This window comes from Phaethon aethereus (genome assembly GCF_964289735.1).
Source record: "Phaethon aethereus genome assembly, chromosome: 6".
NCBI lineage: Eukaryota > Metazoa > Chordata > Aves > Phaethontiformes > Phaethontidae > Phaethon > Phaethon aethereus.
Genome location: NC_138580.1, coordinates 40,359,659 through 40,574,181, shown reverse-complemented (window position 1 = coordinate 40,574,181; position 214,523 = coordinate 40,359,659). Strand labels below are relative to the sequence as shown.

The 214,523-nt window shown below is 45.2% G+C and overlaps 5 protein-coding genes across 7 annotated transcripts; 2 read left to right on the top strand and 3 right to left on the bottom strand.

Annotated features, from left to right (window-relative positions):
- Positions 1–3,094: 3,094 nt before the first annotated feature.
- On the top strand, positions 3,095–46,743 carry LOC309406419 (RNA-binding protein 44-like; the record flags this gene model as incomplete). Its single annotated transcript, XM_082001582.1, has 16 exons — positions 3,095–3,487; positions 5,865–7,289; positions 7,411–7,469; positions 8,706–8,882; positions 9,590–9,764; positions 11,143–11,245; positions 11,564–11,695; positions 12,403–12,476; positions 12,578–12,651; positions 12,959–13,355; positions 14,136–14,281; positions 14,396–14,517; positions 17,381–17,469; positions 19,269–19,566; positions 37,815–37,953; positions 46,488–46,743. 16 exons carry the CDS (start codon positions 3,095–3,097, stop codon positions 46,741–46,743), a joined length of 4,059 nt encoding a protein of 1,352 aa, XP_081857708.1.
- Positions 46,744–51,057: 4,314 nt separating this feature from the next.
- On the bottom strand, positions 51,058–137,366 carry UBE2F (ubiquitin conjugating enzyme E2 F (putative); the record flags this gene model as incomplete). 3 transcript variants are annotated; one of them, XM_082001492.1, is made up of 9 exons in its annotated part: positions 51,058–51,108; positions 82,392–82,454; positions 84,837–84,869; positions 100,538–100,595; positions 106,764–106,834; positions 116,021–116,088; positions 124,676–124,741; positions 127,347–127,376; positions 137,249–137,366. In XM_082001492.1, 9 exons carry the CDS (start codon positions 137,364–137,366, stop codon positions 51,058–51,060), a joined length of 558 nt encoding a protein of 185 aa, XP_081857618.1. The 3 variants fall into 3 exon arrangements, with proteins under 3 accessions (XP_081857618.1, XP_081857619.1, XP_081857620.1); XM_082001493.1 differs by lacking the exon at positions 82,392–82,454; XM_082001494.1 differs by lacking the exons at positions 124,676–124,741; positions 127,347–127,376.
- A 13,305-nt stretch (positions 137,367–150,671) lies between these two features.
- On the bottom strand, positions 150,672–152,022 carry LOC309406418 (interferon lambda-3-like; the record flags this gene model as incomplete). Its single annotated transcript, XM_082001581.1, has 5 exons — positions 151,687–152,022; positions 151,213–151,451; positions 151,055–151,121; positions 150,880–150,960; positions 150,672–150,767 (listed from the first exon to the last, which is right to left on the bottom strand). The coding sequence occupies exons 1-5, from the start codon at positions 151,846–151,848 to the stop codon at positions 150,672–150,674; spliced, it is 645 nt and encodes a 214-aa protein (XP_081857707.1). The 5' UTR covers positions 151,849–152,022.
- Positions 152,023–158,011: 5,989 nt separating this feature from the next.
- LOC309406606 (putative methyltransferase) lies at positions 158,012–161,232 on the bottom strand (the record flags this gene model as incomplete). The annotated part of the gene is made up of 6 exons (XM_082001877.1): positions 158,012–158,102; positions 158,688–158,825; positions 159,595–159,695; positions 160,357–160,570; positions 160,836–160,996; positions 161,122–161,232. The coding sequence occupies 6 exons, from the start codon at positions 161,230–161,232 to the stop codon at positions 158,012–158,014; spliced, it is 816 nt and encodes a 271-aa protein (XP_081858003.1).
- Positions 161,233–169,646: 8,414 nt separating this feature from the next.
- MREG (melanoregulin) lies at positions 169,647–185,800 on the top strand (the record flags this gene model as incomplete). The annotated part of the gene is made up of 5 exons (XM_082001329.1): positions 169,647–169,738; positions 174,280–174,439; positions 182,967–183,057; positions 184,796–184,959; positions 185,666–185,800. 5 exons carry the CDS (start codon positions 169,647–169,649, stop codon positions 185,798–185,800), a joined length of 642 nt encoding a protein of 213 aa, XP_081857455.1.
- Between the last annotated feature and the right edge of the window lie 28,723 nt (positions 185,801–214,523).

The window sequence follows — 214,523 nt, the reverse complement described above, 5'->3', positions numbered from 1 at the left end:
AAAAAAAAGAAAACAAAACACTGTAAGTTTTGGACTTTCTCATGACAGTATCTGTAATTTAGAGACTACGGTAGAGTTATTCATAGTAGGTTTTTCATTTACAAATCACTGTGGAACCACAAGCCATTACAGAGCAGAACTCCTTCAGTGGAAACCATGGAAAAAGATGGTCTTGGAAGCAAAAGTGACCTTAAATGACTTTGCCAATAAAACAAAGGTGTCTGGAGGGATTTTTGCACCAGGTGAATCATAAGACTGTTTTATTTCAGGGTAAATAGGCAATAGCTTCATTGAATTTTCAACTTTTATTTGTATTATTTAATCCTTGCTCTTGGAATTGAAGTAAACTACTTTTAAAGGATATAAAGTTATGTTAATAAACCAGCATAAAGCCGTGTTTTAAGAAATGGTGGGTTTTGCACTGAAGTCATTCACTTGGGTGCATTTGTCAAAGCAAGTGTCATTTGCTTAAACAAAATATGTACTGGGTTTTTTACATCAGAAACTATCTACTGGTCCATGAACTACTAGGAAACTATGCCGCTACAACATACCAGTCTAACTTTTTTAAAAAAGTAACTGATAAGTAAAGAAGCACTTTAGAAAATATTACTGCCTATGGTTTTTCTACAAGTACAGAAGTAGCGAATTATTTCCTTCTAAGGTCATTACAAAGGTTTTCCACTTTTCATGAAAAAAAACATAACCAGTAAAACTGTTGCGGGCAGTTTATTATACACAACTAGCACTACAGCTCTGGTTTATTGGAAGTTGTTCTGAATGTACTGCTCAAAGGAGAACAGCAGTTACCTGAGAAATAAAGCTGTACTTCCCCCTTCAGCCCCAACAGAAAAGCTTGCGAGTAAGGCAGGCGACCAGTCCCTTAGGAACCTGCTCACACCATGAAGCAGCGTCTCCTGCTTGACAGGAGCAAGCTTCTGCCGCTGCTGACTGCCTCAATAGATATGGTTCTATCCAGCCAAATCCAGACTCAGGAGACCCATTTCTTCTTAACTTGGTCTTCAGACTTTCCAGTCCACATCTTTCCCTAGCCTTTTCCTCACAGACTGGAGCTTAGAATCTAAACCGCTGCTATTTTCAACGTTAAGGGGATCGCTGGTATCTTCTTAGAGCACCTTTACGTATTAAATAAACCAAAAACAGTGTCTGAATGTGTTTTTTCTGGTTTGGCTAGAAAATAACACCTTTCTTTTCATCTCTTCTGAGCATACCTGGAAATTTAGGAATGAAGTATTGAAATTAATATTCCAGAAAAAGGATGAAGAAGGTTTTTTGGTGCCCCTGGGGAAATAAGTATGTCCTTGTTGATGAAATGTGGTGGAATGGGGGGATTAAAGGAATCTTTTAAATGAAATTTCCACTCCAGCTAGGGCTTTGGGTTCTTTTTCCTTTTTTTTTTTTGTTTTTTGTTTTTTGAGAGGAACATTCAGGTGCAGAGCCAGGTTTCTTGTGGAATACCTCACAATAGCTGTGGATACCAATTTGCAATTTTCTGTGGTTGACTTGTGTAATTTCTGGTGTACAAAGCCTCTGGGGCCTAAGAGGTAAACTAAGGATTTTTTTCAGAATGCAAATAAATGTCCTAAACACAACATCTTACTAACTGATTATAAGGTGTGTGATTGCCACTGGTCATCTTTTTATTTGTGGTACCGGTGAAAACTGTCTCTCCTGGCAAGATTCAGGAGGAACAGCCTAGCAACTATGCGTTGGTCCAAAAGGCTAAAAATAATAATTTTCTCATCAAGAAGTGATGTGTTTTATTATTTCTAAGTAGATTGCATCGCGCCCCCCATAAGCATTAACCTCATGACAGAAATCAGATGTGTATTTCAACCTGGATATGCTCTTAGTAGAAATCTGTGTGTGTGATAAAGTAGCTGAATGTTGAAGCCACATTTCCCCGCCCTTTCAGTATGACTTAGCTTTAGAATAAAGAAAGAAAAAGTACTGGTTGGTTTACTGCAAACTGTTTTATGTTTTTCTGTGAAGAATGTACAACAACAGGTCTTTGGTAGTAATAGCACATGCCCCGGTCCTTTTAATTGAGCTCCAAATGGGAGATCCTCTGTACCCAGCTTGCTGACTCATAGCGGAGCTGAGGTGGTGGCAGCCTGGCGAGGAACAGCTCCTGGGGGAACCAGGATGGCTTTTCCTAGAATTTGTATTTAAAATTGCTATCTGTTGGTTTACTTTTAAATGTTAAATAATTTTATTGTTTGCAAATGGAATGTTACCCAATTTTTTTTTTAATCAAATCTATTAGGAGATAAGCAGAACTCGCCAATAAAAATGTCAGTTGTTCGGGTAGTTTTTATGGACTGGTCTGTCATGATGATGTTACTGGTAAAGTTCTCTCGGAAAATACAGACTTTTTGGATGATACTTGTGTGACAAGCTCATTTTCCTTTTTAATATATTTACTGCAGACACACAAACGTGAGCAACAACAGTTGTAAAATGTACGAAGGCAGGGCCTTGCGTGACTGAGGGCACTGGTGTGAGACACAGTCCCAAATACTAACTTTTTTAATGGCAGGGTGCACTTGGAGAGGGGTGGGGGACAGTGTCCCACCAGGAGAAATTGGAATGGCCTTGCTCATCACATTCGTTCTCCACTTAAATGGTGGACATACAGGTATAGCAACTCTCCCTGGAAGGATCCTTCACAACAGGAACAATCTTTCACCACAGGAGGCAACTTGGTTCATCAAAACAGTGTCAATTTTAGCATTAAAGTTCATCTTGGACAGATCGTGGGTGCTTTCCAGAGGGAGATGACTTACATGCAACATACTGTAGAGGAGGTTAGTGTTTGTCTTGTTAGAATTTTACATGCTCTAAGCAATTGATGATATAGGTTTGGGCGTTAGTTTGTTTTAGGCAGCTAAGTGATGTTTTGCACACAACTTTATTAAGAACTGTGTTTAAAGGAAGGAATATGGCCCAGAACCAACCACGTAAAAATAATGTGCAAGTATTTTACCAGGTGCTGTTCCACAGGATTTTCACCCTCCTTCAGACTTGGAAGCGTTCCTGCTGCTGGTAGATTGTAATAACTGTACCAGAAATCATGCCGCTGTACCCCGCAGGCTGCGGTTTGGCCGTTCAGTGCAAAGCATTGGGAAACCTGCCCCCGGCCGTGAGGCGGGAGGAGAAGGAAAAGGAGGAGGAAGGTGCTATCGCCGCTGAGGCGACATGGCCGCGTGTGCCGTCGATGGAAGAGGGAGGGGCGCAAGCGCTGCACCGGCCAATCAGACGCTCGAGAGCTTCAGGTCGCAGCCAATGGGCTGGAAGCGCGGCCAGGGAGCGGCGGCTGGCGACCGTTGAGCGCGTGCGCCGCCGGGCCGTTGCCGCACCGGGTGGGGCGGAGGCGAGGGGAGCAGCTTGGCGCCGGTACGGGGAGGGGACGGGACAGGGGCGTGCTTCTTTTAGGGAGCAAGAAGATTCCTCAGCCTTGCCCAGGGTGAGCGCTGTAAGCGTGGCTCCCCGCCTGAGGGGGCGAGCGGGGCCACAGTGCTGCTCTGAGGGCTTCCCCCGGGGGCCTCAGCTGTGGCTCTCGGCACTGTGGCCTGGAAGCTGTGCTTTAATATCAGTGCTCGTTTTTAACCCACTTGGCTGTTGTTAAGCCTCTAGCTGTGTCATTATTAGTATTAACAACAAGGTTATTGTTATTTATCTAGGACGTAGGTAGAGCTATTGTGGTTCTTGTTTCTTGTTCTGAAGGAAAAAGTGAGGAGGGGGGAAGTCACTTCTCTGCGGTAATATGTTGTGACTTATGTAAAAACATCTGAGATGTGCTTCGGTAACGTTATGGCAAGGTTTTTAATTTCACAGATGTAGATGCTCAAAACTTCAGTTGGGAAATGAAGTTAAAGTTAGTGTAATAAAGCTAATGTTTCTGAAACAAAAACAACTGTAGAAGTGCATGGTAAGGTTTCATGGTAAGAAATCATGGTAAGGGTTTTTTTTTTTTTTTTGCCAGGTGACTGACTGCTATTGATGACTTCTGTTAAATGATTTAAATTATTTTTATTAAGTGATTTTTAAATGATGTCATTTTGATGATGATCCTTAGCAGACAAGAATTGGTGGATGCAGGTTTGAGAGACAAGCCTTTTTTCCCTGTCAGGAAGTGCATTCATGCAGTTATCAATAGGGGTCCATTCAGCAAACCTTCCTGTGCAGATAGGAGGCTTGGGTCATGCTGTTTATACCTGGAGTGGACAGAGCTCGCATTACTTGTGTGTTAATCCCTGAGCAGCGGCCGAGAAACAGGCCTGAGTTTCCAGTCTCCCCTCATGCCTCCACCAGCAGCCTGTATCTTGCTTCAGTACTTCACTCCGTTCCCTATGGCCTACGTTTCACCAAACTGGAAGATTCCTCTGGAGGATAAACCAGTGACTTGTGTCTTTCAAAGAGTGTGAAACCCAGTTTATGGGCCTGTTGGTTGGCCTGCATGTTATGGCAGGGGAAGGAGTTACAGACAGGACTCTATTCTGCTGTGCTTTGTATAAGATTATAGTCTGGATAGGGACCAGTAACTATAACAGAAAATTGTTAGGTTTCATTTAAGTAGTTTAGAAAGCATAAGTAACTGAGAAATGTGTCTGATATTTGTATATATCCTTCTCTTCATTATAAGCTCCTGGGGCAAGGCAGAGAAAAATTGACAAATATTTATAACAAACAAGCTTCACAAAGAGCGTCTTCTGTCGCTACATGTTTCTTCTCTGTTTTTCATTCATGTTTGCTCTGAAACTAGGTTTGTTGCAAGTCCAAAGGAGATGTATTGCTTTGGTTTGGTGTATTGTCCAGCTTCTGTCGCTAAAAGAAGCGCTCTGATCCAAGAAACCCTCTTCCTGTTTTCCTTTAAGACTTAGACTTTGTGGTTGTAAAGATTCTCGGGTTTTCTTACAGTTCTGTGCTTGATAACCATTTCTTCCTGTTTTCCCCGGAATTAAAAGGAGTGTGTTTCCGTTTCCCCTTGTCCAGCACCTGAAGGGGTTTTAGTTCTTGGGAGGCACAGAGCTCTTAAGTTCACCTTTTCAATCATTGAAGTAGTTTTTAAAATTTTTACAGCTCCTGGACTGACGGATGTTCCCTAAGGTAAATATACTGGTCATGGGTCAAGAAGCTGTAAGCTTTCTGTGGCAAAGAGTGCTTATAGGCTTACTGCTTACACGCCAGTATGCAGTCAAGAACAATGTGAGGTCAGTTTGTGGTTGGCCATTGAATCCATGACCACCAGCATCCTGACTTTCAGAGTCAGTACCTGCATCTACACACCTTGTGTGCTTGTCACGAAGTTAGTGTACGATGTAAATAGCTCACTGTGTACCAGCAGGGATTCTGATGATTTGGCCAAGAAATGCTTTAGTAGTAAGAGGATGGAAACTTTGTCCAGGAGTGCAAGAAAATAGGATCGATTGGTCTCTGAGGATGCTTTTATTCCATTGAAATCACACAAGCAAGAACAGGAAATTCTTATAACAGCCTTCCGTGAGCGCTCAGGATTTCTTTGAGAATGTACCATATAATTCCTAGCTTCTATACTAGCATGCAGGAGGTAAAAATAAGGTGGTTAATTTAACATTTTTTTAAACAATAATGTCCTCCTGTATACCATGGAGTATGTCAAACTTCTCTTAATTTTTATTAAGGTGAGAAACTGATAGGAAGAGACAAGCCAATGACTGAGAGGTTGCAGTGGAAGTGAGTTGTGGATTACTTCTGAGGGGGAGGACTTAAGTGTTTGTACCATGGAATTTGAAAAGAATAGCCATGTTAAAAGCAAAAGGAGATCCTTCAATCAAACCTCGCATCTTTTTTCTTACTCTGAGGAAGCTGAGCACACGCTTGTCAGAGACATTGCAGCAGCAGCTAACCACTCTGGTTTTGGCGAGGCACGCTCTGTCAATGTTTCAGAATTAAAGTTGTCGGAGGAAAGCTTACCATGTTTCAGTTCATCTTTAGATGCAGATATTGAAATGTATAATAAAAAGAGAATGAGAATTTGCCATGCACGGGTAGATGAAAGCAAGAAAGAAGCTGATATGTTGGGAGGGACACGTGACAATACACACTTCAACTGCGACATATGTGATGATTGTAGACAAAGCCATTTAGGTGAAGATTCACAGCTGGAGTATCTCAGTGCTCCCGAGCAAGATTTTGATGATAGGAATAGCTCAAGTGAGTTTTCTGGGCAAACGGAAACTACAGGTATCGAAACCTTAAAGCTGACAGATCCAGTTCATGAAGCTCCAGGGAGTGGAGTCGCAGAGGAACAAAATCTCGATGTGTCAGAAAATTGTTCTGCTTCTGAGTATGGCGTAGGTGACCAAACTTGCCTAGAAGCAGCTGTGCCAGAGCTTCCTCGCCCGCTTCAAGACTCTCTGTCTCTGCCAGATTGCAATGGCATGGCTTGTGATCATCAGGAAGAGCAAACAGAGTATCATAGTCTTGTTTGTGGAAGTATACTTGAAAGTCATTCTTGTGGGAGTAAAGAAAGGGTCTGTCCAAATCTGCTTGTATGTGACAGTTTAGAAAACAGAGAGGTGAAAGACATCCCCCTGACTGACTGGGATGGCATGCTGCCACCCCAAATGGCTACAAGTGAAGAAGCGTCTGAAAACAGTGATAGACACATTCACAGCATCTCAGTGAAGCAAGACAATCCTTTACTGTCACCACAGGGAAGGACCCCTGCAGTAGCCATGCAATTTTGCAAACGTGCAGGGGACTCTGATTTCTGCAGTTGTGAAGAATCTGGCGTGTGCGCACGTGGTACCAGCCGTGTTGACTGCACTGCAAAGGATCCTGAAAACCAGTTTCCAGTCTCTGCAGTTCTCACTAGCAAGAATCCCTTTTTTGGGGTGGAAGTTGCAGATAAATCCTCCTGTGGAAATACCAGCTGTCTGATCTCGGAGTTGGAGCATCATGAAAACCTGAAAAAAGTTACCAGTGACTCTACGGTTAACCAGGCTGTTGATGCAAGTTCTGATTTTAGAGCTTGCTTTACAACAAGCAGAAGTACCAGTGCTCAGGTTTGTCTCTCATCCAGGGCTATTAATACAGAGATAACAATGATGAACAAATCTCGACCTGTGGGATGGCGCCGTGAAACCTGTGCAGATGTTGCTTGCAATACAGACTGGTCATGTGGTCCTGGTAATACAGAGGAAATTTGGTCACAGCTTACTGAGACACCAGAAAAACACTCAGATGGCAATACTGCAACAGCTGAAAGAAGTTCACAAATTCAGGTATTTAAAACAAACAAACAAACAATTTTGATATTTAGAACTTTTTTTTAACTTAAAAGTTGCTCAGAATTTGTCTATACAAATGTTAATCTGTAACTTTTTAAAATGTTTTTTTGTTTAGGAACAGCGGGAATCAAAAAATGAGCTTTGGAGCAGCAATTTAAAGATAAGCACTGACAGGTGGGTCATGAATTGTTCTTGGTTTGGAATAGATGCTGGATAAGATTTTTTTCATGATTGAAAGGTTGTCTGTGGTTGAGCAAAACCGATGGTACTAAAAGACAGCTGGGCAGCAGCTCTTATGCTGGAGGGTAGGGCTGCCTCTCAGAGGGACCTGGACAAGTGAGAAGAATGAGCTGAAGACCTCCTGAAGTTGAACAAAGACCAAAGCAGCCTCGGTCTGCAGTGGCCACGAACAAGTCGAGTGTTAAGTCAGCAGTGCTCCCGTATGGTGAAGAAGGGAAGCCACATCCTGGGGCTGCATGAGCAAGAGTGCAGCCAGTGGGTGAAGTGTTGATTCTTCTCAGTTTGGTGCTCGTCAGGTTGCATCTGGAAAGGTATCTCCAGCTGTGGGCCTTGTAGTGCATTGTCTCTGTAGAGATGAGCAGACTGGGCAAAGGACCACCAGGAGGACCACAGAGATGGTGAAGGGAGCTGGTAGAGCACCTGATGTGTGGGGAGAGCTGAGGGAACTGGGTTTGGTCAGCCTGGAGAAGGGAAGGCTGGGGAGCTGGGGAACCTCCCAGCAGTTCTTGGTAATCTGGTGGTGGATTACCGAGAAGATGGAGTTAAATTCTTTGCAGAGGTGTGTTTTAAAAGGGCAAGAGCCAGCACTTACGGCGAGGGGAATTCTAAGTGGATGTAAGAAGAAGTTTCTGACAGTGAGAGCAGTATTGGAACAGCATTGGAGAGGTGGTACAGACTTCTTTCCTGGTGATGTAAAACAAACAAAAAAACCCCAAACCCAACAACAGAGCTGGACTGGATAAGACCCTGAGCTAATTTTGAAGTTAGCCCTGCTTTGAACAGAGGTTTGTACTGCAGACCTGTAGATATCCTTTCCAACCTAAATATTCTGTGACTGTGGAAACAAAGTAAGTGCATCTGTAGATGAACAGAGCTGCTATGTTTCTTTTTGTTCTTACAACCACACTTTTTGGATGGAAATTACTGAGCTCGTGGAGCTTCCGCCTCTCAGTTAAGGCTGATTATAATGTAAAAGCTACTGTGAAATGTATTTTTTTTTCTGTGTAGTAGATAGGAGGAACTGATTTCATTTGTCTTTTATTTTTTTTCCTTAAATTGTATAAAATAGCTTTTGGAAAGCTACTTGTTAGAAAATAAAACATAATGAATGTAAAATCTTGATTCAAGGGCTTCAAGATGATGATGATGATTATTATTCTTATTATTAAGGCCGGTACACCTTGACAAACAAGCTGTGAAGAATTCTGCATCAAGCTACTGTCAAAAAATACTGCAGAGAGCCATTGAAGCAGAATTGCAGGTTCTAACCACTCATTATCAGATGTGCTATCAGCACTGCTTGAAGATTTACAAACTGGCTTTGGAGGAAAACGCATGTTTTAGCAGGCATGTACTTTAATGTCCCTTTAAATAAAATTGATAACTTGGTTAAAAGGCATTAATTGCTAAATACTACCGATTTATTCTGTCCATAGCTTGTAATAGTGCTTATAGTTAGTATTGTTGTCCAAAAGAGTTTACATTCTCGTAACTGCCGAGTTTTATTTTCAGCCTAAAATTTTCTGTAGTGCTCCCAGACCCAGCAAAAAACAGTTTGTTTCTAGGAATGTCTTTCTGTACAGGAGGAATAGTACAGAGAATTCGTTCAGGAGTGGTTGAGATGCTTAGAGGGGGAGCTGGGGAGGAGGAGGTAAAGCAGAGAGAGGAGGTGCAGGATTGTTAAGAGGTGAGGCAGGGAGGGGGTGGCAATTGCAGAGTCTCTAGATGATCGAGCACACGCCCTGTAACGAACCTGGAATTCAGCCCAGAAGTCCTGCCTCTGAACGCTTTACTGTGCCACGGATAGCTATACCACCTCATTACCGTAGTGTCTGCTCCATGGCTTAGGAGGGGGCTCAAGAGAGCACCTAGTAATGCTGTGAAAAGAGAGTTTGGCTCCAGAGAGTTACTGTGCCTGTTAGGAGTGAGCTCCTGTTTGGCGGGATGCAGAGGAATCTTTAAATACTGTAAAATGTTTGGGCAACACTGGCAGCAGTAAAATAAATGAAATGTCTGTCTAAGTTGATCTTATTTTCTTGTACACATTTTAACAGATGTAATGGAAATACCAAATTACGTCCGTCTCTTATGTTGGTTTTGGAAGAGCTAAAAAAGAATTACAATAGCATGAGAATGAAAATAAAGATGGGCATACCTTTAAATGCACTTCCACCGCTATCAGTTGAGATGAAGTTGTTTTCAATCTCCTCTTCTTATGTCCCATGCAAGGTAATTTCTTAATTGCTTTTTGTTTTTAATATAACCTGTTTTCTTCAGAAAACTAAGACAAATCTTTTCTTTTTTTGACAGTTGTTCAGAGAGGATTTTTGCTATGAGTAAGTACTCATTCATGGTATTTATTAAAGTTCAAAATAAATGAGAAGTGAGTTTAAAAGATGTTAAAGTTAGAATTTCTTTATTTCGGGATGCATCTTGTTGCTCCAAACTGTAGCACTTTGGGTACAGTGATGTTATGTTAAGGAAATTTTTATTCTCTAGTGTTCTAATATGCAAACTATGGGGTTGTTTTTTTGCTATCTTTATAGCAAAGGTTTTCCATTTACATGTAATTTTCCTGGTTCCTTACTTTTACTACTGAAATCTTTGTCTCTAATCTTAATCCTATCTGCCTTAAAAACAAACCCAAGCAAACAAAAAAACCACAGAAACCCCACAAAAACAAAGCGACTTTTCTACCAGCAAAGATATTAGGCATATAAGAAGGTGTTTTGCTAAGATTCTAATTTAGTTATGAAGAATGATAGAAAAATAGCTTTGTATTTCAAGCAGACATATAGTGCTGCGTGTTGAAGAACCATGTCCAGTTATTTTATGTAAGTGGAGATTAAGTCAAATTTGGCAATAAGTTTTTACTGCATCAGGTAAACAACTAGAGATTTTTTTCAAATTTCTGGTTAAGCATTAGTAAGATTAATCAAGAATTGCACAGCGATTTCAAATTGTGAAGACATACATCAAAACATCACACAGAAAGCCATTTAGATATAAAGGAAAAACAATCTAACATAAACCTAGAATATAGCTTTATGTTTCAGGTTGCAACTAATGCTTTTACAAAATGCAGGTATCAAAAAACTTTGGTTCTCATTTTAAGCTAAGATTTATTAAGCACATTTTATTTATTTCACTGTGAGCTTTTGGAACTATTTAAATTAATATTTCAGAGTACTCAGCATCATTGTAGAATTTAAAATTGTGCCCTATTTTGAATGAAATTCTTGGATCTGTTTTAGTTCTGTTTCAGGCACAAGAAAAGCTGACTTTGAAGCACCAAAACTGCAAGAAAGGAAAATTTCTGTCAACATGGTAGGCATTTCTTCATACTGAGTTTCATTTTAGATCTGCACAAATATAATCACAGTCTTCTGGGCTCCAGCCGGGGTTCTCTGCCAGTAATAGCAAATGCAGCTGATGTGACCAGCATTTTGATTGCCCTTTCAAAATAAAGTAACTTGGGGGTTTTTGAAGGCAATCAGTAGGTTACCTTTTTAAAATTTACCTATTTAATCAACTAATGTTCTGAAGCTCAGAAAAATAATGTGTAATCAGGTGCAAGTGCTATGACATAACTGAAACATGTTTGTAGGACAATCCACAGACTGTATGTTTAACTGATGGCGGTCAGCCAAGTGATTCTACTTTCTCCAAGACATTTGGAGAACAACATAAAGATCAGGACGTGGAACGTGGTAAGCGATCTGCTTCTAGGACAAATACTACATTATTTGTTAGTTAAGTTGTTGGAAAAAAGTCTATATGGATATTCAACTTTTCTTTCTGTGATGGAATTCTTAACATCATATTAGCCCTATAGTATACTTTATATCTTGGAAGAACATTTCGCTACTTAAATCAGAAGTGAAAACTAGTATGTGTCACCTCTTTGTAACGTAGTACCAAGTCATGTAGGTAGCTGGAATGCTCTTACGCACAGAAATTTGATCTTCATTCATATGACATGCCATGGTCTGAATTTTAACACACTGAAATTTATTTCAACTGTCAAGGCTGTGTGAAAAATGAAGAAGGGAATGAATATTGGTTTGATGCTAAGGAGGACTTGACAGTGGCAGATTTTTCCGTACGAGCTGAAGAAACAAAAAAGCAACAAGAAAAACAAGACATGGTTGATTTAAGAGGTGAGGTCCTGTGCTTTAAGCTGCCATACCAAGTAATGGTGTTTGTTTATTATTTGAGTATTCTGTTCCTTCTGCAAGCACAAGTATACTTGGAAACTGGGTGCTAACTGGGTTATTTGTCATTGAGTTGCAGTGAATCCCTGTGCAGATATGCAGCTCTCTTCACCCACCTTTTTCCTTGAAAACTTTACTTACAGCAGTTAAACTCCATTTAGTAAATGTCCAGCCAGTCCCGTAGCTGGAAATCTTCCTTTTTCTCTCTTCCTCCTCTTTCTGCTCCTTCCTCATCCTGGCTTCTTAAGAGTTAGCTGGGAATGGTCAGTGTTTGGAGACTTGGGTCCCAGCAACGGGCATGGTTAGAAGTCTCAGTATGTTGAAAGCAGAGAGCTTGTGTGCTCCATAGTGGGGACTCGCAGTACGCTAGCCATGCTTTAGCACCGGTACCTGTTAGTTCAGACCAGTGTTCTCTCTGGTTGTACCTCTTCTGCCTCTTCAAACCTCAGGAAATACACAGGGAAAAGAGATACCACAAACTGAACCGTTCCGCTTCTCAGGATGACCTCATTTTCTGTTACAAGGTACTCTTCATTCCTTTAGGTTTTTTAAAGATTTTCTATCTATGTTTTCTGAAATCTACAGAGAAGATGTTAGCTTGAACTGAAGCAAGAATAGATAGTAACACTTCGCTTTCTTATGTTTCTTATTAGAAGTGAAGATAATGGAAAGTGGAAATGAGTGTTCTTTTATTCGTGTCGGTGGCCTAAGTTCCTCAGTGTCAGAGGTATGCCTGTTCTTATTTACATGGTAGTAGTAATGTCTTGCCTCTTTTCTGTATTCTTTCATACTATACATTTGCAACCAAAATATGCTTCTATTTTGTAGGATGATTTAAGATCGCATTTCCAGAAGTATCAGATTTCTGACATTCTTATCTCTGTGGATTCTCGTAACTGCAGGTATATTAACATAAGTTTTACTTGTTTCAGATTTTTTTGCTGTCAAAGTAAGTGAGTCACGGGAGAGAGGTGGGAGTTGTTCATTAATTTATTTTCATTTTGTTTCAGTAATTAATGTAGATAGAGATAGCTTGACAAAAACTTGTCATTCCAGACAGCTTCTCAACTTATAAGTTAAGCAGTCTGAAATCTTCTGTTGAGTTTGAGATACTGTTAATATTCGAAAGATGAGAACTATCATGTGTTCTTACCAATTAATAATTTGTGTTTTACTTGGTTTCCTTTTTTTTTTTATTTTATGTCTTAGATATGCATTTCTTTCCTTTAAAGAGACTACTAAAGCAAAGTTAGCTGTAGAGGAAATGAACAAGAAAAAAATAAAAGGAAAACCAGTAAGTGTTGAACTTGTAAAAAATTCATCAGAGAACAAATCTTTGGTTTCCCAAATACTTACAAGTAAGCTTTGGCATGAAAACCAGCCTGTTGATAACAGTCAAAGAAACGATCAAGATAAAACACTCACTTCAGCCTCCAATTCTGTAAAAGCACCTGACGCCACCTCTGCTTCTGAGAAAATGCATCTCTGTCCCATAACTTCTTCCAAAATTTCTTGCTCTACAAAAGTACCTTCAGAAACAAAGGGTCCTGGTCTGAAATCATCTACTGAAGATTCGGTACATTTTTTGCTTCGAGTTCATCAAAAGGTAAATAATTATTACTAAGGCTCCTTTATATGGCAGATTAAAAGCCTTAAAAATTCTTGTTCTATAACATGTTACATTTGGTGTATATAGAATGATGTTAGGATAGGAAAACATGTTATGTGTCAGTAATAAATTTTTGGCATGCTGCAGAAGAGTGAGAACACCATCATTTGCCCCTGCATCAAATTGTGATACTCCCATCTTTTTTTCTTAATCCTAAACCAGTTGGGAACCTAGCCATTTGCACTAGATTTTTCATCTTGCTTTCCTCCTATTTTGAGGGTTTTTTCCTCCTGTTTTGTGATTTTACACAGGAAAGATTTGGGGATATTAGAGGGGAAACTCCTGGGTTTTAAAAATAAATCTAAAGAAACATCGTCTGTATAAATACTTTTTTGTTGTTGTTGTTGTTGGCTCAGGTTGGTCATCGGAGGATAAGGCAGAGCTAGTAACTGCTGGTCTTGCTCTCATAAACTATAATATAGACACTTACCTTTGGTGATTTAACTTTAAACATGCTAGTCCTCTGGGAAATACAAATTGTATCTAATTTAATGTAGCAGGAATAGCTTACACGTAAATGCATGTAGTAGTTTTAGTTCTAATTTACAGATTGGATAATATGACTGGCTGTATTAGCACAACTTAGTGATCTGAATCTGTATCTGTCATTTTTTTCTTGTTCTATAACAGGAATATTTATTAGTAGTAAAGATGTATTGTATTACTTGTACAATACTTAGCCCATTCACTTTTTTGCTTATTTTGATGCCATTCTAGGAGACAGGAGAAAATTTCCAGCAGAAAACATCTGCTCCTTTCTCCACTGATTCATATGATGCCTTTGTTTCTCCTAATACATTGAACTTAAGCAGCTTTACCAAATTAATGAAGAAACTTCAAGAAATTCATCCAGAGGCTAGCAGGTGACAGTATTTGGATTTCATTTCTGCCCTGACTTGTAATGGATACAATATCCACGGTAACTAAATGCATGGCACGAAATGTGATGTAAACAGTTCTTTCTTTTATTGCTATAGGGACAAAATTGTGGATGCTTTGCTGGAGGTGAGGAAGAATAACAAAGGTATCCTAAGCGGATTGTCCATCAATTCTATTGTGGAAAGGACCTCTGTAATTCTAAGGAAACCAGCCCCCAGATGTCGGTGGGAAAAGCAATGTAAATAAGTGAGTATTCTAGCCTACAGAAATACATTGAAATAAAACCACTTGAATTTGTGAAAATGTATAGCCAGACTAGATTAGTAAGTAACTTGGTATAAAGCTCTGCAAGAAGTACCTGAATGAATCCACTGAAACAATAGTTTCTAAGGATTGCTAGCTGTTCTGCAGAACATCTGTAAGCAGATCAGCTTGCTAGCTCTGTGCACTCTATAAAACTTGGTATACTGGGGGTTTTGTTATGCAAACTGTTTTATGGATTAACCTAGTGGAAGACGTCATCATACATATTCTGGACAAAGGTGACATCTAATGGCCAGTCCTTGTATAGCAGTTCAGAAAGACATTCCAGCAGAGGTTCAATTTTGGTTTAAAAATGGATGATTTTTGTCTGATGTATGAGATTCTGTTCTGGTCTAGAAATCTAACAGAGTAAGATCGTATGTCTTTTTAGTTTTTTCATGTTAAAAGACATCTTGCTTGATGACACAACACTGGGTGCTGCAGGAGGCTGCAGCAAGCTGAACATGCTAAAACCACAGCCCGGAGTTCAAGGGGGGGGGGGTGGTGGTGTATGTATGTGTGTGTATATATAAATATACACATATATATTTTCTCCTGTAGGAGACATCCTTGAGTTGGTGCTTGTTTCGGCCTCCTACTAAGCTTGGTATTCTGCTTGCTTTAGGGCCGCTAGCAGTGCCACTACCAGGTTTCCTGCCCCGTCCCGCACATTTTTAGCAGTGCTCCAGCTTCACTTTTGCCCACAAACACAATCTGTCCAGTTGTACGATATTTATTCTGCTGTAGTATTTCTTCCCCAAACTGCACCAAATTCTCAATGCTCTGATTTTGGTCTCAAAGGTTCTGTTTCAAGGATGTCAAGGAGTCGGTTTGGTTTTAATCGATGCCATCTCTTCCAGGATGAGTAGTATTGATGCTGATAGTTTTACATCTCTGAGTATTTTTTGTACCCACTGAATGTTGCTTAGACTAACTGCTCCTGGTCAGGTGCCTGTGCACGTGTTACTGTAGTGCACCAGTAAACCCTAACACGGCCTTAGCTTCACCAGAACTTGCTGTGCATTACTTACTGGAACTGTAATAGAAGTCGAGCGGTTCTGCCCTGTAAGACGAAGCAGAAGCCTGGGCTAGAAAAGCTCCCATAGATGCATTAAATATACAAATAGATACTTATAGGTCATTCATCTCAGTCCTTGTTCTGGGAAGTAATATCAATGGCCAGAACAGAAAGACTGACTGTAGATTGTGTTAAATACATAGAAACATAGGATAGGGTTTTAAATACAGCATAAGATTATACCTCCCATAGTGATGGAGAGCATGAAAGCATCTCAACCAGTATGCATGTTTGGCTGAGTTCCTTTTGAAAGGACTACTGTAAGGTACGTTTGCTAGTTTGGCATTTCACTGCCCTGTGAGCTTTTACAGATACCTCTATAAATCAAAATAAGATTTAAAAAAGAAAAGTCTTCATATTAATCTACTGACTGGCTTCCGCAGGACTGCAGCTATGGACATAAACTCATCAAAAAAAACAAAACATCTTACACTTGAAAGTATTTTCAATTAGTAGGGTTTTAACAGCCTCAAATGTGGTGTTCTTTCCTTGTCAAGTGATTTTTAGTATTTTTTTTTAAATTGCGTGTGGGCTTTACAGTCGTAATTGTTCTTAAGATAGTATTTTTTTCTGTTGCTTTGCTAAAGAGATGATGACCTATAACCATTTTTACTTTCATAATGAGGGAGCTGTGAAATAGCCAAGTCATTAGTAAGTAATGGGGAAAGAAAATCTCCTATTTCCGTAGTAAGAAATAAGTACGTAATACATTTAAGAAAAGATGATTCTGCTCAAAGCTCATCTACACTAATTCTGGTAGGTGTAAAGCTTTAGACGTTCCCGAAGGGTAAGTGTCCACGTGTCCACTGAGAAATGCCACCTCAGAGTCTTAATGTTCTTGCAAGCTGATGAAATGTCCAGAGTTGTACAGATAATATTTTTATGTCAAGCTGTATTACATAGTATTTAACGTATAACAACTTAAATTCAGCTTTAAAGTAAAGCATGATATAATCTTGCTTTTTTCTTTGGCTGACTTAGCCCAGAGTTGGACATCTGAGTGTTTCTAGCTCTTGTGTATTTGTTAATTTTGAAGGAGACTGGGAAGTTAGGTTTGGGACTGGAAAGTCCTTTTATTCTCATTAGTGAGCAGCTATCCTATTTAGCTGAAGAGCGTGCTTAACCTTTTCCTGTTTTCTAAACCTCATGGCACGCAGCATTTAACAGGAATTGTGATGCTATGAAAGTTATTCAGCACAGCATTAAAAATGTCTATTTCTTTAAATTTTAGCAGTACCAAATGTCCATGCTCAGAAGCTTTCTGTGAAATTAATAATCTGCAGAGTAAAAATTTTAAAATAGACCAACGGAGGGGGATCTTATCAAAGCATAATTAAAATAGTGCTTTGAGAAACATAAAGAAGTACATAGAGTCTGCATACTCATAAATTATGGTTTGATAACTTAATTTTGAATTAATTGAATTAATACAAAAAATGACTGACGGATATGATTTTTTGCATAAAGATTATTTTATTTTATTGTAGTCACTTCTTTCATGTGGTTCTGGAAGCTAGGAAACCTCACTCTTCTATGTACTTCTGGTGTACTTCTGCAGTACGTAGCAAAATTATTATAGCTTCTAGTGGTTTTCTAGGGTACCAAAACTGCTGATGTTCCTTTTATTTCAGCTGGAGCGTGTACATGCAAAATTTACCTGCTGCTTTTGTTTGTGTTTGTGTTTGTTTTTTTTCTTTTTAAGTAGATGGCTTTCTGATTGTGAAGAATCCATCATCTCCCTTTAGAAGATATTTGCAAATTCTATACTCCAGCTTGTTGCGGGATGGTGCTGTATTTCTTGTTTGATCTATTTCAGCAGTTCTTAATGAAAACTCACGTAGCATCGCTGTATGATAACGCAGTGTTATCCAAGAGAATATAACCTGAAGGTCAGTTTGGGGTGTTTTTCTGTTTTTGCAGATATTATATGATTCTTCCCAGTTTTGTTGTTCTACATAGTTGGTTCAAGTGTTTTGGCAGGTTTCTCTAAGGTAGAAAGATCATACTTCAGTGAAGCAAGACTTTTCTAATACCAGCAGGACTTTTCTGGGCTGAAGTACACAACCCCCAGTTCTTACATGCCACTTAATTTTAGGCATGGTGGTAGCTGCTAAGATGTTAATAAACAGCCAACACGCTTGTGCTTTCCAGATAATCTGATTCTGAATGGTCTGTAGAAATTCCATGTATCCTTTGAATACCAGAGAGGCAGTGAGGGCTTCATTTTAGAAAACCAGGCTTCAGAGCTGGCAGTGCTGGTGGACACGGTTCCATAATCCCCGGCTGCAGCAGAGTCATCACGGTTCAGGATGAAGCCTGGATTTTAATTTTATTTATTTTTTTTCCAGAACATGGCTTTTTGTTGTCTCATATTCCACTTCTGTTGCTGCAAGCAGAGCTTGGGCTTCCAAATCTTTTTTTTTTTTTTTTTTTGTGTCCCATGGCCTGGTAGAGTGGGAAGCAGATATTCCCTGAGACTTTTGGTTTGGGTTGGTACGAGGAATAGGAGGAAAGCTGGGAGTATCCAGTCTTTTCATGTTTGCGTGTGTCATTACTGTACAGAAGCTTTTAAATCCTCTTCTGGTAAACGAAGGAAAGCCAGCTTAGGTGTAGGTGGCTGGTCAAGGGGTGAGGAGAATTATCCTTGCTTGGCAGGGACAGGCTCATGCTGTGATACTGCACAACAAGACAGTACATCGCTGTTGTCCGTCTCGTGTCTCTTTGCTGTACTTTCTTCTAGATTCTGGCTGCTGAAAATAGCAGCCTTACTTACCTGTGAATAAAGGTTCAAATTACTTCTTAAAAAAGTTGTGTAGGTGTTCTGCTCTTTTCAGATCTCACCTGTTCCCTCTCCTCTTAGCAGAACCACCATCGGTAACGCTTTCAGAGCCCCAGCCTTGCCTTTGAACTTGGTCCTGAAGCTGCAGCTGAGGCCTCAACCTCGGCTTCTTCCCCATTCATATCGAGATGAAAGCAGCCATAGGCTTTGCTCTACCAGATTAACAACAGCGAATGCTGCCCTTTGTGTTCCCCAGGCTCGATTCTGTAATTAGGCGGGTGTTATTAATAGTTTAGGATAGAACTGGCTTTCTGGCATGCAAGCTGTTCCCTTTCCGTCCGGAAAGCAGAAACCGGTACAATATGAAACGCTGAAGTTTAGCACGCTGTGGAGTTCATTCAACTTCTCTTGTTTCTTTTGTTCTTCTCCTTTTGAAAGGGAGAGCTAACTTAAAATGTGAGCGAACCAGTTTGTGGGGTGATGACCTCCCCTTGCCCGCTGGCATGACATGCTCCTAATGGCATCTCCTAACCTTAAATGTGCTCCTGAAGAGCCCAAGCAGCCACTCTCATGTTCAGGCAAGGCAAGGCAAGGCAAAAAAAAAAAAAAAAAAAAAAAAAAAAAAAATCCGTTATCAGCTGCAGGTGGAGCTGTACCAACTCAGTCGTGATTTTCCACTTGGTTAAAAAAAAAAAACCCACCAAAAAAACCCCAAAACAAAAAGAACCCCACAAAACATTTATTGTGCATTACGTCCTTTATGTAAGACTGTCAAAAGAAAGGGAAGGTATGGTTTTTAACCTTAGGCTAGAGAGAAATGCCTTCGGTGGAGACAGAAGGGGGGCTAAGGAAAATGCATGAAGGACAAAAAAAAGGGGATTTCTGTCCCTGGGCAGCGGTGATACCTGCTTGCCCTCGGGGCTTCTCCCGAAGAAGGCTGTGGCCCAACCATCCGCGCGAGGAGCGAAACACGGGGGAGTGTGGCGGGCGGGGCGGTGTGCGCCGGGATCCCGCCCCACTCGTGGCCGCGGCCGCGGCGGGCGGGCTGGCTGCGCGGAGCGGCGCGGAGATGGCCCTGCTCCCGCGGCGGTTCCTCTGCTTCGTGCTGGGTAAGTGCGCGTCCCCGGGCCCCCCCTCCCCACCCGGGAACAAAACTTGCCGGTGACCTGGGCAGGACCTGGGAAACGTGCTGGGCAGCGTTTTGTACCGTTCTGCAGTGTTTTATAGCGTTTTGCAGCATTCGTTCATGCGGGGCAGCAGCAGAGGGTCTGCGGGGAGCCCTGCAGCTGAGCACGGGTGTGCAGCACCCTCCTCTTCCTCCCCCTCCTCCTCCTCCTTGACTTGACCAGCGCCCACTGACCCGTGTATTGCCAAAATCTGCAAAGTCTCCAGCTGGGCTTTGCTGGCAACACAGAAAGCAGGTGGAAATTAAAAGGAGAAATCCTTCCAGACTGCTAGGACATAATAAAACATCTAACTTGGCCTCTAAATACATCAGATGACATTGCTTATCGGACGCAGCCTGTTTTGTGTGGGATTTCCTATTTGCTAGGTGAGATTTACTGAAGCATGTTCACGCTGGAAGATGTCCTCTGCCATTTGTTTCAAAATTAGAAATTAATTGCCAAGAGGCTGCTTTAGGAGTCTCTTTTTTTTCCTCTTTCTGAGCCACAGGGGGAGGACGCAGCCCGAAGTGCTAATTGAAGCAAGCATTTCTAAGCTGAGGTCAGCTGTTCTGGGTTTAGCAGACTTAAAATTGGGTTGGAAGTTCTTCCATTGCCTGATAATTTTCACCAGGCGCACCATGCCATGGTTTCTTTGATGTCCCTAGCATTTCAGAGGCAACAGGTAGAGACTTGTGCAGTGCTTGTAACCTGTGTATCTGCAGCGGAAAGGATCACGTATGGGAACTCTGTATACCAAAAAGCGTGTTTATTTAAGCTTACTTAACAGGGAAACTGCGTACCCTCGTCCTAATGCTGATCTTCCATGAAATCAAAGTGCTCTTCGAGAAAGCATAGATTTCTCCTTCTTCCCTTTCCTTCTCCCCTGCTGGTTTTCTCCTCCGAACCCTGGTGAATAATGCATTGAGCTGTGCTGCATGTAATGGTCTTATCTGTCCCACGTAATTAACTATTTACTACGCTTTAGCTGGCAGTTATTCACAAGGAAGAGAAGGCTGCACTGTTACATGAAGCACATTCTCGGTGCTCGGTTGCGGGGAAAGGCTCCAGGTCCCTGGCTGAGGAGGGAGCAGTCCCGTGGAGAAACCTGTGCATGATTTTGCTGCTAGCGAGCATTAATTCTTACTTAGTTAGGATTTCTCTCTCTGCTCTGTTTTCCCAGTCCCTTTCCCCTTTCCCTGCCCCTTCTTTCTCTTGGTTGGGCACTGTAACTTTCTAGAGTGAGGTGAGCGGGATCTGGTGATACTCCAGGCTGCCCTTTTCCCTCTCCAGTAGGCTCGGTCGCAGCAAGACCTCTGCCTCTGTGCGAGGCACTTAACCATGATAGATGACAGCTAATCGTGGTGTTGAATGCTGGATGCATTTGTCTTTCGTTATATCGTCCTTCTGCAAAAAAAATTTTTTTTTTTGCACTATTTTTTAAAAAAAAAAAATCCACACAACAAAAAACCTTGCTTGTTTCTTTCTGCTTTACAGCCCTGCACACAGACAGGGCTGCACTGAAATGGCAGGTGACAACTGAGAAAGTCCAGAGGTCACAGTGGAATTTTGAGGTTGCTGATGCTTCTGAGGAAGCAGGTGTTTTAAAATAAAAAGGAAAAGTAAAAGGGGGGGGGGGAAAGCTCTGCTAATAGATATGCCAGGTTCTTGTTAACACAAGCAGTGAGGTAGCAGGCAAACTCGGAGTGCCTCTGCTCAGTGCCAGGTCTTAATGCTCACGTGGGGAGCATGGTCTCTGTTCCTGTAAATCATGCCACGCACCGTTGCAGAGCCTCGGCAGCAGGTAGGGAGGACAAGTTTTACGGCTGTGTGTCGGCGTTTTTACTGCAGGCTCGCCAGCCCTGCTGCTGCTTTGGGACGTGCTCTCAGACAGCTTCCTTTTGTCACTAAAGCACCTTTCCTTGCAAATTGTTGAGAGCTTTATGAACAATGGAGCATTGGGCAGTGGTTTGTGATGATCTCCTCCTCAGAACTGTTTTTCTGGAGATGTGTCTACCTCTGTAGGCAGCTCAGCCTGAGCTCAGGGGCTTTCACTGAGCCTGGTCCTGCCCCAGCTCCTTCCTGCTGCATTTACCTGTGATCTGCTGCTGCAGCACACAGCAGGATGCAGAAGTGGTCTGGGGATCCTGTCTTTCTGTTTCAAAAGAAATAGATATTGTTTGAGATGCCCAGATGGCATCCAGAATAAAACAGGGGGAGCAAAATTAAGGCTGGTGGTGCTTTGTTGTGCCTTTGAGGTGGTCATTTCTGCTTCATGTTGGAGCATGGCCAGTTGGGAGCATCCTCCCTGCCTTGTGACCACGGCCTCTGCAGGCTTTTTGGTGGTGGGGACCGAGCCCCCGGCCTAAAGCTGTGAGACCCATACTGCCCAGCTGGAGAGCTTTCCCTAGCGGCCTAAAACTGTTGACTCCCAAATTTGCATGTCGTCCAGGCCACGAGAGGATGACACAGACCTTCTCCCTGCCACCATAACCCCCCGGCTGTACTGAAGCCGGAATTCAGATCCTGGCGGGATCAGCTGAGCTTTCCTCCTATGCGAGAAAAGCCTTTCTCTTAAAACTCATGCTTTAAGTAACTTTGCAACTGGCTGCAGAGTCCTTAAAATGCAGTGATGGTCACGGTATCAACTGCCTAAAAACAATCCTGTCTCATTCAGTAGGCCTGAGATCCAGCTGTATCTCAAGGTAACCACTTCCATTAGAGGTAAAATTAGGCTTTTTCTGGTTTTTGGCTGCGGTTGCCTGCAGAGGCGGCGCAGAGAGGAGGGAATGAGCCGTGCTCTCCCTCATCGTTGCCGGGAGTGGTGATGATTAGCACCATGCTTTACTCGGCAGCCTTACTTCAGTGTTTAGGGGGTTACCTGGGGGCTGGGTTTCACAAGGAGACTTGTTATTGCTGGTGGTGATGGATGAAGCAGGATTATGGCTCGGGAGCCAGGTCAAGGTCGTGCAGCTGAGAGTTAGCAGGAAACTCCCATTATTTCTCTTAAAACTCATGCAGGCTTGCAGAGAGTCTCAGTGCTTGCTGGAGGTGGTGCAGGGATGTGCCAGCAGCATCCCGCCCGTGCCCCCGCGTGCATACCCAGGGACGCTGTGGTGCCTCTCACAAACATGCTAGTGGGTGGCTGGAGATCCCACGGGGATGGACCTTCCCCACTCTGGTGTTTGCTGTCGCTTCCTATGCCCGTTTCTCCTGGCACGCAGTGCTGCACCATGCTGCTTTGATTTCTTTTGCATTTAGATGTGTTATTGAAAGAAGTAAGAGGGAATTGCAAATAAGGCCAGTAAAACATTAATATCATATTGACTCCCTGCATCTTTTGTCTACGCTGTACAGCATTGTGATTGCATATTCTACAGAAAATTATGCTTTCTTAAAAAACAGTTACTGGCAGTATTTATGATCTCTCCTGGAAAATACAAAATTGCAAGTGCCTTTGTATCCTCTCTTCAGCTGCTGGGGCCCCTGGAGTCAGGAGAAAATGTAGCAAAATAAAACCTTTGGAGTTCTTTGTAGTGGTTTAAATTGCCTTAACTCCACATATAACCATTGCAACTTTCATCCTTGGACTTTGGTCGCAGATGCCTCCAGGAAAGGAGGTGGCAGTGAGAGGAGATGCTTTGGGTTTTCTGTATGTACCTGGGTACCTGTATATCCCCTTTGTCCTGTAACCATCCTTAAACCATTACACCTTAGACCTTAATACTGTCCATCAGTGCTTTGCAGGTTGTAGTCAGCTGATCACTGGAATTTCCTGGACTCAAAAATAATAGTAATAAGAAAAGATTAACACTAAAAGTAGCAAGAAAGGGAAATCTCTGTCTGTCAGCCTTTGCGAGACAGACGGCTGCACTGCTACCACAGAATTTTGCAGTGTGTTAGCATTATCTGTGTCTTCCTTCACTCCAAAACACACTCAGCAATGCCTGTGTGTTATTTGAGCTCGAATGCCTCTTTTAGAAAAATACTTAGCCTAGCTTTAAAGACTAATTGAAGGCTACCACATCTCTGGGAAAATCCTCCTAAACGTTTAGAGTATGTTGTGTTATAAATCCTTGACAATAAAGTAAAACGTTCCTCCTCCCTTTCAGAGCATCCCTGAGGTGGAGAGGACTCGAGGCCTCCTATACATTGTAAGAAAAGCATGTCAGTAGTGCAAAAGAAATTACTTCCACTGTGTAACTTGACATACCACTCCCGTATGTGCCAGCTCTATTCCTGTAGAAACCCACAGCATATGGATTTGGTAGGCTGGATGCAGGCTGGGTTATCTGGTCAGGAAGCCACTTGACTTTGAGAAATTGAATTGCATTTATTAACTCTGAAATGCTGTTGAGTTAAACAGCTGTTAAGCACCAACACTGTAATCTCGTATTTGTAATGACCCTGGAGGTTGTGGGTAATGAAAATATAAATGCCATGAAGTCAGAGAGCTCATAATCGCTGAAAATGGGGTTGGCATCCTTCATGTTTGCAAAGGGCTAGAAATCAATACTGGGTCATTACAGAGTTGAGGGAGGTCTTTGAAACCTGCGGGTGGAAATCCGGAGTTACTGCTCTGCGCTAGCAAGTTCCTTCTGTCTCCCTCGCCGCTGCAGAGTCTGGCTCTGTCGGTATTAGCTGGCACGTTTGGTGGAGGTTTTGGCCACAAAGCGATGGTCATGGTCACAGCCCTTGCCGGCACAGACCCTCCCACCAAGAAAGGACTGAAACGCCATGGTGCAGCATTGGGTTCAGGGGAGGGGAGCATTAAAAACTACACATACAGGGGATATGCAGCATGTTTTGGCTTGGTCACATAGCTAAATACCTTTTTCTCTTCTATAAGAAAATAATGGGTTTGCTGGGCAAATTTCTGCTGTGCGTAGGTGAGTACAAGGGAATCCCGAGCCCAGGGTGCCATTGCTCTGCCGTGGTGCTGCTGTGGATGCTGCCTACAAGCTCACTGCTTTTAATCAGCAAATCCAGTAATGAACCTGCTTAATGGTTCCAGTCCCACGTTTCTGCACTTCTACAACTTGAACTTTTCAGGGTTTAAAACCACTCTGGGAAAGCATCTCAGCAGGGCTCTGCGCCGGGAAACGGGCAGCAGCCTGGGTGAAAACCTCTGGCGGCGCTGGATTTCAGCCACGGGCGGGATGCGATCCCTCTGGGCTTCCCGTATCCTTTAGGTGACATTTGTTGGGAAAACAGCAGTGCTCTGTGTCTGAGTGAGTGGCAGAGAAGTGCCATCTCTGCAAGTTATTCAGCTGGAAGGAAAGAAAACTGCATTGAGAATCCTCTGTTAAGAAGGAAAATAAATTGTTCCCGGGCTGCTCACGTGGTTCAGTGACAGATTTTAGTCTGGAACCTGTATATTAAAAGTATTTAGTCAAGCTGCTGTTCTTTGCAGCCTGTGAATGCACCAACATGCACATCAGCCTGTGCCTGATGAATGCACCGTGCAGCTATTTATTTGGGTTTTCTGCCTAATTAATTTTTATATTTATTTATTTATTATGTGCTTCTCTATAGGCAATCCATTTGAGTGAATAACATTTGCCTAGGAACCGACTGGTTTTTATGTCGAAGGTGGTCCAGTAAAATGATTCATAGTCCCATGTACCGGCATAATCTGCGTTTAACGCGCATAAACCCGTTGAAACCTGAACCAACAGGATCGAAGCGTGTGGTCTCCACACCAACGCTGGGCACTTTTAACCTTGATGTTAGCTCCCCTGTTCTTATTATAACCTCAATCAACTGAAATAGCTGAAGGAAAAAATAGTCTGGGGGCGGAGGGGCAGAAGAGCGTGTTTGCCTTTAGCACGTTCTTGAGCATGGTTGGCCACTCGTTTCTCTGTGGTTTTCTGCAACAAGACCAGCCCGGCTTTGAGACCGAGCCGACATCTGGCCTCTTTTGGCCTCCCATGCTTTGTTGATGTTTTAAAAATAACTCTAAAGCATGGGTCTAACGTCAGTGTAAGGTGTTGGGATGATGATGCTGGAAACCACCATCCTCCCCTGGTAGTCAGGAGAGATGCAGCTGGTTCCCGGGGCTGGCATCCCTTCAGCCCCTGGAAGCTGCTGCCAACCGTATGGGCTGTTTGCAAAAGATGGGCGCGCAGAATTAAAATGGGGATCACTGGTTCAGCTCGTCTAGGTTGATGAGCGGGTATTTGGTGGTGGTAATGGTCAGACCCAATACGAACTAGGAATGGGTGAAGACAGTGAAGTCTGTACCATCCTGCATCTCTAGTGTATGTCTAAAACCTGTGGTTTTCCTCCATTAATTTAATCAAGGCGGGTTATTTTTAAAAAGACCCTGCTATTCATTAAGGATATAATTTTCTTTATAACAAACTGTTCATGGCAGATTTTTCCCTCTCCTGATTTCCAGCCAGCCAGCAGCTGGTTTTCAGCATGCCTGGGTTTTGATTCCCATTCTCCTTCCTTCCTTCTCAGCTGGTTTTGATTTTATTTTACTTACTAAATGAAGGGGGGGGAAAGGGGTGGCGGGGAAGAAAAGTATTTGTCATTCTACCCTATGCAGAATTGAGTCTAGGGACATGTAAGATAAATCCTGTTCCTGGAAATGTGCTTGGCAGCTGCTAACGGGTAACAAGGACATACTGTAGCTCACGCTGATATGTGTGGGGAAACTGAGGTGAGGAGAGAAACTGGGTCTTGACTCTCTGAACAGCCTATTTCAGTGTATTTAGTAGTTAATATTATTTAACAGTAATATTGTATGGCAAAAAGTGTATCCCTTGTGACTCAGCTAAGCAGGACTTTCTTGCGCTGGGCAAAGTGTTGCAAAGCACCAGTGTTTATTTTGCATTTTAATTTTAATCAGATGTTCTGCATCTTTACAAAAGCCATGGAAACTGGTATTGGACCAATGTTAAATTACCCAACTATCTGGGGAGGGCTTGGCTGTTGTGTTGTAGGTGCAGGAAAACTGTTTTCTGACGTGTTCCATAGAATATTGCACTTAGAAGAGGAATAACAGAGGCAGCAGTATCTCTGCTAGCTGAGCATCTCCTGAGCATGGCAGGGATCCATCTGGAGGGGCTGGGGAAACTGTTTTCTCTGGGCTTGTTGAAGCAATCACTTGATACTGTAAGGCACAGAGACTCACAAAAGTAATTTAGTGCTTTGGAAGCCTGACACCATCCCAAAGCATTTCTATGTTTCTTAAATCCCTCAAATCCTTAAAAAACAAATCACTTTCATATTTGGGAGAACTGGAGTTGCCCTTTCCATGCAGAACCTAAATGCCTTTAATCTGATTTATTAACTCAGTGTAGAAAAGGGAGACTTTGTCCAGTGAGACCCTGCTCCTGGGGCACTTATTCCCCTTCATTTTATTACACAAAGCAAAATAAATAGATAGCTTCTTTTTTCCAGCCAGCACTAAGGAGATGTTTTGCATACAGCTGAACGTCATCATGAAACCCAGAAGATATATCCGAGGGTTTAATTTTGGCATCCCATTGTGCTTGTGAAGGAACGTAGTGATTTATCCATCTAGCTGATACTTTGATAATTTGTAGTCATTTCATTTTTTGCTAGGATGAGGATGTTGTAGGTTTTGCTATCATTTTATAGTTATCACAAGCATTAAAAGAGGGCACAAAATAAACTGCGTAAAAATAACTGCTAGTGTATTATTTGTTGAAGTTGAGGTAGGAGCCAGCTGACTGAAAGCAATGCCTGTTTGGGGGCTTTTTGCTCTTTCTTTTTGTTTGTTTGTTTTTAAAGCAAGTGCCTCATTAAGCTGATGAGGCAGAACACTTTCCACCAGCAGATTTGATGGTATTTTTGTTAATTGGTGGTCGGGGTTCCCACTCAGGCAGGGCTGTGAGTTGGGGCAGGGTGTCACGGGTCACCCGTGGGCAGCGGGAACGGCAAGGCAGGAGCTCTGCCGCACGGATGCCAGGCAGGCGATGAGCAGCGTTATCGGCAGAGGTAGGCAGATGAACTCCCGTGTGGGCAGGCTGAAGGCCGTAGCGGTTCTCATTTCAGTCTCCCAAATTGCTTTCCTCCTTGCAGAGCTGCCACCCTGGGTGCAGAGGACCCCGTCTCTGCTTAGCAGGACACCCCAATGCCTGCGGAGAAGCATGGGCATCTCCGAAAGGTGTTTCAGGCTGGGTCCCTTGTCCCGTGGGAAAGCATCTACTGCGGCAGCCAGGGCAGGCGCAGGTCCCCGCGGGGACGGGCAGGGAAATCTCCATTATTGTGTGGTCCCTTTGGCAGGCAGCGAGAGCCAGGATGCGGCGAGGAGGTGTCACGCTGGGAAGAGAGATGAGGGCAAAGGACTCCTGACCCGTGTACTGTCTGGCTTCGTTAGCCTGCCGCTCACAAAACATCTTTAATTAGGGACCTAGCTATGGAGCTGATTGCTGGGCGCAGTGGAGCGTTGTGGGGCCACAGAGCCGGGCCGGGCCGGCAGGATCCGGGTGCTGGCTGCAGCGCGTGGGGACCGGCACTGCTCCGCTCCCCTCTCACTGCGGCCGGGGGAAAGCAGTTGCAGTGCTTGGGTGCAACGTGCTGTGGTAGAAACATGGTGCCCGATATTGCTTCAGAGCAAGTCGTAGATGCTGCGTTTATCGAAAGACCATCGGGCTGCTGAAAAAATAGGTAGGGATGTAGTCAACAGTAGCGCTTTCGTGTTGCATGCCCTATTTGCCGATATGATGAGGGGACAGGGAAGTGCAGCGTGCCGGTACAGGGCTGGCTGGGCGGTTGCTGGGCTGGCATTTGTGCCGAGAGCCATGTCCAGCTGCCGGTGTGCAGCTGAGCTGGAGGCGATGCTTATTCGTGATCCGTTTGTTTCCGTTTGACCTTCTCCTGTTACTGCCTTTTACCGTAAGTCTTCATGCCTGGTGATGCTTATCCCCAAAAGTGTTTCTGGAGCATCATCGCGCTGCCTCCAGCCTGGCTTTTGCAAGGCACAGCCCTTGCGCTGGCTCTGTTCCCGTGCTCATCCGGGCCACGGCCCCCCAAAAAATGAGACTTCTGGGGATGCTTCTCTGGAAGCAGCAGTGGGATGGTGCTGGCAGGACCACAGCACTCTCTTCACACCCACCACGTGTTGCGCTTCATTCCCCAAGATGTAGAAGGCTCTGGCCTCTTTGGAGGGTGTCTGCTGCCCGAGCTTTCTGTGTGGCCAGGTCCCTAACAGGGCACCGTCCCCAGCCTGGCCAAGCAGGGACCGACTTTCTCTACCAATTCGGCATTCAGGTATGTGCGCTCTCCCAAGCCAGCAAGGTTTTATGCTGACCCTCGCCGCTGCTTGTGCCTTTATGCCATGGCACCTCCCACCACGGTGGTCTCATTTTGCTGGGATTTAATGGAATTGGCCAGCAAGTATTTATTCAGGGTTGGGGGAGGCTGTTTTCTTGAGCAAGCCCAGATGGAGGGAGATGCAGGGCACAGAGCTTGTCCCGCAGCGATGCTCTGCCGCGGGACTGCAGCGCCTGTAGCTCGCTCCCCAAAGCGGCACGAGCAAAGCCACAACCACATGCGTGTTTTTCAGGGGACTATCTGATTTCCTAAAATGGAGCTTTCCTAGTCCCGTCTCTCTTTATTTAACATTTTTTCTCTGCTGTAAGGCTTTTTCCACCCCCAGCCTGAGTGAATTCTCTCCCATCCAAGTTTCCCAAGTCCTCAAGTCCTTTGAAAGCTTTTGTGGCTTCACGGTGATGCAGCTGTCAGACAGGTAGAATATGGGGTGAGCCCTCCATCCGCAGACCTCTCTGGGGAGCTCTGGCTGTGCTTTGTAACCGTGTCCGTGCTGTGCTTACAGACCACTCCGTTTAAGTAGGAACCGGGTAGTTTCCTTCTGCTGCTCCATCTGCAGCGCCCCCCCGGGGCGGAGGGAAGGCAGGGAGGGGGGGATACTCCGTCTCTTCTCGAAAGCGAGCAGCGGCGGCATGTCCAAGACCTCCTGGGTTCGGCCTTCCTGGGTGCTGGGAGACGGGCAAATATTCCCCACACCTCCCAGCATTTGCTCTGCCTCCGAAATCCTCGCCGCACAGTGACTCAGCAGCGTGTTGAATAATCCCCACTCCCTTTCAGCACATGAAACCCCCCTGAATCCCATGAATTCCCTCTTAAGTTACATCCTGAATGGCTACGTTGGGAAGGAAGATCCTGTGGATTTAGGCAGGGTGTCACAACATGCCAAGTGAACAAGCAAGCAGGGGAGGCAGAAGCTGCCTGGTGTTGGGACCCAAGGATAGTCCAAAAGCACTGAAAGCCTCCACAGATGTTCTCCTCCAGTGGACTGGTAGCGAGAAGGAAGGGTGCTGGAGATGAAATATTGCCAAGTTTGGAAGGGAGGAGGGGACCAGAGGAGCTGCCTGGGGAGAAGTTGGGCTCAATTTTCATGGGAAGGGATGGGGATGGGATGGGATGATTCTGTGCTGGTGGTGGGCAGGCTGCTTGAGAAGGGGACGGGTCTCTGTGTCCCCATGATTGCCTGCAGGGTTTGGACACCTCCATCCATGTCACCGTTCCCAAGCCACTGTACAGCTCTGACAGCCCCAGGAGCTCGGGGTGGGTGCCAGTGCCCCTGGCCTGACCCAGACAGGCAGGGAGGAGAGGCTTTAAAAATACATTCCCTGTGCAAAACCAGGACAGAAATAGCCCTGCCAGGGCTCAGAGGCTTCGTTTGACTGCGGGGGCGCATCCCAGGCTGTCAGCAAGCAGAGGTGTTAGCAGATGGCTCCCTCCTTTCTGATAGAGAAATAAATACTGTTGAGCCAGCCACCCTGTCATTCCTGAACACCATCATCTGCATTTTTCTGTCCCCCAGCTCCAGCCAAAGGGGGTCACACGTTTGCTAAACACCGGCTTCATTTTTTTCCTGGTGAACCAACGGAATATTTGCAAGCTCTGAAGCCTTCGCTGAGCTGGCAGCTGCCCAAAGCAGCTATATTTGGTATATTTGGCCCCTTCTGGGGGTTATGGGGGTTCCAGCCCCAGACGCTGGAGGGCTCAGTTGTGCTTTTCTTCCTCCTTCTCCCCAGCTGGCGTGGGTGACTGACTTACCCTCTCTCTCATGTTTCTTGGCATGAGGTTTCTTGTGCAGGACCTGAGCTTCCTGCTAGGTTACGTGTTGGTTTGGTTTTTAAGCCCTACCCGGAGCTGGACCCCATGGGGGTCTCCGGAGCCTGGTGCAGAAGGTGCTCCTTGGGTGAGCTGCAGAGTTTGGACCCCAGCAACAGACGTGTACCTTTGTTGGGGCTCAGCCTGCTTTTTGGAGAAAACATCTGACTTCCTAATGCCACCATGGGAGTGGAGTCAGAGGCTACATATAAAGTGGCAGGCTAGAAATGCCCCTTGTGCCAAATCTGGCTCTGTCTGGGGAGCACAAAACCAGGCTTAGGAGAAGGTGTGGATAGGTGCAGGCAGGCGGTCGAGGTGGTCCTCGGGGCAGGTTTGCAGCAGAGCTGCCAGTTCCCACGTCTGCAGTTTGTGGGTACGAGCTGGAGACCAGCTCGGCCCTTTATGTGTGAGTGCTGCTGGGAGCGGTGGATTTATTTTTAGTCCTACAAGCACTTGCTTAGTCCCCCATGAAACAATCTACTACCTCCAGCGGGGCTGGTTTGTTGGCTTTGAGTCAACAAAGCAACCCCCCTGGGCTCCTGCCAAGATTACCAGTTTTTTGGCTGCAAACCAGGATGTTTTTCACGCTCATCTTCTGCCTGCTGCCCCCATGTCATCTCCCTGCCCTCCCTCAAGTGTTTTGGCTGAGAAGTTTTGGGCTGGGTCTGATCCTTCCCTGGGCTTTGTGCTTCAATCCAGGCAGAGCACCAGGGTGCTGGGAGGGGACTCACTCCGATGTGACCTGGGGATGCTCCCAAGGGTTCCCAAGCCCCTTTGGCAAGGGTGCCAGATGCTCACCAGGCTTAAGATGAAAACTGGAGCTTAATTATGTTGAGTTACTAATTAGCAGTGGACGTGGCAGCTCTGCTGAGTGAAAGCAAAGATGCTGAGAAATGCACTTGGTGAGGACTGGCTCAGCCGGTCTGTTTGTAAATGTGGGTCCCAACATGAAGGGAAGGGTTGAAAAGCAAAAGGAGGCAGCCTGAGGCTAATGAATGTGAGCTCCCTGTGTACAGAGTGCCTTTCAAGGCTTCCCTGCAAAATCTCCCCTGCTTAAATCCCGCTCTCCTGGAGCCATGCGGTACCTCCAGTGGGGACACGGGATGTGGTCACTGCATGTGGTTTTGTCACCAGGGTGAGTGGTGTGTCCTGGCAGGGATAGCTGTGAGTCTGAGATGGCTGGGGGATGTTGGCCACAAGAGAGGGGGACAAAATCAGGTTTGGATTTAGCCACAAGCGGCCGTCTCCTCCCCAGCATCAGTCCCAGCTGGCCAGTACCCGGTTTGGGCTTTCCCCTGTTTAACCTCCAGGGCTGGTACCTACCATCCCGCTGGATGGGGACAATGCTTGATGCATGCTCAGCAAATGAGCTCCAAGATTTCCAGCTTTTGTTGGGTATTATTTTGCAACCGGCTTTAAACCACAAGGCTTGTTCTCGATAAAACAGAGCAAATAGCCACACCAAAAAGGAGAGGAAAACAGACTGTTTTCATCTCAGGCTTGTAGAGAGAGCTAATCATTTCCAGGGGGGGAGGGGGGTGTCACAGCATTTGGAAGAAGTCTGGGAGAAGATACTGGGATGTTTGTTCTTTGAGCCCAGAGCTTTGCTGGTGCTTGGGTTTAGCTATATGTGGCTTGTTCATTGCCAGTCCTGCTGTGATACTTTGCAATTATCTGCAATCTTTTGGCGTTTAATGAGATCTCCAAGCTTTTAGATGGATAACTAACTGGCTATTTTCTGCTCTTTGCTATGAAGCCCTGAATGGTTTCCACCAAAAAAAAATTGTCTATCCAGCCATAGCCATGATGGTGTGGTGACTGCTCTGCAGTCAAAAAGTTTCATCCTTCATCCAGCACCATCAAGGGGTGTCGTGGGCTTGGGGGAGTCAAGCTCCCCTGTTTGCTGAGTATCAGTGAGCTACAGCCGTGCTGGGGTGGGTCTGGCAGCCCCTCCAACAGCACCCAGTGGGTGCCACTGAAAGGGTTCACAAATTAGGGTGTGTCCAGTTCCCATCCTATATAAGAGCCTCTATCAAGGGCTTCCTTCTTGGATGAGACTGCAGACAGGGGGTACAGTCCAAGCACTGGGCGAGGAGCCTTCATCTGCAGGAGCCATGTGGACGATGATTTGGGGCTGCCCTAGCTGCATCTGGTGAAACCCAGCAAGCCCAGAAGGATATGGCATGTGAGTCTACCTTGGTGGGATCTCCCCAAAACTGAGACTGCCTTACTTGGCACTCACTGCCCCAAACTTTCCATATATTCCCAGCACGCACACATCATGGGCAGCATCCAGAGGTTGAACGGCAGAGGGCCAGGGCGGTGAGACTTGCAAAAAATGCCGACAGCCTCCGTCATGATGCCTGGGAACCGGGTCTGTCAGTGCTGGCATTGCTTTGACCTCTTGTGCCGTGCCAGCCTGAAATGCTCATGTGTTCTCAGGCTCCGTGGTCCTCCCTGCTTCTGCCTCCCTCGGGGGTTTGCTGCATGACCCAGCAAACTGAGCCCAAGAAGCCCCAGAAAACTGAGGAGAAAAATGGCCGGAGAACAAAGAATGACACAGAGGGTATGGGGATGTGAAACGCAAAACTTTTCTTACAGAGAAAGCTCAGGGCTTTCTGCTGGTGAACAGTCACTGGGGTAAGTGTGCAGGCTCTGCAGCAGTGGCAAGAGGAGGAGGAGGAGGAGGTGGTGTCCACTACCTTGTTTTCTGGAGCTGTGAGCCCAGAGCTTTTGGCCCAGACTCCAGCTATGAAAGTGCAACAGAAGAAAGTCCAGTTATTTTTCCCAAATTTTTGTAACGGCTCCAGGCCAGCACTCTTTTTCTGCTGAAATACGTGAGCGACTTGGGTTTTTTGCAGCTAACCCTCAGTAAGCTGAACCCTGGGGGTTCTTTTGCTGGGGCTCTCCAGAACATCAATCCCAGGGCAATCAATAGGATCTGGGATGCCTGAAAAAGCCTTCCCTCCAATCACTTCCTCACTGCCACTCTCCAGATGTTCCCTGTGAGGAGGTAAATGAAGGATCCTTAAAGTTACATCTTTTAACAGGCAATCAGCGCTCCTCTCGACAGGGAAGGGCATTCATCAACAGTCGTGCAGGTCCTTGCACCGAGATAAACGTTGCATGGTGTCTCCTTCCAGCAGAAGACATCTTTGCACGCAGAAGGCAGCACACACATGTGCTGCAAGGGTGAATTTTGGACAGCTCACAGTGGTGTCACCTAGAAGGATGCATAGGCCGGGGAGACATGGGAAGATGGAGATAACCGCCTGCTCCATGTCTAGGCAGCACCTAAAGACCAAGCTTTGGAGGTACCGCATGGCTCCAGTGGGATGTTCCCGGAGGACTTTGATAGGACGAGAGGAAATGGCCTCAAGTTGCGCCAGGGGAGGTTTAGACTGGATATTAGGAAAAATTTCTTTACTGAAAAAGTGGTCGAACGTTGGAACAGGCTGCCCAGGGGAGTGGTGGAGACGCCATCACTGGAGACGTTCAAAAAATGTGTAGACGTGGCACTTTAGGACATGGTTTAGTGGGCATGGCGGTGTTGGACTTGATGATCTTAGAGGTCTTTTCCAACTCATATGACCATTGTGTTCCCACAGTTCCTGATGCCATTTTTCCCAAGGGAATGGGAGCGCCAGGAGCATGCAAAAAGGGAGCTCTTGGTGGCAGCTCAGCCTTGATACAGTTGGATTTTGGAGCTCATTTATTCAGCAGCAGCTTACTGCCTTCACAAATGGATGCTAAGTACAGAGACCCGACCGCTCCAGAGCTCAGTTATTTACAGCTACGTGCAGCTGACTTACTTGCACCACCTTCTTCAGCAGGGCTGAGGAGGGAAGGAAAACCTTCTGGGATGAGAGCCAGGAGATAGAAAAATCCCTCCCTGCCTTTTTTTCCCTGTTATTACAAACCCTGAACCTGTCCCGGCCTGATGTGTCGCTAAATGTGGGTTTGGGGGTATCTGGGAAGCAGCAGGGAAATATCCATGGGTTTAGGTGGGGACCATGTGGAAACATGGCAGGAGTTTCTTCTCACTTTGACCTTAAAATGTGCATTTAAAGCTAAAGCAAATTCTTCCTGGCCAGCTGAAAACAAAAGAACTTTTCGGCCTTGCTGTGCCCAGCTCCGTCCTCGCAGCTTTTACACAATGGGCTCTGTTGAGCCTTGCTCCTCTTGGATGCTCTTTGCCTCTGATGTATAAAACAAAGCAGCCCTTCATAATGTTAAAAATCAAATGTCCTTGTGAAATGTCTCGATCACTGGCTGATGGGTCTGGTTTCCCCAGTCCCCTGGAGAAAAGGATTTGCAGACATACCCCACATGTAGTTATGGGACATATGGTGGGGGAGACATCTTCCATGGGCACGGTCTTTGCCCCGCTCCTTGGGGTTACCAAGCCAAGCCTTGTTGGCATCTGCAGTGTTCACAGCTGCAGAAGGCAAGTCCTCATGGGGAAAGCAGAGCTCCTGGAGAATATCGTGAAGAGCTGCTGGTGGGGAAAGACAGGTGGTGCTGTGCCTGCGAAGGACCTTCAGAGCTGAGACAAGATGCAGGAACACCGTGCAAGCGTGAGTCACGTGCTCGGGGATGACGAAGCCAGGCTCTCTCCTGGCTGCCCACACCTGAACTCAGCCCACAGCCACGTCCAAGCCAGCACTGTCTTTTGAGCTGCTTTGATTGGCAAGCACTTAAAGCTCCCTGGGTTTTTGTTTTCACTTGTTTTGGTTTTTTTTTTTCTTTTTCTTTTATAATAGGGCTCATTTTCATGCTGACTACCAGATACTCAAGGCTTGCAGCTACGTAAGCAGGCATTGCAGCCAGTTGGCGGTTCTCAGTTGCTTCATCCCCATGGTTTATTTTGTGTTTCTGCTCTCCTCACCCAAGGTGGAGCTGTCTGTTAAGGTGTTTACCTCTAGGTCTGTTCTGCAGCAGCAGCTGCATGGCCATCAGGAAATGTTTGGGCATCTCTAGTTGTTTTTGTGGTACAAGTGATGACTTGTCTCTAGGCTCATCCATGCTAATTGGGAGCGGGGAGGAGCGAAGCCAGGCAAAGGGCGGTCTGGCTGTGCTCAGTTAACTTCTGCTTCTCTTACATTATGCTGTATCGCTCTTGAATTTCTTAAAGCGGCTTTATCTTCCTCAATTTCTCTGTGTGCTCTGCGTGTCTCGCTCATTTCTGCCTGGCTCGGTTTCCTCCTTTGCTCCTCAGTCCCCTAAGCTGCTCATCCGGCTGCTTTTTAATCTGTTCGCCTGCCCTGCTCTCCTTTCTCCCCTTACGCAGCTCTCCTGCTCCGCACTCCACGTGTTTGCTGGCGGCATTTTCTCTGCAAGCTGTTTGTCTGGCCACCTGATGGACATAATGTTTGCAGGGTGCTTGTCCTTCAGAGTCCAGTGCACAGTCTTCACCAGGGGGTGACCCCTCGGGGTGGCACCTGAACCTCCCTTGGATGCTGGTGCTCGCTCAGCCATGTCACTTGTTCATTCATCCAAATTTGAAGGGATGGGAAGGGGATAAAAAAACCTCCCAGCTATCAATCATCCCTGAGGCTGCCTGGACTGAGATTTGCAGTCCGGCTCTCACGTAAAATTATTGCACCTTCCCTCCTCCTCCTCCTTGCCCAGTGCTTTGCTTCAGCATCCCAAACCTTCCCATTTCAGAGCAGGGCTTGTCTCTGGCTGAGGTGGTGTTGCGCAGGTGCTGTAGGGTGAGCCCCTGGGTCGTATCAGCTGGGGAGATCTTTAAATTACAATAAACTCAGTTTTATTACTGCAACGGTGAGGATTTAATGCTCCTTAACTCCCTTCCCTTGGCATGATAACTCACTTCGTCTTATCTCGAGCCGGACCAAAGTGTCTGGCGTGCTGGGAGGCAGCATGGGAGCCCTGGAGCCATCCAGAAACCCTGCCCAAGGCTCTGGGGCCCCCTCACTACCCAAATCACTCAGCGGGTCCCGAGTTCCCACCTGTTGCCATAGGATGCTGGTACCTAAGCGCTGCGAAGATTTGGGGCTGCAGAGGGGCCACTCAAGGAGGGCAAGCCTCTGTGGCAGGAGCCGCTAGCCATGTCCCATGGCTTTCATATGCAGACCGCTAAGTAAGTAGCTAAATTCTGTTTTGTTAAAAAATACGATAAAAATAAATAAAAATAAAAATGCCCCACTCTTCTGCGCAGTTGTTCACACGTAGCAAAAAATAGAGCTGGTATGCGATGCCTGCCTGCAATGTACTCCAGGAGCTGCAAAAGCACTGGCTGGCACTTTGGGACCAAGGGAGAGATTATTTATAGCCAGGCTCAGTAAATCATTCCTCCAAAGTTTTTTTCCCCTTCGAGCCTCCTCCCTCTTCCCCCTGTAGCATTACCCTCCCCATTTGTTAGCAACATTGCACTAGTCGTGCACAAACTTACAGGGAAGTCAGCAGCATCTCTTCCTTCTCTGGTCCCAAACCAGCAGGCACCATGTAGCAGGGACGCGTACCCAGGAGGTGAATTAAATCAGCAGCGTGCAGCCAGAGATTTATTTCACCGCACTTGTCCCTCCGCTCCATTGGAGATGGATATTTGTTTCCAAGTGTGGCACGATGCAGATAATTTTTAAGGGGGTCCTTCACTCAGCAGCAGCAGGAATCTGGCTGGGAGCTGTGGGGTTATTCCCCAACTTCCCCCGCACCCTTAGTCTTTTTGTAAATGGAAAAACTGGGAATTTAAAGTCCAAAGGTGTGTGTCAAGTGATCAGCAGAGAATACATCTGTGTCCTTACTTATTTATGACTTATTTTTTCACCTGACTTATTTTGAATAATTGATTTATCTAGCATTGAATACTTGGGAGGGTAATGGAGGATGATGCTGCAGGGTCAGAGGGATGTGAAGAGGGAAATAAAACCCTGAGAAGGAGGTTTTGAAGAAGCTGGTTGAGTGTGGGGTTGTCCTGATGTCCAGCTTTGCTTTGGCCAATGCCCTCTGAATGAGAAGCTGTGGGGAAACTGCACGGTGAGGGGCAAGGGGATGTCGTTGCACCATGACCCACCGCGGTGACGCCTAACCCCGCTCACCCCTCGCCTGTCTTCCAGCCCATCACTTCATCGCGGCGACGGCGTGCCAGGAGGCGGACTACGGCTGGATGATCCGACACTACTGCCTGAAGCAGTTCCAGCTCACCATGGAGGGCATCGGGCAGCGGCTCTGGTGCGACTGGGACGAGACCGTGGGGTAAGTAAGTGAGGTCCCTCTGCTCACTCCTCCCTTCCTGGCGTCCCGGGACTGCCAGCGCTCATCTTTGATTTTGGGGTGTAGGGAGGTCAGCGGTGGGTTTTATTTCATGGTGGGGGGAAACAAACGTGCCGTTTCGCTCTTCTTTGCTGCTGATGCTGCCCCGACTCTATCCCTGCCGGGTCCATCTGAAGGGGCTTCCCCAGCCCCCTCACTTGTGGAGGGGCCACGAGGTGGGCATGGAGGGGAGAGCAGTGGATATTGTCTACCTGGACTTCAGTGAGGCTTCTGACACCATCTCCCATAAGATCTTCACAGAGAAGCTGGTGAAGTATGGGCTGGTGGAGCACACAGCGAGGTGGGTTGAAAACTGGCTGAATGACCGGGCCCAGAGGGTGGATCTTTTGGCATTTCTTTTGGGTTTGTTTTATTGCAAACCACCTGAATGACGCTTTCTTCAAATTAGCTCTTTCCTATTTATAATCAGCAGAGATGAATTTTTTGGTACCAACCATGGCATAAATCATTCTCCTGGCAAGATGGTTTTGAGTAAAGTTGCAAAGACTGGTCAGGAGTGTCTGTGTGTTGGTGTGAGGGCCTGAAAAGAGAAAATAAAAACTCTGGGCTGGCTTTCTGCATCGTACAGCGTTGTTGTGCCGTGGCCCTTCTCGGGGAAAATGAAGCGGTGGACCAAAATGATGAGCTTTTGCGACACAAGGGATTGCGGCCACTTGGAAATGGCGAGCAGATGTTGCCATATGCCATGAGTGTTTTGCACAAAAAAATTAGAGTTTTTGTAAGATTTTGGTTGATTTCCCGCTTCATGCCCCCCTCTTCTGTGCCACATTAAAAAATATATATGTGTGTGTGTGTAAACAGACATATATAGATAGCTTTTGAGAAGGACAGCTTGGGTTTTCTTTCCCCTTTACTGGTGACAAAATAGAGGGGAAGAAAAGAGAGTGGAAAGGTGGTGGGAGGGTTTCTGGTTCTGAGAAACCTCATCTGGTCCTCAAAAATGTCCAGGGCTGCTGCCATTGCTCCGGCCCCCGGCTGCCTTGGGGGTCTCCACAGGACCTATTCCCCTCTATTGACACCTTTGGAGGCAGCATCCAGATGTGGTGAGTGGCAGGAGAGGGGATAACCACCTCCCTGGGTCTCCTGGCTGTGCTGGGGGTGAGCTCTCACCCCTGGGGCCATGCCAGCAGAGCTGTCCCCAACCCAGGCTGTCCCCATGCAGGGGCTGAGTGTGTCCCAGGGGCAGGACTTTGCTTTTGGTCCTGGTTTGGTGCTATCTGCAAGCTTGATGAGATGCAATCCATCTCCTCCTCCAGACCTTCGGCAAAGCCATTGCACAGGAAGCAGAGGTGTATTAAAGAGTTTGTTCTTTATCTCCGACATCCTGTTTTTCTTCTAAATAGCTTCTACTAAACTTGTTATCCTTGAGGCACTTGGAGGAAATGTTGATAAACTTGCAGTGTTTAATTTGATTGTGTCCATTTGCTCTGTGCAAACACAAGGCTCGGGTTATTTAAGAGATGACATTCCTTTGATCCTTCTGTGCCTTCAGGACACTGGGAAAATCAGGTAGAAACAGCTCAGCTACTGCTGTAAATAAGCTGCTCTGCAAGGAAATGGGTTTTGGGTCGCCACCTCGCTCAGCACCCCTGCTCCCTGCGTACGCATGGGACTCACCATCCCCTTTTAGGAGAAAAAGTACTGTTAGGAGATGCCCCAGCAGCAGTGGGCAGGGAGTGGCATAGGCTTTTTTGCCCCTCTGCCTTTAGGGGGAAGGACTTGACTTCCACCAGGTGTGAGATGAAGAAAGGGAAATAAAACACCTGCCTAGAGCCTCATCTCCTTTCCATATCTTCCCCCAAACCAAGAAATTTTGATGCTTGAAACCTGTCCAAAATGAGAATGAGAAATATTTGAAGTTTTTGCCTCTGACAGGTCCTGTACCCTCAGCAGCATCGAGTTTGGAGCTGTGATTTCTCGTATGCGGCATTTAGCGGAGAATTGCCCGTTAGGCCCATCATTTACTGCTCAATTGAGAATGACATGATGGGAATATCTGGATAAATGAATTGTCTCAGCAGAGTTTGTAATTGTGGTTTATTGGCCATATTTATAGACTGCAGATTATTCTCCCGTCTTACCCTCAGAAGCATTAACCGAGCTCTTGCATCTCTGGTACCGCTGCGTTCAGATGTAACGGAGGGGTCTCTTTGGACCAGGAGTGTTTGCAGAGGTTGGGCTTGGACCATGAGAACAAGCACCAGCTCTCTGAGAAGGTCAGTCCAACACGGTTGAGCTCTGCTGGCTTTCTTAGCTGTGCTTATTTGGGGAAAGTTGATGGGATTTGATATGCAAAATCGTGTACCAGGGGAATCTGTGTGAGCCATTACACGCTTCAGGAATGGGATGCCAGGTAGTTTTTAATAAAATAAGTCATTCCAGAAGTTGGCCATGAACGCTGTCCCTGGGGAAGGAAGGACTGCTCTGAGAGGTGATCTCTGCTCCCTTGGGTGATCTCGTTTCCTTCCCTCTCTTCCTCCCCAAAGGATGAGCGATCCGGTGTGGCCTCAGATGCTCCTGCTGGAGCTGTGCGTGCCGATGCCTGCTGGGTCAGCTGCCCACCTACCGCTCACATGGTGTAAGCTGGTCTCTCCAGCCCCTCCACGGCGTTGTCCCATGGATCCCTGGCCTGAGAGCAATTTAGACCAAGCACCATGGTGTTTTGTTTTCCAGGGCTTGCAGTCACCCTGTTATTTAAAGCTGGAGCTGCATCGTGGTCTCCTCTGCTTCATGGTGGTGGCTGAGCTGCTTTGACTGGGACCTCAGCTGTGCATGACCAATTATCCCAAAGATGAACTTAGCTATTTTGATTCCGGGTCCAGCTTCATTGGCATGGCGATTGAGCCGAGGGATTAGCTGTGGTCTCCCTTGGGGCAGCTATTTTGGGGAGGCAGAGCACTGCTGGCGGAGCCGGCGGTGCTGGAGGGGTTGGGCTGCCGGCTGCTCACCCACGAATGCATCAGCAGGACCCGATGACTTGTAGATATTTTTCCTGAACAGTTTTAGCTCACCAGTGGGCTGTGGCCGGGGGACGGCTTGGCACGGCGGTTTTTGCACAGCGTTGGTGCATCGGGCAGCAGCAAAGCAAGACGGGAGAACACTTGCTGTGCTGAGCAGTTCCGCAGCTGCGGGTGTCACTCCAGCCAAGCCGGGCGCCTTCATCCCAAATATATCCGCCCTGTGGCACACTTAAAAATCTCTGGGGAATGCTTTCCCATCGCCATGGGCATCCTGTGGGGAAGGAGCTCACCGGCGTGGTGTTCCGCCTGCTGGTCTGACAGCTGCAGCCAGGTCCAGAAATGTGCCGATGCTGCCAGCTCCCAGCACGCCTGGTACCCTGCCCCACTCCTACCGCTGCGTGGGGCTGCTCTCACAGCTGTGAATACACTCACAGCCTGTCTTCAGGTTATTTAGCCATTATCTTATAGACAACAGATTGATCCATTATCTTATTATCTCATTATCTACTTATTTATCTTCAGGTTTCCAGGTCCCTTCTGGATACCCCTTTACCATGTCTCCAGGCTCGCCCTGCAGCCTTGCAGAGGAAGGAATCAATTTTTCCTTTTAATTTACAAAGCAAAAGGCAAGCCTTGTGGTGTTTTGGTTGTTTGGTTTTTTTCTCCTTCTGAAGCGAGGAATTCGGAATTCGGAATTCTCCCTTCCTTCTGAAGGGAGGATAGGAAAAAATCCCAATACTCGTGGCAAAAAGAGGGAGCTGGTGATCCTGTGAACCCTAACCGGTTATCCGTAGTGTAACACCATCCGCACCACGGCGCTGGCGAGGAATAAATGGCAGATCAAATTCCAGTCTCAGTTGCAGTGGTAAAAAACCAGAGGCATTGCTTAGGATTTGCAGTGGTGTAAAGATCGGATCCCGTCAGACCACAAATCAGTCCGCGATTGCTTCCCACTAGCGTCCCTGTCCTGCCCGCGGGTGTTCGTCCCCACGTCGTCCCTGTGCCGCTCAGCCTTCTCCTGCCGCAGCATCCTTTAAACCCAAACCGTTTCCATGGCGACAAGAAAACAGTTTTAATTGCAGTTCACATTGGATAGGGAAAAAAATATTTAGAATTAAGCAAAGCCGTACTTTTCAGGACAGGCTGCCTGTCTTCCTGCCCGCAGCCTGCAGTGGTGGGATGGCTTGGGAAAACCTGTCCTGTTCCTGGTGTTATCCTACATCAGCTCAAAAACCACAATTTTTAATATTTTTTTTAGTAAATAAAGCTAATCTTTTAAGGCATTTTTAAGGATTTTAAATTAAGATACTGGTATTTAAGGCAAAACGGGGAGGGGGGCGAGGCAGGCAGGAGGAGGTGGCGCTTCTCCCCCCGTCTAGTGCTCACTGGGGACACACTGACCGTCACGGGGAGCTCAGGATGCTCTCCATGCTCAGCGCTCCTCCAGCCGGCATCCCTCTGTCCCTCCATCTCAAAGCGCAGGCGAGCCCCTGGGAGCTGCTGTTCCCAGGGGAGCACTCGCTGGGCTGTGGGGGATGATGGGGGAAGCAGGACCAGCGTGAGTGCTTTGACCAGGATTTTTTCTGCATGTTCAACTGGACGGCCCTTGCGAGAGGCAAGGAGAGATTTCAAATATCTTCCCATGGGGTGCTCGATGGAAGGGCTTTTGTCGCATCCTCTAATTCCAAATATCCTCTTAACTAACAAACAACTCCTCCGTTGCCAGCCAGGTTTTGCCCGGCTTTCAGCTGTCGTGAATAGCATGTGTCACGTAGCTTTGGGCTGCGCCAGCCATTCATAGCCCCTGCCAAACAGCATTAAAAACAGCCGCTCCTTCAGTTACCTCTTGCTCCCAGGCAGGTTAGGAAGTCAGAGACAACCATCCTTAGATGTCACATCTATAGATCCTCTGGCTGCTCTGCAAAGCCGCAGGGACGTGCCTCAGTGCAGGTCCAGGTGGCTTCTCTACCTCCTTATTTACTCCAACTGGACTGAGCCATCGCAGAGCTTGTTGGAAGCCCAGCCAGGGATCTGCCCTGTGGTTAATCCCCCCGCTCTCAGTAATGGCCACGAGGCCCTGCTCAGCTGGTTTTAGAGGGCAGCCAGCCCTGGACTGTGGGGCGAGGGAAGAGAGGATGCAGAGCGTGGGTATTTCTCTGCACACCCCACCTCAAGTCTGATTCGGGGTTGGTGGCAGTCGGTGGCATTCAGGTCTCTTGGGTCCTCCCCAGAAAAATCATCTGAGTGTTTTGCCAGGCATTGCAATGCCTAGGCACCCCTGGTGCTGCCAATTGAGGTTTCTGTCCTCATCATCATCTCCAGGGCAGTCACGGCTGCACCCGGGGGCTGCATAAACACCCGGCCCCTCTCTTCCCCCTGCTGCCTGCCCTGGCAGTGGGTGACAGCCTGGGCCACAGCGGCAGAGCCGGTGATTATGCTGTGCCGCTCTATTTCTGCAGCAGCGTCGATCACTGCCATCGTGTTTTGCTTCAGCTGCAGCAGGGTCCCTTCCCGGGGCCGTAGCCAGCAGCAGCACCCTGACCCCCGTAGTGTCCCCGGCACAGCGGGGGACCTGTGGTCCTCTGTAGCATAGGACACGGGGCTGAGATTTGGTGATGCCTTTTTCCTGCTTGCAAGGATATCATCTTTGGAGGCTTTGTTTTAGAAGGTCTGTGCCCTTGCTTAGCTGGAGAAGATGGTATTTTGGGAGATGGAGGCTTGCAAATGAGCTGCAGGGTTGTCTGAGAGCAGGTAGAGTCAAGCTTTTGGCTTTTAAAGAGAGTTTTCAGTCTGTGACTGAGGATTACACCTCTTTCGGGACACCTGAAATAGCGTGATCATCCCGGCAGCTCCTGGAGCTCAGTGGTGGGGGACGTCACCCTCCTAGGCTAGGAGGTGGGTGGCAAGAAGAGGGCAGAGCAGTTGTACTGGGCAGCAAAATACTCCCCTAAGAGGTTTCACCATCAGCACGGGCTGAATTCTCTGGTGGGACCACGCTGGCTTGGTGATAATGTAGTAACATGGCTCTGCTTGCTGAGAGAGAGAACCAGGTGCTGCAATGGGACAAACGTTCGCTGTGGCAGGGAAGAGCACACTCAGCCCCAGGTGTCAACACTGCTTCTCTCTGGTGGGGTTGTGGTTCCTTCTGACAGGGCATCGTAAGCAGCAGCCTGGGTCCAACGGGTCTGGTTTCTCCCTATCCCAGCAAGTGGAACCCTTTGGTAGCCCTCTACAGCAGCTGGCGGTCATGAAAAGGTCCTCCATGCCATGTGTCTTGGTGCTCTGCTTGTGAGGACAGATGATGGATGGAGTCTTGCAGGACTGTTCTCTCAACACCGTGAGACATGGCAGCACAGAACCTGTGTGGCTGGCAGGGTGGCCTCGGCCGGTGATTGGCAGCTCGTGTGATGGATGGCCAAGGGTCAATGAGATAAAGTGGAAGAAATTAAAGCACTCGGCTACAGTTGAGAGTTCAGCTGTGCTTTTAGTTGGCTGTTCATAAAACTATCATGGTCAAGTAGTGCTTTGTGTAAGCAAAGGGCAGGAAATCATCTCTTGAAGAGCATCCAGACTTGCTTTCCCTTGGCCAAGAGCGCAGCGGCCCTGGCTGTCGCTTCTACACTTGTAGCTGTTGCTGAAAATGTTTGCTTTTCCCTCCAGGCTCCTCCTGCTCGCTCCCTGCTGGGCTCTGGGGGTGTGTGGGGCCGGTGGGTGGCAGTGCCCGCAGTGCCACCCGGCTCCTCCTGAGGCTGAGATCGCATCCAGCAGGGTGGCTTTAACAATGACGGGGGACATGAAAATAAAAGGGACAGGAGACTTAGGGTATCTTAAGCCACAGCTGCAAGACCCCCCATCAGGATGGAAGGACCTTATTCCATGCCTAGGCAGATGGTCATAGCCCCACAGCCACCTCCTCGCCCCGCTATGCTGCTCGCGGGGCTGTAGCCATGCGGCCTCTCTCCTCGGGCCCATCTGAGCTCTGAAATACAGCTGCTGCCTAAGTGCAAAGTGTAATTACAATTTATCCTTTCGCTTGGTGACACCATTGTGCTTTGGTTACTTGCACGTCTTCACGTATAACGATGGGAGCAGCTATTTATCAGCCCGAAAGCACGGTCGGAGCCAGGGAAGGGCTAAGCCGGCTGCTGTACGGCCCTTCAGTTTTAAAAATAGCTTTTATTCTCTTCTCTGTTAACTCTTTCTGTCTGGTTCCCGAAGATGCTTCAGCTCCTGAGATCTCCTAAGGATGCTGATGAATGGGAAATGGTAATTTTGCACATTGGGATGCTGAGCAGAAGCTGCTTTTAGTAGCTCCAGGCGCCCCGTTAATTAAATCACTGGACTCTGCAGGGGCTCCCTCCAGCGCTGCCGTGTGCCGATGGCCATGGCAAGGCAGCCACCGCCTGCCCAAAAACCTGGCTGATGAGATGCAGAGAGGCTGCGGCAAGTAGCTGGGAAGCTTTCATCCCCCAGGTGGGTTTTTAATTGAATAGTCGGGTTTTGTTTAGCTCTGCTTTTCTAGGATTAGCTGTGAGTAATTGGGGTGGTGGTGGGGGTAATGATACATACCCATTTTTTAATGCATAGCCATGTTTAAAGGAAGTAGGATTTGAAACCTGTCCTTCCAGAGGGTGGCTGGTTTGGACCAGCACAGGGGCTGTCCTCTCTTTGCGGTGTCTCTTGCTCAGGGCACCTCCTCATTTTCCAAATATTTGAAAAAAAAAACCCCAACAAACCAAACCTCAAAAAAGGGACTCCCTGGCTGGTGAGCGCTGGGGTGGGTCGTGGTCCTGTGGACCTCGAAAGCAGGGTACTGCCAATTGCAGAGACACGAACTTCAAAAGCATGCTGTTGGTTCAAAAAAGCCTTATTTCTTTTAGGAAATGAAATGGAGACTTGTAAGTAAATTCGATGTACTTATTTCTGTTCCCTTTTGGCTGAGCCCACGCAAGCTAAAGGATGGTGCCACAAAGGCCGGCGGCTGGGTGAGCTGCTCTGTGGCTCAGGCTGGGTTTCCTGAAGGTCTTTGTCTAAAGGTGCCAGAGGGTTATGTGGCTCTGACCAGTATTTTCAAATAGCGCCGGTCCAGCCGTGAAATCCTGCAAAAATGAACACAAACTAACCCCCAGAAACCTTGCTTCTAGTTATTGCTGTAAATATTACTTCTGTTTTCATTAATTCTGTAAAGTAGTGAGCTTTTTCATTCACTCTGTAAAATGAAAACTGCTTGTGTTTTTGGCTGTGGGTTGGCATGTAAAAATGTGGTCAAAATGGCAAAACCTGATGGGAATTAAAACCCCCATATTTTTATACCTATCTTTACCTATAATCTCAAAAAAACACCTACAAAATTCAAATCATAATCTCAAATACAGTCTCAAATACCAAATATGCACATCTAGAATAGAAAGTATATAATATTTTATATTATAAAATCCGGGTGCTGGTCTCCGGTGCCACCCCAGTGCCACCCCGACGCCCTTGTCTGTGTTGCAGCACCTACGGGGAGCTGACGAACTGCACGGCGCTGATCGCTGAGAGGCTCGACTGCTACTGGCCCAACCGGCTGGTGGATGAGTTCTTCGTGGCTGTCCACAAGCAGTACTTCAGGAACTGCTCCCCCTCTGGCCGGGCACTGCACGACCCCCCGAACAGCATCCTCTGCCCCTTCATCCTGCTGCCTGTCCTCGTCACCCTGCTGATGACGGCGCTGGTGGTGTGGAGGAGCAAACGCAGTGAGGGCATCGTGTAGGGACGCCCTGCCGCCGGCGCAGGGGAGGGACAAAGGGACCCCCCTCCACCCCAAAAGCAACCCAGTTTTTTGGCAAGACCTTGGCAGAGGAGCATCCCGGGGGCTACCAAGCCCCACAGGCAGAGACGGCGACGCCACCGCTCTTCCCTTGCCGGTACCCTCTGCACTGCACACGTGATGCTCGCCTGGTGGTTTCCAAATAAATACATCGTTTTAGACTTGGTGGCTTGGCGATATGGGATGCTGGTGGCCGGCAAGGCTGCCACCGGGTGCCCCGGCGGTGGGGAGCCCTCTCAGGGTACTGGGGAGCATCGGCACTGCCGTATCTTTCCCGCCTGCTTCCCTCCTGGCACCCCACAGCATCGCGTTTTGCCAAAAGAGGAAAATTTTTACAAAATAAGAAAGAAAAGGGGGTGGAGAATTGAAATCCTGCCGGCCCCGCAGTGCTGGCGCGGCATCGGGAGGTGCTGGTGTGTGTAACCATGAGGCCGGTGGGTCGGGGTACAACCCCGGGTGATGAAACCATCATGGCTTTCGCGTTTTTTGTGCTTTTTTTTTTTTTTTTCCTTCCCCCCCCCCACCAGGAAAGGCATCTCCTCCCCCGGCCCCCAGCGCAAGGCCGAGGCCACCATGGCGTGGGTTTTGCCTCGGAGATGGGGAGCAACGGGTGCAAATTGGCGGTGGGAGCTGATGACACCGGCAGTGGCCTTGGCAACTGGGCTAACGAGCAACAGGAATAAGGTGCTTTTCCTACTTACATAAATAAATATGTAAATAAATGAGGTGCGAATGTCCCTGGTGCAAATCCTCAGCGCTTGCCCCCTCCCTGAAAGCTGGTGCCCAGGTAGGTCGAGGGCCCCCCAGACACCCCTCATTGCTGCCCTGGAGGAGCCTCTGTGCTCACAGAGACCCCTCAGTAGTGTTGACCCCAGCCCACTGGGAGGTGGCACTGGGGGTCCCGGGGGTGGGTTGGGAGGGCTGACTGAGTGGGGTCTGCCCCTCCGAGGCAGCGTGGTCCCTGGGGGGCCCCTCAGTGTGGGTGGGCAGGTCGGTGTCCTCCCCTTCGGCAAGGTCCAGGAGTGGGGTCCCTTGGTGGGAGACTGGACTGGGATTGGGGGGGGACCCTGACCCTGGCATGAGTCGCCATCCCCAATGGCTCCAAATCACTCCAGACCCGCTTCGGAGCCCTGCTGGCTCAGGAAGGGGTCCCCTGGGGAGACTCAGCCACTGTCTCCCCTGGCCCACATTTCCCAAAAACCCCTGCACATGCCGGGCAGCAGGATGCCCAGCCTGGCCCACGCCAGGCTGCCTGCTGCCTGGTCCTGACTCCTGTTCCTCTCTTTTGGGACACACTAGCATTTTTTTCCTTTGCCATTTTGATATTTGGGGCTTTTTTTTTTTGTCAAGGAGCAGTTGAAGAATTAAAAAAAACAATTAAAAAATCAGCATTAGTTGACAGCAAGCAGTCAGGGCTCCAGAGACAGCCCTGCAGCCAGGAAGAGCTGAAGAGGCTTTCTGAAAGACAGCTACTGCCTTGGATAAAAAGATATTAAAAAAAAAAGAAAAAAAACTGCAAGGAAGAAGCAGCAGGTTGTTCCAAAAATTGCACGGGAGTTACAGAAGCCGATTCCTGCACATGCTGGCCAGCCTCCAGCCACTGACCGGCCGCAGGGGAAGGTGACGCTTTGGGGACATATAGGATAGTCCGCCTTCCACCATCGCAGGGGGCCTGTAGGGGTGCAGGATGGGGATGAGCTCCCCGTGACAGTTCCGTAGGAGCATTTTGGCCACGTGTGGTCAACCGTGCCCCCGGCGGCACCCCAGCTTAGGGCTTCGGTCAGCGGTGGAAATCGAGGGTGGCTGGAAAGAGTATAATTAGTTGCATTTATACAAATACATACATATAAAAAGATATGTGTTATTAAAAACTGCCAGCTCTTTGCATTCAGGAAAAAATAATTCCGTTTATTTCCCTGGACTGTGAGCTCTTCTAGGATGAGGTGTCATATTTTTCCGCTGTGTAGTCTGGATGGGCAGAAGCTGATGCTTAAGCCTTCTTGTGACAGTATTTAACAGTATCCCAGCTTGAATATCCTGCTCATCTCCTCTAGTTAAGCAAAAACACGGCGAAGGGATTTTACAGGAACGCACTGGGCTTTGGTGACTGCAGCCCTAGCTGTGTGCTCGCAGGGGCTGCTGGTACCCCAAGCCTGCTGCATGCCCTGACACAGCTCGTTCCCAGCGCTCAGCAGCAGCACCCTGTGTTTGCTCTGCCCCAGCTGCACCTGCAGTGCCTTCCAGGCAAGAGCAGGGAGGCAGGTACAGGTGACTGCACAAGAAACAGGGACTCTGAACCCTCTTGCTGAAGGATGGAAGGTGATGAGGGTACCAGCGTGCCACTACAGCAAAGAGTACTCATCTTCCTTAAAGCAAACTGATTTGGCGTTTTCAGCTTTGAAAATAACAGAATCCTTCTGATTTGATAGCAAGAACCAGATGCATTTTCCAACCTTTCTATTTTTGTAAGCGTTTTATTCCTTACCTTCCCTGACATTACTATTTTGGCAGCAAAAATGTCTCATGGCAGTTGCCTGCTTAAAGTAATACGCTGATCCATGTTTTTTTATAAATAGACACAGTGGCAACATTATCCGAAGATGAAGCTCACGACAAGGCTCTCCTCCTGCACGCCAAGCTCTGCGTTTCATTGCCCTGCTTTCTTAGACCTCCAGTAACGTGTACAGGAGCCTGTGAAGCTGTAAGGGAAAAGTGCAGGGAATAATTTAACAAGCAAGGCTGCACCCTGCTTAAAATTTGCACCCCAGCTCTGCCATGCTAATGATGGAGGCAATTTTGGTTCCCTTCAGTGTCTGCAGAGGAAAGAATGAAGCATAATCATTCGAAGGGATAAAAAAACTCCACCAGTCAATGCCCAAGCGTTACACACACACACTTGCTCCGTATGAAACCACACAAACATTTATTTCTATGGTTTATCTATTTATAAAAGCTGAAATCGGTTCCCTCACACCTCCTCTGCGTGATCCCACGAGCGAAATGCGTTTCGGTCTCTGAGGCTACGCCAACGCCCCACCGGCTCGGCAGGCCCCGGCATCGCCTGGGTCAGCGGGTGAGCAGCGGGGAGCTCCGGCACACAACAGGCAGAAGACTTCTCGCGGCGTTTCCTCCGCAGTGATTCCCAAGGTACATGCTACTCTCTTCTGAAGGATCTCTGCTTGCGCATACTAGGGGTTTGATACACAGCTACTTACAGAAAAGGCAATTATAGCGTCCTATCTTTTCAAATTACCAAAAAAGCCAGGCGCGCACAAGTGTTTAAAAGAGGGTGCAGTGCATTATTATTCTTGGCTGCGTTATTAGTCATTCACTTGCAGTGCAGAAGTTTGAAGAACACAATTAGGTGTTCTCCAGGTAACGGTGCTTGAATTTACTTTCATCAGATGGAACGGCGTCTGATGAACCTCCCTCGCCACAACCAGATTGGAAAGCCAAAGGCAGATTTCTTAAAAAAAAAAAATCTCCCTTTCATTAAATTTTCACAGAAATATATAATATATATAATATATATATAATTTTACTAATACTACACATTTACTTAAGTTACAGATTAGCCTGTATTTCTTTTAACTACTTCACACAACAAACAAAAAAACAAACCTGTAGGCCAAACAGGAGCCGAAAATAACAGTGTAAAAATTCCAAACGTGTGACAAAAACGTACTTATATTAAATATCATCAAGAATTTCAATACCAGAAGTAGAATTCCATTTAGCACTTGCATTCTGGCAAGCTCTAAGCCTTACTTGAATGACTTTTGGAAGAAGCTTGTATTGTTTCTGCTCATCAAAGGCAACAGTATTGTGATTTGGTTCACAGGAGACCATTTTATTGCCAACTTGAAGCGTTCCAAAACCACACCACCTTTTCTGGTGGTTGTTTTTCTTTTTCCTTCCCCCCTCCAAACTAGGCAAGAGTTAAAAAAAGGTGTAATTATGATTTCAATAGTGATTTCTTTTAACTTCTCAAGCATATCTCATCAACAGGATATACAGTACAGTTCAGAAGAGTAAACATTTTTAAAAGTAAGCAAACAACTTTTTCAACCAACATACACAATTTCTTGCTGTATTTATGCTGAACTCTTCTTTTAACATGGACAAGTTATGAAGTTAGTTTTCTTCTTCAGTACAACATGGACACAGGACTAGTACAATCCGGGCTGGTTTTGTTGTTGTTGAAGTTAAGGACAACTCTAGTGTGGAAGCCATGGTCCTGCTATCCATCTCCCTTCATCATCTCGCATAGCGCTTAATGTAATCTTCAACTTTATTCCGAAAGTCCTCCTAGAGGAAAGCACAGTCAGAATTACCCCAAGCATGTCAGAGAGGGACTCACATAGGACTTGCAGCCGTGGTGGATAGTCCCGTTAGCACCGGTAGGGTCAAATTTCCATCAGGTGGAAGGCCCACCGCTCTCCCCAAGACCCAGTACACGTTTCTGTCATGGCATATGAGAACCGAGGCTACCGCTCGAGTCCGTGCAAGCAGACGTCCGCGCTCCGCCGGGGGTCTCCTCTGGGGACTGAGCTGAACAAAGAGTTTGCCATCACCAGCTACCAACATAGACCACAAACAGCCTGTCTCACTGGTTGCTGGTGCCAGGAGACGGGGTCCCAGCGAGCAGCAGGTACCACACAGCAAAGATCTGGCCGTGGCTTTAGAGAAGGAAGGGAAGCTGTTCTTTTGGGTAAAAGAGGCAAGGCGACAGCAGGAACTGTTACAAAAGCTGCATGCCTGAAGGTAGCTCTGTCCCAAATACTCATTCCGTCCTCCCCCGGTAACTGCACAATATCGCAGGTAATCAATCACTGCTTCCTGCCCCCCGCTCCCCATTTATTATAGCCTAGAGAATTAAAAATTCATCGGCCAAGTCACTCGTTTGTTAAAGTGGTTCAGAGGAAACGTGCTTACACCTCAAGCCCTCCACAGAAAATGTAACAGCACTATTATATAACCTCTGTATCTATGGAAAAGCACAGATTTCTGGTAGTTTATCTTTATAAAGCACAGAGATGCTGAGCGAGAGAAATTCTGACATACTTTCCTCATTTGATCCTTGTCCAAGCCCGGATGTCAGACAGATGCTACATTCCTGTAATGTTATTCTGAGCCTGAACCTTGCCTCACACACTTACAGCCTGTTATTAAATATGTACAACACAAACACACCAGCTGGCCTGCGCTCCAGATTCACGTGGGGGGTTCACAGCAAAGTGCTGCTTGCTTGATTTCCACCTCCCAGTTTTGTCTGCTGGTTAGAATATAAAGCTGGAAAACCTGGGAAATTAATGTACTCACGTCTGTTAAAAAATAAAAGAAAAAGAAAGAAAACAGCACACCCAAGAGATGAAGAGGTTTTCAGTGCAGTGTCCTGGTGTGCTGGAGCTGCCTGGAGAGCAGGGGCCATGGAAGCACTGAAATCCTCTGCCCACCAAGTCAAGGCTCTATTTTCACTAGGAGGGGCATAAAGTCTCACTGCCAGGACCTGAGGGGTCACAGCGAGGCATGGTCCTGCTCTAAGCAACATAACTCGTCAGCTCCAGGTTTACAGATGCATAAAATGACGCCCTTTGAAGGCACTGGTACGTTCTGAGCGTTCTGGTACAGTCCACTCGGCAACGAGCTGAATAAAATGCAGTTTACAGACAGAGCAGCAGTTCGTGAGTTTAATGCCCCCCCAGTAAATACTGGCCATTCATTATTCAAGGACCTTAACATTGCGTCTTTTTTACTTTTTTGATAACAGTAGATTGAGCACTGCAATATATGCACCATGACTTTGTACTGATACTGCTAAGAAGGTCTGAAAAGAAGCGAGTAGTCGCTTTTAACTGTGAAGCTTGTTTTCAAAACAGGGAGAGAGCTGCCTTCCCTTCCAGGGGCACGCAGTAACCCATTCTGAAATTTGAAAGATATGGCAAGCCAAAGCTAAAATGTCATCGTCGTGCCCGGCCCGATAACTTTGCCTCTTTCTATCTTGTCTACATCAGCTGTGTCTCCTCTATTTAAAAAATTTTAATTTCCCCTCATGTCTTGATCAGCTACGCACTGCCAGTTTGATTTAGCAATACAGTGACACTAAAACATTTGCTGGACATCACATCACACCAGAATAAAGCAGTAATTTAGCCTTTTTGCTAGAGCCAGCCTTGGAATGCAGCAGTATTTCCTTGGCCCCTGCACCATGCTTCAAACACCTCCTGATCAGCTCCCTTTTACGGTGGCTTGGTTTTCTGCTGGTGAGTTTTTCTATCGGCAAAAGGATAAAGGTTATCTCATGGTTAAAGTCCAAAATCAAAGAATCAAAGAATGATCCATCAGAAACGTGATTTCGTTTTCCAACTGGTAAAGTGCATCAGAGAGATGTCCATGAACTATATGCAAAGTGCTCTGAATCTCAAAGAAGTCTGAAACACGGGTTAAGGCCAAAAATATCACAGGCATGGAAACAAAAGTATAAACGCACACTTTAGGGAAAAAAACACCCACCGCTAATGGCTCCTCTCAAGAGAGGTACAGATCTGTGCTTTGGAAGAAATAAAAGCTGAGAGCATAAATTACAAGCATCCATTACAGGAAATCACTGTAAGATGCTTGACACCTCAGCATCGGGCAGTAGGAGCCCAGGTGCGGAGAGAAACCAACTCTTTAGGGCTGCAGAAATCCCTTTCCTCCTTAGAGGCCTATGAGACAGGCTGCCTGCACTTCTTGGAGGAGCAGCTATTTTGGCACAGCATGGCACCTGCTAACGGCAATATTCTGCGTAGTGACTTAACTCTGCTGCAAGCACACATGTTTCCATACTCGTACAGCCGTACGCCAAGCGTGCTGAGAAACTAATGCTACAGAGCTAATGCTGTCTTCGTTTTAAATAAGATTTCACATACCACGCAACTTCAATCCTTTGACGACAGTTCCGATAGCCAAGTGCCACGTTAAAGTGTTTTTGAGTAACTACTTATAAATAACACATCTATTAGAGCGGTTTCCAGCTCTCAGGCTGCCTCAGGCAAGAAGAATCTCTAGGTACCTCGAGTCTGTTAAAACAGCACAGAAACAAAAGAAAAGTGACATTTTGCATTTGTTTTCAGTGCTGATACATTGTGGACTACGTTGATGCAAACTAGAATAATTACTCATAACGGCAAACGATGCTGGAAACCTCTCATTTACTGGTTACGGTGGTTGTTCTCAGTATTACGGACCCATCGCTCGCAGCAGCAACACTCGCTGTCAACCTGTTCTTGTGCAGTCACAGCACCAAAGCACGTCAGTCACAACACTGCACCTGATAAATGAAGCCTTTTGGACTCATGGTGCTACTGGGGTATAGAGCTAAAGAAAAGGCTGCTAGCTACAAAAAGGCAAAGACCTACCTTGGCAATATCATTGATCTTTTAGAATAACCAAAACAGCGACACTTCCTAGTAGTTTTTTGTTTGTTTTACAACCATCCAGGGTCGCTAAGACTCTTAGTTACAATCCCCAATGTAGTGGAAAGCGAATGAATTAACCGAGGGCTTGATTGCATGTTATTTCCTACGCTTGTGTTTCTCTGAGAGATAGGTCACTAAAAGAAATTGGGCACAAAGCTAAGAAATACCACTGGACACGCAATAGGGCCAACTGCATCTTCGCTGTATCTATAAAATCTAAGAGCAGTGCAGTACAGACAGCTCGGAGCATCCTCCAGTTTTTCACCCCTAACTTTACGAGGTTTTCAAATGGGAAGATGGGCTCTCGGCACTGACTTAGAAGCAGGACCTCAGCGAAGAAGGAAGGCTCCAGAAATCCATGCCGTCACTTAGGCTGACTCGCCAGATGAAGGAACTGACAGCATTGGCAAGATTATGTTAACACAGTAACACAGCATGTGAACCTGGCTGCTGAACAGCACGTTCTCATCCCGTAGCTGTACTATTCCATCTTCACATGCCGTATGGCTTAACAGTTCCTGATTAACGGGGGGCACTTTTCTACCTGCACATCTGTTTTCGGGTGGTGCTGAATAATCAGAAGCAAAAAAATTAAATCAGAGCAGCACATATTCTGCATTATAAAGAGGCACATATAGAATCCTGCTAGGAATGCTAAGGGAAAGAAGAGGGACTCGTTTCATGGGAAGTGAATCTGGAGACGCGCTGTTCACCCGACACGTGGATGTTGCGTGTGCAAGCACCCATCGCCATGCAGTACATACCTGTCCTGATACTCTCTGCGACATAAAGCAGTGCATTTTGCCCTCTCTTAGCTTCCCTTCAAGGACAGATCCTAAGCGTAGGACTACTAGAAAGATGGGCCAGAAAGCAAGTTGTGCAAAACACCTACTCTTATTAAAAAAACAAAGCCTACCCACTTGAAGGGAGCTTCCTTCTCCGATTATTTCTGCAGGAGACTCCAAAGAACTGTACCCACCCCCAAGTCTTCATTAGTGCCCTGAGCCCCATCCATCCTTGATGCCAAGACAGACACCGATGAGAAAAAGCATACCACCTCCCGTGGTCTTGATGCTGAGAGGCAGAAGAATCAGGAGGTTTGCTGCTGGAAATCCCCCACCATCAGAGCAGTTCACGTCAATGACCATTTATCCTCCTGCCACAAGGCTCATCATGACGTCCCTCTGGGCGCCGGCCACGTCCCACTGCTAGCTGGGTCGGAGGCACAGCTGCCTGCCTCTACACTGAAGGACTTGCCCACGTCTCGGAGTTGTCAGGCTAAAGACTGATGAAGGGGGAGAGGGCTGAGTGTTAACTGTGACACTTTACTACAGAAGCACTGACGCTGTAACACATGAAACTTCATCCGAAACGACTCAGCCAGCTGTGAAGCCCTGACAGGCCATCAGTGAGCGCTGGAAATACCACCTTTTCCAAGGGGAAATCTAATTTTAAACTACCATTGTTTATCAACCTCACTGTACAGTCTTTCCTTCACAAATTTCAAGATAAAAGATATATGGAGTAAGAGGCAGACAAAACTGCCCTTGGTTCTCTGGAGATGTGCTGGGTGGTGGGGAGGAGTGAGGCTTGGGTTTCTATCTGGGAGCAGTACCTGCCACCTTGCCTTGTTCAGGGTGGAGTGCCTGGTGCTAAGCCAGGAGACAGACTTCCTCGGTGCAAAACCGAGTCACGAGATTCAGGGACCTAAATTAGGCAGAATTTGGCAGACCTTGTAGGCAGAAGTCGAAGCTCAGACAATGCCAGTATCCCCTTTGCACAACGGCCATCCCATCACACAGCGCAGTAACAGGATGGACACTACAAGTATCAGATTATACGATTCAACAAATGCCTTCCCCATATCTTTAAGGGGAAAAAAAAGGTATATGATGATCAGCTGGGAATAGGAAACTAATAAAAATGTATACAAAACAAAGCATCGTAACTCTAAGCATACTCCAAAAGAGCACAGCAGGTCTTCTCCCAGCTCCAGCTGGATGCCGAGAGGTACAGATGAGCCCGGACACAGCTCCGTGGGGACTGAGGGATGCCTTGCCCCACATGCCACCCCTACTGCTCCCAGGCACTGGGCTGCAGCATGTCCCCTGCTGCCCCACCTTCCAGGTCCCTGGCCCATCCCAGTCCTCACCCTGAATAAGTAAGACCCTGGTGGAAGCCCAGCTCTGAAGGCGCTCAGTTCTCAAATCCAAGTACGAGAAGAAACCGTCTAAAATGGGAGAGTTTTTACAATTTTGGAGCAGACCCAAAGCAGCTTTGCCCTGAGCTGCGGGGAGGTGAAAGGGAGAGAAGAGCGATCCATAAGTAGCCCTGCAGGAAGTATTTGCTGCATGAGTAATGCTGGCCAAATCACTGCTTCGTTTGATGAAAATCATATGGGGACAATCAATCAAAGGGAAATTCAAAAATCCATCGGTGGATGAAAAGTATGGAATATAAAACCACGATGTATTTCATAATATCATTAGCTGAAAACTGGGTTACAGCACAGACCATAAAGTTAAAACATACATCCCATTGAACTTCTCCTGGGTGTATTTTTGTCCTTAAACAAAGAAGGTATTTATACAAAGACGTTTAACAACCAACCTTAAATATCTATATATGAGGGTGTATATATATATATCACAGAATCACAGAATCACTAGGTTGGAAAGGACCTTCAAGATCATCAAGTCCAACCATTAATCCAGCGCCACCATGTTCCCTAAACCATGCCACATCCACATGTTTTTTGAACACTTCCAGAAAAAAAAAAAACATGTGGATGTGGCACTTCAGGACATATATTTGCTTTTAGTAAGAACTCTGGCCAAAGACATCAATTTCAAACAACTGATTTCATGATTTTCCTTTGTACTGTATGTTCTTACCAGACAGCATGATATATGCAATGATTTGTATTAAGAAAATATTAAAAAGCACATCATTATCTCATTAGCTTTAGATAAAAATAAAAATACTGACTGATGTAATACTAAAACAATTCATTTCTGTCTCAACTGACGAGCTGCTCATCTTAAAACCATGCCACACTGAAATGAGATTAAAAAAATATGGCAGACTATAAAAAGTGGTTACTACAAAGTATTTTACACTGAAGGCATAAACAACCCCAGTACATGGCCAGAGTGGTAATTTGTGACAAATTGTGTATCTTTGAGGAGCACTTGGGAGAAGATATATAGATAATTATGGAAACAAAAGGAAAACGGCCACCCCAAAACCCCAGACGAGAATCACTGTCTACAATTTGTAAAAGCTTACTGAAGCACGCACTCAGGAACTAGGTAACTTTTCAAAAACTGGGGTTTGACCCAATTTGGCACCTCTAACAGAGAAGACACTATTTTTTCAACAATTTATACTGCACTGAGTTGTACTGATTAACTGCTTGTCTGCTGTTAAATTTTAATCTGAAAAAGAAGGAAGATCTGCTCAGTTATCAAAGCAAACACAATACTTCTCCGTGACAGCTACCAGAGAAGTTTGGAAAAGTTGTAGTGGAAACTTTATCGCAGGAATTTATTTTTTTAATTTAAAACAAATGTATACATAAGAATTACACAATTAAAAAAAAAAAACCCAAAACAAAGCAGATTCATCTCATTATCCTTAATATAACCAGTACCGGTACCACTTCACACACTGCAGTATTTGGCAAAATTTTTCTTCTTCCTACTCACAATATTAACCTCAGTTTCTGCCCTCAAGTACGTTAGAGACCAGAGACTATTCTCCCCTCTTTGAGGGCTGTGTTCAAGCCCCCAAGGGCTTGAAGGCCACGCTGGCGAGTCCCTGCACGAAAACACGCAGCGTATCGCATCTGTCCCTCAATCGTGACTACAACAACCCAGATACTGTGACAAACTCTGATCCACCTTCACGTCGTTTAGACTTACAATACTGTAAAATTCAAAGAGACAAAAAAAAAAAAATCACAAGAATACTCAGTTGCTCCTGCCCTTCCCTCCCTTGCGTTAAAGAAAACAATGAAATAATAATAATAGTAATGATAATAAAAAAGCGCTATTTTAACAGAACACTATTTTAATCCAAAGCTTATCACCAAGGTTAAACTCCAAACAACTTCTGTCAGGACCTTACCTGCAGTTTTACTTAAAAGTGCAGTTTAGTAAAGGGATCTTCTGCGCACCAGGAACGTTACTCAGCTCCAGGAGGAGGATATAATAATCAGGTAGATTTATTCATTAGCCCTATGAAGTATATTTAAAGCGACCTTTTCTTTCTTTTCCATCTTGCAGGAAATAATGACTATTCACACCCATCAACCCACACACCCACTCCCATTTAAAAAGGAGCTGAATGAAATCTTTGAGTAATACAAAAATCTCAAGTATGTGGTGTTTTTCCAATTCATGTTCCTGCCTTGCTATCATTTCCCTGTCACTGTTTTATTTAGCTCAGCCCCTATACCATCTGAAGACTTTTCCAAGCTCTGTAATTAAATTTTAATTCTATGAAGAAAGGGAAGAGTAGGGGGTGAAGAACCTATACACAGGTATCTCCCACAGGCTCCTGTGCCTAGCAGGTGCAGTCGAAACTGCATGGATTTTCACAGCCTGTGTTCTCTACTTCAGACTTTAAACACTGTTTCTAGACATCAAGCAATTCTGATTTTGCAAAATGGTGAGAAAACGCTTTAGTAGATCTCTTCAGTAGCTAAGTCCTAGGTGGAAAAAATGGTGGAATTTTTACTGCAGGGTTAAAAAAAAAAAAAGCCACCACCCCAAAACCACCACTGCTGTTTTTACTGCAACTATTTGGAAAAAAGCAGCATTGTGGGGAAGAAGAGAAACACTAAGTTTTGGACCTTTTTTTGAAAAGTATCTGTACATACAGGTAGGTTACAGAATTGATGTGAGAAGTAGTGACCTGCCTGCCAGGACACTGCCCTGGGGAGAAGTCTAAGATTTGTTGCAAAGATAGAGTGAAGCATTAGCCCGCCGAGCACGAAGCAGCACATCCATTTGTTACAGATTCTCAGATCTTAAGTAGGAACCATTTCCCTCATGCTTCTGCAAACTTTCTGTTGTTTGCCAGTGAAGCAAAGGTAAAGGAAAAAAAGCACTCTCTGAAGTTATCGGAAGAGGAGGTGTGAAAGCTGCCGGGGTAGCCAGGGATAACTACATCTAAATCCCATTTGTGCAAAGGAGAGGGAACCGAGCCAGCTGAAGCAGGCAAAACGGCTTCCCAGAGAAAATCATTCCTTGGATCAAATGCAGTGCGGGTCCTGACACCCTTGCCACATCTGCCCTTTGGTTTACGGAGTGGCTTGGCTGGAGGCAGACGGTGGAGCCTTCTGCGAGTCCTCTGGTCATACAGCCGCTGCACCAAATGACTTGGGTTTTGCCCTGACTGCGACCAATTTTCTTATGACGGTTCACGATTTCGCCCAGGTTGCTGGAAACAAAAGAAAACCTTCTGGCAGATTAAACAGGGAGCACGGAGATTGCTCGGTCACTCGGTGCCTGATGTCAGGCACTTGTCTCCCCGCTCCTCCAACGTTACTGGGGTCAGCCCAAGGCTGGCGCCAGGCACAGTGGCCATCTTGTCAATACAGTTGTTTGAAAGGGTTATAGAGAGAGCCCTTCAAGAAAATTACCTGAATCATCCCAATTACACTGTTAACCTCCCCGGCGCTGCAAACGCACTTCCACCCATGAGGATGCCACTCGTTCCCAAGAGAGGAGATGTCCTCGGGATCTGAGATCATAATGGATAAATTGCAAGGGCAGAGGAAATCGGAGCTGCCTGTGTCTGGCGAGAGGGTTTTTGCAAGTCATTCTCTACTCAAATGATGTTCAAACAAGCCTGACCGGGCAGGCGAGGCACATGGGGAACTCGGCTCAAAGAGGTCAGACTCCATGTTTGCATTCAACCACCTGCTGTATGTTTCCATTTTAAAGCCATGCATTTTTCTAAAGAATGCAAAGCAAAAAGCTTTCCTTTTAAAGCCACTTACTTGCCTAAAGCACGTAAAACAAAAGCTTTAAAACTTCTGCATTTTTACCACATTTCTGTCATTACCTCAGCAAGTCAAACCATCTGCGAGAGCTTAATCAACTTTGCTGAACCTGAAAGAGGCTCCATCCATAATCAGTGTTATTAAAGATGGATAATGGTTTCTATAAATACTTTTAGCATTAGAAATGTAATGTTTTTCCTGTAGCACAATTAGCTGTGCTGTTGCTTATTTGCACATGCCGTTTAATGTACTTTAAACTCACTGGGAAAAGGCTTTAAAGGCTGTAACATGGACACAGAACATAAAATGGGGAGGCGATCCAAGAAAAACCCCAGTGCAGTTCTCTAAATGCAGGAATACTGCAGAAAAACAAAATATGTATTCTATTGAGGCTGTCACAATTTCAGTGAGAACAACAAACACCAAACAGGGTGATTGGGTGTGCAAAGGAAGTGAAGGATTTACTGCGATAAATATGGAGATAAATAAATGCAATGACTCACAGGGCAAATTTTTATGAAAAGATGTTTTTGGACTGGGATGGTACTGTTGTTCTTAATAAGACAGTAAGCTGTAATCAGAGAGTAATAAAAACCCCACAAGAAAATTAAACAGCTTCCCAAAAAAACACATCCAGTTTGAAATCCTTTTAGGGCTAAATTCTTTCCCAGTGTGGTAAAAGCTTGGAAAGCTGAGGTTAGCTTCTAATGCAATGGATCAAATTCTTCCCTCAAGAAGCTCCTTCTGCCGCTTACCAACTCATAAACCGTAAAAGTGGTGTCCACAGGCACTCGGACCGGCTGGAGACCTGTGGTCTGAAACAAGCGGCTTGAAGAGAATTCCAGGAGAATTAAGATGCGGGGGCTCTAGTTCTGATTTCTTACCTAGCCCTCCAAATCCAGAGATCTGGAGGGCTAGGGAAGGCAACGGAAATGACGCACATGCTGACTGTTGGCTATTGCCCTGCTGACGTCTTCAGGTGCCGCAGCGACATGCGCACGTTCCCATCATCGGCATGAAATCAAAACGGTGCGTGGAGCAGCTGACATCTGAGCGGTGGCAGCATACGTCAGGCAAGCGAGGCTGCAAGTTCTGGATCAGTTATGAGTACTGTGGGATTCATTACAAATCAGGGAAAAAAAGTTTGCTTACACAGAGATGACAGTCTTTTCTGGCCAAAGGTGAATATATACTTCAATTCCTTGGATACGCTTTGCGGGTGCATTTAATTAGAACGATTCTTCAATGTTTTGTAACCCCTTTTAGAAGAAATCAGAAATAAGAAACTTGCATTTGTTCCTGGATACTGAATTGAATATCTATTTTACTTGAAGAAGGTTAAAAAAACCCTCACGCTTTCATCACATCACAGTTTTGTACCATTAGAAATAAAAAGCAGTGTTCTTGAAGAAAATGTTCAGAACCAGCTACTTCCTATTAGGAAAAGAGACTTCAGAATATCAAGGGCTGGTGCAGGGCTATCAATTTAAACAAGGGAATGAGGTTAAGTGAAAAACCTCATACTAGACAATGGACAAAAATCTCAGCCCATGAGAAACTCAAACATAAGTAAAACAGCACAGCAAGGATGAAACTACGCCAATGTAAGCAATACATTGCCTCAAATATTCTACAATGCAAACAACCTAAAAAATGAGGGCCTGACAAAGCCAGCCTGAAGCAAACATAATGAAAGCAGGATCTGGGCATGCCTCTCCTTGTCAGCTCTAACGATATTCCTGTCTTGACAAGTGCTAAATAGCCTTTCTGTTGCACATCCTTCCTTGAGCTAAGAGCCAACAGCATCAACTGAGTTGTTGCCAAAGTCCAGCACTGAACAAGTTGAAGATGAAAACATACTCATTTGCATCCTAAATTCTTGTACCCAGATCACAAATCAAAAGCCTGAGGAGTTCCTGGAGGCCCAGATATATCCTGGTAGCTCTTTCTGAGTCTCTCTGGAAGAGCAGTGGGAGAAAATGCACACAGAATGGGTCAAAGGAATGGAGATGACTGTCCTGGGTGGAGAAATTTGCTGTGTGTTTAGAGTAAAAAAGGTAGCACTTAAAAGAAAGATGAGATCGGCACTCCAGTTTGGAACACTGCAAGTCTTAGAGAGACCGTTTGTAATTATGACCCCGCAAAGCAATTACTCATACTTTTAAGTATGGTGTACCAATGTTACAAGCTCTGGGACAGCCAGCTCAGATCCCTGGTAAAATAAACAGACACCAGGAAGAAACAAGAGAGTTGAGAATGGAGAAAGATAGCAAAGACGTTAATTTATAGCTTAGCTATGTCTTTGTACATATCTTTTGCAATGATTAATTGGATCATTCCATAGAAAGAACTGTCTAGAGAGCTGTCCTGAAATCTCCTGACATACCACAACTGGAGATGAAGCATCAGAAAACCCAGCAAAGATCAAGGGGTTCCTGAAATACTGTAGCAACCACCACATTTGGCAAAACATTTCTTATGCTACTAAGTTTTAAAAACTATCCCTTCTTACTGTTTCTATGGGTAAAGAAGTAGCTGTATTGCCTCAAACTCTTTTCTGCCATACCCCTGGATCCCACAGCAAACTCTTGGGAACTTTCTTTTTCACGACAATTTCTTGCAAGAGAGACGGTGACGTGATGAACTTCACATCCAAATAATTCCAAGATCGTAAGGAAGAGTGAAAGTAGAGGTGAATTGAAAACAACTGAAAATGATAAGAGGTAAATCCAATAAGATGTTCAGACATTATGAAAAGGATAGCAGAATGCATGCAAGCAGAGCAGCTAGTATGATACGGTATACAATCTTACAATGGCTTTTACAGTGCCACTCTTTCTGTAAACCTTGAGAATTAATAATGCAAAATAAAGAAACAGTAGCTTCAAAGCCTTGACCTCAATTAATTCTTAAGCAATCCTAATAGCATCTATCTTTCTATTGTTGGAGGAAGAGCCAGCAGTACTGAAAATGAAAAAAAGAGTCGTGCAAAAATCCTCTAAAAATTAATGTATACAGTAGTCTGATTACTAATTACTTCAAATGTGGCTAAATACGGAAGAGGAAAAAAGACAAATGCAAGTAAAAATATGCAGATCTCATGATCAGTATGAAGTAATGGGACTCCCCGTGGCGTCTGAACAGCTCGCAGGTAATTCTCTTTACCAGAATAAAGTCTCACTTAGTGTGCAAGAGTTTATTTGCAAGCCACACATTTTCACCCATACAGCTAGGGAATATCTAGCAAAGTCAAGAAAGGGCTTTAGAAGACACATTCAGCAAGCAAAGACAGCAAAATTTGACTGCCTACTGATTTGCAGACCATCATTACTGCTCTCCTCCCCCCACAATGCAGCTTTTCCTTGATACTCTTTACAAGCTCCTCTCTCCCAGCAAGAATGCCAGTTCCCTCACCCTCCTGTAGCCCTTTTGGGTTGCACCCAGGTCTCCTTGCCACCAGGTGGGAGAAAGGCAAAGTCCATGGTCTGCTCCAAGCTGCACACACCCACATTGGCCAGACAACAGCCCACCTGGAGCATGTCCTCGCTAAGCTCGCATGGGAGACTTTCCTGGTGGCTCACTGACAGACCATCCTCTCTTTGCTCCTGATGACAATTTTTGTGACAGTTATGGGAGCTGGATGTAAAGACTCTGCTGCTCTGTCAAATTTGATGGAAACTGATGTGTGTGTTCAACAGCTACGGAGGATTGAGGGGGAGGCTGGGATGAAGGAAGGGGACAGGTGAATGGCATCACTGCATAAGCCTTATTCCTTTACAAAAAAAGACTAAAAAGCAAAGCAATTGCTAAAGGTTCACTTCAGTGATGCTCCAAGACAAACTGATGAATGGATGGTGAGGTAAACTGAACCTGCCGAACAGCTGGGCTCAGGGGGTTGTGATCAGTGGCACAAAGTCCTACTGCATTACTCAAGGGGTTGATATCGAGGCCAATGCTGTTCAACTTCTTCATGACCTAGATGAAGGGGCAGAGCTTGCTGATGATACAGAACTCGGAGGAGTGGCTGATACACCAGATAGGTGTGCTGCCATTCAGAAGGGCCTTGACAGGCTGGAGAATTGAACAGAGAGAAACATCATGAAGTTCAAGGGGAAATGCAAAGTCTTGCCCATGAATACAAGGGGTAATGAATACATGGGACAAGGGGTGATGGTTTTCAACTAGAAGAGGACAGATTTAGATTAAATATAAGGAAGAAATTTCTCCCAATCCACAGGTTGCCCAGAGAGCTGGTAGATGCCCCATCCCTGGATACGTTCAAGGTCAGGTTGGATGAGGCTCCGAGCAACCTGCTTTAGTTGAAGATGTCTCTGCTTACTGCAGGGGGGCTGGACTAGACAGCCTTTAAAGGTCCCTTCAAACCCAAAGATTCTATAACAACAATGCCATCCACCAGTGCATGCTGGGGGCCAGCTGGGTAGCAAGCAGCTTTGCAGAGAAAGACCTTGGTGTCCTGGTGGTGACCAAGCTGACCATGAACCATCAAAGACAACTGCTAGCATCCTGGGCTATACTATGAAGAGCACTGGCAGCAGGTCAAGGGAGGTGATCCTTTCACTCCTCTCAGGCCTGATGAGACACATTTGGAGTGCTGTGCCCAGTTCCAGGCTCCTTCAGGACTAGAGAGATAAGGACCTCCTGGAGTGAGCTTAGCAAAGGGCCACAAAGATGATTAATACATTGGAGCATACAAGGAGGCACTCAAATTTTGCTATCTTTGCCTGCTGAATATATCTTTTAAAGCCCTTTCTTGATTTTGCGACATCAATTTCCATCAAATTTCAGAGCAGCGACTGACCACGACTGTTCAGTCTGGAGAAGAGGCGGCTTGGGGGGACCTCAACAGATATAAGTATGGGAGGGTGCAAAGAAGACAGAGCCAGACTCTTCTCAGCAGTGCACAGTGACAAGGTGAGAGGCAATGGGAACAAACCGAAATACAGGAAATTTCTTTTAAGCATTAGGAAAAGTTTTTTTACTTGTAAGGGTGGTGGAACATGGGAACAGGTTGCCCAGAGAGGTTGCGGAGTCCCCGTCCTTGGAGACACTCAAAATCTGACTGGACGTGGTCCTGGGCAATGTGCTCCAGCTGACTCCACCATGAACACAGGGGCTGGACTAGGCAATCTCTAGAGGTCCCTGCCAACCTCAGTGACTTCATGATTCTGTGAAATACCTTCTGAAAGTGTCTCAAGGATGAAGTGCTGGAAAAACTATGGTTATAGAACAAACAGCCCTCCTAATGTGATTCTGAATCACTGTTTACCTGGTTATGCTGGACATAAGCAAGATCGAACAAATAAATGTTTCTATCAAGACCTTCAACTTGCAGTTACATTATGTCACCTGCCAGCTGCCTAGCAAAGTTTTCCAGTGTCTCCTTACTCAGTTTCATCATTATCCATCATTTTATATTTCTGAAAATTACTCTGCTGCTGTTAGAAGAATATTAGAATGACAGTCTCCAAAACAATATCCAACTTTTATCAGAGAAGTGAAAGGATATAAAACAGAAATCCTTCAAAAACGATAGTGGCACTGAGGTTGACACATCTATCCATACCACAGTGATATACCAAACATAGGAACATTTTGTTAAAAATGTAATTTTTAGTCTTGAGAATGGAGGAGGAAAGTGTCAGGCTTGTCAACTCAGTAATTCCCTTACTCTCAGCTCCACAGAAACTCTTTTGTTCTACACCCAATTACTATTATCTCATATTCCAATATGTTCAAGACCAGATTGTTTAGCTTATAATATATGGATGGATTCCTCCCCTTCCCCTACCCAATTATACTTTTACAGCCTAGGAAACTTTAATCAAAAAATTACTTTAAACCTGAAGTGCCTTGCAGTTCTGTATCTCTCCCCACTTACAATAATTTACATTAATTACGTTAAATTGATTGCTTCTAATGATCAAGGCAAAAACTTTTTCCTTTCCACCTACTGTAGTAGCTCTCTGTACTGTGCTGCCTTGTTCAGGAAATTATTCTCCTGATGGCAGCCTTTATTTTTAAAAAGATGGACACCAAATTTAATCATACACAAGAGAGAATCATACACATACTTTAATCACACAGAAGAGAGAATTTCCTTTCAGCTAAGGAATTATAGCTGTGACTGCCTGTAGGATACAGTAATTCATATCATGGATGAGTAACCACTCATCATAAGGGTGAGTGAATGATGTGGAGCCACTGCCAAGCCATTAAAAGCAACTCTCTTCTCAGCAGCACAAGGAGAACGGTTTCAAAAACCCAGGTGAAGCCTCTTTTTGTCAGTGTTACGCAGTGACAAAGAGTGGCTCCTCAAGGGGGGGTGGCTATCTGTACCAATTCAGACAGGAGAGTGAGTTACTGTTAGGGACTCAGTGCTTAAGACTCGTGCTGATTCCCTTGCCAAACGTTCTCTACTCTGTTTATCTCAAAAGTGGGCTGATTGTAGGGTTGAAGTTTCTAAGATGTCAGAAAGAAAACCCTTGGACAAAAGTCTCAGCAGTGATTGCAGCCAGCGCAGCGCTGATTTAAACCACAGTCCAATCTCAGTGCTGAAAACCAGAAGAAGGATTTATTTTTCAGGCAGATAAAAAAAGTAGAACGTCAAGCTTAGATTACAGAATTGGCTGCTTCTTCCTTTGTGCATTTTAGCTTTTCTATATAATAGGAACCTTTGGCACCTCCAAGTAAGGAGGGCAGCACAGCAGAGAAAAGTGGTCTGTCTTTACTCCTTCAAAACTGAACTTGTCAGAGCAGAGATAAAATAGGTCAGAAAGGTTGTCTGTGTAGGAACATTACAGCAAGACTGAGACACATTCAAGTCAAATTAAGGAAAAGATAAGAAAGGAATGCAATTTAAATGCCAGGGTATTAATCCAGGACTAAGAGGATCCAAATGAATGCCCAGACCCCCACCACTTTATTGTCCTACCCAGAGTGAATAATTTCCCTCTCTACATCACTACATCCCCACCTGCAAAGTAGCAAAACCACGACAAGCTCTCCGTCATTGTGCTTTGTTTCCACTGATGAAATGCCCTAAGTAAGATCTGGGCATTAGATCTCAAATTTAACAGTGACTCAGAGTGAACTGAGAATGCCCAAGCATCTATGGCCCCTTGCTACCTAGGCAGTGAGAGGAGCTAACTACGTCCTCCTACCATGATAACGTGTCCTCGTCTGCTTCAGGGCTCCCCTGAGCTGTATAACTTTAAGTCCCGTCTACAAGAAACTGTGCTCAAAATTGCAATGCTGGATGATCAAACTGAATTCATAGACATCAGAACCTATTCTAGTCACACAAAAGTAAGTGTCAAACAAATCTACAAATTCTACTGTAAACCAACATTAACCAGCGTCATGACACTGAAAGTAAAAAAAAAAACCACCCTATTTTTCTTTAAATTTATTTATTCAGGTTACTATTAAAGATATCAAAATGAAATCACTTACAATTACTGCTAATCATTATAAGAAAAATCAAGACAAGGTGAAAAGCTTGGCTTGACTGCAGCCAGGGGAAGAAAAAACAAGTTTGCAGCGGTGAAACACTAATCTTCATTCCTGATGAAGGAAGTCAAGAGTCTTAAACCAAAGGATCATCTTTGTTGTTGTCTGTTAAATCTTTCAGGATTATCTACCTATTTAAACTTTGCAGACAGACATCTGTGAATTTTCAGACAATATGAAATAAACAGAACATTAAAAATATGTCCAAACCTCGTTTAGGATTATAGAATTGTTTAGGTTGGAAGAGACCTTTAATATCATTGAGTCCAACCATTAACATAGCACTGCCAAGTCCATCACTAAACCATGTCCCTAAGCACCACATCTACACGTCTTTTAAAACCCTCCAGGGATGGCGTATTTACTCCACCATGTCCCTGGGCAGCCTGTTCCGCTGCTTGACAACCCTTTTGGTGAAGAAATTTTTCCTAACATCCAATCTAAACCTCCCCTGGTGCAACCTGAGACCATTCCTCTTGTCCTACCACTTGTTACTTGGGAGAAGAGACCGACACGGTTTTGCTGCCGACTGACTTACTGCCTCATCCTCCTATTAAATGTAATTTCTATTGATTTTTCAAGAGGGATTTCAGCTCACGGGTTCATATGCTCAATGATACTAAAGAATCAAAAGCAGCTTGTTTTCTACAACAAGTACTGTGAGTACTTTGGAAGTTATAAAGAACTTATTTTTAGTTAAGTGGTATTCTAATACCCCAGCAGCGTTAGATCAGTGCTTCACTGCGGTAATGCAAGAAACCCAGCTACCTACAGCTACAGGAATTGTTAGGTGTCTTGTCCCCATAGACTTCACTGCTGGTGAGTATGTACCCCATCAGGTTCTTTTGGCCAGCAGCACCACTAAAAGGTGCTTCTGTTGTCACAGCCAAATCACAGAATCACTAAGGTTGGAAAGGACCTTCAAGATCATCAAGTCCAACCATTAATCCAGCACCACCATGTCCCCTAATCCATGTCCTGAAGCGCCACATCCACATGGTTTTTGAACACTTCCAGAGATGGCAACTCCACCACCTCCCTGGGCAGCCTGTTCCAATGTTTGACCACCTTCTTCGTGAAGAAATTTTCCCCAATATCCAATCTAAACCTCCCCTGGCGCAACTTGAAGCCATTTCCTCTCGTCCTATCACATTTATCACAATAAAACACAGTAAAAGTGATTGCCCAATCCTCCGGGATAAATACCTGTAATCTAAGCACAAAATTAGAGTGCCTGACCATAAGTTGACACAGTGGAGAGTGCTACCTAATCAGAGAAGAAGTCATGTAGTAGCCAGCACCCTTACAACATCCTCAGATGAGAAAATCCAGTGAGATCCTTGATTAAAGGGCCCTAGATAGACATGGCTGTTGAATTGTTCCTATTAAACTCATAGAAAGCCTGATTTTTTTCCAGTGCTAAGAACAAGTACAAAATCTGCTGAAATTGCTGTCAACAGTAGCAACTACTGACTCCAACAGGCAGGGCTGGCCACACAACCGCGTATCTATCAGAATGGTGGCTATGGTCAATCCATACACTCAACAGAAAGTCATGGGCTCAAAAGCGGTAACTTTTTTGTAGGTTCTGCTGAGTAATAAAATATATTACATGGCAAGTAAATTGCAGGTTACACGGTAAATGTTTTACTATTGAAATAAAGCTCTTTTTAGACACCAGAAAAAAAAAATAAATCTGGCTTTATAGATTTTGTTACTGAACATTCACACTACTGACAAGGTAGTCAGTACACTATGACAAGCTGAAGTTTCCTCCAAAGTCTGCCAACACAGGGCTGGAATCCATAGAAAAGACCCACTCCCTGACAACACTTCATTTGGCAGCTGTAACCAACCCACTTCTCTCCATTTACTTTGCCAAAATGAATGCAAGGGTAAAGAAGGTAATATTTAAGTCAGGACTGGCATGGTGCTGGAAAGAGATTGCAGAGAAATTTGTTCATTGATGATCTACCATGTTCAACAGGTCATCAAATGAAATTTCAGACTATTTTGACAAATATTCAGTGTGCTACCCTCCCTTGACTGACGTGTATGCAAACTTGGTTTTGTAGCTACAAACACAATAAGCAAGATGCTGGCAGACGTTATCCCTTCACGCTGTGTCCAGTGAGCCATCAGCCACCATACACAAACACGTTGGCAAGAGGCTCATGCTGTGGGTGAGGAAGAGTGTGAGTAAGGAATCTCTGCCTTTAACCAATAGCCAGCACCACCAGGCACTCTACACAAGGTGGAGAATGTTGCTTGACTCCATTTTTTGATGATTTCATACCAAAATTCTCTGGCATTGCTTCTGCATGACAGGTGTGCCTGCATCTGTTGCTCCTCAAGTCATTTTAGAGCAGGAAGCTACTCTTGTCTCAATAAATTACAAAATTAATCGGATGAAGGCAGAAATTCAAGCAAGCAGCACAGAGCTGTCAGTCATGAATTCGAGTTTCTGACAAGCACGCAGCAGGAAACAGGCTGGTAACGTGACATGCCAAATCTCATAACTCTCTGCACAATTAGCAAAATACCAGGCTACCTACATCACCTTGGAGCTGGATATTATATTATGTCCTTCCAGTAACAGCAAAGTTACATTTTGTTTTTATCTCCATTCATTTATGCAAAATTACATTAGGGTATGTTAACCCAGCATGTCACTAACAGCTTGCGATCCGTCTCCCTACCGCGATCAGCCTTTGTTCTTGCACACAGGAGACAGGAGTGAACGGCAAGTAATCTGTATTCACGCTCCACTAGACCCCTGGGACTTGTAGGAATAGTTAATACCTTTTCATGTGCCGTGCTGAAACGGAGGACGGACAGTTTTTGTGGGACCACTGCTAGGAGATCAATGCAAAACTAAAGACCCAACCTGAAAAACTCTGAATGTTCCAAATTCTTTTTTAATTGAAGGAGAAAGTGAGGGCATCCAGCACTTTGCACATTTGGATGCACAGGATGACTTGGTTGTGTTTTCCAAGCTACCACAAAGTGTCAAACCCCAATCTGATCCTTCTGCCCTGACAATAATCAGTATGATGCTTTCCCAATATTCTGAAGAAGCTGTCAAATAATGCTTTGGTAGTGTACATTCTCCATTTGGTTGGCTTGACAGATGAAAGCAGGGGTTTATTATTAAAACATTTTCAGCTTTCAGTTTGTCATACCATTATGTTATTGGCCAGGATTTAGGGAACAAAATTTGAAAATGATACAAGAATGTGCCTGCTTTTTAACTCCTTAAAAATAATTTAGTAAAACTTCAAAGCATCTAACAGTTGGATGTTTTCAGTGAGGGACTATAGTACAGATCCTGACATTCAACTAAAAGAAAAACAAGAAAGATGCATCTTGAAAGATGGACTCCAGTGTATTCTGACCTGCACAAGCAAGCTTGTAAAGCTGGTGGGAGGACCACAAAACCATACTGACCTTTTGAATCCCTACTTACGTCCCACAAGTAGGAAAAAGCCTGCGCACACTACAAAAAGCAATAGTTGTGTACTCCGAACTCACAAAGCCCTCCACTTGCAAAAACGCACGCTGTAGTGATGATTTCCAGATTGGACACCTGGTCGCTGCACGTGTTTTCTTCTAAACATGAGTACCTGGACAGATGTTTCCACAACACCTGGTGGGCTTCACTTGGACCGTGCAGGAAACTCTACTTAGTGAAAAAGCAGCGAGTGCAACACAGAATAGGAGAGAGCTACCAAGAAACACGACTGCCTCTTTAGCCAGGCTGCAAACTCAAAAATTTCCACTTTAATCAAAAGCATTTCCACCCAACAGAACTGTCAAGCTTATTACAACGAAGTGTAAAAGATAAATTAGTGAGAAGGCTCTTCAGTAAAATCTGGTAGAAGGGACTGAAGAACTTCCCACATCAAACAGAAAGGAGCCGTGACGACTTGTCAGATCTACTGCTTCCCCATGGCAACTCTACCAGTTGCTGCAGTGGGGGGAAGAGTATTGCCAGCTCTAGGAAAGCTTTGACTCCGAGGAGCATGTCCCCTGCTCCCTGTGCAAAGAAAAACCAGTCAGACTCCAGTACACTACCTTCAGAAACAACCAAAGCAAAGGTGTTCCCTCTGTACCGTGTTACCAATGTGACAACACAAGTCACTTTTGCATGCTCCATCACTTCTTCCCACCATGTCGTCCTGCAGTTAAACAGGCAAGGTGTAGCTGAGAAACTGCTCCTTGTCACTTAAGAGCATCTAGCACAACTGACCTCATGCATGGTTGCTCCTCTAGCACCAGCTCAAATACATTAATAATAATAAAATACATTTTTTTAAAGACCACCTGAAATAAACATCAAGTAAATGTTTTTGAAATAATTTATCTGTTCTAAGACTAATTTTCCAGTTGTCTTGAGCCATCACTGAGCTTTAGGCATCTGAGCTTAAACAATTAAAATATCATCAGAATTCTTCAAATACCATTAGCACCGATTGCATACAAAATTTCATAGGGAAACTGGAAATGTTTAACAAAGTGTATGGCTGTGATGGGAAACTGTTGGCAAGGGAGACAAGCTTGACAAAGAGAATTGGGCTAAAAATAATGCATTAATGAATTAAATGAGCTTTTAAAAAAAAAAATTCCTCGGGGAAAGCACTAGAAAAAACCGTTTGCCAGTAAAAACCTTTGGAGTGCATTGCCCAGACCCAATCCAATAAAGAAACAAGCATTCAGATAGAAGGAGGATATAAACTTGGGTAATACAGAGCTGGTATTTGACTTCTGACTACTTTGCAAACTAAAACCATTTCAACTGTTTTCAGTTTCTTCAAAAAACACTACTTATCAAAGGAACACAGTTATTTCACATAATTTGTAATTATGTGGAAAATAAAATGCTTGTTTAGAGCTATTTCTAGTCCTTTTTACCACAAATAATACCCCCTCTGAAATGTGCAGTGACAAGATGCAGCATCTGTGGACTATGAAATTTTATTTACAATATTTTATGTAGTATAAATGTTTTAAGTTGAAACGTCTTTTACAAAGTCTTGAACAACTTTGGCGAGTATCTATCGCCAAATTGTTTTGCATCCAAATTCACCAACAGTCACTACAGATCAGTGGATAATATTTCTAATTCTCTGACAGATTTACTTCAAGATATTTAACTACTAACTATTAAATCTAGCAAGCAGAACACCCAGTGAAGAACATCCACAGGAAAGCTGTTGCTGCAAGCCACACAAACCCAATTAACTCAAAGCTGGAAGAAATGTTCTTGCAGGTCATTCTGTCTCCATTTATGAAGAGGTGAACCAACCCAAATGCTTCAAGCAAGAAAAGTTAATGCACTAAAATGATGCCTTCCCTACAACGGTCACGGTACCTCTGCTCTTGGGATCTGCAGCCTAAATCTCAAAGAACTAAGCTACTCCATCCTTGAGTTCTACATAAAGCCAAAGATAAAAACAAAAAAGTGGAGCCTAAGCAGTTTGGAGGTAAGGGAAAAAAGGAAGTTATTTATTAGAAACCTCCTGTAGAGCTTCATTCATTTTCAGCACAGATGTTAGCTAGTGTCTCAACTGAAGGGCAATAGTTCACATTACTCAGTCGTTTCAGCAAGCAAAGGTGCTGATCTGCATTGAAGACACCGATCTGTAAAGGAGCGCGTGCCGGCTGCTCTTTCTGTTTCTGTGACCTTTGGGATGGTTCTGGAGAAGTGGCAAGGGAAAAGATCTGACCTCTTCTGAACAGGAAGGATCACTGCAGGAGCTAAGTACTCAAATGCATACTCAAATGCCTTTGATGTAAAAATGGTTAAAAATAAAGAGCAGGTATGACAGAGAAACAGAAATTACTGTAAGATCAGTTAAATGAACTACTTTAAACCAGAAGACCTGAGGAAGAAATACAGATGAGTATTTTTTTCCCCAAATTTTCAAGTTTTATTTTGTGCTACTGTGTGTCTGCTTAGAGGATCCAGCACACCTGCGACATGCTAGCATCTATCTATGTATTTATATCATGCTTTTCATTCAGATGCATCAAGTAACATTTCAAACAGACTAATCTTCTGACACATGAAATTACACTAATAGAAGAAAACTAACGTGATCAATGACAAGAGATCAAGAAGAATCCAAATTTGAAGACACTATTTAGTTTCAAATGCATTTCTTCATCTACACAGGAAAATGGATTTTCAAGGTAGTCTTAAACCTAAATGTAATTACGTCTCTATTATGTATAAACAGAGAAGTAAAAAGCCAGGAAGATAAAAGTACAGCTGGCCATGACATTATTTTGGAAGACTCTTTATTTAGAGGGATCAAATCTGAAATGATACACAGGCAGCGAGCTCTGTGACTTTTTAACTGTCGGAGGGCATCATCAGTCTGAGGGCAAAATTACTTTAAACTTCAGCACAGATGGAAGATGCCAAATCTGCCAGCTTTTGTCTTTAGCACCCCGCAGGGTAGCTCAGAAAGGAAAGCACAGGGCTTCCAGTCTGTGTGGCAGATTGGTTTATAGTGTTTGATAAAACCTGTGGCGAGACAGAAGAACAGTAACCCCTTTCCACTTTGAAAACGTGCTTCACAAGCCAGATTTAGTAGTGTCTGATGTAAAAAAAAAAACAACCTACAAGCCAAAAACCCACCAAGGATGAAATCACTCTTGGTGAAAAATAAGTTTTTACAATTTCAAGTTGTTGCTGGCTCCTCTTGGCTTCAGAACTGAAGAGGCTATGCTGGGCAATGACAGTTTTTGATGCAGAAGGACAATTTTGAGGGAAATACTATATTCCCAAAGGAATGCCTAATGATCTACAGACATATCTGTATTTGTTTCTTTCTTATGTTTGTTACCTACAGGCAGACCTCTTGCTGACAACTTTCTCTTTCAATGATTTACCTGTTTTCAGAAGATACATTAATGTCCTCTCCAGAATTTGGCCCAGGCACTGGCATTTTGCCAGGTGATGCTGGCTCTTGCCCAGTTGCCCAAGGAAGGCTTTGAGAAATTAAGATTATTCTATAAAAATCATAATCTGTTTGCTATTTAAGGACTTAAAAAAGCTGCATACAATTATGAAAGGTTATAAAAGCTCTTCAGTGAAATATATAGTCTGCAACTGTTCCTAATTATCAATGGAATTTCTAATGGATTAGATTAGTGCTCTCACTTGTAAAGACAAGAAGACAGTCCTCAAGTAACTCAAGGAAAATGTTCATCCCAGAAGACTCATTAGAACAACCTCCAAAGACTGCATACAATGGAGAGGAGAGAATTTTTTTTAAACCTAGTTTCCTAAGGAACTGAGGCTATGTAGGGCAATTAAAATCCTAAGAGGAAACCTGAAGAGGCAGCTTTAGACACTGTTAACACCGTGAACATTAAAAGTCCATTTCCACAGAAACAATCCTGAAATAAAAACCTTATTTTCTTTATTAGCAACAGAAGTCTTGAATTAAAAAAAATAGCAAAAGCCAAGCAGTAATGTATCTTCTTGTGTAAAAAAAAAAAAAGAGAAGAAAAGAAAAAAGATTCAATAGCTGTCACAGCAGCATGCAAGTGATACAAGGAAAAGTCAGCCCCAACACTCCTCTTCCCTAATAGCTTCTGGCCTCACCTATGACTAGTGCCAGCACTGACTGTGTGATTTATCTGAGGGTGCAATTCATGAAAATATAGCATTATCCCAGGTGAAATGAGGCTGGCAATACTGTCCTTGGTGTTTTCTGGAGGATTTTCGCTAGTGTGAGAGTATCACTGCAGTGAAGAATCAGAAGGACATGATTTGAGAAGGACTAGAAACCACAGCTGTAAGGATGATCTATTAAAGACCAAAGACAGCAGTAAGAACATTATGAATTGTCTAGAAGTCATGTTTAACTGCAGTATGTTACATACAAATTCCAACCTTCATGAATTTTCCCCTTAATATTCTTGTGGTACAACCACTCTCCCTTCGAGGAAAAACACAATGCCTGCGAACATCGTAACAGCATATAAATCCACCTGAAAACAGATGGACTAGAAATACTGTCAGTGGCAATGTGAGCTGCTAAAATTCAGCAGCTATAGTTAAGCCCGTGCTTTCTAAAACCTGTGCCAGAACCACACATATACACAAACCCATGCAAAATAATTCATCATTAAAGCATCAAAACAACAGCTAGAAGCTTTGCAACTGATCTAGTCACGGAAAAGGCGGGGAAACAATTAAAACTCCATTTGCTGATAGCAGCCGAAGATAGCTAAAGGGAAAAAAGGCAAAACCAAACCTCTTTTACACAGAGCTGTTGTGTTGCCTGTTCTTCAAAACCAGGCAGACAACTGGGAAATACATCATCACAGGTACAGGTCATGACGATCGGCACCTGGAGTGCCTGTTGGAAGCAGCATGCTCACCCCTCTACATCCAGGAGCAACTGTGTGTTTCCAGCAAGAATTACATTGAATCTGACAACAGCCCTTATTCCTCTGGCTGGGACAAGCAAAGAGAGGGCCACAAAAGCGTGGCACTAATGATCTTCTGACGCAATCGCCAGTTACGTGCAGGCAGCAAAGAGACGTGACACTCCTATGTTCAGTGCATTCTTGTGCTCTTGTGTACAGAGGGGTTAAAAGATGGAATTTTGGTCCGTGGATGGACACTGGGTGAGAAGTAGATAGTCAAGAAAACCACAGCAGAGGAGTTAAAAGATGGAATTTCGGTCTGTGAGAAAACCGCAGTTAGCACAGGAGAAAACAGATGGCTGGGTGAGAAGTAGATAACACGCTGAGCGAGGGAAAACAGACAGTTTATTGTCTGTTGTTTGAAATGCTAACTACAGAGATAAGAAAGTTCAAAGCTAGGGGAGGACATGGAGGACGTGCAATAATGGAGGAATACAAAGCACAGTTCATAATTTTGCTTGCCTTACAATATCCTGCTATTGGCTTGAGCATGGTTGATACATGACTGCTGGATTATGGTAATACAATGCGTGTACAACACCAACAAACCAACAGATGGGATGGCTATGGCGCATGCGGCACGCCTGACCAGCGGGCACGTGCACCACAGGCTCCCTACGCTGAGAGTCAACAACAGAGGCGTGTTTCGGCACTCACTGGTCATGTGTGTCGAAATCCATTCCTCTGCAAAATGTATAAATCCCGATGAGCAGTGGGCCGGTGTACAGCGAGGTCACTGTTGCCTCTGTGGGGACGCCCACATAAAGTTGGCACCTACCGACTGCTGGGCTGGGCTCGCGGTGCAAGACGACACAGGAATGTACGGATGGTCCATCTTCCTCATGGTCCCCGGGTCGGTAAGACAATTGCTTTGCAAAGATACCCTTAGTGTAATGCGTGTCTGTAGTTAATAAAACGCTTACTTTTTTCCCCTTGTAGTCTGTGTATGTATGTTTACCTTCTCGGGAATCCTCGAAACCACCCTAAAACTGCTCTATAATCAGAAATATACAATGCTGCCTTCCAAGGAAGATGCAGATAAAATCAGGGCTTGCTGAATTAAGTAAAAAGTTTGTGTTCAAGGTGTATCCTTGGCAAATGCACACTTGTTCTACCTAGATTTTTCAGCTTTTGACACTTCAGAGCTGCTGTTAAAAAGTCCCATGAAAGAAGACATGCTAGATTTTCACAAGCGGGGGAAAAAGTCCCTCCCAGAGTGTCATCTATCTTATTCTTTCATAATGACACAGCAGGAAGCGTTTCCAGGCACTGAATACTGACAGATGAGTTTCACTGAGAAGATGGAAAGATCATGCAGGAAAATAACACAGGGTGATGTTATTCAGCTTCTCCTATTAAAAAAACTCAAGACCTCATGGATGAACAAATAAATGAGGGTTTGCTAATCTGCAGGATGACAAAAATTGCTTTAGCCCTTGAAATTGCACCAAATACAACAGGTGAATACAATTAAAATAGGGCACAGCATGAGCATTCTTGATGTGGCAGGCCTTGGTGAGGAAGAAAGCTAAGGAATATTTGGAAAAACGTTTCTACTTTAAGCCACATGAACAGTGTAATGAATTTTCTTCTTGTGTATTGCACGCACGGCTTTGAAATGTTGGGTTTTTTTTGGCCAAGGCAACCCCTGCTAGGAAATACAAGGGTTTTTAAGGAACACAGCGAATTGCAATGTCCTGAGATAATATCGCAAAACAACCATGACAGATGTACATATGGAAAGTATTTTCTAGATTTCAGCCTAACAAATAGCAGCCACAGCACCTCTGGCTAAGGAATACACCAGTCCTGAACTACTAAGCTGATTTGGTTTTGTATTACCAAGGTATATCCCTATTCTTTCAGTATTCAGCCTACCTGGCTGCCACAGAAAGCAAATCAAGAGAGCTCTATTTGTTCACTGTACAAAACAGCAAATCCTATAATTTTTAGCACATAATTTTTAAGTGAGTAGTCATTCATTAAAACTTAAACACTTGCTCATTTCTTAGGAATCCGTGGAATCAATTCTATTGACAATTAATGGCTCTGACCATCCACATAATCACTGACAGGCTGACTTCTCTGCAAAATCCAAAGCGGTCCCAGCTAATTATCTAGTAAGCAGTTCCTTAAATTCCACAAGAAAACTCATTCTACCAAATTGATGAGATTGTATCACTGTGAGAAGACTGAATGTTGGGAAACACCTTACTTAGTTTACATAGAGACATCAATCATCTTTTTATTCTGATTTATTGAGCTCTACACCAAGAGAGGATGGTTGCTTATCTTCCAGTGATTGTGACCTAACTGCAGCACAATGTGGGCACCAGGAACGTTCTAAAAACTAATACTACAAAAATGCACAATGCAAACTTTCCCTAAGCTGGAAACAATTACGAGCTAAACGAAGGCAGATTCACAGGGACAGTCCCAGATGCCGGGCTGGGGACAGCTCTCAGGGCGAGGAGAGGTTGAGTGACAGGGCTTGTTGGTGGAGAGGAAAAGGCTCTGGGGGGACATAAAAGCAGCCCCCCAATACCGATGAGGAGGTCATCAAGAGGACAGAGCCTTCTCAGAGGTGCACAGCAAGAGAACATGAGGTTGAGTCCATAAGCTGAAAGGGGTAAGGTCTGACTGCATATATGGAAAAAGATTACCACGTGGGTAACTAAGTTTTGGAGGATCCAGCATCACGTGATGACAATTGTAAGATAAACTCATGATTGGCAAAACCGAAGCCTTACAAAATTGATCGCAACGACGATGAAATCACTTGAACAGTACCATTTAATGCAGGCAAATACAGGGTTCCTAGCTCTGAAAAATTAAAGTCAGACAAGGTGGCAGACAGTGTCCTCTGTCACTGAAAAGGTCTTTTGATGAGAACAATCAGTTACAACATAGGTCTCCAGATCGATTCTGTAGCTGATAAGAAAGTAGGTTTTGGATACATAAGTAAAGGGCCAGCAAGCCTGAGTATTGAGATAATCTCTTTATCTAGCATTTGTGAAAATGGATGTTTGATGACTCTGCCCAAATTTATTGTACAACCTTCCAAAAAGTTAGTGACATCTTGCGAAGTGTGTGGGGAAGAACTGTAGAATTACTCAAGCTATATAAACAATCATATGTACTTTAAAAAATAGTTTGTTTAGAAGTGACCTGATGATCACTGGCTGAAGGAAGCTGCAAGGGAAGAGGTTCAGTAACTGACAGCTCCTTCCTCGAGCTGAAGGAGGCCTCCGAGGGCTGGAAGCTGAAGCTGCACTAACTCAGATCTCAGATAAGAGAGTTTTTTAAAGCAATTAATTGAACAACTTCAGCTCTGATTTTCGTATCATTTTTACATCCTAAAACAAGGCTGCTTTCCCAAAAGCTACAACTATGTGCTCAGGTATAAGCCATAGATTTGATGCAAAAATCGAGAAGTTCCTTATGCAGGAAGAGATCATAACTGTCCCTCACAGTCTCATCTGTAACACAAACATTCACGGCACAACGGTTTTCCAAGAACCAATAATAAGGATTTGATATCTACGATGTGACTTTTTCAAGCATCTGCAAGGCAGCAGTCATTTCTGATGACTTAATACCAGCCTACGGAAGTGAATAAACTCCAGTTTCACATTTTCAATAACCAGAGGCAGGCTTCAGATTAGCTGTTAACCTCTTGGGCAGCCACACTTAGCCTGGAATGTCAGCAAAGGGATCTCAGGATTTGAAATCTGAAATGACATCAGTGAAATACCGAGTCATCTTCCCCAGGAGAACCACAGAAGACAGCTCGATGTACATTTGTTTTGGCTGTTACAAGCCATATACTCCCACACTGACAAATGACCAAAGGCATTTTCTTGCAGTATCTGTTAGACACAGATGTTTGTATACAAAATTATTTGTATATAGATATATTTGCACCTCTGTTTGTATATAGACTGTGCATGCAGGCATATATCGTACACATACACTATTTGTATAATTGTATTACACATGTAAAAATGTCTCAGGGAAAATTCATTAGCATTCCCGCATTAATCATACCATACTTTGCAAGTATTTTCTTAAGTGATAGGACAGGACCACAGCAGTTTCACTTCACAACAAAGTGCTTTATACACTATGTGACATCTACACCCAAGAGAGACAAAAACTCATGCTGCAATGGCATACTTTGAGGCTAATTGTAAAAACAGCCATTTCTCTCCCTTGCACAATTTATTCTCTCCAGACGTGCATTACTGGTTTTGTCTTGATGTTGCTGTATGGAATATACATGGAATAGTATGGAATATACAGCACTACCTGGTGCTGTTACTACCAATGAAATACCTAAACTAAATTCAGATAAGCTCCAAAAAAAGGTTAACATGGCAGAACATGAATTTTACAGATACGTGTGGAGACTACTTAGAGTTTACTAAATAAAAAATGTTTGTTCCAAAAATATTTTGATTTAGAAGACTGTCAACAAAACACTCAATTTCCCTTTCACTTCTTCCACAGCTGCTTTTATCTGCAAAAAAACCAACACTTCCATGCTATTAGCGTAGCAGTACATATTTTGAGTGCTCACCTCCCTGTTTTTGAGGGAGGTGTGTTTTTAAAAGAAGGTGACATTCTTCCTTTCTGTGGATACTCACAATTTCCAATTTCGGAATGAGGTTGAGGAATGCAGGACAGCCATTTCTTAGCATTTCATATCTCTCTGGGAAGGAGACATTACTGTCTGGCTGGTCTAAGGTCTAATAATTTACTTAAAGCACTGGTAAGGCTCACCTACCTGACACAAGACTGTACCAGTACTATGAGAGCATCCTTCCTTACAAAAACCTACCCAGACATCAGACAAACCGCTTTCCCTCTGGCAGAAATGAAGTGCCAAATTCAACACTCAGCAATAAGCGTGTAGCCTCACCATTCCCAAAGAGCTATAAATTTCCCTGGCAAGATATTAAGAGAATAATTCAGTCTAACAATGCAAACAAAGAAAATTATTCAGTCTGCTACCTTCACTATACTGGGTTTTTTTCTCCTAGGGCCGCATCCCCTCTGTGACTACTGTCAGTGTTTCATGGCTTGGAAGGCTTCCTGGCACTCTTTGCGCCAAAATGATATAACAAAACCGTTAGAAAAAAACCCTCTTCCAGAGTAGGTGTCTACTAAATTTTTCTCACCTTAGGCTTACAGTCTCATCCCAGCCCTGCAAACACTCACAAATACCAGCACAGTTACAACATCTCATTAAGCAAGAAAATAGCTAGAAAAATGAACTTGTAATCCTGATATTTCCTCTTAAAAGAATGAGATAAATTAGGTGCACTGCCTGACTTTGCGTTTTCAATGAACTCTTCAAATCAACATTTACCTTGAAACTTTCTTCAATCCTTAAGGTTAACTTCAATAAAAGTATTGGAAGAGTTTAATTAAAACGAGAGTAACTTTTACATGCTTGAGGTACGCACCTATATAACGTAACGTGACACAACTTCAGAGATCCATACAAGGGGGAAGTTAGTACTTTGTTCACCTCTACCTCCACGCTCCATCTCATCTGAGAGGCACATCTCACAGATGTTCATCAGGCAACTACTCAATGCCATGTTTTGCTTTGCTCAGTCCATACTATACACAGAACAAATAGGATCAGTAAAAAGAAAATAAAGTTTCCACTCCTGTCTTTCAAACGTGCCCAGATTTCTCTTGGCTTAATAAAGCACGCAACATGTAAGAGTTGGGAAGAAAAAAATTGCACTTTGAAAGAGACAGAAGGGTGAGATCTTTTTGCAGGCCTTTTAAAGTAAAAAAAACTCACGTAACTGCACCAAAACAATTCACTTGCTGGACGGAACATGTACAACTTCAGGGAAAATCTCAGAAACACAAAGGAAAAGATCATCTATTTTGGTGGTATGACTACATTATGGTCAACAATTTTAGCATATGGTGAATAACACTACTGTGTTGAATTTACTTTCCCAGATAACGCATATTTTGTTTGAATAACTGGTTGCTGATACAATGAGTCACTCAACTGCCTGAAGTACCAGCTTGAATGCTTTAAAAGGACTGACTGGGAATCGCCGACTACAGTATGTGTATTTGTTTAGGAACAACGTGCTTTAAATAAACCGCTGACTCACCTTGTCACGCAAATGATGCTCTGCAGCCTCAATATTCAAAGGATCGTCAAAATTCAAAAGATCCTGGAAAAGAAACAGAGAACATTATAGGGTTCCTACTCACTGTGTCATACAAGGAATCCAAAGCCCTAATGAACAAGATAAATGAAACAAAGCAAACAAGACCAGCAAGTATAGTGCCATTTTCTCACTACCTTGATAGGTATTACTGCCAAAGGTAGATGCAAATGAGTTTGATGATTGCAAATCAAACAAGTCAATTAAAGGACAACAGCAGCAAGGCATTCGACCCCATCTAGTGGCAGGCCACACACAGCCCCGTGACACCTCTGGCAGTGATGCATTTCTATTTGCAAACTGAGACAGTTTAAAATCAAATTTTGAAGGAACATTCAAAGTTTCAGAAGGCACAATTCCTGTTGATTTTTGTTTAAGGGTACTGTAAACCCTTAAAAAAAACCCTGCAAACAGTCTGGTGATAAAGCAGGAAGAGCCTCCTTAACATCATCTCCACAGCAAAGCAGTTTCGTTCCCTCTGTGAAGAAACTACATAACCTGGAGGCCTGACAGACAAGGAAGTTTTAGTGCAATGGGAAAAACAGGTGGGAGAGGAAAGGGAGTGAAAAGACCCAAAGGGCTAAGGACACGTGGGACCAGGTAGCCAAAATAATAAAAATAAATCTCAGGTCTACCTGTCAGTTTAATCTCAAATATTAACTTCGGAAGGAGAAATGGCCTAGGGTTAAAACCAAAGGAAACCAAGACGCTGATAAAAAGAGGAACTATCATTAAAAAATAACATTGAATCACGAAAACCCCTATTCTGCCTGCAGCCCAGATCACTTTCCCCAGTTTAAGGTTAGCCTGTGACAGCAGTGAAATGCCATCGTTTCACAAGCGTGAAAGGCTCGCTCATGTCACTCTCCAACTCATTTTCAGGCAGCAAACCTCCCATTTCATTCAAACGAGGATGCCAATCCACCTCATTTTCACTCGCTTTCTTCAAGAAAATCCCAAAAGAAACTGCAAGGCCAGTACGATCCAATGCCAGCTTTTCAAAGTCTAAATATTTATAAGAAGTTGGGTGTGAGGGAAATCCAAGAGGCAAGCTGGGAAGCACAGCTCTTACCAGCCATGACAAATCCCCGTGGTCTCCGATGCGTGACCATCGCTCTTTGCAGCTGTTTGCCCAACACATTATTTTTACACGCAGTTCTGCCTCTGAAGGCACTTCTTTGTACCTCCAGTGGATTTCGCTTTCTTCCAGTTACTTAGCATGCAGTGGGAGACTAACTGTGAAATGCAATTAGTCTTTGTTGAATAGACAAATGCTCTCCAATCTTCTAAATCAATTTACAAAAGAAGCTGTCGAAACAAATCAAGCCCCTGGATGCCCGGAAAGCTTAGGAGATTGTAGCCAGTCACTGGCTTGGCCTATGCTAGAGGTTTTGGAAACGCACCATGATCCTGGTGATAGTGCTGGAAGCACAGTCACTGCTGTGCCCCTCCTCCTGCAGGTAATGGAGGAAGGCATTCTTCTCTCTGAAAATAGGCTGGGGCTAGCGAAGCCCATGTCCCAAGCCTTTCACAGCCTCCTCCGTACGCCCTGGAGTGGCTGGGGTAGTTCTCTCCAGAGTCAATGACAAACCTGGCAATCAAGTTAGGGCCTTTCTTTGCTTTTATCCGACCTTCCTACCCAACAGCAATGGCTGTGGAAGGGGACCATAATCCCAGACTCCCTAAGAAAGGTAACTTCTGTACAGTAAAGACTTAGCCTCTCTCTGCTTTAAGGGCAAAAGCAGCTGTTGCATCCTGCCTGCCTCTTGCAGCATCCTGCCCTCTCCTCCATTTTCAAGCTGGTCCTGTAATTACGAGGCACAGGTTTCTTGCTCCTGTCAATCTAAAGAAAAAAGTGGTAAGTGGGATCCCTGAACAAAATTATATCATTTCTGTGACATGTCGGGGTTTATGCAAATTCTGTGGGTGGGTACTGAGGCCCTTGAACAGGAATGTAAGTGCTCAAAACAGGAATGAGACTGCAGGGCAGTCATTAATTCCTAAACATAATTTTTTTAAAAACGTAACACCAACACAACTCCTTCTCAGAGCAATATGAATTTCTGTTTCCTGCAGCAGAAGGAATTTTATACTCTGTGGAAGATCCCACGTAACTTCTTACACAAAATATCCCATAACAGGTTTGCAACCAAAAGTAATAACGATGTACGGAAAAGCTGGCATTTCAGATTGTCTGTATGAGACAATCTTGCAGTTACACAAACTAAAGGACAAACTGATTTCATACTTGTTACAACACCCACTGAGGCCAAAGGAAATAATGACCTTAAGTTTAAGAAGCAACAGATGGGGTTCACATTAGGTGATGCTGAAACCAAACCAGGCAGGAAAAAGGAAAGTGGATATGCAAAATATTCATTTACTTACAGTAAATAAAGAGTTTAACCCCCAGACAACATCCTGCAAAGGAAAAACACAGCCAGTTAGGAATGTATTTCAGGTGTTTTGAACCCATTCACATACTTTATTTTTCTATTAATCCATGAAATTACCGGAAATCAAATCTAGACTAAGGGTGATGTCTTACTAATTTAAATAAAAATATTGAAAAAGCTTTTCCATTTCATGGATGCTCGATATTTAGAAGTCACCAAAAACCAAATACTGCATATTCAAATACAAGGTCAGATCTTTCTGTGTGTATAGCAGCCTTATTCCTATTGTTTCTCTGCTCAAGGAGAGGAATGATACCTTAGTATATGCCACCAACTGACTGCACTGCTTAGTTCAAAGGGTGGGTATAAAACTTAATTCAGCAATCCATTCTTAAAATTAAAAAATTAAAATGGTGTCAGACAAATATTTGAAACTGTGTCAAAATACCAGAGAAAAGAGATTTAGCTGTAGTATGAGCATGGAGAAATGCCATTCTTATATGAGCATATGTCTCCAATAATTTTACTGCCTTTAAGTATCTATTTAAACACAGCTGAATAGAGAGGGTTTGCAATTCCTGCAAACAGGAAGCTTCAGGGGAATCTGCCTCCAAATGCTGTCATCAAACACAGTTTATTTTGGAGTGGGCATCCCCAAAACAGTTCCACTTCCACTGATCTAAGAGTCCACATCCCCAGTTACAACCTCCAGAGGATAAGAAAATGCACAAGATCCAAATATTACAGAAAGAGACTTAAAAGCATCACGTACCACCAACTCTGAGGTTAAGTTTTCTACCTAGAGGAAAGACTATTTTCTTTAGTAGCAGCATAATTAAGCTACCCTACTGCAAAATCCCCCTGCAGTCTGGGAACTGGAGCTCATACCTATCAGACAAGTAAGATCAGCATTGCACCTCCTGCCCTTGTGGCCTGCCAGCACCTGACTTCCTGATTTCCAGTAGCGGGACAAACACTGCATATTAATTGTTTCATGCCTAAAATGAACCTTTCACAATAAAGATAAAGTCTCAAAGTAAAAAATTCCTATCCGTGGCAAAGAATTTCAATAAACAAGTGTATTTAAGTTTGTTTCCTTTCCCAGGCCCTCTGCTAAGAGTGGTGGACCACAGAAATCTATATCCCTTAAGAACACTATCCAATTATGTTCTAATGAAAAAGACACGATGTCAGCATTATCTGGACAACAGTCTCTCACGATCCGATTTTCTTTTGAACTTGCACAAACAACCTACTCAGTTTATCTGCTTTCAATAACGTGAATCTGCCTAGCAAAGTTGATATTGTCAGACGCAGTTTTCAGTTTCAGCATCTTCTCCTAATGGAGCTTCTGAAATCATCAGGTGCGGCAAAGACAGCAACTCTTTCAAATGTACTCATCATCCTCAGTGGCAGCACAGACACGTAAACTGCAAAAGAGGACACACCTGAGACACCTAAGGATTAGTTATCCATATATTTTAAGACTATGGGGCTGAGCAGTCATCCCCACTCCCGAACAACCACAGTGTCAGTTCCTTGACAAGTATTAACGGATGAGTAAGTCATCATTTCACCCTTTAAGTTCTGTGCTTGTTTACCTACAACTACTGTCACAGAAACCAGGCATAGCATTAGTTAGCAAAACATGGTATTTGGGAAACGTATATTAAGCAATCCTGGGTATAAACTATTTGCACAGTGCAATGGTGCTAGAGAAAAAACAAGCCAAAGTGACTGATTAAAGGAGGATTTCAGTGGTGTGGAGAGCCTGGAGAGTAGGAACAGGCATGGAGGTCTCAGCTTATGCTTTACTCTCCTGCGTTCAGGCATGAGATGGTGCGCAGCACAGGCTGCCACGGTGTCACCGCTCTCGGGGTCTGCTTGGCGCCGGTGCCGCTACCTACGCTGCCCGGGGCACGGATGCAGCCCGAGGACTGACTGATGCAGGCGTGTAACCAGGGACAGCTGAGAGTGCCTCTGTCTCCAGCCAGCCACTCTGCCCCAGCACATGCTCTGACCCCCGAAGGTCAGGAGCCCCTTCCACCGCTGCCCTCAAAGGCTGTATTGTCCTTCAGGGAGGCAGAGTGAATGTCTTGGGGGTGTTAAGAATTTCTTGCATCCGACTTTAAGCACTGTGTGTTTCCCACAGCTTTTGATAATGGGACCTTACTAAAGCACAGTAATTTGCTTTCTTCCACTTGAAGAAGCAGGAATAAATTAACTTTCTAAGGGTCATCTTTCATCTACACCATGTTACAGCAGACTGTATCTGGAGAATGTGATGCAGAATTACAATGGTGAGCATTAAAAAACATCCTAAAGAGGTATGAGGAGCTCACACTGGCACACTGGGGTCTGTCCATTTCTAAATCCTGCCTGAACGCCAGAACAGCATTCACAGAGTTGCAAACTGTTCACAACTGTTCACCCACATATCAGCATGGCTAAAAGGAAAGAAACAAGAGAGCAACTCAGTCACACCGATTCTAAAACCCCGAAGACCTCACCTTCTCTTTACATTTGACAGTGCCAAAGCCCCCAGTCTCCCAGAGCCTCCCCACCAGGACACTTGCAGATTGTCTCTCCAGACAAAACAGCTCCTGCTCCAATACAAGCGACCAGCCATACCTTACACAAATAAATGTTGCAACTCAAAACAGAAATGTAAATTATCTTCCTATTCTGTAAACACCTGCTTTTGAAGTTTACCTAAATTGCTGCCAAATTCTCATTTGCTGATCTCTGGTTTTAAGACTTTGGGACTCATTCAGGCTGGCTTTGCACAGAGTTCTATCAAAAAAAAAAAAAAAGACAACAAAAGCCCCCACCAAAAACCTCTGTGTAGGCTGTGAGTTTTCAGAGTGCTGTATATTTTCACAGCCATTCTAGACACCAAAAAGCATAAAAGGATTATTATTATTATTATGATTACTACTGAATAACTTAGGTGTGAAATTCTTAGTATCATTTCTGATGTTTCCACCTACTCAAGTTTAATGATTTGCTGGATTCATTTTAAAACCTTGCCTGGCTCCGTAAAAAATAATGCTAAATCACTACCAGAGGGCAACGCTTTTTGTCACGAGTTTGAGGCTTGTCTGGATTTAAATCTAGGATATTGAGAAAGGGAAATGGGATGGAACAGATGAGCAAGAGTGAAGCAAGTATTTCATATTTGAAAAACTTGACACTGTTGCATTGCAAAAATAATCACTTTGCATTATTGACTTCAGCAGAGCTGCTTGCTGCATGCAGATAAGCACTTGCCTGAACCCTTGGTTCACATTTTCCTGACGAACTAAAAGGATATACAAGCCACCAAAGATCCTGTCAAATTTAACAGTTAAAAAACTTCTATTTTCTTCTAACGTAATAAAGCATCATCCTTGGCTTCAAACATTTACTGAACTTCTGGCTTATAATCTGAAAGCAGAAAATTAACCCTTTGTACAAGAATTTTTAAAGGTTACCTTCATTTATAGGAGCAGGGCAGTTGTCACCTTAAAATGTAATAATGCATACCTTTATGTTGCTCCACTTCAATGACAGAATCTACTTGCAAAAGAAGAATCAAACATAGGGATCTGCCTGTTCACATTGCGAATAACTGACAAGGCTGTTTCCTTTACAATGTTTCTGTTTGTCTACTTTTTTTTACACGCTTAACATCAAAGTTACAGGGCACAAGTACACCCACCACAGAGGGGTAACCTCAGAACACAACGGAGGACCTCGTGCGCTTTTTGTAACGAAGCAGGATGGTCTACTCAGGATGGACCCTGCAGAAAAGGCTGCAGAATTCCCCAAACCACTTTCTCTGGTTTCTGCTCCAGCTGTGCCAGGCAGGCCCTCTCTCCGCCCCCCGGGTCTCCCGAAGGTTTTGCATCAGCACAGACATCACCCACGAGGTTAGATGCCTTCAGGAGCCAACCGCAAGTCTCAGCTACACAAGTGTTTTCAATTCCCCTCTACTATGTCAGTTCAGAAGATTCAAGTATCATACTTGAACTAAAGAGCAGTACCTGGTTAAATCCATAGTGGAAGAGGAGATAATGAAGGAAAAACGCTCCGCTCCTTGGCACTGTCACTATTTTGAGCTCAAGCATGGGGAAGTCAACACAAGCAAGTCAGAAAATCAACAGACTGTTATAAATAACCCTTTATAATCACCCTTTTCATTCTTGAGTATTTTTGTGTTGCATTCGAGTGAAAAGTTACATTAAACCCCTGCCCACAAATTTATTTACGGCATGCCAAATGAGGAAAAAAAAATCTGCCACTGCAGCAACATTTGAAGTTCAAGAGCAATGAATTGTAATACTAAACACAGCTTTTGAAATAGCCTCTCCTGAGGCTAGAGAGTCTCAAAGCGTTGCATTTGTAGGAGGTCCTAATTTCGTTCGTCACCAAATCTTCCCAAGTGGCAGTTCTCACAACCACTTCACAAAAGCGATGCCACTGAAACCATGTAACAGACATGTATTTAGCTATGCTCGCCCATGTTTGGAAATATAACCACACAGCACTTCTTTTGAAGAGAGCGTAAACATGTAAATTGTAAATTAAGATTTTCTTTTAACAGGCAAAGTATATTTAATACGTTAATTTAAGCAGAGAAGCTGCCAGACAAAAGCAGCTAATGAACTTCCAATCACAGAAACTTCTTTAGAGATCCAAGGAGCATTTCTGATGTAATAGACTGATTAAATTAAATTGCTAAACCATTTTTTATACACAACAATTTAACCCATTCAGATCAATGAAAGGAGCAGCAGCCATTAATACAAGCAGATGTCTGAAGCAAATTTCCCCCCCCCCCCCCAACCTGAAGCAGTAACTCCAATAAAACAAGTGCCAAGCTGTGTACATCACAGTGTGGAAAAGGGCTTGAAATTATACCCAAAAACTCAGCATGCTGAAAGTCAGGCTACCACATGGCTGTCTCCTGAGGCAGCTCTCCACTCTCCTCTCTGCCTCCGCACCAGCTCAAGATGGTTTTCCACTTCCATTCACCTTCTTCCATCATCTTTTACAAACAAGCCCAACTTCTTTCTGTCTTCATTGCAGCCTAGAAAACCAAGCGTCCTTCATCCCACCCAGCCCCACCTCTCCCAGGCTCTGTTGGACTTCTCTTTCTGCCTCCTCAACACATCTCCACAAACATCTCTGATTTCTCCCCATGGATAACCACCTGTTTGGAACCACTACAACATAATTGACTGCACAAAGTTATCACTGGTCCAAGGGGTTAAAAATAAAGTATGTTCTCATGCCAGAGATGGCAGGCACTTTTTAGTGTATAAAAAAACTACTTTCTTCCCAAATAAAACATTCTTTTTTACATTTCCTCTCCCTGCCCTGCTCCTCTCCAATCTTACATTGGAAAAAAAAAAAAAAAAAAAAATCTTACACTGCAAAATCTTGCAAAATTCCTGTAGCAGGTAAAACATCATTTCCACCTGGAATAAGGTGATGAAGAGAACGTCAGCTTTCTTTAACCAGCCACAAAGGCCATCTCAAGTCTCATGTACCTGCAATCCCAGCTCATGCTTCCCACCCAAACACAACAGTAGCTTACTTAGAGGGCTTTAGGTAATTTAAATGGCATGAACTGCTCCAGTTAGCAAACACAAAAACAGGAGGAAGGCTAGAAAACGATTTCTTCTGTGCTCAAATATACTAAAGGGAAGAAAACAGGAACAATTATAGTCTGTTCTCCTCCCAGACCAAGACAGTTGTGAATTGCCAAGTATGCAGGAGCACTGGTCTAAAATCCCATACTTCTGTTACTGACTCCTTGACATTTGTCCACAAGGTTACTTCAGAGCAAGCAGATAATCTTTTATAAATTGTTCCCAGAGGAATTCTGTGATAGCTTCTTAATGAACTACACTGGAGTGATTACGAACACTAAAGCAATCACCCGCCGGAGACCAGTCTACTCAACTGATTAAAGTTGACACAAATTGTATGTTCAGAAATCAACAATTTGGGGAAAACAAGCATGGTTTAATTAGACTTACTAATGTACTCCACTGTTTCACTGAATCACTCTTTTAAAGAGTGCTAGTAATAACAGCTACTGTATTTAAAACAAAGATTTAGCTTTGCCAGAAGCCATTAAAGAGAGAAAAAGACTATTTTTGCAATCTTTTATGAAGCAAAGGTCCATACGAGACATTGATTTGTGTATTTTCACCAGTTTGGGCACGTAGGGTGGGGGGCGGGAGGGGGAGGAATCACTTCTTACAAAACTGATAAAGCTGATTTATAAAATCAAAATACAACACAATGTAACCCTGCAGAAAAACTTCCTGAAGCTTATTTTAAGAAAAACAGAATAATGTCAGATCTACATGTACATTTAATATCTTCATCTGTGACACGGACAGTGGGATTGAGGGCACCCTCAGCAAGTTTGCAGACAACACCAAGCTGAGTGGTAAGATGCCATCCAGAGGGACCTGGACAAGCTTGAGGAATGGGCCCATCTGAACTTCCTGAGGTTCAACAAGGCCAAGTGTGGGGTCCTGCACCTGGGTCAGGGCAACCCCCAGTATCAGCACAGGCTAGGGGATGAAGGGATGGAGAGCAGCCCTGCCAAGGACTTGGGGTTCCTGGGGGATGAAAAGCTGGACAAGAGCCAGCAATGTGCGCTCACAGCCCAGAAGGCCAAACGTACCTGGGCTGCCCCCAAAGCCACACGGCCAGCAGGGCAAGGGAGGGGATTCTGCCCCTCTGCCCCGCTCTGGGGAGAACCCCCTGCAGGGCTGCGTCCAGCTCTGGAGCCCTCGGCACAGGAGAGACATGGACCTGTTGGAGAGGGGCCAGAGGAGGCCCCAGCAACTCTCCGAGGGCTGGAACAGCTCTGCTGGGAGGACAGGCTGGGAGAACTGGGGGGGTTCAGCCTGGAGCAGAGAAGGCTCCAGGGAGACCTTACTGTAGCCTGCCAGTACGTAAACAGGACTTAGAAGAAAGACGGGGACAGACTTTTTAGCAGGGCCTGTAGCGATAGGGCAAGGGGTAACAGTTTTAAACTAAAAGAGAGTAGATTTAGACTAGATCTAAGGAAGAAATTTTTCACGAGGAGTGTGGTGAAACCCTGGCCCAGGTTGCCCAGAGAGGTGGTAGATGCCCCATCCCTGGGAACATCCCAGGTCAGGTTGGATGGGGCTTTGAGCAACCTGCTCTAGTTGAAGATGTCCCTGCTCACTGCAGGGGGGTTGGACTAGATGACTTTAAAGGTCCCTTCCAACCCAAACCATTCTACGAGTCTATGATACATAGAAGATTGTATTCAGTGGCTTGTAATGTCTCTTTACCAAATAGTGGGTCTGAAGTTTTTTTGTCTGCTGCTTATTCAATTTTTAGAGGTGGAAAAGAAAGGGAAAGAAATGAAAGCAGTAACAATAGACATTTTAAGCACTTCAGAGAGTAAAGATATTCAAGAAGTATAAATCTTTTGCACTGCACTTTTCTTTAGATTACTTCCTTTACAGAGGAAAGTCATCTAAAGTCCCCAGTGCCGATCGGAGCCGCAAAGTATGGCCCAGCCCTCGTGAGAACCGACCCGGGACAGGCACTTGCACAGCGAGCAGGGCACCGATGAGCAGGTTGCTGTTCAGTTCAGAGCAGCAGTGTCATCTTGAAGCAGAACTTCCACCTGTCCTCACTGTCTGTGGGGTCAGAGCAGTTGCGGTGTGTGCACAAAATAAACTTCTGGATAAAGTCAGGCCAGACGTCTTGCTGAAGATACACACCACATGGGCTCCACCACCAAGCAGGGACTTAAAGATCAGGACCAACAAACTGGACACCACCCTCCAAACCACACCAAAAAGGTGGCTCTGAACTACTAGGAGCTACTACAACACCCTGAAGTATACTTACATTATGGAAAGAGACAAATGGTGCATGCCCTTTCATGTTTGCTGACAACCAACAGCCCTCAAAGGGTTGTGACTCTCTTGTCCTTCCTCATCTACCCCTTTACTGGTTCAGAACCTCTCTTTTATACCTGCCTCTACCTTCTGCTGCCACTCCCTAAATTAATGCTACTTCTGTATTTATCCCCTCGTGTTCCACTGCTTCCCTAGAGCTGTCTTTTGCAGTGCTGATATTCCCTTCAGTATCGCAGAAAATAGAAGGAGGTGTACAGCTTAGGCCCTGAGGAAGGGACACTGTAAACATGCGTTGCAAGAGGGTCCAAAGCTTCTTGAGCAGCAGGATCCAGCATATCAGTATCAGGCAGTGGTTGATCTCGTAACTGTCAGGAAGGATCAGGAGAACCAGAAGACACCATCACAGCAGATGTGAAAGAGGAAGCCCCTGCTCCCAAGCCTCAGGACCAGTGCAGGTTGGGGAGGGTTTGACATGAACCACCTCATCACAGATGATCTGAAACAGATCATTAGTTGGGAGCATGTGATAAAGCCTCTTGCTCATTAGTTACCCACACCCCAGGACTATTACACAGGAGAATTTGGAGAAAAGGATACCTTAAGCATACTCCTCCTATCCTGCAGGAAATCCCTTCAAGGACACATCCAGGGACACCCTGTCAACCATCCCAGCTAGCATCAGCAACCCCCTTGCACTTCCCCTACTTCTAATTGCATAAAGTACCACTTTTCTGTATGCATCTTTAGGGTGGCCGGGGAGTAAGGCTTTCAGCAGAATTAAGTTAGAAAGATTATATACACGTGTGTGTGTGTGTGTGTGTATTAGAGAGAGGGAACGATCTTACTCTCTTCAGCAGCAGCACTTTGTGCAGCAGCACTGTGGGTTCCGCTCTTGCTACGCTGGCACAAACAGAGTACAGTTTTGAAGGAGTCCATGTTATTTGCGACAAAGCGGTTTGCGGCACATCAGTGCCCATACCTTCAGGGCCATGCAATGGCCAACAGGCTTGCTTTTCTCTCCTTCACAGATTCCTTTGACCAAGACTCACAGTGCTCATCTCACATCCTTTCAGCAAATAAAGAACAACTCTTCAAGGAATAAAAGATAAGACTAAACACTTGCACTGACCTGTTTTTGTTAAGCTACCGGTACAGCTCCCTGCTGCTGTGATAGCCCTTCCCTAAAGCTATCTGTTTGCAAGCATATGTTTTATTTTGTTACTCACTTTGTGGAGGAAAGAGTAAAGCTGTTGGCAGCACAAGACATTGTGCTATGCGGTCCTAGGAGCCTCCCCGAGACTAACACCACACAGAGCTGGACCTCAAAGTGCTCCCTGCATGTGAGGGAAGAAGGCACCTCTGCAAAAGAAGAGGATGATCTGTGTGTGAACCCAGAGGGAGTACTGAGAAGTGAGGAGGCACACTTCTCCTCTGACCAGTGTTACAGTCAGAAGGTCACCCATAAAATCTACAGCCAGCCAAGCACAGCTGAGGAGGTGAGGACTCCTAGAAAGTTATTCTGCATGTCTTGCTCCTCAGACAAAGGAAAGGCCACATGCCTGAGTGTCAGCTCATTCAGGGTGTCCTCTGGAACAGCTGCTGCAGGCACAGAATTAAGCTCACCCCCTTCCTTCCCTCCCACTGTGCCAAACACTGCTCCGGGTGGGGAGCAGGCTTGGGTGAGAGGCACCACCTTGCCTCTTGGAAACAGCACAAGGAGGAATATGGTGGTGTAAAAAGTCTTAAGCAGGCAACAGTGCAGGAGGCACAGCGACGTTACCTGAAATAACATCCACCTGACTCAATTCCTGTGTGCTACCAGAGAAGACAGGTAAAGGCACACCACCAGAAAAAATATAGGCTTTCTTCTGCTTAATTCAGTATTTGAGACCCAGATGCAGTGAACAGTTGTAACCACACATGGGGCAATTTGTTGCTCCCCAGTGCTCAGAGGCTCAATACTGGTGTATATCAGAAGGCAGCAGACACCTTCACAGCGTCCATCTCCCCCTTGAGATAGCACATACAATTTCTCAGGGGCTCAGTTTTGTAACCTTGGTGATCATGACCAAGAAGATCCCAGGAGATGAGTGTAAAATTCATACAAGATCCATAATCTCCTTGCTAAGCTATGCTTGACTTCCCAGTAATTTCTCCTCCTGCACAGTAAGAACTGGCATTCGTGCTCTTTGCCACTGCCACGAAGCCTTTAGCTTTCTTCTTTTGATGACCCTCTCCTCACTGTACCAGTACGAGGGACAAGCATATTCCATCCAGGAAGGCAGCTTTCACACGCACATGCTTTGACATTTCTACATGCAGTACAAAGGCCCATTCCAAAATAGGTTTTGAATAAATCAATAGCAGAACAATGTTACCATAATGCTGGCTGAGGAAAAAAAAATAGTATCAGCAGCAAGAACTAATGAGAAAAACACAGAACATACGGGTTTACTTTTCTCCCCTTCATCCTGAAAACAGGTGACAGTTATTGTCTGTTTAAAATACTCCTTTATGCTAATTACATGTAATTTTGACAGCAGACCATCTGTTTTCATTAAGACAATGAATGAAAGTTTTGTGCTTCTACTGAAGCTTTTTTAAAACCACCTAGGTTTATACTTAAACGTTGAAGTAAAGGAAACTGGAAAAATTAAGTCAAGACCCTCTGATTTATTTCCCCAGAAGATTACAGTTTTACACTTGCATGATTTCAAATAAAGTAATTTTACTGTCTGAAGACGACAGCATAACCAAGGCAACAAATAAAGGCATATTTTCCCATTTAGCATTAAAAACTAATTAAATAAGCAACCCTCTTATGGATAAACTCCAAATAGCAATAGTTTGTTGTAAACAAGTCTTGATTCCTTTTAGATTAGATTATCTAATAACACAGACAAATATTTCTTAACCTAGTATTTCAAGTTATAGAGAGCAATTCCTGAAAAAATATTGTTTTCCTATAGGTGGGTATAAAAATCTGTCTGCATATCTATAGTTTAAGACTATCTTCTTGTTTTCCATTCCCACTCCTGTCTCTCCTGACAGCAGTAACACAAAAATGACAAAAACCCATCTCTTTAAAATAACTCAGTGAAGAACTGAAATGCATATACACCTCTACCAGTAAACATGAAGATCCTACACCAAGTAGTTCTCTAATCATCTGAAACCCACTATAGCTCCATCAGAACAGGGTTACACCAAAAAAAAAAAAGGACCAAATATTCCATGTGAACATTCATCACTCATTTTAAAATACTGGTTTTAACATTACTATGCTCAGTCCTCCAGAGTGAGAGTTGCAGAAGTGTGCTTTGATTATTTTTATGGTTCATAAATCAGTCACTGACCAATTTCCAGTTGTAGTTTGTTAGAGATAATTGCAGAAGGAACAGCTTGACTTTTAGAAGCAATTAGGCAATCACAATACACAGATCCACTTCCTTTATTTTTTAAAATCAATCACCCGAGATAATTTTATAGCAAAGTGAAAACAAGCATTTGAGAAAAAGCTGATGAATGCTAGGGAGGCCTATCTTAACTAGGCAGATGATACTCATGGTGAATAAGGTACAAGGACTAACAGGAGCTACTGAAGCAAGATATCAGAGCAAAGATAGCATTATTTCATACTAGGTATTTAAAAGCTGTTACTGTCAAGTGAAATAAAAATCTGAGAAGAGAATTGAACTAAAACCACCTATTTGCTTTCTGCCTGGAAAACTTCAGTTTTGACCATCAGACCTAAAAGCAGGAGAAAAGCACGTTCGGACAGTCTGAGCAGAGGTCCAAAATAACTTCAGCGGTCCTTTGCTTTATGAATACTCTGTTTTAGAGAGGAAAGAGGTATGCAATAAAATGATGCAGAACATAACAGAATGGAGACAGAAAGTTAAATAAGTTCCTGTTGCTAACTCATAGCTAGCTATAAAGAAGTGAAAGATTACACAAAGATCAGTTAGAAAGCATTGCATCAGTTTTTACACAATCCATAAGAAAACTGCTATCAGAAGTTATCTAAGAATTTCAGATTCAGGAGTGTTTCTATGGATAAAGAAAACATTTACGATCACATCAACAGTGATTAAGAAAAGCATATATAGATTGTTTTAAAACATTAACTGACCCATTATCTGTTTCAGGGTTAAAGCCCAACTTTCTTAACCTGACTCTAAAAGGGAGGAATTCAGAAACAGCACATTCTTTAGTGCTCTCACTAGTACACAGGCTGCTGTTAACAGTGGTCCATGGAAACGTGTTCAGTGGCAGAAAGAAGCGGAAAAAAGATAATGCTCAACACTTAATAACTTAAAGAGAATTCAATCATGGATGAGATGACACTGCGTGCAACAAAATGCTAGAAAAGAAAACTGAGTTAGCCTTTTTCCCCCTAATGAATTCTCTACACTGTTAAAACACGTTTTATCAGATAACTTTTAAAAAGTATTGAGGAGATTTTATTTTTTATTTCAGAAAGTTAAACAGCATTATTTAAATGCCTCTTCAAGTTTCGACCCATTTGATGCTAGAGTGTTAAGAAGGTCTAAGTAGTTTGTTTTGAAGGCTTTTTCATGTGAGCTCTGCTGCCACCACAAGGCTACAGAAGATGAGACAATCTAAAACTTCTAAAAAGCCTTCTAAAAGGTTAAGCACATAACATGAATGCATGCAGTAGCATACAGCAGGGCTGGTTTGTGCATGTGGCTTTTGAGGTTTTATGTTATCTATTTGAACAGTTTTACTAATGCACTCAGAATGGCTGCATCAGTAACGCCTGCCAATTTTTGTCACAATGCATCCCCATTCTCAAATTAAAAATTTTAGCAGTGTTTTAGAGTGCTTTATTGGACAAATTTGGGTAATATTCCTCCAGAAAAGCAAGCTGCCTTCATATTATTCATGAGTGGAATATGAAATACTGACTTTCAAGTCCATCACTGGCCAAGACTGGATACTAGCCGTAGCGCTACCATGCAAATTCACACAATACTCCGCTTGTGGAGTTGAGCAGGTTCTCAGTCCCAAGTGTTGGAAACAAAGGATTAAGGAAGGCTGGATTAGTGGGTACAGGTGGAATGTTAAGAGATAAAAAGTAACCTGGGTCACATCTCACAGCTCTTGTTTGCTCCCAGTCACTCACTGTATCACATAATTCTGTGGTCTGTAGTTAACACGTACCTACTACCATTATTAATGCACACTGACAAATAACTTGACTGCGCAGCCATATTGTCAATAAACCAGCACAATTCCATACTTTCCATCTCAGAAGATGCGCAGCCTGGAATCTAAGCACTTGGGACACTAATCAAGCTTCAAAATACCTAGGAAGGCGTGCACGAAGCTTCACAGGTGACAGTCAGCCAAAGATCTGAAAAAGCACCTGATGGCACGGCCATCAGGAACCCTGGCTCTGACCAAGACCCACCTTCCCCATGTTTTAGTCCTTTCAAAGAGCACGCCTGGAATGGATGAAGAATATCTTCAACAGAGACTCGCTGCAGATGCTAGTTACCATCCAATTACAATCTGCATCCCAAGCAAAAACGCTGTTTGGGGAATGGTACTTGCGGCTTACCAACATCCCCAATGGCTATTTATACTCAATCTTTTTTCAAGCTCCTTTTGTACTAGAGGCACAGTGTAATAACTGCATTTCTACAGAGGCACAACTTTGAAGTTAGGACCAACAAGTGGTACTTATTTTTTGTGATGACACTTCAAATCACATGAAGTGACAGCATGACAAATGAGAGAACACTTACTGGAACTGCACATTCATCTAAAATGGAGACTCTGAAGACAAAAAGTACAGAATGAAAACTTTGTAATTGGGGCGGGGGGGGTAAAGCTATAAAGTGTGAGCGTACAACTGTGCTGCTTCAATGCCCATGGGGAAAAAAAACCAAAATCCAAGGGGATGCTGGATTTTATTTTATTTTTTTTAAGTAAGCTACTACCTCATTTTCTCTTGCTGAATCTTTCATTTCAACACTCAGAAAGTTCCTGCCTTTTTTTGTTTGGCCTTGTGGAGGTTTTTTTTAATTCTAACTCATTGAAGGTAGAAACACCCTAAAATGCTTCATAATATTCAGTAATTTGAGTCTCCTGGTAGTTGAGATTCTGGGATGTTTAATCTATGAAATTAATCACACGCAATTAGCAAACTGATGCAAGAATAAAATGAAAAAGATTAATATGCATCTTCCATCATCACAGAGGACAAGAAGTTAAGTACACATAATGTCAACCATTATTCCCACCCAGAGTCTTAACATGCAGCAGCATCTTAAATCTCTATAAGAAAACTACCACAAACAAAGCTAGGAGAGCAGATAAAAATATATGTACATTCTTGTCCAGTTGCAGTACTGGTGTACTAATTTTCTAATGGCTGAAGCTTAGAACTTGTAGTCCAAAAAACTTTCTCTGGTAATGAAATACAGGGACAGGAAGAGAACCAGTTAACTTAATTACCCAGTAAGTTTCTTGATTTAACGTAATATGAAAACAGAAACACAAGGGCAAAAACAAATTATACTAGCTGATGGAAAAAAAAAAATAGGGAAAGCATGTTTAAGAAAACCCACAAAACACACACACTGATTCTGCTTCACTTGCCAGAAAGTCAGATGTTCATGAGGAGATTTTACAGATGAAGAAAGTCACAGGTCTCATTCATAGCTCCAAAAAGGAAATCAAGTCTCAGATAAAACTCATTTTCAACTTGATTTTTGAAAAGCAACAAACACCTGACATGCGTACCCTTTATCTACCTAACATTCTAACTAGCTAACATTGTTTACGAACCAATTTTGGCAGAGTACCTGGTAAAAGCAAACGGGAGATTATTGCACTCCTCTGCAAGACTCTTCTGGCAGCAAGGTCACGTAAGAGTAAATGGACAACCGACTGCTTCCCATAGCAAGACAAGAGCAGTCACTGCGCTGAAGCGCATGTCCTTTGTGACAGTCTCCCTAGAGTCATAGTTCCTGTATGAAATACTCCTGAATTTGTTAACGCTACCCAGCTGTGGTGGGACCATCCTCTGAAGTCGTTCTGCAATCCCAGGGGCAATTTTACAGGGGCCAGATTTCACTTACATTTTTAGTGACTCGGGTAAAATGATGTTTGAGGCAAAGTTAAAGGGCAGAGGCACTTAGTTCTCTACCGGAGCGACTAAAACAGCCAGGAGTGCCCTATCGTATGCCATACCCAAGTGCAGATGCGCTGCTCCCCACTTTGAACACTGGGGATGAAACAGAATTCAAGACAGTGCAGTAACTACACCTTGATCCTATTCCACATTGTGTTCCTCCCAGATGCAACTTGCCTTTCACTTTTCTAAGTTCCTCTACTCAGAGGAACCTGGGGAGGGGGAAGACACACTATTATCAGGAGTGTCAATAAAATAGAAATTCCAAGGGTTATGGATTACTGCTAGTCCTGCTCACATCATGCTCCTGTATTTGTTGCCTGGGTTAAAAAGCAGCAGACCACCTTTACAGAGAGCATGGTTTCTCAGGGTCACCTGCAGTCATACCATTCTAAAACACCTTTTATCAGTGAAAGCAGTATTTGTGCAGCTATGCTAAAACAAGCAAACATTTCTATCATCAGTCAGCACTGTACTCGTCGTTTTAGTATTGCCACCAACACTTGCTGAAAGACAAAAACGCAATTGTTTCTAGAGCAAACTGCATTATCTGTCTCTTTCCAAGTCCATAAAAGTATTTTAAAAGATATATCAAGTTTGATGTATGTATCTAAAAGGAAATAGTACCTTTAATGTTCTAGTTGGAGCCCAGCCAGTGCCATCAATTGAATGTTCTCTCAATAAACTGGAAAAAAGACACACATATTATACAGTGCAACTTATAGTTAAACAACCTTAGTCAGAAATCTACTCAGAAAACATTAAGAACTTCGGAAATAATTGCAACATAAGAATTACCTCTTGCACTACATCTACATACTGGGATTTTAAAGCACAAGAATTGGTATGTCTTCCTAGAATTACACTCTATATAGTGTCATTATAGATTTCCCAATCCGAGCTCAACCTTTGTCAAAAAACCTGTATTATTTTCATCAAGCAAAATAGTGCGACAGAAATCCTTGTGACACAGTCTCAACATTGAACCTTTATTTTCCCCTGAGCAGACACACACATGCTCCAATTTAGAATGTGTTCATCTCTGGTGAAGAGGCAGACTTGTAGAATGACCCATCTCACCAAATCTGGCACAACTCAATCCAAAAAAGGGTATTTTCAGTGGGATATCTACTTAGCAAGAAAGAGGATTATCATCCTCTCTTCTGTGAGAGGACTTTAGCTTCTTAGAGGTAAGGACAGGAAAGTGAATAGTTTTGGTCTCTGCTCAGGAAGGTTCTGCAACAGCCGTAACATGAGCAGATGCATCTCAAGCCTCTGGGGACATGGCACAGGACAGTCTAGCGGCAGGTCTTACGGTCCTTTTCCAGCAGGTGAGCTATATTGCACGCAGAACATTTTAAGGCTTTACAGGCAAACTCAACATCATACATGCCCAACTGGAAATAATGATGAAGACTACCCTGGGCAAGAGAGATTGATTACAGGAAGAAAAAAGTTCCTTATAAAAGTATAACATGTACTCTTGAATTTTCATATAAACATATATTAATACTAATATAAATAATTCAGATACAGACTTTCCTATAGACACACATACTGTATAAGAATTTTACATGACCTGTAGGTTGAAATCATTGAGGCCTATTCAGTTGGTTAGGCATTCCTAGACCTTTCAGGTCAAAACATCAGCAGTTGTGAGAAGTAAAAATACTGGAGACCAGAGCATAACTGAGAAATGAGCTGAAGTCTGCTCACATTTGTGAAAGCAAAGGTAATAATCTGAATGAGAAAGAGTGTGGAAAACCCCTTGAAGCATCATTTCACAATCCCGTCTTCCTCTGTTTAGAAGCAATCCAAAACTGAAAAATCATATGGCAAAGTAGCATAGCACAAAAATTCATCACCACCAGTAGCTTCTACTAATGAAATGATAGGGTTAAAGTGAAATAGTCTTGAACTATTAGGTTTTACCAACTTTCAGGCTGATATGTAAAGTCATTTTTAAATTACAGTACATGACTGGACCATATAGGCTATCCATACAGTTCTTTATTGAATGTGATGAGTTTTTAATCCACTACGACTAGCATTACTCCTTGTTCTCTGTAGAGAGGCTAGGAACAGGATGATTGTACTGGACAAGACTGTTCCATCTTAGCCATGCTGCTAATCTCATTTCTATGCCTTTAAAAAGATAAAATATGCCATTACCACTAGCGCAGCTCAAAACTAATTTCAAGAACATTAAAAATAGCACCTTGCCACTGCGATTATTGTTCATATTACAAAAGTAAAAGCAAGAATGCTGCTGAACAGACAAGAGCCAGGACTTTCAGGTTTTATGCAAATAACTGGCTTTCTAGCTTGCTTTGTCTGCTCCTCATAGAATTTTGCTACAGTACTGCCCTTTACTTCTTCATATAGCTCACTGTGAACCTAAGAGTGAGGAATAAGTTAACACACACACAAAAAAAGCCTAAAAATACCCAATGCTAGAGCTCAGAGTGCCCAAACATATCAGCTAAGCCTCGTTAATACCTTTCCAGCTTTCCAAAGCCTCAGAGCTCTCTCTCAGCATATCTCTAGCTGTGGACATCAGCCAGGACTGATGAAGAGAGAAGACACTCATACCCCTCAAAGCTCTGGCAGAAAAGCAATGAAGATAAGTGTACCTTTGCCTCATATTTCTCATTTGCTGATATAATTTGTTTTTAGAGCATCCTCCTCTTTCTTTCTACAGATTGGGAATGATCATTAGGGCTCTTATCAAAACCTTTTCCCAGCACAGGGTGCCTAGAGAAACCACATCTCATGCTCTCCACGGGGATGACCTAGAAATAACTGCCAGACAGCTGGGAGGTCTGAATGGTGATCTGCTCTCAGAGCACCACACACACAAACAGCAAAATGAACACCCAAATGAGTAGAAATACACAAAATACATCATGAACTAGTTTACTGGATGAACAAGCATCTGCATATAGCTTCTGTTCAAAGACCTGTCATCCACGGGTCCTGCTGCCATAGAAGAGCTGGGTTACCAGGAAGTTCTCAAATGGCACAAGCAGAAGAGTTTTGCTTGCCCACTCAATGCTTCAAGAGGTTGCCTTTGCCAAGCTGCCAGATACACCAAAGCCACCTGTTCTATCAGGGTTTCAAGACACCTGATGGGCAGGAAAACCTGTTTACCTGAAGGGACTATTCTAAAATTGCCAGGACTTTGCTGTCTCATACAGGAGAGCCAGAAAGCTCATCTAGTATTATTTAGATTGAATAAACATTCAGAAGCTTCCCTTGTGATGTTTGAGAATTAATTTGCAAAAGAGAGAGGTAAGCCAACTGTACAATGTATGCAGCATTTCGGATTACTAAAGCTGGCAAGGGAGCGCATGCCTTGGGGAAGAAGCGACAGGGCTGACAGGAAGGGGAGTGCTGTGGCACGAGCAGGAGTTTGTTGGGAGAGGAACTATCACCAGGAATGGGGAAGGACCGTAAAAGACTATTTCCATTTGCTTTTTCTTCAGCCGTAGTAGGATGCGAGAAAAGCCAAGCAGGTCCTTAGCCATGGGGGGACTGGAACTGACAACCACACCTTAACATCTGGTATTTGTATCTAGGGAGACCTCCCAGAACATGATTTCAAATCCTTACATGTGAGTTCCTATGGGAAGATTACAAAAAAAAAAAAAACACCACTATTTTTGAAGCTATAGTAACCAAAACAGCCACTGATGTGATCAGCCAGCTGCCTAGCTTTCGCTTCCACAAATATCTTCTCATTCTGTGAGTAATTCCCGCATGGAGAAATGCCTTGAGGATTTTTTTCTTTTTAAATACACAGCAGCCTAAAGAGATCTTGCAAAAACATCTACTGAACTGGGAACTGCATGGCTCTGGCAAGCTTAAAACTTTCTGAAATTCCAGCTGACATGATTTACAGCTTATGTGACTAAAAATTACTCTAATAGGGTGATTAGTCCAGGAAAATATCTGCTTTATGTAAAGATATCAGATGAACACATTTATCAACACAGTATGTCAGTTCCAACAAAACTTTCACCTTCCTTTCTCCAACAGAAAGTATCATTCAAGGTAAGTTTGAATTAGAAAGTAAATTAAAAAGTAAATCCACTTCAGAAACCCTCCACTGGCAGGGACACATTATTGGTTATTCTCTTGCTCACCTCCCACTCAACCCAGCACCACCAGTGCAACCACTCTGGAGGCCATGCTTATAGACTGGATGAGTGGAGCAACTGGCATAGAAAGTCTTTCTAAAGAGCTTTTTGTTTCCACATTGGCACAGCTGAGGAGGCTGGGAACAGCACTGGGAAAAAAAGAAACAAGCAACCAACTTAATCAGTTTTTTTAACTGGAGAAATTGCAACACTGATCTATACTAGGCGATACAATTAATCAGTCTTCAAACACTTCTCCATTCAATATTGCATCATGAAGCGACCAAACCTAAACAAGCAACACCTATTGCTGAAAACAACACATCCAACAACACCGGCCACCTCACCACATAGCAGAAAAGCAGTGAAATTTCTGAGTAACTAAACTATTCTAAAAGCTCTTGCGGTCAGGGAGGAAAAAACCCTCAAGGCAGAGATCACATCAGTAGGCGAAAAGAAAAATAGTCAGTCACATGCATTACACATTGTGAAGAAAGTAGTCCACTGGTGTATGTAGTAAGCAAGCGTATCATTTCTAGGTATCCTGATGTTTTCTATCCACATGTGCAGTGGAGAAAATATCCACAAGTATGGTCCAGAACTAATTCCTATGGTCCAGAGTAACTGCAATCCATAAAGCACAGAGAAACAACACTTTTCCTGCCCAAAACTATTACAACTAATTACACTTGACCACAAGTTTAATCATTTGGTATGTTTTAATTCAGGGCTGATTATCAAACCGACACATACCACAGTGTGAGGTATATAAAAGACAGTTGGGAAAAATACTGATAAGGATTTTTTTTTCTGCTTTTAAAAATAACTGAAGCTATTTTAATGTAAAGACTCCTGTCTAAGTTGATTGCAGGTACTATATATAGCGTGCATTCTCCATTATAACAGGCATGAAGCAATCTAAGTTATTTTAATTTTTCCATCTAAACAGTAAGACATTTCAAAGGTTTGATATGTTAAAGTATCTGACAATCAAATAAAGCTGATGTTTCAGTGCAGATGCTAAAAAAATTACTTCATTAAGTAGAATTATGATGTTCCAACACTACATTCATCTTTCATAATTAAAATCAATTAAAGACAAGATATCCTCAAGAATGTGGGGAGGCTTTATTTAACCTCAGAAGATGTAGCACTGTAGTCAGAGCTTGAACTTTTACCCATCCTTTAGTGTCTAGCGTTTCTTGTTCCCTGGTTCCAAACAGCTCACTTATTCCTTTATTTACACTATTTGACTCCAAGTGTCCAAGCTTTCTCCACTGACAAGAACTCTGGTGAAATTTAAACTGTAAAAACATGATCCTTAAATGAGTCTCCCTACCATCAAGTGACAGGTTCAGCTGTGTAAAATGCAAGAGCCCTAGGAGGCACTGAGAAACACTACAGAGCTGGCAAATTCGCTAAAAGTAGAAATAGGTACTTGCCAAAACAGCCTCCCTTTATCACCCGCACACAGCTCCAAGTAACTGTGGACAACCAGATTTTTAGGTAGTCTCAAGAAGATTTAGCATGTTTTTCCCATGACTTTTAAATCCTCCAATCCCAAAGTGAGGCAAAGTCTATGGACACCAGCCCTCACTGCCTGTAATCCTGCTGCAGTCTGGTACTGTAGAGCACCAGGAACTTACTACAGCCTCCCGAGGCTGGTTTCTATGATGACTTTTATGCCTTTGATGATAGGAGCTTCTCAGAAGCGTGGAGCAGAATGCCGTGGCTAAAAGCACTGGTAACAGCTCTTTAGCTGCTATCAGCTGACAAGCCTGACCTGCTTATGAAGTGTGACAGATTATCCTGTGAAAACTTCATTTTCACCAGCACCCTGAACACAGCATTAAAATGATTTAAAAATCTAGAGGAAAAATTTAGCTTTTTTTAAGCACCAGTTTGCTACACATGATGGCAACTGTTTTGGATGTTCAGAACAGCTTTCAATCTCACTTATTCATTGCTTCTGCTTCATCTACATTTTCTTTTATGCCACATTAACTTGTAAAATTACAATCAAGCTTCTCACTTCTGTTTATGTTTGGTTTCTGGCCAATTTCACCATCAGGTACTCATGATGAAACACTGACATTACAAAGTTTCAGAAACAGATTTTGAAGAGGAAACATTTACTATCACACAAAACCACCTAGCAACATAAGCCTTACTTTGCTGAAGTAAAGTTTTTGGGCTTTGTATTTCGACTTGTGCTCCCCCAACTCTGTTTTGTTGTAACTGGCACTTGTGTCTTAGAGCAGATATTAAGTGTTAAAATAAACAAATGGCAAATACAGAATAGTTACTGTCAAAGTTTAACGAACACTTTTTCCTTCCATTTTGAAATAAATGATTTTCAAGCACTTAACACATTCAAGCATTAAACAAGCAAAGCCGTAAGCCCTTTCAGGGCCTGAGGACTATTCATCTATGGAGGGAAAAAAAAACAACTAAGTTTTGTTCAGGATAAAAATGTAAACAACAACCTAAGTAGAACAAAACTTTAGGTCTGAACCTGAAGAGCCAGGCTCCACATGGTCTCTAACACACAGCCAGAGCAATACTTTCAGTAGATATCTATGTTCCTAAGGGTCACATGCCACTGATTTGCAGGATCTATTGAAAAAAAAAAAAAATACTGACAAGAAAGTTATATACAACATTTTTATTACACAGAAAAATCTCCAAGGTAAAAAACAGAATGCTGTTCCTACCTTAGGCAGATTTCTCCCGTCTCTGTAATGTTCGGATGCCAGATTCTTGTCAAGCATTTTACCTTTGGAGGCTGCCAGGAGAGAAAACAAGTTATGATGTTATTCTTTAAAATAAAACTGTATCACTATTACAAGTCACAGAACTGAAAAAGGCAAATATATTTGATACGCACAGCCTACGTTTGTATGTTGAAAACCCTCCTACAGGAGTTACACCAGCTTTCTCTACTCTTTCAGTTTCTCTCAACTATTGACAAAAGCTGGGTTGGTATTAAGCTTTTTCTTCAAAAAACATAAATTTAAAGAAAGCGAAGAAAATTTACTCTCTTCGCCTGCCTACTTCTAGGGAAAGAAACATTCCATGTCATTAACACTTAACAAGTAAGACAACAATTTAAACCAGAAAAATTACTAAGTGTTTTTCCCCAAGGCTTACCCAAGCCAGGGGTTTGTTAAAAACCATCAGAGGATGCAATGATAATAACTACATCAAAAGAACAGCTTCTTTTAAACGCAGACCTTCCTGCTCACAACTGAATAGGAAGTATCACAAGAGGCATCAAGAAGGCATGTCACATCTGAACTTAAGACATTAACATAAAAAGCCACCAAACTTATTTTCAGGCAAGATCACCAGATTTACGAATTCCACAGTGGGTTTTGAAATAGACATTCTTAAAATACAGTCTCATTTGTTCTAGTTTTGTGAAGTAAATCAAGAGTGGGTCATAAAAATTCCAGTAGCTTAGCAACAGCACGTTGTTGCATCCATGCTCTCCAAATTACAATTTGCAGCTTTCAATCAAGCAGATGATTCCTTACACTAAGTGTACTGGAATACATCAGCACAGACCAGTACCTTTCATAACTTCAATTAAATGACATATTATAGATGTAGAGTTATTTTCCTCTGCTGCTTCCAATGAAGTCATCAGCCAAGAGATGAAATAGTTCAAATAGCTGTATTTGCATAGCAGCATGACGTGTTTTGTCTCACTTTGCTCTCAACTTCCCAATTATCTTTTCAGTAAAATTTTTTTTTAAGCTAAGACTCCTTGGAGAAGAGATAGGAGAATATGCATGGTACTGAGCTACCAACAACATACCTGTCTGGCACTAGAAGACGAAACACCTATCACCACAAAAAAAGCTGCAATTTATAATGTAGACCTTGACTTTTCCCCACTCTCATGTTTGTCCAGTAACTCAAGGGACACTGACTGCCCCAGTCATCACGGCATTCTTGAAAATTAAGCGGCATACAGAAAACAGCCTCAAACTTTTTACCTTCAAAACAAATGTTCTTCTAAGAAGTTTTCTAACAGCACAGCTTTTCATTAGCTACACCTTCATGCTTTTCTGAAAGATTGTGCCTAGTTCCCAGGAAAGGGAAAGTAGCCGTATTTATTCCAAGCCAATAAAAGAGTAAATTTCTACCATATGCACCTTCAAACAGGAAATGTACCGATGAGTAAAAAACAGCTTTATACAAACTAAATCTTTAAAAAAAAAAAAACCAAACCCCAAATCCTCAGTCAGACTGAATTAATTGGTGCCTCATTTTTTGTATCATGGAAACGAAATAATTCCTTTATGCTTTCAAAGTGTTTTGCATTGCAAAAAACTAGAAAAATACACTCCTGACACTAAGACAAAGGTATTCTCTTTCTCTCTCCTTCCTCTGTTAGATAGACAGGACAACTGCCACTCTAATCATAAAATTTATCTTTGAACTTGTCCCGAGCCATCTTTGAGTCTTCCTTAGACCAACAAAGCCACACAAGATTTCCTCGAGATGTTTCACTTTAATATCTCCAACCACCTCCTCGTCATGCACACAACACTTTACATGACAAAGCTTACAAAATCAATTTCTTTCATTGCTGAAACTCATCCTTCACCTCAGATACTGAAAGCTGCACAGGTAGATCCAACCACAATGGTGGGTCACATCAGTGAACAGATTGATTTTTCTCCTCCATTTCTAAACAGCCACTTATCTTTTATGATCTCTCAGTTTTGATAATGGAAATTGTCTGACTTTCACATCTATTCTCAGTCCACTTCAATATATTGGTGAATATGTACAGATAGTACAAGAAAGCATTGCAAGCAGCATTTGAGAGCTACGCATATACTGACTTCTGTTTTGGTAGAAATTTCGAAGAATAAGCTTCAGATCAAGTTTGCCTCATTTCTTTAAAAGCAGCAAATATTCCCTCCCCTCCATTATTCTCACCAAATGAGAGACTGGATATAAAGTGCTAATAAATAAATGAATAATTAATTGTTTCAGATCTTCATCAATTTGGCAAGCCAATCACTACCGTGACAGGTGTACTAATATATGTTTTATCTGTCCTGTAACTGTTGTGAAGTGAAAAACTACCTTTTCCCTAGAGAAGGCATGGAGTTCCTAGCAGAAATGTGGAATCAACATTATTTGAAATGTTTTCTCTAGACCTAGATAGTCCCACAGCATTTTTGTAAACTGCTCTGCAACTACGACTCCATTTTTTTTTCTTTATAGTTTCTACAAAACATAATTCCCCAAAAGAGGCAGTAACAGGAATAAAGATTGCAGAGACCAAGCTAGCCCTAAGGTATTTCTTGCCATTCTCCCCTACCAGTTCCAAAAGAATTTCTTGAGATCGGCTGAAACTGAACATCAAACACAGCTGAACACATTGCACAGAAAAATGAGTCAAGGAAAACAAAGCCACACTGCCCTGTGCTTTTGATGGATTACCCAGCTTGACAAGTGGAAGAGGAGCTGCCTTACAATAGACATGGGACTCGACCCAAGAGCTGCCCAAGGTGTGCACTTTGGGTCCTTGAGCTTTCTTGCATCATCTCAAAATTTCTATACAGAGGCATGATGGAGCATGAACCCAACTACTATTTCATCAGTTCCAAACCAAGACCTGTATAAAGTAGGGTCACCAAAGAGGTAAATGGAAACCCCTTAATTGTGACATCTGATCTTCCAGGAGCCAATTCCCTTTCAATTGTTTGCTGTTTCCACAACTAACATTGGCCAGAAAAAGGGCCAAGATTAGCAGCTCTGCTGTTAAATTCCCAGCTTTTGACCACTGCCTAAAGGCACAACATGTCATAAAAATATAAGTAAACTGGAGAGTCCCAAGACCATCTATTCGGACAAGATGATACATCAGAACCAGGGGAGCTGCAAACCTGGCTCAGCTTGCAGTGGCAGACAGTTTAGATTCATGTGAACATTAAACCAGATCTGTACTGTATTAATCAGGTTCCCCTCCCTGAAGCACCAGGTCCCTGGTCTCGTAGCACATCAAGGGAGAAAAGGAAGCTTGTTGATTTTTTTTTTAATCAATTAATCTCTCAGTCATTTGATTTTTTTTTTTTTTTTTTCTTTTAAAGCATTTGCTCCCATCTCCCACCAACCTCTACTTCTGGACAACTAGTCAACCAGAAAAGCAGGGCTTGAACAGATGCTGCAGAGACAGAGGTCGTGCAGCAGCTAAAGGTATTTGCTGTGTACACCATTAAATGTTTTGCTTGCTGTTTCACAGCTTCCTCTGCTGTCTGTATGGACAGCAATATCCCTGGCAGGTTTTGTAAGCACAAACACTAACAAAATTCTGTTTGCTTTACACAAAAGCTCCTGAATGCACAGTCTGTTTCCTAACAAGAATACTTTAAAATGGCAAGTGACAAGTTTACCAACAGATTTTTGTATTTCTAATGGCATGGTAGTTTGAGGAGACGCTACAGAATTAACTAACCCTGCTCCAGTTTTCTTCTCATGATCCCTCTGCAAACAGCTGTATCAGTATTAATTGCTTTCTCTTCTGATACAATATCCCATCACCAAAGAAGATTCCACAGGCTATCTGGTAAATAATACATTGCATTGTTAAAGAAGTCCTTCCTTCACCCTGTACACCTGCTAGGGATATAAAGGACAGTACATTGGGAAAGAATGCAAAGTACTAAGGGCAGTTTTAGGCACATATGGATATGCAAGCAGGGATTAGCCATTTTTCTTCCCAAATATCATGAAATATGAAGTGTTTTGAACTGCCTGGGACAGAAGGGAGCCCTCATATAGTAGAGACTGAAATTTCTTTTAGTACTTTAGCAGTTATCTTTACAGAATAATTGAGAAAAATTAAACTTTTAAAAGCAGTTCAGAACAGGTAACAGATAAAATTAAGTGTTGATCTTCCAAATACTTTTAATGCCCTAAAATAAAGTTAAATATCAATACCCCAATACCCTTACTTTTCTCACCATAGTATCTTTCCACATAGATTAGCCCCAACTTTAGAGGGAAAGAGGCTTCTCAGGATGAATTCTTTTTTTTTTTTTTTCCTTTTTGTACTCAGAACATGGAGAGCACTTACAGGAAGAATTACACTTGAGTCCAGAAAACATCAAAAGCTCAAGCCTACTGGTTCCACCCATGGCATGCCCCTAAAACAGTACTATAAAAAATAAAAATAAAATCGAGAAAGCCATGGGTGTGAAAGAGATTGGATCTGAGCAGAGGATTCTGTAGACGCAGTGCTAGGTTTTCCCAAGGCTCCAAAAATCGTGAACCAGAAGATTACATAAGGAAGAGATCCATGGTGCACAAATTCCTTTTGGAAGACATTTTTGGGGCATGTATGGAATGAAGTGCTCCTTTTGGGATTTTTTTGGAAAAGCAGAGGCCCTTCCATTCAGGACCATGTTTATATGTTTGTGTCCCTGGGAGCGTGACCAACTAATTCCTTCATTAGGGCTGCAGGAAGCATCACCTGACTGCTCGCTCAGACACCACAGAAAAAGAATGAACAGAATTCCTCATTCTGGCCCCATTTCTAATACGGGAGTTTAAAGAGGGAGCAATAACTTTTAATGTTAAGGGTTCTTTGTAGTAGTTTCACACTAACACTGAAAAAGAAAGAAAATATGAAGAACCCAGGTCTGCCTTAATCAGGCAGTAAGATATTTAACTGAGAACACTAGAGAGAGTAAATATTAAAACATTAAGCCGACAGCAGCAAGCACTCGTTAGTGTGCTAACTGAACCAACCCAAAAAGATTACCGAGGCAAGCGACCTGGGTGTTGCCTTTGCAGAGCAGCAGTGTAGGAGAAAGATCACTTACGGACCAGATACCACCAGGTCCATTTCATTTGATTACTGCTTGGTTCATCACAATCAACACCAATACTTGCTCAATTACAGTATTAATTCAGCATCAACGAAAACTTCATTGTTGGATGGCATTAGAAGAGATCCCTCTTTGAGAAACACACTGCTTTAGGAAAAGCCCATGGTGAGCTCTCTTACCTCTCTTCTGAAACACAGCCCATTGGCCTGCAGGAGTGGGGTGACACAAATTACTGCCAGCACTGGAGCACAAATTATCTGAACCATCCTCATGCCTCCAATAGCTCATTAAAAATAGGAACTCTTTCCAGTTCTCAAGCTCAGATGCTTCTAAAATTATCCACCTCCCCAACAGCTTAAGTAAGTTGAAGTTAATTACGGATACAGTGGAAGAATCCTTATAATATTTTATTGCTTTACAGATAGATAATCATAACAAACATTTCCAATATTCAGTACTCAGTGGTACAGAAGTCTGATTAAGGCCTAACCAGCTGTGTGCTCTATACACAAGTGAGAGGTAGCACTTCACAGGAGCGCTTGCTCCAAAGCATCCCTCCCACGTTTTAGGTTCTGAAACCTTTGCACTAAGGAGTTTCATAGCCCAGGTACCAAAAGTGGGTGTACATCCTAGTCGGTCACACTTAAAGCACGAGGATACATTACTACTTTCCGAATCTGCCTCCAATGCTTTACTCCCTGGGCAGAGTAGTATGCCATGGCTGCAGTCCACAACACAAAACCTTCCAAGTTTTTCCCTCTTTAATTATATATTCTTATACTCTCCCACTACACCACTGTTCTATAGAACTGCTGCTTTTCCCAGTGCAGAAGTGGAATGCTTATGAGGCATGAAGAGCAAAAAAAGAATTCCCCAGAGGAGCAGCAAACATGCAGGATTTTGGCAACAGCATGCTACAGAAATTAAAGGATGCCGTTACAGAAACTATACTATAAAATATGCACTTCGTAGCTTTAAAAACAGATGTTTAGGTTGGGGGTTTTTTTCAGGCTAAAAAGATTAGCTAGAAAATGGATGCAGGCTCTGAAGCACGGCTGTAGTGACTTGCCAGTCTTGTCCGGTATTTTTACTCCCAACGCAAACATGTTCAGCACTACTGCAAGGAGCTTGACACAGATGTGTGGTATCCCAACCTTGCATATGGGCTGAAGGAGCACTGGCAGGTCTGAAGAGCTCTATAAAAACAGTCAGCACTTGTTTCACTTTTATTCTGCCTGGCAGAAAACAAACCATGGCCTCAGCACAATTATCTCAATATTTGTGAACATACACATTTTCATTAATAACCTGACCATAAACCAACATTGAAGCTACTGCATTTTTTCTAAATTGCACAAAGGCAAACTTTTTACTTTTGTATTGAATGAGAGGTGCTCAGAATTTAAAAATATCTAATTAACATTTGCTGTAAATTTTCTGCCAGTGCTGAGCAGGGAACCATAACAAACTAGAAGATTTTTTTAATCATAGCATTTGAGAATAAAAAAAAAAAAGGATCAAAATTAACATTCTCCTCTCCTGTTAAGACGTAGGAAATACTTTCCTGCAGCAGTGTTTAGGTTAACACCTTAAACACAAAAATTTAAGAAAATAAAATGAGTATATATTTTGTGTGTTCCTCTGTGCCCAAGCATTGTCACAGCGGGTAAACTACTACTACTGAAGATGACTAAATATTAGACAGCAGAGAACATGACAGGGTTTCCCCCTTTATACTGTAGGCCATCTTTCTCAGGTATGCAATGGCACAATTTATTCAAGTTAGAACAATGATGTAATCAGCTTTAAACAACCACCTCTGTCTTTACAGTGTGTGTGTAACCTTACACAAGGTAGTAAGAGTGGCCTGTACTACAGTATGAAATTCTTTGGCAAGGTTAAGGGGAACTTAAAAAAACCCACAATGAAAACCATACAACTGCGAACACTATTAGTTCATGTAGTTTTAGACAGTATATCAATAAAGACAGCCAAGATCCTAAACAATAAATAAAAAAATAGCTTGAGGAGGTAATCATTGTATAATAGTACTATGAAATGAGAGCATAACTATGAAAAAAGGAGGAGGGGAAAAAAAAAAAATCAAAGTTCTTTTAGAACTGCTATAGTCCTCTACTAGCATGAGCTTTTTATAAGATACAGTACATGTCCCATGTATGTGTAGACTATAAATAAAGGGATAGTAGGAAACTTGTGAAGGCATCTTCTGGAATGCAGACCCAACTCCTGATTTCAGAAACATAACCTTTCTACTCTACTAGCAGTGTCAATGCTCTGTTCTCCAAGCTCAGTCTGGGAATTCAAGCTGTTACATTCCAGACCACTGCACCTCCTTCATATTTGTATATAAACAATGCTGTGACAGCAACAACTACATATATAGGATGCTGGATTTAGGCTTGGTGCATCTGAACACAAAAGTCAAAGGTCTTTCCAGACACATTTCTCTAGTATCATCCCACGCACGTGCTTCAGCCTCTCCAAGAGAAGAGTTCTGAACTACCAACGCCAAAAGTAAGAAAACAGAAAGCAGAAGGATTGGAAGAAAAGTTACAAAAGCAAAATTATCAAAACCGTTCAAACTAAAAGAAGAGGCGACTTCCTTCTTACTGCAACTCATATACCTAAATGCAAATATCGCAACTCAAACACTCAAATGAATTTAGTTTCCTTACGTATTACACTATTGGGACACAGAACGGCAGGTATAATTCCTGAGAACCAGACAAGTGCCCCAACTGGTTTCCATTTTTGGAGTCAGTCTTTTTCTTTTGACAGTTAAATTTTGAAAACAATGTCTGAAGTTATTTTTATTGTAATTGCACCTCCCCTCCTTGCAAGGTTCTGCAATTTTAGTAAAGTACAATGATGAAATACCAACATTTCTTGTGCTTGAAAAGGCCAAGCTGTCTGAAGCTTTCTATTTACCTACAATACAACATTGCAATCATTTGTGGGTCCTCTGAAAAGCTGTTTGCTTAATAACCATTTGGTTTTTTTAAAGACAATTACCTAGGCAGCCTGGGAGACAACCAGTAGAACTGGCAGAGCACACTAAAGGAGGCCACTTGTGGCTGTATCTGTGCTTCCCACATCCTCCACTGCATGCTCTCAAATGGGATTAAGCACCTAAATCCAATATCAGAATTACAAGCATCAGTCTGAAGGCCCCAGAGAAACAAAAAAACCCCACAACTTTTCCTGTCAACCTATTTCATTTTTTCTCTTAGACATCATTTTTTGTAAGAATAATCATTAAGTGCAGGTCTCAAGAATAATTAGCAGGTGAGAATTGACAAGAGTGGAACCTCAGCCAGAACTGAAACTCTCAAGTCTGACTTGTGCACTTATTTTTTCTTTAAGGAATAGTATCATTGAAGCAATAAAAGCCTCAAGGTCATTTGGTGACAAGCACTGGACTGCAACAGAATAGCCAGAGAAATTATTATTCCCACTCCCTGAGACTCATGACACTGCATCTGGAACATTGTATCCCATTTTGAACTCCCCAGTACCAGACAGATTGACAAACTGGAATGAGTCCAGACGACAGCCACCAAGATGGTGATGAGACTGGAGAACACACAGTACAAGGAGAGTTGAGGGACCTGGAGTTGTTCAGCCTGGAGGAGGCTGAAGGTGGGGACCCTACTGCTGTCTACACCTACCCAAGGGAGAGTATAGAGGAGATGCAGTCAAGCTCTTAGATGTGCATGGTGAAAAAGCAAGAGGCAACAGACAAGCTGCAAAAAGGGAAATTCTGACCTGATACAGGAAAAGAATTCACAACAAAGGTAATTAAACATTGGAACAGAGGACCAGAGAGGCACTGGAATCTCCATCCGAAGAGACTTTGAAACGCCAACTGCCCCAGGCCTTTAGCAACCAAATTCCACTTTAACACTACCCCAGTTTTGCGCAGAAGTTTAGGTGACCTCCAAAAACTCCAGGCAACCAGGATTTTTCTACAATCCATGACACTTTCATAAGAGACAGAAGATCCGTTCTTAAGTCTCAATGCCAAGTTCCCTCTCAAGTTCTATAACCTGGAAAGGAAATCTAAAGCAACAACTACTAGATAAATGACAAATACTCACCACCATATTGTAGGCATCAGGAACTTCAATTTCAAACTGAAACTTTCCAGCTTGGTAATAGCCCTCATCTAGCAAAGAAAAAAACACAAAAAATAGTTAAATAAGAGAAAGTAACATATGCCATATAATACAAAATATCTGTCGTTACAAAGATAAAACAATGGCACAGGGTTATCATAAATACTCGACCTAGTTACACCGTAACACCAGCTCCATCCTAGACCAAAGGGAGTGTGAACATAGTGTCTACCCCCGCTCCCAAAACCTTCACAGCAGAAATCAATTTAAATCAGAGAAGTCTACAGTCCCAGAGTGACCCTGGAAAAAACACCTTCCTGATCAGGGCACCAGGTGATACCAAGCCAGAAGAACCTTTGATTGTTTTTCATGTCTGTATGAACAAAATTCTGCCACGCATCAGTCATATGGCATGCAGTACCACAACACCGGCCCTTGGAATGAGCTGGGTATGTACTTCATTTGCTAATGCATGCTAAATCCCGCTCCAGGATTTATTACATCTTCCCAGACTTGTGCTAGCCATCACATATTGTCAGTACTATGAATAACGGTGTGCAAGAGCACGCTTCAGAGTGTACTACAATAAAAGAGCAAGTTAGCTCTTTTATTGTTAATTATCTTAGGATGATATATCAGTTAGGAAAATCTGCCTGCATCTCTGTCAAACTCAGACTCAATACTGAATTACTAAAGTGGCTAAATTTTAAAATATGAAATCTGAAAATATCCAGTTGCATTTAACCTGAGATACTGTAATAGGATAACAGTCAGCCTGCAACTCTTGAGAGGGCTGTGCTTGGAAGCTGAAATTCTTGCAAGTGATCTGAAATGTGTCTGTCTGGAATTGCCATTATTGAGCTTTTTCATTAAGAAAGGAAAACAGACAGGCACACAGCCCACACTGAGGGTTTGGTACACCTGAAGAACGCTCAGGCTCAAGCTACCTTGAGTACTCAAGCTCTCTTACTCGGCACAGCCATGGTGAAGGCTTGAGGGTCAGGAAGGCTGGTTATCATTGTATGAGAGTGGGGTTTTCTTTATATTATTTTGAAAGTAAACATTGCAAAGGAAAGTTCTGTGAAGCAATCCATAGTTTACAGAAAGATTTAGAAGAGTTTTCTTATCTAGCTTGTTCAAAACACAAACAAGTTCTAGTCCCTCTACTATATGTCAATTCTCTTCCAGGACAGCATCTCTGTCCTGCACAGATCTAGGAAGACCTTCTATTTTCTCCTACCAACGAATGCACCACATCCACTTGCTCAGGTTTCACTCCATGCTACAATCTCACCACTGTCAGCACAAGCCTGTAGCTTCCACACTGTGACTGCCATAATCACAAGAGAGCAGTCAGCTCCTACCCACCTCCTCTTTACAATCTCTCAACAGCTGACTTACTGAAAGGAGAGGGCATCACCCTCTTAAATACCACAAATCCTCAGCTATAGAGGGAAGTGAGCCACTAAAAGCTGATGCTGACACAGATGAGACTCAGCTGCACACTACACCCAGCATGCCACTCTCACACCTGTGCCTGCAGAACAGCAAAAGTGTTTTAAATTAAAAGAGGGAAGATTTAGACTAGATGAAAGGAAGAAATTTTTCCTAAGGAGGGTGCTGAAACCCTGGCCCAGGTTGCCCAGAGAGGTGGTAGATGCCCCATCCCTGGAAACATCCCAGGTCAGGTTGGACGGGGCTCTGAGCAACCTGCTCTAGTTGAAGATGTCCCTGCTCATGGCAGGGGTTGGACTAGATGACCATGAAAGATCCCTTCCAACCCAAAGATTCTATGATTCCATGGTCTGGTTTCTCCCAGGAGCCTCTGTGGAGACCACTGACAGGTTCAGCACAAGAACAGCATCAAATATTTTGGACTGCAACAGCACCATAAGCACAGAGTATGAAAACAGAACACAGCTGGTCTTCTCCACCCTACACAGTAATGTTTACAGCTGCCTCCACACTGATCTGTGCAGTGCAAAGCTGCAAGCCTTAGCCATTGCAAATCTCATTTTAATAACCTGTCCAGCAAATACACTTTTCAAATACATTCTCCATTTCCACTACAATTTTGAAGTGTTTGATTTACTATGCAGTCTTCTCAGGCATGCTGTGCTTTACCAGAAAGTAAATGCACATGCACTGATTTGGGGGGGGGAAGGGAGGGGGGGGGCAGGGAAGCAAGATAAAAGCATTTACCTTTTGTTTTCAAATATACTGAGATAAAAATTAGTGAAGCAAGCCATTTCTAAAGAATGAGATGTTAAGATGTGAGTTATACTGATATCCTTTTGATGAAACTGCTCCCTGTCAAATGTGCAAAACACTCCAAGACACTGACTGTTCCAGGAAGGAACGATTAGGGAAATGGTCCAATAGCAGCCCTGCTGAGGAGGTTTCGGGGACACTGGGGGGTAAAAAGCTGGACACTAGCCAGCAATGTGCGCTCACAGCCCAGAAGGCCAAACGTACCTGGGCTGCACCCAACGCAGCGTGGCCAGCAGGGCGGGGGAGGGGATTCTGCCCCTCTGCCCTGCTCTGGGGAGACCCCCCTGCAGGGCTGCGTCCAGCTCTGGAGCCCTCGGCACGGGAGATACATGGACCTGCTGGAGCGGGGCCACAGGAGGTCCCAGCAACGCTCCGAGGGCTGGAACAGCTCTGCTGGGAGGACAGGCTGGGAGAGCTGGGGGGGTTCAGCCTGGAGCAGAGAAGGCTCTGGGGAGACCTTACTGCAGCTGCCAGGGCTTAAAGGGAGCTTAGAAGAAAGAGGGGGACAGACTTTAGCAGAGCCTGTTGTGACAGGACAAGGGGTAATGGTTTTAAACTAAAAGAGGGAAGATTTAGACTAGAAATAAAGAAGAAATTTTTCACAAGGAGGGTGGTGAAACCCTGGCCCAGGTTGCCCAGAGAGGTGGTAGATGCCCCGCCCCTGGAAACATCCCAGGTCAGGCTGGACGGGGCTCTGAGCACGCTGTTCTGGTTGAAGATGTCCCTGCTCACTGCAGGGGGGTTGGACTAGATGGCCTTGAAAGGTCCCTTCCAGCCCAAAGCCTTCTATGATTCCCCAGGACTTCAAACAGCTGAAGCACCACTGAGTTACCCTACAGGACACAGCTAACTGCACTTTATCCACCATCTAGCACATTTTAACAGCTTTTTTAACCAGGTGTCAAGAATCCTCACTACTTCCAAGTATGATGCCATGCCTTGTAAAACCACAGCCGAAATATCTCGAGTCTTCCAGCGAAAACAAAGCAGCAACACCATACAGGAATTCAGTGCTTGTTATAGTGCAAGCCATGTACCTCATACCTCAAAGCTTTCCACAGGCCTCCCCACTGCCCTTTAGCTCACAAGCACTTATTAAGCTATCACTTCCTAGATAAGCAATCCCATGAAAGACCCACATGTGTTTGAGCAGGGAGAAGCCTGCTGCCGCTACAGCAAGGTAAAGGAGAAACACCAACACTGTTAGGGTTGCTCTGGAAGTCTGGCAGCACTAAGTTCTTTTACTTGGCTTAATGTCACAAGTTCCTTAATTTTGTAGACTTGGAGCAAAATGTGCAGCAGCTCTTTGTATTCCACCCCTGCTAATGTGAAATAGATGCCTGTTGATGGATATATATCTACATGTGCCTTATGTCAAAGAAAATCCTCAGATTTAATGAATCCTCACTGTAATTCAGTTGTCCAAAAGAAATATTCAAGAACAGCTCCAAGGGAGGAGAGCTTGCCAGAAGACTGTCAGACTCCTGCCAGTCAAGCAGCAAGAGAAAAGCCATGCTCCATGCCTCTGCACACTGAAAACACCAAGCCCACAGCCTCTGCAGCACGGAGGAACATTAAGGTAGGTCCTTGACTCCAAGCACAGACAGCAAGATCACTCTGACATTGTTCAAGAGACACATGGCGGGGAGGGGCGGAGAGGAAGGCTGAACAGTTGGTTCTTAATTTTCTCTGCTCTTCCCCACCATGTGGGCCTAGCTTGGGATAGCTCTACTTCCATCCATCCATGGCAGAAACTCCCAATGTCCATGTGCAGGATGAAATCAGACAAGGCAAGTTCAGCTGGAGGGGACAAGCCCAGCTGAGCCTGTCTCACTGTATAAAATCATCACTGCAAGAAGAGTGCAGTTTCCTGCAGGATTACTGAGATGAATTAGCGTGCAGAGGGGTTAAATTATCACCAGTGTCAGCAGAAGAGAAGTGGCAGGACCAGACGGTGAAAGAACACCCATTTTCCTTAGCAAAAACATGTTTTAGATTAGCTCACGCGCTTTCCAACCGCATATCGACACCTCCACAGACTGCAAGACGCTCCTCATGTATTCAGTTTTCTTTTATTTGTTTTTCTGTGTTCTGCGTAAGGCTAAGAAATCTCTGTACAACTTAGAGCGCTTTACACGTCGTACCTCACACTGCAGGTCATTTGCACATATTTACATGACCAAGTCTCCCTCAAAGACAATTCCATACTCATCATTGCCTTGCAATACAACTCATTTTACATTTCAGGTTGACCTTGGCATCAATCCATGCTAACATTAACCAAAAAATGCTCTGGGTACACTACTGGTTCTGTTATAAAATAAGCACGGACATATTTCCCAGATTAAAAGAGTAAAGCATCTCTCCTCCCCCCTTTTTTACAATTCTCCCTGTATGTTTGTAAATCTTTTCATTAAAGCAACAATAAAGCATGCTACTCATCACCAATCACTCAAATGTATATTAAAAACTCAGATCTCTGGAGGGCCTCAGTACCCAGCCAGAAATCTTACAATGCATTAAGAAGATAAACAGCGTCTCAAGCAAGTAAATAGGTTCTCCCACAGTTGTTTCCTTCCCTGTGTCCCACAGCACCCATACAGACTGGGACAAAGACCCTCAACTTTTTAGGCATGCAATAGTGGTGGGAAAAACTGAAGTTCTGGCAAAGTTAATAGTGAGGAAAGTGCTATAAATAAAACAGTCAGATAAAATAACTTTAGCACATAACTTAGGAAGTTGGCCACCGACGAGACTTTTGCAAAAAGAGAGTATGTCTGAGCTTCAGTTTTCTTCCTACTGCTTAAATTTATGTCTTCAAGCTGTATTAACAGGGCAAGCATCCCTCCCACTTCAGTCTGGAGTTTCATCATCAACAACATAACTCTAATCTTAGTTTGCATTTTTAAGGTGTTTTAATGGCTAAAAGTCTGTGAAAATACTAAACTAAATTATTTTATCACTTTAAAAGAAAATGCAAGATAATTAGGACAGGCCACAAAGGATGTGCTTTTGATAGTAGCTCCTTGAATCAGCAGCCCTGAAATGCTCAGCCATGCTCACCGACATTTGTCATTTTAAGACACGCAAAACAGAAAACAGGCTCTTTATTAATTCCCTGAAGAACAGGACTCTAAAATAATCACACTAGCCCCAAACTACCCCAACTGCCCGGGAACTGCAGGAAAATTGCATTAACCCTACATATTCCTCTAGATTTCCTCATGTGCAAGCTACCTAAACTCACCTTTTTTTTTTCCAGGTCATTACCATGTTCCAACCTTAGCTTCCAATTTTGTGCTCCAAATATCAGTGCAGCAGGCAAGATTCTACCTGTGTTATAAGCATTTATCTCCTTTATACTTCCTAGCTTTTGACACAATAAGGTACTGGCACAAAAATAAGAATGGAGGCAAGGGGTGGCATAAGGGCATTTTTCCGTGTCAGAACAATTGTTTCAGATGACAAAAGGAAAAAGAAGCTTCAACGAGCAGAGAAAACCACCAGTATCTGCCTCAAGAGCACACATTTTGTCCACTGTGGCAGTAAAATCTAAGTCTTACCCATTTTCTAGCATGTACTACTATACATCCACTCATGGTGCACTGCAGAAAGCTATAACATAAAGGGATCTGAATTTCTTGAGGACAAGTAACTTTTTTTGTGAAATAAGCAGTCACCCTCACCAAGATTTTCTATAAATTCATTTTAATTTGAAACTGTCACCAGGGTAATTTTGTGACATTAAATACTTACTAAGAAAGGTTATTACAAGAAGTGCAGAGCAAGGGAGCTGAAAGTATTTCTGCTTGGTGGTACTATTTTCTTATTCAAACTGGTCTTTTTGTGAGAACCTAAAGAAGCTTCTTTCACTGTCCTTTCAGGACCAGCCACATTCAAAATGACTGCATAAAATAAAGCACCCGAGAACAAGCTTTGTCAATAACATAAGGCTACAACATTAACCGCAAAAGGCATTTCTGTGTTAAAAAACATGTTCAGTCAGTACCTTCAGGGTACCCTGGCAGCCGGCTACTTGCAGAAACTGTCTTGGTATAAGATTCCTTACAAAACGTGATTACAGAGTTCAAGTTCTGATGTTAATCAGAATGTAACAGCACTTAAACATAAAATATGAATATAAAATAATTAGCACCCCTGTAACAGATCTGTCATAGAAGGATGCAGTCTCTGTAACTGCAGGTAAGCAAACGGAGAACCCCAAGAAGTGAGGCAGCAAGAACCTCTTCGCTGTGCAGGCTTACGCACGCGTGCTATACAGCTCCTAACAGTGAGAACAGCAAGGTGGCATTAGATATTCCCTGGCACCGGCAGCTGCGCTGAGCCCAGCTCTTGTTCCACGATTGGAAAGCTGCAGAGATATTCGCAAAGCACTCAGAGCCAGATGTATAAGCACGATTTCTAGAAGTAACTCAGCTCCTCAATTCAAGAGACAGTTCCAGGCAGAAGGAAAACTGGCTCTTAACTCCAGACTGTCAAGGTTCACGCAACATTGTTTAGACGCTGCAAAAATAGTTGCCTGAAGCAAAGATTTTGGCCCATTTCAGCCAGAAAAGTTCCGTAACAACCACTTAGCTGCCTCTGTTATTCCAAAGAAAACTAAGATTCAATATACTACAAAGAAAAACCTCAATAATGAGGGGAATCAGAAAGCTACAAAGATTTTCTTGATATGTGTTACATTCTGTGCTAAGCCGTAACTGATCACAAGATTCTGTACCTGAATTATGCACAGCTGAAAATAGATATTTACTTCAGTCAGACTGCAACTGCAGAGACTTCAGCTGTGCAGCTATATTTAGAGTAACAAAATGTTAATTAAGATCCTCTCATTCCCAAGATCATTTCAGCAACGAAGCCAGCACAAAAACCATGCTCTGTACTCAACGACTGTCTTCGGACTGCAACATCTCGCTGCACAGCAGTTGACAGACAAAAAAAGGACTAAGTATTGAGACACCTTAGAGTTAGTATGAGGAAGCTATCATAGCAATGTCTTGAATATGAAGCAAACTCGCACAGTGATGGCCTTGCAAAGTCAACTCATTTCCAAAATATAATAAAGCAGCATCATATAAACTGAAGGACATTTGGTGGAGGCAAACTAACACTCGCCAAGTAAACATGAATACATCTCCCTCACAGGATGCGAGGTTAAAAGTTTGATAACAGCAACTTGCATTTATTTTTGATTACACGGACTAGGGCAGTCTTTCTCATTTTTCCATCTCAAAAAGGAGTCACATGAATAGACATGTTAACAAAGACCACCCAAGATTTCCATTGCCGAGGAAATGTGAGTTGATTTTGGCTAATGAGCAGTAACAGTGACATCTAGCGCCCATCTGACTTCAGGATACCAGAGTATCAGGAAAATCCCTATCACCCTGTTAAGTGTAAATCATTATTTCTACAGGTAAGACCACACAATGACTGCCACGGTACATCCGAATCCGAATTCTGCTGTCAATAAGCATATACAGAAAATGTGCATCTACAGGTATTAATTGGCAGGGAGATACTGATCCCAGCACATCTAACTCAAAAAATTCAGCGTACTGAACACATCAATTTTCTCATTTAAGTAACTGCACAGTCTTAAAGGTAACGCACAGCAAAAATAAGTCGTCCATGTGAAGTTTAAATAATCTGCCATGCAAATTCATCCATAAAACACAAACACAACTTTTTATTCTAAAATGGACAGCCATGTGAGCAAACTCTGTAATTTCAGATGGCTATTAAGAAACATGGAAATGATAAATTCCCAAAATGTAGTCCTGGGGTTTTGTTTTTATTGAACAGCATGCCAGCAGAAGCTCCACAGTATACTTAAGTTGTATTAATAATAAAAGATCTAATTTCCACATGCTTGAATATTCAAATACTAAGAGACTCCTACTTGTTAAGGATCTTCAGATGTGCATAGACTTGAAGTTTTCCAGCAGTGTTTTGTGTCATCTACCTTTTCAACTCTGCAGAATCATGCAATCAGTAGAAAAGAATAAATCTGCAACATAACAGGGCTGTAATACAATAATTTCGCTAGCAAATAAAATCAGGTGATTTAAAATTGGCTGAGAGAGAAAAAAAAAAATGCTTTCAGAGTGACCAAAGACCTGAGTATTTCCTAAACCTGCTCAATTTTGATGCCATTTTTATATCAAAATCCAGCCCAGTTTCTCCATTAACTTTATGAAATAATCACTGTATTACAGCCAGCCTTGCCTAGAGGTTTATTTCTTTGACTAGAAAGTTTATTGCATTCTTGAGCAAACTCTTGGAATTACATTTCCTAAACGTCAACACACACAGAAACAAAAGTAACATGTTTAAAAAAATTACCTGGGGTTACGGTTAGCTGAAAGTAATGAAGCTTGTTTGGGTCAGGAAAATTCACTTTACACGTACCTGTGAAGCAAAAGAATAATTTACAGCAGACAATTGTTTTTCCACTGTTGGGATAGCACATACATCATCTTTCATACTCTCCGAATTCACTCCCTGATTAATCCCTGCCTTCCAGTCAAGTGACTTCCTCCTCCACTTTGTCTCTAAGCACCTCTTCCATTATACAGTCACAGGTCACCTGCAGTAACAGAACTCACTTCTTTGAGCTGTGAGGAAGAAGGTTATTTCTTTTCAGTAAATCACACTGTCTCAAAGACCTTAAAATGCCAAAGGAATTGGCCTTCTGTATATATACTAGCCACATGTTAAGATGACAGCATACACAATGAGCATGTCTTCCTTAAAAGTTCTTTAATAGTGAGGTGTGTATCTTAACATTTGATTATACACCGCAGTCTACAAGAAGTCTTGCCACCACAGCCCTATGCTAACAAAGGACTATTTATCCCTGTAAGACATGAGACACAAGCTTTACTGAAAACGTCATCCAAAAGCCAGTGAAGTTGCCGTTCAGCTGTCATATTGAATGAGTTTCCTCTGCGTAACCAATTACACACATTAACAGCAAAGGTTATGGAGCATCATTACAAACCAAACACTAGGTTTTTATTCTCAGACTAGATGAATTTAAGGAGAATAGTGAGAATGAAGAACAGTTTAAAAAAAAAAAAAGATTAAACATCAATCTGAAACTCGTCAGTGGTTTCAGTACAACAGATGCACGTTCACAGCATAACAGCCCATTGTTCACATTTGATGACACAAACTAAGTTGCCTTCCCATGCACAAAACTGGCCTTTCTTGACTATGGCAGAGACAAGCTGTCAAGCTGGCACTAGAAGATGAATATATGCATGGATACATTATTATCCATATCATGCAGCCTTTAGCTTCTTAATCCATCAAGCTGTCTGTTCTTCTCCTGTAGTCAAGGAGCTAAATTGTATCAAGAGACATAGACGCTATTTGCCTGAAAAAAATAACTAGAACTCTACACAAACCCTAGTAATACATTTGCATTGTAGTAACTACAAACCCTGATACACATTTCTCAGGCGTTCATTATCCTATAGAAGAGTCTACACAAAAAAAGTTTAACAAAAGTTAAAACTACCCTATGGGAAATCTTTAATTGCCTTTAAGAAAGAAGAGCATACAGAAAGGAAGAGTTAAATAACATCTCTTCCAGCCCTTCCTTTTTGCTGCTTCTGTTCTGTATTTGTTATCCCTTGTAATTCCTCCCATCAGGTACTCTGTACACTGAAAAGCCTGATTTTTGAGATCTGAGCATGGATCAGGATTTAGAAACATTAGCAAATAGAAGATGTTCATCAGAAGCAACACTCGGAAGTTTAACCTGCTGAGAAAAAAAAATATGGTCAAAGCTTCCCTTAGATGGGGAAAGGCTAGAAACACCACAAGCTACCTGCCAGCGTAATCAGAGAGAGTATTCACTGCTGTTTTTTGTAAGATAAGCATATGGGCAAGACAGTGTGAATGCACAGCACAGTAATAGCCTGCACGTACACTCTCAGGCTGCTGCAAGAGCTCATGCCTCTTTCCCTGCAGGGGAAACATCTTTGACTACTCTGAAACAGGAACATGCACCACAGGACACAGGAAGTTATGCAGAATGAGCAATGGGCTCTGAAGGCACCTCTGAGCTTATGAGGCAATAACTTCTTGTGCTTGCCTGTATTCCAAGAACTCATGGCAGAATTATGCTGTTCTGGTCAATACTTGAAGGAAAAGGGAGCTCAGCAACAACTCAGCTTCACTGTCAACACCCACCCTTATAGCAACAAATACAGAGCAGTAGGAACTGTAGTCCCCTTTTTATAAAGGGCTTTGTGTTTTGCTGTCCATTGCAGAACTAGGCTTTCTAAAGCTAAGGAGCAGAAAACATGTATTTGATTTTTAGCTATCTATCCTCAGCTTTAGAAGCAACAAGCCATTTATCCTGTGCTCTTAAAAGCCTATTTTAAAAGTGGCCATTAATATTTTCAGCTTTCAGCGTAACATACATAAGAAAGATTCCAGGGCTAAAACCACATTATGTTGCCTTTTGGGGTTTGTTGGGTTTTGGGTTTTTTTTTTTTAAAGAAAATGGATCACTTTTTAAAAAAACTATTTTTCATGAAACTATTTTTCACTATTAAACACATCAGGTTACAGCTTGGATGTGAAGCAAAAACGCAGTAGGCTGACTTACTATGTTTCCTGAGAACAGAGCTATTTGCTCTGCCCCTAAAACAGCATCTCCCATTTTGAAAATGACAGAATGGAGGAAAAACAGTAGTGAGGCAGTAAATGCCATTTATAGTTCCAGGTACCTTTTGGGTGTTTTATGAGAGAAGTTCCCACTCTACCACAAATCAAATTCTAGAGCCAAATGATCAATATTGCTTCCAATAATAAGGGATCCACTTCTCCACAACCTCTTAAGAGGGAGCATCAAAGAAAAGCTGTTCAAGACTGGGTCTCAGAGTTTTGCACAGCTTTCCCTAGAGTTAACAAATATTATTAGCATTCATGCTTCACTCACAACATTCAGTTCAGTGGTCCTTTTCCCTTTAAAATGCATGCCATTAAATGCTATACTTACAAGGTAAATTAGCTTCAAGTTCTGCAACCTCTGTTGAAAGAAAAAAAACAAACTGTTATTTATGCAAGCATAAAGCCACTCCTGAAGTCCAAATTGGCAGATCTAATTTTAACCACTCTGTAAATCAAATTTCACTTTAAAATATTAAGCTGCACTAGAGGTTTACCTTGAAATTTCTCTTTAAGACACACAATTCATTATTAAAAACACTCAGCTGCCCTACAGACAATACAAACATATCTTTAGTGTGATTGGGAGGTTCAGTCCTGCTGAGATTGAAGCACCAGGGCTCCTAATACAGAGCACTGGCATTTCACAAGGTGGCATTATCCAAACCTCCAAACTTGTCTACACAAGGCACTAAAATATGGAAAGCTGTAACTCCACAGCCTGCAAAACAAGAGCAGAAAAACCTCAAGAATCAGGATGCCGGTCCAATAATAAAAACAAGCACAGGAGGTTTACATAAGCATCACCACTCTCCAGCATCTAACTGCTAATGCTCTTCCACCACCAGCTCCAGACTGCCTCAGGTTACACACTGCTTTGGAGGCTTTTTTTGCCTCCAAGCACAAAACCATGTACTGCACCCTTGGAAAAAGCTACCAAAACCCTAGTCCAAGGGCACTGTCATACCAGATGTGGTCCTGCCTGCAGAAACCAGCATTAGGAGCACCGAAAGAACAGAGAAAGACAAACCTTCACTTCAAGCACCCGGCGCAGCAACATGCACCAGTCGCTGATAAACACAACTGCATCCATTGCACAAGTCCTCCGAAACCTCTGCGCTGTTGAACAAACTCACTGTTAAGATTTTTTGTTCCTGTTGGATATTTCCCCTGGTAGCATCGTTTGCTATAGATACGCACTCCTGTTCAATTAAAATTTTCTTTTATTTGTATTTCCCATGCATAAAACTTCACAAAGAAAGTAAACAGATGCAGCTGCACAGCTCCTAGGAAGGGAAGTTTACCCCCAAGCCCTTTCTCTGCCTCACTACTTCCTCCCTCTTTTGCGTATTTTATCGAAGCCTTGCTTTCAACTACCTGTATTTCACAGAAGTATGAATGAGATGCATCAAGGTATCACCTCCTTTTACTTCTAAAGCTCTAGGAAACCTAATCAACTACATTTTTGCACTTCCTGTAGTCTTTTTTTCCACTTTGCTTTCTGGCCTGCACAGACACAGTCCATTTATTTGGGCTAACAACAATGTGTAAGATTTCAACATCAACTCTCAAAAATTTATGTCTAAAGAAAATTGTGATGCGGTTTAAGATACGGGGAGTGATTTCTTGGCACAGAAAGAAAACTGACCTCATCACAACCAAGAGATCACTAATTCCCCAGAACTTTTCTTGCATCCAAACCTGGCTGGTGTCTGCAACAAGCATGATGCTTATTTGACCCCCCCACCTCTCACTTGCTTGGCACAGCCCTGGTATCCCTGCATCTGCAGCCTACTATACCACGAGAGAAAACCCCACCAAAACAGAACAGCACTGTGTTTCACACTTTTAGGTAAAAAGGTCACAACTGCACTCTCTGCAGCACTCAAGTAGCCACAGCTGGTTTACCCAAAGTTGTGCACTGAAAGACACACTACACTGGGGGAATACTTTTGTTAGAAGTTTTCAGAGGGTACTGTCTTTAAAACATAATTTCAGCTATAATCAAGAACTTGTTTTTTATTTTCTCTTTCTAGTAAAAAAAAAAGACAGACAAGACATAACCAACTCCTGAAGGCTGCAGCTATACAAACCCATCATAAAGAGTATTCCTCCATCCCCTTCTCTTCAAACTCACTAGCCTTTCATAGAGGGAGGCACTATCAATCTTCACTAGACAATAGAGTTTAGGACTTGGCTCTTATTTTAAGGTGTTGACTGCTTTCCTTACTGCTTTCTGTGCTTGTGTGCTGTTCAGCTTAATGAATCCTGCTCGCCCTTTGCTTCAATTCTGAGAGAAGGGCAGCAGAGAAAACGAAGGCACCGAAGGACAAAGCATGTTCAAACCCAGCAATGGCTGGGCTGCAGCAGCTCTTCTGAGGTGCAGCCTCTCTTCTTCCTCCTGCAAGGTTCAGTAGAGAGTTTACTGATCACCATAGCTCCTTTGAAGTGTGAAACATTTCCTGTATTGCATTCGCACTTCTGTGTTTCCCTTTGCCTTGGCACAAGAATGAGCGAGTTTTCATGTGAAAACATGAAAATGAAGGTGCTCACACCCATGAGTACGGAACAGCATGCTCTTTCTTTGAAGGTGTGCAAAGACGTGAGAAGGCTATGGTAACTAATCCACACAAAAGCTTTGTGAACAAAGGCAAGTTCCCCAAAACTAAGTTTTCTAATCAACTCTGCAACAAACCACTGAAACTAAGAACAAAACAACTTCATAAAGGTAAGAGAGCAGGTAAAGACCTGCTTCCATACTCTAAACTTTTAAAGTAACATCAAGTAAGGAAACAGATGTTACGGTCAACTGTGCCATAAAACATTGGTGATTAACAATAACTAGCACATTTAATGGGCCAAAGCTACAGTGTTTGTGAGTTTTCCAAATTCTATGACTCTTTGGTAGTGACAGTCTTGACATTGAAATAATTTTTCTATTTTGCTGTTCAGAAAGCAAACATTTTGACCACAGCATTCAAGCTCCATTAAGATTCTTATGTTTTAAGTTATGTATTTTCTACATAAAGCAATATCACTGACAAGAATATTCTCTGGAAGAAAATGCCCCCTGTGCAGTCTGCCAACTTATTGGCATGGTTCAACAGCTTTGTAAATAAGCAGAGCTTAGAAGCAACAATTAGAGCTCCAATGCACTGAACTTCCAAGAGTTCCAAAAGCCTCACTAAATTAAAGAACAAACTTAATCTCACAACCTTTCTGACCTCCTCTTTGAAAAAATAACTTTAACTACAGCTGAAAAATAAAGAAAATCTAATTTGACTGCTTTTGATAACATTTTGTGGATAACCAGTACCTGTGTCTCAACTCACAGCCAGGCACTTCTCCATTCCTTACGATGCAGAGACAAACCATTGGATAACCCAAGTGTCAGGAAATATTCTGTGGAAGCACCCCAGAACTTCCATGGGAAACCAGTTCTCATCAATACCTGCTCAACACTGCCCTAGCAGAGATGCAGAAACACTGCAGACCATCGCAATTCCTCCTGCAGTCAAGAGGGCTGACTGACAAGCAGCAGCTAAGACAGGAGCACTGCAAGGCCATGCGCACATGCTGATAAGCCCTCCCAGGTAGGTCCAAAAGGCCATAGTGTAAGTGCAGACACATGCCAGAGCTTCTGCAGGGAACGAATTTGGGTGCAGTCAGCCCAGAACCACCAGTCTGGTGTTCCTGAAACCCTGCTTATCTGGTGCAGGAGCACATCCAAGTAGCAGGCATATTTGCCGAATACTGCTCTTGACCCAGTATGCATTTGCTTGAACAGTTCCAAATGCTATTTTAAACCATAAAAAGAGGAAAAAGGCAAAGGGTAAACTTAAACCTACCACAGACTTTGAAGGAGTTGAATGCAAACTGATGATGTCTCAGAAGCAGCTTAGGAACTTCACAAAACAGGGGAAAGCTAAGCCTAACAGAAGCAACCAGAGCTATTTATAAATGATTTCACAAACAATAACTTTCCCTACCCATGACAATGCTCACGACAGAAATAGGAACACACACTCCTGACGTGTGTACAGGCATATGGTTTATGAGAGACCCACGTGAATGTTATATTCAGTAACGCACAGACTATAATCACGTTCTGCTTCCTCCCCTTCCCTCACCCCAACTCAACAAGTCAAAAATATAGAAGTACTCTGTTTACTAGCCTTGCCACAAAGAGTCAGACCATATGCTTCCCACTGGAGTTTGTTCTTATGTACACAAAATGAAAGCATTATCTCCTCAACTGAAATGAACATTCTCATCCACAGCAGTACCTACTTCTCTCTGGTTTTGCCCAAAAAGCCTCCCTCTCCTGTTTAGGTCCCCCACTGAACGTGCATCTTTAAGACTGCTAGAGATTAAGGTAAATACCTTGACACCCTAACAAAAACTCTATTTTCTAAGTATTAATTCTAGCAGTATAATGCTGTTTGCCTCCTAATTGTATCCATCTACCTTTCTAGCTTTCCCTACTTAGCCCCTCTGAACTGTTCAACCGTACATACTGGTATTAGAAGTCAAACAAGCTGCCTAAATACTGCCAGTTTTTTGATAGAGTAAGAGATGTATACTTTCCTTCCACTTCCAAATGTTTATTTTAAAGAAGATACTATCAAATCACATGCTTCCGCTTCTATACACTATTACAAAACTTATTATCCTGGCATCAAAAACTAGAAAAAGACACTGTGGTTGGAAATACCTAATGCTACAATTAATCAATTCATACTTCAGGTATGCTGAAAATCAGAGTCATAAGTGAAGGAATACATTGAACCAGGCCTCCCTTTGTCAGTGAAATCTGAGAAAAAGCCTCAGTAATAATTTTTCACGTATTTTTTTCAGAATTATTTTTCTGAATAATTTTTCAAATTAGCTTCAGGGTTTTTTGTGTCTTTTTGGCTTTACAATATCTACTAGTTAGGCTGCAAGCATTTTAGTGTAAACTACTAGTTTCCTCTTTGAGAACTATAAATTAGTTATCAAAGCAGATTTCATTAAGCAGATTTCCATTGTCATCTTTTGGGAGAAGGGGAACTAAGAAGAATCACTGAAAAGAAAAAGCTTTTGTGATACAAGTTGTGCAATGTGCAGAAGTTAATGCAGCATTTTCAAAACAATGCCCCAAGTAATTTCAAGAGTTAATGAAGGAAGATTTTTATTAATTCTCAAAAAAAAAAAAAATTTTTTCCCCCTCTCAATTTTCCTCACCTGCTATTGTGAGGAGGGATATTACCATATCTGAAGGTTTGAAGAAAGCAAACACATGAATTCTCTGAATTTTTACTTACAGTGCACATTTAGCTCATTTTGGGTATCTGTTTCCCACAAATGCACACCTGAAACATTTCCCAGTTACATCAATTTGGTTGTAAAACCCACAAATGTTGAAGACAGCTGAGGAATAAACCATGCTAACTCTTTTTCTTAGATACTAAGGTATTTCAAGCTGTCACTTACAACCAAACTAGGCAGCACTGGTAATATAAAATTGCTATGAAAAAAGCATTTCAAGGGATAACCTTTCTGATCAATAAGCGTATACATCACTGATACTACTGATATTCTGGCATGTTCTTTATCTGTAATTACTAGTCACATTCATTATACAATATTAAACTTAATAGTACTTTGACTTGTCCTCAGCTCCCTTCAAATTTTCAGAAAGGATCTGCCTTTCAAGCTCAGCACTGCACGGCTCAGAACATCCTGCAGCAGCAGTCATGCGGCCCCTGTTCCTAATGTAACAAAGTTCCCCCTGAGAGATAAATTCAACATCAAAAATTGCCTCTGCAGCACAGAACAAATTGAAAGCTGCTAAAGCAAGTGTACCACTTGCTCTATTTTGACTCGAGTACTAGGTCTACAGAATTAGGGCCTCGCTCTCCAACTGAGCCTATAGAGATGCAAGAAAAAGTCGCATTGAACTTTTAACAAAGTTGTGCTTTATCAGAGCCTCCCTCAAGCACCATTTCTGTCTGCTCCCCCTCTCCACATCAGTATTTGCTTTCTATCTTCTCTAGTTCACATTTCCTCCGTTTGATTTGTCTTGAAACATGTTAGTCACTGCTTGGTCTCTCTCCAGTCCACTCCTCCTTGGCCAGAAAGCACCTCTCCAAGAACTGTCAGCACAAATTACTAGTTCTTACCCTCCCACACCCTCAGACACTTCTGCCCTCAGTGATTTCGAAGTGGTGGATGTTTTCCTGCAACTTCCCAGGGTTTCAGATCAGAACCACAACTGTGTTTCCTCACCGCAGACACATATGCCCTGCTAACCTCACAAATGTGTTCCATTAGTTGCTGAGCTAATCAGCAGGGGACAGGCTGCTACCAAATCGTCTTTAGCAACCATGACTAACACCCCAGAGGAAGAACAGCTGGAATAGAACATCCAGTTGTCTCAGAATTACTTCCCTACATAAAGCTTTAGGGATAGAGATTTTTTTCCTTTCATAATATGTCCATGAAATAATCCAACAAAACAGTCTCCTGAGCCATGACTGGTATTTGAACATCTGAAAATACTGGACATGTAAGCAATCAAAGGACCAGATTAGAAAAAACTGACAAAGGGCACTAGTATTTTAAGAGTAGCTTTTTCACAGAAGTGGGGAAGAAAAAAAAAAGCCTGTTTAACTTGCACCCATCACTAAATCCAAGGGCAGCACCTGACAACACTCTGCTGATAGCCCACATACTCCCAGTTTTAGTACAAGTATTTCAAATGCCAATTGTGAATTTTCTTCTCATCCATATGATGCAAATAGGTAACATCACACCTAAACTATCACTTATTTTTTCTACTTTAAGGCAATATCAGTTAGCAGACATAGGTAGTTGGTCTACGCCAAATTTTTAAAAGTTTGTAAGCATTGCCTACACTTACCAGCAGCTGGGGTCATAGCCATCTACCCCACAATCAAAACAGCATTGGTCTATTTAGCAGTCAGCGTACACAATACATTTGAGGACTGCAGGGTTATCAGCGTGACAACACATCCTTCAAAGAGATCCTATAATGCCTTCCTGGACTGGACTCTCTATCAACACAAACAAGGCTGTCTTTAATTTACCTCCAGATAAAAAACAGACACTGTCTGTGTCTGGATGATACCTCTAGTAAAACTGGCAGACATCTGTCTGCAGAATTTATTAGACTATCACCAATTTACTGTGGATCAGCAATAGGAGAGTTATCTTTCCAGCACATCATCGCTCAAGCTGGCGAACAACTATCTGACCTTGGTTCATATGTTATCACCAGCTCCCAGGGCCAGGCAGGATTTCAGGTACTGTGCAAAAAAAAAAAAAAAAAAAAAAAAACCACAAAAAAACCACACACCCTCAGCTTAAGATTCCAGGACAGCCCATCATATGTGTAAGCTGCTGTAGAGGACGCTGCACAGACCAGTTGCCCTCTGTTCTCCTATTGACTCAGAAGCTATAGACTTATTTGAGGCCAAAAAGGATCCATATGTGCTATGGAAAGAGCATAGCTATCACCAAGTTTTCCAATGTACGTGACCACAGCCCCTTGTTCTTTCAATGCAGAGGCTTTATATGGTATAATAAAATCACCAGTACTAACACCATTAAGAGGTACAACCAAACCAGCACTAACCTCAGCACAGCTGCTGGGGCAAACAAGGACAGAACATGCCGGGCCTTTTCTCATCTCCTCTTCCTCCTGTATTGACAGTCAGCATTTCTTTTTTTTTTTTTTTTGGTAGAACAGATTATTTTTTAATTCACAGTTGCCAGGGGATTCACCTGATTGAGCCTTTTACCCATTGCAACTGTCATCTGTTTCTTTGATAACTTCAGCCTAAACAAACATCAGCAACAACTTCTACTTGCAACAACTCTTACAGGCTCCCACCAACTTTGTTTTACAATCTAATGCAACAGCGTGCAAGTTGAGCACACACCAGTCTATTACAGCCCCATAAAATCAAGCAGTAAAAAAGCACCGGCGCTGGTCCAGATGCAACAGCATCCTTGCTGTATGCACACCTTTAGCAGGCAGCTTTGCACTCCCTATCAAACTCATTCCTGCAGATCTACATGTGATTTAAAAACACCGTCCCCATCAGAAGTCCGTCTTCACTCAGGCTCTCAACATTGTAGATGCTGCTGCAGCTGACCTATCTTAAAGAGCTGGAGTAAGTTCTAGAAAGTTTTGTAATTGAACGGTCTGTGTTTAGCTTAAAGAGTAGCTTAAAAGAGAATATCCCTGCCAAGTCTTTTTCACACTAGCTACTAGATTTTTCTCTCACTTTCAGTGTAGTTATACTGAAGTGATCTGCTTCTACTGTCAGGTCCCATTTAGGTCCAGAAATCATTCTAACCAGACTGAAATGTGCTCCTACAACTCTTTCAGGAGAGCCCTGTGATACAATTTTCACACACATCACAATCCAAAACACACTTGGCAGAAAGATGCCAGCAGTGATCTGCTTTTAACATTTCTCAGTTTGGGAATCAACTCATTCAATACTTAAGTCTGCACTGGCTTGCTAATGGTAACCATAGCAATTACAATGTCAATACTAATTTCCTCCAGTTTAGATTCTTTTCTTCCCCTGCAGACGTAGATGAGATTTTAGTCATAGAAGTGAAAAACATGATTGCTCTTACTACAGGTACAGTAAAATTTCTTACAGCACCTCACACTATACCAGGCATTGTAGTTGAAATACATTTATGTTACACTATTTTCCCCTCAAGTCTACAACTGTAGGTAAGTGAAAATCTCAGATTATATATATTTAGTAATTTGGCTTTGTAGCTTAGCCTGGTTAAAGAGCTTATTCCTCCTGCCTGGTATCTTGCTCCCTCAGAATTAGAGTTAACTGAGGATTTCCAGACTGTAAGTCTAAAACAAGCTCTTTGTGAGAGTTATCACATCAGGGTTTAAAGTGAATTAAAACTTCTTGTCCTCAGAACAATGCCATGAGAGAAAACTGTGAACATAACGTTCCTACAGCTTGCTTGAGGCACATCCCAGTGCACCAAGGCAGTAGCATTTGCAATGAAACCTTGCTCCAGTCTACAGTTATAGGGCAGAATCTACCCTAGTTAGAAAAAGCCATATGTAACGCTATAGTTAGGCAATATAGTTCGGGCAAATATATCAGTGTCAGTCTCAAGTTATTCTGAAATAAGACCAGGAAACATGAGCATTTCATTTGACTGGCATGAATCCTAACCATGACAGCTTACACATGAACAATAGTATATTTGCTATTGATAATTTTTAGCAGAAACGTCAACCTAAACAACGTATTCTTTGCCACTAGATCAAGCTGCACAGCTCAAGCCTTAAAACACTCAACTATTACCAGAGGGAGTAAACCAGGGTTTAAGTGTGCAGTAACTGCAAAGTGCCAGCACCTGTGGATTTTCAAATACAGTATTATCTGTGCTACAGAAAAACTGAAAAGCAGGTAAGGGCTGTCCCCAATTTTACTATAAAATAGCTTAATTTTTGTCTCACAAACTACCTCATTTACCCAGAGCTGCCACAAAGTTGCTGGTTTGTTTGGGTTTTTTTTCCACCAATGGACAACCAGCTAGTAACAAACTACAGTAGCTTTTCTAGAACAGACCATAGGGTGCTATAAAGATTAGGGTGTTGTTTTTTATTTATTACTTCATATTCAACATCCAGTGACTCCAAACCTACAAAAAAAATATATCTTTGCGTTGCTTTTTTAAGCTTTTTAAAGCTTATTGCCTCTGATCTATACCATTAGAGACCACTAGGACACTGATGTTACTTTTAGGACTTTCCTTCCTGTCACAGGCAGTTAAATGTTTTTGCTCAAAAAATACCTTTCCATCAAGTCTCTCCTCCTATATATTTATATATTGATATTCTCCTCCTATATATTTAGTGATCCTTATGTGACAATTTTTTTGTCATAATGTTTTAATTGATGACACAGTTTCCAACAAGAGATTAATTTTTCTGCAGAGTAAAGAGGAGGCTTTTTACATTTTTCATTATTCAATGTATACAAGTGCCCTACAGGCAAAGAGCTGTTGGAGATGTAACATACACCTACATATACACCCTACAGCAAAAATCCTGAGGTAAGTCACAAGCAATTTTAAAAATACTTCTGGAAATCATTTTATATGCAATTTGATGTTGTTTAGTGGCAACACACCTGAAAACTGTAAATCCCAAAATACTTAAATATAAGTTTCTTTCACCTTTAACAAGTAATTTATCTCGAACAGACACCCTCCGAGTTGAATCAGAAGCTGGGTTGGATGCACGGGGTCCTCTGACACCATCATCCCTCTTCAACTTGCTTGCCAGAGTTAGCATTACTGCTGTCTTCAATCTAGAAAAGAAATATTAGAACAAAGTCAGTTACCAAAAATAAAGCACTGCGCGGGTGGAGGTGGAAGTACAAAACCAAGTTACAATTAGCTCCTTATTCAACAACTATCATCATATTCTTAGCCGACAAGCAAAGAATATGATGTATACAGTCAACATGAGTGCGATTAAAGATGAGGATGGCCTAGAGTACTTGAAGAATGAGAGTTTGTTTCAGATGTGAATACTGAGAGAGTTACAGTACATTATGCGAAGAGGAAGTTCAGTTCTGCTGGGGAAAGGTCAGACTTTCATCATTGTTTACAACTCAATTTCACTGCACCATCTACCGCAGTATATCACTGCTTGACATCATTCCTTTGAAAGAATCGCTGTGAAAATACTCCTGCTAGATTCCTGGCCAGACATACACACTTTACATGACAATATTATGAGGTACTTTGCGGGGGGCGGGGAGGGGGAATGGGGAGGGGAGGGGTTACTGGAACAATTCTCTAACCCTAGGAAGTGATCTTTGAGTCAGCTACCAGGACACAAGAAAGGAAACGGATTTAAACTGCAAATAGAGCAATTATCTACGCAGCTGCAGAACACTAACTCTTCACAGTGCAAAGGAACAGTGGAGAAGGATACACGCAGAGATCTGGTAACTGTAATGAAGAGATTTTTTTTCTGTGTCAGTCCTTCACTACAGAAGATAACTGCACTGATAAATAAATTACAATAACAGGTGGACATAATGCCAAAGTCATAAAACCAAAACATACAGTCTGCCATGGCTTAATACATTTTGACACTACTCCTCATTGAAGGCAACTCCTTCTTAACAGTTTGGCCAAAACCAACATAATGCTGGCAAGACCAATACTCTTTAGACCCCAACACCACTAAAATGGCAGAAAAAACGTCTACCCTTTAGTCATATGAGTAAATTCAAGAAAATAAAGGGGAAAAAAAGCTTGTAAAAAGCCAGCATGTAGTCTTTACACAAGCTAGTTTGCATAGAAAAGCAGACAGGTATGATGCAGCAGTTACCAAGACATGAAACGGATGCTCAGGTAACGTCAACTCTTGGAGTATAAAATGGAGAATCAGCAGAGATATTCATAAGGCAAATGATAAAGTCCAGCAAACCGCTGAGATAAAGAGGATCACACTATAAAATGGCAAGACTCAATACAAGATTTATCTCTGTCAGCTTCAGCTCTATGTGTCTGGATGTTTCTTTCCTTCTTCTAAGCAAGCCCTGAAGAGAAGTTTAACAGGTCCATTGCAACAGCAGTTACTTGTTCATTACATTTGTTCTTGCCCCAAAGAAAATGGGAGAGAAAGCCTCTGACCTATCAATCTAGTCACTACATCTGTAAAAGACAGACCTACCGCTCTCCCAAGGTTGTGAGAAAGCTGACAGATTTATACCAAACATCAAGCCGACACCAAAATACTGGTGAAGGGGCAAGAAGGAAGAATGAAAAAACTGACATGACATTTGGATGTCAAGAACAACATAACAGGTGAGTAACACAGTTTAAAAAAAAAAAAAAAAGAGGAAAACATATATTTCACAATAGTAGCTAACAGTATGAAACTCTGGCAAGATCTACAAGAAGGTCATGTTCTCTGAAGTTGAGAAGCATATGTGTTAGCTTCAAGATCCAGATTTAAAAAAAAAAAAGTAAAATTCAGGGCAAATGTAAATCCTGCTTGCTCAACTGAAACGTTCAGTAGTTTTTTTCTCCCACCACCCCAGAGAAAGAAAGAATAAGCAGACAAAACCGTCCTTTTTCCCTTGGAGAAGAGAAAGACAACAGCTGGGGTTTTTTTAAGGAAAAAAAAAAAAGAAGGAGGGGAGTAGGAGAGTCTGGGAAGTAGTCACACAGGGTCCTGAGGAACAAAAAAAAAACAAAAAGAAAAACTGTAAACTGCAGGGAACACCCCATCCTCTCCCCAGAAAAACAAACACAGCACGGTTTAGGTGCCAAGACCAAACGAAAACAACTTCAATGGGAATTAAACGCCTAAATACCTTTATAGATCCGTTTCACCATTGCTTGTCCTAGAAAGCTCGGAAACCAAAGAAGTGTGACCAGAGTGCAACAGAGGTGACAGCCATACCAGCCATACCCCGAATTTCATCAGTGGTGCACAACGAGGAAGCACCCAAAACTTGCTAACCGCAGAGGGAAAGTACGGCTTCACCACCACACGACACCAGGGAGACGGGGGAGGGAGGAGTGATGTACTTATTTATAGGGAAGGGCAAAAGAATTCCAGAATTTCTCCAGCTCCCTTGGGAGAGGAGGCAGCTGGGGGCCGCCCTGCCCCGCGCCGCCGCTACCGGGAAGCCCTCCTCAGGGGGCAGGGAAGATCGCTAGGCCCCTGCGCTGGGGGTACGACCCTGCTGGACCGGCGGCGGCCCCGGGGGACCAGCGAGGCTCCCTTCCCTCCCCGCTGTCGCCAGGTCCCCGAGGCCTGGCGGGCTGGGGCCGCCCCAGGAGATGTGGGGGCACCGGGGCCTGGCCTGAGGCCAGGCGGGAGGGGCCAGGCCCACGCTGAGAGGGTAGCCACTGCCCGAGGCTTGGGAGGGGTAAGGGGAGGTAAGGGAGGGCCCGCACTTACCTGAGCGCGGCGTCAGAGCCCGGCTCCCGCGGCCAACACCATCCCCGGGGCTGGCCCGGGGCAGGGGGCGGTGGCCCGGCTCCTCCCGCCCTCCGCGGCGGCGCCGGAAGTGGGCAGCGCCAGGGGCGGGACCGCAGCGGCTGCGGGACGCGCGCCCGTCACCAGCAGCAATACTGGCAGCGCGCGGGGATCTCGCGAGAGTTGGAGGGGTGGCGTGCACCCGCCGAGTTCTCGCGAGAGTTGGGCGGGGCGTTGGCGGCGGGGGCCCGGGAGGCTGTTGGCCATCGGCAGGGCGGCGCCATTTTGAGGGGCAGCGGGTTGCAGGGAACGGCTCTGTTAGCGGACGGGGCCGGTGGGCCCTGGCCCCCTGCTTCCTGGGAGAGGGGTCTCATTGTGCCTGAGGAAAATCAGTCTCCTGCCAGCAGGAAGGGCCGTGCCCCGGCCCAGAGCATGGCCTTCCCCCAGCAGCAACGTTGTCTTCAACCGTCCCCTTGCCGGGAAATGCAAGTTGATTCAGCTACAGTATTGATTACGCTGAGTCACTGGGGAGATGTGATAAGTGGCAACATCATGAGACAGGGAAAAAACAGCAATCGTCAGGGTGATTCTGAAGGGGAGCTTAAACACCAGCCTTGCTGTAGCCTTTGCATTAGTGCCTGCTTAAATTAATTCACTTACTCTGTACATTCCAGCACCAGATAGTGGAAGCAATAGTCAATCAGATTAAATGCATGTAAAAAACTGTTTATAAGAGTGCATTTGATAACAGAGTAAATTACTTGGACATCATAATAAGAGTAATGTGACCAGTTGAATCTTTCAATAAGCTTTCACAATTGGATTAGATCAGACCCTTGGCCTGTAAAACTTAAAGATGTGCACAATGTTAACAAATTCTTCCATTCATTACCTTCTAATGAATAAGGGGACTGAAATCAAGCCATTAGAGAAGCATCCAGGTCAGAAGGCTTGATGAAGTAAGGCTGGAGACCAGACACAGCAAAGTTTGGCAGACAGCTATTAAAATACTCATTGCATCCTGAACATTTACTGAAATGATACTGCTTCTCCTTCACTACAAAGACTGGAATTTAGCTTCAACAAATCCAGTTAAAACGGTTCAGGATTGCAACTTGGAGGCCTTGAATTGTCTTGACACTTTCACAAGTTTAATGTAAAACACAAGCAGCCAGTTGAGTTGGCTTTCCCACGGTTCTCTTTAGTAACAGCTTGTCCATTTCCAATTGTTGATGCTTTGGTCTTCAGCTGGAAAAACCTGTAACTGAAAGGTGAAGAAAAAAAAAGTACGTGTTTAGAAAAACCAGCTCTCCACTCTCCGGCTTCAGCAGCGTAGAAGGCGAGAGAGGAATTATAAAAACAAACCCCATGTGTGTATATATGCTGCTGACGGCTAGAAACAGTGAACGTGGCCGTCCTTTTCCTACCCTGGCTCTGTGGCTATGCCGCACAGACATGCCAGCTGGGATGTAAAAAAATTAAAAAACCTTAAGAGGAAAGTAATCTCAAAAATTATCCAAAACACTAAATCTTAGGGGTTTTTTTTTCTAGTTACAGATTAATCCAAGTGCATATTGATTCAAAATGAGCCCATCAGGTAGCTGTAGAGATGCAGGAGACAGACAGGATCGTGATGGGGCACCTTGCACCTGCGGATATGTTTGTCAGACCTTGCCACCTGCCTCCTCCCTGGCCGTGCCACGGCAGCGGGTCCCTTCTCCTTTTCCGGGTGGATGGGGACTGTGTTTGTGAGTGACTCGGAAGCCAAGTGTCTTAGAAAAGCCTCTGTTTGATTCCGCTTCCAGATTCCCAATGCCGGTGCAGCTCAGAACCAAGAAGATGGCCTGAGGAAAGCTGTACTTTCAACAGCAATAAGCTGAAGCCATTTCACGCTCTGCAGCGGACTACGGACCCTACAACAGGATTTTGTGATCCTGTTGTAAAGCCTGCTGGGGCATATGATGGCAAACAAAGGTTGCAAAGTCAACCTCAGTGCTGGTATTTCCCAGCTCGTTTGCCTTTTAATAGTAATATCCTGGAAATACAAGTTTGACTATTCAAGATACTGATGTTTCTTCTGCTTTTGCTGATATTTTTTTCTCTCCTGAAGGGGACTGCCCACTACCACAGTCCAAAATTCAGCAAGCAGGCCAGAGTCACAACAGCATTAGTATTAGTTAGGCTTAAAATGCCCTACCTTAACGACAGCTAAGTTGCTCTTAAGGAAAGTCAAGAAATCTGCTTCTATTTATCTTCAGGTATTGCCAGCTGCCCTTCCTTTTTCAGCGGTTACACCAGTTCAGTTAATAGCTGGTCACTGTGACTTGTGCTGGGATTATTAAAAGGTTTTGATGAACCAGTTCATAAAGGTGCTGTCAACAAACTGCTGCCTCCTCTAAAGACTGATCAAAGCCACGCCAATGCTGTCCAGCACAGGCTGTAACGGTGTCAGGACTCCTTGCACCCTCTGCCAGTTCCTGTTATTAGTGATGAGCGAAATTCAGCATCTGATGCTCGGTGACCTTCTGGAAGTACTTAACAATTTCAGTTTACAATGGCATGAAGAAAAGTCTTTGAACATCAAATTATTCGAAATCCATAACCTGGTTACTCTTTTTCTTCAGATGGCATTGTTGTAAGTCTAGACAGGGAGACAGTACTGCTGTTTACTGGAAGCAAGAGTCTCATATTTTTACTGTGATTCCTTTCTACACACACAACATCTACTCTGGGTAAAATGAAGGTAGTGTATATACACAAAATGTGTATCATATGGGATACATGGCGTGCGCCCACACGTTCCACTGCCATGTTTTCTCAAGTCATGTTTATTCGTTCCTTTGTTTTGTGTTTGACAAGATGTTTTTCTCATTCTCTCACCTCCTTTTATCACTTAGGCTCGAGGAGTGTCATGTAAGTTACTCCTGAAGCTGATCTCTCAGTCACCCAAGAGTGAGGGGACCACGATCTTGAGAAATACTATTAGCTTACAGAAAACCTTGATTTTCACAATTATCAGCTGATCTGGGGCAAATTCAAACTGTTCCAGTGAAAACTTTCCTGGTGGATACCCCAAATCAGGCACTATTCTGTGTGTTTGAGGCACCAAAACAAGGTATTTCCAAAGGTGCTGCTGAAGACGTGAGAGTCTCAAAGGTTGAGCACCTAAGGAAATAACCGCTGCCGAGGGTAGTTTCTAAAGTAATTTCATAATGTTGTATCTATACATGTGTATCGGTTGGTACTTAAAAACACTAATGACTGGTTGAAAATTGTTAATAGTTAAAACCCACTTTCAGCTGATGCACACATGATGGAGTATTTTGTTTTCCCATCACTGTGTTTGTGACCTGGCAAGTATTTCATATTTCAGATAGCAAGAATTTGAGCAGTTGCAGACATCGCCTGGTGCGGCAAACAAAACCAAGATTTCTCCTCTGTGGGATTTCAGGCAATTACCCAACCATTTTCTGTTCACTAACTGTGACTCTTTTTAAAGCTAAAGACGATGAAACAAGCATCTTGCATTTAAACTATGCCACCATTTTAAAGAGTATTTATGTCTTCTGGTGTCCGTTTCTCATGCTTTTATTTAACACGTACGTTTCTCTGCTGGGGATGAAGCAGAGGAATTCTGTTTTCTTTTTAAAATGAGCCTTAATGAGCAATTGTGGAAGTGCTCATATTGTTGCTAACAAAGAGAACCAACCATTATCCTAACTGCCTCATGGGTTCTCTAAACAGAGCTTTTCTATGCTCTTTAAAAATGCTTGCTCTATATCCATATGCATTCTATCTGCTGAAAAGTAAAGTAGAAATCCTTGCTGCTCACGTTTCGGTCACAGAGTTTGCAGTCCCTAAAGAGATGCTAGTTCTGCATTTGTACTCAAGTGCTCAGCAAGCCAGGAGAGCTGGGCTCACACATTTTCCCTACAGAAAAGCAAGAGAGTAGACCTTAATGGAGCAGGCCACACGGTTTTAGGCCTTAAAACAGGGGCAGGTTAAGGACATGCCTGGGTTTTAAGGCTCTTTTTAGATAAGGGATCTGATTTTACAGATAAAAGTAAGGTGGTATCACACAGTTCACAGTGTTGGAACAGCGAAGGAAGACAGTGAGGAAGCAGGACTTTCTGGCGTGGGAGAAAATGCGTGCTCGCTAATAGTCTTTGCTTTCCACCACCTTGTTTGCTTCTTTAGGTTTTACCCTGTGTTGGCTTTCTCCCCTCCCTCTCTTAAAGAAGAGCATTCCACTTTTAGACTGGAATCATTAGAGGCTGACTTGTCGCACCAGACCTGAAGCTGGCTTTGGGGTATCAGAAGGAAGAAGATATTGTGCGACAGTAACTATGGCAATGGCGCTTGCAGCATTACAGCTGCTAGTTCATATCCATGCGGCCAAGAAAAAATAAATATCACTGATGCGAGGCACATGAGATAGTTGCCATGTGTAGCGCTTTGCCTCCCACACCCTTCAACTCACATCTGCTGCAAGCCATTTGGAAGAAAAGCACTGTAATTTCATTGTGGTCGTGATGGCGATAGTGGAGCATTTTTCCACACACGGCTTTATTAAAGTCGTATGAAAAGGAGATCTCGGAGAGTTGTTGCAGTAACAGCTGGCTTCCCATTAGTTGATAATTGTGCATCGCTGTGGACTGTTTGTAAGCAGAGCACTGAAGGAGAAACGTGCCAAGAGAAGAGGAGAAGCAGCCCCATGGGCTTTGTCTCGTGATGATTACCAGGCGGCTGAGATTTGATGTATACTTTATAACAAACAATCACGCAACCTTCTGATTAAAATCAGTGTACATGTTTGACTGGTGATACCTATCAGAGACTGCACTGACCTGGAATTCAGCTGCTGCTTCACCTGGGCACTGCTAAAACCAGAGAACAAAACACCAGAGCGATGTTCAAAATCAGATTAGAAAGCCAGGTTTTGCCTGCAGGTCATCAGCCCCACGATGATTTTTTTTGTTTTTTGAAGGGTTGGATTTCTTGCCTAGACAGTCCTTATCTTGACTTTTTTTTTTTTTCCCCCTTGAACAGAGTAATCTACTCTTTCCATCTCCTGAAGCATAGTCTGCCTGCAGGACTTCATTTCCACAGTGGCCGCAGCCCCCAGTGACAACCTGGACTTTGGAGCTGGGGTTAAACTATGGAGGAGCCAGCATGGCACCATGACAGGTTACATTTTCAGCTTTTGATTCACATGATGATTAACCCAGAATGTTTTTTCCTCCTTTAAAAAGAGATTCTGGTTTGTTTTTAGCAGGGCATGCCTGCCAGTAACACCACCACAGCCTGGTTACCTGCTCCTCTGTGAAGTAGACCTTAAGGTTTCTAGTCCATTCCCTAATCTGTTACCTCAGAAACATCCTGATGGCCCACATCTATGTGCCAACGTGGTGTGACACATTGCCTACAACTGTGAATCAGTTAGGCTAGTCAGAACAGGTGACTGACACTCCAGTCTGTTGACATGACAGTAACCAGGCAAGTTTTAGGCAGCATTTTGCCAGGATGAAAAGCCAAACCGTTGGAGACTACAGGTGTACCCGCTAGCACTGGTATGCAAACAGGGTGTTTGGGATTAACCCCAACTCTTTCTTGCACCTACAAAGCTACACTACAACAGACAGCCATCTGGGAAGCCCCCAGCTCATCAGCTTTTAGGGAGAGAAACAGCCTTTATAAATTTGAGGAGTGAGGGACAGCACAGGGACTGAGAACTTCTTCCCTCTGATGTGTTGCAGACCTCTCTTTTGCTATGTAAAATGCTTCCTTGAGGAAATTGCACTTGAAACAGCATCAAGAAAGCACAGTCATGGTCCTCCAACCCAAGCCAGACACATTCTCCTGGACAAGAGACTACAGGGCAGGCTAGGAATGAGGAATGACTTGGGAAAGTATTTATGAAGCATATCTGGACTTTTCTCCTTCATTTTCACTCCAGCATTTAGGGATGGGACCATTATCGTGGACCTGTAAGGCCAATGCCTTTTCTCAGAGCTTTCACATAAACTAGCTGGAATTCCCTTACTACTTTGACAGCTTACAGTCATACTCTGGCAGATGCAAGAGGCCGTTTCTTAAAACCTGAGCCTTTAAATGCTTGCACCAAAGTTACTTCAATTACTACATTTTCCCAATACACCTTCTCGCATTTCTGCCAGGTTTGGCATAAATTGCAGCCTTCTGTTCTGTAAATCTACTCTCTTTTTTTCCCTCCTCAAAGGCTGTTACATTATCTGTCAAGTCTATCAGTGCTGGGCCCAAAGACTTCAGGCTTTTATCTGAAGCAACTGGAGATGGAGGGGTTTGTGCAGTGGAAGGAGTGATTGTGCACAGAGAATTGTGGTCTTGAAGCAGTAAGTCCTCCTTTCCGAGGACAACATAGAAATCAGATTTCTTTAATGACAAAGAAAATGAAGAATACCATGGGAGAGGGGCATCTTCCCTGGAGCCAGAAAGCCATCCCGGCCCCATCTGCAAGCACTTCTGTGGGAGCACGAGTGCTGGGGGAGAGTTGAGAGACATGGGTTGCTGGGTAAGTTCTGTGGAGACAGAGGAAGAGGTTCAATCATGGCTACAGAGGTGACAGCCAAAATGAGACTTCTGGAGTGCAGAGGAAGCAAATCATTACTAATTCAGGCAGCAGTTTGGAGTCCCGGGAGCCTTCAGCAGCTACCTTTTGGTCTGTTCCTGTAGTCCAAAGTGCTGTTTTTTTGCATGGAAATGAGTAACCCAGCAGCCACTCGTACATGTGCAGCTGAAGTCATTTGCAGTTCAAAGTGAAGGTTATTTGAAAAATAACCTTCTTTGTCAAAGCAAATTAAAAGCAGTTGGATCTCCCTGAACACTGTCTCCCCAGCTGGCAACAGGGGAACATAACAAAATGGTTCCCAGTATGATTGCTGATAGACAGGAATTGTTGTTTTGAATTATGAAGAGCACCAAACAGGAGGAAAAATTTCAACATCAAGAGCAGCAGTAAGTAGTGTATTAGAAAACAGTGTATTCCCGTGACACCAGCAGCAACTCATTTTCCTATTCCTCAGAGTGCCAAGCATCCCGGAAAAATGCTGCTGCTAACAGGTGAGAGCACATTTATTCCGTACATATTATCAACCTGCATTCTGGTCAGAGGGGTTGGAGCAGAAGTTGTTTATGACCCAGGAACGTATCACATGATCCATCAGTAAAACTCACCTGTTGGTTTTCTTGATTTGCCTAGAGAAATGTCACCTGCAATGTGTTAGGCCGTGAAGCTGCAGAGTTTTTGCCACTCAGGACCAGCGTAAAGAAGACTGAACTGAAAAACTGCCGGACTCCACTGTCTTGTCTGTAATTCAGTAGACATTTCCCCTGCTAATTCGACAGAAGCACAGAACTCTGTATATATGTAAAATAAAAACAACCCCACCAAAATAGAACTCCATTGCATAAACAGTTCTTGGAGGGAGAAAAAGAAACAGATCTCGCCAGCACGTCTTGGCCGTGACACTCATCGCAGGACCAGGGTATTTGGATGATGTTGAAAGTGGCACAAAAACCTCAGCAGAAAAGAGCAGCAGTCAGGTAGTTTGTAACTGCCTTGCCCTAGCCAGACATCTGCCAAATCCCAAAGGACCTTATCCTATTTTATGTATGTCCTGCGGGATGCCAGGATTTTAAATCCCACAGGATTTTCCTTTCAAAAAAAGAAACTCTTCCCTATTCAAAACCGAATTTGGCTAGTATGAATTTGCACGTAAGCAAACGCCCTAGTGAGCACACAGCTGCTGCTGCTCCAGGCCAGGGCTGGAACACAAAGCTCCCCTTGTCCACCCAGGGGGCAGTTGGCCAGGAGGTCTCCCAAGCTGGCACAGGCAAGGAGGGCTGGGATTTAATGCAAACAAGATTTTGAGACCTTATGCTCATCGGTCACCAGAGGAGAACCACCATCACCACTGCCACGAGGTGTTTCCTGCTCATCACCCACAGAGCTGTCTTCTCACGATGGCCTTTACCTTTCACCCTCCCAACAGTTCAGTCCCGTCCACCACACCAGTATTTTCCCCACGATGCTACAAATCACAAATGAGCAGCTGGCTTGGGGCGACCTTTCCAGAAGTTGCAGCCTTGCTCTTGTCCTCCTTTTCCAACCACTTGGTCTACCTCAACACGTTTCTGATCATTTTCCAGCAGAGCTTTGCACAGAAAGCTCCCCTCCACCACAGGCTGGGTGTGCACCTCCCTACCCAGCCCTTTGGGTTTCTTTCCAGTAAATTTTTCCCGTAATGGACAGACGGATGTGATGCTTCGTGAACCCAGCAGAGAGATAAAGAGGGACTGCTGTTCCCGAGGAGTGATTTCTGCCCTCTGCTTGGGAGAGCTGTGCTGCGACCCCGCTGCCGCTCGGGGAGTAGAGCTCGTTTCCTTCCCCAGAGACGGACACGCGGGCAGCCCTGCACCTTCCTTCCAGGTGCAGTGGCATCACATGCCGCTTCACCGCAGCGGCATTTCACAGTGACTTGGTAGATACCTTCATGAGAGCAGGATAATCTAAATACATCTGTTTTGGAGAATGAATAAATACCTTCTGCCCTCATTAGGGCTCTCCTCTCCAGATCCATGTATCGTTTGGATATTGCAGCGTAGCGCTTTTGGCCAGAAATGTTTTAAAAACAGCCTCCCGCCATGGATGGTTTTTATATGTAGGCCCCTTAAGAGAGGGATTTCTCACTGGACTTCAGAACTGAGGGGTAAAATTGTGAGTGGGGCCAGGAGAAGGGGCCGCTGGGGCAGATCCCTCCAAAGCAGGCACCGATGGCATCTGCCTTTTCCTGGGAGCGTGTGGCCAGACAGGCAAAGTGTCACCACGGCGTGTTTTTTGAGAGATGGGCTGTGCCTTGTTTGACCAAAACCAGGAGCCGATGAGCAGTAAGTACCAGACACACCGCTTGGGCTCTCTGGCTTCTCCCTGTCCCGGCGAAGCCTCTCCAGGTAGCGTGGAGGTTGTAGGTTTCAGGGCGGTGCACGTTCACGTGTTTGCAGTAGCACAGGCTTCCCTCTCCCCTCAGGCTGTGTTTTCCTCCCCTCCTGGACAGTTGATATGGCCCAAGCGTGCCGGCGTCTGCTTGAAGCTGTGTGCTCGGGGGTGTCTGAAGCGGCCAGGGCCCATCACTCCTGCGGAAGCAGGTTGCATCCAACTGCAAAAGACAAGGACAGCAGCATTTCCCCACTTTAGTGCCTGGCTACCTTAGTATAAAGCATAATTTGGAAACAGAAGGGAACATAAAGCTTTTTTCCTTCTCTGTCAGCAACAAGGTTTCACTTTGGCAGCGTCCTCGCAAAGCCTGAGCAGGACGAGTGGGCAGTATATGGGACACGCCTCGTGACAAGAGTTTATGGCTGACATCCCCGGCTGTCTCTTTGCGGGAAGCCGTGGCTGTGCTGCGGCTCGACCGCTGGCAGCTCAGTCCCCAACCCTGCAACCTAAAAGCAGCAACCATAAAATTACTTCAGCCTCCAGTGCCCGACGGCTCTCCTGCACTCCTTCTTGTCACCCAAACCCATGCCCTGTGGGTCCCCAGGCCTTGGGTGCTTCCCAGGGTCATGTGGTCACTCACCCCACATGTGGCCATCACACGTACACGTGGCCACCATTGCCAGCTCCCCTCACCTGGTGACCTGTCTCCGAAGGACCATTTCCCCGACCTGAGAAAATCAAGATTGAATGAGTTTTGCATCTGCTCACGCATCTTTTTTCTCCTCTCCCCACTGGGTGCCTGCCTTCCCCGGCTCCTCGCTCGTCCCGACCTCCAGTTTGGTGGTTAAATCGTTCAGGAATCTCCAGAGAGCTCCCAGGATGGCCAAACTCAGAGGCTTGCCCAGCCTGCACCGGGATGCGAGCATCAGGTTAGGCTGTGGGCTTCTCCAGGCTTTTGTGCCCTGGTTTGCACCACCCAAAATGGGCATCTGTCCTGGAAACGGGTGGCCAGCTGGCTCCTGTCACGTGTCCGGCCACAACAGCGTCCATCTCTCCCCAAAGGTGAACCCCAGGGGGGTGGTCAGGGTGTACCCCCAGGCAGCTGGAGGTGAATATGAGTGCCAAGGTTTGCTAATTTGCAAGTGCTCAAAATGCACCCCGATGTCCTCCCTTGCCCCCCCAATAAGTTGCTTTTCTGAAGGATGACATTATAGCAAAGAGTAGTAAAGACATGTGATGGCAGCTCATCTGCTTATGGTATCTATTTTATTTTTTACATTAAATAGCACATTAAAAAAATAATTTATGCAGACAAATATACATGATATACTCTGTAATAAATAGCAGGTAAAAAAATAGACTTCCTTAAAAACAATCAGTGTTTTGAAAACCAGCAAAACAAAGATACCCAATAAATACATCCATCCCCATTGACCAGCATCTTTCAGGAATGGCATTTCTTTATACCTCCTCCCGAGCCATTTATAAATACACAATAAACCCCAATAATTTAAAAGACTGTGAAAAAACAAATTGCTCCCTGAGCTCACATAAATAAGAAAAATGCTTAAATAGGAAATACAGTCCAGCAATGCAATAAAAGTCATTTTTCCAGGTCCTCGGGCCATCCTTTGGGGCCGGTGAGCACTGTGCCATGCTGGCCGCCCTGCCAGCGGGGGCTAAGTGCACTGCTCCCGGAGAGCCGTGCATCGCAGGTCGTTCAGCACTTGGAAGAGGTGGAGGATGGCGGAGGCCTCCAGGCAGCCGGCAGTCTCCTGCAGCGGGGAGAAGGGGCAGGTTAGCACTGGAGACGGGGTGCAGCGGGCCCTGCACAGCCATGCGGTCACTAACACCCTGAAACCCCCTCTCCCTGCTGGCCTGACTTACTGTTTTCTTGGCTGTCTGCAGCTTCTGCAGCCAGTGCCTCAGTTTCCCAGAGGGCTGATGCGAAGGAGCCTCCGTGGCCATCTGCAAGGACAGCGGATGCGTAAGGACTGGCGATGCCCCATAGTGCTGCCACAAGCACCAGGGCCACCAAGTCAATGGGTGGGGGGCAACTCACACAGCCTCGCAGGTCCTCCCGGGCTTGGGTGAGGAAGGCCAGGGGCCGTTGGCGCATCTCGGTGAACCTGGGGATGGTTGAGAGCCCCAGCATGGCAGTGGCAAAGTCCAGCTCGGCTTCCACCAGCATCACTCGGTCGGGCACCTGTGGGCAGGAGCATCCTGGTTGGGGAAGCAAAGCTCCAGGGCTGGCCATGGGCTGGAGGATGGGGGTCTCGAAGACCCGCCCGGGGGTGCAGATAGAGGTGGGACAGGCTGATGGGTGGTCCCAGCTGGAGGGGGGGATGTATCCCCTTTTTACAGTGTCGCTTCGCTCTTACCGACAGCTCTGCCGTGTTCCATTTCCGATGGAAGAGCCTGATGTTGCATTTGCGGTCTGACAGCGGCGTGATCTCCTCCTGCAGGCACAGGCCAAGAGAGAGACTGAGAAACTGTCATCTGGACTTTTGGCGATGTTGTGCAACCCCTGTCAGCCTTCAGGAGTTTGAAACCAGGATGAAATTTGGCCCAGCATCCTTCTTGTTCCCAGAGTGCCCCGGAAAATATCCACCTTGTCACTCAGGGTCTCGAAGTTGGCTTCCCCTCTGCCTTGCCCCCATCAGCCCGCAGCCCCCCCTTGCCAGTGGTACTCACAAACTGGTCCTTCATCTTCTGCACAGCCTTCAGCTCGAGGGGCATGAGGAACTGGTACTTGGACAGGCTGCAGCTCTTCTTCAGGGCATCCCGGGGGAAGGGAGCCCCAAGGCTGGCCCCCAGCACCAGCGCAAGCAGCGGGGTGAAGCTGAGGCACAGCATTTTGCTGACGAGAGCCCGGCGGTGAACAAGTTACGATGGGGCGAAGGGGCTGCGGTGCAAGAAACCGGAGGGGATGAGCCGGAGGATCCGCTAAATCCCTGACGTGGAGATGCCTGAGGGTGTTGCCGCAGGTGGCTCACTCGGCTGTGGTGCTGCTGGGCTGGTGGCTGGTGCTGTGGAGCTGCCTCGCTGCCCCATCTCCCTGGCTTTTTATGCTGCCTGCCCAGCGTCATTGCGCTTTCAGGTTGGCAGGAAAATCCGTGGCCTGGTGGATCTGGAAACAGGAAAGCGAAAGCGACGGTGGAGGGAATCCCGCTGCCGCTAGTGCGGCAGGTGCAGGCAGCGCTCGCCTCCCACTGCCTGCCCTACCGCCCGCCTTGAGGAGGTGAACACACCCAGAGCCCTGGGGACACAGGGGGATGCTCGGGCTGCCTTTGGCCTGCGCCCCTCCTAGGGAGCTGGTCAGGGACACGCTGCCATCACGTCCTGCGGCACAGAGGTGATGGCCAGTGTGGGGAAGCCTGGGCATGACCCAGCACCACACTGAGAGCTGCGGGAGACCCCCAAGGCACGCAGCGCCGCAGGGACAGAGAGCTCGGGGCAGCCAGGAGGCTTTCAGTGCCTCCCGAGCGGCAGCAGTTCCTGCCTGTTTCCCCACGGGAAATGCAGAGCAATGGCTGCAGCAGGGAGGGGGCAAAAGCGGCAGCCGGGTGCAGGCACTGCTCAGTGCAGGCTGCAGGCACGACCTGTATGTGTGCATTATCCTCCGGGACCAGACTCACTACAAAAGCAGGAAAAAGGGTGAAAGCAGAAGCACTTCCGCCTAGCGTTTTCCCAGTGGAACTTAGGGTTGTGCGGGGAGGCTGCCGGAGATGAGCAGGGCTGCCGCCCCCGCCAGCGGCTGCCGAGCCAGCTGGGGTTTCCTCCCTGTTTTGGCTGGAAGCACAAATATCAGGTATCAACGTCTCTCCGCCGACGGCTGGAACGGTGCCCTCATTCAGCAAACCTGACCTTCCCCAGAGGTAACCTCCTGCGACACCACAGCTGTGCTTTTAGTTTCATGCATAAAATACAGAAAATTAGGGCAATACCTGTATCTAAGAAACAAATACACAGTAATGCAGCAACAGGCGTAAATGCGTTTTGCATTGCCTCACGTGGTGGCCACAGAAGAACGCTGCTCCAGAAGGACCCCATTTTTAACATTCATATTTGCAAATAAACTGCTGACTTCAAGGAGTCCAAGCAAATGAGAAAAGTTCTTGCAGAAGGTTGTGGAAAGACACATGTAGATGTGCTGTGCTGGGTTGTGGAGGTCGGCTGGGACCTCTGGACATCATCCAGTCCAACCCCTGCTCCAGCAGGGTTAGCTGGCACAGGTTGCCCAGGACCATGTCCAGTTTTGAATATCCCCACGGATGGAGATTCCACAGCCTCTCTGGGCAACCTGTGCCCAGGGTTGGCCACCCTCAGGGTAAAATGGTGTTTTCTTGCATTCAGATGGACTTTCACATGTTTCAGGTTGTGCCCATTGTCTGCTGTCCTGTTAGCAGGCACCACCAAGAGGCCCTGAGCCTTCTCTCCTCCAGGCTGAACAGCCCCAGCCTTTCCTCAGAGGAGACGTACCCCAGACCCTTCATCATCTTCATAGCCCTTTGCTGGACTCTCTCCAGTATGTTCATGTGTCTGTCTCACACTGGGGAGCCCAGAACTGGACCCAGAACTCCAGGGGTGGCCTCACCAGTGCTAAGTAGAGGGAAAGGATCACCTCCCTCAGCCTACTGGAATGCTCCTCCTAACACATGACGATACCATTCACTTTCTTTGCTGCAAGGGCATGTTTCTGGCTCATGTTCAACTTGATTCCCACCAGGACCCCCAGGTCCTTTTCTGCTGAGCTGCTTTTCTGTGTGGGCAGCCCCCAGCACATGCTGGTGTCTGGGGCTTTTCCTCCCCAGGTGTAGGACTCTGCACTTCTCCTTGTTGAACTTCACAAGGTTCCTCTTGGCCCATTTCTCCAGTTTGTTGAGGTCACACTGGACAGCAGCACGACCCTCTGGTGTGTTGCCTACTCCTGCCAGTTTGATGTCATCAGTGACATGGTACGCTGTGGGTACACTCTGCCCCATCATCCAGATCATTAATGAAGAGGTTAAACAGGACGGGTTGTTGACCTGTGGAGTCCATCCAGCCCTCCTCGAGCCCTTCCCCTGCTCCAGCAGCAGCTCCAAGAATTCAGGTCTCCTGGAAAACCATGATGGAGATGAAGAGAAGCAGGGACAGCAGCTATTTCCACTTTGGAAAGCGGGTGCAGACACAGCTTGGAGAAGAGCCAGGACAGCAAAACAGGATGGTAAAATCCAGGAGCACAGGCACAGGGCTTCCCTTCACAGCAAGTCACAGACATTGCTGCTGGACTCAGCTCCCCCACTGCAGCAGGTTGTGCAAGCTCAGTACTTAAAAGCCTGAGCCCCAGCCAGGACAACAGTGCTGTCTTTCCTTTCTCTCCCATTAAAGAAATGCACTGATTTAGAAGAGTAATTTTTATTCGATGCCACAAAGTTCACAGTCAACACAACTATGAAATAAAAGCACAAACCAGCCTAAAGAAATTCACATACATTGCCCAAGCAAGGCACAGCTCAGCTGGAATAGACAGCACCTTAGCAGAAAATCCCAACAGATGTAAAAATAAATGTGGCCCCCAGTGAGAGAGGAGAGGGAGTGGGTGTCTTGGCCCTGCCTGGAACCCTTCAGGTCACAGCAGAGCAGCTGGAGGGCAATGGTGGCTCAAGGTCCCATGTGGTAGAGCCCAGCCACCTCACAGGACAGGCACTGTGAGGTGCTTCTCCCTCCAGACCAAGGTACAAGCCAGGCGAGGGTGTTTTGGCACCCAGGTTGGAATCTCCATTAGCCACCAGCAGGGCTGGATCAGGGTCCTCAGCACCAAGGCAGTGATGTCCAGCACCCACTGTGCCAGAACAGCCCCATCTGCAGCCTGTGCTCCCAGGGCAGGGCTGGAATGTCACCCCAGCACACACAGCTCCACCATGAACTGCTGCCCTGTGCCCCGGCCAAGGACAGTGCTGGGGACACTCTTAGGTCACCTGTCAGGTCCCTGAGCAGCATCACATCCCTGTGGGACCCAGCTCCTTTGGCTCCTCTTCCGCGTCGCTGTAGCATTTATCTCCCAGGTGTCATTTCTGGTTGGAGAAGTAAAGCAAAACCTCATGTCATCGGGCAGGTGAAAGGAAATCTGGTGGCACCAAAGGAAAAGTGAAAGCTGAGTGGGGAAGCCAGGACCATGAGCATAGCCCCCAGCACTTTGGGTGACCACGACAGGGGGCTGAAGATCTCCCAGGCGCCTTGCTCAGACGTTCGCCCCTCACTTGCCACTAGCCATAGCCAAACCCGCAGCTGCCTGGCCGAGCAGCAGCAAGGGATTTTCCCTCACAGGACACGGTCTCACTATCCTGGGCATCAGCACGCCAGCGTCTCGCACAGCAATGCCATGCTCTGCCATACCCTGGTCCCCAGCCCAGCCAGCTAAGCCTGGCTGCATTCAACACGGCTCCTCCAAACTGTGCTAGTGCCGGCTCCTGCCATGACAGCAAAGGGTTCCCCCAAACATGGCACAGGCTGGGGACCCTGCACCGTGCCCAACAGGGTCTGAAGGGTACTGGGGACCCACAGCAGTCATCACCCCAGCGGGTGCCAGCCCCAACCGCAGACAGCACCATGCCAGGAGAGCAGTGCAGCTGGCAGCAGTGGAGCCTCCTCCTTGGATTCACACAGCCCAATGAACTGGAGCCACTTAAACTTCCTCAGAGCAAGAAATCCCAGGTGCATGGGAGATCCCAGGTGCATGGGAGATCCCAGGTGCATGGGAGATCCCAGGTGCATGGGAGATCCCAGGTGCATGGGAGATCCCAGGCGCAAGCAGGAAAGTGAAAATGGGCAGGGCTGCAGGTGGGGCTGGCACCGGGTGAGGCAATCGCCCCATGACTCATCAGCTGCTGCATGGCACAGAAGAGCTTTGGCCAAAAGTCATGCCACTAGAGCAGGTAAGGAGAAGCCCAAATCACTCCTTCCTGACTGTTTTTGGAGGAACTGGCTCCTGTTAAAGTCACTAGCTTGGAAAAGATGATAGAAAGAACCAAAAGGAGGGCCCCCCAAAAGCCAGCTTTAAAAATGAAAACCCTGGGTGTCGGTGGCACTGAAGTGCTGCCAGCCCCACTATGCACCCCAGAACCTTTCACCACCTCTCGGCACATGCAAGCTGCAGCAGCTGCTGCAGTGTTGGGCTGGTTTGTGTTGCTCCACATGCCTCATGCTGCCAACACATGCCTAAGCATGTTGGTGATGCAGTCCTTGGTGTTACATCATGGCCGGTCACCTGCTGCATCATCCTGGGGGATGTGCTGAGCATCCTGCCAATGCTGGGGAGGGAAGGGCTGTTAATTGAAAAGTTTTATTAGTGAGAAGATTAACAAACTTTAAAGTGAGGAAAAGAAACAGGCATTTTTTTCTCCAGAGCCTTTGTGCCAGCACTGTAGGGACATGGGGTGTACCCTCCCAGGGGACATCTCCCTGCCCAGGGCATTGCTGCAGGGGTGCACCTCACTGGGCCTCCCACCTCCCAGTAGTTCTGTCCTCCAGTGCAGTCCTGGGCAGGGAGAGACCTCTAAGTGCTCCTTCAGGAGATGACAAGCCACCAGCCCCATCCTCACCCAGCAAAGGAGGTTTTATGGCTGCTGGTCACCCAAACGCAACCTGCGCCCAGTGTAGCCTCTTGACCAGTGACTGGCAGCAGGGCTTGATCCAGCATCACTGCTCGATGAGGTCTTCTCCAACACGTGGCCATGGACACAGAGACCAGCCTGACATCAGCAGTGGGCTTTCCTCCCCATAGCTGTCCTCCTGGGAGCTACCAGGCAGGGTCAAAGCCTTTGCTCCCCACCCTGAGCAAGCTGAGCCAACACTCAGTGCCCCCAGTGGAGATATGCCCAGGGTCAAGCACCTTCACCAGGTTAAGGAAGCTCAATCTCTGCATACCCATACCCAAGAGCCCTGGGACCACAGCTGGAGCACGTCCAGCCCCTATAAGCCTCCCTCCAGGTGCTCTCTGGGGCAGGGAGCAGAGGTATCACTTCTGCCTTTCTTAATAACACACCAAGGTATAACAGAGTGAGGCCACAGCCCTCCCTGTGGCATCAGGGTAGCCTTCTTGCCAAGGGCAGGAATTACAGGAAAGGTAAATGTCCCCACAGAGGCTATGCCCAGACTTAAAATATCCAGAAAGCAAACAGGAGGGGACCTGTGCTGGGCTGTGGCCAGCTTGGAACCTGCTTGCCTCCATCCGCCCCTCCCCAAAACCCAGCCTCTAGTCTTCCCTTCGCAGCATGGGTGAGCGATAGCGGGACCAAGGGGAACACAAACCTGCTCCCCTGTGGCAGCGATCCCAGGAAGGCTCCTGAGCTGTGCCAAGGGCCAGTAACCTCATGAGGGCCGAGGCATCAGCACTGGGCACTCCTGGGGCAGGCGTATCCTGCCAATGCACCTGCACCAGCCACCAAAGCACCAGGGACAGGGTCACGTAGTGGGCAAGAACAGCCCCTGTCCAGCTCAGCTCCCAAAGATGGCACAGAGCTCCTAGCTTTGCCTGGGCAGGGGAAGGGGCAAGTGGCCTTTTCTACCTAAAACCCATTTACCCCAGAAAGAGGCCCCTCAGGGCCTAGGTAAGCTGTGTCCGTGAAGTGCAGTTATTCCCACCCCAGCAGGTGCTCTACAGCCTCTCTTAAGAGGAGGAACCACAAGCAACTTTTTCTCAGCTTTTTTTTTTATTCTCAACTGTGTAAGAAATGCAGCAAGTTTCTCAGCTGTTACTGTTATTTTCATCCCCGTGTGCAATCCAGCCACCACCAAACCGAAAACAGACCTTTCCAGTGCTGAGGGCACAGCACTGGGCAGACTGGAGGACCAAGGTGGACAGGAACCCAAGAGCAGGCATAAACCCTGTCCGCTTGCCACAGAAGCTCAAAATTTTAATCACCAAAATCAGCATCCGTCTTCACAAGCAATAGGAGCGGTTACAAGTGGGGTATTAGGAGAGAACCAACTCTTTCCTTCCCTTCCATCACCAGATCAGGAGAAGGGTTTCCTCTCACCGTCCTTTGCACCCCAGCACACAGACATGCCTCACCCAGAACTCCACCGGGGTTTCACGAGAAGAAACTCCTATCACCGCCAGCATCCTGAAACAAGAAGAAGAGGAAGGGTCTCACTCTGCCCAGCCAGCTCCCACCTGACATGGGGCAACATTCACAACCAGAGATAGGTCTCTTCCACCCAAAGAACCAAGGTCTTGATGGGAGACACTTCCAACACATGCACAAGGGTTATTCCTGCCAGTGAATAAATTAGCAGGTACAAGGATGCCTTTCCTTCCCAGCAGGCCCTTGTTGTAGGCCAAAATAGATCAATTAAGATGCAACTGTCAATATTTGCCTTACTCTTGATTAGCAGAGGGCAGGAAAAAGAAACTCAAGATACCTCTGACACAAGACTTGCATGGATACACCAGTGCAAGAACACTGTCCAGCTACATGGACTTAAACTTTAAGTCAACTGACATCAAACTGAGGTCAGTCATGCTGCAAGCAGCTGAGGACCTGCTCTTTAACCTCTGACAAGTATCAATCCACACCTGGGGGGAAGGAGGGGACACATCACTCACAGCTCACTTCTAGCTTTGAAGGAGTCTCCATAACTTCATTCTTCATGCACCATATAAGATAGGTCCTCCGTGTCCTGCTTGTTTTCCAAAACTATTTCCTCACCTCTTTTCAGTCTCCTGCAGGAGGGATTTTGCAGCTTTGGGGTCATTCTTCATAAAGACTTGATATGAAGAGGTAGACTCCAAGTAACCAACCACACCAGCAACAGTCATGGGAATTTTGTCAAAGATATCAGTGATTCTAGAAGGGGGACAGGGAAGGAAGGAGCATTGGCAAGTTAAGTCTCAAAGGCAGTGGAACAAAGACAACAGATTGAAGTGATGGTGAATAAAATACCTGACACCAAAGGTCCAACAGATGGAAACAACATTTGATGATGGCATTTGGTGGGTCAGGACCTCCAACTGATGCACTACTGGAGAGGCAGAGATGGTCCCAGAGACCATCTAACATAGTGCATGACTTGAACAGCCCTTTCAATACAGAGCCCGCTGCAGAGCCCTGCGGAGCCCGCTCCCCTCACAGAGGTGTTGGTGTCCCAGCTGCTGAACACCACCCTCAACACATCCTTTTTGCCTGCAAAGTCAGCCCCTGCCCCATGCCTTGGTGGGGAGGCAGGCACTGGCTTCCCCTGTAGGCCTGGGGCAGGTTCTTCCTCTCAGTCCAATTTTTTTCCCCTTTCATTAAGTGATCTGCCCAGAAACCTCAAATTATCATAAACCGCCAACTAAAAAAATCTAACCCAATTCTGCCTTGAGCAGGGTCCTTGCAGCGCTTTGGCCACGCTTGCTGGCCTAGCATAGAGACGCATTAAATCCAGCAGGAATAGAAACGCGGCCACATGGCTCTGCCAGGATGCAAAGGCATTTGCTGAAACCCAGCAGCTACCTGCTCTGGCAAACCTGGCTCCCTCACGTCCTCACTGGGCTGGTGGCAGAGCAGCCACACAAAAGAGCCGAGATGCCACCTCTATCTGCTCCTGGTGCTGCACCAAGGGGTTTCTGCTCACCTCTTCTTGTCTGGAAACGGCAAGGCCTCAAACATCTCTTTGTAGTCTTCCAAGACAAGTTTTATTCTATTATGTGAGTATTTTAAAATCAGGTCCCAGGACTGTAAACACAGCATATGAAAAAACCAAGCATAAAACCACTTGAAGCTCTCAGTTGCTACTTAACTCAGGTTTGCTTGGCCCTAGATCTGATGCATTCATACATGTATTTTTTTAAATACTCCTTGCATTAAAATACACCACAATCTTGCTTAAGTGTCAAGAATTTAAGGATCCTATTTTATTAGAGAGATAGGGGTCCTGTCCTCCTCCCAACACTGCTCATACTCACAGTGGAAAGTCTCCTTTTATTGAATTGTTAAAACACTGTTTGTCAAGAAACATCACTAAAAAAGCCTCTTCCCAAACAGTTTCTACTTCCCATTCTTTTCACTGTGATCAGAGTAATGGGAGAAGTCTCTCTGATAATACCAGCCCCCCAGACCTGCTCCGCAGCCCTTCTTGCCACACCAGAGTCTGCCCTATTAATCCCAATGTCCCCCTTCTCCTCGTCCAGCCAGCCCCAGTGGCATGGGAGCCACCAAACCCCCATCTCAACCTTGTCCCTGTATTTAACCATCTCTCTGCCCCCCATCCTGCAACAGGGCCTCTCCAGTTGTACCCCCCAAGCCCATTGCTTTCCTTTCTGCATCCAAATACTACACATTTCCCCCTGCCCAGACCAGGAGGGGAAGCCCTGAGGTTTAGGTTTCATCACCTCACCTCCCTGAAGACTTTGGTCAGCTCTTCAGAGCAGTTTCCATAGCGCAAACTCATGTCCACAGTGTAGGTGCTGATGACCACGCAACCACCTGGCTTAACCACCCGGTTTGCTTCTCTCATGAACTTCTCGATATCAAACCAGTGCACAGCTGCAAACGAAGTCAGGAGGTCCACTGAGGCATCCTCAAATGGCAGCTCCTCTGCAGGGCACACGCTGGAAGGGGGAAGGAGAAAAGGTAGTGTGTAATACAGGAATTGGAGAGTAGGACATGAAGTCAGTGGGTATTTTTTGGAGTCGATGATGACCATTTGGGATGCAAGACCACGGCTACTCTAAGTCTAGTTCACCCCAGGAATCCCATCAAATGGGATTTTCTTTGGCACTAGCTGGCTCTTGCAACGATCATACTCACAAAACACCACCTCCATGTGAGGACCTGAGTTTTGCTTTTGGCTGAGCTTGCTCCCCCAACACTCACAGGTAGGAGACATTGGGCATGGAGGGGGCATCCCTGGCCTCCTGGATCTGTGCTTCGCTGATGTCCGTTCCCACCACCTTCTTGAAGTGCTCTGCAAGGAAGCGGGTGCCTTGTCCAGACCCACAACCGACGTCCACGACTAGCTCGGCAGGGTTTGCCCTCTGCAGGGAGAAGTGGATGCATCTCAGCGGGCAGCCACCCCATTTCTGGGTTCTTATGCCCACAAATACTACTGACCACAACTACTGCCTTGTTTTTTTCCACAGCCTGGCCATACCCCACTCACCTTTTCCTGCAGATAGGCAAGGATGGTTTGCTGCAGCTCTTTGCCCGGAGCAAACCTGTATTTCCGGTAGACAGCTGCATGCCCTCTCCCCTCGAACATCTGGACTGCCATGCTTGGGTGACCTGGCACCTGGAAGGAGGCAGCAAGCCAGGTTTCTTATCACGGGATCAAACTCCTCCTGTCTTTTTAGTCTGTGACCGCAGGCACTAGAGTCTCCAGGTTCTGGCAGGGGCCCAGGGACAACTTTGCCCATGAGGCTCCAGCAGTGGAGCGTGAACTTGCTCCCCCAGGTATAAGTGAATCACAGAAGCAAACCAGCAGTGTCCGACAAGAAAAAGCTGTCTAAACCCTTCTTCTTACTCCTTTGCTTTCCCTACCCACCCACCTGGGTATCTTCTGAAATAAGTCACCATTGCAGCTGGAATGTCTGTGGATTTGGGGGGACTGAGCAGAAAAACTAACAGTAGAAAAGTTTGGGGGTTGAGAAAATTCGTGTTTTAGTAGTAGCAACACAATCACAGCAACTCCACCCTGTGCTTTCTGAACAACACAATAGATTTTTTTGTCCCTTTCCGCCCCAGAAATGCTTAAGATCAAGAGGCCCATTAAACCCATCACCCAGAACCAAGCCTGGCCTTGCCATGGGGCCCCTCGGGCCTCCCGCCAGCTCAGCCCCGTGTCCCCAGCGCCGTCCAAGCTGCTTTCAGAGACACGGCGCCCAGCGTGCCTCTGCTTCCCCATCCATGTGAAGCCCCAGCCACTCTAAACCACATGGTCCATGCACCCACCGGGCAGGGTCCCACGAGCTGAGGCCCAGGGGCTGCCGGCACGTCAGTCTTCACCCATCGTGCCAGAAGGCTCTCAGCCGTATCCTGTTTATCTCAGCACCTGAGCACGCACCGACTGAGACAGCAGCAGCTCTGAGGTCTGATGACAGACCTCCAAAACCTGCCAGAAGGATTCCCTGCCTCGTTTGAGGGGCAACGGCACCCTCTCGCATGCTTACAGCCGGCGAGGTGGGCAGAAGGATGCAACAGGGAGTTTCCCGAGTGATGCACAAATACCCGACATCGGGCAAGAACGGGTTATTATACCTTGCGACGCACGAAGAGATGCTGAGCGAGGTCGCAGCGTAGCCAGCTCAGGACTAGACACTCCCAGCGGAGAAAAGCAGCCCTGCCAAAGCCCCTTTTTGGACGGGGAGTCCTCCGGGCGCTTTCCATGCACTCAGAGAAGCCTTCTCCCACCAGCGAGGCCCCCGACCACCTCCCACCGGGCACCTCCACCCCTCCTCTTACCGCCTGCTGCGCCCGCCGGAGCCGCACCCAGTGGCTCCCAGTTCGGAGCTCCGGGGCCGGGATAAAGGGGAAGGCGGGGGCCACCCCCGGTACCGCCCGCCCCGGGTGCGGGGCCGGAGGCGGACAGGGGAGGATACAAAACCTGGAAGGCTGCTTCCACAGCCTCATCCCACCGAGATCCTGGAGCCCGAGAGCTGAGCCTTCCCCTTTAGAGGATTCCTGTAGCTGCTCATTAAAAGACAGCTTGCAAAACGCCCACGGGCTGGGGGGGGGAGGCTCAGCAGCCCTACACGTATCAGGAAGCAGATGCAAAGGCCAGCAGGTGCTCTGAGGCAGAAGGCAAACAGGATTCAAACGCTGCAGGCACCCAAAAACCATACTCACAGGGGTCTGGCTGTGCTGAAGTTCCCTCCTGTTGTCCAGCAGAGGGAAAACAAGCATAAACAGAGCCTGTATAGCACCAGCACCAGCTATCAGCAGCCTAGAGCATTGGTATTTAAGGACTAGGCAAAGCCCCTCCCCTGATTTGGGACAGGATTTTACCCCTTAGCACATGAGAGTAACGCTTATTACATGCAGAGCCATGGTTTCCTTGAAGCACATTCACTTCAGTTTGTATTTTTGCACAGTGCTTGTGAATTGATGCTAATTAGTACAGCCTTTAAACCCATCTTAATTTTAAGGGAAATCAGTAGAACTTACCCAGGGGCTGAAGATAGAGGCTACCTTGAAGCAGTTTTCTGACTCCAAGCATGGGTTGAAGTTGCTGGGTATTTCATTTGGGTCACCTGCTGCTTAATTGTACCAAGGGGTGCATCTCTGCACTAAGAGAAAATACAACAGAAGCACCAAAGGCCCCTGTGTTTTCAGAACCCCCAGTGTCCTGCAGCACCTGGCAAGAGTCTGGCCTGTTTGGGGTTTAGAGACCCTAATTTTGCCTGCACATTGCTGAGAGCGTGAGCGCAGAGAAGGGATGATGGTCCAGGCTTCAGGCACCTGCCCACTGCCTGACTCCGAGGGTCTCATAGCATGGGCTGCTCTCATGGCAATGTACAGATGACATTTATCTGATTATCCTCTGGCCACGGCTGAGACCAAATGCCTACAGTAAAAGAAACTATGAGCCAGGCATGGGCTGCAAATGGCACCAGTCCTTTTCTAAGCAATTCCAGCCTTTGGCACACTGGATTCAGCTGCCTTTGACTCCCTATCCCAACTCTAGACCTATTTATACTCCCCCAGTGACAGTTAATCTCTGATGGCCCTGCACCATGAAGCAATAAATTGGTCTCCTCAACCTGTGGATTGCTGAGCCTTAGCCCGAATGTCAATTATTATACCCCAGGCACAGAGAATCAGACACCGTCCATCATCCCTACCGGCCCACTGATTATATCCATAGGCTTTAAGGGGTACAAAAGCGCCCTGGGGTTTTCCTGATTCATTCCCCAAACCTAACAGGCCCTACGGATATAAATTATATAATAGGGTCCTGAATCAATAGACGTCCAAACCTTAATCTTAATGCAGAAAAGGAGAACGTAAAATGCCGACATCCCTCCACACCTACTCTCCTGAAGTCTTGTGGCTGTTGGCTCTGCCTCCTCCCCACCGCTGTGCCTCTGCAGAATGCAATGGCACACCAGCTCCCAGAGTTTTCCTTTTCCAAACAGCATTAGCAAGCTAAGCCCTAACCTCATCTATGGCCAGGAGATCAATTCCTCTCCTTGGGAAACAGAGGGGTACTCACTTGAGTGCTTCTGACACCTCCCCGTGCTCCTCTGCCACTGGCAGTCCCAGCCCGCGCTGTGTCCTCACCGTCCCACGGCAGTGCAGGTGCGCAGCCATCCTCCCCGCTCAGCCACTGGGGTTTCACTGCAGCCACTCAGACCATTTCCAGAGAGATGTTTGGGTGGTTGTTTTGGTTTTTTTTTTTCATTGGGAATGCATCTCACTCTGAAATCTATTTTAAAAAAAATTAAAAAATCAACCTATTTTGGGAAAAAAAGCACAAATGAGACTCCTGTCAGTCTTTCTGTGTCACTTGTCGGTATTTTTTACCAATAGCACTGTCATTTTTGCAGCACTGAAATGTTTTATCATGATATGGGAAAAGCCATTTTGTTTCTATTATTGATTCATTTCATCGCACATGAGTAAAGATTATACTGAATTCTTGTTCTCGGTGTCATGACCTGACATCCAAGGGAGGCACTGCTGCTTCATGAAAACAAAACATCTGATGTCACCTTAGCCAGATGCTTTGATATTTCTGAAGATTTTCTTTCCCCTCCTACCTTGTTTTGGCGCCGGTGGGGAAGAGCTGCTCCATTTTATCCAGAATACAGATGCCGCTCTCAGAGCACACCTGGCTCTGTAACTGCGTTCATGCTGTCCTCAATAATAACCTTCTAGCAGAAAAATCTTCCCTAATTTCATGAGGAGAACTCTTAACCAGCTTCTTTTCCTGCAGCTACAAAACATGTGTTACAAAACTCATAAACACCTTCTAATTAATTACACCTATTCCTCAAATGGAAAACAAATTCTTATTTATTTTCTCCATGACTGTACTTTAAACCCAGAGATCGCAGCTTGGGGCCCTTTGGTCTTCTACCTGGGCCACTTAGAAACTCATAATGAGTTTTCTCTTTTCTTTAACGATGTGTCATTCACCTTCCTTCCACCTTCCTTCTCTTCAATGAAGCCAGCGTCCCACTCACCTCCAGGTTACGCCACCCCTGCATCAACCTCTGCCTGTAGGAACCTGTCCACGGAGCTCAAGCACTGCCACGTACACTGAGCTACATCTTTCGGAGCATGTCCCAATTTTGGAGGCTCCAATTACTAAAAGAATTACAAAATGACTTGCTCAGGGAGCTCAATTCTCCACCTTTTCTGTGGATAATCCCCTACCTGGAAAACACTCCAGGTCACCTTCCCACACCTACCTAAGGAATCTGAGGGAAAAGCCCAGCTCTGGCCAGCTGCATCCTCACAAGGGAATTTTGCTGTAGTTGCGACTATGTTCGGATGGAGAGAAACATCACTTAACCCACATCTCGCTAAACTCAATGTGCCCAGAAAATGTGTGGCACTGAAGGGGTTTGGGATACTCATAGTTTTCTTGTCTTTAAACATAGACCCTAAAATTGCAGCAGTTCTGTAGCCCACAAACAAGTCATGGGCTTGCTGCATTTAATATGTCACCACCACTGCATCCTGCCCCTGCCCGTGGCAGGAAGACAAAGGAGGGGACACACCAACCTTCAGGTCTGTGTAAAGCGGCGTGAGTGGCCTTGTTTTTAGAGATTTTTAGAGATTTTGAACCCCCCAAGAGCAACTGGGACAAGTAGGGTCATGATGCATGTGCTGGCACCATCATTGCTGCTTGTAATGAGCTCCAAGATGTTATCCTGGGAAAAGAAATCCCGACCCACTGCATGTATCAAGGAATGCGCTGTGCCCAACCCGACAGGAGCCCTGGTGATGTCCGGCGCTGTGTTTCACCCGACATCGCTCTGACTCCTCAGCACGACCTGTGGAAGATGCCGAGCCCCATCCTATGTTGCGCTGGCCTGGTGGCACTGAACCCTGCAAATGGATCGGTGCAGCATGGAGCTAAAGGAAGAGGAGGCAAATCACCCTGTTGCAGTGCTGCATTTAATTTACAAATTTAATTGGTTTAAATTTCATTTCAGCTTCGATTGACTCAGCTGGAGCTCCTTGCTGGAGGGAGGGTACCCAAAGGGCAGGCAGAAACAATGACCAGCCACCACAGGAGGGGTGGATGGGCTGGGACCAACCTCCCCATCACCAGGATACTGATCCAGGATGGGGCTGACACTGTCCTCCTTCCTACCCAACAGCCTTGGAGCTTGGGGGACATGTATTTAGGTGATAAGTACACCGAGGAGTCAAAAGAGTCTGTAACCAGCAGGCTCTTGCTCACTAGGAACAAATAAATATGGTGCAAATGTCTCCACCCCAGAGCGTCTCCCCACCAAGAAGGTAGCAGGGATATGAAAAAGTAATGGGACCACAGCGCCCAAGGGGAAATGGGTGAAACCCTCAGGGCACGCTGCTCCCCAGAGCATTGCTCCTGGCTCTATCACCCGGGTTATTTACATTGTGGAGAAGCCAGTGATATTTCTCTTGCCTTGTGAAGAAAATTATGTTAAGACTCCAGTAAGGCTTTGGCTTTTGTGAGACTTTCCCCTGTTTGTTTGTTCTACAATGGAAAAAGAACAAGATTTAATATCACAATGAGGAGTAAAGGGATCAGAAAATACTTGGTATTTCTACAAGGCTCCTTTTAAACCTAGAGGGTTCAGACTTCAAATTAATGAAGAACATAATTCTCTGGGCTTACAAGCAGTGGGGCACAGGCTAAAGTCTCCTCGTAGGGAAGGGAGTTAGCCACAAATCAAGGATGTCTCAGCTGATCACATGGCTCTGTGTGTTATAGCTGTGCCTCGAGGTCTCAGCTGGGATCAGGGCTGTCCCTGCCTGCTCCCTGGCATCTGCAACCCAGAAAAAAGCAGTGCTCAAGTGAAAAGAGAGTCCAGATGAAAGAGAGACCCAGTGGATCAACCAGCAAGGGAGAGGGGAGGGAGAAGGGAATCTCTGCAGTAGTGACTATTTTGGGGAACGTGCATTGGGCCCGTGCAATTAAGTGTCACGGCCAATTGCCATATACTTTTAATAGCAGCCAGTACATCAGCTGGTTATTCTTGTGCTTAAGCACACAAAAGGTTGGAGAAGAAATAAAGGCAGGCGGGGGCAAGCTCAAGGGCAGGGGAGGAAGTCTGCAGAGGAGAGCGCCCTTGACTTTGGAATCCTGCCTCCCCCCTTAGCTCATTCTGCCATAAATGCTTCCTTATGAATGACTGATTCACAGTGTGCAGAGGAGCTGAAAGCCCTGGCTGGGAGCAAAGCCCCAGCACTAGGATCTTCCAGAAATAATAAGAAACAAGTCCTTTGCCCATAATTTCACCTTTTAATTAAGGAAGATGGGAAGACTGATTGTTGGGACGATGAATGAAATTAAAGCAAGAAGTCAGGTGAGAATCTGTGGTGGAGCATGCCGAGATCTCCTGTTCCCCATGCAGGGACCAGAGTCTTCTCCATGCTTCCTCACTTATTTTACGTCTTTATTTGCTGACGACAGTGGCACCAACAGCTTATCAGTTTCTCCAGTTCATTAGTAAGCATAGGGCCATCAATCTCTCGTTACCAGATGGCCTTAAACAGACCCGAATGTCCCAACTCACCTTGGTGGCACTGCAATCCAGCGCTGCAGCCCTCCTGGCCAAGTGTGTTCTCAAAGTGGCTGATGCAAAAGTACCTGATGGTGATTTTGGTGTTTATGGGCACAGCAGGTTCCTGATGGGATCCTGGCAGTCTCGTCAGCTTTGCGGTGCTGGTAGCTGTTGCTGCTAAAATTCATTGCTGTCTAGAGCTCCCAATGCAACGTTTTGGAGAGAGGGCTGGGCCTGGGTGGGAGAAGATTTTGGCAGTGAAGTTTCTCTTCTCCTTACCAGAAATGTTTATTTTTAGACACTTGGGAGCAAACAAGATCTCAGAGAGACACAAGAGGACTCTTGGGCTCCAGTGCTTTTTGGAGAGCATCAGATGTGAAAACTAAGGTTAGACACCTTAGGCAGTCCTTCTGCAATTGCTGAGAAGCACCACGTACCTCTACCTCCAGCTTCAGACCCTGCGTCTCAAGTGCCTGGAGGTTTCCCTCTTCCTGTTTCTTCTGGTGGGTACAGAACTGGAGAGGGTTTGTGTGTGATGGTTGCAGTCTCCATGCAGCTTAGTTGGCGACTCCTAAATGTGCTCCGGCTGAATTCCTCCTTCTGCCGCTGGCTACTTCGATCCCCCCATGTCAAATAATTGTCAGGGAGCCTCACTAGGGCTGGATTCGGATGCTACAAAGTCCCTGAGCTGAGTACATTCCTTTGGGGCATTTTGTAGTGCTGTGACAAAATGGCTGTGCCTGGTCTAGTGTAGAGCTTCACTATCCAGGGCTCTCGGGTGTCCAAGGGGATGTAGCTCACTGGTGATGAATTAACAAGCCCTGGAATTAAAAAGAGGGAGAAAAACACGAGAGCAAATTGATTTTATTTCACCTTTCCTTGTGTGTGTGTGCTGGGCACGAGGATGTAGTAGATTATATTATTATATCTGCTGGGGTAAGCAAAAAATTCAGGGGTGTCAGGAAAGCTGCTGTACTAAAATTAAATGACTCTGGGACGTGCGCAGCCAACGACACTTAGAGCAATTGCTTTGGGACTGGCTGATGCTTGATGGTCTGTTCTGAAATTCAATCAAACCTGTGGCTATTAAACAAGATCCAGGACCATCTTAATTCAGCGTTTAAGCTTTTTCTTCCTCCTTGGGGTCTGAGCTAGTCACATGATAGGAATATTCATCATGAGAAAGGGAGAAATAAAGGGGAAAGGAGCAATGTTTTTGGCTCTTCTCTCCTTCCTCCAAAAACCCCTGCGCCGGGAGACGGCTGAGTCCATCGCCCCCTGCGCATTTCCCATTGCAGTTCCCAAGATCACAGCTCTGTGCCCCAAAAGCCAGGCAGGAACAAGCCTGGAAGTATAGTGATGCATAGGATTGGAAAGGGGGGATTTCTGGTTACTGGCCATGCCGTGATGGCCAGTGGTGACCCTCACGCCCCGGCTGAAATGTGCATCAGAGTGGGTGCAGGAGGGCACAGGAGGGTGCAAGAGGATGCAGGAAGGGATGCAGGGGGTGCAGTGGGATGCAGGAGGGTGCAGGGGGTGCAGAAGGGTGTGGAAAGATGTGAGAGGGTGCAGGACGATGCAGGAGGGCACAGGAGCATGCAGGCGGCCATGGGAGGGTGCAGAAGGGTGCAGCAGGATCCGGGAGGGTGCAAGAGGATGCAAGAGGGTGCAGGAGGATGCGGGAGAGTGCAGGCGGGTGCAGGAGGCTGCAGGAGTGTACAGAAGGGTGCAGGAGGATACAGGAGAGCACAGAGGGATGCGGGAAGATGCAGCAGAAAGCAGGAGGGCTCAGGAGGGCGCGGGGGGTCTGGTCCTGAGTCACCCCGCCCAGAGCGGGAGGCGCGGCGGGCGGCACTGCCCCTCTCCTCCTACTTCTCTTTCTCCTCCTCTTCCTCCTCCTCCTTCCCCTCCTCCTCCTCCCGCAGGGAGGGCCCGGCCCGCCCAGCGCGGCGCTCCGCCGGCGCCGATGGGGCTGGGGGCCTGGCTGCGCTCGCTGGGCGGCTGCTGCGGGTGCTGCGGCGGAGAGGCGGCGGCGCCCGAGAAGGAGCCCTTGCTCAGGTGAGGACCCCCCCGGCCCCCTTCCCTAACGCCCAGCCCCCTTGGAGGGATGGGGCTGAGCTCCCCTCACCCCCGCGCCTTGCGCGGGAGGAAAGATGCTCCTACGGGAGATGGGTTCCCAGGTCCACAGCCACGCGTGGTGAGCCCCTCTTCACCCCCGTGCCGGCACCGTCCGGGCTGCAGAGCCCTTTCCCGCAGGTTGGCCGGCCCGGGGCGTCAAGCCGAGCCCAGTTTCCCCCCAAAACAGTTTGCAGAGCTGTTGTAGCCGCTGCTCTCCGTGGGGAGTTGGCCAGTTGGCCATCCCCTACGGGAGCAGGACCAGACTCCGAAGGGATTTTCCCCCGGCGCTATCAACCTGCTTTCAGTTCTCTTTCTGCCTGGGTTGCCTTGCCACAGGGGCCGGGTTCTTTCTGACACCTCATGGCGCAGTGCACGCCGGACTGCTGCGTGCCGTGGGGTTTTTTTATGGTCAAGTTTTAGCAAGCAAACCAAAAGCGGCGTCTCTCTGGTGTTTCCCGTGCGCCTTTGGCCATAGGAACCATTCAGCTTTTGTCTTGCCATGGTGGGGTTTCAAACGAGGCGCCGAACAAAAAGGGGGTTCCCGCATTACTAGGTGGGGAGTTGGGTCCCATCGTTGGGCAGAGTTCTGCCCCTGGGCTGGGGATGCTGGAACGGAGACACTCCGGCACTGCTGGAGCCGGTTTTATATGAAAGCACCATGCGTCTTGATTTCTAAGAGCGGATTTTTCTCTCCTGCTGTCGGTCTTATCTGTCTTGTGCACAGAGCTGTGAGGTTGGGGGGTGAATTTTCATACAAAAAGGTGAAGCCCCGAGTTGTGGAGAAGAGCTTTTGAGCAGCTCAAGCACGTAAGCAGTTTTTGCATGTTGCAAAATATCTGTGCGCAGGGTTTGCGGCACCTCTCCCTCCTTCCCCAGCTGCCAGACGGGGTCCTGGCCATCGCCAGAGCCCGCGGTGGGCACCTCAGCCCCGGGACAGGGCAGGGACTGTGCCCTCCCTCTGTCATCCGTGGGAGAGAGGCATTTCAAGAAGGAGGGGGGGATGCACCCAGGGTGGCCTACATAGATATGGGGGAATAGCAGAGCTGGCAACAGGGCTGAAATGTCCTGATTTCGTGCTGTAAAGCAGTTGCCTAAATAATAACCAGATAATCCTGAGCATGGGGCCTCCAGCCCAGGAAATTGGCATTAACCTAATGAGAGCCGAGCGCACGGCCGGCGAGGCTCCTTCCTGCTGCCTTGCTGGCCGGGGTGGCTGTCCCTCGCCCGGCACCTTTCTTTAGTAACATGCCTTCCGCCGGCAATCCAATTAATGCTGGCTATAAGAAGGAAAGCCCATATAAATGCTGGGCATTCGAAAGGCATCGGCTGTTGCACAAGAGTGCCAGTGTAATTAAGCTAACAGCCTAATCGCTGGCTTGGCCCTCTTCTTTGGGAGGCTTTGGGGTTTTATTTCAAAGAGGGGATCTTGCAAGAGCATGCTTGCTGTACTTTTATTTTTATCACAGTGTTGTTTAAAATTAATGACTTGCTTGAGATTTCTCTTAGCTGCGTTTTAGTTTTTGGGAGCTGGTGTTGCTACCGAAATGTTTTTATGACTTTTCACCTTGTTTTCCCCAAGTGGAGTGGTTGCGGCCTCAAAAATCCCACGTGTCAAAGAACAAAGCAGTGAGGAGCAGGTAATATGTGTATAATTAGGTGCCTATATCACCTGAGCATATACAAGGCTGGCTGTAACCCGTGACGAGGCCGGTGAGAGCAGCCAGTGCTGTGCGTGGAGATGGGGACGGAGCACAGAGGTAGGCACAGTGCTAGTGCAGGGCTGGGAAAAGAAACCCCGGCCAAAGCCAGGGAGCCAGGCTGCTGCAGCAAAGCATCCGGGCTGCCTTGGCAGTCTCTCAATGCAGGAAGGTGGAATCTGTCTCGAATGGTGTCATCAGGATGCAAATAAACTGTGAATTTGGGCTCTGAATCCCAAAATGAGTTTAATCTGGACTGAAAGTGCCCCTGGAGCAGAAATCTGTTGATGAAGCATTAGTGCTTACCATTTTCTAGGTAAAGCCCAGAGTGTGAAATAGTCCGAGTCCCCTCTGGTCCCATGGAGACTCCTGTAACCTGCAAAGCAGGCTTCTGTTCATGTGCTCCTTTTTCTCCTCCCATTTCTTCATTTTAAACATTTCTTGGAAGTCCAGCACGCTCTGGGGGTGCTCGCTGTTGGCAGAGCTCTGTGTGCATGCTCCCTGCAAGCTCTCCCTGCTTGCTGGCATTTGCTACGTCCTGGGCACTGCCCATGTACCTGACAGGCTGGTGGATGCTCCGTGCCATGGTTTGGAAATAGAGGTGCATTGGGAAACGTCTTGCAAGCTGTGAGAGAGTGGCTTATAAAAGCTAAGGGGTGCTAGTGTTATTGCCTAATACCGGTCTTAAAGTAAGTTGGATGTTAAGGGCTACTGGTTAAGTCAGTGGGAAGCCCACGGAAGGCAGGAGGGTGGGACTGAACTCATGCTGGTAGCACGGCTGGCTCCTGAGAGATCCTCTCCAGGTTGGGATCCTGCCTACTCCACCTTTGAAAAACGGTTTGGGCAAACCCATGCTGGCTCCAGTGTAGGAATGGCTGAGTTATGCCATCCACACCCTCCAAGTTATGTTTGTTTGCTCATCTTTAAGGAGAGATTAGAGATTATCTTTTCCCTTATTACCTGTTGCTCAGGTTTTTGGTTTGTTGAAAGCCTAATTAACCTTCCTGCAGGAATGCTGGTGTGGATGATTTTTTTTCTATTTTATCTGTGTGCTGGAGCTCCTCTTAGAATCTTTTTTCATGGCTTGACATCATGGCAAAAGCGCCTGCAGTATTATCTGAGGTTTTGCTGGATGGGTTCCTTGTGAAAGGAGTGAGGTTTGGGTAGCAAATAGAATGAAGAGGGGGATGTTCTAACAAGAAGCGAGCAGGGATTGCCCACAGGATGGCTGATGAGACTACTCGGTAAGGTCAAAAATATTTCTCCATTTGTGGTGTTCTGCTCGAGTGTCTGGACATCTTGATTAGAAACACTATGGAAATACTCTGCTAAAAGTTCTCCCGGCAAAATTAAATAACCCTATTTAAAAAAATGCATGTTCCAGTCGCAACATAAAGCCATAAAACACAAAGCTGCCACCAGTGCAGAGAAAAGCTCCTTGCCTCGGTGGGGACAGCCTTCCCAGAAGATGAAGCTCTGCTTTGCTGACTGCTAAGCAAATAAATCCCAGAGTTCACAAGCAGGCTGAGGATGTTTCCACTCCCAAATAAAGATGGGGCTAAGTGTCCTTTCTGTGCCTTGGCACAGGTCCTTGCGCAGCTTGGTGCGTTGCTGTACCTCTTGGGTAGGAGCCGCTGGGGTGGGGGGGTACCTGTGGGGATTGCCTGCTTGATTTGGTAAGTTTTGGGCTGCTGGGGAGAAAATAGAGTTACAAGGTCACACAGAAATGTGATTACGGGTGTGGGACCTCTGGAGAGCATCCAGTCCAACTCCTGCTCGAGCAGGGTCAGCTGGAGCAGGTTGCCCAGGACCGTGTCCAGTCGGGTGTTGAGTGTCTCCAGGGGTGGAGACTGCACAACCTCTATAGGCAACCTGTACCAGTGTTCACTCACCCTTACGATGATGAAACAGAATTTCCAATATTTCAATGTGTGTCCTATCGTGGGCCATCACTGAGAAGGGTCTGGCTCTGTCTCCTTCGCTCCCTCCCATCAGGTACTCATACACGTGGATAAGATCCCTTGAGCCATCTCTTCCTGGGGCTAACCAGTCCCAGCTCCCTCAGCGGAGGTGGCACGTGTTTTGTCCAAACTAAAATCATGCCCAACGGCACTGCTTTTGAGGGGAAGATGGGTAGAAGCTGCTTCTTTGGCCAAGAGGCAAGGGAGAGGCTTTGCACACAGCCGTCCTCTTGCCTGCTGCTCAAGGCATACCCCTCTGCACACAAAGTCTCCTTGGGGACAGATCGTGCTGCTGGGATCTTGGCACGGCTGCCTGGTTAGCCGAGCAGGGAGAAAATACCCTCTGGAGACACCGGGATTTTGGAGTCTTAGTTAATTAGAACTTCCCTACGTTAAGCTCAGGAAGGCTGAGAGGGCTTGCACAGGGTTTGAGGTGGGAAGGCGTGATGGGGAGCGGGGCAGGGTGCTGTGGGAGCCACAGGGAGATGCTGCCTTTCATCCTCACAAATGGATGCTCACAGTTCCTTCATCCTAGCTGCTCAAATAATATCTACTGTCTTTAGCAAATCTGTGTGTCTGATGTCTTTCATGACAGCACTGCCTGGTTTGAACCGTGACTTGCGTGGTCGGGATGTTTGCTAAAGTAAAAAACTATGGCAGTCTTTCCATTCCCCCCCCTCCTCCTCTTCCTCCCCTCTCCCAGGCAGGACATGGGGCTGTGAGAGGGGATGCCACGGAAATGGGCACTTTACCCTGGGAAGGTAAAAGGAGGGAGCGTGACGCTGCGGTAGCTAACGCTGCCTCGTCTCTCCCCTCTCTGCAGTAACAACAACCCCTACGCCTCCTTCGGAGCCACGCTGGCGCGGGACGAGGAGCAGAACCTGTGGAGCACCCCGCACGACGTGACCCACACGGAGGCGGACGACGACCGGGTACTGTACAACATGATTGTGGTCAGGAACCAGCTGGACAAGGACTCGGAGGTGAGGTAGTGCCATTCCTCGTGCTCGGTTTCACCGCAGACTGAGGCTCGGTGCTTTCACCGGATGCTTTGGCAGCACCTTTACTTAAGCACCCATTAAGCCACTATAAAGACCCCGAAGTCCCCCAGCGTGGCTCACATAGGCGTTGGGTCCTCCTATCTGTTCCATCGCTCTCCAGATTTTATCCGATATCTGGCGTGGATGCATCTGTAGCCATCTCGTCCCTGGGAAGCCAGGGGACTTCTCCGGCAGCTGAGCCAGGAGAGCCGCCCCGAGCTGGGATGCACGATGCCCTAAGAGCACCTCTACCACCACTCCTACCCCCTGCAAATGTGTACTGGTAGCACTGGGATCCCCAGCCCAATTTCCTAACTTCACAGGCTGCTTTTTTTTTGTCCGATACTCCCCTGGTTTGGCCTTTTCATGATCAGACCGGCGTTAGCCCTGCCTGCAGCGGCGTTTGCCCGGCAACGGCAGCGCCTGGAGCTGAGCTGCCACTCCAGTGACGCATCAAGTTAAATACTCCTCTAATGGGTTGTACGGCAATTATCGAGAAGCAGAGAACTGGCACAGCTCTTAGCGCAGACGGGAAAAATCATCGCTGTTACATAAAGGCTGTTTTGCAGCCCTGATTTCCTTTGCTAAAGCATTTCTGCGCAAAGGAGATTTCAGTGGCCTGATTAGGAGCAGGCTGTAGCAAATAGTGACACATTTTCCCTGTCTGATTTTAAGACTTGAAAACGTTTGCAGGAAAGCCTGAAGGCTTCACATTTAATTTCAACATGATCCCACTTCATTCAAGAGACTGCAGGACTGTAACTCTTCCTCTGGTGATAATTCCCTTAAACCACAAGCTAGCTCCACTTTTATGAGAAGCCTTAAACTCCAGAGGTACAGCTGAGATGGAAATTGCAACGCTTAAAACTTAAAATGAGATAATGCAATCCTTGTATACAATTGGTGAGAATCCCCAATTTAATCGTGGTTTTTTTCTGGTGGGGATTGAATTAATCATGGTGTTTACAATGTATAGGTTTGTAACAACGTTTTCATGGCTGCACGTAACCTTTACAGCTATTGCAGCTATAACTGAAGGTTATCTTCTTTCCTCCTCCGCTGCTTTCCCTATCTTGTGATCGCTTGTCTTTAGAGAAGACAGGGAGCTTCATCCAGCCCAAACTGGCTGAAGGAAACGAGGACAACTGGACTCTTCAGAGCTGGGTGTACTTCAGGGCAGCTCCTCATTTCAGCCCGCGCCCAGTCGAGAGGCTTTTTAATTTGATTTAGGGCTCACTATGAGGCAGGCCTCCTAAAAGCTATTATTATTTATAAAACGGTATCATAAGTGGCTGGGCTGCTAAAAAGGTAGCTCCTCGGGCAAAGCAGCGCTGCGTGTCAGCCTTGCTCAGGTTGCAGAGGAGAGCATTGGTTATGGGTGAGCAAGAGAGCGTTCCTGCACCTGCCTGTCCTAAACCCAAGGTGCCTGCCTGTCCTAAATCCAACGCTTTCTCTCTGCCATCAGCATGTCCGTAGGGTTTTTAGCAGGTCTGAGCAGTCTTCGTGCCTGCCAGTGAAAAAGGAAAGTACAAAGAGCATGGGGCTAACCTCCACTAAGATCACATACCCTGTTTTTTTATGCAGTGCAATTAATAAAAAAGCCTGAGGAGTACAACATCAAGCCGACTTTGAAGAAAGCCAACGCACAATACGCTCGATTTGAATTATGGCACAGTGCCGTTTGCAGCTAGTGATTGCCAGCCTCTCTGCTGCCTCTCTTTTACAGCTGGGGAAACTGAGGCACGATGTATAAGCCCGGCAAGCTTCTGCAGTTTCCAGTTGCAGCTCCTTCTGGGTGGCAGGACAGGGAGGGACTTGGCCAGCAAAGCCAACATTCCTGCATTCGGCCCCAGGTGCCGAAATCTCTCCTTATTCCAGCGAGTGTTTTAAAACTAGGCCAGATTGCGTTGCCCTCCCCTCCTAATGAGACTTCAGTCCTGAGAGAGGGAGAGGAAAAAAAAGTCTCATTGCAAAACAACGCTAGGCTGCAAAAGCCATAATCTGCTTTGGGAGCTGCTCTGCTCCCGAAGTCCCTGGGGAGAGCGTGCGGGTGCTGCAGGATGGGACAGAGGAAAGGTTTCTTGTTTATGCAGTGCACAGGCATTACAAACCCACAGGTCCTTTTTTTCCTCTTGGTTAAAATTGGACTGAAAGGAGAACTACTCCCTGTATTTCTGCTCCTTCATTTAATAAAAAAATTGCGGTGTGCCGTGCATCTGCTGTACGCTGTGCAATTCCCCACCTTTATTTTCATAATTTCCTAGCACAGGACTTTAGAAAGATCCCAAAGAGCAGGTCCCTGTACATCATGTGTGCTTTATCTGTATGGCACCACCTTGGTATCAAACCAGTATCGTGTTTTTCTTAATCTGGCTAACCCACTTCTGCTTTCCTGGGAATTTTCTTTTTCTTTTTTTTTTTTTTAAATGGTTGTTCACATAGTGACAAGGTGCTGTGAACTAGGACAGGAGCAGCAGTGGGCCAGGATGCAGTGGTGACAACGGCGCAGTGCTGGAGGTCAGCGGGCATGGTCCATGATGGCTATCTCCTGGCCTGAGCGCCTCTGTGCCGTGGATTGCTGTAAATCAATAAACCAAACTGTGCCAGCGAAGGGCCAGATGCTCCGACACCAAGTGCACCCTGTAGCTTAATCAATTTTCTGCATGGTAGATCATTCATGGTGTGGCTCCCAGCAGCTCACGGAGTGGGTGTCCTCCCTTGGGGTTAGATCCTTGCCCCAGCCACGGGGCTGGACCCACAGCTGATCCACGTGGAGCCATTTCTTTTCCCTGCCCCCTCCTGATGGCCCTGCTCCAGGGAAATTTGGCAGCTCCAGCCCAAACTCAGTGTGACCTTGGCTTGCATAAGGATGGCAGGGCTGCTCCACCCTGCTCCTTACAGAATCAGGGCAGCAAGCTCTTCAAAGCAAGCACCGTGACGTCCCGGGTGCGCCCTGTTTCACGCCCACTTGCTTGTCCTGCTTGATGCCGTGTGCGGAGTGATGGCTCACGGGGCCATTGGCCGTGGTGGAGGAGCACCTGGTGGCTGCCAAACCCACTGTGCAGTAGGTACACGAGGCAAGATTTGCTGGAGCCGTCTAAAATCATAAGGACTGAGAAACTTGCAGCTTTGCATTTCTCTCTGCTCGAGGCTGATGTGCTTGGATGGACTTTCGGAAGCAAAACGCGGGCAGGGGAGGGTGTGCGCAGATAAAACTAGAAAAGCCATAGCTGAAGGGCTGGCTTCAGGGGGGCTGGTAAAGCTGATGCAGCCTTTGGAGATCAAAGCTGTCATCAAAGCTTTTGAAAGCTGGGGTCAAAGTTTCAAATATGAAACAAAATTTTTTTTCCTCCCGCTGCCTTGCAGCATTGTCAAACCTGTTGTGGTGTAAAGTAAAATCCCAAATCTGGAGGTGAAATGAGGATCTCTAGGAAAACGGGATGTTATTTAAGATGCTGCATAGATATAGGCTAAGTCACTGGTCCAGCACGTACCCTGCTAGTGAGGAGAAAAGCATTTCATGGGGAAGGGGGACTACTGTGGCTCCAAAAAGCCTCCAATGTTAACAACAAGAGCTGGGCTTATTGGCTTATGTGTGGTGTGGCAGGTGCTGTTCCACAAGGACCGGTTTGTGGTGGCCCTGGTGCCTCAGTGTCCTCTGATGGGTGCATGGAGTTACCCAGCGCGGGCAGAGAGCCTGAGCTGTTGCACCAATGCTGGCTTCAGAGAAGGAGCCAGGTTTAGGACAGCTGCGCATGGGTCTGTGAACAGAAACTAAAGGTAGGTTTTTGCATTATGACCAAAGAAAAAACACTGTTCTTATGGCGTGTTGTAAATGCAATGTTTCCTCCTTCTTTTGGCTTATTCCCTTGGGGAAGGTGGGATCATAAACCCCACTAGCAAAGGCAATTCCTCAGCCTGCATCTCTGCCGGGGGCTTGGCTAGCAGAGCTGCACTGGCATGATCCTCCTGGCAAGCCCATTAACGATCTGACAAGAACTTTTTTTCTGCTTCCTCCTGCTCTTCTACAGGATTCTTCTTTTTTAAGCACGTCACAGAGAAGGTCACTATTGCAACACACCGTTGCTGGGCTATTGAGAGGCGATGGGATTTGCCCAGGGTTGGGGATGCTGGTCGGGGAGCCCAGAACTGACCCACTTAATACATATGAAAAATTATTTATGAACTCCTTCATGCCCCTCTTAAAACTGAATCCAGTTTAAGCTTATTCTAAGCTGAGACGTCGATTGATGGCTCACTGTATGAGCGTGGCTCTAGATTTTGTATTTGCTCAACTCTTCCCAGTGGGGCCAGTCGCAGAACCAGAGTAGAAGCATCCCTGGATGTGGGGTGGTACTTGCCTGGACTGGTATTTTGCAGTCTTTCCCTGATAACTCTCTGTAGACCTCATTTCCAAAATAACTCTTGAACAGAACGGTGACACCAGTTGCTTTCAAGGGAGTAAAGAAGGCTTTGCTAGAGGATTGCTTTGGTAACATGAGGAAAGCTACCGACTAATTAGGAAATTCCCATATGAGCAGGGATGGAAGGTTGGACGCTGCTTGCGGGTTCTCTTGGCACATTTTTTCCCAGAGCTCTCAGTTATGTACCAACCTGGCTTATATTTCATGCCCAGCATTTCCTCACTTCCATTTGGCATTTGCAGATTTAGACACTAGAGAGTTTGGGGAAGTTTTCCAGGTAAATATTTGAAGGGCTGAGCACTGAGGAGAGAGGCGGCAGGGTTTCCCTGCTCCTCCCAGGATATTCTTGAGTCGCGCACAAAGGGTTTTCTCAATCCCCCGCTGGTATATGGTGTGCCCTGCTGTGTAGGTTTAAAAGGGCAAAATTGGTTGCAAAAAACAAGGCCAGGAACTGCAGCCTGCTTTGGTTTCCTGTGGTTAATTCAGATTTTGGAAAAAAAGGTATTTTTCTTAAAGGATTAATTCTGACTGCATTGCTGAGATGTCCCAGACCTGTAGAAACACCACAGGGTTTGGTGGAGACCAGTCTCCCGCTGATCTTTCCTGGTACTGTGTGCAAGAAGCTTCCTCGCCACTCCAGAAGTTACATCTAACTAGGCAAGAGGCAGGACAGGGAACGGAGGTGCAGAAGAAATGCAAAACGAAGTTTTGGGAGAGAGCTGCTTGTCCCATACCTGCATACAGGCTCGGACAGCTCTCTGGAAGGGGCTCTGGGCGGGAGCCAGCCCGGGATGCGGCATGGAGGGCAGCCTGCTCCGGCCTTGCTCTGCCCAGGGCTGCCCAGGGAGTGGTGTGCCCTGTGCTGCGTCTCGCCGGTGCCCGGGTACGCCGCAGCGGTTCTCTGTCACAGCCACAGCGAGGGCTGAGGGAGAGCGGGGTTTGGCGTGGAGCCCCGGCTGCCTGCCTTGGGGCTGCCCGGCAGCGGGTGCTGAGCAGCCTCAGCCTTGTGATGCCGCCCGGCCCCGCCAAACGCTCCCTCCGCAGCTCACGTCTCCGTGACTCACGGGACGTGCATGGGGAACGCCCTCCCCAAAGTCTCCGATGTTGCCCATTCCTCTGTGGAGACGCAGCGCTGGGCAGGCTTTGCTCTTCCTCTGCCATGTAGTTAAAGGGAGATGCTTTTTAGAATAATTTTGAGGGTGGAAAGATGCTCTTAACTTTATTTCCCTCATTAAAGCAACACAGAGGACAGCCCCCTGCCCACAGAATTTAGGATGTCTCTGCTACAAGGGATCACCTGGGAAAACTCAGTGCTTTGTAAGGCTGATGGAGAACAGGGCATGAGTCCCTTCGAGAGCTCAGCCTGGAGCTGCCCATTCTCACCCTGACAATCTCTGCTGGCCCTAGTTGCTTTTCAACACCTGGCACCATGTGCACCATCCTTCTCCCAGCTTTCTCTGGGGAAGCATAAATACATTCAGCTCTACACCCAGGCAAAAGAAATACCACCAGAACAAGAGGTTCCCCCCTAGGCACCACCATTAAGCATAATTTTTGGTACCAAAGCTGCTCCTTTGCACACTCCTCAAATTCTTCATCGACAGGCCACAGTTAGAGGTCCCCTGGGACTAAATATGTACTGTATCCATGTCCGTAACACAACCCCGAAACTACAACGTACAAGAAAGCCATAACCTAGATTCCCTTAAAACAAAAATAGACAAGGGAAAACAGACTGCTGTTAATCCAGAGAAAATCAGGAGCAGCTTCCCTGCATGCTAAGCACTGCTCGCTGTTTAGCTTAGTGAGGAGCCTGGCTCGCTACCGCCGTGGGTAATTCCTTGCAGCCCTGAAAGCTGTGTTTTGGGGATGGGAGCATCTTTCCCAAGCCCCAGCTTGCTCCTTCAAGCAGCGTGAGGCATGCCTGAAATCACAGCAGCCGTCTCGATTGATTGTCTGCATTAAAGCACTTGTTCATCTCCGCGGGAGGGCAGAGACACACAGCTTATTTCCCCGCCAGCATGCCCAGCCTGGTTCGCTCTCCTTTCTGCTTATACTGTGGGGTCACGAGCAGGCTGAGATGTTTCCGAGGGATCCCTGCCAGTGGGAACCACAGCACCGTGCAGCCTTTATTCTCTTTCTTTAAAACTTGCAAGTTTGCAATAAACTTCCCACAAAGCTTTAATACAATAAACCTCCTCTTTTTCACTGAGAGGAGCTCAATTCCTAGCTACAAGTTGGTGTCACAGGAGAGAGGAGTCTTGTCCCTGCCTCCTTTCTCGAGCGAAGGGCTGAAGAGGCATTTTGATGCCTTGTGCTGGCAGCCAGGTACCCTCCCATGCAAACAGAAAAGCTGTTTTCAAGTACTGCTGCAGTCAAGAGAGAAACGGAGCTCTGGTCAGCAAAGCTAGCTCATTGCGAGCAGCGACACAAAGCTAAAAATGAAGGGGATTTTGCTCTCCGGGAGGATGAGCGGTGCAGAGCGAGTGGCTGCAGGTGGAGCCGCGTTTCCCCTGCTCTCCTGACCTGAATTCAGCAGTGTCTTAACGCTGCCGGCTGCTTCTTTCAAAGCACAATCTCCAAGGGGCTCCCGCAGCTATCGCTGAACAACACAGAAACAGGCTTGTCGTTTAATTCTTTGCAGTCGTGGCGTGTCAGCCAGGTTCAGGAAAAAACCACTAAGAAATCTCCAACTTTTCATTGAATCAAGTGAACTCTTTAAGGCACCAGGTATCAGAAAAACAGTGGAATTTCTAAAGCACAGCCTACCTTCCTGGGTATTATTTAACCCCTTTGAACCCAGCATGTCACATAGGAAAATCCCAGGGAGACGGCACAGATTAACACCCATTTATTCTGCAAGAGTCCATCTATGTAATCTGTCGCTGAGAATTAAAATTCATTAAGGGTGTTAGTGCAGGGAAATTACCCGAGTGATGTTATGACCCGCTGTGTGGCTGCTTCTGTAGATGCTTCCTTTTCAGCATGGGCATTGGTTTAACTCAGCTAGGAAAAGTACTGCTGATTTTCTTGTGGAATACATGCATTTCCACAGGAATGCATACTTGTACAGATGTGTTTAACTGTGCTAGTATAACTTTAATAAATAACCTCAAAACCTTCCCTTTTAGACAGTGTCCCTTTATGCAGATATAAAGCTTGAGGTCAAGTGCCAGGATTTAAGCTGTGGTGTTAAGTGAGGCATTAGCTGCAGCAACTGGGAGTCTCCAACAGTTATGATGTCCGATGACTCCAGCTCAACCATCCACATGCACCTTTCTTCTCTGCTATTTAAAATAGGGTACCCCAACCTGTAAAAAAAGTCTGTTTTTCTTGTTTTCCAGTGCTTTTGAAAACCTGCCTGCTCCAGTTAAATGCCAAACAGGGGCTGAGCAGTTTGGAGAAGCCACTTTATGTGTGACCATACAGAGAGCAGTAGCTCTTTTGCAAACATTTGGTTTACCATCAGCTGTGAGAAAATGTGCCATGCCAGTTTGACTACAAGGCTATGAAAATAAGGTGTTGCAATCATTTATAGAAGGTAGTTGTTAATATGAGGTCATGCTTTCCCAAGGCCAAATAATGTATTTTCACAACCTCAGGTATTGATACTAGCAGGGGTGTCAAGGTTTGGGGTGAAGGGCTTTGGAGCAGAGACACTGAAGCCTCACAAATGAACTACATTTGGAAGTTCATGTTGTTCTCCAACCTAGGACAGCATTATAATTTCCAGCACAGAGCTGGAATGATATTCCCCCTGTCTGACTGAGGAGACCACTTTGGTCATCAGCAATGCCTAAGCTAAATTCTGTAATGCCATTTCAAGGTTAACTGGAAGCCTGTTTTGTACATGCAGAGAAAATGCAGAGGGGCTCTACCAAATGTCAGGCTGAAACATTCTACACTGGCCATTGACTTTCACACTGATCCCTCAGTGCCAACATCAACAGTTCAACTCTGGCTCCATTTCTAAAAGCTGAAATTCCTACAAAAGAAGGAGACACCTCCCTGCATGCAAATGCTGAGTATCTCTTATCTCCTTGCAGGAATGGCAAAAGCTCAACTATGATATCTATACCCTACGGCAGACGCGAAAAGAAGTGAGAAGCAGGTGGAAACACATTTTGGAGGATTTAGGTAAGCCAGAGGACAAAAGGATGTCATTTGTGTGGTAACAGAATGAGAGGTCCCATGATGGTTGAGGCATCCACAAAATGGCTCCACAAAATCAGGCTGGTAGAGGAGAGGAGGAGGAAAGCTGAGCAATGCCATCAGGTAGCCCACATGGCAGCTGAGAGCCTGTGGGAAACTCCCCAGAGCTCAGGCATGGCTGGGAGGAGACGGGGCCGTCATGTCTACAGGCACGTCAAAAAACACAAACCACGACCAGCAGCAGAGCCTTTCAAGCCCATAATAGCATGCACGCTAATCCATTTCAAGCTTCCTTGTGCAAACTTAGCAGGGGTAGCTGGGAGTTCACCCTGGGGTTTTCTAAACAAGATAAGCAGGGAGAAATGAATATCCCTTTCAGATTTGAACACAGATACATCTCTCTTCCTTCCTTAGCCCATGCCAGCTGATCAGAGCTAATCCATCCACTTTGTTTGCATCTAAGTGAGTTTGAAATATTGTTTCACCAGATGAAATTGCTCAACGGTGGCCCTCCTACTCCTGCTATTTCCTAGCCTGCCAACAGTGAACTGCACTCACCAGTCCTGTGTCCTCAGCTGCTGCTCCTCTGGAGAAGGCAGTGGCAGGTGTGACCGGATTTTCCCAATTGCCTTGCACACAGCATGAGACACGCGGGCCAAGGAGATGTGCCATGCCGGCACATCAGCTTGGTGGCTTGCGTCATGCTCTGGAGGTGGTTGGTAGCTAATGAGAAGAGGATGTGCGAGTCGAGCGTACTTGTTGGGCTGTTCAGGGATATTATCATTGGGAACAAAAGAGATGGGTATCTCAGCCGCTCCTGCCCTACCTGCTGTTCTGGCATCTGGATGGGAGGAACATTATAAATTCATAACTAGGTATCAGCGTTCATCTTCACCCAGGTACTCGCACAGCCTGTACACACCAAGCACGGGAGGGATCACTTGACATCCTTACAGCTGTTACTGCACTTTGTTGACAAAGGCTCTCCCACATCTCCCTCACGTCCGCAATGGCGCCAGAGCTGTTTTGCAAAGGGTGGGGAAGCTCAAGGCCAAGGATCACTTGGCCTAAGCGAAGCTAGACTTGCAACCAGATGCGAAACCTGCTATCTTTTGTTATCTAGACCTGTACTTTAATCATAAGGCCACCACTCTTTCCCCGTCAGTGTTTTCAGGTGGGATGCGTCACCACCAGCTCCCTGGAGCTGAACAAAGAATTAATGGTGGACATTACATTTCAAGATCCCCAAATTCATTCTCTTCCCCCTTTCCTTCCAGTAAATACCCTTCCCATAGAAGACGCTGACTGCTACAGGAACAATTACCCACACATCCATGACTGCTGCAGGTTTTTTATCACTGTTACCTCCCAACAACAGAGACACATAGTTGCTGGGGTGCTCAGGAAGCCCTACCAGCATCAGGAACATGCAAGACTGGAATCAGCACCCTGGCTGTGGATGTTAATACACCTTCTCTGGAAAACTAGCAACAAACTTGCTCTGACTGTTTTTGTGATTTTTCTTTTCCCCACCAGCAAGCTTCTACCTGCCACAAGGGCAGACACAGAGCCGGCGTGGGGCAAACTCTAGTTTGTTTTAGCAAGTAGGGAACGCAGCAGCCCAAGGTGGAGGGGGAATAAGGAACCTTGCAAGAGCCTGGAGGGCTTAGGGGTGACCCTGCTTGCATGTTTGACTTGTTTCTGTAACACATCTCTTTCCCAGGTTTCCAGAAGGAAGCGGACTCCCTCTTGTCAGTGACCAAACTCAGCATCATCAGCGATTCTCAGAACATGGGCAAAGCCCGGGACATCTTGTTAAAGCTTTCTGAAGAGACAAACATCTTCCCGACCAGCTGGGAGCTTTCTGAGCGCTACCTCTTCGTGGTGGTGAGTAGCTCTGAGCATACCTTCCTCCCCGCTGTCCTCCTTTCTGCAGGTGAGCTCAAATGAAGGGAACCAGCTAGATGAACTGCACCAGAGGGTGCTCAGATACATGGTGGCACCTGGGGCATCCCCATCAGATAGTGCACTTGTAGCTTGGCTGTTCAGCTTCTGTGGAGTAATAGGGCACGGACTCTGGCAGGGATTCAGACCAAAGACCTTTATTGCTACAAGTGTCTGCTTTTTATGCAGTTACAGTTCTTTCACGCGCCACAAAATACATCCTGGTTGGTTACCACACACAGTCCACGCGCTTCTCGCACAGTCAGGATTCGCTGCCTGCAGGTGTCCATGCGCTCCTTTACTTCCTCTTAGTTGTTTACCACAGCTCCTTCTCCTCAAGGCTGAGCCCTGCAGGTGTCCAGCTGTTTACCAGCTTCTCAGTGCCACAGCTCCTTCTCCTTAAGGTCGAGCCCTTGCAGGGTGATCCCAGCAAGCTTCCTCGGAAACGTCAGCACTGTAGCACCATGAGTTTACCCTCCCCAAGTTCCTTTAACCCTGTGCAACTGGGTGCTCTCGCAGCCTGTTAACAAAGTGAGAAAAGACTAGATCTAACACCTTGCTCAACTTGAGAGCGGCTGTGGAGGGAGAATCTGACCAGGGAGTGCCCGAAGCACCCCATAGTGACTGTAAAACCCTATTGCTTTGACAGGATCGGCTTATAGCTCTGGACGCTGCGGATGAGTTCTTCAAGATGGCCAGCATCATGTATCCAAAGAGACCCAGCGGGGAAAGAGTAGACGAAAGCCAAAAGGCCCTGCAGTACACCTCTGTCATGATGCCCTGAGGAACATGTCTCGCTGGTGTGAGATGGACAGCGGGTTTCTTTCCCTCCGGGACCAGGCTCCTTGGCCGAGGGGTTAGCCCGAGTAGTGCTGCTCCTTGTTTTCCTGCAGAGAAGCAAGTGGGCCGGCCGGAGCAGAGCAAGGAGGTCAGCGAGCTGTGCCCCACCAGCAGGGCATGGAAAGGCCGATGCTGGCCCCAAGGTCCTCCCAAGCAGAAGGCAGCAAGAACTGCTGTAGCATAGCCCCGGTGGGAGACTGCTAGCCAAGTAGTGTATGCGATAGGCATGGGGGGAATCTACCATGCAAGGCATTGCTACCAGTAGCTGCAAAAGTTGAGATGCCTCTAGTTACAAGCACTGTGAGGAAATCCACGTTTCTACCTTCTGCTGGTACCTGCCACTGTCCCTTCCCTTGACCCTGCTAGCCAGGAGGACCAGCAAGGGAGGAAAAATACCTCAGTGCAGTGGTCCTCTTCCTCATCCCCAGCCCATGGCAGCCCCACCAGGCAGGTCCTGGGGAATTTGGCAAAGAGGCAGGAGCAGAGCTAGCGCGGGGTGGCAAAGCCTCGGAGCAGTGCTGCAGTTAGGTGCCCTGTCCCCTGCCGTTAGTAGTTTGGAGGCATTTGTGTCAAGGGTGCTCAGCCTGACATCTTAAAAGAAGGGGGATTTTATGAAGGGGCCAAGGACAGCCCTGCTGAGAATTTGGCTCCTGTAATATCCTCTGATCGGTTGCCTAATACCTTAGTTCATTTCTGAAAGCTTTGATCTCAATTGCGTTAAAAAAACCCCACTATAAAGCTGCATGTACTGTCAATATATACCATCCCTGCTGTTAATGAAGATCGTTAATGAACACCCTTTATATCCTGGTTTTTTTGGTCTGATAATGAGCAATAATTTTAAAACACTGGATTTGATCATTTAAAAACAAGTGGAAGTTCTTCACTGGTTAACACATGTGCTGCTAATTGGCCAGTTGAAAATACTGGTTACATAGGACCTCCCAAAATAGCAAAACAGAGCTTTTATTTGTTTATACCTACAGTGTTTGAAAGAGATATATATATCTCTATCTCTCTGTATTTATTAATTGTTTCTGTTTGTCAATCTTCCTGGGAAACATTTTTGTCAGCTCAGGACATCAGTGAAAACTGAGTTTAATAAACAAAACATGTTACAAAACTAACGTTTCTTACTCTTTCTGTAACCCTATTCAGGCAGCGATGTTTATCGTGCCTGCTGATAGCAAAAAGGTTGGGGTATTTGTAGAGCATACGTCTCTGCAGCCTGTTCTCCACACACTTACAATTGCCTGTTGACTTGCAAGAGTAGTGTCATTTGCCAGCCTAGGTCTGAAGTCTTCGTAGGAGATGATGGGGATTGCATTTAATTTCAGTGGGATTTGGAATTACAGAATCACAGAATCACTAGGTTGGAAAGGACCTTTAAGATCATCAAGTCCAACCATTAATCCAGCGCCACCATGTCCCCTAAACCATGTCCTGAAGCGCCACATCCACACGTTTTTTGAACACTTCCAGGGATGGCGACTCCACCACCTCCCTGGGCAGCCTGTTCCAATGCCTGACCACCCTCTCAGTGAAGAATTTTTTCCTAATATCCAATCTAAACCTCCCCTCGCGCAACTTGAGGCCATTTCCTCTTGTCCTATCACTAGTTACTTGGGAGAAGAGACCAACACCCTCGTCGCCACAACCCCCTTTCAGGTAGTTGTAGAGAGCGATAAAGTCTCCCCTCAGCCTCCTCTTCTCCAGACTAAACAACCCCAGTTCCCTCAGCCGCTCCTCATAAGACTTGTGCTCCAGACCCCTCACCATCTTCGTTGCCCTTCTCTGGACACGCTCCAGCACCTCAACATCCTTCTTGTAGTGAGGTGCCCAGTTGCCATTGTTTTTTCAAATATTTTTTTTAGCAGAAGTTCAGCTACACTTTGGAAAGCCTCCCATGTTTTTATAGAAAATAAACGTCAGAGCATGGCAACTCCAGGACTTGCTTTGAACAAACTGTTGCAAAATAGAGAGATCCGGCAGTCTGAGGAACACCGTGCCAAAGTACATGACACCACCCAAAAGTCAGCCCTTTAGATGTTATCACTTTATAGTACTACACGTTATGTAAAACTACCTGATGAGTTCCAAAATCTCACGGGTGAGAAGAAGAGATGTCTTGTTAGCTGTGGTGCTGCTTGTTTTAGCATCGGAGATCGACCGTTAAGCAGTGCCTTTGCAGAGCCGCCCCTTGCTGCCACTTGTAGCTGTAAAACCAGTTCTGATGTTAACAAAATGCATTTTGTTGTAACTTAATGGGACAGAAACTGCCTAAAAGGGACAGTAATTAGGATCTCTGAATGAGTTTAGCTACCAAATTAAGGCCCTGTGCTGGGGAAGCGCTGAGTTCCTGAGCGCAGCCACAGGGAGGAGCAGGAATGAACAGCAGCATCGGATCAGGGCGGAGGCAGGAGGAGTAACCAGGCTCAGGAGCTTGTGCATCAGATTATGTACCATCACAACATGAACAGAAAAAGGTCTTTCAGTCCCAGAACTCAAAGAAAACTTATCTTGGGGCAACCTGCAAATAGTGCAAAATGACCTTTGGTTAAGTATAAGGAAGCAGAACTTCTAAAAAAATGTGCAACTTGAAAAATTACAGAAACCAGCAGAAATTTTTTCCATAGAGGTCCAAGCTCAAGGTTGTAATTCTTTTCATTTCAATAGGAAACGACCAGTCTTTCATGCACTTGAGGTAGAACATGGATAAACCGTATTACTCGCTGCTTTTTGCTAACTGAAATGTGCCTTTTTCTAATTTGCATCAGAATTTCCAGGAAGACGCACATCTTAAACTTTTGTTTTGCTCAGGTTTGGGCTTCCTCTCCTGCCAGGAAAAGGAAACACAGCTCAGTTTGTCTATAAGCAAGCCATTGGCTGTGTCTTGGGGACCAGCAGAAGAAGACCCTCCACCCAGAAGCCAGAGATGGCACACACTCACCATAAAGCTCCGACACTGGCCTGCCAGAGGTGTTTAAAAGATGTATTAGGCTCTAGCAGCAGCAAAGTTACCCATGTCTATACAGCAGATATGGTGGGACTATCCTGTTTAATGGCAAGAGCAAAGATGGGGAAAGAGGAGCAAACAAACACCTCCCACTGAAACTCATTCCAGAGTTTGGGTAAGTTAAAATCACCGGCAAGGGAAAGGCTCCTGGGCAGCACTTGCATTTTGTATCTCAAACCGAGAACGTGAGATTGAACTGAGGAGAGGTTCAGATGGTAAAAACAAGTCAGACACACACAGCTGAGCATCACACCCTGGAGCTGTCGTAGCACAGGCTGCTGTCATAGGCCTCGGGGTGGGCAGGCTGCCTCACCAAATGGACTCGGGCACCTCAGAAGGCAGCACATTCCACTGAGAAAGGTGGAATAAAAGTTTCAGAAAATACATAAATCTCAAACAGCATCCAAGTCAGAAGCTCCCTGGTGATACTGCATCACCACCATGGTGCTGGGTGGGGGGAATTCATCCCTCAACAAGAGCAATTACCTTCTCCACTAGAAGCAAGTTTGGGTTTCTCTCGTTTGATGCACCATCCAGACCTCTAGCTGCCATTCAGATGGGCTTGAGTGTCCCCTATGGCCTGTACAACGCCTGGACACTTGTACAGATGTCTTTGACAGCCTCCAGGTCTCAGGTGCCACTAGATACCTGCATGTGGGGAGCCAAATCCTGCCCATGCCCAGCTGAAGCCTGCTAGCACCCGCCTGGGAAGCTGGTGGCTGTAAGAGAGCTCAGCGAACACCAGATGCCACTGTTCCCTTAGCCATGCTGCGGCATGTTGAGGGAAATGATGTTTACAATGCGGGGGAAATTTTTCCAATCTTTTCTTGCATGCATCAAGTCTCTCAAGGCTGCAGGAACTGGCTTTCTGTTAAAGGTTGGGTTTTAGACATTTAATAATTGCTCTGGCACTTTCCGTGAGACAGTGGTGAGCCCATCTCTCTCTCAAAGGTTCACAGAGCTGGGGCTAGGGACTCTGCTCCTGCTTGGAAGTGCCACTCGGTGTGAGGCTGGCTGCTGCAGGAATTAGCATGTTCACTGAGAACATTTATTTTCCTAAATAGAATGTGACTTCGGCACCTCTTCCTTAGCCAGGAAAGGAAGAATACCAAGAATTATTTCAAATGAGCAACATGAAAGGGTTTAAAGTATGGCTGGGTTTGCTTAGCTTTTAGGTGCTTTTCTTTTTTCTCAAATCGATTTTGTATTTAACTAATATTTCAACAAGAAGGAAAGAAATAAGGGACATTTTTCATCCATCTATAAGCCATAGGCATGCATCACTTGTGTTTCCTTTTCCTTTGCCACAGTGGAAGCAGACGCAACTAGCACAGTTCATAGGATAACTTGAAACACATCATCACTGGGTATGAATCAGGGTAGCTTCTCCAAAGTCAAGTAGGAAATCCTCATTTACACCAACTGACGGTCGAAACTTTGTCTCCTACCAGCACCCATTTGGTTATTTCAGATGCTGCCTACATCAACCAGGTTGTTGAGCAAACCTGTCAAAACACTGGTGGCTAATCACTAGCCACTATGTTGGCTTGAAGTGGCTGAACAAAGTATTTTAGTTTTTTGGGTCATGGGGAGCAACACTGTAGGGTTCCCTTCCTCTAAATCAAAGCTGGAATTATGCAATCGCCGTCTGTAATACAGACCAGCTAGAAACAAAAATCCATTTATAGACCATCTTGACTGTGTATGTGCACACATGGTTTCTTCTTTGTATTCCAAGTTTTCCTCGGACATGCATAGTATCAGGCAGGATGAGAAAAGAAAACCGTGGTGGAAATTCAGCTGTGACCTGCAGGACAGGCAGAAGGTGGCAGTGCAGGTGTTTGGGAAAGGCTGGAACTGCAGCAGGCGAAGGAGAAGGGAGGCAGTGGTCTGAAAGGAGTCAGGCTTTCAATTTTACTTGCTACAGCTGTAAATTACACCCTAAATTCTGATAAATAATGAGGATGGACATGGGAAAGAAAACTGTCATCTTTTAAATGTCAGATATAGGAAAAATTGCTATTTCAAACCACTCAGTTTCAATCATTTCTAACGTTAGAAATTCCAACACTTACATACTCCTGGAGGGAAAGCATGTGTGCTTTTCTATGCTAATGAGGATCAGTAACATCGAGTGACTTACCACAAAAATAGTCCTCCAAAAACATTTCTCTGAAGACAAACGACCATTTTTGCATGGGAAGTCCTTGTTAGGCAAGTTATGGATTATCAAAAATATTTCCTTGGCTTACAAATTGCAGACCTTGTGGACACATCCCCAGGGGAGCTGCCCTTGCACAAGGGAGGCCATGGAGAAACCTGCTCACTGGCCACCCCTAAATGCCCCAAGCAAAGACTTACATGGCCAAAAGCTTGTCTGTTTTTGTTATTGGTTGGTCTAATGAAACGTACCACCTCTCCCCATAAGCCTTAACCTTGTCCTTTAAGGAGAACAGTAATTTTTCAAAGTGGTAATAAATTCAGGTGACTTTTGTTTTGTCTTGCTTGGATTAGGAAAGGCAGGTGCCATGGAGGCTGTGGGCACCCCTGATGTGCTGAGGATCCCAGCAGCATTAAAATAAATGGATTTGGGCAGCCAAACTAGCAAACAGACAAAGAGGTAGAGCCATATCGAAGCAAAGAAAAGGAGGCAGCAAATGGAGGCAAATAGGCACAGCCCAGCCACTGCCCAAGAAAAGGAAAGAGTATTTGGCAGGTGGAGAAGGTTGTGTGCAACGGGTACAGCATCGGTGCCAAAATATGTTGTGATGGTGCAGCAGAGTGCGTCATCTGGGTAGCACCAGCGGGATGAAATGTGTTTGTGTATGCCTGAATAACCGTCGTTAAAACTCCGTTTGATGATAGCTCACCAGCAGATCAGAAAGCAGTGGTATTTATTAAATGATTTGTTACCAAAAGTTTATCCTTTCAAGAGTGGCAACTTTATATCTGTTAAGCTGCTGGGATTCTTTCCATTGGCTTGAACTGGGTTTGAGTCAGACTTTGGAGACACAAACACCAGGGCAAGTCCAGACACCACTGAAGTCAAAAACAAAACTTCTGCCAGCTGCCCATCTATTCCTCTTCTGCATCAAAGTCTCAAAAATAACAAGTATGGTTTCTGAAAAGATTTCTACAAGGGATGAGAGGATCTACCTGTACATGTCTGGAGGAAGAAAATAAGGCCCAAACCATTTCTCATGGCCAAGGGATCACAGGGAAAATTCAGACTGGAGGACACCTCGGGAGGTCATCTCAGCCACCCTCCTTGCTTGAAATAATCTCTCCCCTTTTGAAAACAGCATGAACAATTTGTATGGAAAACATTATCGGCATACACGATGTTTCACCTATTTCAAAGACACAGTGGTTGGTACAAAGGAAATACATTTTAGTTAAAAATTAAAAGTGAAATAGAAGATTTAGTGAAAGTCAACTGGAGGGCAGGTTCGGAATGAATGAATGAAATACTATGAAATGAATGAATACTCCTTTGATAACGCCAACTCAGATGCCCAGGGTTAGCTTTAAACACACATTTCTATTCTTCCTTAGGTGAAGGAGCCAGATAGAGGAGTGATGGGAGCCTGGAGCCACGCAGGGTGATTCACCCTGCCTGGGACGCAGCCAGTGGGGCGATCTGGTTAGCAGAGAACCAGCGGCACCCGCCGAGTCAGCAGTTCCCAGTAAGCCATTTGGGAATGAAGGGAGAGCGAGAGAAGGGAGCAGTGTTATCTTGGTGATAGGGAGTTACCTAGAATTTGGAAACTCCATCTCCATTCCCAGAGCTGCCCTATTTCTGTCTGCCCTTAGGTCATCCAAGCGCAGGACGAGGACATCATACCTACTAGAGTTGATGGCAAAATAGTCTTCTGCGCTCAAGGGATTGTCAAGGTCTTGATATTTCCGCATCTGTCTTCAAGCAAAACTTTGTATCTCTAAAACGTTCACAAGCCTATTATCCAAAAGACTCTACTATAATAATTTCAAGATGTTTTGCTTTAATTTTGACTTTTTTTTAATGCTTTCCAGCTTTTTAGTATAAGCCGAATAAAGCATTGTTTCTATCCAGAAAATAAAACTTCAAATTTAGATCACAGCAGTGCCTTTTAAAGCAATGCTAAAACAGTTGGTTGGTGGGGTTTTTTTTTTGTGTGTGTGTCTTTTTTTTTTAATTCAGGGGAATACCTATTCCCACAAATAGTTTCTCTTCTGATAAATCAGCATTTCCGGACAGAAAATCTGTTAGTTTTGTTTTAAATCCTAACCCTGCCTAATAATTAACTCCTTGTTGTGAGCTGCTTTGAGCTACTAACAAAGCATGCTGCATGGTAGTCAGTAGTACTGTGATTATTTTTCAAGTGAAAATTACATTTCAAAACATAAGGGAAGGGCATCTCTTAATCATTTTGACTATGTTTAAGTGAGATCACCAAGAGAGACTATAGCTCTGCAAAGGACATGTGCAGGCATGCCTAGGAATTTGGCTTGCCTACAGATTATCTGTCCCAATTAAAGGCAGATGCAGCCTTTCGCTTCCATGAACATTTATGAACTGGCAGATCTGCTGAACAGGGAGACAGTTAATATATAGCAACTGGTCCTGAACTAATCAGACACACACTTTTTTAGTGGTGTTTGGCTTTAGCTTGCCCAATTGCATAAAGAAGATTTTCAGTTTTCCTTCCTACCTCCCTTGGACAAGATGCAGCACAGAAATTACCCAAGTTTGGGTAATTGCGTAGTTTGCAGTTAGCGCAACTTCTCCCAAGTCTATGACAAAAGAGGGAAATTACAGGACACACAAAGTATCTTACACTCCAGTTCTGCTTTGCACAAGAGAAGGAGATTCCCTGAAGTACATGCAAACATTCTGGGAGTGGTGAATGGTTCAGAAAGCCCAACAGGTACTTAAATCTGCGTCTTGCTTCAATATCCAAGGAGTCTCACTGGACCTGCACGACCCATTCCTGTGCACAGATGCTTAGTGCTATCCTACCGATGAACACACCAGATGCGTGGTGAAGCTGCAGCCCTGTCTCCACCAAGGCAGCTCCGATGAAACGAGTGTACCTATGTACCTGGGTTGTTGCACACCAGGAGAAAGCAAGACTCGAGTCAACTCCCAGCAGCCCTGACCTCTCCCATAAGCTCAGTTCAGCCCGGCCACACTTCATAGGTCAAACACGGCCACAAACGCAGCATCCTCTTGCTCTTACTTGCTCCTCGTACAGCAACAGCACGCAGAAAGCTCTGTTTCAAAAGGCTGCATGAACAATCAGACCGGCTGCACGGATCCAGAACCCCTGTTGCAAGCCAACACAAACCTTGCTAGGCAGATGAGGGACAAGCAGGATATTCAAAAGTAAGCTCAGGGCAGGTTTTGCTCCTATAGTCATAAATACCACTTGCCAATATTAATTTCTCTTTAAATTATGTGCACGTGCTATCTAAGGTCTCAAGAAGTTTAACAGTAACGCCCGTGCCTCACGCTACTGCGGAGCATCTGCGGGATCAGAGCAGTGGTTTCTCTCCTTCCCAGCCTTTATTTTTCTTAACACTGACAATTTACATTACTAGTTATAAATACCAGGGCTCATTTTTCAACCCATCGCCTGTTTTCAGATACTTTCCTTACATTTTATTATTCTTATTCCATGTTACGTTTGCCATTACACGTTTTCTACCTTTGAGCCTTACCTTTCACACCTCCCTATTTCCTAGTTTTTATTATTGTAAACCTGCACATTTTAAAAGTTAATGAGGTGGTAGGGGGCTGACTGGGAACAGGACCACCTGACGTCAGCGATTACCAGGCTTTTCCTATGTTTAGAACAAAGAGGTAACCATGAAACTATGTGAACCGACAGTCGGCAAACCTACAGCTATACTGTGAAATACGTGGTACGGACGTAACCGCCGGCTTGGGAATGAGCCTCCCACCCACCGCCCTAAGCAAGAAGACTTGCTAGAGATAACAAAATTCTTTTCTTTTTTAAAGATTCATACAAATACAGCTATTGGCTTCAGCAGAGAGAGCTTGAGGCTTAAATCTGCAAGGGCTGGTAGTCACGGTGCAGTTTCCAGGTAAAAATACTTTTCCCAACACTGAAGAAGGATCACCCAGAAGAGGAGAGTGGTCCACACCACCCAGCTTTTCATGCTGGTGTTTGCAGCTTCTTTTGGAGATGCTATTCTCCATTCTTTAACATTAAAGACTAGTTGCATTTGTTGAACTAGCGTTGGGTAAAAAGGTAGCCATCAAGGAGGGGAAAAACAAAGACGAGTGAGCTGGAGAAGGATGGGAACGATCCTGATATCATGACCAGTTTAACACTGGGTTTTCCCTTGTTAAGGTACAACTATGAGAACTAGCCCTGCGGGGCAATCTCCTCCAAATACACAGAAGGACATAATACATCCATTTAATCTTACAACCTTGCATTGAAAGGGGGTTTTACATGCAGGGAACAGCAAATGGTGGGTAAAGAAGAAGTCAGCACAGATGTCTGTGACTTAAGTTGTAAACACACCTGATAGAAGTTATATTGTTTCATGCTTTAAGAGCACCAAATGCCTTTTTTTTTTTTTTTTTTTTTTTTTTTGCTTTGATTCCTTTCTCAAACCCCTCCCCGGCTCAGCAGGATGTCAGCCTGCATCCCCCAGGCCAACACAGCACCATCATTCATGGCAGGCAGCACATTCAAGAGGGTTCTGTGGCTTCAAAAGTTGGTGAGCAGCAGCAAAGTGTGAGGATACCCAAGCCTTTATGTAACAGGGTCCCCAGGATGCCACCCCAGACTCCTTCCTATGCTGCAGTAAGGACAGATGTTGCTCAGGACAGAGCCCTCTCGATGGCTTCGGCAAGCTCTCCTGGACAAGATCAACTCTCCAACTGATGCACAAGTGGAGGGGTCCGTGCCCTGGAGTACACTCACATAAATCACCACAGCTCTGCCAATTCCAGGTGTCTCAGCACCCAGCCCCAAACACTGCATTCATACAATTCCTTCCATTCCTGATTACCTTTGAATGATTTGTGTCTTTTGAAGATACAGAACTGATTTCATCCTGAGACAGGGCCGTGGCTCCCTCTGAGAGCTGGTGACCAGTTGCCTGGGTTGATACGTGATATATGACAGCAAGGAGCGAAGGGCATTACGCTCCGACTCTCAGGTATAAGTCTTCAGTAAACAAGGGAACTGAAGCAAACACATGCTTTCCTAGCTATTAACTTTTCAGTTAGAATTTATAGCACTTGTTAGAGCTTTTTTTGAATGATTTTCAAAAGGAAAAGGCAGATGTGATGTTTTCACAGGTTGCATGTACTTTTTGCTTGTTTTGCACTGTGCAGGTCAGCACCTTGCTCGGCCGGAGCACATAGGGCTGGAGAACATCAATGGCTACAACCAGTCTCTGCCCTTTACAACTCAGGCTTTTATTTAGTTTTAGTCATCTTTGGGGCCACATGCCTGCTCTGAGAGGAAAGAAGGATTCCTTGCCAGGCAGAGGTGAGCATAAAGGCAACATAGTTTGATGGGAGAGCTGAAAAAACCCCCCGGGCCCTACATTTACCCACCCTGGAGCACAGCAGTCTCTCCGTAAAAGACTTTGGAAAGAGGAGGTGGTAGCAGGCAGCTGTCTCCTCCTACCCTACAGGCACTAGTTCCTCCTGAGCTGGTATTATTCTCTATGAAAGACCCTATAAAAGATTAAATTCAGGCTATCTGTTCCTATTTGTATTCCTCCTGTGTACTCCTTTGAAACATATTTTAATTCTCCCTGTTCCCCAACCTCATTTCAGCTGCTGGTGCTGGAAGGTATTTAAAAGTTACAGCCATACTCCCATGGGTCACCATGAAAGAAATTAAAAAAAAAAAAAAGGAAAAAACCCAGAAAGAAAGCCTGAGTCTGATGCACAGCAATGCTTATATTTCAATTACAGAGAGCGAAGGGCCAGACTCAGAGTCCAAGACAGGGAAAGGAAGAATTACGTTGGAAAAACAGACACCGAAGCCATAAAAGAACAAGTGCCTGTAAATGGCCAATCTAGTTGAAACAGGCAGGTGGCAACCATGCTTTTGATCCGAATCGAGCACCAACAAGGTGAGGCATGCTTATTTACACCGCCTGAGGGTCTGACCTGCAGCTGTGCTGCTCCTGCAGGGCAGGAATGATCCACAGGCTCATATGTGATGGTATTAAAAACCAACACACCAGAAAAACCACAACTGCTCAGCCCTCCCGTCCTCCATCTTGCACAGAGTTGGTTCAGAGCAGGCAGCTTCCCAGCTCCCTGACACCATTTCCTTGCTCCTTCCTTCCTCAAGACATCGGTAGCGGGGGATTTCCATCTCACCTGCTGGCAGTGGGTGCTTGCCTCCTGCAAACAGCATTTAGGGCAGGTCTGATCCTGCTGCTGCCAAAACTTGCACACACACACACTGCAAGGGGAGACGAAGGCACCCCCCAGCTGAGCCAGCCCAAATCCCATCAGGAGGGATAAAGGAGCTCTCTGTGCTTTCACACCGGGCGCAGCCCCATGCTGATAAGCAGGCTTGCCTGTGCTGAATCCCAGCCCGGTTTGGGCAGGGCTTCCTTCACAAATATAAGGCTTTTGTGGGATTTTATGAATGAGGCTGGGGAGAGATTTGTGTGACGGAGGTGACATGGTGCAGCTGCCTCCCCAGGGGAGGCTGAAGGCAAGATAAACAGCCCAACTGGCTCCTTGAGGCTCCGATTACCCAATATTTTCCTTGGGGCTCTGGTCTCCATGTCTCATAAATCCCCTTGCTGTTTGGCCCCCGAGCAGCAATGGGGGCCATGAACGTGTGTCCAAGCAATGTGCCCTGTTCCTGGGCTAACAAGGGACTGTTTGAAAGAAATTCTGAGTAGGGTGACGTCAAGCCAGAAACCTCTCCGAGGATGTTGCAAGCTGGGCTTTGAAGGCAGGGTTTGTTTAGGGACATCAGGTTTCAGCCAGATCCACTGATACTGGACATGCCAATAAGAAACCCCAATTACCAGGCAAAATTGAGTAAGAGGCTTTCAGGCTGCATGTACCTTTAGCCGAGCAGCACATAAACATCCTGCCCTCCTTGGCAGGGAGGAAAGGAGAAACCACTCTGCCTTGTGTGCTCCAAGTTAAATCAAAGCTCTCAGACTTCCCCATGAGCACTGCTATTAGTACCTCTTCCTTCACCGTGCACCCAGCAATAACAAACCAGGGGTAGCAAAAAGCCGGCAGAGGCTCAGAATAGATGGTACATGCCAGAAGAGGGCTTTGCCATACCCCCCATCATCCCCTGCATGCACAGATCTGCCTCAGCAACAGCATAAGATGCATCCTCAGCTGTTCAAATCCACATGCAGAAGCTTTTCTTGAAAGGGAATAACCACCTGAGATCTTGTGCATCTTTCTTTAGATAGGCCATGCAAATAGATGGTTGAGGTTTTTTTGAAGCGGCTAGTAGGTTTTGTTTGTGAAGGGCTCCAACGGGAAGGACAACTGTTTCACACTCCTAATCCTCAGGCATTCAGGTTTCTGGGCTTTGGGACCCAGCATATTTCTGTAGGTCATTTAGGGACAGGATGGTGTAGTGAGACTGTGCTACACTGTTCTGAACTAGGGCAAAGGAGAATTACACCTGAGACATATTGGATTGCACTGTGACTCTACAGAGATGGTCAGTCTACACTTATTGAAGTTACCAGGAGAACTGTAACCATACAGTGCTTCCTCTTTACAAATAAATAGAACAGTAAGTAAGAAATCCTGCTGGACATCAGAGACAACAAGAAAATGGGACATGGACTTCTGAATTACCAAACTGGGGCTTGGATCAGATCCTATTAAAAATACGGTTTCAATAAGAGTTTAATTCTTTCTGCTCCTGCCTGCCTGTGGCCAGGCTTTTCCCAGGGGGAGATGGGGCCACTTTGGTCTGTGTCCAGAAATTGTCAAAAGTGGAGGCTGTTTTATTTTCTCTGGTTTGCTGCTCTCAGTTGGGTCACATCAGAAGTCCCAAGACCTGGAAGCTGCATAAAACAGCTTTAGTGCTTTTAGGAGATGCAACAGATGCAGTCAAGCTTTTATCTTCCAGGGCTTCCAAATTGCTGCATCTGTATTTTATTTCAGTGATCTCTCAATTGCTAGTATTACATAGAGCAAAAGAACAGACCCATTTGGATAACTTTTTGCTTGATCAGGGCCTATATTTAACTAGAATCTTGACTCCCTTTCCAACAGTTCATGATAGGGCTTATTTTCCAGCCCGCACCTGAACACTCAGAAGGCCTCAAGAAATCAACAAGTAGAGCTGGAAATGATCCATGCCATCCTACCTGCCAACAGCCGAGACCAGCACTTCCCATTACTGTGAGCTTCCTTTACCCATCAGTGAATCACCAACTGTAAAAGTGAAAACAGAGAGCTCCCACACCCAGTTCTCCCCGTGAAGGGGGGGATGCTGATGGCCTCTCCAAACAGTTTCACTTCATTCCATAGCTATCTGTCTGCAGCTGTATTTCACCAAGTCACTCCTCAAGAGCTTGCTGACCTTATAAAGCATGATCCGGTTTTGTTTAAAGAAACAAAACTGACTGCCTGTGAGATACTTTGATCCCGAACAGTATTTTAAAGCAACGGGGCTGGGTGAGGCTATGAAATGATCTGCTTGTGAGTCACACCACCGCTTTCTGCAGCAATTCGCTTTGTCAAACGGCATACCTGATTTTCTTGCTCAGTGTCAAATATTTGCTGTCTGTCTGAGTATAAAGGGTGCTTCACAGCAAAACCAGATGTGTGTCTTTACAGTGGTGCATCCTTTCACTGCTGGCGCTTCTCACATGCACATACACACACTCAGTTGTGCAGAGGAGCCAGACAGAAAGCCAAGGTAAAAAAAGCAGTAATCAAAGTTGCACGCAAAGCAAAAGAGATGCCCCAAAAATGCCATTAGCTTCCAGGAAACAACAAGCTTTCAGAGTCCAAATCACCCTCGGTGAGAGCAAGCCCAGCTCCATTAAATTCAACAGACACTGTTACACTTCACTGAAGTAGGTCTTTAAGGGTTTATTTGAGGTTAACTGCCCAAATCCCTGGCTTACAGACCTCTTTACGTCCAAGATAACAAACGCAAAGGCAAATAGGAGCTAAGAAAGAAGCCGTGCTAGTGGCTGGTTGCCTGCCCTCTGGCTCGCTGTGTTTGCTGACAGCGCAACTACGCAAAGCATTTGGCTCGACACACATGGTGGCTGTCCTGCTTTTATTTCAGCAGTTCCCAATACAGTCCTGTTCTCCTCTGTTTGCTCTTTGGGGACTTTGCATAACAGTCAGGTAGGGATATCCACATAAAGTAAACAAATCCTATCTGCACTTTTACTTGATTATTTACGACGAGAGTCAATTATAAACATGTCCTGGCCACTCCAGGCACAAAAAGCTCAGCTTTTTCCAGACCTGGAAGGTGCTGTAGTGAAAAAAGCCCAGCACTGGTCAAACTAGGACAAAATCCTATATATCCCATGGACTGAGGGTGCTGTTTGCTGGCACTCTGCCAAGCAGAGACAATGTCTGGGGCTGATGGAGGCGGGAGGTAGGACTATTACACCCACCCTGAGTGCTCCCCTGTGGGCAAGGGTATCCTTGCCCACAGCCCTGCCTAAAAAGTGGGTGGACAAACAAATCAGGCCTTGAATATGGAGCATCTGTTTGAGCATAGCTGAATGCATTTGGGTAACACAAGCCTGGCCACCATCTCATCTCTAAATGGGGTTGGCAGTGCTGAGGAGCACTGTTACAACCAGCTCGCAAAAGCAGTGAGGTGTCTTAGGTCCTATGCCAAGGGCATATAAAATGGTACCTTTTCCACCTCCACTGAACCACCATGCACAAAAGGAAAAAACAAAAAGCCACCAAACCCAGGTATATCTCCCTCTGCTCTTTCATACTCATCTTCCAGTAAGCATGTCTTAGAAGAAACAAGAGAATGTTTGAAAATGAACATTTCTAGGAGTAAAGCTATGGAGTAACCTAAGCTATTAGGCTTAGCAATGGGGAAAAAGCTTACTCTTTAGGCTTGGTATTTTCTCCTCAAAGCACATCTTAGCCAAGCTAGCCTCATGCTGCAAGGGACAAGAGCTGTTGGTGTTGGAGAACTGCTATGCAGGACACACACTCCCAGAACACAGACAGTGGGGGAGCTGGCCACAGTGGGGTTTTCCACCGCTGCTCAGCTCTTTGCAAGACGCAGGTCCGAGACGCTCCTACAGATGCGGGCAAGCAACAGGCAAATGTCTTAGTGCCTGGTATCCCATAATATCTCCACATCACGCTGTTACCTCATGCACAAGCCAAGCCTGTCTGCTGTGTGCAAGTCCAGTAGTTCCTGCAAACATTGCTTATTCCATTGTCTCTGTGTTTAGTTCCAGGCCAGCCCTAACCATCCTCCAGAGGAAAGGAGAATGGCTCTGTGGGAAGATGAAACCTGAGGCCTCTAAAGCCCCTGCAGCTCCTGACCCTGTAAATTTTAAATCCCTTGTTCAGCTGGTCTCACTGAAGCCAGACTCTTCTCACAAGTGCAAGTAAGCTTGTGTTCAAATGTCTCTGTGATCCAGACTTTGGCTTCATTAACCATACAGTGAAACATCAAAACAACCTTTTTGAGGTGTATACATATCAAAGATCAATAATGGACAGATAAATTTTGGGGGCAGGAAGAAGGAAAATGCCACTAAAGACTAGGAACTGAAAAAGTGGTGATATAATGTGGGGTTTTTTTAGTCATGCTCCTGGGATCAGTAATAAAACAGATCTGGATCTCAGAAGATGACACACATCGGGTGCAAGCTGTTGCAAAGTAGAACTTGCGTGTTAGTAAGTCAGGGACGTCAGCGTACATGCCATCAGGATCAAGAGGCTGGTTTGCATGGCTATGGGAGGTGCTGCTGCTTGGCTGGCATTCGGACACCACGTCCCTCAGGGACTCCTGCTCTCTGTATCAGCAGCCATCATCTCCAGACCCAGTGTTGGTCAACATATTATGAATAACGTGCGAGCAATTGCTCGCAGGTCCTTTCTTGACTCATTTTCTGAGAGGCAAATTTCCATAACACTGCCCTCACACTCGCCTTGGGTAATCCCAGGCCTTCACTTTTACCCAGCCAATTCACAAACGCTGGCTGCAATTTCACAAAGAAGCTGGGAGTATGGTGACCAATCCCAGGCACCAAGCTCTCCAATATGAGAATTAACTGGAAAAAGTCCAAAAAGGAACAGCAAGAAGGGCCAGAAGACACAATTTATGAGGAAAGACTGAAAGAATGACGCTGTTTAGTCTAGAAGACAGATGATTATGACCTTCACATACATGCAAGACAACGAGGAATGGATGAATCCTTCCTCAGCAGTTGTGGTGGACAGTAGAATTACTAATGGGCTTAATTTGCATCAAGGATGATTTTTGTTACACATTAAGCAAGTGTAACATTTTTGTTACACTTCCGTATGCTTGCTCTCCAAGCTTGCCTGTGGAGGCTTTCTCCCTGTATTTTTAAAAACAAGATAAATCTGGGGGGGTTTGGTTGATTTGGTTTGGGCTGAGGGGCCTTAGTATCTCTTTTTTTTTTTTAATTAAATAGAACCAGTGCAACCCTCACTTAGAAATCCATTTGTTGTCATGGGAAGAGTCCCCATGTGGGAAAGGGTTTGGGGATCAGAGCCCATTATTATATTGGGGCAAAATACGGTCCTTCATGAGATAAGAAAAAGCCCCAAACTGGCAGAGACCTCAGGGGAGATGCCGTGGCACCTCTCCCAGAGACATCACAAAGCAGCAGCTGTGATAAGGGCTCAAGCACCATTTCTTGCACTACAGGAACTTGAGCATCTCCCGGGGCTCCTGCAGAGCTTCAGGAAGGAGCTGAGCAGTGGTGAGGGTAGTGCTCATCCCTGGGTATTCCCAGCATTTCTCTACTTTCTCGCTGTTTTGGGATTATCTGCCTTCATTGTCCAGCTCCTTTCCTTGCCCTCAGAGCCTCTTGCAGCTATTTACACTTTCAAGAGAAGGGTAACTACCACAGTTGCTGGCAGCAACTCAGTCTTTCCAAGATGAGGCAGGGAGCACTGTCCTATTTACTCAGTGCAAATAAATGCTCTTTCCCTGTAATCCCCCAAACTTTGCAGGGGCACAGAGCCAGGACTCACTTGCTGTGCTTGGAGACACCTGAGAGGCAGAAGGTGCAGGAGAAACACGTGGTTCCTTACAAATGCTTGTGCCCGCAGCCTTGGGGAGCTGTGGTGCTGCAGCAATTAAAGGCAACCACCTATTTCCTAGCTGCTGTTTCCTCTCCCAGAGTCTCTGCAGCCACAGCCCACACGTTGGGACATGCTCCACTGACTGTTTTATTCATAGAAGGACCTCAGTGAAGATGCCCCATCTCCACTTATCACACAGCTTGTAGAACAAAGCTCATTAACAGCTGTAATTAGACTTGTCATTGGCACGCGCTTGCAGCAAATTTTTCCAGTTGCTGCCTTGCATCTTAGCTTTGCCGACATGTTTAAATTGGCCACCAGCATCTGATTGATCTCTTTGGTACCCAGCAGTAACCAACAGCGTCAGAGCAGCACTACCGCTAATTCAAGTTAGCAAAGCTTTGCTTTCACCCAAAATTGCCTTGAGTGATTACAGCCAGTCAAGTTCCCTATAGGATTTTTTTTTTTTTAATTGCAGCATTTGGTGAAAAGCTGTAACCAGCTTTCATATAAGTTTATAATCATTACATCTACACCTCTGCATGCCATATTAGCATCACCTGGGACTCAGAAGACACTGCTACCTTTTCTTTATCTCCTAGTAAGCAAAGCTCAGTGGTTTGGGGTAGTTTTTTTCTTTTGGTAAATATATTTCCTCCTCCCTGCCACATCAGAGACACCCTCATTTCCTGCTCTTCCCATTGTAACCAATGGTCACAACGTTTCATGAATACAAATCCTGTCCAAGTCTCCAAGGCCTGAGAAGAGATCTGTTGTACCAGGCATTATATAAAAATAGCTACTCATGTGAAACACTGGCAAGAGAAATCTTTCACAGGGTAATCTTGTGGGATCATATTTAAGTGTGAAACAGAGGAGTTCAACATCTATTCTTCCCCAGTGGCACCCAGAGAGTTTCCTTGCAGCACACCAACAGCTAAAACCCATTATCCTGACAGCAAAAGGTCTCCAAATTAGTGACATCTCACTCTCAAATACTAACAACCCTCAGAAATGGACCAACTCAAAGCATCAATTCTACAAGTTACCTTGCAACCTCTGCAAGTTGCTTCAACCCAGATACCAGCACTGGTATCTTTAGTCCTTCTAACATTAAGTTTTAAAAAAGTCCATAAACTCTCCTGAGAATAGAGGCAAATCATCCACCTGCACCAGAATCTCACCTTTTCCAGCCAGACTGTTGTTCCTTGCTTGCTTGCAACAGAGCCTGAAGCCAGTAGGTCTAATGCAGGCTGCAGTCCCACCTCAGACCACCAAGTTGATTAAGCTCCTAATTTGGGGCTGGCTTCTAGAACTCTGGACACAGAGAGAAGGACAGAGCGAGTGCTGCCCTTGCGCCTCAGCAGGAGGAGATGGTGGGACATGTTATCTCAGGACTGCTGGCCCATCTGGGACAGAGGAGTTCCCAAGGGATGCTCTGGTTGAGGGAAGGCAGCTGGGGAGATGGTGGGAAGGGAAGGAGGTGGGAGGGGAAGGCAGAACAATAGTTATTTATTTTCATTTTAAAACCCAAAATTTCTAGTTTGTTTATTCTATGCTCTCTCCAGAATGCAGATTCCCAGAAAAAGTGTCTGGGAAAGAGGTTCCTATGTCCTTCAGCGCATCAAAGAATAGGACCACAATGTTTATTTGTATTGAAAAAAACGCCAAACAAAAACTATACAAAACAAAGCCAAGCAACAGCCCTTATCCCCAACCACACGTGCACAGGCACACATGGACACTAGTACATGCCTGTCCAGATTACCACCTTGGTCTTCTCTAAGCCTCCCTTGGTCCCAGAGCAGGTCTGCTCAAGTGGGTTTTATGCTCTGAACAGGCATCTCCATCCCCCATAGCACTGGTCTCTTCATCTTATATTTACCACCATAAGATTTTGGAGGGAGGATGAATGAGAGAGCAGGGAAACAAATGAACAGGTATCTTCACTGACATTCCCAGTGGTTCAGTTCACATAAACCCACAATTTCAGAGTTAAAGAGGACATCCCTCCTTAGCCACTCAATCACTTCTGTCACCTACCCAAATTCTTTCAATTTTCAGGACAGCTCACTCTCACCCCAAGCCTGACAGCCTGTCTCAAGATGCGATTGACACACCTGAAGCACACACCAGGACTTGCTATTTTACTACCCACCCTTTTGCCAACTGCAAAGCACTACAAGTAATCCTGAAGCAAACCTTGAGAAATAAGGCAAGTGGCTTACCAAAGCAGTAATGCTTGGGTTCTTTTGATCTCCGTTTGTCAGATTGTAGGGGTATATTTTCAGGCTTTGAATCTACAATTATGGTAGCTAGGGTTTTATTAACTTTTTTCACCTCTTCAGTTTATCTCAAGATCCTCAAGCACAAAATAACACAAGAGTTGTAAGAGCTGGTGACACTGCCAGAGGGCAAATGTTGCAACCTGCTGGCCTCCACTCCTAGAATTGCAAAGGGACATGCGTTCAGAGAAATGGAGCATTACAGTCTGAATCCCAGCTCCTCTTGCAAGAAAACTCTTGCCTCTGCCTGCTGCAGGGTGTGAGATGAAGTTGCTTTGCAAGAGTGGACCTGGTGGTCTGCAGTGGACCTTGATAAAGCAGAGAAGGGGCTTTGTAGTCCCAAAAAGCACAGCTGTGCCAAGAAGAGCACCAGATTCCCAGGATGGTAGAAGAGGGAAGAAAATGGGGAAGTCTATTCAAACAACAAAATCATACAAATATTAGAATAAGAAGAAAATACACTGCAGATATTTGTACTTACTGCAAATAATTCAAAGTGTAAGGCAGTCATCAGTATGGACGAACACTGAACGGATGCACAGCACAGTACCTCATGCCGTTAGACTTATCATAGAGTTCAGATAAATCAGAATTAAATTCATTGTATTTCTCCTGGGTAGGTTTTAGCCAAAGCAACAGCTTAACTCTTTGGTATCCTGTAGCAGGCACTATTAAATATTATACTTCAGTGATATGTGAGCTAAAAGACAAAGAGCCTTTTTTGCTTAGACCTCAGACTGGAGAAGTCTGATCTGGCACTGCTTCAGTAGAAGAGAGTTCACGTTTGGCAGAAAAAACACCCTTGAAAGCAGACTCATTGCAAATGCTGGAGAAGGAACCTTGCCTGCCATTATTCATGAGCAGCTATCTGGCATATCAAGCTCATGGGAAGAAAAAGCATATCCATAAGCTCACCTGGGGACAGCAGCTCACATGTTGGTGGAACAGAGGCTGAAATGCCCAGCTGCTGCCCAGGAGAGGTGTGTTTCTACACGGAATGATGGCAGGGAGCCAAGTCAGCCACAGCACGTGGCCCAGCTCCTCACTGGATTTGGGATAACCCAGGTCAACTAGCCAGGGTGACATCAGAGAGTCCACAGCTTTGCACAGGGAATGGGAGAGATGCTGTCCCAACTGGGGGAAACATGCAGGGAGAAGTCTGGCACTGAAGAGACCTGGCATAGAAAATAGGTCAAGGAAAAAAAACTGGTGGAAAACCACCTCAAACACATACAGATGTCTTGGACTGCATAGGTTAACTCCTGAAGCAGCAATGGGATCCAAGGCACACCTATTTGCCTGGCTGGAATCAGCTCAGGAGCCATTTTCACTAAATTGCAAGAATTGGACAGATGGTGAAGTCCGAGTTTCGCACGTATCTATCACAAGTACTGCAGACGTATTCCCCAGACAGGTTTTGCAATATTCATTTGCTGCAGTATTCCCTGGATGTGGTTTATCTCCGCACTTCAGAGAGAATTCCAGGACTCCCACTTCAGCTACAAAGGAGAGAGATGACTGCGATTCACCTGTCCCTTCTTCCACTCCACTGCAAAACATACCTTGAATTTAACACCTTTGGTGGACATTGGAGCTCCTGGTGATGCTTTCCCAAGCACAGCCACTAACCAACCCTATCCTAGCTTTGCTCTTCTCACTGTTTCTTTGACATATTTGCAGGCTTCAGAGTTACTGGGGCTCAAGGGGTATCTGTTGACATTAGAGCCCTGTTTCCAGTCCCTATTTGTGGTAGGCAAGACAGTATTTGGTCAAATTTGTTTTCACCAAGAGCTGAAGGAAAACAGGGAATTGCACACCAAGAGGTGTAAAAGGTTATTTTTATGCTGTCTGGGTTTACACCCACATGTGTGGATTTGTTGCATGAGCTGATTCTCAGCTGGTATGTTGGTGAGAAAGAGCAAGGAACAACTCATAATTCTGAATGGAAACACCCTGATTTAAAATGAGTGATCTGGCCTCTAAGGTCTACTGTAATAATAAAAGTATACATTTCTTACTGGCAAGTTGTAGAGAAAATAAATTGATCATGAACTCATTTCAGTGTGATTAATATCTAAATATATTTAACCATACAAAAGGCGGCTGTTGAAAGAATTTCTGGTACGTAAAATGCTGTTAAGTAGAAAAGGGGCATACTAAAATTTGGTATCTAGTAGTCATCACAGAATACACAAGAGAGAAAAATCAGACCAAAGATTTAGACACAACCTTTGGGCTCCAGAGGTTCCCAGGCTGGACTGGTGGATGTTGGGTGGCAAGACCACAGACATTTCACTCTTTATTATGCTATTCTTGTATTCTTCCCCTCCACATCCAACACTGGTCACTTGTTGAGGGAGGATGCTGGGGAAAAAAAAAAATAAAAGTGAAGCTTTGCTTTAAGCCACTAGAGAAATCCCTACATTCGGTAAACATTGATGATTAGGCTGGGCTTTTATTCCCTTCCCGAAAGTTTCCATGCTTCCTTTCTAATAAAGCAGCCGCTACAGAAATGGCTTTAGGAAATAAAGTGCCAGGAGCAACCTTGTCTTGTTTTCAACCATGGAACAGAGCACAAAGAAAAATTCTCTTGCTTTGCAATTCTATATGTATTTCAAAATGCTTCTCCCACTACAGGTAGTCCTTGAGATTGACCATGAGCACTTCCCAGCCCATAGAAGTGTTGCAGCAAGGAGAAGTTACCCTATGAACTTCTCTTTCTTCCTACCTCCTCCCTGTAACACCCCTACATGCTTATCTTCTACATCCAGAAGATCTCTGTGGAAGCAGAAGCTAGAGGCTTTTCCTTTGGGGAAAGTAGGGGTTGTTTTTTAATGCTGAACTTCTTAGCCCCTCTCTATCAGGGGCATTTCACATCCTGCTGACTAGACCCTTTCAAACCAAAGGGACAACCCTGACCACATCTGAACAATGATAGCACAAATTCAAGATTGTGTACATATTTCCCCCCTCCCAAAGTTTCTAGCCAGTGCAATGGATCAAATATTTGCTTTTCTCAAAGCAGATAACATTTGTAAACTTACAAACTTCATCCTCAAACTCTTATCCCCCTGTACTATTTATCTCAAGAGTACAAAGGCCAATTGATTCCTTCCATGACAGCCAGACCCAAGCTCTCAGCTTTTACCCCTGCTGCAGTTCCTGGCTTTAGTCTTTGTTTTGGACTCGTTTGATTTACAGACCAAGGGAGAATAATAGGGAAAAGAGTCAGTCAAGAACAAAAATGAACCTAAAATAGAGTTAACCAGTCACGTGAGTACAAGGAACCCATTCAGCCCCACTGCTGACCTCCACAGTGAAGGAATAATTTAGCCCATAGTCCTTTAGGGCAGTCACCCTGATTTCTGCCACACTGAATGGAGGCTGGCACTTGCAAAAGGCAGCTCCAGCCTTCTAAACTAGATGGAGAAAGTACACACACAGCTTCCAGTGGCTGAAGTTACTCAGAGTCTTCAGTCAGGGAGTGAAAACCATCCTGCCAGATGCTCTACAGACTCCAAAATATCAAATATAGTTACAATGTCTCAGGATCAACTTCCAAACCCCAAAACATGAGATGGAACCTCCAACATGAGGTCAAATCTCCATCTTCAGTGGGGAATCAGAAACAAAATGCTAGTCCACAAGCCCCAAAGCACAGAAAGAGATAGCTGGAGATGCTGGCAGTAATAAGAAAAACACAGCTTGGCACAGGAGCAAGCTATCACTGCTTCTTAGTTTCCCTAAGAATTTTCAGATGCAGGCTCACCAGGCCAGGGAGACCACTGGAAGAGCAATACCATGAGGATCTGTAGCCTTAGCATGACCTTGAGAAATGGAATCACTTCAGGAAATAGAGCTATGAGAAAAAGATCCATTAAAAAAAATTCCAGTGGAAAAAATGCATCACTTGGCTTAGTTTTAGTTTGGAAAGTAGGGGAAAAGCCTTAAGTTTCTCACTCCTGCATTTTGTTTTTTAAGCCTTCACTACAGAGGAAAGATCAGTTCTGCCTGTGACATGTGGCTCTTGCCCAAATGCATGGAGAGCTGCATCCACCATTAGTGGGCATCTCCCTTATTACTCCAGAGGGCTTGAGAGCCAGTCCTTTAACTCTGTCTTTAGGTCTGGCTTTAAAGTGCCAGAGAACTACTCCACAGGTTTCCTTGCTGCCCCTGTAACAACCCTTTTCACTCTTTGGCTAACTACCTGGCAAAAGACAGTTGGACACCTCAATCATTCAGTTCAAAGAAGGCCTAATGGCAAGTTCTCCACTTTAATCTATTTGAAATTGTCTTTTCTTGGGCACTGCTACTGTGAATGGAAAGCAGACAATAAGAATTAATCTTTTCCAGGAGTGCCATGAGCAGGAGGAGTCAGAGCCAGGGCTGGACAAGATGGGGAGCATGCAGAAGGCTGATAGTGGGCTGGAGAAGTTGGTAAAAAAGTCAGAGGGCAAAGAAGCAGCCTGCGTACCCACAGACAGGCAGGGAAACTCCTCTGGGGAAAGCAGACCCTTGCCAGCAGCCTTTTGTGATATTAAACTCAACTCCCTGAAGCTTTGGGTTCCCCCTTCGGTTTCAGCACACCCAGAACCTTCCTTTCCTGCCCCATGCACCACTCTGCCCCTCCATCGTACTTTGGAAAAGGCTCCTTTAAACCAGTGGTCTAATTCAGGTTTCTCTTGTTTCAGACGAAGCAGCTGTGTAAGAGAATATACAACTGTAGAGATGCTTTTTGCTTTTGGGCAATGCTGATGAGTCCTATACCCACAACATGAGAGTCAGAGAAGGCAGATATGTTCCTGAGCAGCTCTTCAGCCAATTTTCCTGCACTAAGTCCATTCCTAGAATTAATCACCATTCGAATAACAGTAAGAGTGGGTATTGTTGGAAACCAGTTTCAGCTTTGAAGACCATGAAATAGCTTGATTTAAAAAGCTCACTAAGGCCTGCCTGGCAGTGAGGGGGAGACACATTATTTCCTCCTCAGCCAACTAAGGTTTTCCTTCTATTCTCTCATTTAATCGCAAATAACGTCATCCGCATAGCATAGATACAGGAGGATAAAAACCAACAAAAAACACAAAGCAAGAGCTGCATGCTGGAAACAGAATGTGAGAATCGGCCAAGAACAATAATTTATGATAAGACTTCTCACTTTAGACGTCGTACCCAATTGTTTGACAAGCACAGCAGAAATGGAGACTTAATATTGGTTCCCCCCCACAAAATCCACTAGTTTTGCAAAGAGCACCGAGAAGCCTGATTCAAGGTAGACGTGCCCTGTAGAAAGCTTCCAGTATCCTCAGCGGGGGAACCTACTGTTTGCAACTTGCTTTTCCATCTTCCAAAAGACAGAAATAAAGCAATTACTGACAGCCACTACTATCCCAAGGGGTACTTTAGGTGTGCTGGCAAAGCATGTGTTGCTACAGCACTTCTTCCAGAAGCGTAGGTGTTCTTCCAACTTCCCTCATCCAAACATGTCCTTGAACGTCTCAAGATTGAATGAGAACGTTAGACACAGAGAACATAGTTCAGAGCCTGTCCTCCAGCTTTTTTGTTTTCTGTTGTATATTCCACATTTGGTAGGGTAAAGGATGCCATAACATGTTATCACTCCACAAACCAGACGTGTTTTTCGTTGTTCTCCTCTAGATACAAAAAAACCCCAAAAGATTTTCTTTCAGATTCCTTAAAGAAAGTAAAGGAGGGGCAACACAATACTCTAGAAAGAGGCACAGCTCTATTGAAATTGCCATGGTTAAATCAACATACAGAAAGCCAGAGTCAGGATAAATTCCATTAATTGCAGTGTATATTAGAACATGCCCCTCAAAGTCTTACGGTCACTTAATGTAGCTTTAAGGAGCTACGTATTATGGGATCCCATTCACTTTATCACCATGAAATAACATAGCTGGAATTTGGGTTGTTTGTACATGAACTCAATAGCAAAGACAAATTAAGCGGGAACTGCTCACATCCCTTGCATATGGAAATACGTGTTTAAAAACAAGAACACCCACACAGCTAATCATCATGAGATGAGTTTCTTGTTGTTTTGTGGTTGCACTCACAATAGAAACACTGTTCTGTGATACAGAATTTTCAGCCTCAGGTCTTCTGATTCTCATGGCTTTTATTTGCATGTCCAGTTTCACTACAGCCTGAAAGGTCAGTATCAAATGGATATTAATAGCTTATTGATCCACATTAGAATTATTGACAACACCCTCATCAGAACTGAGAATCAGAGATGGGGGAAGAAGAAGGTACCTAGGCTTTAGGGGATGTAAGAAGAGCCCTGTGTCAGATCAACTTTGAACCAGTGGCAGAACCAAGTGGTAGTTTTTAGTCTAACCTATCATCCAGAAAGGTCACTTACCCCTGTTTTACCTCCTCATTTTATGGGCTTGCTAGGAGCTGCCAGGCTCATTCCTTGTGTGATTTTTGTCAGATGCACCTTGTGCCAAGTCCAAAATCCCTACAAGTGTGGGAGCCAGTCATGCCCTGCTTGCCAGGTCAGTGCCATTTCTGGTTCCACTAGGATTAGTAAGGAATAAGCTTCTTGGAGTAGAGATCTGTCACCACATGCAGCAGCTGATTGTTACAGGCCCTCATGACCAGTAACATCTATTGGCATGGAGCCTTATAGACTCTGCAAGAGTACAAATCTCTTATCATTCCTCATTTTTTAGGGGAAGGAGAACTGAGCAGCTTTACCCAGGAAAGCTGTGATGAAGAAAAAAAAATAATCAACATTATCTCCCCAATTTCTGCTGTTCCTAAACAAAGACTCAAGCCTAGAAATGCTGCATGAAGCCAGGTTCCTAGAAAGGGGTTCACATTAAAAGAAGTTTTTAAGAAGGATTTCATAAGCTATTTCTTCATTTGCTCTTACATACTGCAGTAGCACATGAGGAAACATAAAGTCTTACCTATTAGTGGCTGTGGACTGAAATGCAAGCCTCTTGTCTCCAGTGCCTCTTTGATTATGAGTGCCTTCAGGGGAAGCAGCTGTGAACATGGACAGCATCTACTGAAGTTGTACCTTGAGCTTAGCATGCATGCTTAGACCAGAGTCACTTAGAAGTGGTCTCTCTAAGAAGACATTATTAGAAACAGAGCAGGATCAGCCCACCAGTTGCTCACGTGCCTTCAGCTATGCTCAGCTAAGCCCAGTGAGCTCTGTGGAGCTCCAAGGAAGCAAGGCATTGCTCCTGAAGGTGAGCCAAGGCAATAACATTTGGCAACTGAGCTGGATACAGGGGGAGCAGCCATGTCCCCTCCCCAGCCACACACTTGGCCAGTTCAGCAGAATGTGAGAATAAGGCCCATCCTCACTTCTTTGTCCAAACTCGAGCCCTGCCCATAGCCACATTCCTCCACAGGAGAAAGAGGGCGGTAATATCAGCATTCATACTTGTCGACAGCCTTTCACACTCGGCTTTCCCTGGAGAGCAGCAAAATACTGCTTTCAGGAAGCAAAGCGCATTTTTCCACAGTGATGAGCGGCAGAGGTTCGTCCCAACCAACTGCAGGAACAACCCCCCCAAATCCCCGTAGCATGCACACGTCCCACACGCAGCTCAAGAGGATCGCAGCAGGTTGCAGCTGGCTGGATTAGCCCACGAGGGACAGCATCATTGGGTCAGCATGAAGCACTGAACGTCACCTGGGACACCCTGTAAACCTCCTCACATCCTACAGAAGTTACTGGAAAGCTCACGTTGGCTTTGAGGACATGTTTTTCATGCCCTCTTTATGAGGCAGTACGGAATCTGCTCTCACCAGGCCAAACTACAAGCATCAGCCCCAATGACCACAGTTTCAGTTGATCCAAAGCATCATGCAAAGACCACTGCAATGCCTGCAGCTGGTACCAAAAAACTCCTATGATCAGGGCCTCCAGCATAGCAGGGAACACATATCATGCTACTGGTTTGGTTGTGTTAATATTCACTGCTGGTTCATGGCCTCAGGCTGGTTTCTCCAGAGAAAAGAGAGGGTGTAAAGGGAGGAAGCAGCAGCTAAGAAAGGGTATCGGTATTTGCTGTGCTGCTCCCAGGACTTCACCTGCATTCAAGGGCTTATAATCAGAGGTTGAATCTATGTAGACTCCTGGCAACACACACACACCTCAGAGGACAGGTAGGTCACAACCTCTGCTCGAGTGGCTCAGTACATCTTCCAAGAGACCTGCAAGACAGCAGTAGAAAAAACACCCCAAACACAGCTCTTCAATTCCCTCAAATACTCTTCCATCCCACACACAGAAGAGCGTCATTGGCCTTTGGAGCTCTGGGGCTGCAGCAGCTCTCCATAATGCTTTCAATGTCTTGACCCTTTTGGTTAGCGTAATCCCACACTCGGGTAGCGAAGCCAGCATTAACATTTCATAGGGTGGGTTTAAAGCCAGGATGAAGACGCAGAGATGCTGACATGGCTCGCTAAGCCCATAGGGAACTCCAAGTCAAACAAACTAGAAGGAACTAAACAGAGCAGAGGAGTGTTTTTGCCTCGCAAATCATGACAGTTGCCAGCTCTCCCTTACCTGCTAAACACATCTCAAGCATGCAGAAAAAGCATTTGGGAATGAGATCATGACATCAGCTGATACTGGTATAATCTTCTTGCCTAAAGGGCCAAGCTGCAATCAGCTCTCTCGGGAGCAGAGCGTGCTTGGGGCCACGAGCAGGAAGGAGGACTTGCGCCTGCAGGGAAGCTGACCCCAGGCAGGATGGGCCGATAGCCACCTATCAGCAAGATTTCCATTGCTAGTAGTTGGCAAAGTCTCAAATCTGCCTGGACCGCTGCCCTGCTCCCGCCTCATGAACCCAAACTTCCCCTAGTCCCAGCCACCTCCCAGCGCTACCCCACTGCAGCCCGACCAGGCACTATCCCAGGCCCTGCAGTCTCACCAAGGACCACACAAATCATACATGGTGACAACCAGCCACATCTCACTTCTTTCAGCCTGTCAATTCTTGGGGCATATATGAAAAAACCCTACCCCAAAAAAGCTGCAACAAAAAAGACCCAGGGGACATCTGTGCAAGCAAAATGCTCGGTTCAGATCTACACCTCGGCTGGCTGCCAGTGTGGG